This window comes from Triturus cristatus, chromosome 1_1 (assembly GCF_964204655.1).
Source record: "Triturus cristatus chromosome 1_1, aTriCri1.1, whole genome shotgun sequence".
Lineage (NCBI taxonomy): Eukaryota > Metazoa > Chordata > Amphibia > Caudata > Salamandridae > Triturus > Triturus cristatus.
In genome coordinates, this window is record NC_140579.1 from 67,966,116 (window position 1) to 68,225,934 (window position 259,819).

The following is a 259,819-nucleotide window of genomic DNA, read 5'->3' on the forward strand; positions in this document are numbered from 1 at the left end:
AATTACCCGATAGCTTAGCTGCCAAGGATTTAGATTGCTTTGTGTGACATTTTCATAATTTCTGTGTAATTATGAGTGCCATTAGAACCACTATGAGTGACACTTTTCTCGTCAGCAAAATCAACCAATAAAAGATGAGGGAAACATTAATATGTCAGAAATCTGCCCCATTTGAGCAGCGAGAAACTCTAAGATCTTAAAACTGCTGCAAATTCATGAGGTGTCTGAGTCATAATTACAACAAAATTATCAAAATATCATACATAGCAATCTGTAACTTTGGCAGATATGAAAGAGGGCGAGCATCACTTCAAATGACATAGCATTGAAGACCATGCCCATACTTCTGTTCTTGACACCAAGTCTTATTTACTTAAATATTTTTTCTATTGCTATTTTATTGCTTCTCTTGTACAATGCTGATCATATAATAAACTTGTGAATTTTGGTTAGCATAATGTATTGACTAATAAGAATAAAAAGGCAGAAGCAATGCCAATTAGACAAAAAGAAAAGAAAAGGAGCATGGTAAAACAAGGAGAATAAAACAAATCACTTTTACCAGGTGGTGTTTGTTGTCCAAGACAAGGCCATGCAAAAAATTAATGTGCTGGGAAAAGGTTTTTCACTTGGAGTGGGGTGAACTAAGTTGGTAAAGCTGTCACTGCAGGGAACACCTTATTCATAAGCGAATGCTGTAAGCAGGAAAGTAAGAGCAGGAAAGTAAGATTTGTGAAGTAACAACTAATATCAACCTCAGATGTCACCACATGGAAAAAATAAATTAAAAAACGGACATCTAGAAAGCAGGTCCCATGGCTCTGCTAAGAATTATCACTACAAGGAGCAAGGACTTGCGTTTATACTGCAGAACCACCTAAAAGGGTGTGAGAGGCCCTAACACAGAGCCCAGCTGCCTCGTGGCCTATATCGCACATTAATTAGAGTAAGCGGACTGGCGGACTCCGGCTGAGGCACTTAGCAGTGTCATGACAGCATGGTGCTGGGCAAGCCTCAGGAGAGCCTGGGAGATACACACAGCGGTCACAGCAGGCTGTATTATTTCATAATGTAACACCAGTGAAGTGAGCAGTGCAGGGGTCTGGCGCACCACAGCTACACAATTCACTTACTTGAACGAGTCAATAAACTAAGAGAACTGCATGTACTCTGTAGCAAAGAGAAACCTTTTAAGTCATTTTTATTATTTTATTTTATTTTAATTATTTATATAGCGCAGCTGATACCTTGCAGGCTTCCTGGCGCTGAGGAAAAATACTATACTGAAGAGGAGCACAAGTAGGTAAGACAGGGAGGTCTAAGGGAAGAGCCAGGTCTTAATGCACTTCCTAAATGGGAGAAGTTGGGGGGTTTGGCGTATTTTAATGGGCAGACTGTTCCATAACTTGGCAGCTGCGACCCTAAAGGATCTGCCCCCGGTTCTGGCTTTATTGTATCTGGGCACCCTTACCAGATACGCCGAGGAAGACCGAAGCTCTCTAGTAGGAGTATACCACTGAAACAAGGTTTGCAGGGGCCTGGGCCCGAGTCCGTGCAAGGCCTTGAATACAATGCAGAGGGACTTAAAAGCCACCCGCTGCTTTAGGGGTAGCCAGTGCAATTCGGCCACATACTTACTGCATATTTGCAATGCAGTGGGTTTTAGAACAAGCTGCCCACGGTTCACCCTGCAGCAGAGCTTCTCTTCCTTCTGCAGAGCACATCTTCTTGCCCGCGCTGTGACCTGGGAAATGTCTGGGAGCCCCAAGAGATTGTCACATACAGGAGACTGGTCGGGCCAGGAGAGGTAGGGGACACGTTTGTACTCAGCAAGGAATGTTCGAGTACTTAAATCTCAGATTATTTTATTATTAAATCCTGGATGTTTATTTTCCAGTGTAAAAAACACTTAAGCTGCTCTTTTTAACGAATGGATAAACCTTTCCTCGTGATCGGAACAAGAGGACAATACTCCCTGGGGCGCACAATTGAAAATGTCTGAAATCAGTTCTTAAGTGTGTTGGATTGCTGAATTTTACTTAGCCCACATGTATGAAAATAGAGATTTTTCATATTCTGCAGCGTACATTGAAATGATGGGTCTGAGATGGACAGTTCATTGTCTTGAAAATAAATTGCTGCGAAGTCATTTTATTTGGAGTTCTGCTGCCCTCTTGTGGACTCTGTCGGTACTGACATGGCGCGGCGAATAAGGGAAAGCCGGAGAGCATACATTTTCTTTTGTCTAATTGCTGAACCGCGGACATTGTCTCATCTATAGGGTAGGTTATATAATGTCGTGACCCTAAAGTACTGCGTAAAACAGATTAGAGTAATACCAACATGCATTGGCAATGCAATAGGACTCACGTTTACGCGAGACCTATTGCATTGCAAATAGCAATGCGTGCGGGCGACGAGGCACGAGGAGGGGCAGCGGCGAGAAGGCATCAGCCTGGTCACAGGAAGAAAGTAGTCTGTGCTGTGAAGGGGCCAGTAGCAGTGGAAGGACACAAATGACTGACATGGCTGTTATGGGGAGGGACTAACAAGCTTAAAACCAATCGGAAGGCAGCATTTAGAACCTAAGCCAATGGCCGGAGAGTGGGCGGAGCTTCCACAAAGCTTCCACACTATAGTGCACAGCTTTCCAAACGTTTCATGTTGGTGACACACTTTTTCGACATTCATCATTTTGCGACACGGTAATGCGAGCGAGCGTAGCGAGAGACCCCAAAGCACCTAAGGGGAGGTTCGGGGGGGTTCTCCCCCTTGAACATTTTGAAAAAATAAGTGGGCAAATTGTGCATTTTCAAGCAAATTTGAGAAAGCAGGAAGGTTAATAAAGCAATTGTGTATCTGGTCTAACAAAGACAGTGACTGGAAAAATTGGGTGTAAGGGTAGGTGTGTGCCTGAAACAAGAATATAATCATGCACACATTGACACATGCCCCAGTGATTTACGGCACAAAAGGGGCGAGTGCATACACTGCCAACCCTTTCAACCATGCACAAAGTCCAGCTGCTGCCTTGCTGAATATGAGTTATGCAAAAATCCGTTCAGGACGGGGGAATTGTGAGTGGTAAAACAATCATGCAACTTATCAGCCGGTATCTGCGCATTGAACTCAGGTGGGAGCGCTTTCCTCAGCGCAGCGCATCAAGAGCCAACAGAAAATAAGACGAATCATATGTTTTTCCAGCACTTTGAGGTAAAATTAACTGCATATAAGAGATAAGGACAAATACATATATGTCATAGAAATTGTAAATATCAAAATGTATGGAGAGACACAATATCTCATGAAAACCTTTCACTGATTTAAAAAAAAATATATATATGGATTTCTGATGCAATCATAGTCTTGGATTTCAACATTTGGGAAGAACCAAATCATGTGGCAAGGGTGACTAAATTATGCAGCAACAAAAGGCACATTTTTGTGGCAGTATTACTTCATTATTTTGTCATTTTCACCCATGTTAAGACTCCCTTCTGCTGTAGATACACATGGGTGCACCAGTTTAACACCCAAATACAGCGATAAGTGACTGAAAGATGACCCGTCAATCTTTGCTAGAGGTATTCCAGTGTTGGGTAACATGAATAGTAACATTTTCGTAACTTTTTATCTATTTGAGCTGGGAACCTTTTTTTGTTAAGAAAACATCCGTCTGTTTTATAAAACTTTGCCGAAGTAGTGTTTTGCGAAAAGGCAATATGCAAATGTGGGCCACTTTTTTAGCGTGCCCTGGCCGATTTTTAATCCCAATCCAACCCTGGGTACACAAGAGAAACACAGACCTCAAGTCTCACACATTAAGAGTGAGACTCGAGTATTTGGAGTGTGTGTTCAGGTCTCAATATCGTTGAGGAACTCTGTGCAGCAATTTGCTGATGACTTATCAATAGTTCACAGGGAAGATTTTATACAAGTTCTTAAATGAGAGATCAATGGTATTCATGTCATGAGTGCAGCTGAAGACTCATCCATACTGGCTGCAGATGGATATTGCAACACAAAAAGATGATGGACGGAATGCTGAACATTGTCAAACATTCACCACCAGTCACAGATCTGAGTTTAGTAATGTTTACGGCTGAGCAAAACATTTGACATGTAGTAATAAGTTATGGTAGATCAAACCCAATAGAAAGAAATCATATACATTATGTCTCAATACACCACAGCACCCGTAACAGTAACCTCACCTTGTCCTCAGAAGAAAAGTCTTGTTTACCCCCGCCCAACAAATTTAGTCAACAGCACCCCCCAAACCTGCAGATCATCTTCCACTTTATCATCATGTCTACATTTTACGGAGGCGTACTTCCTCCGCCACTGCCTACTCACACACATCCCTCTCCCAAACGTCGAGACTAGGCCCACCCTTCCCCATCCAGGTAAATGCGAGTCTCCACTTTGCCAACAACAAAAGCAAATGCAAAAAATGTTATTACCATTTTTCTGCCTTTATGCTTTTTAATAGCGCCCAACAAGCAAACAACCGGGTCCAGCTCCATCTCAGCACCAATGACCGTGGCCACCTGCCTCACTACAGATTCCCAGGCAAGGTGCAGGAACGACGTCACCTGTGCCTGACACCGGTAACAACTTTTAGGCCTACTGGGGTCAATCTGTGAGGCAGAACAGGAGTGATGTATGTACGGTGCAAGAAATTTAAACAGAGCAACTTAATACACTATGGAAGCAATCCCACCCCGGGGGGATGTGGGAGCCCTCCTTCAGGCCTCTTCATTCATGCCCTTTTGGATACCTCGTAGTGCTGCTCCACTGCTTTTGGAAGCTAAACGTATTGAAGCTTGTGTCATTTTATTTAAATGTGCTATCTTTCTCTGATGTTTTTCCATGTTTATTATTTCCATACGCATTTATTTATGTGCTTCACCACATTTGTGTGCTCAGTATCAGCTAGTCTGCAGACACTAGTCTACACTCTCTGCATGATTATCCATGCTTAAAACTCCCTCAGCAGTGCTGTGCACAACCTCACCTTCCACACGTTCTCCCATCACTAACTGTTGCACCCTTTCAAATACTCTTAGCACACCCTATTTACTGTGTGCTCAATGGGATATATTAAGGCCAAGCTTAGTACACAACCTCAGCCATGCTGTCTGCACTCTACCCCACACAGTGCTCCCATCAGCCGAGTCACAAGTACTCACCTCCCATCAGCAGATCCACACATGCTCGGCTGCGCTCTTTCCCTCCACTATATAAATTGGGCCGCGTGCACTTCCCCTTTTGCCCCTATATAAGCTGGACTGCACCTGCTTTCCCCGCTGCCCCTTTATAAATCGGGCTGTGCACGATTACCCCTCTTCCTTCATATAATCCGGGCTGCGCGCACTTCCCCCTCCGCCCCTATATAAACCGGGTCTTGCATGTTTCCCCATCCGCTCCTATATACGCATAGCCACTCGTGCTCACCTATTCCGCCTGCTCCACAACACTAAGCTCATGTAAGATACTTTGAAGGAACTGTGCAGTCAGGAAGTTTGTGCGGGGAGTTCACAACGAAAAAAACTTTTGAATCTTCTGCTTGTTTGCTATGAGTTTTGTTCCGTGCACCAGAAATTAACGCACACTGAAATGATCTAAAGAGCACTGCATTGATTGATCCGCAGTTCAAAGCCACAGAAGCTGAGACTTAGGCCTACATTGCGTGTCTGCTAATTATAATTGGTAATTGAACTGAGTCAGTTCTGCAGTGACAACTTGGGACAATGTCTTTTATTAAAGGGCTCAGAGCTCCAGTACAACTTGTAATACTCCTACATAGCACCTCGTTCATATTCTCAACTTGTGGCTACCAGATATCTCCTGGGGGGCCTGCGATTACTTCTGTCACTCTTAAAACAGAGATTTGCTTAACTTGGTACCACATGGATTATCGCGTCATTTGCCAATCTCTTTGTTTCCGTGCATCTCGCATTGATTTTTCCAGAACGCGATATGGCGGCCATAAAGGTGTAATAAAGTATTGTGGTTTAAAATGCATGACTTGATATTTTTCATTTTGGTTTCTCCATCATCGTAACAACGTCCCCTGTCCTGACTCAATATACAGGGCTGTCGAACCTCCCACCTTGAAAACATCATGTGATATTGCACGAAGCATCTCATGCTGTCCCCTGCATGAATTTCGTATCCCTGAAAATGCCCTCTCCATTTTCAGACAGATGAATGTCTGACTCTGCCGGAACACGCTCTCAGTAACTCTAAGAGACACACTGCCCGACATTTGCAATGGTGTGAAAAAGAAGTAAGGCAAAGAGCACGAACATCCCAGCAGCCTCCCATTAGCTCCCTCTCCTCTTCATCCTCGTGTTGATCTTCGTCGGGACTCACAGCCATCGCCTCACCTGAGGGGACGGACTGCAACTGTCTTCCGTCCTCCTCGCTGCTTACCGTCTGCTGGGTAGAGTCTGTCCTCCATAGCAGTAGGCAGTGGTCGAAGTGGGGGAAAAAAAGTCGGGGAACTGTGGGCGGAGCATCAAGGGGTGGGAATATTCCAACGATTGGGTCAGTGGGCGGAGTCAGAGGTGTGGCTAGAAAGAGCAAAACATCCCAATTTTGCTGGGGCCCAATTTTCTTGTATCCATTTATCTCAAGAACCCACTCTGGTCGACTGAACCTTTTTACTTGCCTGATAGCATGGAGGGAGCAAATACAATTATCAAAGAATACCTTCCGCAATTTGACATAATTGAAGACTCAGACGTCAATTGCTATTTCTATCGGGATTTTATTATCAGGAAAGACAATGTCAGGTCTCGGTTTGGTGCATAGTTCAGTCACATCGAGACAATCATGGTCCTCACAATCTTCATCATCATCTACATTTGGAATAGGCAACAGTGTAGCAGGATTTAAAACAGAACACCTCTTCAGCGTCACATTATCTGCAGCAAGGATAACCTGCTCATAACAAGTCAACCTGTTGTTTGTGAGGTGCTGTGTTTTAGTCCTAGTCATCAACAATTCAACAGAATGTCAAGTCAAGTCAAGTCAAAAAGGCTTTATTTCGATAAAAACATATCATAAAAGCTGAATATAAAAAGATTTTCCATTTTTTTAAAACATTTACAAGAATCACTAGATTTCATCAATTTTCAACAAAGAAATAAATACATTCTGTACAAGTTAAAAGCAATTAGCAATTTAACAATAAAAAGGAATTAAACATTAATTTTAAGCCTTTTGCTACGTAAATACCAGGCCCATGATAAAAATTTAGATAAACCACAGACATAAAGTGGGCGTGAATCTGACGTTAGGATACGCAGGGCCTCAATGTGTGACCTAGTGCCTAAAAGCCGACACAATGCTTTGAGCCACTTTTTCCTGGGTTTTACATATTCCGGGCATTGGAACAAGAAATGCGCTAGGGTCTCGGTGCAAGTTGTACAAAAAGGGCAAAAGGCAGTTGTCTGTGCCGGGATTTTCCACCGTGCTGTAAATGCTCTTAGTGGGAGAGTCCCAACTCTAAACTTAAAATAGAGTGCTCTATCGAACGGTTTTTCAATAATGTCCAGATACAGTTCCCGAATGGGTAAGTCCTTGAACTTCAGGAAGTCCTCCGTTAATTTTCCCAGGGACTGATCAGCATATGTTCGGGACATAACCCAATTCCAGTATAGAGACTTTAGAGTTGCCTTTGGTGGAGATGATCTATTGTCCCATGCTTCACTTAGTCCAAGAGCAATAAGTAAAGCTTTAACATCTCTCAACCACTTTATTTTGTGCCATCCTGATGATGCCATTATTTCGGACAGTCCTTTTGCGTATTTGGCGAGTTCTGGGACTCGCCACAACCGGGCCCATAAGAGCAATGGCCGGAGTTTTGCAAGATCAGCTATAGAACGACAGCCTAAATCAAACATCAACGGTAAAGTTGGCGTACCCTGAGGGAGCAACATCAATGACCTACAAAATTTGTTTTCCGATTTGGAAAGTTCATCTATATTTTGGGTACCCCATAGTTCAGCTCCATATAGAGCTGAACTAACTCCTCTTGCTTTATAGATGTCTACAATCGGGGCTATCGGTCTTATTGTGCAGAGACGCTGTTCCTTTAGTAGGGCCCCTGTGACCCTCTTATGATTTAGAAGCATTTTGGATAAGTGGGAGGTCCATTGCATTGTTTGCGAGATGCGTATTCCTAAGTAATCAAATACCCTCTCCCTACCTAAGGGTACTGAATTCAGGACAGGGGGTCGGGCGAGTTTTTTTGGGGGGTTCATCACCAAATATTTGGTTTTGTCAGTATTAATGACCAATCCCCGCTCCAAGCAAAAGGTCTGAAAGTTGTTAAGGAGCTTCTGAAGGCCCATTGGGGATTTGGATAACAACAGCGTGTCATCCGCAAAGAGGAGAGTTGGAACACGCTCGCCCGCCAGGGATGGTTCGTCTGAAGGGTCTTTTAACAAATGCTCAACCACACCGTTGACATATAGAGAAAAAAGGGTGGGAGCAAGAACACATCCCTGACGGACCCCTCTATTCACCGCGATTTTGTTTGTTTTCTCGCCCTGTGTACCCCATCTAATTTGGGCAAAATTACCATCGTGGAGCCTCATCAACATTGAAAGAATATAGCGTGGGAGGCCCATTTTATAGAGGACCTCCCATAGGATCTCCCTAGGCACAAGGTCAAAGGCAGTCTTTAAGTCAATAAAAGCGAGATAAAGACTGCCTTTGCCTATAACCACGACCTTCCAATAGATCAGCATTAATCTAAATACTTGCTCAATTGTTCCCGTGCCTGTTCTGAACCCCGCTTGGTAATTGGAGAGGATATCATTGTCTTCAATCCATTGTTGGATCCTCCCCAATAGGACCTTCCCGACTACCTTCTGGGTTGTATCCAATAAGCTTATAGGGCGGTAGTTAGAAGGCTCGTCCCTTATACCCTTTTTAAAAATAGGGACTACCTCCGCGCCCTTCCATGATTCCGGGACTGCCGCACCTTTATGGATGGCAACAAGCAGGGAATGTATAAGCTTCCCCCACGTTGGAATATCATAGTGGAGCAAGTCGCCAGGAATACCGTCACGCCCTGCCGCTTTTTGGGGCAAGATAGTTTTAATAGCAGACTCTACTTCTTTAGTTGTATAATCGGGCTCGGTCATATCACCCACCAAATCAGAGTAGTCAAATGGTGCTCCAATGCTAGACCCCTGTGGGCAAGTATACAGTTGGGAGAAATGGGTAAACCATGCTTGTCCAGTAATACTGCATGTGATATGGTTACTATCAGGTCTATTCCTAGCTCTGATAGTATCCCAAAAAAGTCTAGGATCCTTAGCAGAGCTAGCCTTCTTCAGGGTATACCAGTACTCATCCTCCCAATCCTTTTTGGCACTAGCTATCACCCGTTTGTAATTCGTCCTATTGGACTGTATTAGGGATTGTGTTTTACCCTTAATTGCTTTAATTAATGCTGTTTTTGCCTGCCTACATGCAGGGGTAAACCAATCGTGGGTGCCCTTCGGCTGTGGATTTGTTATGGCTTTGCCCCGGGGCACTTGTTTAACCCCTTCCCTGCTCATGACGGAACCGTTCCGTCATGAGCCACGGTTGCCGTGTGCTCATGACGGAACGGTTCCGTCATGACAATCCTGTCGGCGGCCGCTCCGCCTGCGCGGCGCTGTTTCCCCGCCTGTGCGGGGCGACAACGCAAATGGGCGGAGTCATGACGGAACCGTTCCGTCATGAGCACAGCTCAACTGTGGCTCATGACGGAGCGGCTCCGTCATGAGCACAGGCCCGCCGCGCTGCCCCCCTGCCCCCCCCCAGCGCTGCAGCGGAATGTCCGCAGCAGCGAAGGGGTTAAAGAAAATCTCCCCTATAGTTTTGATTGCTTCTTCAAAGATTAGGGTTACCCTACCTATTGCAAGGGGACTTTGAGAAATAGCATCAAGCTCTGTTTGAGAGGTCAACAAGGTCTGGTCTATAAGATTGAGTTTGGTTTCGTCTAAAGCTATTTTGTTCCACTTTAGATGCCGCCCACAGAATGTGGCACATGTACAGTAAGCGGGTGACCCATCACAATGCTCTCGCATCTTTCGATACTGACACCTGTTGCAGCAACGGATCTGAGACATCCGGGCAACGCAGAAGCTACTGGATCTAAAGTAGCTGAGAAATAGGCAACTGGTCTGCGGACACCTCCGTGACTCTGAGTCAACACTGCTAATGCGCAACCTTCCTTTTCGCAACAGAATAAGGCAAACGCCTTGTTATAGTCTGGCATCCCTAAAGCCGGAGCGCTGCATATAGCTTCTCTCAGCATCAAGAATGACCTCAAACATTCGTCATCCCATGGTACCGGATCACTCACATCCTTTCGTGTCAGCCGCTGTAAAGGCTTCGCTTCAAAGGAGAAGTTTGGGATCCACTGGCGGCAATAGCCCACCATTCCCAAAAACATTCTAACCTCCCTCTGAGTCGTTGGAACTGGCATTCTCAGAATCGCATCAATGCGATCCGGCGACACCTTTCTTTTCCCTTTCTCAATTCGGTGCCCCAAATACTGTACTTCTTTCAAACAGTATTGCAGCTTGCTTGGAGACACCTTATGACCGTTCTCTCCCAAGTAATTCAACAGGGCAACTGTGTCGATTCTGCAGGCGTCTTCCGTTTCTGACGCAACGAGCAGATCATCAATGTATTGCACTAGAACGGAGTTTTGCGGCAACACAAGCCCTTCGAGATTCTTCTTCAGGATCTGATTAAAAATAGATGGGCTCTCCGTGTACCCCTGTGGGATACGACACCACGTTAATACACGATTTTCCAGCCTAAATGCAAAAAGAAATCGGCTATCCTCATGTAAGGGAATCGAGAAAAATGCTTGATACAAGTCAATCACAGTGAACCATTCAGCTTCGCATGGGATCTTAAAGAGGATCACAGATGGATTCGGTACCACTGGACAACATGGAACAACTATTTCGTTTATTTTTCGCAAATCTTGCACAATCCTAAACTTTCCGCTTGGCTTCTGCAGTCCCATGATAGGTGAATTACATGGGCTACCCATAATCTCCATCAATATTCCCTGCCTAATCATCGACTCAATCACAGGTTTAATCCCTGCGATAGTTTCGGGGGATAACTTATACTGGGGTGTCTTCGGAAATTCTACATCTGGTTTAACCCGAATTTTCACTGGATCTACTCCTTTGACTAAACCAATCTCCTCGCCACTAAGGTCCCATACATCGATGGACACTGAGTCCCTCAAATCAACTGGAAGTTCCTCCACCGTTAACGCTGGATACATTTCTATGCACACCTGCTGATTCGCAACCTTGAAGGTCGCGTCATCGTCTCTCGTCTGTACCTCCACTCCCTTCGGGGTACAGTAAATCGTGCAGTTGAGCTTGCACAACAAGTCTCTTCCTAGCAGGCAAACCGGACTAGAGTCTCACACCACGAACTGGTGTCGATCACTAAAATTTCCTATCCTGATTGGAATCGGCTCCGTTAATGGACTAACCAGCTTCTTATTTGCCACTCCAACCACCTGAATGCTTTGTCCAGAAAGGGCCAGCCGTGGAACCACTGCCGACCTTATAGTCGATCTAGTAGCCCCCGTGTCAACCAAAAAGGTTGTAGGGTGACCGTCAAGATCTGCTTCCACAAAGGGTCCTGCTTGATCTACTTCTAGAACGGCCCTAAGCATACAGTCCACATCCCTGTTAGACCCTAATCGGGCCGCCAAGCTTATATCATTTTCCTCACTCACTTCAAACATTGGCATCTGCAAATAAGTGCGAGCTCCCTGCTGTATCGTCTGTATTCTGGGTGGCTGGGGAACCTGCACCTGCGGGACGCCAGTCTCCCCTTTCATCGTCCTAGGTCTGGTTTTTGTCTGTACCGCTTCCATCCCAGGGACTTGAGCTACCTCTTGTTCTGGCTGCACCTGATTCCATGGATTCAGGGGACACTCGCGTCTCCAGTGTCCAATCTGGTGACACTGGTGACAGGCTGTAGTCTTTCAATATCACCACATCCATCCCCGTTCTAGGGTCTACTGGCCTCGGCCTTCCTTGCCCCTGAGCATTCTGATTTCCTACCTGATAATTCCCCTGTCTCCTTCCTACTGCTCCTCCATTAGACTGTCCCTGAGCGGTTTGCATCTGAACTAGCAGCAAATTATCCTTCAATTTCCTATGTTTGGATTCAATCTCATCTGTGCAATATCGGGCATACCGTAAAATCTCATCAACTGGTTTATTCTGCCAGCAAATCAAATGTTGCTGTATCATGAGGCTAACCTCTGGCCTCAGTCCCAACACAAACTTTGAAACGAACTGTCCCATGTCCTTTGTGTCCAATGCGTCTAACCCACTGTACTGCTTAAAAGCCTGCAAGAGTCTCTCATAAAATTCATGCACCGTCTCCTTAGGTTCCTGCACTGTCCTGTCTATCTTTACCCAATCGATGTCCTGGGGTGAAACCTTCTCCTTTAACCAGGCAATCAACCGATCATACAACCTCATTACTGCCGATGATGGACCATTCGTATATGCATTTCTCTCAGGCTCCTGAGTTGGCCAATCGATGGCAGTCTTACATGCCACCCACAAATCTCCCGGGACCACAATGTCGAACAAGGTATTCAAATCGGTCCACAGTACCTTCGAGATCCTAACAAAACGATCAACTTGCTTATACCACTCTACTGGCTTCTCCCTAAGCCGGGGGAAGTCATTGGTAAATGCCGCTAAATCGCCCCTGCTCCAGGGTACGTACACATATCCTCCATTCTGCACTTCCCTTAAAGGGAAATTCCCTATCCTCACCTGCCCTCCACCCGGAGGTGGGGTCTCTCCTATCATTCCTCTGGAGCCTTTCTTCCTAGACCACTTCTCTTCCTATTTAGAAGGGTCATCCATATTCTTATGGACAAGATCAATTCTCTGCTATGAGCCCTCAATCCGACGACCCTTTTCTCCTCCAATTCCTGGTCACTGTACTGCAACCTATGGTTTCCTTGCAATGCTTTCGTTCTAGACAGATCTACCCCGTATTGCTTAGCCAATTCTGACAATTTCTCATGTGCGGCTCGTGCCTTCCGAGTCACATCCTTCGCCACAAAAAGTATTTCATCCGGTCCATATGTTACCACTCTTTCAATGGGCAGGCTTCCGCTTATTATCTCATCCACTTCTGCTTTTAACCTTACTACATATATCCTACCGGCTCCCAGGGCTCCTCTCAGCACCTCTTGGCAGACCACCCCTTCTCTTCCGTCTTCCTCACATTCCTGATCCTGCGGCCTCCGTTCTCGGAACATTTCCCTTGAAGCGGACTGGTCTCTGGAGCCGGCCTGCTCTCTCTCTGCCATTCCTACCCTTGGGTCCTGACCTCTCTGTGGCAGTACCCATGATCGTAAATCTGCTCCCGACTCCATCAGGGACCTCGACCTCTCGGGTCTCTGTTCTCTTTGTTCTCCTGAGGAATCTGACATGGCTGGCAAGGGTGTACTCCATTCTATAGGGTTCGGGTTTCGGGTCATCGCACCCTCCAGGCCACTCTCAGTGACCTCTCTCCTAACCCCCTCAGCTGTCTGCCCTGGGTTTTCACTCTCCTCTCTATCTGGGTGATAAATCGAAACGATGGGTCCTATGGTAACCGGTACTTTAAAGGCATCCGGTAACCTCCCCTCTCTCTCAACCCTTTCGCTTGCCTCAGACAGGCTCCTCGTACTCTCTGTTCCTATCGAGAGCCTTCCTTCTACTCTCGTCTCTGATCGGAATGTCACTCTCCTGTCATCGTCTATCTGGACTAACGTCTCTTCAGGGACCTCTGGGTTATACGGAGGTGGTCTCTCTGACAATAATCTTTCCATAAAATCATCATCCAACTCACTCTCATCCTCCTCTTCTTACTTTACAGTTTTTACCCCCTCAGATGTGATCAATAAGGGATAAAGTCTCTCTCCCTCTAGTGTCTGTACCCGCCATCTTTTTTCCACTGCGTCCCATCTAGCATCCTGGTAAGCCCTGATCGACTTTTTCACTCTGTCCTGATTCCTCCCTCTGTCTCTATCATGCGCTGCTCTAATCCACGCATGTAGTGCCTCAAACTGTGTCGGCCTTGGCAAAGGTCGTAACCCCGCCATTACAGATTTCAGCTGGTACAACACTGCTAGCCTGAACGAACCATACCTCGGGAATGCTAATTCCCCTTCACTTTGGGTCATTTTATGCCAATTCTCAAGCCAAATAATCGTATGCAACCCCACATGCTTTGCCATGTAATGTGCTGGAGTATCCTCGGGAGGGGCTTCTTCTCCCTCTTGAGTAGCCACATGCTTATCGCCTCTACACATTTCTCGAAAGACCTTAAAACACTTCATGATTAATAAAATTCGTTCTCACACACTATTTACCTCTCTATGCCAAATCCTCCAATCACAGCGCGACTAACACCAACCGACCTATCACAGCGCGACACCCTCTGACGTCACCTTCCTGTGTTCGCAGCAGTTGCCTCTCTTTACTGGTTACGTTTCACGCCTGCATTCGTCCCATTCATACGCAGAAATAACCGTTTGTCCCAAACAAATTATTTCTCTGGCTGTCCGTCCACAGCCTCTGACTGTTCGTCCACAGTCTCTCGAAATTGTTGACCTCGGTTGGCAACTGTCTGTCCCCGTCCGACCAGACAGATCACCTCTGATAGGTTACAAATACTCAAAGCCACATACAGCAACCCACGACCAGCGTCAAGTTGTCATGCACTCACACATTCGCTCCCCCTATCTCGGTCCAGGTGATCGATGGTACCTCACGATCTCCTTTGGGTGGTCAACAAAATCTACCACGGGTGTCTTCTACACCACAATTCCTGGGCTGCGCGCGCTCACAGCCTGATCTCACAATCACTCAACGTTCATTCTAACTCCGCAAGACATCACACAAAATCAACACCGCAATCTACAGCATCTCATCCTGGTCATACTCACTCCACGAACTGCTGCTTCCTGCCGCGCTGCTACTCGTCGTCTATGTTCATCATCCGCCGTCGTCTGCTGGTCACCATCTGACGATTCACCGTTACTTATCGTCTATGGGTCTCAAGGATCACTTATCTTATCTAATCAGCCATCGCTATCGGAAGTAACCATCCTCTGCTACCAACTGCTGGGGCCCAATTTTCTTGTATCCATTTATCTCAAGAACCCACTCTGGTCGACTGAACCTTTTTACTTGCCTGATAGCATGGAGGGAGCAAATACAATTATCAAAGAATACCTTCCGCAATTTGACATAATTGAAGACTCAGACGTCAATTGCTATTTCTATCTGGATTTTATTATCAGGAAAAACATCTGCAGATACAAGTACCTTAACACAGGGCTCAGCAGGTAAATGGGTACTAATACAAATGCCACTCTACGAAGAATCCGCATACGACTGAATATGAACAGCAATACAGCTTCTAAAAGCATGAGGTAGATAACTACCAAGCTAATATTAGGAATCATTAAACCAAAGCGTTTCTGTCCCTACTCTATGCTGGATGACGTCCCTGCAAAGCATTCCCTTAAGACCCGAAAATCATAAAAAGGTGTCAGAAGTGAACTTCCTAAGAAGTCTTCACTTGGAGAGCTTGATATAATATGCTCCTTCTAGCTCCTCGCCTACCTCTCCTCTCTGCTCGGCTGTCCTACTCTCAACTGCCCAACCCTTGGGGAGCTGTCCCTAATACGAAACCCCAAAACATAGAACACGCCCTCTGGCACACCTCCTCGACCAGGTCTTCTTCCAGTGATTTTCCACTCGGCTCCGTCCATCTTCCCTCATCCATCAGCTTGGCCTTGAGTCCCAGACACAGTCGGCACGAGGAGTTACGATTGGCACATTCCAATGCACTCCCATGTCTGGCTTTCTCCATAATTCAACGGTTAAAAAAAGACCTTTTTACTAACGAACCAACTGTCCTTGCACCTGCGGTGAGATCATGGGATGGAGACATACTTCGCATCTTTTAACTTTGCAATTTACTGCAGCCCAAAACCTCTACTAGAATCAATCAGATGCGGCCTACCGCATTCAGCTAACATAAGAAATTCCAGGCCTTTCTCCCTAACGATATATGTGTCTCCAGGCCTCTACTAGGTTAAACACACTACTAAATTACATTCTAACGTTAGTACTTTTACTTTCACATACGTGGATAAACGACATACATGAATTAATTCAATCGAGTTACGCATTTAGTCTGATACATTGCATTAATACAAAACGTATCGTTATACATTTTACTAAATATATCCATTATACATATTTGCACCCTCTAACACTTTTATATGACGATATAGCTAAAACATTTCTTTATACGTTCAAGCAGGGATAATAAAAAGATACACTCATTACATGCGGGTGCCAACTAACGGTGAATATGATGCACCCCTACAATTTTCAAACTTTTAAGCGCTACATCAGTATGTTTGGCATTTCACTGACAAGTTACAGCTTATAATGGTATTTAATGCAACCATTAGATACACGTTTATTTGAGGTTTAATATATGAGGTATTGACATTAAAATACATTTATAATGTGGGATACGTTTTCAATCACAGAATAATAATGTCCCAAATACGCATATAGGTGGAATCATAAGCCATTTGTGTCCGAGCCATGCAGTTTCTTTCATCAGCACTTCTCCTCCCTTTTTGTAACCATTTCTGAACATAACATTTGGCTTTAGATTCGATGACAGGAAGCCCCACGTGCTGGGGAGCACTGTTGATGACATCATTCTGCGCCCCACGGTCAATGCAAAATTGTATTCATGTGTTTTTTACATGCTTCATGCAACATGTCATGAAGCCAGCATTAGATGCCTCTTAGTTTCCTGTTATTGTATCTAGACATAGCACTCAAAAGTTAATATATACACCTAAAGCAACCCAGGCCTGTTGGTTTTGCAGATGCTTTTAGCAGTATCAGATGAATGAGCTACAACTATTTTATGAGTAGTTTGTGTAATTACCACTCAAGTTAGATAGCAATCAGAATTGCAAATGCATCAATTCTGAAATTATGAGACTTAAACATTGGTACAGTCAAAAATAGGTAGTGGTCCTCAGATTATTTCAATCAGTTATTTTCTCCCCTACAGGCTACTATCCTCTGCAATCACTATTAGGCACCTTCCTCCTTTGTCTCTCCATGAGCACTGTAGGTGTCTAGGAATACCACCCACCAGAGACTGCATGAGAGAAGTTCAAACATGGATGGCAAAATATCCTAGTTTGCAAATGTTTTCCACATAATTATAACTCTGCCGTGTTTGCCACATAAAGCACCATCTGCTTCATAAGCTGATGGTTTTACCTAAAAAATTGTTTGTATCTCATTAACATTCTACATGTTTATGTTACACGAACAATCCTAACAACCCAGTATTTAGGCAGTCTCATTTCAAAACATTAAATTGGCCTTTTCTTATGACTGACATTTCTTGTCACATAAATAAACAGGCGAGGTGTACTCGTGGACAGCAAGGAAGGGCATAAGCAGGGCTCAGAAGATTAAGGGATTCTTGAGGAAAATCTCATCTGACTCACAGAAACCCACAGGGCTCCTCCACATTCATGTCAGCCAGCAAGCTGCTCAAACATCGACATTATGTATTTAAGTGTCTTGCTAACGATACCTTTTGAACTGTCTGGCTTGCTAACTCTCCTACCCACAAAAAACTTGAGCAAGCTCCTGAGAGTAAAAGGCAAAATTATATTTTCATTCGGGAAGTGAAGGATACATCCAACTTTATTTTTTGTGGTGACACAATCGTACATTAGTTAGGCTGTAATGCGTTGCTAAAACAAAATCACAAACCTAAGAGGTCCCAAAGGCAAGACCTATTGGCTTTGCCAATGCTTGTTTAGATATCTCATTTGCTAAATGGGGCACTTTTAATTTGGTGCCAGACAGACCGGGCCAAACTGAGAACCCAAAGCAGCCCTTGCAAATTTGTGTCCATCCCCTGCACAGTGTGATGCATGCGAACGCAGCAAGCAAGCTTGATGACTGCAAAAGGGACACGGGGAGAGGGTGTTCTCTCTCCACTAAATTTTGGATAAAACAACACAAATTATGCATGCTACAACACATTGTATTATGTATTCCATTGTATTAGCTTTTAGAGAACAGTTAATGATGACCTTACGGTGCACCAGGATACGACAATCTTGTTGGGGCCCTTCAAGGATTCCCTCACTATCACCCTCCAACAGCGCCCCTCATCTCTCCATTGCCCCTCTCTCACATGTATTTAAGTTGTTTTATAGTGCCTCTCATACCAGTGAGGGACTTGGAGCACTTTACATCATGCACACATACAGAGGCAATGAATCATACGTGTGTAAATCAATGTTTAGAAAATGTTTACAAGACAAAAGTGGCTAGAAGGTGTTAGGATTCACATGCCATCAATTCTGGTTGGCATTTTTTTAAGATCTGGAGAAGCACAACCCGAGGATTCAAAATGTACCACAGTGGTTGGATTTTCTAATAAGAATGTATTTCTTCCCAAACAAACCAATTTTAGCAGTATTAGGATAATGGATGACTGGGGAAAAAAACATAACTTCCAAACATGAGCCATGCAGCTAACATGCAGCTCTTTGATGGCAGGTCATAGCTCAAGGTGCTAGATTTATTATGATTGTAAGTTATGCACTGCAAGTAACTAAACGATCTCTGTGACAAAAGCAGTAACCCACTGAGCTTTGCCCATTAAATACAGTTCTGTGATCTGTATGGTACAGGTTCTTTGCAGCAGGCATCTTAACCCTCTGCGCTACAATGGATGAGTCAAAACTGGCAATAGACAATACTTCAATCTCTCTCCAACAGGAAGATCAACCACCAGAGATATACATCCTGACTCTTTTATTGTTGCCTGAAATCTGCTGGGCTTACAAGGAATCCTGCAGTGATTTTTGCGTTTTTGTGAGTGAGCAGTGAGTCATTGTGCTGGACAGCCCTGCGGGTTTTGTTACTGGGGGTCGGTTTTGCAGCCTCCAGTAACAAAACCAGCCACCATTCCCATGCCCAGTACACCAGCCCGGCCTTGGTGCCTGGGCTTATTTGTTTTCACAGTCGCACCCTGGATGGGTTTCACAAGGGGCTCTGGTGCTCGGGTGTCACAGAAATGGACACCTCGGGCTGCTTTTATGTTTTATCCCTAGAAAAGGGTAAACAGTATTTTTAAAAAGACCACATCCCTGAACATAGACAGAGAAGCAGTACACATTTTATAAAATATAATACGGAAAACAGCAGATAAGACATTAAACATTTTCCACATTTATTTAAAAAAAGAGCCAAGGTTTGGGGACAGTCTGCCACGAATGCCACATGAAGTCTTCTTCCTTTCCTTGTGGTATTGTCAGTCTGGGTGAGCCCAAAAATAAAGGGCAGATGAGGTCAAGGGCGGGGCGGCCAATGTGTCCTGATATGACCATTGTATTGGTCACCGTGGGGGCAGGCAGGTGGCCTCCTCACTAAATGAGGTGCAAATCACTGCAGCAGCCGGGCCATCAAAGGTAGCCGTTTTTTCGTGCTGATTGATTGCTCCTCCAGTGCACCACGGCTCCTACAGTGTTGCTGGGCAGGTCCCTGCCAACAGATACAGTGGGGAAGGGGGAAGGGGTCCTGGCAACTGCAGATGCCTTCCTCGCTATGCAGCTCACCGGCCTGGATGATCCTGTAGTATTTGTTTTAAGCTCGGAGCATTCCTGCCGTACTGGGACGCATTTTTTAAATGAAGAAGTAGGGGAACGGACTTTGTTAAATTAAATAAGTAGGGGCACGCTGTGCCCTTCCGATCCCCCCCACTTCGACCACTGGTAGTAGGGGACGGGAGATAGCCCACTGTATGTGAACGGCCCTGTACAAAAGCCACTGATTTACTGACGCAGAGCGGGCAGTGCAGGAATTTCACAAAATGCCAGGGAGACGTGGCCAACATGTCCAGGATACAGTCACCGCAGAAGACATGGACGCACTACAATATCCTTGGCTTCGGGTCGCTCCCCTCAAAGTAAACCTCACAGTGGGCATATTTCCGGTGGAAGATCGGGACCACTTTGGCGTAGGCATCCCTTGATCATCCCTCCCGCATCCTGAGAACCGTCCTGCAGGAGTTCCAAGATCCGGGTGTTCACTGTCCCGCTGCTTGCTGAAGGGGTCCTGCAGAAAGGGCACACGATATTGCCCCCCGGTCGGAGGAAGGGATTTCTTAAAACACAATCTGGCTTAATACAACACATCAGACAGAAAGGCGCGCACTATGCCCAACCTACCTCAGAACTTGAACACCCGTACTTGGCTTACGCCGCAGCCACTGGATTGTTCTCCGGGCCTGCCGTTTCCTCCTTGTCCCCGGGCTCTGCGGACCGAACTGCATATGTGCAGCGTGTGGCGCGCACACTCTCGCCTAACGGTCTCCTCCTTTCTCCACGTATGTCTGGCACAGTACCGGCGTCATCCCGCGACACACCCACCATTTGCAGGCGACACAGTACCGTGTCGCGACAGAGTTTGGAAAGCTCTGATCTAGAGGGTCCCAGAGTTTGACCACTTTTGTTACTCCTTTTGGACCTGACAAGAACCTATCTTTGCCTTTTGGGTTGGCCCCACTTAAATTATACTGCACTCATTCCAGGGTAATTTGCAGACACCGGGACACATTCAGCGGTGCCTGCATGATGTGTGCTTTTCTTAACAGCAGCAACGTGCAGGGGGGCGAGGGGGCTTTGTTATTTTACATTTCAGCTTGGCCCAAAACAGAAGCAAAAGTTATGGGGCCACTTGGCCTTCTTTTGTTTGAGTATCCTATATGAAGCCCACACCTAGTTGCAAATTCAATAGAGGGGAAACAAAGGCCCACAGCTTATCACGTCACAGGTACTTAGGAGAGGCATGGTTTTTACTTTGTTCAGTCCCTCTATATAAGAGATATGCATGCACTGTGAGAATGTCAGATGTGTTGGTCTGTACCAGTATTTTCCCAAATAAAGATTTAAATATCACTATTTTGCTTAATTTCTCTTATATAGCGTTACTCATCCCAATGCTGGGTGTCAATACGCTTTACATCACACATGCACGATATATATCGACAATAAATCGTATACGTATGTAAATTAATGTACTAGATGTGTTAGATGAAACAGTAAGGGTTACAAGATGTAAAAGTCATATGCCCTTCATAGCTCTCTGTGATATGTTACAAGGAATACAGTTTATGAACTGCAAGTAACAAAAGGATATCTGCGTTAAAGCAGTAACCCATGTACCTAGATACATAAAATAAAAATCGGTCATTTGCATGTTACATGGTGTGCTTTACAGGAGACATATTAACACTCCATGTTACTTTGATTCAAAACTGTGACTAGACAAAACACAAATCTCTCCAGCAAACACGTTAACCTGCAGTTATCTTACCATTGTTATTACTCCCTGAGATCTTCCTTGCAGACAAAGATCTCTGCAGAAGGAGTCTTAACCCCATAAAATATTTTAAAATGCAGACTTTGCAATCAATTAAGCAGAACGGATTTACTGCTTTGTTTCTCCTTGATATCATTTTCTTTGTGACAGAGTTAAAAAAAAAAAATGTGTAAATGTAGGCCTATATTTTGTGTTGTGGTCGCGTCCCACAACCACAACAAGATAAGGCCTTACGGCCAGAGCTGCAGTTTGAGGAACTGAGAGCAGGCTCGAGTCCCAGCGTTAGTTCACACCCTGCGATTCTGGAAAATCACTTCACTTCCCTTTACCTAAAAAAACATAAAATATATGAATCGATCTTTCTGTAATGTAAGAGGAGACTCGCGTAAAGCGCTGCAATGCCCTTGAGGCTAGTTCGCGCTACATACAATGCAAGAATAAAGAGCACCTTCATTCAACCTGTGCCTTCTAGGCTGGAACTTGTAGTTTACATTTATTTTTATTATAATTGCAGCATGACGCGCGCTAGAATACAGATACAACGAAAGTTGATGACCTCTGACCGGGACTCGAACTGATGCAAAGTTGGTATGGTCGCTCTCTGCTCTCTCAATTATTACCATGTAGATGAGGGCATGCCATTCCCGGGTGTCTGGTTGAAGTATGCACAGGTAATTGACACTCATTCTGTGGTGTTCGGGTGAAGTATGCACAGGGCATTGCCACTCTCCCACGTGCAGTGCTGTGAACCGTTTGAAGTAGTTAATCAGATTCAGCCAGCCACCCCCTAGGTGGAGGCTTGCACTCCCAAACTTCTGCTCGTGTAAAACCCGGCCACACCTTCAGTTCAGGGAATTTTAGTAATTCACGACACTGACAACCCCAGGGGCCCAATACTGCGCTGTGTAAATGCGGCCCAATACCACCATGAACAATTAGCTTGGAGGGATGGGTGTTAACCTAGGCTGGCTGAAGGCAAAACCTTTGCCAATCACTCCTGGCAAGATGTGCCAACGCAGGTAGAATAAAGAGTTATCCAGCCCTCCTTACTTCCTTTCCCATTTCGACACAGGTCGAAGAAGAATGCCCCTTCCAGAAAGGTCATGGCCTTATCCCTGAAGCCTATCCATCCAGCATTCTACCGGAAATCTACAGCATTGCTTTGTAAGGCTCTTTTTTTTTTTTTTTTTTGGTTCCACAATTATTTGTGGTCGATATGCTCTCCCTCAATCTGAACAAATCTTAGCTCATCGTACCCCTGCCTAATTCCTAGGGCTGTCTGGCTTAATGCTTACGCCTGGAATTGCCCCACCAAATGAGGCCTTGAAATGAACTTAACTTGGCTGTCTCAACTATCCTTTTAGATCTAGGAACGCCCCCCGTGCTTACCAAATACCTTTGTCATTTGTACTCCTGCTACCACGATAACATATATATATATACATATATATATATATATATATATATATATATATATATATATAGATACACATATAGATACACATATATATACACATCCCCTCCCTTGTCCTGTTGCCCCACTCGGGACACACAAGGTTCGTCACTTCGTGAGAATGACTTTACGGATGGTTTGCATGACTCCAACCCAGACCCTCCGCTTGTCTTAAAACAGCTCAGGCTGCTGACTGTCCTGTATAGACTAGGCTGAACATTACACCAGCTGTTTCCGAATAGCAAGGCTAAAGATGAAAGGCAGCAGCATCTCCTGACCTAAGCGTGGAACTCACAATAATAAATCCGTATTCCGAAACCAAACATTTAACCAATACCCGATCTCATGTGACTATCTTATTCACCATCAGCCAGGCCTGCTTCCTTAATAAAATCGCGAGTGCCTGGCTAGGGGTACGTTCGAAATATCAAAGACATGCATGTTCAACATGCAGACAGGAATCGAAGGAATGCTTGCGGGCGATAGTGTGAATAGTGATGGTGGCATCTGGTTCACGGCTTTCAGGAATGAAAACAGCCTTCAAGGTAAATTTTTAAGTGTATGGTAGTGCTGCACGACCAGCAAGGTATCGAGTGTTTGCGCGCTTTACCTGCGCACCAACTAACGCTACACCAGGGACACACTCTTTTCTTATTAAGCACGGGGAGATTAAGTGATTTTCCCAGAATCTCTGCATATTGATAAGGCGCTGAGACTTCTCTCTTCTTATGCAAATCTACAGTTGTCTTGAGGCATCACACCAGAGGTGTTTGATTGCATTTCCTACGTAATGAAAACACGCTTATATATTATTAGATATTATGGGTTTTCCAAGCGCCACTTGTGTTTAAAACACATCTAGAGTAAGTGAACTTATTTGAGAAGCGGCATTTGTTGTAGGAGTTGTGACAGTCTGAAATTTAGAAAGTAAATATGTCCCCCATTTCCAAACACGAGAAAATATATGTTAAGGGGTTCACACGGAAGGAATTACGAATAAATACGGGTAGATTTATTATACTATATGCTCAAGGCCAATATGTTCATTGACCTCCCCTGGTTCTTACCCTTGTGATATCTGGCTTGACAGGGCATTTTTCTTATGACATTATAGCTACCAATGCTTTAAAAATCGAAATGGGATAGAATGTGGGTTCCCCAAGGCAGCGTTACTCACATCATGTTACTGGCTGCTTGGTGGATTATCCCACCTCCAAGTGAATGCTTTCATTGAAAGTATCAGGGACTACTTAACATCTCCAAAGTACAATATATCCTCACACTCTTGTTTTCCCCTAGATGCATCAACTAGAGTGATCAATCGTTATTGCTTTATTTTCTCTGCCTTTTACGTTTTGTAGTTAGGATACAAACTGAATGCTCGCCAGGCATATCGGCTTTGCAATTGGTTGCTTATGTTTGTCTTATTGTTAGGGTCAGTCTGGTACTTTGGTGTTTATGTGTGATTTTATTTATTCTAAACATAATAATCGGTTTACATGAAGGTCAATGCCTTACAATTTAACTACTCATATTTATCAATGTAGGAAGTTTCATGATACGAGTGCATAATTGCAAGTGTTTCCAAGACACCTGCCTTAGTAGGCTTCAACTCACTAGCAATGTGCTGGGCTTACCCAATGCAGATAGGCTGTTAGGCCGCACGCCCAGAGTCTAGACCGGAGAATGGAGTTCTAAGTAGGCTGGGCCTCCGCTGTGTGGCCACCAAGGTTTGGGGCTAGAGGATCGCTGCAACCCAGTTTCCCATATTTCAAAGTTCCCTCCTGGATGGTCTACCTTCTGCACCTATCAAGGCTGCCAGAACACTAAAACGTCTATCATTTCCCTGGGGGATAACCTCGTGCAAAGATGGGACCAGGGGCATAACACATCCGTTGCTGCACGTAGGGCCCAGGTTCCCTGTTCTGGGAATGCGGGCAGTTCAGCCACCTTTCATTTTTTGGCCCCAAGCACCGACTGTGAGGCCCCCCCCCCTCAACGGCTTATGGCCACGGGGCTGCCCTCGTGTAGCGGCGCCACGCACAAACACGAAACCACACCTGTAAAGCGCGAACAATCACCCGTCAGGGCCTCCAGGCGCCGATTCGCCGCCGGCTCCGGGGAAAAGCGAGACCTATTGCCTTGCAAATGCCAGCCCGTGTTAGGCAGGGGCAGATAGGGTGATTTGCAGGATCACAGGATGCTCAGCGTCATTCCCGAGACTCTTTCCCATTCCCAGCGCTAGGATGAGCGTTCGAGCGCACTGTTGACTATCAGGGCTTTCAGATATATCTTGCAAGTAACAAGGATGCCTCTTTTGAACCTACGAACCTGCTGACCTATTTAAATCATACGCACTCTGCAATCCGTTCTGCACACGTTCTCTGCAGCAGGCACACCACTCTCCGCACTAGCCACACCGAAGCACAGTGGCCCGCGGCGAAAGCAGGCATCATCGGCGCGCCACGACCGAAACCGCTGCGCCCCCATACAGCGCGAACTCGACCCGAAGGCAGCGGAGCGCCTCACATGAGCACAGAATCAAAAGAAGCGGAAGCGACCCCGAGACTCGAACTCCGGCACCCAGCCCCACAGTCGGCAGGCTAGCCGGAGCTCCACATCCCCTCCCCGATTCATACACGGGCCCGACCACCATGTATAGAGCGCGACTCCGCCGAACCGCCCCGGGACGCACCAACGCTAGTAACCCAGAGATTCACATCGGCCCGTGACAACATCACACACCGCTGGCAATCGCGTTCAAAACAACCACAATTGTAAGGGGCGAAGCGAAAGAGCAGGAAGAGCCATGAAAGTAACAAACAGGCTTCCTCTGTAGTATTTCCTCAACAGTATACCATTAACAAACAATGCACATTTTGCTGCGTGCTGGCCAAGCGAGAAATATAAACACAATGAACATTATGAAATGGCCGCCATATTTTTAAAGATGGAACGAGGCATAGCTGAGGGCTAGTTTAGGCTAAGCCAAAAACACATTAAAGCACATCATAACGATTTCGTTCCAGTTGGAATCGTTTCCTGTTATTTCACGTATATAATTCAAATGTGGTATAACGTCCATATAAGCAACTTGTGAAGTACAAGAGAATCATACTGAACTCCAAAACTTATAGTCATCAAGTAAAAGCAGACTACAAATCATGTGAAGCGAAGAACCAATCAATAAGAATAACATCAGTATTATTAAACTTTTTCCCTGCGAGACTGTGAGCTAGCACACGAAACCGCCATGAATTCCGAAAATCTGCAACTGCTCAACCGGAAACCCGCGGCGGCTATGCACATCGATCCTTTCCTTGCCAAGCTAAACTCCCCCTCACGCAAGAAGAGAAACTACAACTACTAAACCTGCGGCTTCAAAAGCATCACGTAGCCACAATCTATTGCGTGGCACACGGACCCAATCGGGGCAGAATCTTTTCCGTAGGCACGGGGAGATAGAATGCTGTTCCCGGAGCCAAAGATGGCGGGATGCCCGGGCTCCAAAAACTCCCAAATCGACACGTACGCTTCCAAGCCAGTGCTCCGACCGCCCGTACACATGTACCCATCCCCTCCTTTCGGACGGCCCCCATTGTGTACGCTGCCAGGAATAGGGGGCCACGTGACCTACCACGGCAGAGGGTGTTGCGAACACGAGGGGGGGGGGGGAGGGCCTTGCTCATAAGCCTTAAAGGCAGCCCTTTTAGTCCCTGTAAGCAACTCTGCACTGCTTCACAGGATAGTTCAGGTGCCCTTAGACCTAAACCGCTGGTAACCAGTGTTAATATGTAATTTCTCTGGTCGACAGGTAAAACAAAATTGTTTGCGATATATCACCCTCCAGGGCAGTAGCTTCTACATGTGCCTCCTCCAGTAAGAATATAAATAGGCATTAGAGTTGATTTTTATCAAATAACAATTGTTCTGCCACATAGCAAACCGTCCGAGATGCTCACTCTCGGCGACATTGGGCCTAAACACTGCCATGCTAGATTCTTCTGGATAGTTAGGGGGAGGGGGGGGGGGCGGCGGAATTTCCCCCTTGAAACCTCCCGCTGAACTTGTGGCCACCCCTTTCTTTGTTTACTCTATGGTAGTGCCCCCAAATCAATAACGTACGAGATTAGATACCTGTCCCAAAACCTGAGGTCCTGGCAACATGACGCGGGCTTGCCAAATGACATGCTGAGATTGGTTACACACGCACGCATTCAAATTGTTATGCACGGCGAGAAAAGAGATTTGTCCATAATACAGGACTTTGAGGATGGCTTAGGACACTCCGGTGCAGGAAGGCCCGGCGCTGTTTACCCATTAGACTAGCTATTCCCCTCGACACATGCCAGCTCACGCCCAGGCCGCAGCAAAGCACGGCCTCCACTCGGACCGGGTCCATGTGGGGCAGACCGTGTGTCGGAGGTGAGCGCTGTGAAGAGGATGCCGGGGCCGGCTTTCCTCGCACCCAGCCACCCGGTTGAAAACGTAGAGTAGGAAACCGGACTGTTTCCCCCTCTCCCCCGCACACACCCACATTAGAGCCCGCACGGCCGCATCCTTCCACCCTTAGCCCCCCATCCCTGTTGCCTGGCCAACCCCGGCCAGGGGAGGGGGCAACGAGAGCAGGGCAAATGCTCCTACGCCGACATGGATCCTAGAACGTGGGAGGGGCCGCGCGGCCCCCGCCCGGGAAAAGCGGACTGTAGTGGCCTGGGAACACGGGTCGGTCAGGCTGCTGGGAACTGGACCCTGTCCCACAAGGGCAACGTAGGCCATGACCACCCCACCCCACCCCTTACGCGAACGGACCACTCAAGCCTAAGCCCACGTGGGCGATGGCCGCAGTGATCGAAGTATGCGCCACTGGCCCTTAAAGTGATCCGGAGTGGGGGCGGGGTGCTCGCTCGGACCCTTGACGCTGGTCGCCCCCAAATCTGGGGTACAGGGAAAAGATCGCCTGCTCTGATAAGCTCGGGGGGGGCTATCCCCTCCATTCTGCCCCCGATTCCGGGCCGCCGCCCGGACAGCGCCAGGACTGCTGTGAGGACCCATGAAATGCCCGGGCAGGGCAGGGCAGGGAATGCACTCACCAGTCTCAGCAACGAGCGTTCCCGACGGCGATCCTGGGGGCCAGCACCACGACCCAGGCAGCTTTAACGCTCGCGACGCTGTTATCACGCGTGTCCGAGCTGGAGCGGCGCGCAGGAAGCAGAGGAGGAACTGGGCGAGAGGGCCGTCTAAGTAGGGGGGCTAGCCTCGCCCCCCACCCCCAACGGCGCGCCTCCACCTGCACACTATTGGGGAGGACTCCTCCCTGGGCGTAGCCTCGCGCGCGAGGCAGAAGAGGGGGAAGGCTGCGACAGGCGGCCACTAGAGAGCTGCCCTGCTGATGTCCCACTGCGTGGGACGCGGGCAGCGGCATTCAACCTGTGCCTTCTAGGCTGGAACTTGTAGTTTACATTTATTTTTATTATAATTGCAGCATGACGCGCGCTAGAATACAGATACAACGAAAGTTGATGACCTCTGACCGGGACTCGAACTGATGCAAAGTACAAGAGACTGAACTAATGTGATCAGGGGCGTGTCTGAGCAAAACCAGGCAGACACTAATTACCGACAGGCCCAGCTCAACAGGAGCCACGCCCACTCCCACCTGGAGCCACGCCTCAGCAGCTGCAGACACTCCCATCTCTGTTCACACGCCATTGAAGGCTGTAGGCTGTTTCAGTTATAGATGTGGCCACACCCCTCCTCAGAAACCACGCCCATCTCATCAGTAGACCCGCCCACCTCGGTTGGATCCAGCCCTGAGACGCCTGAAGTGCAGGCAAAGACACGCCCACTTCCCAGACTGCGAGAAACAACAAGCATTTACAATGCAATGGTCTCGGCATTGTTAAAGTTAGAGCTATTGGCATTGCTCATGACATTATTTTTGTTTATGTTTCTGTTTTTAAAACATTTAAAGAAACGGCATTGTTATTTACAATGTCAACTGTAAACAGTTTATTCCAAAATACATCTCCTCGCTACCGAAATGAAAAGTGTGTAAAATTAAACTTGGGGAAGATTTTTTCAAAGAAACATATAATTGTTTTTCTTCATAAAACAGACCATGACTCCAGTCTAAACGCCACACTTCTTCGAGATACACACTGCTCAATGCTTACAGACACGAAAGTGGTGAGAACCTTGTGCTCATTAAGCACATACATTTGTGAACGTGTGTGACTGTACAGCGCCTACAGTAATGACAACAACAGCAAAGGCGCATGTTCTTTTCACTTGCAAACCAGAACCCCCCCCACCCCCCGTGCCGACGCGTCGATTTACCATAATATCCAGTAACCTAACCTTTACACCATTCATTTAATCAGCCCTTAATCTCAGCCTTAATCATAACCCTATTCTTTTACATAAAATATCAATGTAATTATCATTTAATAATAAAAATATGGTAAGCATATAAAAACATTTTCCATTTTAAAGAGATAATTTCGTACCTAATTCAAATGAATATATTACTTTATTACTGAAATAACTTTGCTCACCGAGATTTTCAACCCTGCAGTTTTACAACTCGCGTGAGCGGACAGGGCGCTTTCTGCCAGCTGTCTACACTGCGGAACTTTACAAGGAAAGTGAGAAGCTAGTCAGTGAAATGGAAGAGGGACTAACTATACAGAGCCGTGCTTCCCGGGAGACCTAAAATTAAGGGAAGGGCAACTCTGCCCTCAACTCCTTTCTAAAATAAACAAAGCACTTTCATTTCACTCTCCTCTCACTTCAATGGACTCCAAGTTCAGGCTACAAAAACCCCTGCGGTCTGAAGCGGCTGGCCAATGATTACAAGAGAAGAGCTGGCGGGGCTGGGTGAGAGTCGGTCACCTCTCAGGGTGAGGACGGTCCTAGCTAAAAGGATGGACGGGCTGGGCACGGAGTCGGCCACGTGTCAGGTCATATGTGCCACTTTCTTTGTAAAGCACCTAGTGCTATGTTGGGGGGGGTCAATGTATGTGTGCTCGTCAAAAGGCCTGGAGCACACGTGTGAGACAGGCTGGCGCTCCGAAGGGTCCGGGGAGGGGGCGCAGAGCCAGCCAAATGTAAGATAAACCGGTGCTTCTGACCGGCAGGTAGGGCTGGGGCCAGAGCAGTCCCTTGTAAGACAGTCGCATGTGAGAAAACAGTGTGTTTCTGAAGGGCTGGTAGGGCTGGGACAGAGTCAGTCACTCGTGAGACAGCTTGGTGCTTCAGAATGAGCCGGTAATATTGGGGAAGAGTCAGTGACTTGGGCACCAGTGTGTTTCTAAAGGGCCGGAGGGGCTGGGTCAGAGTTGGTCACTTGTGAGACAGTCTGTTGCTTCTGAAGAGGCGGTAATATTGGGACAGAGTCAGTGATTTGGGAAACCGTGTGTTTCTGAAGGGCTGGGACAGAGTCGTCATTTGAGAGGCAGTTTGGTGCTTCTGAAGGGCCGGTAATATTGAGACAGGGTCGTTAGGAAACAGTGTGTTTCTGAAGGGCTGAGACAGAGTCGGTCACTCGTGAGACAGGTTGGTGCTTCAAAATGAGCCGGTAATATTGGGCAGAGTCAGTGAATTGGCCAACAGTTTGTTTCTAAAGGGCCGGTGGGGCCGGGACAGAGTCGGTCTCTCGTGAGACAGTTTGAGGCTTCTGAAGGAGCCGGTAATATTGGGGCAGAGTCAGTGACATGGGCAGATAAGGCTGGGACGGAGTCAGTCACTTGTGAGACAGCCTGATGCTTCTGGAGAACCCAACGGGGTGAAGCAACCGGTCTCAGAGGCCGTATGTTGACATCTTTGCTCGCATAGTCAAGCGTCTGTCAGACGTCATTGGTGGACTAGTGCAAGATAGGCTCGGTTGGGGGGGGAGGGGGTCACACTTTAGCACATTAACAGCGCCATTTGATTTAATGCTCATAGGGAAGGCAGTAGGCGCAAAGACATGAGAAGTACACTAGGGACATAGGGGTGTAAGGAAGAACGAAAACATTACATTTCTATTTAGTAACAACATAAGAATCGTAGTGGAAAAGAGAGAGTCTGTCAGTGAAATGCCACAACACCCCTCCCGCGCGCCCAAACACACGAGCACTATCTGTAGGTCGTTTATTGCTGTCTGTCTGCTGAGGGCGGAGGGGCTGATGCGGGCAAGTTTAGTCAGAAGGCCCCGTGGACCAATATATCCCCCTTTCACTGCCAGCCCCTCTGCTGAGATCACCAAAGAACTGCCTGAGATCACCGGCGAGCGCTGGGATTACGGGAGAACGCTGACATCACCGCCAGACCCGAGAGACACTGCAGCTTCGCTGCCAGAGAGCCTTTTCAATAAACCCTCCTCTTCCAGGAAAGGGACAGATTATAAACAAGGAGGAAGCTGCGAGCTGCACGAACCTGATGCTGGACACCACCGCCTTTCTCCGAGGCAGTTTTCGAAAAGCAATGGGGTAACCCAGTATCCCTCAGAACCTGGGCAGATTTATATCAAAATCACAATAGTTCTGTCGGGTAAAACCATATCCAAGTGGATATGCAGCAGAAAATCTGAATGAATCATCAGTGACACAAAAACAAGCAGACCTCAATATCTTTATATGAAATCATTCATTTATGAAATTTGTCATCAAAAAATCATTTGCAAGGGCCATCATAATACAAAGACATAACAAATAGTAACCAAGATAGAACTTAGTGCTCAGTGAAATAAGTGCAAAACAACATATACACAGTGGAATAGTACAGAAATAATAATGTTATTGGCCAGCGAAACCAAAGTTCATAATAGTCAAGCCCCCTGAGACAATTCAATAGTTAGGGCAGACTCTAAAGGCTGGTCCGTTGAAAATGTCGACGTTTCAACCCTATTGTCGCACTACTGATAAGTCGGTGCGGGTCTTCATCAGGACACAAGTAACAGAAAGATGGCCTGTGGGAAGTAAATTAACTTAAGGTCAGAAGTGTCACTAACAAATGAAAAATTACCAATCAAGGGTAATTTGAGGTGATGTCTCAATCACCTAAAATCTGGGCGGGGTATTCAATCCTTTCCGCAGGTAGTGATTGAATGTATCTATAAATGAGTGGAATAGATTCAGAATTCCTACTCAACAAAACTTCAAAGTATGATTTGGAGATTTATTCATATAGTTTCAAACAATATTCGTGGCACATGGAGCTCACCTCAACGAAGGACGTCGTGATAGTAACTTTGTCACGAGGTTGATAAGGTATCTATTGCTTTTTCTTGATACTGGTCAGAGATGATCCAATCTAAAAACCATTAAAATTAAGAGGATACGATTGATATAAGGAATCAAACTTGTATCCAACTAACCTTCATTTACATAGCACTCTTGAAATAATTGCAGGAGAGCTTACCTCATAAAGCTCTACTGAGGCGAGTTAATCGTCACTCAAAGTGCTGTAACCCTCGATCTGCCGAATAAAGTTACTGAATTAAGTATACGCTTTTTAGACTTGGCTTAATACTATCAAAGTTACCGTGTTCTAGAAATACTCTGATTCTTGGGATTACCTGAGTCCAAGTGGTTTTACGGCTTGCAACACGTCTCAGCTCGTCCGTGGCTACGAAAGAGGCGTTCGGAACAGGCATTGAATATGTACCCTCCATTGCGCATGCTTCACTACGTCAATTTCCTGTTGCTAGGAAACGACGCCTGTTCACGTCTACACGTGATCGTTGTCATGACCACAGTTAAGTATACAGGGTTGTTAACCTTGCCTCCTCCTCGTTAGTAGTATAGTCATTGCTTGAAATGCGCACTACTCTGAGCTTCCCACGTTAACCAAAGGCCTTAAAAAGACATTAAAAAGACCCCCGTCAGTCGGCAAGCGCTAGCGCGACACCCAAGCATTGTGTTGGATGTATCGCTGCATCTATTGGCTAGTGCTACGATGTCACGTCAAAATACGCCTTGACGTGCTTATCGTCATGGCAACTCTGTACGCCAAAAATGGATATTCTTATATAGCCTTCATCAGCTACACTGTTGTTGCACTAGACGGGCACTGTTCTAACTAGTCCGCCAAAGAGGAAACACATCGAGGCTATATCTCCATTCTGTCTGTCCTTATGCGCTTATTCGCCAATTAAGCCAGAGTTGGCTATAGTGTTTAGCGTATATGCGCAACCGGTGGACACGTTCTCGGGGCTGTGTGTCTGCTTAGAAGGAATGGATACTGTGTCATATAAATCACATTATTGTCAAGCAATCATTAACAAATGTTGTTCATACATTAAAGGCAAATGTATATGTATAACCGGTGATCACATTCTAGGGACTATGTGTACGTTTAGGAAGAATAATCTCGCCATGGATATGGTGTCAAATATCTAACATTTTTGCCTGGCGATAATTAACACATGTTGTTTATACATTTTAAAGGCAATTTCATATAGATTTCAGATAATACAACAATTTGGTCATTTTACAATTGTGATTATAGTAGCCAGCATAGCTTCATAAAAGTAGTTGGTCACACAACAATCTTATACCGTCAGATATGTACTCATTGAAATATATGGTAAAAAATGTAAAATCATTAGCATATATTGCCAAGCACACAATTGCATATACTGACTAGAGCCAGATTATAGTTGCCCCATCTGCTTTGTTGTCTCCACCATCTCGTTCAACCCGTGATCTATTAGGTCAAGCTGATGTATCCATCTACATTCTTTATAATTCAGACACCTTGTAACTGAGCCCCCTCTTGTACTTGGAATAATCTTCTCAAGTACCCACCATGTGAGGTTATGTGGAGCATGTTGGTGTGTGATATAGTGATCCACTAAGGGTGCCCCTTGTACCTTGCAACGTATCCTGCTCATATGCTGTAAAATCCTCACCTTCACTTTCTGAGTGGTTTGCCCAACATATACACACCCGCAGGGACATCTGATTGCATATATCACGTTGGTACTATTGCAGTTTGTAAAGTGTGAGAGTGTATAGGTTTTGTTGGCATATTCAAATGTAGTGCCCACATAACATGACTCACAGGCCTTGCACTGTCCACACTTATGATGTCCGGTTAATGGGGGAAGACCAAAGTGACCTCTGAGGTCCAATGGTTTTGGTTCGTCAAAATATGCATTGACCACTGAGTCTTTTATGTTTTTCCCCCTCTTAAAGGCAAAAATGGGGTTCTGTGTGGTCTGGATCTCACTCGCAACCAGGTTCCAGTACTTCTTTACGATCCCTTTTATTTCGTTACTCCTGGTGTTAAATGTGGTGACACAAACCATTTTGTCTGTTTCTTTGGTCTTCTGATGGACTTCCAAAAGTTGTTCCCGGGGACAATACCAGGCACGTTTCTTGGCTCGTTTAAGTAAACCAGTCGGGTATCCTCTCTCTCTCAGACGGTTAGTTAGTATCTCAGACTCCTTGAAATAGTCTGCTCTTCTCGAACAATTTCTTCTGAGTCTGAGATATTGCCCATACGGGAGGTTGTCTCGCAAGCTGCGTGGATGATGCGATTGGTATTTTAATAGCGAATTCCTCTCTATCGGTTTGCGGTACAAATCACTGTACAAAGAACCTTCCTCTACTCGGAAGGTGACATCCAAAAAATCTATGGCTTCGTTGTTGCTGTTCATAGTAAATTTGATGTCGTCAGATCTCATGTTTAGCCAAGAGAAAAATTCATTCAGACTCTCGTTACTTCCAGTCCAGATCATTATGACATCGTTTTTGTGTCACTGTTGATTCATTCAGATTTTCTCCGAGGCAGAGCAGAAATGCCTCGGAGAAAGGCAGCGTCCTTTTCGGATTCGGGGGCGTGTTTTGCTGTTGTCTCCTCCTTGAGACTTCTTGCAAAAAACACGCCCCCCGATCCGAAAAGGACAGGGCCTGATCTGAATGACTGACCTCTTCTCCAGTGGCTGGCCAGCATTCAAGAGGCCAGCCAATGGAGAACAGGGGAGAAGAGGGGCCGGTTCAAGCCCCTCTTCTCCAAGTCATAAAATCTCTCGACTTCCGGTTCTGCCTTCGGCAGACCGGATGGTCCCGAGACCTAAAAACTTTTATTTAAGGAAATGGCGGCAAACAAACAGCTCAAGGAGGAGGTCTCCTGTTCCATTTGTCTGGAGTATTTCACGGACCCCGTGTCTGTAGAGTGTGGACATGCCTTCTGTCTGCCCTGTATCACTCGGTGCTGGGAAGGTTTGGAGACAGACTTCCCCTGCCCTCAGTGCAGAGAAACCTCTAAGAATAAAACTTTAAGACCCGTCAGACAACTGGGAAATATGGTGGAACTGTTGAAACAGCTTCACACCCCGAGTGCGACCTCCCAGGGGGAGAATCTGTGCAATGAACATGGAGAGAAACTGAAACTGTTTTGTGAAGATGACCAGGAGCCCATCTGTCTGATCTGTCGAGAGTCCAGGGTCCACAAAGCTCACTCCGTGCTTCCTATGCAAGAGGCTGGCGAAGAGTACAAGGTGCGTAAAATCCAGGTGTTTGATATGGGTGGGGCCTCACCAAACTCATCTATTTGCGAAGGCTGCCCAGGATTACAAGGTGTGTTTGCCACAGATTTGGCATTACACAGATTCCTCTGAAAGGACAGTTGCACATCCCTGTGATGTTTGTTAGTCGGTGAGAGTAAGCAGTAGCTTTATGCTGGGGCCCGTGAAGGAGGAATGTGCCTGGCAAATTATTTATTCATAATGTGTCACTCACTATTCACGGGCCACCTTCAGCTCCTCCCACACCGTCTGTGTTCACCACAGGTCTGTATTCAGAAACTGGGCAATTTGTGGTCCTAGGTGGCCTAATGTCCAGGGCATCTGACTGTGGAACTAGTGAACCACGCTCTCCTCAACCTCGTTCCACTCAACGTGGTACAGCAGGTCTCACAGCAAACATCCTCCAAAGGCCACATCGTCAACCCTCTTCAAACAGCACCAACAATATAATACAAACCACTCGTACCCCTGGACTGGCCCAACCACCTAGCCAACCCTATCCCCTTAACCAGCATGCTACCAGAAACCAATGTCAAAGACTTCTCCATAGATAACTTAATGATTAAAAACATCTTTCACCCGATCAACTCCACGTCTGACACTGTGCCCTTCTAAACAGCTGTAACGCTTTTTTGGAAAAAATTGAAAATTCACTCCCCAAATAACATGCAAGTGCAATCCAAAGCCTTCAGCCTCCTGGGACTCTAAAGTACTTGCTGACAGTAAACGATACATCCACAGACAGGAAAGATAATGGAAGGAAAACAGAACTCCTGATGACCTCATGACACTGAAGTCCCTCCACATAACAGTTAAACACCTCATCACATCAATCAAAGCAATGTACAATACCAACATGAACAATAAACCCACTAACAGAAGCCGAACACTTTTCAAGACCGTGAACCACTGCACCAATCAGCTGCTGGAGCAACCTATTCCTCACTCCAGGTAAAAGTGCTACCTTTTCTTCAGTGGAAAAATGCAAAAGATCAAAGCATACATTAATAAACCCATGCTTGCTTCATTTCGAGTGCCCACCCCTTCCTTTACAATCCTAAAATGGTCATCCTTCACAGCTCATCTCTTTCAGATCTCAATCAATCCATCACGCATTTGTTAAGCGCTACTACTCACCCGTGAGGGTCTCAAGGTGCTGGGGTAAGGGGATTTTGCAGGTTCCAGTCCATCAAGGAGGTGGTCTGTCGGAGATCAAGGTTTTGAGGTTTCTTGTGACGATGGGGAGAGATGTCTGTCTGAGGTGAAGAGGGAGGGCGTTCCAGGCTCTGGCCGCGAGGAAGGAGAAGGAGCGGCCGCCTGATCTGGTCTTTCTGGTGCGGGGGACCACGGCGTAGGAGAGCTGGGCTGATCGTAGGGTCCTTTGGGGGGTGTGGAATTTGAGTTGGCTGTTCAGGTATGCTGGTCTGGTGTCCTGGGTGAGCATCTTGAAGGGGACTCTAGCGCCGATGGGGAGCCAGTGGAGTGTGCGCAGGTGCTGGGAGATGTGGCAGTGTCTTGGCAGGTTGAGGACCAGTCTTGTGGCGGCGTTCTGGATGTTCTGTAGCTTGCGGGTGAGGTTTTTGTTCATTCCGGCATAGAGTGCGTTGCCGTAGTCGAATCTGCTGGTGACCAGGGCGTGAGTGACGGTCTTTGTGTGTTCAAGGGGGATCCATTGGAAGGTCTTGCGTAGAAGGCAGAGGGTGTGGAAGAAGGAGGAGGAGACGGCGTTGATCTGGCAGTCGATTTTGAGTTCGGAGTCCAGGGTGATTCCCAGGTTGCGTGCGTGGTCCGTGGGGGTGGGCGGGCTTCCGGGGGCGGGGGGCCACCAGGTGTCGCATCAGGGTGTGGGCCCATGATGAGTACTTCTGCTTTGTTGGTGTTTAGTTGAAGGCAGCTGTTTTTCATCCATTTTGCGACGGCTTCCATGCCTTCTCGAAAATTGTGTCTGGTGGTGTTGGATTCGTTGGATAGGGAGAAGAGGAGTTGGGTGTTGTCTGCGTATGACACAATGTTCAGTCCGTAGGTTCTGACGATTGGGGCGAGCGGACCTATGTAGACGTTGAAGAGCGTAGGGCTGAGTGATGACCCCTGGGGGACTCCGCAAGGGGTTGGTGGAGGGTCCGAGAGGAAAGGGGGGTGACCCGCTGCGTTCTGCTGGAGAGTAAGGAGCGGATCCAGTCGAGGGCCTTGTCTTGAATCCCTGCGTCTTGGAGTCTGCGTATTAGGGTGCGGTGAGAGACTGTGTCGAACGCCGCTTAGGGTCGAGGAGGATGAGGGCTGCTGTTTCTCCTTTGTCCAATAGGGTGCAGATGTCATCTGTTGCGGCGAGGAGGGCGGTTTCCGTGCTGTGGTTTTTTCTGAAGCCGGATTGGGAGGAGTCGAGGATGTTGTGCTCTTCGATGAATGTGGTGAGTTGGCTGTTGATGGCTTTCTCAATGACTTTTGCTGGGAAGGGGGGCAGGGAGATGGGTCTGTAGTTTTTGAGGTCGGTGGGGTCTGCCAAGGGAAGGGGGTTGATCTTGGCGTGTTTCCAGTCGTCGGGGAACGATGAGGTTGCCAAGGAGTTGATGGTGTGGCAGAGCATGGGTGCGATGGTGTCGGCGGCTCTGTTGAAAATGTGGTGAGGGCAGGGGTCCATGGGGGCTCCAGAGTGGATTGAGTTCATCGTCTTCAGTGTGTCTTCGGTGGTGAGGGCTGTCCAGTTGTCGGTCGTTGGCTTCATGGGGCGGTGGGGGTGGTTGGTGAGGGTTCAGTGTGTTGGTTGTCTTCATCGAAGTTGTCGTAGATGCTCTTGGTTTTGTGGTGGAAAAAGGTTCTGAGTTTTATCGCAGAGGTCTTGTGAGGGTGGGATGTCAGTGGACTCGCTGGTAGATTGGGCGAACTCCTTGATGATGTTGAAGAGTTCTTTGCTGTTGTGTGCGTGGGTGGAGATTCTGTCTTCGCTTTTTTTCTTCATTTTCTGATGAGTTGGTGATGGACTTTGGTGGCGGCTCTGAAGTTGTTGTGAGCTTCTGTGGATTTGGTGTTCCTCCAGTCCTTTTCGAAGCGGCGGCAGGTGCTTCTGGACTCTCGAAGTTCGATGGTAAACCATCTAGCTTTCTTGGCGTGGGTGTTGTTGTTTTTCTTGAGGGGGGTTAAGGTGTTGGTGATCCATCTGTGCAGGCGTTGGGGTTCGTCGTTTTCCGCGACGGTCGGGGTAGAGTTGCTGAGTGATGAGGTTAGCTGGTCGTCGGTGATTCTGGACCAATTTCTTCATAGGATCAGGTGCCGGTGTCTGTGGATGGTGAGTGTTCTGAAGGTGAAGTGGTCACATCAATGGTCGGTTCATGGGAATTCGGTGATATGGCTGAAGGTGATGGAGTTTCCTGTTGTGAAAAGGGGGTTCAGAGTGTGTCCTGCTGAGAGCGTGGGTTTGGTCACGATCTGGCGGAGTTCAATGTTGTGAAGGTTGTCCAGAAGGGATGTGGTGCTGGGGTCCTGTTGGTTGTTGAGGTGGAAGTTGAGGTCTCCTAGCAGGGTGTAGTTGGTGGATGCGATGGCCTGCCGGGAGATGATGTCCGTGATGGATTCGGCAAAAGGTCCGTGGGGTCCGGGGGGTCGGTAGATGAGGGTTCCTCGGAGGGTGGTGGTGGGGCTGGCCAGTATTTTGAAGTGAAGGTGTTCCATCAGGTCTGTGGGCTCGTCGGGGAGTGTGCTCAGGCGTGGATTTGGGGCGGTCCTCCCTGGAGATCTTGTATCCTTGGGGGATGGCGATGTCTGGTCTCGAGGCGGTGTTGGTCCATGTTTCGGTGAGGAACGCTATGTCCGGGGTGGTGGTGCCGAGGAGATCCCAGATTTCGGTGGCGTGTTTTTGGAGGGATCAGACGTTGAGGAGGATGCATTGTAGGTTCTTTGGTTCGGGTGTGTTCTTGCGGGTGGGTTGTGTTGGGTCCATGGTCTTGGCGGTGCTGCAGGTGTGCCGGCAGCGGTGACAGCTGAAGGGTCCGTGGGTGTCGGCCGGTGCGCTAGCTTGCAGTTGTTGCTGCCTGGGTTGAGGGCGTGGAGTGCCGCTGGGTTGTAGCGTTGGCGGTGCGGAGATCCAGGGTTCCTGGCGCTGGTCGCGTACGGGCGCAGTCAGGTTTGCCTTCGGCACACCCGCTGTGCGGTGGCCGCACAGCGGCCGCCATTAAGTAGGGGTCAGGGAGGGCTGGACAGCTGGGAGGCGGGAGTTGGGAGGGGAGCAGGATTGGTCGCACTGGTCGTGGTGAGGGGGAGGGGCCGCAGGGGCAGCAGCAGTGGGGAAAAACAGGCAGGAAAGGAGGAAAAAGATGGGGGGGGAGGAGAAAAAGAGTGAAATAAGGCAGAGAGCAGGGAAAGCACAGAAAGCAGAAAAGTGCAGAAACGATTTGAAAAAGGGTGAAAAACTAGTGAAAAACAGACCAGACAGTGGAGCGAGAACAGAGGTCCACTGGACCGCCAGGGAGGCTAAGGGAAATAAGTGGAAAAATGAGAGACTGCAGAAAAAGTGCAGAACAGAAAGACAGAGAGAAGCAAAAACGAGTGGAAAAAAACAGAAAGGAGAGCGGAGCGAGGCAAATGAGAACAGGTGTCCACTGGACCACCAGGGATGAGGCACAGGTGATCCTGCTGGTGGAGGAGGGCTTTGAACACCAGCACACACGAGAGTGCAAGTGCAGGAGCAGGCGTCACTTAATGGTGGTGCTGTGAGGAAGGGGGATCAATTTCACTGTCAATGAGTCTCACCAACATACTCAACTCGCATAAAGCCTGTTTTCACGAAGAAGATGCCTGACCCTAACCCTTCACCAAAGATCTCTCTGGGGACGCTTTCTCACCCTACTCTCGATTGTCAATCCCTCCCTCACTCTAGGCATCTTCCCAGAAGCTCTCATAATAGACCAGATCCTCCCACTCCTAAAGAAGCTTATATTAGACCCTGATGACCATGCCAACTACTTGCCCACCACTCACCTACCATTTGTTGGTAACATCATTGTAAAAGAGTTTTATGGTTAATTTCAGGATCATATTATTGCTAACCATCTCCTTCATAACTGCCAGTCTGGCTTCAGGTGACTCTGCAGCACGGAGACCGCTACCTTACACATTGTAAATGTTGCCCTAATGACCATAGATTAAGATGAGCCCACAGATTGATATTGCTGGACCTCTCAGTTGCCTTCGACACATTTGACCTTCCCATCCTGGACTATGATAAAGTACTAATCTTAGGTGATCTAAACTATTGGGCAAACGACGTGAAAGGGGGTAAGTCAGCCAGGGAACTTACTGAGTCCCTTGCTAGCTTACATCTCACACAAAACATCCACTCTCCCATGCACATCAAAGGCCATACACTTGATCAAGTGTGGTCCATTAATCTTGCACTCCAGAAGGTAGCCCTTTACCCCTGAGTATGGTCATACCATTATACAATCAGTTTTACTGTGAGTGATGTGTTGTTGCCTAAATAGTCACCTTATTTAAAAGGTACTTTCAGAAATTGGAATCATATTGATATGAAATCTTTTTTGGACACGCTAAACCACGAGCAGCCCACTATTCAGGAGAACATAGATAGTTTTGAGAGGGAGATTGCCAATTGGCAACTTAAGGCTATAGATATCCATGCCCCTATCCAGACAAAAACCTCCAGTGCAAGGCGACATGAAGCATCTAAATGGTTTACTATTGACTTAAAAATTATGAAACTCACCGCACGTCAAGCCGAAAGGAAATGGCGTAAAATCTACCAAGCACAGGATAAAGAGCAATACATCGCGAGCCTAACCACCTACAAAAAAGCCATTCTAGATGGCAAAGAGATTATTTTTCACTATCAAAGTACTTAATTCAAACAATAGGTCTAAAGATAGCTTCTGGATTGTGAAATAATTATTTAATCCTTGTCGTGTGACCCCCTCTATTGTTGCTACACAAAAACTTTGTAATGAGCTGAACTTTTTCTTTGTGGAAAAAATAAAAAAAATCCAAGTCTCTATCGACTCTAGTCACAGTAGCGCAGAAGACCCTTGTGACAATTCCAACTCTACTTCTCTGACCACCTTCCCTTGTCTAAATAGTAAACTTTTCGTTGATCTTGTAAAGAAAGTAAAATCGGGTTCCCCCAAGGAGACATGCCCACTCCACATACAAAAATCCATCTATCTGCCTTCCCAGACACTATCCGTGACCTCCTGAATCTGACTCTCTCCCAGGTTACTGTGCCTTCAGGCTTCAGAGAAGCAGTGGTCATTCCTCTGCAAAAGAAGCAAGACATGGACCATCTTAAGCTGGATAACTTGTGGAAATATGGATTTTTCTGGTCAGTTATGTCCCCTATCTTGGACCCCAACGGTTCTATGTGCATGTCACAAGTACATGTATGTTCCCTCCAGTTCCAGTTATGAAGACGCAAATACATGTGCGTCCACCGTCAACATGTCCTCTGTCAGATCCGCCATGAACAGGCCGGATATTCCATTCCTAAATATGAAAGGCCACCGGCTTTATATGGTTCACTTATGCCATTTTTACAGTCCAGGCAAGTAGGCCCTGATTCTGCCATCGAAACTCCTCTTGCCTTCTGCCTCTGAAAGCTCCAGTCTGAGCCTGCATCTGTGACCATGAACTTTGTCTCATTCTCTGCGCGGCTCACGAAGCCTGACATCAGCCTATTCTCTGCCAAGAACTGTATTTCACCTTCGAATTATCTGCTTCCCCCTCAGCCGATGCATTCCTGCCTAGTAGTTTAAGTAAACATTCTTCCAGTTACCAAGCAAAAGGCCCGGCTTCTCTGTCCTCATGCAAGTAATTCATAGCCCTGTTACCATGGAATATTCCTACCCCCTCGCATTTAGTGTAGACACTTAGACGCTTGTACACGCACTCACAGTCAGTATAGAATAGATTTTGTCCGAGAGCCCTTCCCTTGTGGATAACATAGTTCTTTAAACATAGGATATTAGATATGGTTTGGGATTAGGTTGACATAACCCCAGACTTTTGTCTCCACATGTAGAGCTAAATGTCAAGTCCCTTTCTCCCTCTAGTTGCACGTCTATCACACGTCATGCTGCTGCGCGCGCATCTCTGCCAAGTATTTCTGCTGACATTGCGAAATCATCTCCAGGTATCCACCCACACATGACAAATTACCCATTATCATCAAGTGGACGCCCACATGGACGCCCACCTTCACGCCTACTTACACGCCCACATGCTCTTATCTCATTCTCTCTTGCTCTCTTGCTTACGTACAATTGAGAAATGTATATATACTGTACTCTGTGAATAATGTTTTGAGAATATTGAGAATACTTTTCAGCCCCGTCCAGATCCTTTTTGGTGATGGAAATATTCTCCCTTTGACTCGAGTTATTGGAATAAAGCCCTTTATGAATCTGATACCACAGACTCAGCCTCTTGCTTTATGCATGATCTTATTGATATCTGAAAAATTATGACAGCGTGATATTTTATTTACCACAGAATGGCGCTCGAACAGGTTAATCTCTTTCCCCACACGCCGGAGATGAAGGTCCAGTTTTGCCCCCTTCCATAGCCGTGATGGACTTCAAGCGCGCACGTCGCGGGTTTTCCCGCCAACTCCCTCAGGCCAATGAAGGGGACAGACTGCGACCAGGCATCCATACGAGGCGGTAAGGAACGCAGATTGTCTACCCAGAGCCCACCTGCGAGAGAGCTGTGTCCGAGGTATACAGAGGCCCACCAGGTTTTCGAAGTCCCGATGTCCAGAGGGTCCGATGTCCGCAGTCGTCGAGTCCAGTCCATTCTCCGAGGCCTTCCGTTTCAAGGAGCTACCCGGTGAGTACCATCGCCGGGGAGGCGTGTTGACGCGCACATAGGTTGTGCCGGTCAAGACGGATTTGGGTACACAAATCCGGTCTGCACTGTTTAGCAGTGTATATGTACTGTTTAGCAGTATATCAAGTATTCCGAAGTATCTAGTTATTGTCAAGAATTCTGCTTGGTGATTAGTTATGCAGACTGTCATCATTGTTGGTCATTTTTAAAGGTTAAAATGTTTAATGTTTAATGTTTAATGTGTTAAAATGTCCTGCATATTGTGGTATGAATGATTGTTCATTATTGTGCCTTTTGTACCAAGTGTGTTCAAGACAAAGTGTTCAAGATTAAGTATCAGATCAGTTGTCAATATGCCGCTCTTTTCGAAATTAAGACAGATCACTACTAGAAAAGGGGTACTTGAAGAAGCAGTCCCTATTCCTCCTAGGGACACTCCAGGGCACTTTATGTATCACAAGCATGGCTTAGACGCCATATTATTCCTTGATCTATGGGTGGACTACACCAAAGAGTTACCAGAAAGTCAGAGATGGCCCGTAGCTGGGACCTGGGATGCCGAATGTATCATGAAAGTCGAAGAAGAGTTGTGGAAGAGGAAAGCTAGACAGTCACAGAAAGACGCTGTTGAATTATGGCGTAAAGAATAGCATAGACGCACAGAGTAAGCGCTCAGAAAAGAAGAGAAAAGTAGGGAGGATTCAGACAAAGCCCGAGAAAACGTGTTAGTTGAGGAAGGTATACGAGTAAAAGCAGGACAAGTAGATGGACAACGAAACACTCTTATGAAAGAGAAAATGTAGACCAGCTTGGAAGGATGCCATTGAGTTTTTGGCGCAAGGAGTGACATAGAAGGACAGAGTAAGTGTTTCACGAAGCAGAGAGAAGTGGACTGGTGTCTGGAAAAGCCAAGGATGAGATGTTACAGGAGGAATTAGAGCTGGTAAAATGAGCGTAGGCTGACAGAAAAAGAAATACTGACGTTGCTGGTATTTATCCCGTCCTTTCAGAGGACCTAGCAAGAGTGGCCCCAGTAGAAAGACCAGTTATAATACATATATTAATTACATAGTAGCCCAAAGGTTCTTGAGCCCCCCACCAAATGAACAGCGCATAGCTGGTGTTTACATGGTCCAACATTTGACTACGTTGTCAATAGGAAATTGAGAGGGGTGCAGCTAGAGAAGGAGCAACTCCTGTGATTTGATGACACCCCTAATGTACAAAGTGTTAACGAAAAATAATTAGTGACAAGTTTAGCTTGGAAAAAGAATTGTGGGTATTTCGAATTTGCAAATTTTTCATGAATACAGGTTTGTGTTCTTGATGGTCCAGTGAGCCAATGTGCTGGGTCAAGTCGGTAAGATTATGACCCCCTGAGAGCAAATTGTATATAAAAATAATTTTTCAATTCGGCGAATTATTGCAGTTTTTATGGAATTGAGTAGTCTTTTTGTCTTTGACAGCTTCAGAGTGAGGAGAAGGTGGGGGCTGTGTAGAGCAGAATGTGATACAGAAATCGGAGACAGATTCTGACCTTGTAGCCAGTGTAGGTGGGGGCCGATGAGAGGAGCAGAACAGAGGCACTGCTTAGAAGGCTTCTCTGACATCGCATCTGTGTAATGCCTGCAGCTGGAGAGCCTTGGGGCCAGGAGTAGGAAAAACAAAAAAAAAGATGGCTGGCAGCCCAGGCTCAGGCCGCGCTGAGGGGCTATTTTTAACTTCTCTGATAAGACAGGGCAGCTGAGAAATGTAAGTCGAGAAAGATTCCCTTGTTCTATTCTGTGCGAAACAATTGCCCCGAGGAAATGTCTATGGAGAAGATTTGTTTTATTTTTTAGCAATTGTTATATTGCTTCTGGTCAGAAAGTAAAATGTTGCTCTTGCTTGGAATTTTAAGGGCTATGTGCCTATATAAAAACGATTTTCAAATTCAGACATTTTTGAATTGTGGCCACAAGCTGCCACCAGTTGCATTGGATAAATGATCCAGTGGTTACGGGTCTGTGAGGAAAGATGTGAGATGCATCTTCGACTAGGACATGAGGGTACATTGTGTACAAAGATGCATAGCTCATTTTTATAAAAAAAAAAAAAAAAAAAAAAGAGACAGGTTCGTGTGTTCGTCATTTTTTTGATTATTATTGCTGATTCTGTTTTTATAAAAGAAACCAAACAGGTTCGTGTGTTCTTCGTTTTTGATTATTCTTGCTGATTCTGTGTGTCAGACTTGACACAGTGATTTCAGATGGGGGTGTATAGGGCAGGTAAATGAATTATTGATTATAAGCCTGACAAATTAAGCAGGCCAGAATGTTCGCATCTGAGCTGTAGGTACTGTAATTGCGCATCGCTGCTCATTTATATATGTTAGTGTAATTGTCTATGCTTTCTGTGCTTGGTATACTGATGGCTTGGCATATGTATTTTATATATGTTTTGTTTTTGTGTTGTATTGACCAGTCTGTTTAGCGTTTAATACAAAGTTCTCCTGTGCAAGTACAGAGATAGTCGTGACGACGGCGATCTTTGCACAGCGCTTGGCTGGAACTTGTTCACAATTACTAAATTTCACAGACGTGATATTACCTTTATCATGCTGTCAAAATAGCAGACAACACGTTATCAGTGTATGTCTAATTGGTATTGGAGATGAATAAAAAAAGGAAAAGTTATGCAAGACTAAAATATTTTTCACATAACTGCCTTTCTCTTATAGACAGGCAGCCTCGGTCATATGTTTCCAGATTGGACATTAAGGAACTATTATGATCTGTGCACTCGCATTTTAACTCTTGAAAGGCCTGTTTTAAATAAGGACTGCCACCACAGAGTGACATATGAGGCCCGGTATTTAGGGTAATGAGAAAATATCTGACAGGATTTCCTTTTTAAAGTTTGCTTTAGTAAGCTCATTCTTGTGAGTGGTGGCCCCAAAAGTTGACTTGTTTTTGAATTAGGCTATTTATTGTATAGGTGGAAATTATTGCACAATGACTGATTTCTTTAGCAGATAAATTATTAATTATCAACATTAACAACTGTTCTTAAACTTGGTTTTCCGAATATTTAGGTAATTTAGCATTCCTATTAGGGCCTCCTAGCATTAATGTTGACTTCAGGTTGGTGTAGGTTCATGTAATAGGGACATTTGCATATGAGATGTCATTTGGCCAGCTTATGAGCTAACACTATGAGGTTTGTACATTAATTTGAGGGATTTCTCGCCGTTTCACATACGCTGTGTATCTCCTATAATTTTGCTTACGCCCAGTAGCTACACACAGGGATTAATAGTATTGTCAAGACACAGGGTTTGATAGTGTTTGACAGCAGTGAAATCTGTTTCAGATTTCCTCCTGTCAAAAAGGGGGGGAAGGAGGAGAATATTGGCTTTCTGCTGGCCCCTGAGGAGGTTCGCTTCCCGCTAGCCCCTTAAGAAATTAAGCCCCTTAGAAATTAGCCCCCTTAGAAATTAAGTCGAGGAAATAGGTATGGTGTTTTCCCCTTTTTCTCATGTTTTATTGTGATCTTTCAGGGGAATTAGTTGTGGGCACCGGAACGTATTCAATTGATTTCTGGTTTTTCACAGCCCAAGACACAAAAAGACTAAAGTCCTCAAGAACACACTGTGGCATTTGAAGAATTAAAGAGAGCTTTATGTCAAGCACCAGTTTTAGCAAACCCTGATTACAACAAATCGTTTATGCTTTCTGTGACAGAGCGGGATGGAACAGCACTATCTGTCCTAACACAAGATCATGCAGGAAAACACGAGCCCTGTGCTTATTTTTCTAGTACATTAGACCCAGTAGCACAGGCTTTGCCTGCGTGCCTAAAATCAGTTGCAGCAACGGCCTTAGCCATAAGACAAAGTGACTCGATAGTGCTGGGCCACCCTCTGACAGTACAAGTACCACACGCAGTAGAGGTTCTCTTGAACCGGACACAAACACAACACCTGACTGTAGCTAGACTGACAGATTATGAGCTGACGTTATTTCAACCACACATAGAGATCAGACGATGCAACATACTGAATCCCGCTACCCTTTTGCCCTCCAGTACAGAAAGCGTTTCACCACACGACTGTGTTGAAGTAATACATACCGTGACTAAACCAAGACAAGACTTGACAGACGTTGCACTCCCAGACCCCGACCTAACACTATAAGTTGACGGCTCATGCATGAGGACAGGGGCGGGAGAATTAGTGGCAGCATATGCAGTGACTACTGATACTGTAATAATAGAGACTAAAAGAATAGACATATTGTCAGCACAAGCAGCAGAGCTCATCGCCCTGACACAAGCGTGCATAAGAGCTAAGCACCTGAGAGTAAACATTTACACCGATTCTCTGGCGAGAAAGAGGTTTCTTGACCTCTCATGGGGCCAAGATACAGCATGGCCCCCTTATTCAAGCCCTACTGGAAGCAATACATTTACCAACAGCCATAGCTATCCTAAAATGTAAAGCACATACTAGAGCCACAGATACCATTTCCCAAGGCAATGATCTGGCAGACCGAACTGCTAAACAGACAGCTCAGACCCCACTAGACATGACAAAGTTACAGGTTCAATAAGTGTCCAAAGCCATGACAGTTAGGGATCCTTCCAAGGATGTACAAGACATACAGACACATGCTACTGTAGACGAATTAAAGAAATGATCGGAACAAGGAGGGGTACTGACTGATCAAGGTTGGATGACAAAGGGCAAATCCACATGGTTTCTTTCTGATTCAAGGGTACAAGTGATTATAAATACCGCACATAGTCCTGCACACTTAGGAGAGAAAGCAATGATAGATAGCTTACAGAATATATGGTTCAACAAGCACCTGCGTGCAGCAGCGAAACAAAAGGTCAGAACATGTATGATCTGTTGCCAATTCAATGCAGGTAAAGGCATTCCGATGGAACAAGGTGGATTCCATCCACCTGACCACCCTTTTGAAGTGCTCCAAATGGATTATATCCAAATAAACAGATGTAGAGGTTACAAATATGTCCTGGTACTAATGAAGCAGGTGTCCCTTCTGTTAGGGTATACCTGGAAATTCCATTGTGTGCGACATCCTGAAGCAGCAGGCCTTGTAGAAAGACATAATCAGACATTAAAAATTTGCGCAGACAAAGGTATAGACTGGATGGTAGCCCTGCCGGTTGCCCTCTTTTACATGCGAATTGTAGCTCATTCTAGAACAGGCTTATCTCCCTATGAAGTGGTCTTTGGTAGACCACCAAATATGTGGGGCACTCCAATGCCTAAAAGATAATAACATGCTGACAGATTACCTGGCTTCCTTGATGTCTGCACTACTCTCTTGTTGTTCGCAGGTTGCTGCCGCCTTCCCTGACAACACCCAGGTCAAAGAATACTCCATCGCTCCTGGATGGAAGGCGCCAAAGTCAGTGCTCTGGACCACGGGGACGGCCGTTAAAGTCAAAAGGCGGAAAGGATGATTGCACCTTCACCACTCTTTTAAAAAGGAAAAAAAAACTTTGAACTTGGATTTTGGATTTTGAACAACATTTTCTAGAGGAGAATGCCCAGAAGTTTCCACAAAGCTAAACCTTGATTCAAAAAGTCAGAACCCGTTTGATCAATTAAGTCCACTAGGTGGTGAAGCGGTTGAACATGTATTCTGGCTCGCATAAGATCTTGGACAATAACATAAAGCAAAAATAAGAGAGCTAGATAAGAAGCAAATAGATGTATAGTGACTGTAATTTTTCAATCTCTTCTGTGCATCACGATAATATGTATCAGCTTAATACTACATGCTATTTTTCCTCCTATTGCCTCACTCTTATACTCCTCCACTAATGATACCATAAAGCACACATTTAGTGATCTGCCATCCTATGAGCTATCATATCGACTTGCCTTACGCAACAATACCTTTATTCAGATGCTGCACCATTCACATCAGACTAGCAATGCTACAGACTGCTGGGTCTGTGGCCGACTCCCCCCCTATCAGAACTATAAGGGAGTTTTGCCCCTTTATTCTCTATCCGTTCACACACAATGGCTCCTGTGGAGCATGGTTTAGTTTGATTAATTCCCTAGATTCGAATTCCGCAGTTTATCAAGACAACTGGGTATGGGGAAACCTGAACTTAGTTTTGCTTAAAGTCTGCTACCCTAACAAGGAGGGACTTCCCAAAAGAACAGGACCTGATCTAGAACATGAAGTATATGGATTAGGTAATTTTACACTTAACCTCATGATCCTGAACGTTGAATCTGAAGCTACACCAATCTTGCCCGCCATGTCCGTATTCCCAGTAAAAGGGGAATTATGTATAAAAAAGAATGGCTCCATACACATGGGCCATAGTAAATGCACCACTGTAATAAAATTCAGTGATCAAGGCAAGTCTACATTTAGAGCTTCTCGTCATTCCTACTTTATATATGGCCAGACCGCATATATACGCCTACCTCTAGATTGGGATGGTACCTGTTACATAGCATTCCTCCTACCACCTGTTTTCCTAGCTCCTCCTGATTATCATAGAAATACTCATTTAGTACACAATAGACAGCAGAGAGATCTCCCAATTGTCGATTACACTGAAACAGCATGGGAAAAATACACAGATTTCAATAAAGGTTTCTTTCCCTATATAGGTACAGTTACCAATAGTAAGCTGATACGTAGATTAACCAGAACCCTTGAAGCAGTAGTGAACGAAACTATTTCCGCCTTAGGCAATTTAACAGAAGAGCAGTCTGCTATGCGGATTGTTGTGCTTCAAAATAGTCTTGTCCTTGACGTTATCCTGGCCGATAGGGGCGGAGCTTGTAGGGTCATCGGATCAAGCTATTGCATTTTTCATACCAGAAAATTCGCCATCTGTATATAAAGCCATAACTCGCCTTCATAAGATTGTAAGCCAGATACACCAGAATCCAGGCACCTGGACTTGGTCCGGTTGGTTTTGGAGTGTATTATCTACCTTTGGATGGAGGGTCCTATCCTTCCTAGGTATTGGCTTTCTCATACTATTCAGTTGCTGCTTATGTCTACAATGTGGACCAGCGATCTGTGGTCTGTGTGCCACATCGTGCATTCCACATCAAGATTTTCATTCAAGATCCCGGAAGAAGAAAGAAGAACAAATGATGCTATATGAACAGATCAATAGATTAATGAAGATTGATATCTCTTGACGGGCAAGTAGGGGACAAGGAGGGAATGTGGAAATATGGATTTTTCTGGTCAGTTATGTCCCCTATCTTGGACCCCAACGGTTCTATGTGCATGTCACAAGTACATGTATGTTCCCTCCAGTTCCAGTTATGAAGACGCAAATACATGTGCGTCCACCGTCAACATGTCCTCTGTCAGATCCGCCATGAACAGGCCGGATATTCCATTCCTAAATATGAAAGGCCACCGGCTTTATATGGTTCACTTATGCCATTTTTACAGTCCAGGCAAGTAGGCCCTGATTCTGCCATCGAAACTCCTCTTGCCTTCTGCCTCTGAAAGCTCCAGTCTGAGCCTGCATCTGTGACCATGAACTTTGTCTCATTCTCTGCGCGGCTCACGAAGCCTGACATCAGCCTATTCTCTGCCAAGAACTGTATTTCACCTTCGAATTATCTGCTTCCCCCTCAGCCGATGCATTCCTGCCTAGTAGTTTAAGTAAACATTCTTCCAGTTACCAAGCAAAAGGCCCGGCTTCTCTGTCCTCATGCAAGTAATTCATAGCCCTGTTACCATGGAATATTCCTACCCCCTCGCATTTAGTGTAGACACTTAGACGCTTGTACACGCACTCACAGTCAGTATAGAATAGATTTTGTCCGAGAGCCCTTCCCTTGTGGATAACATAGTTCTTTAAACATAGGATATTAGATATGATTTGGGATTAGGTTGACATAACCCCAGACTTTTGTCTCCACATGTAGAGCTAAATGTCAAGTCCCTTTCTCCCTCTAGTTGCACGTCTATCACACGTCATGCTGCTGCGCGCGCATCTCTGCCAAGTATTTCTGCTGACATTGCGAAATCATCTCCAGGTATCCACCCACACATGACAAATTACCCATTATCATCAAGTGGACGCCCACATGGACGCCCACCTTCACGCCTACTTACACGCCCACATGCTCTTATCTCATTCTCTCTTGCTCTCTTGCTTACGTACAATTGAGAAATGTATATATACTGTACTCTGTGAATAATGTTTTGAGAATATTGAGAATACTTTTCAGCCCCGTCCAGATCCTTTTTGGTGATGGAAATATTCTCCCTTTGACTCGAGTTATTGGAATAAAGCCCTTTATGAATCTGATACCACAGACTCAGCCTCTTGCTTTATGCATGATCTTATTGATATCTGAAAAATTATGACAGCGTGATATTTTATTTACCACAGAATGGCGCCCGAACAGGTTAATCTCTTTCCCCACACGCCGGAGATGAAGGTCCAGTTTTGCCCCCTTCCATAGCCGTGATGGACTTCAAGCGCGCACGTCGCGGGTTTTCCCGCCAACTCCCTCAGGCCAATGAAGGGGACAGACTGCGACCAGGCATCCATACGAGGCGGTGAGGAACGCAGATTGTCTACCCAGAGCCCACCTGCGAGAGAGCTGTGTCCGAGGTATACAGAGGCCCACCAGGTTTTCGAAGTCCCGATGTCCAGAGGGTCCGATGTCCGCAGTCGTCGAGTCCAGTCCATTCTCCGAGGCCTTCCGTTTCAAGGAGCTACCCGGTGAGTACCATCGCCGGGGAGGCGTGTTGACGCGCACATAGGTTGTGCCGGTCAAGACGGATTTGGGTACACAAATCCGGTCTGCACTGTTTAGCAGTGTATATGTACTGTTTAGCAGTATATCAAGTATTCCGAAGTATCTAGTTATTGTCAAGAATTCTGCTTGGTGATTAGTTATGCAGACTGTCATCATTGTTGGTCATTTTTAAAGGTTAAAATGTTTAATGTTTAATGTTTAATGTGTTAAAATGTCCTGCATATTGTGGTATGAATGATTGTTCATTATTGTGCCTTTTGTACCAAGTGTGTTCAAGACAAAGTGTTCAAGATTAAGTATCAGATCAGTTGTCAATATGCCGCTCTTTTCGAAATTAAGACAGATCACTACTAGAAAAGGGGTACTTGAAGAAGCAGTCCCTATTCCTCCTAGGGACACTCCAGGGCACTTTATGTATCACAAGCATGGCTTAGACGCCATATTATTCCTTGATCTATGGGTGGACTACACCAAAGAGTTACCAGAAAGTCAGAGATGGCCCGTAGCTGGGACCTGGGATGCCGAATGTATCATGAAAGTCGAAGAAGAGTTGTGGAAGAGGAAAGCTAGACAGTCACAGAAAGACGCTGTTGAATTATGGCGTAAAGAATAGCATAGACGCACAGAGTAAGCGCTCAGAAAAGAAGAGAAAAGTAGGGAGGATTCAGACAAAGCCCGAGAAAACGTGTTAGTTGAGGAAGATATACGAGTAAAAGCAGGACAAGTAGATGGACAACGAAACACTCTTATGAAAGAGAAAATGTAGACCAGCTTGGAAGGATGCCATTGAGTTTTTGGCGCAAGGAGTGACATAGAAGGACAGAGTAAGTGTTTCACGAAGCAGAGAGAAGTGGACTGGTGTCTGGAAAAGCCAAGGATGAGATGTTACAGGAGGAATTAGAGCTGGTAAAATGAGCGTAGGCTGACAGAAAAAGAAATACTGACGTTGCTGGTATTTATCCCGTCCTTTCAGAGGACCTAGCAAGAGTGGCCCCAGTAGAAAGACCAGTTATAATACATATATTAATTACATAGTAGCCCAAAGGTTCTTGAGCCCCCCACCAAATGAACAGCGCATAGCTGGTGTTTACATGGTCCAACATTTGACTACGTTGTCAATAGGAAATTGAGAGGGGTGCAGCTAGAGAAGGAGCAACTCCTGTGATTTGATGACACCCCTAATGTACAAAGTGTTAACGAAAAATAATTAGTGACAAGTTTAGCTTGGAAAAAGAATTGTGGGTATTTCGAATTTGCAAATTTTTCATGAATACAGGTTTGTGTTCTTGATGGTCCAGTGAGCCAATGTGCTGGGTCAAGTCGGTAAGATTATGACCCCCTGAGAGCAAATTGTATATAAAAATAATTTTTCAATTCGGCGAATTATTGCAGTTTTTATGGAATTGAGTAGTCTTTTTGTCTTTGACAGCTTCAGAGTGAGGAGAAGGTGGGGGCTGTGTAGAGCAGAATGTGATACAGAAATCGGAGACAGATTCTGACCTTGTAGCCAGTGTAGGTGGGGGCCGATGAGAGGAGCAGAACAGAGGCACTGCTTAGAAGGCTTCTCTGACATCGCATCTGTGTAATGCCTGCAGCTGGAGAGCCTTGGGGCCAGGAGTAGGAAAAACAAAAAAAAAGATGGCTGGCAGCCCAGGCTCAGGCCGCGCTGAGGGGCTATTTTTAACTTCTCTGATAAGACAGGGCAGCTGAGAAATGTAAGTCGAGAAAGATTCCCTTGTTCTATTCTGTGCGAAACAATTGCCCCGAGGAAATGTCTATGGAGAAGATTTGTTTTATTTTTTAGCAATTGTTATATTGCTTCTGGTCAGAAAGTAAAATGTTGCTCTTGCTTGGAATTTTAAGGGCTATGTGCCTATATAAAAACGATTTTCAAATTCAGACATTTTTGAATTGTGGCCACAAGCTGCCACCAGTTGCATTGGATAAATGATCCAGTGGTTACGGGTCTGTGAGGAAAGATGTGAGATGCATCTTCGACTAGGACATGAGGGTACATTGTGTACAAAGATGCATAGCTCATTTTTATAAAAAAAAAAAAAAAAAAAAAAAGAGACAGGTTCGTGTGTTCGTCATTTTTTTGATTATTATTGCTGATTCTGTTTTTATAAAAGAAACCAAACAGGTTCGTGTGTTCTTCGTTTTTGATTATTCTTGCTGATTCTGTGTGTCAGACTTGACACAGTGATTTCAGATGGGGGTGTATAGGGCAGGTAAATGAATTATTGATTATAAGCCTGACAAATTAAGCAGGCCAGAATGTTCGCATCTGAGCTGTAGGTACTGTAATTGCGCATCGCTGCTCATTTATATATGTTAGTGTAATTGTCTATGCTTTCTGTGCTTGGTATACTGATGGCTTGGCATATGTATTTTATATATGTTTTGTTTTTGTGTTGTATTGACCAGTCTGTTTAGCGTTTAATACAAAGTTCTCCTGTGCAAGTACAGAGATAGTCGTGACGACGGCGATCTTTGCACAGCGCTTGGCTGGAACTTGTTCACAATTACTAAATTTCACAGACGTGATATTACCTTTATCATGCTGTCAAAATAGCAGACAACACGTTATCAGTGTATGTCTAATTGGTATTGGAGATGAATAAAAAAAGGAAAAGTTATGCAAGACTAAAATATTTTTCACATAACTGCCTTTCTCTTATAGACAGGCAGCCTCGGTCATATGTTTCCAGATTGGACATTAAGGAACTATTATGATCTGTGCACTCGCATTTTAACTCTTGAAAGGCCTGTTTTAAATAAGGACTGCCACCACAGAGTGACATATGAGGCCCGGTATTTAGGGTAATGAGAAAATATCTGACAGGATTTCCTTTTTAAAGTTTGCTTTAGTAAGCTCATTCTTGTGAGTGGTGGCCCCAAAAGTTGACTTGTTTTTGAATTAGGCTATTTATTGTATAGGTGGAAATTATTGCACAATGACTGATTTCTTTAGCAGATAAATTATTAATTATCAACATTAACAACTGTTCTTAAACTTGGTTTTCCGAATATTTAGGTAATTTAGCATTCCTATTAGGGCCTCCTAGCATTAATGTTGACTTCAGGTTGGTGTAGGTTCATGTAATAGGGACATTTGCATATGAGATGTCATTTGGCCAGCTTATGAGCTAACACTATGAGGTTTGTACATTAATTTGAGGGATTTCTCGCCGTTTCACATACGCTGTGTATCTCCTATAATTTTGCTTACGCCCAGTAGCTACACACAGGGATTAATAGTATTGTCAAGACACAGGGTTTGATAGTGTTTGACAGCAGTGAAATCTGTTTCAGATTTCCTCCTGTCAAAAAGGGGGGGAAGGAGGAGAATATTGGCTTTCTGCTGGCCCCTGAGGAGGTTCGCTTCCCGCTAGCCCCTTAAGAAATTAAGCCCCTTAGAAATTAGCCCCCTTAGAAATTAAGTCGAGGAAATAGGTATGGTGTTTTCCCCTTTTTCTCATGTTTTATTGTGATCTTTCAGGGGAATTAGTTGTGGGCACCGGAACATATTCAATTGATTTCTGGTTTTTCACAGCCCAAGACACAAAAAGACTAAAGTCCTCAAGAACACACTGTGGCATTTGAAGAATTAAAGAGAGCTTTATGTCAAGCACCAGTTTTAGCAAACCCTGATTACAACAAATCGTTTATGCTTTCTGTGACAGAGCGGGATGGAACAGCACTATCTGTCCTAACACAAGATCATGCAGGAAAACACGAGCCCTGTGCTTATTTTTCTAGTACATTAGACCCAGTAGCACAGGCTTTGCCTGCGTGCCTAAAATCAGTTGCAGCAACGGCCTTAGCCATAAGACAAAGTGACTCGATAGTGCTGGGCCACCCTCTGACAGTACAAGTACCACACGCAGTAGAGGTTCTCTTGAACCGGACACAAACACAACACCTGACTGTAGCTAGACTGACAGATTATGAGCTGACGTTATTTCAACCACACATAGAGATCAGACGATGCAACATACTGAATCCCGCTACCCTTTTGCCCTCCAGTACAGAAAGCGTTTCACCACACGACTGTGTTGAAGTAATACATACCGTGACTAAACCAAGACAAGACTTGACAGACGTTGCACTCCCAGACCCCGACCTAACACTACAAGTTGACGGCTCATGCATGAGGACAGGGGCGGGAGAATTAGTGGCAGCATATGCAGTGACTACTGATACTGTAATAATAGAGACTAAAAGAATAGACATATTGTCAGCACAAGCAGCAGAGCTCATCGCCCTGACACAAGCGTGCATAAGAGCTAAGCACCTGAGAGTAAACATTTACACCGATTCTCTGGCGAGAAAGAGGTTTCTTGACCTCTCATGGGGCCAAGATACAGCATGGCCCCCTTATTCAAGCCCTACTGGAAGCAATACATTTACCAACAGCCATAGCTATCCTAAAATGTAAAGCACATACTAGAGCCACAGATACCATTTCCCAAGGCAATGATCTGGCAGACCGAACTGCTAAACAGACAGCTCAGACCCCACTAGACATGACAAAGTTACAGGTTCAATAAGTGTCCAAAGCCATGACAGTTAGGGATCCTTCCAAGGATGTACAAGACATACAGACACATGCTACTGTAGACTAATTAAAGAAATGATCGGAACAAGGAGGGGTACTGACTGATCAAGGTTGGATGACAAAGGGCAAATCCACATGGTTTCTTTCTGATTCAAGGGTACAAGTGATTATAAATACCGCACATAGTCCTGCACACTTAGGAGAGAAAGCAATGATAGATAGCTTACAGAATATATGGTTCAACAAGCACCTGCGTGCAGCAGCGAAACAAAAGGTCAGAACATGTATGATCTGTTGCCAATTCAATGCAGGTAAAGGCATTCCGATGGAACAAGGTGGATTCCATCCACCTGACCACCCTTTTGAAGTGCTCCAAATGGATTATATCCAAATAAACAGATGTAGAGGTTACAAATATGTCCTGGTACTAATGAAGCAGGTGTCCCTTCTGTTAGGGTATACCTGGAAATTCCATTGTGTGCGACATCCTGAAGCAGCAGGCCTTGTAGAAAGACATAATCAGACATTAAAAATTTGCGCAGACAAAGGTATAGACTGGATGGTAGCCCTGCCGGTTGCCCTCTTTTACATGCGAATTGTAGCTCATTCTAGAACAGGCTTATCTCCCTATGAAGTGGTCTTTGGTAGACCACCAAATATGTGGGGCACTCCAATGCCTAAAAGATAATAACATGCTGACAGATTACCTGGCTTCCTTGATGTCTGCACTACTCTCTTGTTGTTCGCAGGTTGCTGCCGCCTTCCCTGACAACACCCAGGTCAAAGAATACTCCATCGCTCCTGGATGGAAGGCGCCAAAGTCAGTGCTCTGGACCACGGGGACGGCCGTTAAAGTCAAAAGGCGGAAAGGATGATTGCACCTTCACCACTCTTTTACAAAGGAAAAAAAAACTTTGAACTTGGATTTTGGATTTTGAACAACATTTTCTAGAGGAGAATGCCCAGAAGTTTCCACAAAGCTAAACCTTGATTCAAAAAGTCAGAACCCGTTTGATCAATTAAGTCCACTAGGTGGTGAAGCGGTTGAACATGTATTCTGGCTCGCATAAGATCTTGGACAATAACATAAAGCAAAAATAAGAGAGCTAGATAAGAAGCAAATAGATGTATAGTGACTGTAATTTTTCAATCTCTTCTGTGCATCACGATAATATGTATCAGCTTAATACTACATGCTATTTTTCCTCCTATTGCCTCACTCTTATACTCCTCCACTAATGATACCATAAAGCACACATTTAGTGATCTGCCATCCTATGAGCTATCATATCGACTTGCCTTACGCAACAATACCTTTATTCAGATGCTGCACCATTCACATCAGACTAGCAATGCTACAGACTGCTGGGTCTGTGGCCGACTCCCCCCCTATCAGAACTATAAGGGAGTTTTGCCCCTTTATTCTCTATCCGTTCACACACAATGGCTCCTGTGGAGCATGGTTTAGTTTGATTAATTCCCTAGATTCGAATTCCGCAGTTTATCAAGACAACTGGGTATGGGGAAACCTGAACTTAGTTTTGCTTAAAGTCTGCTACCCTAACAAGGAGGGACTTCCCAAAAGAACAGGACCTGATCTAGAACATGAAGTATATGGATTAGGTAATTTTACACTTAACCTCATGATCCTGAACGTTGAATCTGAAGCTACACCAATCTTGCCCGCCATGTCCGTATTCCCAGTAAAAGGGGAATTATGTATAAAAAAGAATGGCTCCATACACATGGGCCATAGTAAATGCACCACTGTAATAAAATTCAGTGATCAAGGCAAGTCTACATTTAGAGCTTCTCGTCATTCCTACTTTATATATGGCCAGACCGCATATATACGCCTACCTCTAGATTGGGATGGTACCTGTTACATAGCATTCCTCCTACCACCTGTTTTCCTAGCTCCTCCTGATTATCATAGAAATACTCATTTAGTACACAATAGACAGCAGAGAGATCTCCCAATTGTCGATTACACTGAAACAGCATGGGAAAAATACACAGATTTCAATAAAGGTTTCTTTCCCTATATAGGTACAGTTACCAATAGTAAGCTGATACGTAGATTAACCAGAACCCTTGAAGCAGTAGTGAACGAAACTATTTCCGCCTTAGGCAATTTAACAGAAGAGCAGTCTGCTATGCGGATTGTTGTGCTTCAAAATAGTCTTGTCCTTGACGTTATCCTGGCCGATAGGGGCGGAGCTTGTAGGGTCATCGGATCAAGCTATTGCATTTTTCATACCAGAAAATTCGCCATCTGTATATAAAGCCATAACTCGCCTTCATAAGATTGTAAGCCAGATACACCAGAATCCAGGCACCTGGACTTGGTCCGGTTGGTTTTGGAGTGTATTATCTACCTTTGGATGGAGGGTCCTATCCTTCCTAGGTATTGGCTTTCTCATACTATTCAGTTGCTGCTTATGTCTACAATGTGGACCAGCGATCTGTGGTCTGTGTGCCACATCGTGCATTCCACATCAAGATTTTCATTCAAGATCCCGGAAGAAGAAAGAAGAACAAATGATGCTATATGAACAGATCAATGGATTAATGAAGATTGATATCTCTTGACGGGCAAGTAGGGGACAAGGAGGGAATGTGGAAATATGGATTTTTCTGGTCAGTTATGTCCCCTATCTTGGACCCCAACGGTTCTATGTGCATGTCACAAGTACATGTATGTTCCCTCCAGTTCCAGTTATGAAGACGCAAATACATGTGCGTCCACCGTCAACATGTCCTCTGTCAGATCCGCCATGAACAGGCCGGATATTCCATTCCTAAATATGAAAGGCCACCGGCTTTATATGGTTCACTTATGCCATTTTTACAGTCCAGGCAAGTAGGCCCTGATTCTGCCATCGAAACTCCTCTTGCCTTCTGCCTCTGAAAGCTCCAGTCTGAGCCTGCATCTGTGACCATGAACTTTGTCTCATTCTCTGCGCGGCTCACGAAGCCTGACATCAGCCTATTCTCTGCCAAGAACTGTATTTCACCTTCGAATTATCTGCTTCCCCCTCAGCCGATGCATTCCTGCCTAGTAGTTTAAGTAAACATTCTTCCAGTTACCAAGCAAAAGGCCCGGCTTCTCTGTCCTCATGCAAGTAATTCATAGCCCTGTTACCATGGAATATTCCTACCCCCTCGCATTTAGTGTAGACACTTAGACGCTTGTACACGCACTCACAGTCAGTATAGAATAGATTTTGTCCGAGAGCCCTTCCCTTGTGGATAACATAGTTCTTTAAACATAGGATATTAGATATGATTTGGGATTAGGTTGACATAACCCCAGACTTTTGTCTCCACATGTAGAGCTAAATGTCAAGTCCCTTTCTCCCTCTAGTTGCACGTCTATCACACGTCATGCTGCTGCGCGCGCATCTCTGCCAAGTATTTCTGCTGACATTGCGAAATCATCTCCAGGTATCCACCCACACATGACAAATTACCCATTATCATCAAGTGGACGCCCACATGGACGCCCACCTTCACGCCTACTTACACGCCCACATGCTCTTATCTCATTCTCTCTTGCTCTCTTGCTTACGTACAATTGAGAAATGTATATATACTGTACTCTGTGAATAATGTTTTGAGAATATTGAGAATACTTTTCAGCCCCGTCCAGATCCTTTTTGGTGATGGAAATATTCTCCCTTTGACTCGAGTTATTGGAATAAAGCCCTTTATGAATCTGATACCACAGACTCAGCCTCTTGCTTTATGCATGATCTTATTGATATCTGAAAAATTATGACAGCGTGATATTTTATTTACCACAAACTACAGACCGATAGCTCTCCTTCTTCCCTTTTCCGCTAAATTATTGAAGACCCATGTAGCCAGCGATCTTAGTTCTTTTTTAGAGGCAACCAATTTTTTGGATACCCACCAGGCAGGTTTTCACCCATCACACTCCACCGAATCTGTTCTACTTTCCGTTGTAGATGACCTAAAAGGTCAGGCGGATGTGGACTGTTCTCCGGCTTGATTCTCTTGGACCTGTCTGAAGCCTTCGATACTGTCCACCATGCAATATTGTTGAATCGTGTTGCTGCAGCTGGTCTGAGGCACTGCCTTGGGTTGGTTCAGATCATTTTTAGAGGGCCACAAGCAATCGGTATGGCTCTCACCCTACAAGTACAATACTGTAAATATGAACTGTGGAGTTCCGCAAGGTTCCTCTTTCCCCGATTATTTTCAATGTGAATATACGCCCACTCATATCCAGACTCCGTCAGATGGGGATTAAAGTATATAACAATGCTGATGATATGCAGCTAATTTTTTCCATTGAAGAGTCACCTAAATCAGAGGAATTTGTTAGGAACTCAATGCTGTTCATCAAGAACTGGATGAACAGAAACCAATTAAAACTAAATTCAGAAAAATATGAAATCATCATTCCCAAAAACAATTTTCTGTATTGGACTCCCGCACACTGGCCTTTGGAGTTAGGTGCGGCTCCCCACCCTAAGCCCGTGATCAAGTGTCTGGGCATACACATAGATGCGGATCTATCCATGAGCTCACAGATTGGCTCTGTTACCTCTGCTTCTTTGCCCAACTTCGGAAATTGCGAAAGATTAGAAGATTTTTCAGCAGAGAGTCTAGCATCCAAATCATTATTGCCTTGATACGATTCAAAATTGATTATGGTAACGGGATATACCTCGGCCTCCCGTAAAATCAGGAGCATCATTTGCAGATGATTCCGAATCACGCAGCCAGAATCATTTACCAACAAGAAAGACAGTGCCATATTAGACCACTGCTGAAAGAGCTCCACTGGCTGCGGTGGAGCAGCGATCTCTGTTTAAAACTGGATGTATCCTATTCAAAGCCTTACATGGTCTGGGTCCCAAATTCATATCCTCGAGAGTCCTCAAATACTCCCCTCAGCGCACCTTAAGATCCATGCATATGAATCTTTTGATACTACCGAAATTCAGAGGCAAATGCACCGGAGGGTCTCGGTTTTCTGTACTGGGCCCGAAATTGTGGGACTCTCTGCCTACTACCCTGAGACTTGAAGAAGACTATCTCCATTTCAAAAAATTGCTTAAGACTTGGCTTTTTACTCTAGCACATAATTAGACTGTTTCTGGTTTCGATTTCTCCTTCTCAAATCTTAGTGCCAAGAGACCTGCTGGTGAACGTGCGCTTTAGAAATTCACAATTAACATAACATAATATAACATCCTCGTATGCACCCTGGAGTTCCGAATCTGATGATCTAATGACTGTTCTCCACTGGTTCTCCTCCCACCTTTCCAACCAACACTTGTTTGTTCACATGGGCACCCCCAGGTCCGAAAAGATCCAAGTCATCTGCTGTCTCCCCCTAGGTTCCATGATGTCCCCTGTCATCTTCAACCTCTTCATGGAGCTGTTTGGTGCTTTACTCACAGATAACTGCATCACAATTCACCAATGTGCTTTTGATACACAGCTGTAGTTGAAAGACTCCTCTGCTTCAGACACCCAACGCCTCAAACACCGCCTGCCATTCATCCAGATCCGGATTTCCAGCTCTTCCATGAAACTCCCCCCAGTCAAGACTGAATTCCTTTTTTTCCTCTAAAACCACAAATAAGAAACATTACAAACCTGGCTTAATGACTTGAACTACCTTTGAACTCCAACCTTCACTGAATGAAATACCATTTGGATTCACTATCAATGCCAACCTCACCCTCAAGAAAAACATTAAAAAAAACAAAAAAAGAAATGAGACTTCGTACCAGCTATCTCTTCTAAAGAAAGTTACGCCATTTATTCCAGAAAAGTACTTCAGAAGTGCTCTCCAAGGCTTTGTACTCCTGTGTCAGGATGTTGGTAACGCCCTACTCCATGACCTTCCAGACTCCACACTGGCACAAATTGAGAGTAACAGGTCCATGCAGGGCTTGAAGTAACATGACCACATCACCCCCATTGTGATGAAACTCCATTGGCTCCTCTTACCAACCCACACTATCTTCAGAACCATTTGCATCGGTTACAAAGCCTTCCTGCTCATCTTGCACACAAGCTCACAATCTCAGGTGGTGCACTGCACTCCTGCAGCCAGGATTCCATCAGACTAAGAAGTGTAAAAAAGAAAAAAAAAACAGGCCACAGTATTGGGAACGCTACCCCCATATCTATTACTACTGCTTCCATGTTGCTACAATTCAGAAACAATTTGAAGCGACACTTCTTTAAAGGACACTACAAATTGTGCATTAACCATCCACTACCCAGTTTTCCCCTATCACTCTCTGACTTGATGCTTGTCTGTGACCCTGGAGAGCACTCCCTGCTAGGTTTACGCTATTAAAATATCACATACATACCTACTCAGATACATACACCCATGCATACATACCTGCATACATACATAAGAAAATGGCATTGAGGCAAGATGGCGACCGTGCTGTTGGTCGTGTAAGCCCGAGCTCCTGGACCCATGCCCTTTTTTGTTTGGCGCCGCACGTTGTCAACTGGATGAATTCAAATACATGAAAGGAACGCGGTAGCGGAATGTAACTACAAAGTGACAAGATAACAGCCCAAATTTATCAGGTGGAGCGGTATGCTCTGGTGCGCCTACCTTGCGGTAGTGGCGTCCCGAGTAGCTGTCCAGCGACTGCTGGAGTTGGGGCCGTGGTCTTCCGGGTTCGCATACGTCAGGAGACCGCGGACTGTAGGGGAGGCCGGCCGATCGACGTCCTTAGTTGTAATGCCTCCAAAGGCTGGGCACTGCAACATCCGCAACCCCATGGAAGCTGTAGGACCCGGAGGGTTGCGCGACAGCAAGAACAGCGACCCGATATCGGAGGGGGGAAAAGACACTATACATCTGGAGGCAAGCGGTAAGAAAACAGTGCCGTCTCTATTTCTGAAAGGGAAAACAAAGAAGCAACTCTCCTCTGCACACACAAGCCCTGACAAGGGAACTGGACAGAGTGGTAAAAAGAGGGAAAGCTTCAATATTGGCGTGGGGCTTAAAGATACTTATTTTCAGAAGTATGATCTAACAGGGGGCATACCTGGCAAGTTGATTCAAGGGGTAAAAGATCTAAGCACGATTAATAAGTCGGGGGCCGATATTAATTTTGAAAGTGATGATATAAAACAAAACCTAGAAGATGCTCCTGGTGACGATCTCTTAGCTGTACTCGATACAATGAATGTGCAGGTGCATCAACCCCTAAATCAGGATATTTTAAGGGTTAAAGAAAATGTGAACAGTCAAAACGTGATAAAAGAGATCGACTCTGGGGAGAATTTCTTTTCCCTCTCCGACGACCCCTCAAACAGTTCTGAAGATGAGCTTGAATCAACCTCCCACCCAAGACACAAGGGGGGTTCTCCTAATAGTAGCCACAGTGGTTTTAGTAACGTTCATCTGGATGATTTGGGGACAGATTCGCCAGGCGGAAGAGAGGCGGATTGGGTGAAGCCCTAAAATAACCGAAAATACCGAGGCTATGCAATGGGACTATTCCTTTTTAGGTGAATCTGGAGCTACAGGTGTGACAACTGGAATGAAGCATAGTGAAAAGGCCTCGGAGAAGGCTGAGGACATTTCACTAGCAGTCATATATCAAAGTATAATGGCCCATAGAGAGGAGACTCGCATGGAAAGTCAGCGCACTCAAGGGTCTTGTCGAAAACTGCAGAATTCGGTTTGTAGGATAGCCAAATCGTGTACAGAATTTGCAGAGTGATTTATCGAGGCTGAAACGCGCTTCTCTAATCTGGAGGATGAACTAGCGGTGCAGAAGGCAATTACAGAAGCAATGCGCACTTCGAAGGATGATACTCTCTGGAAGCTGACAGACCTTGAAAATTGTCTGCACCGCAACAACCTGCGGGTCTTGGACATTCCAGAGGGTGCAGAAGGATTTGATGCGAGAAAATTAATCATTGAGCTCTTTACTGAGGCCTTTCCGGGACTTCCGCAATAGGATTGGAATCGGGAGACCCAGAGAGCACACAGATACCCCTTCACGCAGTGGTTAAGACCTGGACAGAAAACCTCTAGACCTAGGCTATTTTAATATCAATTAACAACTTTTTGGCCCGAGAGGCAGTCTATGATTTAGCACGCCGATCGAAAGAAAACTGGGAAGGGGATGGAATTTTTTGTACACCCAAATTACTGTCCTCTGACTGTTGAGAAAATATGGCAATTACGGCAACTCATCTCCCCGTTTCAAGGCAAAGGTGCACAGGCCTATCTGCTGAATCCAGACAAGTTGAAGGTCATTTTTTTTTTTTTTTGTAAATCTTTTTATTGTTTTCAGACAACAGAACATAAACAGGTCACACATGGCAGGTTTCTTTCATGCAGTGCATCTAGGGTGGCGCAGCACCTGAAGCTTATGAAGACAGCCCAGAGACCAAGCTAGTAGCCCGAGACGGCCTACAACCTATGGTACGTCCACACTGTCCAGGCCGGATATGCAGGCCCTCGGCGGCTCAACTATATATCCTCGGTAGGCGTTCCAAAGCGACCACACCTCCTCCCATTTCCTGGGACACCCTCGTGCCAGGTATACCGTCTTTTCCTGTAGCATACACCAGTCCATATCGTTCTGCCTGTCCCTCAATTTCGGCGTGGTCGATGTCCCCCATAGACAGGCTATATTTCTTTTGGCAACCATTTGTCCCAGTGTGACCCATAGTCTCCCCCGTTGGGACAAGTCCGTGGGTTCCCAAATGTTCAGCAAACATCTCTTAGCCTCCGTGCGTATCTCAGTTTCCCACACCTCCCCCATACAGGACACCACCCGCCTCCAATACCGCTGCACCCCTGGGCAGTCCCATAAAATATGAAAGAAAGACCCTCTCTCTCCACACCCCCGACGGCACAGTCCCTCCCCTCCCCTACCCATCGCCTGGAGCCTAGTGCAGGAAACATACACTCTATGCAAAATTTTTAGCTGCACCAGTCGGAGTCTAGCTGATATCGCTACTTCCCTAGGAGACCCCGGGGCGATAATCCACTCCTCATCGTCAATCTCCAGCCCGTCTGCCGCCCATTTCGCTTTCAGGGAGTCTAGAGGGTCAGGGGGGTTGTTAATCAGTTTTTTGTATGTGAGGGAGATGGCATGTTCCGGCATGGGGCCGTCCAACAGTCTATCCTCAAGCGGGGAGGCCTGCGGAGGTCGAGTCCCCGGTGGGATGTTAGCTCGAAGGGAGTGGCGGACCTGCAGGTACCGGAAATATTCTGTACGTGCCATGTCATAGGTGTCCTGGAGGTAGGCAAAGGATCTGACCCCCTCCGGCCCCCAAAGGTCCCCCACCCGGGAGATCCCGATGAGGTCCCAGTTACGGAACCCCTTCGTATGCCTCAGACTGCCTAATCTCTCTGTGGCCCATAGGGGGGTGGCCAGTTTAAGTGTGTTAGCCCACCCCAGCGCCCGGTGCGCGGTGTGCCATATTTGCACTGAGTGCTTCGTTGGCCCCGTGAGGTGGAGCTTGCCTGGTCTGGAGTATAGCGCAACGTCATAGTTTCCCCCCGGGAGCAACCATCTGTCCATCCCGTAACCCGGGTCGTTGCCGTCGCAGTATGTCCCCTGATTTATTGCCGACAGGTGGGCGGCCCAGTAGTACTTGCGGATATCCGGAAGAGCAATCCCCCCCATCATACCACCCCAGGGTGAGCTTCCGCAGCGCTATTCTGGGTACTCCCGACCATAGGAGGGCCCTCTGCGCTGCCTCCACCGCGGCAAAATATGAGGCAGGCACCAGATCCGGATGGTTTTGGAGCGCATACAGAAACCTAGGGAGGGCCATCATTTTAAAGAGGGCCGCGCGGCCCAGCAGCGACAGCGGCAGCCAGTGCCACGAGGCTGAGTCGTGCTGGAACCGCTGCAGCGGCGGCATGAGGTTCCTATCAAACCGGAGGGCAGCGTCCAGCGTGACAAACACTCCGAGGTATCTAAAGCCCTCCACCGCAATTGCTAGCGGACATGTGTCAGGCAGCCTGAGGGGGTCACCGTGCAGAACATAAAGGACGGATTTCGCCCAATTGATGCGAAACCCAGAATTCTTCCCGAAGCTGGCAAAAAGATCCATCACCGCCAGTATGGATCTCCGCGGGTGGGAAAGATAAAGGAGGATATCATCAGCATAGAGGGATATTCTGTCTTCCCATCCGTCCGCCCACCGTAACCCCGTGATGCATCTGTCTTGTCGGATCCACGACGCCAGCGGCTCAAGAGAAAGCGCAAAGAGGAGAGGGGAGAGCAGGCACCCCTGCCTGGTGCCCCTCTCCAGACCAAACACCTCAGACACCCTGCCGTTAACTACTACCTGCGCCAGTGGCTCCGTGTATAGAAGGCGAACCCAGGCCATGAAGCGCGGCCCAAAGCCCATCTTTCGGAGTACTGCCATCATATAGGGCCATTCGAGTGTGTCGAATGCCATCGTGGCATCAAGCGATACACCCACCGCGTCCTCCCGAATCGTATGGCATCTACCCAGTACTCCGTGCAGGCGGCGGAGGTTGAGCGCCGTGTTACGATGGGGCATGAAGCCGGATTGGTCCGGGTGGACCAGCGTGGGGAGGACTGAGTGGAGCCTGTTCGCGAGAGTCTTGGCAAGTATTTTTGGCTCTGCGTTCAGCAGGGAGATCGGCCTATAAGAGGAGCAGGCATCCCTGGGCCTCCCCTCCTTAGGTATGGCCACTATGGTGGCCACGCGCTGGTCACGCGGCAGTATCCCCACCTGTGCACTTTCCTCGAACATTCGTAGGAGATGCATGCCAAGGACGTCCGGCTTCAGCTTGTAGAGCTCGATAGGCAAACCGTTGGGGCCCAGCGCCTTCCCCGGGCGGAGGTCCAAAATCGAGCGCTCCAGTTCGGTCGCGGTGAGAGGGGCTTCCAGAGCCTCTCGGTCGGCATCTGACAGGCTGGGCATACGAATATCCGCCAGCAAGTCGTCTGAGTCTTCCTCCGGACGGTCCGACCCCCTACTGTATACCCGCCGGAAGTGCTCCGCGAATTCCGCGACAATCTTTCTGGGCTCCGTCACCGTATCCCCGGCCCCTGTCCTGATCTCCGGCACCACCGTTGCGGCCCGCTGCTTTTTCTCCAACCACGCGATAAGTTTGCCTGCCTTGTCTCCCTGGTCATATATCCTGCCTACCTTGTGCTGAATGGCAGCCTGGGCCTCGTGCGTCACCAATTCCCTGTATTCTGCGGTTTTAAGTCGCAGCCGGTGGTGTACACCCTGCTCCCCCTCCGCACATGCGGCCTCCTCAAGCGCGCCCAGGTCCGCCTCAGCCGAGGCGACCTGTGCCTCTCGTTCCCTACGGCCGCTGGCAATAGCCGACCGGGCCTCCCCCCGCAACACCGTCTTGAAGGCCTCCCATAGGGTCACCGCAGAGTTCGTCGACCCAGTGTTGAACTCAAAGTAGCGCTCAATGGAGCTAGTTAGCTCTCGTCGCGTGTCCACGTTCCGGAGGCGCCAAGCGGGTATGGGGAAAATACATCCCTCCCGTCCACCCTCCAATTCCACCCGTACATACACTGGTGAATGGTCAGAGATGCCCCGCGCCAGTAGCGTGGTCTCTCGGATATGCATATCTGGCTGCAGGGAGGTCAGGACATAGTCCAGTCGAGAGAAAGAACGATGCGGACCCGAGTGGAAGGTGAAGTGTCTACTGTTAGGATGCATCAGCCGCCAGGCGTCCGCAAGCCCGAAGGCTTTGAGGAAATCCGCCAACCACCTCTGCCCCGGGGGGGGGGTCACCCTAGGCGGGTGCCTGTCCAGTGTGCCTGAGGCCACATTGTTGAAGTCCCCCCCCCCAACTAGAACCTGCCCCTCGGGGAAGGAGAGCAGAAGCTTACCCAGGTCTGCGTATGCAAGCGTCTGTAGGCCGGGGGGAATGTACGCGGAGACGAAGTGCACCCGGCGACCCGCCCACCTCCCCGACAGACCCGCGAATCGTCCCAGGGAGTCTATTTCGGTGCAGTCAATTTGAAAGGGGAGGGAACGACGCAGCAGGATCCCCACTCCCCTCGAGCCAGAGGTGAAGCCGGAGTGCACCGCTAGGGTATATCCAAATCTATTGAGGGCCTGACACGTGTTCCCCATGAAGTGCGTTTCCTGTAACAGCACCACATCTGGGAGGTGGCGTTTGATGAATTGCATGCCAATAGTACGTTTAAGCCCATCTCCCAGGCCGTTGACATTCCAACTAAGGAGCCTAAGGCCCTCCCTCCCGCTCCTAGCCATAGTCCCTACTGTAAATCTCCGCCCGTCCCCGTGCCCCGGCGCTATCCGCCGTCCCCCAGCAACCAGCAGTGTGTGACCAAAACAACCATAGAACGTCCCCCCCTCCCCCCCCACAACCCTCAGCTGTAAACATCACAATTAAGGCCAACTCAAGTGGCCCAACATCCGGCGTGTGCCATAGCTCCCCTACGGCCACTGGAACTTCCCCCCCAAACAAAGCCCCCCGCCCTCCTCCCTGCCCCCTGCTCTGCGGGCCTGAAACTACCCACTACCCCAATTAGCAGAGCGCCTGTCGCCCAGCCCAACCCGGAGAGAGTAGCCACCCTCCCCGGAGAAACTTTGTTAGGGAAAAACTGAGGCCGGCACCAACTCCAGCCGCCGCCAACACTGTGCTACCCGCAGTATTACACCATACGATGTGCAAGGCAGTTTAGGGACCAGCCCAAGGGCATTGGAAATCAGCAAAGAGAGGGGGGGGGAAAAGCACTCCTAGCCATCCCATCTCCCCGCCACCCCCCAGGTCATCAGTTGTGGTCAAATACTTTACAGTTCGTTGCGGCCTGTCGCCGTGGATCGAATGTTCAGCGCTTCGTCGTGTCCGGGGGAGAGTCCCACCGTGGACTGTTCGATCTGGACCGCCATGACCCCTGACTCCCGTCCGCTCTCCCCACTCCGTCCTCTATTAAGCTAGGAGATGCCTCCACCTCCGGGGGCAGACGGTCGCGCCCTCCGCGGCCCTCCGGCGGCGCCGCGTCCAGCCACTCCCGGACCGCCTCTGGCGAGGTGAAGAAGTGCGACTTGCCCTCCGCGATGATCTTCAATTTAGCGGGGAAAAACATCATGTATTTAATCCCTCGCTCCCTGAGCGCCGCCTTGGCGCCCAGGAACGAGCGGCGCTCCTGCTGTACACGGAGCGTGAAGTCAGGGAAGAATCTGATGGTGGCCCCCTCACGTTGGAGATCCCCCTTCCGTCTGGCCTCCTACAGGATGGCGTCCCGGTCCCGGTAGTTCAGGATCTTGGCGATGATTGTCCTAGGCGGGGCCCCCGGCCGGGGCTTAGGGATCAGGGCCCGGTGGGCCCGCTCAATCGTGAAAAGCTTCGAAAGCCTTCCGGGCTTCAAGTGGTGGAGGATGAGGTCCTCGAGGAAGAGCTCCACACTGCCCTCCTCCATTCCCTCCGGCACACCCATGACGCGGATATTACTTCGCCTCGCCCTCCCTTCTTGGTCCTCCAGCCGCAGGGCCATTTGGCGGTGTTGAGAGACTAGCTCATTGATGCGGCCCTCCAGTCACTTCTCTGATGCCTGCAGGGCCTTAATGTCCGTCTCGTTGGCCTTCGACCGTTCTGTAGTCCTTCCAAGATCCGTACGTAGGAGGTTGACCTCGATCGAGATCTTGTCCATTTTTGTCTCCAGGTTCGTTCCCAGCGTCTGTATGGCGGCCATGATGGAGGTCAGGGAGGGTTCCGCCTTCTCCGCCGCTGCATCTGCCGTTGCCCCAGGGAGCGCCGGACCAGTGGGCACTGCATACTTATCCAGCTTGTTGGTTTGCGAGGGTTTCCCCGCCTTAGGGCGCATGGCAACAACGGTCCGCCGCTCCGTAAAGGATGTGCCCCAGACCGGGCCCACCCCAGGGCCCCGGGCTCCGCGGTGTGCCCCCTCGCCGTCCGGGCCAGCGCACTGTCGCCTCCGCCACGTCCGGCGTCGCCCTCGGGGCTCGATCAGCAGTCACCTCCCCGCTCCGAGCGGTGGCCACTCCTGTCCCTCGTGTGCGCCAACCACCGGCGTGAGTCACTCTCGGGGACCCCCAAAAGCTGGGCGCTGGTTTGCGGGACGGCTGTTGCGGTCGCGCCTCGCCCCTGGGCAGGTCCCCCCTAGAGCGGGCCACCTCCGCCGGTAGTGTCCTCCCCGGCAGCCGTGTTCCTAGGGTCGCAGCGGCCCACCGAGTTCGTGAACCAGGGTCCACTCACTATCGTCTCTGCCTCCCCGCCCGGCACTGCGTCCTCCTGGGTGGGGCTCACCACTCGCTGGGTCCAATGTAGGCCTCACCCCCGCAGCGACCCCGCTGTCTCCGATGTCCACCACACAGTCCTGCTCCACGGTGTCGGATCCCTGCGGAGCTCTTCAGGGCCCAAGCGCCAGGGCCACGGCACTCCGCCGGCGCAAGGCCCCACCACCAATGCCGGCCTGCCACGTGCTCGATCCGCGTCCGGGGCAGTCCCCTCCGGGCCCACGTGGCTCGGTCCTTCCGCAGAGCAGTTCCAGGCCTCACTCTTGCCCCCAGTAGGCCGGCCGCCTCCCGCGATCACCAGCCACGCCGCAGCCTCGCCGGCGGTACAGGCCTCAAGCCGGGACGTCTAGTTGCGGCCGGCCCGCGCCTCAGGCTCCAGCCGATCTCGTATGCTGGCGCCGCACCGACCGATGCGGCCACCGATCGCCCCCTCTGTCGCCGGGCGCACCTGCTGGCCTCTGCCGATCGCGCTTCCCTTCAGGAAGGCGGCGCAGCTGCTCCGGTGCCTGCAGATCGGAGAATTGGGCGGATTTAAGCGGGCAGCACAGGTAGCTCAACGGAGCTCACGAACTAGGCGGCCATCGCTGTCGGCGCCTGGCCACGCCCCCCGAAGGTAATTTTTAAGGAGCAAGTCCGATGTGTGTATTTATTTATTTATTTATCTTTTTTTACTGCAGAAATGCCGGGTAAAGAATATCTGCAATCCCTGTAAGAGGGGATGGGACTTGTAGGATTCGGTTAAATATGGGGGTGACAAACTATACGGACTCTCTTCTCTTCTGTTTTGTTTTTTGAATAGGGTGGGCTATGGGTTTTCCTATTTTTTTTCCATAGTTCTATATATGTATACTTCTTATATGCCTGCTCTCCTCTTTCTATCACCAGGCTTATGATCGGGCTGTCGCACTAAAAAAGTAAGCAAAGGGGGAAAAAAAACGAGGGGAAAAAAAAGGTGGAAATGAAGAATGGCATACTGTTTTTGAGGGGGGTGCCATCCGGCAGGGCAGGAGCTTGATCCAGCTCAGGGACCATTGGTCTCCAAGCCTCTTTTCAGGGTAAAGGTGGGGGAGGGGCAGATCCGAAGCCCTGTGTTGGAAGGAGGGATGGGGAGGGGGGGTGGGGAGGATGGGGTGGGCACTTGGGGTTGGGGGGTGCTAGAGATAAAACAATCCTTGATAGTGTTAAAATAAAAAGCGGAATCATAAACAAACCATGCACATGGTCTTAGACTAGCTAGAAACATTGACATTTGATTGGGAATAGCAATAGGCTCCCAGGATAATGAATCTGCTCTTTTAATGTATGTGGGCTCAATAACTATGGGAAGAGGCGACGGGTGGCTGCAGAGCTGCGGGTGCTGCAACCAGATCTAGTCTGTATACAGGAAACTCAAATACCATGGGGTAAAAAAAAAACATTTGGCTGAATTGTCAACATTGATTTGCACACAGCAATCTACAACAACTTGGTGGGGTCGCGGTATTGGCAACAATTTCTATACAGGGGACAGGAAGAGCCCTGGGGGATAAACCGGGGCGATGGGTTATCGTTGAATGTATTATAGGGAATACTAGATGCACGGTCTGCTCGGTATACGGCTCCAACTTTGATGAGGCAGAAGTGCTAGATGATTGAATGTCGAATTAGCATTATGGCCAACTCCTCTGATTTGGTGTGAGGATTTTAATATACATATCTAGCCTCAAGGGGTTACTAGTGGATATTAAAAGCTATAAAGGCAGAAAACCTAACGTTTTCAAGGCCCTTCAGCACTTGGTCTTGGATCATGGGTTGGTTGATGTCTGGGCTGCCTAACGTGGCGCACATTCTACTCACACCCGCATCAGAAATTAGTAAGGCTAGAATATGTTTTTTATCAACAGCGTTACTGGCCGATGAAGATATACACATATCTCCCAGGATTACGGCTGATCATGGACCTTTGGTATTGAATATTCATGCACTTAATGTAGGTATTAGGCCAGATCGTTGTCATTCGATAGGAAGCTTTTGCTTGACAAAACATATGTTGTGCACATGAATGAGTGTATTAGCCAATTCCTAGTTATCAGTCGCAGCTCTACTGCGGCTGGCTTTGTTTGGGATGCCCTAAAGGCAGAGTTTAGTGGAGAAACCCTCAGTTTTGGGTTACACAAGCAGAAACAGCTGAAGTTGGCAACTCAGCAGTTGTATGCAAAGCTTATAACAGCTGAAGAAAATCCTATCTTGGAGATATATGCAAAGGGCGATATTGCATCACTTCAAACAGAGGTTACACGCTGCAAGGCCAAAATCAACCTTCATTGGAGTAAAGCAATAGCCATTAAGCATACTCCGAACAAGGAACAGAGCTATGAGTATGACCCTGATGCAGAGGTCCGGCCCGAGACCAGGGTTCAATTCCCGCTTCGGCGGGTCTTGGGCTTAATTTCCTCGGACCTGATATTTCTCGCCTCGGTGCCTAGTCTAATCATGGGTCCCACTGTACAACTCTGGGCAATAGCTTGCTTAATCTCCACAACGGCCCCAACAGCGCAGGGGATGCCTGGCTGCACCTTGGGGGTGCCCAGGAGTGGACACTTCACAGGGAAAGCCAGGATGGGTTCCTCTGCGGTATAAGTACAGCGCCGGGACACCTCCGTTGGTAGGTAGCTGCGCGCTTTACAAATGCCAGATTATTATTATTATTAGTATGGGGAAGCCGCAGGGTGCTGTTTGGCACAAAGGCTTCGGTCAAGAGTAGCAGCACAAAGAATTGAGGCCATAACTGACTCTCAAGGCAACTCGGTGGACACCCCGGCTGGGATCCTTAACGTTTTTCGTGATTTTTTTAAGGAGTTGTACACTGGAGATAGCTACGACACGCTGGGAGGTGAGGCCTTGCTGCAAAATCTTAATAGTGAAACTTTGAACCTCCAAGACATAGATGGGCTAGAGTCTCCTATAACTATGGAAGAGTTGGAGGCGGCCATCAAGAGCCTAGCTAGTGGTAAAGCGCCTGGACCCAACAAATTACCTCTAGAATTATACAAAACCTTTTTTGAAGTGTTGAAAGGGAATATGTTGTTCACTTTTCAACAGGCACAGATAGGCGCAGTCCCCGCGTCATGGGATGAGGCAAATATAATTGTCTTTAAAAAAAAAAAAGATAAGCCACCTAATCTTCCAGGCTCTTACCGACCCATATCGTTACTAAATTGCAATGGCGTAATTTATGCTAAAGTCCTGGCGACCCGATTGGCGGAAGTGGTAATCCCTTTAGTATTAATTCGGCAACATGGGTTCATACCCTAACGGGGTACAGTTAACCATATCAACAGGGTAATAACTATATTAGATGTAGCCAACACCAAGGGGAATAAATTTGGTCTGATTCTATTAGATGCTGAAAAAGCATTCGATCGGGTCGCATGGGATTTTTTATGGGCCGTTTTACGACGATTGGGATTTCGCCAAGGTTTTGTTAAAGCTATCCAGGTTTTATATCGCCAGCCAATGGCTAAACTCTGTATGATGAGCTTAGAATCAGACCCCGTATTTATCACCAGAGGTACAAGACAGGGATGCCCGTGCTCCCCATTGTTGTTTTCATTGTATATCAATTCCTTTTTAGGTCTCGCCCAGCGACGCAGCGCATGCGCTGTCGCCTTGGCGAGACCTATAGTCGTCGGTTTGGTGGCCATAGGGGGACAGGGATGTGCACGCTCATGGCGCCTGGACAGCCCATGTGCACGCTCACACGTCTATTAACTTTTGAGCGCTCCCACCTCGGACAGAACATCGAGGAGCTGGTCGCACGCGAACGTATCACGGCCCTGCAGCCATATGCACGCATGCGCGTCACCCCTCGCACCTCCATTCTGCAGCGTGCGTGAACATCTCCTCGTGTACGGCTCCCCGGCGTTTGAGCACAGCGGCTCAAGACAAATGTCGGGGTCCATGACGTGTCCGCATGACGGGTCCGCAGCTCAGCCGAGGCTTACGCACTGTATTTGATAATGCCTGTTGTTTTGTTTTTCGCTAAACCTCTTCTCACCGGACCGGAAGCGCTGGAGGCCGTGCTCTTTCGCGAGCTGGATTTACTTCTAAAGTGGAATGATTACGGGTCACAAATTGCCGGTGAATCAGCAATGAGAAGTAGTGCAGCATTTAAACCGTAAGAGCTTCAGTGAGTCCGCGACGGCGACTGTTTTATAATGTAACAAGGCGCTATGTTTTTGAAGTTCCTTCTTTTATACATAGGGGTGGGGTGGGGGAGTTGCCAGAATTAGGTTTTATCTTGGTATTTAAAGGTACCCAATTAGTCTGGTTCAAGTCCTTACTGACTGGATGTTTACAGCTGGTTGCACTTTCGCCATTTGGCTGATACCATCAAATATTGAAATGGGATATTCGATAAATGTCAATTCTCTCCTATTCTTATCATTTATGAGGCTGTTAGATAATCTTCCTCATAAAATTTAGGCCATATTTTTATGTGTATGAAGCTTGAAGTACAACTCATTTGCAAAAATACAAGTAGGCCTTAATGTACACTCAATGGAAATAAGCTTGGTCCTTGCCCTCTGCAGCTGAGTACCCACAGTAAAGAGGTGGTGGTCGGTTTAACCTTTTTAGGTCTCGCCGGAGACAGCGCATGTGCTGCTCTGCAAGACATTTGGGGCCTCATGTAGGTAAATAAATTTTACCGTTTCTTAAATACCGAGCCGTACCGAATCGGTAAATTAGAATCGGTAAGTTATATGTAGGTAAAAATTCGGTAACAGTTACCGATTCGGTAACATTCGGTAATCACGAATCGGAATTCACCGAATCGGTAAATACCGAGGTGGTATTTACCGAATCGGAAAATACCGAGGTGGTATTTACCGAATCGGAAAATACCGAGGTGGTATTGACCGAATCGGAAAATACCGAATCGGTATGTACGGAATCGGTAAATAAAATCACATGACTTGACGAAACAGCTAATCCTGTGCAACCACAGCCCACCCAACCAGGAAGTGGCCACACCCAGGCAGGTGTACATAATTAGCCGACCCTGGAGAGGCTTGGAGTGCAGAGGAGAGGCAGGGAGCCGGTGCCTGTGCGAGCGGGAAAACGAACATCATGTCCAGCCAGAGAACACAGAGAGACGGAGGGGAAAGGAGGAGGAAGCTGAAATTTAGCCCCAAGGAACTCCAGGTGCTGGTGGAGGAGGTGGTGAAGCAGCACCAGAAGCTGTTTGGAAGGCAATCCCTGCAAGTGCCTGAGGCTGAAAAGCGCAACATATGGCTGGCCATCCAGGCCCAGGTGAATGCTGTGGGAGTGACCCACAGGGACATAGAGGTCCTAAAGAAGCGCTGGTATGACCTGAGGATTGTAACCAAGAGGAAGATGGGCGACATCCAGAAGGAGGCCAGCCAGACTGGAGGTGGAACCAACAGGGCACCTGCCCTCACCGAACTGGAGGAGCTGGTGGGGGCCACAATCGAGCAAGAGAGCGTCGTGGGTCTTGGGGACGCCGACAGCTCTGCCAGAGCCGCCACACAACAAGGTAAGACGAAAGCACAGCAATGTAGCACCCCCTATCCCTATCCCACATCCCCCATTGTGAAACGAGAATCACACTGCAGTCCACACGTGTCAGTGCAGACAGGCAATGCATTCCGGGAGATGTAGTCAGGGAAACACCAACCATGACGTAAATGTTACAGGGCAACAAGGCATGTCACGCACTCGAGGCACAAGGGGACAGAGGACATTTTGGAATGTGAAATGATTCATTGTGACGCTTTCAATGCAGCCCTTCGGGGACACTGAGCCAATGTTGTATTTCTGTCCACAGATGTGACATCATGCAGGACAGGGCATGCTGCAGGAGAGACGGCACACCGGCCACAAATATCACCTCTAGCCAGCACAAGTTCAGACCAGGGAGCAGGCCCACTGGCAGCCGCACCACCAACACAGGCAGCCTCGCCGCAGCCAGAGCCAGCATCACCTCACCCAGAGCCAGCATCACCTCACCCAGAGCCAGCATCGCCACTCATGTTTGAATCACAGGCAACATCTCCGCTTGCAGGTGTGGGAATGAGGAGGCGTCCAGCAGCCAGGCTACGAGCCTTAGACACCTCGTCAGACGACAGCATGGGCCCTGAAGAACTCACCAGGCCCCAGGAAGGGAGCCATGCCACTGTGCCCCACACCTCACAGGCAGCACAGACGGGAGCAAGAGGGCGCCGCAGGTCGCGTGTCCAGAGTCCACCAGCACCCATTGACGGCCATGGTGTCTTCTTGGGTCTCGAGGGCCAAATGTTGAAACAACAGCGCCTGCAAACAAAGGCAGTCATGTCAGTCCAGAGGCACATGCGGGTGATGAAAACTACATTAGTCAACATGGACAATAACATCAGCGGCATGGCTGCGGGCATTCGGGACATGTCCCAGTCAATCCAGCAGTTGTGCAGCAAATTAGATGCTGACATCGAAGCACGGCGCCGGGAACGGCAGAGAAGGGACACTACCAACAGGGCACTCAACCGTCTGGCAACTGCGACTTCTCTACTGTGCCGGCGCTCTGTGACGATGCAGGAGGGCCTAACACACTGCTGCAGCGACCTGTCTCGGGGGATGGTGCAGGTGACAAGTGCACTAGGGGTGCTATTAACTAGTCAGGCGTCGACAACTGCTGCAGGGGATGCTGCGGAGAGCATCGACACCAGCAGCAGGAGCAGCATCACACCCCCCGTCCCAGAAGGACGCAGGAGCAGCAGGCGGCTTGGGGTTGGCTCTAGTGAGGATGCACAGGCCGTGCCATCCACCACTGCAGCGCGTATGCGCAAACATTGATGTGGCCCTGCTTAGCCACTTCCCAATGGGTGACGTCACCCTGGACATACTCCTTGTATAGATGGTATATTGCCAGATTGGCTTGTTCATGTGTTCATGGCGTGGTGCCACATTAAAACTACGTCATGACTAATCACAACTGGCTGTGTCCCCTTACTTACTCAGAAATAGTTGCATGTGATCTCTGTCCGTCTCTCTCTCCCATCGATTGCAGTTGGCACTCTAGCTGCGTTGCCCTGTGGCTGGCCTGACTCATCCTCGTTGTCCTCAAAATATGTTAGTTCCACATCTGTACCTTTTTTCGTGGCAAGGTTGTGCAGCATTGCACAAGTGGCAATAATCTTGCAGCAGGTGATGGGTGTGTACTGGCGTGCGCCTCCGCTCTTGTGGAGGCAGCGGAACCTGCTCTTCAGTAGTCCAAACGTGCGCTCCACCACATTGCGTGTTGTTTTGTGTGCCACGTTGTATCGTCTCTCACTCTGGGTTGCTGGGTGTAGGTAGGGAGTGAGGATGAATGACCGGCATGCATATGCACTGTCGCCTAGATGAGTCAAAGGGAAACATCAGTCACATGCCTCTTTACACTATGATTTGCAGGTTGCAAGGGGCGTCACTGTTACTCACCTAGCAGGTATCCCTCTCCAAATTCTCCGGCACTCAGTCGTGTGTAGATCCCACTATTCTGGAAGATGTACGAGTCGTGGGTGCTCCCAGGAAACTTTGCAACAATATCTGTGATGATGTTCCCTGCATCACAGATCACCTGCACATTGATGGAGTGGGTGGACTTCCTGTTCCTGTAGATGTGCTCTGTGTCAGCTGGTGGACAGATTGGGATGTGTGTACCATCAATACAGCCGATGACATGGGGGAACTGTGCCATGTGATAAAAGTCTGTTTTTGTTTTCTGCAGTGCAGCCTGTGTGTTGGGGAAGCTGATGTAGTGGTGCATTCTCTGCATCATGGCATCCAGGAACTTCCTGAAGAAACGTGACAGGCAACTCTGGGATACACCACCCACCGCAGCTATCACCACCTGATAACTGCCGGATGCCAGCAGATGTAGGCTGCAGAGCACCTGCACATGTGGGGGTATGGCGTGCGCCCTTCTCATTGGCTGGTCCAGGAGTGGGTGAAGGTCCCTGATTAAGTCCATGATGGTTTCGGGGTGTAGCCTGTACCTCTCATGTATCTCTGCATCAGTCAGCTGGAATAGTGTGATGCGCTGTCTGTAGATGCGTTCCTCCCGTCGCCAAACCCTCAGTCCTGCTGCCTGTAGACGTAGGCGCCTTGCAATGACATACATAGCGGCCATGTTGTCCACGCTGTTGCATTTTGGGATTGCTTATATGCACTGTTGATGGTTACCACCTGCTTTCAATCCGTGTTAATTACCGACTCTTATTTACCGATTTTCTTGGATTTCTTAATTACCGAGTGCTCCTACATGTCATTTTAATTTTTACCACTTCATATTTACCACTTCATATTTACCGATTCGTTAAGTATGTATTCGGTAAATCTGATTCGGTATTTTAGAATTCGGTATATATGATTCGGTATTTACCGCCTCATATTTACCGAAAAGTCGTTTTTGGACTCCTACATCTCACTTGTCTGAATACCGGTCGGTAACGGCATATTTACCGAAAATCGGCCGTTACCGACCGGTATTTGGCTACCTACATGAGGCCCTTATTTAGGGCTTTTAAAAGTGCTGCCACATGGCCGGCGTGCACGCGCGCAGCCGCCAGCGCCCTGGCTTTCCTTTATGGCTTTCTTTTGCTGCGCACACCACTCGCACTTTTGCCGCCGCACGCGCGCAGCCGCTATCAGCCCGTGATGACTTTCGAGGCTGCCGCCATCAGCCCGTGATCGCAATGACTTTCACTTTCGCGGCTACTTCACTTTCGCGTCACGCGGCCAATGCTTATTTGTTTTCAGGGCGTCCTAAATGTCAACAAGCACCGAGCGCAGGTGGAAGCTTTCGTGCGTCTTGAGGGAGCAAGCAGCAAAGAATCTGGTAACATGCAGAAGGATCAGTGTTTTGGCCGGCTGCAGAAGTGCAAATTTGAACCCCTTTTTCAAAATGTGTGAGATGAAAGACAACATCCAAAGAAACAGAAGTCTGGAGGTCAGTACTTTTTGACATGGGTTGAGACAGGGATTTCCAATCTGTTGGCCAGTACCTGCTGGTTCATTGGACTTATTTGCCCATTTTACGAACTGTTACCTGAGGTGGTACATAACCTTTTTGGTTGCTGGGTAATGGAGTTACTTAACAAAAATGTTGGCGAAGTTATGGACTGAGATGTCACTATAAAAAGTAATTCAGTAACCTTTATAAAAGTGTTGTCCCCCTGCACCCAACTCTCTTCACTCACCACTTGCCTTTTTGAGCATACCAACCCGTATATTCAATAATTTAAATTATTGGCAGTTTATTACTGAACCTTTGACTAATTGTTGATGCCATTTGGACGCTGTCAGTTTCATCGTAGTATTAACCAATCTTTAACATTTGTGACTCCATGCATTACATGTGAGTGAACTGCCTTTCATCTTCTGGTAAGAAAGGAGGTGTTGCTGCGATGCTATGTAAGATATCATTCGTGTTGCTGCGATGCTATGTAAGATATCATTCGTGTTGTAATCTTTGTGGTCACTAGCAGTACATAGGGGAACCATGGTTTCTTTTAGATCATTGTAACTACTGAATTACATTGCCTTTTAGGTCTGTAATCGGAACCGTAGTATGCATTTAAATGATTTTTTGTTTTTAAAGGGATTTTACTTTTTGTATGATATTGATTATTAACTGACATTAGTAGCCATTTAAATTGCCATGAAAAAGATTTTGTCAATTTATTTCTATTGCTTGATTGTAATATACTTGAGTATGTTGCTTCACACACCTGCACGTTTGGCTTTGGGTCAAGGGTGTGACCTCTGGTGCCACCTATTGATTTGCCCGGAGGGCCTTAGGTGCAGGAAATGGCCAATGGGCATGCTTTGCAGCCGGCCAACCTCCCACAGAGCCATCAAGGTACATCCTTTAGCCATGTGCAGTGAGCTCTGCCCTCAGGGTATTTGGCCCGCCCTGTCCCCAGTCACCTAGCACACTCATGGTCAACACACTTATAAAGTTTTATAGCCTATAGGAATCAAAGCATGATAAAGAAAGATGACAGATGCTCACTTTACTTTTGTATACTGAGACCCTCTATGGCTGTAATCAAGTTTTTAAGGGTGTTCCAGAGTTGGTGGATTCTCCACTCTTTGGCTGGGAGTAGGTGTTAAAAGGGAAGGGACTCCAAATATTCCTTAAACCTCCCCTCCCACCATTACTAACAATCATACTGTGGATACACTTTATTAAGGCCTGGCTGACCAGAATAGTATGTTTGGCAATCGTATATTTGATTTACTTTTTAAAAAGGGTAACAGAACTTAACTGGAATATTTTAATAGCCAATAGGTCTCGCTTTCGGGACCTTATAAGTATTTAGTTATGCAGCACAATATCCTTGGTGCAACAACATTAACTGTTGCATGGCTAAACACTTATAAGGTCCCAAAAGCGAGACCTATTGGCTATGCCAATGCTTGTTAATTTTGAAGCCAACAAACATGATGTTCTGTGGACCAATCTAAAAGTCCAAGTGTGTGTCCATTATCCTGATTTCTGTTCGCCAGCTCCTGTCAAAGCAGTTACAAGGCTTGCGCTGACCGTGTACTGGTTGTTTGTGTATTCGTCAAAAATAGAACACAATGAAAACGGTTCTAATGAATCCTTTTTGTAGAGTTTGTTTTGACAAATGTTTTTGCCTAGAACGGCTTTGAGCAAACTAGTGACAACCAACCTGATGAGTACCCATCTTGGTAAATTGTCTTTTTGTACAGCTTGTATTTTCGAGTCTCCTCGCTGCCTTCACCCTTTCCTTTTATTTTTTGGTTAGTCTCTTTTGAGAGGGAGGTCCCCCCCCCCCATCCCAAAATCCTTTCCCCTTGTTTTTACCCTCTCTAGCCCCTGCCCTACTCCCTCCACTCCCCCATGTTACTTACCAGGCTTTTTTAAAGTTCTCCTAGTTACCCCCATCCTCAAGACCACCCCTCGTCCAAACTTAATTCCCGCACCATCCATCCTTCTTAGCATTGCCTTGCTGTTCTTTTCTTTGTTCCCTTTGTCACTCAGTTTTAATTACTGGGTCGCAGTAGTCCTAAGACAAGCATTGGCAAAGCAAATAGGTCTCTCCTATGCAAGAGCTATTGGCTTTGCCAGTGTGCTTTGGCCATGTTGTAAACCAGTGTGGATTATGTTCAGCATGTCTAAAAGTTAGTGGCGTGGAGTATCGTAGCGTAGTGTGTTGTAGAGTGTTGTGGTGGGATGTGTCTTTGAGGGGGTGAAGAGTGTTGTAGAGTGGAGGGGGTACAGTAGAGTGTCATAGAGTGGCTTAGCAAAGAGTAGAAGTACAAACTGCGAGTTTACGCACTGCTTGCAGTTTTTTAAAACTCATAAAAAGCATTGTCGTTTACAGCGCCAATAGCTCGAACTCTCGCAAATGTGAGACCTATTGCATTGCAAATGCTTGTCAGATATGCTAGAGCAAAGCCCCAGGATCGAATCAGTAAAATGCATGCAAGAGCAATAACGTGTGCTCGCGTATGCGGACGACATTGCGGTTGTCGCACTAAATCCTCTCGCTGCTATGCTTGAGATAGAACAGTTGGCACTTGAATTTGGCACAGCCTTCGGTTACAAACTCAATTCGTCCAAAACACAATTTTTGTGTACGAATCAAGACTTCAATAATAACCCAAGGATCATGAGTCCGGTGTTAAATTAAGGACATGCTTAAAAACACTAGTGGAGGTTAATTAGGGGTTTATTGTAAGGGCAGTGAGGCAACAATTGGATCGCTGTGAATGTTTGCATCTTTCACTAGTTAGGCGCTGTAATGTTCTTGAAAAGCTGATTTTACCCAGGGTTTTATATTTCTTTTAGATCAGTCGCGCTAGAAATCACCCGTGTCCAACTGCAATTACTTCAATCAATCTGTGGCAGGTTTTTATGGGCTATGGGGAAGTCCCGCAGATCAATGCGCTTTATGACATTACCCCATGAGAAGGGTGTTTGGGCAGTTCCCTATTTTACGTTCTATTATTACTCTTGTATTCTGCAAAACATGCGAGTTCTATTAACCAGTGAAGAGGTGTCTAATATAGCAGAATCTACATCTATCTACCAGATGCTTTTAGGTACGGACGCCAAGAACCGTCTATTTGTGATGCTGTAGTTCAGCTGTTACCAAAAAATTAGGTTCAAGGTGTTAAACACTGCTTATAAGGTCTGGAAGGCTGTACGGAAACGATATCAACTTGGCCGGGTCTCCTATTATACTCCAATGTCTGCGACCTTCTATATTCTGGGATAGAACTATAGACAGATGGCGGATTAAAGGGATTGTTTATATTGGAGACCTATATGTCAATGGGAACATGGCATTTTACGCTATGCTAACGGTCAAATATAATTTTCCTAGATCTGAATTCTTTAAGTTTTTACAAATTCGTGACGATCTGTGTAATACTCAACGAAGCATAGAGCTAAATCCCTTTGTTGAAGCTATCAGGAAGATGCCCGTATTGGCACTCTATATACATTGCTACTGGATGCTCAAATGGATGAATTAAATGTTCATAATCTTAAATGGAATAATAGGTTAGGGTGCCAGGGCACTCAAGTGGAACATTCTATTGACTTGGCAGGGAGGCTATTTATGTCTGCTAATTTACTATCTCAGCACTATAAGACAGTGCTTAATCTCTATCATACCCCTGCAAAAATGTTAAAATTGGAAGGGGTAAACGATGGGAAGTGTTTTCGTTGTAGTATGGAGTATGCTGACATAGTTCATACATTGGGTTGAGCTTCAGGTAGGTGCTGCTCATCCGGTCTTGATAAGGTGCAGGCAGTGTTTGAGGCGTTGCATTTCTGCAGATGAGACTTTTGTATGTACTGAGGAAGAAACAGAAAAGAACTCGTAGAGAGGTAGGAGAATACGAAGTGTCTATGTGGCGTCACATTCATATATGGTGATGTTCATCTTTGAAGCCTAAAGAAGAGCGTGTCTAAGCAGAAACTTGACATAATGACCTATGAGTACAGTGTGGACTGTATTTACTTCAACAAATGCAGTCTGTGGCATCTTAGGGCAGCTGCAAAGTTGACATATTTATGCTTGATTGGAATAATTTTGCTAAATATCGATTTGCAGAAGAGATGTTGGATAAGATTAACACATGGACTGTTTTTCAGAAAACACTTCATGGCCACGTGGAACGTCTGAAAAAGGAGCTGGAGAGCCTGCAGATATGGGCAGCGGAAGAAAGCAGGACCGCGACCAAGGTGGAGGTAAGAGGTTTCATTACTGTTTTTATAGGTAGATGAGAGGAGGGGGCCTGTGATTCAAATAAAGATGAGAGACAAGGCTGTACTTCTGATTGTCAGAATTGGAGATAAGAGATATGGTGGGAATTCATGACAGACCTTGCGGTAGGAGAGAGAAGAGCTCACCAGTTGGGGACAGATTAAGACCTGAAAATATAGAAAGAGCAGGGAAACCTACCCTTTCATTTAGATGGGTAAGCCAAGACTGATGTTGTTCTGTAGTTCCCACTGAGCTGTAGGATCTGCGCGTTTGTGGACAACATAATCTTTGGGTGGGGTGCCTAGACTGATTCCAGGCACCCCGCAGTATAGGTTGGCCTAGAGACCAGCTAGCTCACAGTGCCACCGTAAGCCCCTCTAACCCAAACAGGCAGCGAGTGGTTTCTGACAACCACTCAACATGACAACCCTGATCCCCCAGGTAACCGATCTGGAACCCTATCGCTCAGGCGCTCATGCTCTCTTGTTCTCAGAGAAATATCCAAATAATACACAAGGCGACATTCTTCAATATATTTATTGAGCTAAGGTTATTCTTGTATAGAATACATGTGCTGCGATAATCAGTAGACAGAAGCATAGAAAGGTGATTACAAGCACCAAAATAGTAAATAGCAGCGCAGATATAGTTCCATATATATACAGGCATATAAAACAAGGTAGTAATCAAGTGTACTCCTACTATGCAATCTCTACTCTATGTGCGTCTAGAGCAGAGGTCTCTAACCTTTTCTGTAATGAGAGCTACTTATGATTAAGGCTCCCTGTGTTCCATTTTTACTGATTTTTACAGATAAATACAGACAGAAAACCATGTATTTTCTTGTCTGTATTTATTTTTAAATGTGGATAAAAAAGGAAATTGGGTTGTATTTGAGTGATTCTAAATGTCTTCTATCAAGACTGCCAGGCCAATAACTGTGCAGATTGACAGGCAAGGGGATTTAAAAAATTTAGGGATTTTAGTAAAGAGCCTTAAACAGCAATATATTTTCACAACCTTGATACTAACATTATTTTTTTTTCTTACAAGTGCATATTTCATCACCGGAGTGTGTATATAGCATTGAAATCTGTCAGGTGATCAGGCACGAGTGTACATTAACTGGTTAAATAAATGCAGAAATATACACGTCAGCTTCATTTTTTTCACAAAACTTAAAATAAATACGGATAGATACAGGTAAAATTTGAAATAAAAAAATATCGATAATTACAGACGGAAATGACAAAAATATATATACCATAAAACCGGAAGTCCTACTTATGATCAATAAAAATTATCCTAGCTACTATTATGATTAGTGTTGTATGCCTTTACGTGGGTAATACATAATAGCCATGGATTAAATGTCCCAGGCACCTGGGTAATATTATTAGTAATAGCCCCCCCCCAAATGCCACAAGGTTTATAACTCAAATATCAGCCTTCAATATATTTTAGAAATTCAACCATCAGCTTATCAGTTAGGCAAATACAAACATCTTTGTTTCAAATAAATATTTTCAGCTTTGATATACATATAATAATTGAGTCAAGCAAAAGCTTCTAATTCAGTAGGCTGGACTGGACACCGGAGAGCTACCTCTAGATAGCTGGAGAGCTACCAGTAACTCACGAGCTACTCGTTTGAGAAGCCTGGTCTATGGTGTATATTGGTGTATAGCCAAGAATCCCCCCATGGGATGATCAAACCCCATTAACCCCTTTGCTGCCAGGCCTTTTCCCCTCCTGTGCCACGCCCTTTTTTGGCTATTTGGGGTAGTGCGCGCTGAGGCCCCTGTAACATTTTGACCACATAAGGTATCCACGCCAAATTTGCGTCTTTTTCTTCCAACATCATGGGGATTCTAAAGGTACTCAGGGTTTGTGGATTCTCCTAGAGGGGTTACAGAAATGAGCCAAAATACAGCAAAATTTAGTTTTTTTTCGGAAAAATTGGAAAAACGGGCTGCAAATGAAAGCATCTGGGTTTTTCCCTGCAAATGTTATCTAAAAAGGGTTTGTGGGGTTGAAATCACCATTTTCCCAGCTTTTCGGGGATACCAGACTTTTGTCAGAAACCCAACATTTTTTACACAGTTTTGGCATTTTTCTTGGACATAGCCTAATTTTGCTATTTTTTTGTGCTTTTGACCTCCTTCCAGTTAATGGCAGAAATGGGTACAAAAGCAATAATGGACACTGGAAAGCTATACATTTTCGAGAAGAAGACAAAATTCTGAATTGAGCAAGGGGTCATTTGTGAAGATCCATCAAGGTTTTTTTTATAGAAACTAACAGTTAAATATAGGATAAATTGAAAATTAGTTGGAAAAAACAGCCTTTTGTGTCAACGTTTTCACCTGTAACTTCTTCTAATTATGACAGCTCCTTGAAAGCAATATACCATTACATCCGCTGGACATTACTGGTTGTGGGGATATATAGGACATGTAGGTTCACCAAGAACCCGACGAACCCAGAGCCAAAAACTGAGCAGCAACTTGCAATGGTTTTTTATTATGTACCGGGTATATAGTAATTATTCTGTAAAAATGTGTACATGGAAAAAGCGGTATGAAAGACACCTATATATTTCTGAAATGGGAACAAAATATAGAGTTTAAAAACAGTAGATATTTGCACATTTCTGAAATTGGGAATACTCATACTAGCATGAGAATTATCAGTCATTTTTTAGAATGACTTCTTTTTTTTACACAATATCTTTCATTTGGAAGGCAGAAATGCATCGAAAGTCAATAGATAATAACAGTTCCTTTACAAACCTGAATTACCCCAAGTCTCCCGATAAAAATGGTACCTCACTTGTGTGGGTAGGCATAGTGCCCGCGACAGGAAACGGAGCAAAACGCAACGTGGTCACAACTCAATATCGCAGTGAAAATTTACCCTTTTTGGCGAAGTGCCTATCTCTAGTTTTTGAACCCTAGCTCTGCGGGCACCTTGGGAAACCTAGCAAACCTATACATTTTTAAAAACTAGACACCCAGGGGAATCCAGGATGGGGTGACTTGACTGCCTCCCACCAGGGTCTGTTACCCAGAATCCCTTGCAAACCTAATAAATTGACAAAAAAAACACATTTTCCCCACATTTCTGTGGTGGAAAGTTCCGGAATCTGCGTGGATCTACAAATTTCCACCCACCCCGCGTTCCCCAAAGTCTTACGAGAAAAACGGTACCTCACTTGTGTGGGTCGGCCTAGTGCCCGCGACAGGAAACGGCGCAAAACGCAACGTGGTCACACCTCAATTTCGCAGTGAAAAATGACCCTTTTTTGGCAAAATGTCTAGCTGTAGTTTTTGAACCCTAGCTATGCGGGCACCTTGGGAAACCTAGCAAACCTATACATTTTTGAAAACTAGACACCCAGGGGAATCCAGGATGGGGTGACTTGACTGCCTCCCAGAATCCCTTGCAAACCTAAAAAATTGACAAAAAAACACATTTTCCCCACATTTCTGTGGTGGAAAGTTGAAAACTAGACACCCGTGTGCTTCGAGGGAGGCATGGCTTGCGTGGATCCCCCAACGTTTCCTTACCCAGAATCCCCTGCAAACCTCAATTTTAGCTGAAAAAATCACATTTTTCACACATTTTTGTGTGGGAAAGTTGTGGCAACACCGGGCTCACTCAAATTTCCCACCACCCAGCGTCCCCCCGGGTCTCCCGGTAAAAATGGTGCCTCACTTGTGTGGGAGGCCCAAGTACCCGCGACAGGCAAGGGCCCAAAACGCAGTGAGGCGACATCAAAATTGCCTATCTCAAAACCACCTGGTTTTGCAAGGGGGGTCACCTGGGTTTTTGGCCCCTTGCTCGGCGGCCACCTAGGGGAACCTACCAAACCCACACATTTCTGAAAACTAGACACCCGGGGGATTCCAGGGAGGTATGGCTTGCGTGGATCCCCCAACGTTTCCTTACCCAGAATGCCCTGCAATCCTCAAATTTAGCTGAAAAAATCACCTTTTTCACACATTTTTGTGTGGGAAAGTTGAGGCATCACCGGGCTGACACACATTTCCTACCACCCAGCGTTCCTCCGGGTCTCCCGATAAAAACGGTGCCTCACTCGTGTGGGAGGCCCAAGTATCCGCGACAGGCAAGGCCCCAAAACGTATTGAGGCGACATGAAAATTGCCTACCTCAAAACGACCTGGTTTTGCAAGGGGGGTCACCTGGGTTTTTGGCCCGGTGCTCGGCGGCCACCTAGGGGAACCTACCAAACCCACACATTTCTGAAAACTAGACACCCGGGGAATTCCAGGGAGGAATGGCTAGCGTGGATCCCCCAACGTTTCCTTACACAGAATGCCCTGCAAACCTCAAATTTAGCTGAAAAAAATCACCTTTTTCACACATTTTTGTGTGGGAAAGTTGAGGCATCACCGGGCTGACACAAATTTCCTACCACCCAGCGTTCCCCCGGGTCTCCCGATAAAAACGGTGCCTCACTCGTGTGGGAGGCCCAAATACCCGCGACAGGGAAGGGCCCAAAAACCAGAAAACAAATCCCTGGTGTATAGTGGGCTTTCTGCCCCCCCGAAGGGGCAGATTGGGGGCCAATGCCCCATCTGCTCCCCCAGGGGGGTCAGAAAGGCTGTAATGGTGGTGGGTGGGTGGGGGTATTGGCGTGCCCGTTGCGTGCAGCCCCCACCCTAAAAAAAAGGTAAAAACTAATCCCTGGTGTATAGTGGGCTTTCTGCCCCCCCCCCCCGAAGGGGCAGATTAGGGGCCAATGCCCCATCTGCCCCCCAGGGGGGGCAGAAAGACTGTAGTAATTGGGGGTGGGGTGGGGGCATGGGCCTGCCCTTTTTGGGCCGCCCCACCCCTATTTTTATGGATAAAAAAATTCCCTGGAGTCTAGTGGGCTTTTTGCCCCCCGGGGGGGCAGATTGGGGGCTGATGCCCCCATCTGCCCCACAGGGGGGGCAAAAAGACTAAAATGCGCCAAATTTACATGGGGGGAGCAAAGGCCCTTGCCCAAGGGGCCGCTCCCCCCTCCCTGGTGTATAGTGGGTGGATCCCTGCTTGGGGATCGCCCTCCTGTGGCGATCCCCAAGCAGGGATCCACTGGGGAGGGGTACCATTGGAAAGGGGAGATTCTCCCCTTTCCAACGATACCTCTCCCGTCTTTCTACGTGCTGAGGGGGCTGAGATAGTCCCCTGAGCACGTAGAAAGTGAAACTGAAATGAGCCTCTTGGCTCATTTCAGTTTCACTTTCACTGTAATGACGTCGGAGCGACGTGCACGCCGATCGTCATTACAGTGAAAAGGGGGGGGGCCTCGGGAGGTGGGGAAGCTCTTCCCCAGCTCCCTAGGCTATTTTGGCAGAAAGGGAATCCCTCTGGGGCAGAGAATCCCTCTGGGGCCTGCACCAGAGGGATTCCCTAGGGTATGCCTCATGACGAGCTGGACTCGTCATGGGCACAGTGCGACTGTGCTCCATGACTAGTCCAGCTCGTCATGGGCATACAAGGGGTTAACTGGCAGAAAATAATGTAGGACCCTGTCTTGGTCACAAACTGGAATCCCCTTACAGAGATGTTAGGCAGCTGTTTGGTGAAGCCTCAGCAGGCAGGGACCCCTTGATGTCAGCAGAAGTGTCTCCTCTGGCTAACCCCCGGAAATGGTACTTTATTTAGAATAAGAAACATCCTTGCGATGTATATGCAGATTAGCATTTTTGTGGATATGCTGATAGCCCTGTCGCCCTTTGGATGAAGATAGAATGACATTTGTACAGTGTGCGTAAAGGACTTGTACTTACTATTCAAGGCATCATAATAATGTTGTGCGAAGCCAGATGTATAAGCCAAAATGTTTCAGAGAAACTAATGCAACATTTTCATGCACGCAAATTTATGCAAAAGGTTAGCGTAAAATGTTATTGTGCAGAAAGAAGACCATGTAAGAAAAATTTGCAGCATTGCTACATGGGCCTAACTTGAGCACATAAAATACATCCTGGAGAAGAGCATCACTTTGTTTTTCAGTACCAATCTGGTTTATGTGACTGCAGTTCAACTAGTCCATCGACCTGGCAGTACATGAAGTCTCATAGATCGCATCTATATGAGAGCTATTGGCTTTGCCAATGTCTTTTAGCCACTTTGTAGAGCAGTGTGCCTGCTGTTCTGCAAGGCTAAAAGTTAGTGGTGTAGCGTAGCGTAGAGAAGAGTAGAGTGTGGTAGCGTAGTGTGGAGTGGCATGAACTAGAATGGCGTAAAGTAGAATGGCGTTGAGTATTGCGGCATGGAGTGGATGCGGCAGAGAAGACTGGAACAGAGTAGTGATGCAGAGTAGTGTAGATTAGAGGGGAGTAAAGTGGCGTAGAGTAGCGTAGAGTGGAAATCTGAAATCCATCGCAACAGTACAATGTAGTGGCACGAGAGCACAGTGCTTATTGCCAGCACGTGCTTCTCCTCCAGACGTACAAGTGTTATTGTTCTTTTATGTGTCCCTCTTTCACCAGCTGCATGTTATATACATCCTTTGCTTGTAATTAACTGAGGTGACCAAAGTGAGAAACATTTCAGTCCTAAGATGTGTTTGTTGTCAATGGGGCAATAACTGGGAAAGCAGACACACTGGTCTGGGAACCAGGGAGGCCTTCCATTAAAAGGAACCGCTGCACATGCAACTCTACATGAGGTATTCATATACAACACAGAGCCACTAGTAGCAATTTATTATGGCTGCTGTATCTCTGGTCTCTGATATTTCATAGCAACATGAGGTTGTTTTGTCATCCACTTACCATCTTAACGGTCTGTAGTGTTCAACATTGCAATGCACTGAAAGGCCCTGACTTAAAACTACTAAAAAGACAGGCGTACGAGCAAGCACCGAAGAGAAAAACAAACATTGGTTTCACCAATGCAAAATGTATCGGCTTTGCCACTTTTTGCAACATGGCTTGAAGTTTTAAAGCAAACACAAGGAGATGATCGACGGAGCGCTGACACTTTTCAGACACTCGCCCCCAGGCATGGCGCTTTTAGAACAGAACAGGATGCAGAATGAAAGTTGATACAGAAGACACAAGGCAAACGGAAGTGGTGAGAAATGGGTAAATAGGTGTATGGAGGACACCAGTGGAATAATAAACAAAGCAGATTGCAATGATGCACATAACTAAAAGAAGTTGGAAAGACTTAGGGGTGGGGAAGGAAGGAGGCAGATTGCAGTTCAGTGTTGCAGAGAAAAGGGTTAGAACAAAACGGGGCACAAAGGAAGTCATGCCCGATTTTGAGGAGTGGGGCGAGTAAAAAGGAAACATTTCTAATGGATGGAGAGTAATCGGAGATGCGGAGAACGGATATGAGTAGTGCATTAGAGAACAAGGAGAATGTTTAAACAAAGAGGCAGAATGACAAGCAAGAATATGGCAGGAATGTGGTGGAACGTGCAGGATAATGGTGGAGAAATGGGGTCTAAAACATTTAAACCAAAGGGGGAATACCATGAGATAGGGGGTCGCAGAAAGGCAGAAGACGAGAGATCAAATGCTACATTTAATGGGAGGAATAAGCAGCAGTAGCCGAAAAGGCAAATGTGAGGGAAAGCATATTGCAGAAGGAAAGGGATGGCGTGTAATGTAACCAGAACTGCTGTCTGTGGAACTGGGGAGCTAGGTTCGAGTCTCAGCGTCTACACAACACCCCGTGATTCTGGCCAAATCACTGAAAATCCTCGAGGCAAAAAATACATTTTTTAAAAATTGTGCCCTGGTGTGAAAAATATGGTGGTCATGGTCAATGTTCCAATACCATAAGGACGAGCTTGCGCTATAAACCTACAAAAAACAGACTTCCACACGCTACTGATAAGATCCAACAGTTACTACGGAGGCCATATAGCCGATATCACAGGCTCGAAAGATTATTTCACACTTGAAAAAGGAAAGGCAGACTTTGACTCCACAGGAATTGGATGGCTGTATTGAATAGGGGCACAGCACAAGCAAAGACGGAAACAATTTGTTTTTTAGACGAGTGAAGTAAGGGCTCTTTTGAAGTGGGCTGTACTTTTTAATCTGAGTTTTCAAAGGTTTTTTCAGGGAAGCGGGGTGTAAATAACAAACAGCAGGCAGGCATGCGAGGGAGAACAGCAACAGGGGTAGAATGAGCAACAACAAGAAGCTGGGAGGAGAGGAGACTGCATGCAGATGCTCTCGCAGGAGTGCTTGCTAGTAAATGGGGGGGGGGGGGGTATCTCCAGAGTAGTAGCCAGTGGAAGGACCCTGGCCAGTAGCCAGTGACCAGGGACCTGAAGCTGTACTTGGTCCAAGCTCCGCGCCACTGCATGGACAGGCAAAGCAGAGCAACAAGAAGTGCACAGTCCATGTGCTGACCATTCATTAGCATGGGAATTAGAGTGAAGCTGGAATCAGCCAGTGGGAAGTTCAGGTAAATATTGGGTGGATTCTAAGCCCATTTCTAAGATATTATTTTTTTAATACAAGAGATTTTACAAGCAGACAAAACCTAAAAATAGAGCCTTGTTTACAGTTTAAATTTAGGAGAGAAGAAGGCAGTAAAACCACAGATCTGACTTGTGGGCAATAACTTTAAGAAACATTTTGTCATATTAGGTGAAAAGTGCAACCCTAAGAGTGCAAAATCCAGAAAACTGTTTTTTTGCTACAGCAGAATAGCACTGACCATCACAAAAGGAAGAACCAGGTTCTAGTCTCGGCTCCGCATCCTCTGATCCTGGGCAAATCACTTAATCTCTCAGACCTACACAAAATGAATGTGAACTGTGCTCTTGTAAGGAGCACCAATACCTTCGGAGCTCCAATACCTTCAGGTCAGGTGGTAGTAAGGCCATATAAAAATGGCAAAAAAGAAAAAATAGTACCTCAACCACAGCGTGAGCAGCGGATGGACACTAATTCGGTAAATCGATGTGTACGTGGTCCATGCTCCACACAAGGAAATCAATTGCGGCAGGAAGTGACGCCTCTCACACGCTGTCAAATTAGAATCCGCAAAGAAGAGTGATATGATTCTAACAAATTGTAAGTAATGGGTGGGCTAAAAGCCTCTTTTTAGAATGTTTTCTTTTTAGATTCAATAGATTGTCGCCATAGCGACAGTGCATGTGCGCTGCCTGCAGGTCCGATCTTAAAAACTGCGAAGATGTCCTGACAGTCTCCAGCTGACTCCGGTCGTCTTTCAGTAACCGAGGGTATAATTTACCACAGAGTGCACAACTCGGTACTGCTAGAAGCACATCGGTACGTGAAAAACATAGACTGGTGTCCAGGTCCCCTTTCTTTATGAGCCACTCTACAAGACAAGTTGCTGACATCTGCCAATAGAATCACTCGATAGGTGTGTGTGCTGTTTATCTATGCAGAGGTATTTCGTCCATTCATGGGAAGTAATTTTTTTTAACCTTCTGTGTTGGGAGATCACTGGGATCAATAAAAACTTACCACACTAGCCCATGTCCAGGGCTCTTGCCTACTGTAGCCATCCAGGATTAAAGGATGGTTCCACTCTTGGCAAAGTATGTCGCTGAATAGTTTTTGTTAAACTTTTTTTACCAGTTTCAAGTGAGTTACATTAGTTACAGTAAAATCAGTAGCATCATATAGGAACAGTTTTTGAACAGCGGGAAAAATAAGTAAATCACCAGAGCCATGCAGGTAATACAACATATGCAAATTGGGTACAACAGGCAGATTCTTATATGACCCTCCATCCGACCTGTCTGAATACAAATCAACCTTGAGTTGGATCAAGCGAGACATACATTCATCTCCAGTTAACAGTTGTTGTAATGTCAGCTGGCGTTAAGATTGATATCCTGCTTAGCCCACACCCGCTGGGACCAACCCTTGTTCTTGCTGTGAGGCGGTGCCGTCGTGTAACTATTCAAGGGGCCCCAGGTGTCCCTTGGGCAGGATAGCGTGCTGGCATACAAATCACTGTTTATGTTGCAGTACGCTAAGCTATTTAACCAGCACTTTAATGTCGGTGCAGTTTTACGTCGCCATTTAATTGCTATTTCTCTCTTAGCCAATATTAACCCGATGGCGATAAATTTCCGAACTCCCTTTGGAAATTTAACCACATAGCCCAGCAGTATGTCACTGAATAGTTAAGAACCTTCTGTATATACATTAGTTTTCCTTTTCTTGCGTTTTATTTTGCACTTTTGTTTTGTAAGTAAATCCACTAGTGATGGGTTTTAAAGGCCTACAGCCTACATTACTAGTAAATCTGTCCTAAACTTTGTGCTTGGAGATGGATCAAATAATGAGTGACAGAGTTGAATTGTTGCCGAGTTGTTGCTCAAGTTTTTTGTATATGTCTTTGACTGTGTTCTGCCTCGCAAAGAAATGGTTAGGTATATCATTCTACGTGTGTGTTTGTGAAGCGCGGCTCACTGTTTGTGCCAGATGCAGACCGTGTGATTACACTTGGGTGTGGCATACAAATACTAAAATGATGTGCTTTGTTTTGTTGTTTGTAATGAAGGGAAACTTAAAAAGCCAGGTGGAGGTGATCCGTAGTACATTTGAGCTTCTGAAGAAGTTTCTGGACAAGGAAGAACAACAACTTATGAGCAAACTGGAAAACGAACATAAAGAAAATATGAAGAACATTCAAGAGAAACTGAGTGAACTGGAGAAGCAGCAATCCACCCACCGAGACCTGATCGCAGAGCTAGAGGGGAAGTGTCAGCAGCAGGATGTGGAGCTACTGAAGGTGAGAGTTGAAAATCTAAGGCAGTAGAAGAGAAGAGCTTTGTTGAAGGAGAAGTGTCAGCAGCAGGATCTAAGCTACTGAAGGTCAATCAATCCATCAGTCAGGGAATTGTAAGCGCACTACTCACCCGTGAGGGTCTCAAGGCGCTCGGGGGGGGGGGGGGGTTGCGCACATCTGTTTAGCCGAAGAGCCAGATCTTGAGGGTCTTCCTGAAGCTGTTCAGCGAGGGGGAGCATCTGATGTCTGCTGGTAGCTCATTCCAGGTCTTGGCTGCAATGTGAGAGAAGGATCTTCCGCCTGCTCAGGCTCTGTGGATGCGCAGGGTTTCGGCCAGTGCGAGGTTGGAAGATCGGAGGTTTCTTTTGGGTACGTGGAAGTTGATTCTGTCGTTGAGGTATTTGGGTCCGTTGTTGTGTAGGCATTTGTAGGCGTGAGTGAGGATTTTGAAAGTGACTCTTTTCTCCACAGGGAGCCAGTGGAGACTTCGTAGGTGTTTGCCGATGTGTTCGTGTCGGGGGATGCAGAGGACGAGTCTGGTGGCAGTGTTCCGTATTGTCTGGAGTTTGCGGAGTAGGGACTTGTTGATGCCGGCGTAGAGTGCGTTTCCATAGTCCAGTCTGCTGGTGATGAGTGCGTGGGTGACTGTCTTCCTTGACTCAGGGGGGGATCCACTTGAAGGTCTTGCAGAGGATGCTGAGGGTCTTGAAGCAACTGGAGGTGACGGCGTTGACCTGTCGGTTCATGGCGAGTGATGAGTCGAGTACGATGCCGATGTTCTTGGCGTGGTCTGAGGGGGTAGATGGGCTTCCGAGGGTGGTTGGCCAGCAGGTGCTATCCTATGCAGAAGGGGTGGTACAGAGGACGAGAACTTCTGTCTTCTCGGCGTTGAGCTTCAGGCAGCTGTTGGTCATCCAGACTGCGACGTCTTGCATTCCTTTCTGGAAGTTGTTTGACAGTGGTGGGGTCTTTGGTGAGGGAGAGGATGAGCTGGGTGTCGTTGGCGTAGGATACGATGTTGAGGTTGTGTTGTCGGACGATGGCTGCGAGGGGGGCCATGTAGATGTTGAAGAGGGTGGGGCTTAGGGATGAACTCTGTGGGACTCCGCAGGTGATTTCGGTGGGGTCGGAGAGTAAGGGTGGGAGTCTGATCCTTTTGGCTTTTTCCGGTGAGGAATGATCAGATCAAGTCATGGGCTGTTCCTTGTATGCCTGCGTCGTGTAGTCTGGCGACTAGTGTGTGGTTGGAGACCGTGTGGAAGGTGAGAGTTAACTACTGAAATATATTATTTTAATTTAATTTTTGTTTTTTTGTGCACCACTCCGCATTGCTTGAGATTCACATAAAATTGCATAAGGGGGGAAGAGAGTTACTCAAATTAAAAAGAAAGCCATTCACTACTTAGGGCCCTGTTTCTAGAAGTAGTGGATGAGTAGAGTGGACTGAAGTTATTCAACCGTAGGGATGAAAACCAATGCCTGAAATATTCTTTTGGGTGAAGAGGTAGGAGAGTTCCACAGCGAAGAAGTAAGAAGTCACCTGGAGCTCCTTTGAGTTTGTCTGCTGTGCATTGCACTAAATAACATAACCTACCACATCAGTTTCCTTTTTCACATCAACTTATCAATGCGTTTACTAAACAGTTATCATTTTATTACTTTTTAAACTTGAATTTATCAGCACCATTCTGAAACGTTTGCTGTTTTTATACTTCACTACTTCATTTTTCTGGAGCAATAAACATGTCCGCGGGAGAGCGCACAAATTATCTGTTACAGCTAAAAGAGAACCATTATCTATATAAGCTGATCCATGGTTTTGTTTTACATTTAAAAATGGAAGTTGCTGTTTACCTGTTTCTCTTTAATCTGCTTTTTGTCATTTAAAGAAACCTGTATGTTCATGCTAGGAACACTTACTAGCAACCAGAGCTAGCCGGAAACTCGCTTTGAGCTGCTGTCTGTGAGCTGGCCTTTACTATGCGACCGGTGTCAGTCGCGAGCTTGCTGTAAGCGGCTGACTCGACGGCTGACTTCAGTGTAGCTGCATCGCATAGGGTACGCGTGCCACGCTGCCGACACAGGCAAAGAGACTCCCATTAAATGCTGGGTCCACGCGCCTTCACTCTGAGACCGCTTGTCTTCGTCAGTCTGTTTCTTCTCAGCAAAAATTATCATCAGCAATGTGCATTATTTTTAAAAAGTAAGTGCTCTGCCTTAATGTCTTGCTATCCACTGTCCCATCTGTCCTTCTTCAACAAGTCTTTTTCATCAAATAATTAGTTGGGATGGAAGTTCTCTGCATGGCCCTGGAGAGCAGCACTACTTTGCCCCAAGTGTCTTTCTGAATTGCCCTGCACAGAAGTCCCAGTGAGTTCAGGAGTTCCCGCAGTACTACTGAGGTATCCAATTCATCGACACAGCTCTGGGTAGAGATGGCCGCGTAATCGTAGTGAGAAGAAAGGCTACTCTCGGAGAACTACCTCCTGCCTTCCCTCTTGTAAAGTTCTATGCCGTCTTCCTAGCACAAGTCGTTTACCTCCATCACAGCTGTGATTTGTGGAAGATGTTCTATCTTGCTGCCATAGTGTGATACACCATATCGACCCTTGAAATGTTCTGTTGAAGTAAGTAGGGATCGGTGCCTATGGGGGCGTACTCGTTTTTGCTCTACACACTGATAAATAGAAATGCCTAGGAAAGGGTAGAGTGAACTTATGTAAAAAGGATGTTGAACACCGAAGGATATTGTGGGTAAAACAATTGGGCCAAAGCAAAACTGTAAGTAGTAGAGAAAGGTTAAACCTTGCTGGGTTTGAGGGAATAGTGGGTTTTGGGTATCATTCTGGATCACAGCCACCCAAATCAAGTGCTGGTGACGATGAAAGGGGAAAATTGGTAGAAGATTTTCACAGATCAGACAGAAATGACCACTAGTGCCTGATGAATACAAGCCCCAGCTAGGCCCGCAAGAGACAAGGGTTCGCTCTTCTGTAACGAAATCTATTAAGGAAGTTGGCACGGAAACTGCAAAGTACAAAAACAACGTTTATTAACCCTTAAGGGTGGTCCTACAATCCACACAACACTCTTCAGTATTGCAAGGAGTAGCACAAAGAACTTGCATACACAGTCCCCTTTTATACACAGCAAAGGGGCTCATGAGTGGGTGGATACCACAGAGTTGAAGAACATTACCATTTATGGTCATTCTCGATACCGAATCAACACATGGGCGGAGCTAACACACTCCTTGGGCCCGCGAAAACACATGGTCAAGCAAAGCTAATTATAACAGATGTGGTCAAGTCTGGGCATGCGCCAGACGGACAAGAGAGGGCTATTTATAATCTGTTGCTAGGCAGATTACAAGAGCAACTAACACAGAGGTCGGACTCTCCTCGTGGTGGGCACGTGGCAGCATGTCAATACAAAATGGAGTCCGGACTTCTGCCAACATAATGGGGAAAACACGATAAAAGGGAAACACTAATGTTTTCAGTAAATGCTTAATCACATTCTGCCTTAATTTACAACAGACGACCCTTTCAGCATTTACTGAAGACATCTGGCTTCCAAGAATAATCATCGTATATGTCAATTATCATCATTCCTTTAACCTCTTTAGCTAGACCCTTCTGGCGGGCAACATCGGCAATAGCTTTCTTATCTGGGATGCAGAATGAAATGCATGCGGAACAACACAATGGTCCACATTGAATACACATACAGAGAAAGAACAGAATTGCTATAATAATGCAGAGACCAGTTAAGACCTTCCATCCCCAGGCAGTAACCAACGCCCAAAACCATCCAGAAAAGGACCAAGTGCCGTTTTCTGCGTGGATTTCAGCTGCTATTTTATGCAGCTTATTAATGGCGTTATAAACGGATGGCGTATGATCAGGGATGAACACACAGCAGCTACTTCCAATAATTTTACAGGCTCCTCCTCGATCAGCTAGCATTACATCCAATACCATACGGTTCTGCAATGCAACAATTCTGGTAATCTGTAATTCTTCCGTAAGATTCCCAAGAGCAGCAGCAGTCTGATTAGTCACAGCTTCTACCACTCTTGTTAATCTTCGGATCTTCCTACTATTCAAAGCGGCTCCAACAAAAAAGAACAATCCTAAATTAAAATCAATATACTGTTGCAAACTGGTATCTGTTTGATCCACCTCGTTAATTGATAGAGTACGTTTATATCTATTTACAGTCACATTATTCAACAGTTTTAAATCCTTATGATATGACGCGGGTGCTAAAAATACAGGAGGTAATAGGAATGATACATAGCATACCCCAGACCACCCAGCCGGCAAACGGTAATAACCTTTATTTCCACATACAAAGTAGGTATTATGGGATGCTAGGAAGGTGCTGTTGTTTAACCCATCAATGTTTAACACAGTTATACAATCACTGACACCAACAGGGATAAAACCCACACTCTGGACACACAGGTCCGCTTGGGCTTGTGCTACTTGAATTACAAACTTATCCTTCCCCACAGTGTCTCTGGTGTTCGTGAAGATATAGGGGATGGATTCATTGTCCGGTCGGTATTCTTCCCATTCCCAAATTGTCCCATTCGCTTGTGGATATCCATTCTTGTCCTGATGGCATTCTTTATTAAGTCTGAAAAGCAGTCGTCCCACTGTCGGTTTTCGAGTGGCAAACAACAGAGTGTACCATGCTCTACAAGAGCCATTATGAGAGAAAGGAAGTGGTATGAATGGCGTACCTCCTTTCTTCTGATGGGCTGGCATCATCCCACATATCCAACAGTTCGTAGCATTTGTAGCGACGTGGGTGTGATGCAGCATCTGAATGAAAGTGTTATTCAAATAGGATTGTCGATGCTTCAACTCTTGATATGGCAATGTGTAAAAGTAGTGCTCCGCAGGCGCTGGAGTCGTCAACACAAGTGTCTCTCGGGCAGGAGTTGCCTCCTCCACAAACCATGTGGTTATACCAACGATAGCTACTGTTAGCATGAACCCCAACGCACAAAAAATTTTCTTCTTCTCCATGTCAAAGGAAACAATACCCTAATATCTTCCTGAAACTAAAAGTCTGTCAGAACTCTTCCCCTTGGGCAGCGGTTGATTTCTTCACCAGCGGGCCAAGACGGGTGTCGCTACACTAATGCAGGGCTGATCCCCCCCCCTTGCCTCATCGGCTCTCCGTTTCACTAACCCAAGGGCCGTTCTGACAGTATGTCCCGGTACTGGAAACCTCACTTCCTTGGTCGCAGATGATATCGCCTTCCTCCAGAAGTCGTATGGTCCGGAAAGAGCTCCTCAGTGTCGTTTGGCTCTGCAGCACGGCCTGTCTCTGCTGCTAAGATGTCTCGTTGATTGGTCAGCACAGCAGATTCCACCAATCCGGGCGGTACCTTTCGACAGTGCAAGGAATGGATCCAATTCTTCCTGTTCGAGACTCGCACTGCCGTCCTCGTTGCAAGAAGAACTTGCTCAGGTCCGACCCATCTCGGCTCCAAACTGTTCGTTCTGTCGAAAACCTTCAGCATGACATGATCCCCAGGCCGGAGACCATGTCCTTCACCGGTAGACCGATCAGGGAGCGCCTCTCGGACCTGTTGATGAATAGAAACCAAGTTATCCGTTAACTGTGCCAGATAATCACTCATCATTACACAAGGTACATCATACACAGCCTTAGGCCTTGGTGGACCCCAAATATTCATTGGGCGTCCAAATACAATCTCATAGGGTGTAAGGCCGGTTCGAGAGTGTGGCACCGACCTAATTGACAATAACGCCAGTGGCAAGGCGTCTGGCCAAGTCAAAGATGTTGAAGCTTGAATTTTGGCGATCTTAAGCTTCAGTGTGCCATTATATTTCTCGACTAGTCCTGCAGACTGAGGGTGGAACACGGCGTGGAACTTCTGGGTGATGCCTAGGCCCTTCAAGACATACTTTATAACATCTGCTACAAAGTGAGGGCCATTATCACTCCACAGAAGTCTACAGACGCCGTATCGGGGGAAAAACTCTTTCAGCAATAGCTTCGCTGTAGTCATTGCAGTATTGTCTTTCGCAGGGTACGCCTCAACCCATTTACTGAAGGCGCAAACCACTACTAGAACATACTTCAAATTGTTACAGCGCTCAAGCTGGATGTAATCCATCTGTAGAACCTCAAAGGGTGCAGTGGGCGTCGCAAATCCTCCTGCTGGAGTTCGCGTGCCTTTCCCTGGGTTATACTTCAGACAGATCATACAGGTCTGCACCACCCTCTTTGCTGTGCTAGCAATCTCTGGATGCTCCCAAACTTGGGTAAGCAATTTCACAATTGCGGAAGCTCCAACATGTGCTAGCCCATGTGCCATCTGGACCATAGGTTGTACAAAAGCCGTGGGTAACTTCCATCTATCCATCTGCTTATTTCTCCAGCAACCCTCGTCATCCAATTCTCCTTCGCTAGCCCATTGTTCCCGCTCTTTGTCAGAAGCGGTCTTTTGTATTTCTCGCACTTCCTCCTTCGCATCCTGCCATCTCTCCACCTGTGACTTCACTACATACATGGCAGTAGTACCGGGCTGCATCGCAGTCTCCCGTGCTACTCGATCCGCTAACGCATTTCCTTCTCCAACCTTATCAACCACTTTCCTATGGGCACTACACTTAACAATGGCAATTTTCTTTGGGTATGTCAATGCAGTTAAAAGATTGTGGACTAACTCCCCATGCATTATCTGTACCCCATGTGACGTTAGAAACCCTCTCTCCTTCCAGAGTAGGCCGAAATCGTGCGCTACTCCGAAGGCATAGCGGCTGTCTGTGTAAACATTCACACACAACCCTGTACTGAGCTCACACGCTCGTGTTAACGCTATCAGTTCCGCCGCTTGAGCTGATTTCTGTGGTATGCGTGCTGTCTCCACTATTGTTTGCAGTGTGGTAATTGCATACGCTGCTGAAGTCGTACCATCTGGTAGCTTCAGGCATGATCCATCCACCCACAGTTCTCCATCTACATCTGAAAAGGGCGTATCCTGGAGATCAATACGACCCTTTGTTTGTTCCTCAGTCACAAGAATACAATCATGCGTTTTCTGTGCCTCAGGCTGGGTCTCGGGGTATGGCAACAATGTGGCCGGGTTTAATGTCACGCACCTTTTTAACGTAATGTGAGGAGCTAAAAGCGTCAACTCATATCCCGTTAAACGGGCACTGGTCAAATGCTGCGTCTTTGTTTGATTAAGCAGGGCATCAACAGCGTGGGGAACTAACACCAACAGTTTATGGGACAATACAATTCCTTCACTCTGCCGTATTGACACAGCTGTCGCTGCAACCGAGCGAAAACACCCTGGCAATGCTCGGGCGACAGGATCAAGTACAGCCGAAAAGTATGCACAAGGGCGCTGCTTATCGCCGTGCATCTGCACTAAGACTGATAATGCACATCCATCTTTCTCATGCACATACAACGAAAAGGGTTTTGCATAATCAGGGGTCCCTAACACTGGTGCTGAACAAAGGGCCTGTCTCAATTGCTGAAAAGCAGCGTCACACTCATCTGACCAGGGGATCGGGATGGGCGTGTCTTTTGTCAAGAGAGCTAGTAATGGCTTAGCTATGTGTGAAAACCCCAATATCCACTGTCTACAAAAAGAAACAAGACCCAAAAATGCACGCACATCCTTCTGCGTGGATGGCCTTGGTGTGTCCAAAATTACTTGGATACGATCTGGTGTGAGTGCACGCCCCTCCTTAGACAAAAGGTGACCCAAATAAGTCACCTTTGGTCTACAGAATTGCAATTTCTTCCTAGAGACCTTATGATTGTGGGATGCTAAAAAGGAAAGTAAGGCTATCGTGCTTTTCTCGCACAACTCCAGGGTGTCAGCCGCCAACAAGATGTCATCGACATATTGAATGAGGGCGACCCCCTCGAGTAAGGCAAAGGAATCCAACTGTCGCTTCAAAGCCTGACTATAAATACTAGGGCTTTCTGTATAGCCTTGGGGAATTCTACAAAAACGATAAGATCTATTGTGTAATGTGAACCCAAAAAGAAATCGGCTATCAGGGTGAATGGGAATAGAAAAGAAGGCATTTTTCAAATCAATCACTGAGAACATGGTCGCCGTAGGCGGGACCAAGGTAAGCAACGTCGTGATATCGGAAACCACCGGATACTGAGGTATCACGATCTTGTTCACCTCCCTCAAATCAATTATAAACCGATAGACCTTTGCATCCGTATCCTTTTTCAGAATAGGGAGAATCGGACTGTTACAGATATTATAGGGAACTTCTTCCACTACCCCTACTGCGATCAAGTCTTGCACAATCTGTATGAGAGCCTCCTCGCCCTCCTGGGAAATACGATACTGCGGGAGGCGTGGTAGCACCGCCCCCTCCTGGACACTAATGTGGACCGGAGGAATCACCATTTGTCCCACATCTGTGTCCGAAGTCGCCCATAAAGCTCGGGGGAGGGTAGCCAACAACGCATCCTCTGATATCGTACACATCCGCCCAGACCGGGGGTAGTTGTCATTTAAGATCACCCTCACACCCTCAGGGGAGTAGCGGATTGTAGCCCTAAAGTACTTTAACATATCAAGGCCCATAATGTTATCCGGTGTGTACGGAGCAAGCAGAAACGGACAAGGCGCAGAAAAACAATCAACTTTAAATGCAAGGGGCTGTGAAAGAGGGCTTCGGGAGAGTGTACCGTCAAACCCTACCGATGTAACTATCGAGCCAGATGGGGGAGCCCCTGGAACCAGGTACCTAGATAATGCACTACGTGTCGCTCCTGTATCCACTAGGAACTGATCAGTAGAACCTAAAACCTCAGCCGATACATAAGGACCCGTCTGATCGACCGGCACCTCAACTGATTCGGACCCCCATCCAACGCATTCCTATGCATGCTGAGAATCGTGATATCCCAATCGATCGCTGTCCGATACATGATACTGGTGCTGGCGATCGAAAACATTTGAGCTATCTCGGTGCTGTCCAGCAGTATCGAAACGGACATTATCGTTGAAATTCCCTCTAAAGTTCGAGAAGCCCCCTCTACCTCTCGGCCCACCCGGAGTGTGCCCCTGACGCGAAGCACGCAACGCTGGGCAATCCCTGGCCCAATGGCCCAATTGTTTGCAATACGCACACTGGTTCCTATTCAAATCAGATCGGCCCGAAGGGGGACCATAAGATCCACCCCTTCCTCTATTATTATTACCCCGGCGGGGCGGGCCATATACTTGTGCTAACATCACTTTGGTTTTAAGATCTTTCGATTTCTTCTCCTCCTGGCCCTTCGCCTCGTGCTCCTGACGCTCATAATACTGGGCGATGGTCAGAAGGGCCGTCGGTGTCGCGGAGGACCAAGAACTCTCACTCGCTTTTAACCGGGCCGCAACTGCCGGTAGCAGGTTAGCCACATATTTGTCCGCAAAAAGGTGGCGGCCCGTGTCGTCAGTAAGCGACTGGCCACTAAAATCATGGAACGTTTCCTCAAAACGCGTAAAGAAGTCCGCGACTGACTCGTCAACTTTCTGTTTACATGCTGCTAACATATTCCAGTCAATCTTTTTAGGGGGGATAATCGTCTTCAACTTAGCCACAATAGCCGCAGGGAGATCTAGAATATTCTGGGGTGGTTTCTGTGCGGGCTTCCGTTCCCTATCCTCATCCTCAAGGTCAGACCACCGGGCTTTGAAGGCAACCGCATCATCTACCTTCCGGACAGAGCGCCACGTATCCGGCGGTAGGATAAGGCCAAAGAACAGGTCTATATCCGCCAAGGTCATAATGCAAGAATTCAAGGCCCCCTCGACTTCTTCATAGAAGGCCGCTGGATTCTTGCGGGGGTCAGGCAATGCATTCTTTAATGCCATAACATCGGCCCTATGCCATGGAGTATAAACCCAATTATATACAAAATATCCCCTGGCATCAGCGGAGTTAACATCCGAGCTAGTCCCCGCTCCCTTAGGAGGAACATACAAAGGCGCCGCCTCTCGCATTGGTTTAACATGCACTATGTCATCCTTATCTGACTGGGAGGCGGATGGGTGGTCCCCTGCTGCAGACGAATCCGACTGCTTCTCCTCCTCCGTTTGTTGACGCGCTTTCTCTCTAAGGGCCAGTACCTCGTCCCGCAAAGCGAACAGCCGCCGAGCCGCCTCAGAAGCCTTAGGGGGAGAAAAAACACCGTTACGTAATGCTCCGGCATCCGAAGACACGTCGTCAGGCTCAAAGACACTAGAATATTTTCGGAAAGCTGCAATTACTTCTTCTGAAAAATGAGACAGAAAATACACCCTCTCTCTATCTTGCCACGACCCCCAAGCATGGAACAACTCATCCATAGACATCTTGCCCTTAAGTGCACGGAGGGAAAGTTTCCGAAGCTCAGCCATATGCTCGGCCGATAACATGGACCGTGTGTCGACCTTACCCGGAGCCGGGCCAGAATCTTGCGGCCGTGGAGCAGATGCGCCAACATAAGGGGGCGGAGAGCGATCTAGTAAATAAAAATCGTCATCAGGATTATTAAGGACAGGATAAAGCGGCTGACGAACAACATATTGACCCGAAACTTGTAGCCTACGCTCTTTCTCTTGTCTGTCCGTTTGCTCTTTGTCCTCCCGACGCTTCGCTTCCTGCGCTCGCACATGATCATTCTTTCGCTGCTCCTTATCAAACAGCGCTTTCTCACGTTTCTCTCGCTCACGCACTTCCTTCACCCATAATCGCACACACTCAAACATATCCTGACGCGCACGTCGCTTACACATACACTGTTCCACATACTCAATCTTACGTAGATCAAACGATCCATACAAAGGCCATCGCAACTCAGGATCCTTCCTAGTATATTTCCTCCATAACGTGCTGTACATTATGGAAGAAAGACCATGCTTCACGTACATATCCCTATTAGGAGTCCCCTCTGGGGGAGCTGGAGCAGATTCCTCGAGGTTCAACCGGTTCCCAAGACAGCAGCACCACTTACGAAGTGCGCCAAAAGCAGGCATGCTAGGAATAATGCAAAATATGCAGTATTATCAAGAAAAATGGCACTTAATCGTTGCGCCGTTCAAAGTTTACACAGCTCCGGAGAAATTTCTCCACATTACCTGCCTATATGTGTTGCAACGCATATATTTTCACAAAGACAAATTCAAAATATGACTAGTCACCATCAATCAAACTCAAATAGCCAGACCAGGCTTCAAAACTCGGAGCAAGTACCGTACAACGGTTCTTACCAATCAAGAGTCCAGGTTCCAACTGCCAAGCTCCACAATCGCCCAAACGGCTCTCACGGCAGGACCGACAGAAGAGGTCTCAGTCGATGACCGGCGCCACCCAGACGGTCAGCTCGGAAGGGAAGGAAGAAAAACCTCGGGATGCCAAGGCTAAGACGCCGCTGGCAGTGATCACGTCCCCGGCCAAACTCCTCACCTTCGTCGCGACCAGTCCTTCGAGCATCCGAGTCGCCGATGAGCCCCACGTGACGGGCGCCAATTGATGAATACAAGCCCCAGCTAGGCCCGCAAGAGACAAGGGTTCGCTCTTCTGTAACGAAATCTATTAAGGAAGTTGGCACGGAAACTGCAAAGTACAAAAACAACGTTTATTAACCCTTAAGGGTGGTCCTACAATCCACACAACACTCTTCAGTATTGCAAGGAGTAGCACAAAGAACTTGCATACACAGTCCCCTTTTATACACAGCAAAGGGGCTCATGAGTGGGTGGATACCACAGAGTTGAAGAACATTACCATTTATGGTCATTCTCGATACCGAATCAACACATGGGCGGAGCTAACACACTCCTTGGGCCCGCGAAAACACATGGTCAAGCAAAGCTAATTATAACAGATGTGGTCAAGTCTGGGCATGCGCCAGACGGACAAGAGAGGGCTATTTATAATCTGTTGCTAGGCAGATTACAAGAGCAACTAACACAGAGGTCGGACTCTCCTCGTGGTGGGCACGTGGCAGCATGTCAATACAAAATGGAGTCCGGACTTCTGCCAACATAATGGGGAAAACACGATAAAAGGGAAACACTAATGTTTTCAGTAAATGCTTAATCACATTCTGCCTTAATTTACAACATGCCCATCCCATACGGAGCCCTGGACCCAACAGGCCACCAGCTCACAGCACCAGAGATATTCGGCAGGTCTGAGGAGTTGCAAGGAGGAACCAGAACGCTGAGCCATAAAGAGCGCTCATTTCTCTGGGGACTGCAGCCACAGCTCTCAAGAGATCTGGCACAAAAGAACAGCGAAGAAGGGGAGAGCTGCCACCGCAGGACAAGCTCCCCTCTGCCCTGGCACTCACCAGACAAGCCACAGAAGGGGGCAGAGGGAGAGTTGGTAGCCATAGCAAATGATGAACATTCAAAGTCCTGGTAGGAGGGAGTGTGCACTGCAGCGGGCAAGATCCAGTGTACTAGTTTCAACTCACTGTTAGTGAGAAGATGAGGAGAAGGTAATGAATAACCACAGGGGATGATTACAATGACCACATTACATTGGAGACTTGCATCCAATCCATCCTGGAGCACAGTTGTATAGAAGTGGAGGGTGGATGCAACTCTTTCTTGAGTGGCACCAGTACTGGCCAATGAATGCTGAAGGCACAAGGGTGTCTTGTCACTGAAACGTTCGTTTCTTTGGGACTTTCAGACTTATCACGATACCGCCTTGATGAGGAGACTTTCTTGAAATGTGAGGATTTTTAATACAGACAGGGATCAGTTTAGGAACTTGTAAGCACTGGAGAGTGGTGGTGATCACCTAGGTTTCAGTAAGAAACTGGCATCTATATCTCCACTATCAATCAATAAAACATGGTCTTCTCTACACACTGACCCTGAACTTGTTGTCTATCTTGGACACGCTTCAGTCTCTAAGTTTCCTGGTGAACTGCCCTCACGTTGCAGTGTGGGGCTATTCTAGGGGCACATGCTCTAGATTTGCCCACCATATATTTTTTGGATCGGGAAAAACATGTTGAGAAATCTAAGCATTTTTTTTTTTAGCGTAGACCCAAGGAGGAATTTGTCGCGATGACATCCACATGATAAGTGACCACCATCTTCAGATTCTTTTTTCCACCACCGGGTTCAGAAGCCGGCATCAAGGGGACTGAAAAGCTGCTTCATCGCTTGATTAATAAACACTGGACATCAAAATCACTTCCAAATCGGAAGATTTTTATTTCCCCAAGTTCTGGAGGGGATTGTGACCATGGGACAGGTTTTATAGAATAACAGTTTTTTTCTCTCTTGGTTTTTTTTCACACCTTTTTGTTTTGCACAGAAATCCTTTTAGATTCTGCCCTCTGTGTTAACACCCATGCCCGTTGGTAAATAAGCCGACTGTGTGAAATCATTTGAGCAAATAATTTAGCAGAAACATTTTACTAATCACTCCATGGTGGCGAGATCCAGTCCTACTTCATGGTTACAGCTCCAAGGATGGTGGCTCCACTTCCAAATCACAGAATGAACAAGTTGAGTGGAGGCCCAACATCTCCCGCGCAACTTCAATCCAGAAAATGGCCCTGTTGCAGCTTAAAAGAAAGAAAGAAAGGTATGTTTGCAATGCCTCCCAGTGAGAGAAGTTTCTATAGGTGATCTCAGAAAAACACATTTTGTCTCCATTATCCTATTGTGCCTTCACCTCACCATTTGCAGGTGGATCTGACTATGTATGAGTCAATGAATTAGTGTCGTAATGTACTAAGTGGCCTGTATAAAGTACTGGCTCTGCTCAGCATTTCCTCATTCTGAGACTGCTACAATGAGCACCATTAAACTGGGTAACAAAACCATCAAGATACAACTCTGGCAGCGAGTACGCGCTTCAAAGGTAGACTTGCGTTCTGTTGTTTTCTGTTCTGTAAAGAGTGATTGTCTATTTCTCACCTGGATACTGCTGCCAGTGCTCATAATCCTATCCTTCCTCAGTTTACAGTGACTCATCACCCACACAAAGATGTCAATTATTAAAATAGATAGGAGAGAATTTATAAGACGGCTGGATGACACATACAGATGTGAAACATAGCGAGAAACATAAAGTGAGACCTTCAATTGGAATTTAATTGTTTTATAGATTTATATGATGCATGCGTACAGTGATACCCATCTCACATTTTATGAATGGATGGTCTCTTCCCTATGTGATTAAAGAGATTGAACCTGCTTTTTAATTTTGGGGCAGTGGAGATGGACATTGTGGGTATATTCTCAGTAGCCCAGCAGAGGCCCTTTGGGCAGGAGAATACTTTATTTGTATCCAAGTTTGCAGACATTTTGAAAATGTTGTCCTCCACCTCGTTTATGAAACAATGATCACAGCACTTGTGTTCTTCTCGAGTGTAATCGATGTTCATGATTACAGCATTATTTCTTGAAAATTGTATCTGTTTCTTTTTTTAGTTTCAAACTATTTTATTGAGAAACTTTCAGATACATTCCTACAAAGCTTTCCAAAATATTATATCACAAAATCTCCATTTTCACTTTTTAACCTGCGGTGGAGAAGTGTGGCTCACTGATTAGAGGCAGCAGACCCGGAAGCAGAGGACGGCCTGGGACCAGGGTTCAATTCCCGACGCGGCAGGGTCGTGGACCATGGCCAGCGGACTCAATAATTCTCGCCTCGGTGCCTACTCTAACCAGGGATCACACTCGGCAACTCTGGGCATTAGCTTGCCTCATCTCCACAACAGCCCCCCACATTCGCCGGGGATGCCTAGTTTCACCTTGGAGATACCCAGGAGGGACCATCTCACAGGGATAGCCAGGACGGGTTCCCCAGCGGTCTACAGCGCCAGGACGCCTCAGGGCAGCAGTGCGCTTTACAAAAACACATTACATTACAAATAACAAACTATTCATGGAATCCTTGTCACCCTCCCTTGCACACACAAGGACATGTTTTTTAGGTCTCGCCTAGCGAACGCAGCGCAGCTGCTTCGCTTGGCGAGACTCTATTGTTGTGGCTTTTCCTAGCGAAGGGAGACAAACCATGTGCGCGCATGGACATCCGATGTGCACGCGCATGGTGTCTCCTCTGCTTCACACGCTCCCACCGGCGCGCCCGCATGGCGTCTTGCCTCTCGCTCCCACCACGTGCTCACAAGTGCATCGCATGCTTTCACTTTCCGTCCCCCGTCTGCTCCATGGAGACATCTTGTTCTTTTTTGGATACATTTCACTGGGAAGCAACTAAATGAATGAAGGAAAGAGAGGTTGTGAACCTTTTCTTCAAGTCACGGTTTTCAGTAAGTGAGGAGCATGACAGAAAGAGAGGGAATAATAGAAAGAGGGTGGGGGCGGGGCAGCTGCCAGCACAGAAAAGAAGAGGACAGTGTCCATGTCTTCGCTGGGCAGTAAGGCGCGGATGTCCGTATCGTGCCGGCTTTGCTTTACTGGTCATTACTACCTCTTGTTAGCAGACTCTTTTTTTTTTTTGAAACAGTTTTTATTGTTTTCATAGCAACAACACAGTACAAACCCGCTTCCTCCACGGCCAAAGAATGTTTAGTACACATAAAGTTACCAGCCAACAACCGGGAGAATGAGCTTCCGGCCCCTACCGGCCCTCCCCCCTCCCTCCCCACCCCATGTCAGTGTGCCTCCTGTCTTTCACCTCACTCCCGATGTGCCCCGTCCCTGCCATGAATCAGACATGGGTACTCGCCCTCCACTAGGAATCCCTGTCTTTCCCTTACACTTAGCCACAGCCTCGTTGCCAGCGATCACTACTACTCCCCTTCTACTCCCCAGTCGCCACCTCCTCCTACCCGCCAGATGTGTCCCCCTCTACCCCATTGTCAGCCATCAGCCCCTGAAGTTCCACCACCAGCGCCTCCCACGCCGGGGCCGTCGCCAACGCCTTTTCGTCATCACGCCGAAGAGCTAATTGCAACCGGCGCGCACCCTCAGCCCCCGCCCAACGCACAAAGGCTGCCCTCCATCGCAAGAAGCTAGGCCCCGTCCTGGACTTCCAGTGCATAGTCAGTTCCCTCTTGGCCATTATCAATCCTAAGTCGTAAAACTTGCTAGTGACCTTCGTCCGGCGGGTGTGCGGGAACCAAAGCAGCAAACAGGCCCCCAGGTCCGTCACCTGATTAAGGCAATCCATGACCTCTGCCCAATAATCACCCAGCTGGACGCAGGACCAAAACATGTGACGAAAATCAGCGCCCTCTCTCCCGCACCGCGGGCACTGCGAGTGCGCCCCCCCAAAAAATTGCAATATTTTCACCGGTGTAAAATACGCCCGGTGCAACGTGAAAAATTGCACCAACTGGAACCGGGCATTGCGCGTTCCCTTCCAGGCCCGCCGCACCAGCGTGGACCAGGTAGTCTCGGGGATCGGTTTCTCAAGGTCCAACTCCCACTTGCCCCTCAAGGTGGCAAGAGGCGGCAAGCCTTCCATCGCCAGCCTGCGGTATAGGCAAGTAATGGCCTTGGACGTCCCCGCTGCCATCACTACATATTGGCAACCCGCAGCGACCGGCGGCTCCGAGAGCCCCGCATTCCAGTGCCGCTGAAGGCTCGCTACCAGGGCAGCGTGAAGCAAGAAGTCCCCACGTGGGAGCCCATAGGAGTCCTGCAACTCTTGGAACGGCAGCAGCACCCCCTCCCGGAATAAGTCACCCACCATCTGCACACCCAACTCCTCCCAAACAGCCAGCCCAGACCAATCGCCTCCATGCGGGAACGCCGTACACATCCCCAATGGAATCTCCGGGGCATAGGGGCGAGTTATCGCCGCCCTCCTCTGGCAGCGGTTCCAACACAGCCGGAGTGTACGCTCTTCCAACGTGAGCAGGTCAAGGTCCAGCCTCTGCTGTAAGACTATGAAGGCTAGCACATGTCGCGGAATCAGCCTGCCCTGTGGGCCCTCCGGGCCCCGGTATTCTCTGGCAACCGCCTGCGTAAGCCACTGGAGTTGGGCCGCCAGATAGTACCACTCGAAGTCCGGGGCTGCCAGGCCCCCTTCCGCCCTCGGCCGCCGCAGGGTGGTCAGCGCCACCCGCCTTCTCCCGGAGCCCCAAATGAAGCCCGTGGACATCGCCCTAAGCCGTTGGAAGTACGACGCCGGCACCCATATAGGTAGGGTGCGAAAGTAATAGAGGAGTCGTGGCAACGCCACCATCTTCAACAGCGCAACCCTCCCGGCACACGAAAGCGGGAGTGTACTCCAGAAACTCATGCTGCCCCGCAATCCGCGAATGGCTCTGCCAATGTTCCCCTCCAGCAAGTCCTGCTGGGTGTGGTAGATATTAACCCCCAGATACCGCAGGCAGTCCCCTTCCCATCGGACCAGTCCCAGTGACTGGGGGGCCCGGCCGCCCGGTCCCAGCGGGAACAAGCATGTCTTGCCCCAGTTGACCTTGAGCCCTGAGAGGCGTCCAAAGGCCTCCAACAAGGCAGTCGCCCCACTCAGCGCTCCCTCGGCATCCGCCAGAAACATCAGCAGATCGTCAGCATACAGGGAGATATAGTGAGCATCCCCCCTTAGGTGAACTCCAGCATAGGAACGCCCCAGCCGGGCACACGCCGCCAACGGTTCAATAGCCAGGGCGAACAATAAGGGGGAGAGCGAGCAACCCTGCCTCGTTCCCCTCTGCACCGGGTAGGAGGCCGAGATAGTAACCCCCGCCTTCACCCGGGCCGTGGCCTCATTATAGTGCAAGGCGGTCCAGCGTACAAAGCCGTCCCCTTGTTAGCAGACTCTTGCTGCTTAATAGCAATGTTAAAAGGCGTTTTCCACCTCGGGACAGCTTACTGGTGATACAAGAGTTTAGTGTACATTCTAGCGCCTGGAAGGACCAAAACCCTCGGTAAAATTATTACTTTGTTGTGGGAATTCTGAAAATTACGAAACTAGCCCACCCTATTCCCGTATGTTTCTCTGCTGTTTTTTCACACGGACGTTTTCGATTCTTTGCGCAGATAAACCTCTCAACTTCCAGTCGTGATATCTCCCCATGAGTGGCAATCTCAATGCAGACGGTATCTCTCATGAACAGTAACATCGGGATTACTGCACCACTCGCAGCCCTCAGCGGTGCTCATTTTGATGCCCTAAAAAAATGTAAAACCCACATGAACAGAAGATGCATGTATGTTACATATGTTTTACGTGTTTGTTACATTCCACCACCGATTTGGCATTTCGCCTTGTGTGAGCAAACAAGTTCTTAGAAGGGGTGAGGGGCTAAATATATGCAAACTAAGTTCCTGTTTGCAAGTGGGAAGATGTCATTTTCAAATATTGAGGCTTTTTAAAACCAGCATTTGCAATGCAACAGGTCTCGCATTTACGCGAGTTTAAGCTATTGGCATTGTAAATGAGAATGCCATTTTAGGTCTCGCCTGAGACAGCGCTTTAGCGCTGCTCTGGCGAGACTTATAGTAAGCGAGTTTTGGAAGTGCAAACAGTGGCTTTTCAGGCCTCCAAGTACAGTGCATGTGCGCCAGCCGGGCGCGCGCACCATTTGGAGGCCTGAAAAGCCACTGTTTGCACTTCCAAAACTACTTTCACCTGCCACACGCGCTTTGAAGTGTGATCGCGATTGCGATCACTTACATTTCGCGGGCGCTTTGATGTTTTCAGTGAGCCACGCGGCCACTGAGGACATCAAAGCGCCCGTGAACACCATTTGCCACCCCCTTCCTGCTTGTTCTGTGAGATATCATGCAGCTGAAAGTAGCCCCGTCCTGTTAATTTTTTCCAGAGGTGTCAGAAGCAGACCTGCTGGCTGAGACCCTCTTGGTTACTCAGCAAGTCTGTTTCATTTTTGAAACAATTCTTCCACCAGCCTGTTAATTTGTAAATGCATGAAGACAGGGAGGGGGAAGGTAAGATTCTTTCTGTTTCTCTTGTAAGCCATGGGCTGTACATTGTAGGAGGGGGAGGGGTAGAGCCGGCCATAGTATTAGAAACAAGAAGAATTTTACCTCCTTTCTTGTCTTCATGCATTTACGAATTAACAGGCTGAAAGACGAAATGTTGCAAACATTAAACAGACTCTTTAAGTAACCAAGAGGGTTTCAGCTAGCAGGTCTGCTTCTGGCGCCTCTGGATACTTTCAAGGCAGCACTAATCACTGTGCCTCCTGCAGAGCCCGAAACTTGCACAGTAATTATCTGCAGAGTGCAGGAAGCACGAGTCACCCACAAAGCATTGTGAGGGAAGCCGTTAGTATCAAAAAGAAACATTCTTGGAGTGCCAGGACAAAGTAACAACCAGCATTTGCAATGCAACAGGTCAGACCATTTATTTCGATTTTTTTACTTAGTAGAAACACACCATAATAAAGACATATAAACTGGCTAGGGAGTTCACAGTGCTTTCATGACAAAGTGCGCTGCGCTCTCTTGAACTTAAAACCCCCAAAAACTGAGCAAAAACAGTTAAATTTTTGTCAAAAACAGGGCACAAACTAAATACATAAAAGATACTTTTAGAAAAGCACAAAGTAAGCCTGCAAATTGTTTTAATCAAAGACTTAGCGTGTCAGCAGAAATTCAACACGAACCCGGCTTCTCAAATTTCAAACAAAGAAATACAGTTCACACAATGACTGAATATATTGGAACAGGCCCGCAAACGAAAACGTACATTTAAGGACTCTTCTGGAGAAGGAAAAACAAGCATTTGCAATGCAATAGGTCTCGCATTTACGTGAGTTTAAATTATTGGCATTGTAAATAACAATGCTTTTTTTTTTTTAACGGAAACAAAAATATAAGGCATTGTCATTTGCAATGTCAATAGCTCAAACTCACGTAAATGCGAGACCTATTGCATTGCAAATGCTTGTTATTCATGTTTAAAAAAAGGCATTTTCATTTACAATGCCAATAGCTTAAACTTGCGTAAACGCGAGACCTATTGCATTGCAAATGCTTGTTTTATTCGCTGGTGTCCTTTTTATTCCCTCCATCTCCCGCTCCTTGTGAAGGGCGGTCTGAGCATTGTTTACAGGTTTTGCTTATGATAATAGTTCAGTTCCAGTTCGGAGCCCATGTGGTCTTGTCAGGCCTGACTCAAACCCCAGAAGATGCTACACTAAGGGTTGTCAGATCTTACTTAATATTTCATGCAGATCTGCAATATCATACATCATATTTTCCATTATTTGGTGTACCTCCTAATGAGTGAGAGGGGGTTGCTTTGGAGGCTGGCTGTTCTTCCAAATTTGTCAGTGTGAGTTGTCTAGTGGCTGTAGTAAGTATTTTAAGTATTTTTCTACCCTTTGACATAGACTAATAGTGACATTATTACAAAAGGTCCAATTAATTTATTGGTTCTGTCTCTGTAAGGTGTTGCTGTAACCATTAAAAGCATCTGCCTTCATTTAGGCTCCAGGAAGTAGAGTAAGACCTTGCTTTTTGAATTTTTATAAATTCCCTGTTGTGAATGTTGTGCCAAGATAATCCTGTGTAAGTGCTTAATAACATAGCATAACAGTTCAATATATGTTATATACTGTAATTGTTGGTTCAGTCACAATCCACATCCTTGGCTGGTGGCTTGACATGGTACAGTGTCTTTCCCATCTGTCTGAAAAACCTCTTGTCCCCCAGTGGCGGCTCAATGTTTCTTCGCAAAGGAAATCAACGCTCAGCATTGTGGGGATGAATATTTATCTTTTTTCTCTTTTCCTCCTTAGGATGTGCAGATCATCTTGAACAGGTACGTTCTCTTCCTCTTATGTACATTTGAAACTTTCCTTTGTCCCATGCTTGATTTTTAAACTCCCTCTCATTATGGTATACGTTTTTGAAAAAGTCCGTGGTTTCTTGTCACTTTTGGTGTATAGTATGAAGGTGCACCTGAGGGTTGCATTCTACATTCGATTTCTATATCTTTAAGAGGTTCACAGAGTGGAAGATGGTCTGAGCAAACGAGCAATTGCTGCTCCAAATACAAGCAGGCATGGTAACTTCATATGGTTGTGCCTAGGCCATTTGCAAAGGAAAATGTGGGCAGAATCATGGATAGAATTGTAACTGTGTTAATCATTGTATACTTCTCCTCAAGCAGCGAGCACAATTGTCAAGGTGCTGGAGAAATTTTTCTTTGCAGAAGGATTTGTTAAAAATAAAACCAAGCAGCTTGGGAAGCCCAAGCCCAAGTCCAAAACAGGATTTAATACAACAGAACAGGCAGCGAAGCAAAATATCAATAGACAAATGTCCTTACAACTAAGGGCCTGATTACGATCTTGCCGGACAGGGTTACTCCGTATCAAACGTGATGAATATCCTGTCCACCAAATTACAATTCCATTATATAATACACACATAATCAGTGGCTATGCAAAGAATGCCCGCACATTCAGAACATTCACTTTGCTGAATATGCGAACTAATCTCCAGATGCAATCCAAACCCAAAAGCTTAAATGAATTCAGAAACGTTGTCTTTTGTGAGGTTTGTAAATCTGCATCAATCTCTCATGAATGTATGACGTTACAACACATACATTTACAATGCATGCCTTTACAAGGCAGTTTTTACATTGCAACATCCTTTACAACGCATTCTTTTACATCACATGCCATTACATAGCATTTTCAGAAACTACCTTTACAACGGATTCCATTACATCGCATTATATCTTTACAACACATACCATTACATCGCATTTAAGGTAAGTGTTAAATACTATAGAGGTAATAATTACTATTCTAACTCCAGTGAGTGCAACAGTAGGGAAAGTGTTGGATAGCGTAGGGGTAAAAATAACTATTCTAACTCCAGTGAGTGCAACAGTAGGGTAAGTGTTGGGTAGTGTAAGGGTACTATGCGTTGTAATGGTATGCATTGTAATGACTTGCGATGTAATGCCTGCGTTGTATTGACATTTATTGTAATGACATGCGTTGTAATGGCTGCGTTGTAATGACTGCTATGTAAAGGTAGTGCGATGTAATGACTGCATTGTAAAGGTTATTTCCCATCTCATACTATGCAGGCACCTGGATCTCGCGTCGCTCTCATGAACTTCGCCCAATTTACTTTTCCTGTGGAACATTTGTTTTTCAAATACTCGATAACCTGATTACAGCTATGCATAATAATTGGAGAAGGCTTATTTTGAAGGGCTTCTCTCTTTAAGAGATCATATTACAGTGGCCAGAAAAAAAACAGTCCACAAATCTTGAGGCACTACAATTGAAAATAAAGGATCAAAATCTATCCAAAACACTTTTGAAATTGGTACAATCCTTTCCACCTCAGTGTACCACTTGTCGGACTCCACTCTGAGCTTTGGGAAATTCTTTGTAAATGTGTAAAGAGCGCTCATTGACCCAATAACATGCACAAATGCTCCCCCCTGCACTTCGGTCACTGGTAACCCTTTGTCAACAACCGCTTCACATTCAGAATCACTCATATTCATATTTTGTTTTGTCGACACTCCAGAATTACCTTGTGGTTTCATCCATGTTTTTTTGGTACCTCGTCACATCCTCCCATTTTCTAACCATGTATAACATTTCTATTAGAATTTCTTACAGTGTTTTTAAATTCTGATTCATTCATTAGTTTTCAGTCAACCCTATCATATACGACTTACAAATTCTTATTGTTTTTAATCCACTTTTATGTTCCTGCCAATTCTTGAACTTTCTCAAATGCACGATGAACACATATTCCTGCTTCTTCCTCCATAAAGGGCAATTCATTTTTATTATACATTCAGATTTTTGTCTTTATAAATTCCTGTTTCTGCCTTTATTCCCAAATCTCCTTCGAGTTTGAAAGTATCAATCGCCATCACGTTCGTCTCAGTACGTGAAGATGATCTAGACACCACCTCATCTCTTCTTAGCTGTCCTAATCTTATCTATTCCACCTGCACTTGCACACAAGCCTCATTACAAGGAGGTGGTCTCACTTCAGTCAACAATGTGTCTATAAAATCATCCTCTCCTTCAAAATCACTCGCCTTCTTTCCAATCTCATTTTTGCTATCTTCTGTTTTCTTTTTCTTATTCATCAGTATTCACAGGGCGAGCATCTTTAGTTTCCAACACTTCCTGTTAAGTGCTTCTTCCGAACCTTACCAATTTGCGTTCTCAGCACTTTCTTGCGCGCTTTTCTGATTCGTCACGCAGTCCCACTCATTCAAGCCTTCGAACTGTGCAAGTCTGAGCTGCTTTTTATCCCAATCATGGTACGCCTTAAATTCTCAATCTTTTCACATCAAATTTAACATACACAATAAACTGAAACGTTCGAGGCATGTGGGCTGCTGAATTCATATCTTTGCATAGATCGCCGCCTAGTGTTGGGTCCGGATGTTTGCACGTTGTTGTCCTGGAAGAGTCTTCGAAGTATCCTGGGATAGGTGACTCCTCCCCTGGACTACAGTGCGCATGGGCATCCTCTCCATCCTCAGATTGTTTTTTTCCGCCATTGGGTTCGGATGTGCTTATCTTGACTCAAGTTAGGAAAAACTTTTATAGGCCAAAAGGCCTTTAGTTCGCGTCGGTACTGTTCTCGATCGGTATCGATAGTATTTTGTTAGTCTACTAACTTCCAGAAACAACTTTTTCGCATCTTACACCACCATCGGCCCGTAACATCGACGATGGAGTCGAGGACACCTTTCAAGCGGTGTCCTGTATGTAATGCGAAATATCCCCACATCGACGTCCATCCGGTGTGCAACAAATGCCTTTCGCCGGACCACGACGAATCTACATGTATGGCCTGTGCCCGATTCCGATCCAAGAAGACTCTCCGGAATCGTCGAGCGGCGAGGCTCGAAGCGCAGCAGGCAACACCGGCCCCAGCCGACATCTTCAGCGCCGACACTGATGAAGTCGAAGACGTGGAAAACTTACCCTCCAGCCCCGCTTCCGACCAACACTCCGGATCGGAAGACGTCGACGACACGCTCTTTCGCAAAGATGAAGACGACACCGAGGTAGGAGACTACAATGAGGCCTTCGGGGCCGAAGAAAGTAGCTCTGGTGATGAGCAAGGCCTACCCGTCCGTACTGAGGTTATCCCGGTACGCCAATCTATGGCTCCGGTCGAGGGATCGCCTATGGGCCTTACCCAAGACCTATCCCGCAGTTCTTCGGCCCCGCCCTCTGGCCCGGCCTCGGACATTCAGCGGACGCCAATAATGCCCAAAACGGCTGGTTTCCCTTCTTCGAAACCGAAACCGAAAGCTGTACTGGTTCAACTGAAACCGAAACCAAAAGTAACGCTCCTCGGATCGAGGCCCGCCACACCTTCGATGCCAGCAAAACCCGTCGGCACCGAGCGCACCAAAAGAGACTTCGGTGCCGAACTTGCCGCGGCCGACGTCGGCGTCGATGTGAGGAAAAAGTCCTTCGGTGCCAAAAAACCTACTCGGCTCCCGGCACCGACGCCATCGGCTCCGACCCCACTGGTCAAACTGCCTGCTGCGCCTCACGCCGCTTCAACAGCACCACCAAAGGCACATTCATCGAAAACGTCGACGGACATTACCGCCCTTCGACCCGATGACCCACCGGCGCCGAAAAAGTCCACGCAAGCCTCTACGGCACCGGTCGGCGCCAAGGAATCGATGGTGCTCCAGGTGCGGCCCGTTGCAGCGCAACGCACCAAACACAAACCAGTCCTCCAGGACACGTCGGGCTCCGAGCCCATACAAGCACCAACGGCCTCTTCAGCACCGGCCAAGATTGCTTTTGGCCTGCCTCCGTCCTCAGCCCCGAAACTCTTCCAGATCAAGACACGGGTCACACACACCACAATCACACCTGCCGAACGCTCTCCTGCGGAGCCGTTTACATCACCTCTCATCGACGCCAACACTGGCAAGATGATGCTCCACACACGGAAAATAACTTCGGAGCCAGCTTTGGACTCCTTCCGGATCCCACTTAAAAGAAAGCTGCCAGTAACTTTGGAACCGGTTCTTTACGAATCTCTCCATTCCCCCTACCGGGATCCACAGTCCTTCTCTCCAACACACTACGACACAGATGTTTTGGAGGACTACATGGGTGTCCACGTCCCCTACTCCGGACAGATTGACCCTAACAGCCCACAGGACCCCGATCAAGCTTGGGATAACCCTGTAGACTCAGGTGCACCTATGGATGCACAGGACCCTCAACTCTATGGAGCCATAACCTCTCCCACAGAGGACACTGCCGCGTTCAACGCCCTAATTGAACGTGCTGCGGAAAATCATGGGGTGCAACTACACTCTGACACCGTGGAGGACGACTTTCTCATGGATACTTTCGCATCCTCAGAAAGGAACATAAAAACTCTGCCCATGTTGAAGGGGGTCCTCAAACCAGCTAAGGACATCTTCAAGGAGCCCACCAGGGCACGAGTGATAAACCCCAGGATCCACAAAAAATACAAATCAGCGCCTGGGGACCCTACCTACATTAGAGGCCAGCTCCTTCTAGATTCCATTGTAGTTGCGAATGCTCGCAAGAGGTCACACTCGCAGACAATGGGTGATGCTCCTCCCCCGGACAAAGAGTCCAAAGTGCTGAGACCTCCGGCAAACGGGTGGCCGCCCAGGCAGCTAACATATGGCGCATTGCCAATACCCAGGCGCTCCTCGCTCGCTACGATAGAGCTCACTACGACACATTAGAACAGCTACTCCAACATCTCCCTGACCAATTCAAAGAAGGTGCAGAAATCCTCATCAGGGAGGGACAACTCCTCACCAACGCATCCATCAAATGTGCGCTGGATGCCGCAGATACCGCTGCCAGAGCCATAAACACTAGCGTCATATTGCGACGACATGCCTGGTTGCGCATCTCTGGATTCCAACCTGAGGTGCAAAATAACATACTCAACCAGCCTGTCAACCCCGACTACTTATTCGGCCCGGAGGTTGACGCCACACTAGAGAAAATAAAAAAGGACACGGACACTGCAAAGTCCATGGGGGCTCTACAAACACAGTCCTTTCGAATCGGCTCCTTTCGTCGCCCCGGAAGTAGAGGAGCAGGTAGAGGACAGGGGTCACAGCAAACATTCACCAAGGGTAACACACAAACCACCTACGATAAAAACACCCGGGGTGGTTATCGTGGCTCCAGCACAAAGGGCAGAGGACGTGGCTACGGCAACACCAGGTCCTCCCCCAAGAACAAGCAGTGACGCCCTCTCCCTTCCTCCCGACCACATAACACCTGTCGGGGGAAGGCTACAAATGTTCCTGTCCACGTGGAACTCCATCACCACGGACAGGTGGGTCAAAGATATTATCAAACACGGTTACTGTCTGGAATTAACCTCCACCCCGCCCACAATACCTCCAAAAAACCGTCCTATGTCCTCAGAGCACTTAACGCTCTTACAACAGGAGGTGCAAAGTATGCTTCTAAAGGGCGCAATAGAGGTCGTGCCCGTCCATGAGCAAGGTACATGGGTGTACTCCCTGTACTTTTTAATACCAAAGAAGGACGGGTCGCTCAGGCCTATATTAGACCTCAGACCCCTGAACAGGTACATTCTTTCGGAGCACTTTCACATGCTCACTTTACAGCAAGTCCTCCAGCTTCTCAGGCAGGGAGACTTCCTGGCAACACTGGACCTCAAAGATGCGTATTTCCACATACCCATTCACCCCTCGCACAAAAAATACCTCAGGTTCACTGTACAGGGGCAGCACTACCAATTCAAAGTCCTTCCCTTCGGCGTGACAACCGCACCCAGGGTTTTCACAAAGTGCCTAGCTACTGTGGCAGCACATCTACGGAGGCTGCACATACACGTCTACCCTTACCTGGACGACTGGCTCGTTCAAGCAAAGTCAGCCCAGCAATGTGCCGACCACATGTCCCGCACCATTCACCTCCTTCACAGTCTAGGATTCTCCCTCAATTACCCGAAATCCCATCTCCAGCCCGCACAAGTACAACAGTACCTCGGTGCGACAATAGACACTCTAGCGGCCACAGCTCAGCCAAATTTAGTGAGGATCAACAGCATGCAAATGCTACTTTCCTAGTTCAAACCACAACACTCCCTTCCTGCGCGAGTGTTCATGCAGTTAATAGGCATGATGGCCTCCTGCATTTTCATAGTCCCGCACGCGCGATTACATATGCGCCCCCTGCAGGAGTGCTTAGCACGTCAGTGGAATCAGGCTCGCGGACAGCTGAAAGACCTAGTGTTGGTGAGCGGTCGGGCATACAACTCAATGCATTGGTGGAATCCACAAAACCTTTGCAAGGGCCGACCGTTCCAAGAGCCTGTTCCACAAATAATACTGACAGCGGACGCGTCCCTCCAGGGATGGGGAGCTCATGTACTCCACTTCACAGTGCAGGGACTATGGACAACACAACAGAAAAAGATGCACATCAACCTTCTAGAACTGATGGCAATCTTCCTGGCTATGAAAGCATTCAAAGTACACTTGTGCAACAAAGTCGTGTTGATCCGGACGGACAACATGACCGCCATGTACTACATACAAAAGCAGGGAGGAACACACTCTCCACAGTTGTCTCATCTGGCTCAGAGCATGTGGAAGTGGGCCATTCAAAGGAACATGTTCCTCATGGCAGAACACCTCCCCGGCAAGGACAACCAGATGGCGGATCTGCTCAGCAGACACAGCCACCAGATGCACGAGTGGGAGTTACACCCATCAGTACTCCAACCGTACTTCCAGCGCTGGGGTCATCCAGAGATAGACCTCTTCGCCACAAGCGAAAACGCAAAATGCCAAAGCTTTGCCGCCAGGTTCCCACATCCGCAGTCGCAGGGCAATGCGATATGGATGAACTGGTCCGGCAAATTTGCGTACGCTTTTCCCCCAGCACCACTAATACCGCTGGTGGCACGCAAACTCAGACAACACTCACTAACACTCATCCTGGTTGCTCCAACGTGGGCACGCCAACCGTGGTACACCACCTTTCTCGAACTTTCCGTGGTGCCGCATCAACGGCTCCGGATCAAACCCTCGCATTTAATGCAGAACCATGGAGAAATTCAGCACCCAGATCCACAACAGCTAAACCTGGCAATCTGGCTCCTGAAGTCCTAGAGTTTGGCTACCTAAACCTGCCACCTGACTGTATGGACATCATCAAGGAGGCCAGGAGACCCACTACCAGGGCGTGCTATGCAGCCAAATGGAAAAGGTTCGTCATTTATTGCACTAATAATGACATTAACCCGCTAGACGCATCCATACAAAACATAATTTGTTACCTCTTACACCTATACCGATGCAATCTGGCGTACACCTCTATACGTGTTCATTTGTCCGCAATATCAGCCTATCTGCAGACCAGACAGCACCTTTCTCTATTCAGGGTGCCTGCCATCAAAGCATTCTTGGAAGGACTCAAACGAGTAATTCCTCCACGCCACCCACCTGCTCCAATGTGGAACCTCAACTTGGTCCTCACACACCTAATGGGTCCACCCTTCGAACCTCTACACTCATGCGAGATTCAAGTCCTCACCTGGAAAGTCGCTTTCCTAGTAGCGATTACTTCGTTGAGGAGGGTTAGTGAGCTCCAGGCGCTAACCATTCAAGAGCCATTCATACAGGTTCACGCCAACAGGGTTGTACTACGTACCAACCCCAAGTTCATGCCCAAGGTGGTATCGCAGTTCCACATCAATCAAACTATTGAACTGCCGGTTTTCTTTCAAAACCCACAAACTGTCGCAGAAAGAGCACTCCATACACTAGATGTAAAGAGAGCCCTCATGTACTATATAGACAGGACTAAAGTGTTTCGAAAAACTAACCAACTGTTCGTTGCCTTTGCCCCACACCACAAAGGTAACGCCATCTCCAAAGCAGGTATAGCCAGATGGATCGTTAAATGTATTCAAATTTGCTATCAAAAAGCTAAACGCACATTAACGATTCCCCCACGAGCCCACTCAACACGTAAGTTAGGGGCCTCCATGGCTTTCCTAGGAAACATTCCACTGCATGAGATATGTAGAGCAGCCACCTGGTCCACTACACACACATTTACCAAACACTATTGTGTCGATGTGCAATCAAAACAGCAGGCAGCTGTAGGACAGGCTGTTCTCAAAACTCTTTTTCAGACCGCTGCAGCTGGCACTGGTAGCCGCCGCTAATAGAGGGCACTGCTATATATTCTATGCACAGATATGAATTCAGCAGCCCACATGCCTCGAACTGAATATGCTACTTACCAGTATGCATCTGTTCTTGGCATGTAGGGCTGCTGACATTCATATCGCCCTCCCTCCTCCCCGGCGCCTGTAGCAGCTGCAGCTCTCAGAATTACTATAAGCATGGTCATCACTTTCTGTATCTACTCCATCACTGCCACAATGGCGAAAAACAATCTGAGGATGGAGAGGATGCCCATGCGCACTGTAGTCCAGGGGAGGAGTCACCTATCCCAGGATACTTCGAAGACTCTTCCAGGACAACAACGTGCAAACATCCGGACCCAACACTAGGCGGCGATCTATGCACAGATATGAATGTCAGCAGCCCTACATGCCAAGAACAGATGCATACTGGTAAGTAGCATATTCATTTTTATTGTCAGTAGTAATTGTATTCCATTCTCTGAACTGCAAGCATGTATGAAATCCATGATCCAAGAGCATCTCATAGTCGGGGTACCAATTGAGGGGGGAGGCTGTCCTCCGTTAGCCAGAATCACACATTTATTCAAAAGTGCACCCATTGAAATCTCAACCGAGCTCACAATGCCCACAACACCAATACAACCAATCACAACACAATTGCAAAACAAGACTTGAAACACAGTGCAGAAACCAAAACAAATAAACCTTTGCCTACCCACCGGGATACAGGACTGAAAAATACAACTCGCTACAGAAAGGGAAAAATACTTTAAGTGCTTTCATCCACACCCATATATGTTCATGATGAGAGGTAACCTACCATTGGAGTCAGCATGTCTATCCGTGTGCACAAAAGAATAAACAACACTACCCAGATGAGTTCATAGACAACTAAACTATTAAGGGTTTCATAGGACTCCAACCTATAACTTGACGTAACTCCATATGCCTTTTCAGCAAACAACCTCATAAAATTATCTTGAGAACTTCCAGGAATTCACGCCAGAGAAGGCCCAACTGGTTCTGGACGGACACAGACAAACTCTGCCTGGAAGATCAAAGGATTTTTGTGTACAAATACTGGGGCCCAGACCCCTGAACTTTAGAACTCATCTGGATCAAGAAGACTGCCGAGAAGAAGAGCCGGAGAAGCTGCTAAAAGGGACAACTGCTTTGCTGCGTGCTTTGCTGGGTCGTCCTGCATTGGCTGCTTCTGTCTTGGGCAGTGAAAGGCCTGGACTGGACTTTCGGCGACCGCATTGGTGAGGTGTCCTTTTGTAGTGCCTACATTGTATTACTTTTGGTTATGTGCAAATGCTTTACACACTGCCTCTAAGATAAGCCTGGCTGCGCGTGCCAAGCTACTAAGTGGGTGAGCAGGGGTTATTTTGTACGTGTAACTCCCTTATCCTGACTAGAGTGGTGGTTTTTGCCTGGCTTTGGCCCACGCCCTAGCCTACTAAAAATCCCATTTCTAACACATATCGACTTGGCAAGTGCACCCTCTAGCCAGGCCCTAACCTTCCCTTTCTTACATGTCAGTCACCCCTAACGTAGACCCAAGGTACCCCTGTGGGCAGGGTGCAGTGTATGTGAAAGGTAGGACATGTCCTTGTGTGTGTGGCATGTCCTGATAGTGAAAAACGAAATTGGCGGTAATTCACTATTTCAAGGCTACCTGTTCCCCATAGGACAGAATGGGGAGTTTGTTTATAACATCTTATAAACATAACTGGCCCTGGGAACTAGGTATGAAAATGAAGTTTAGTATGCTTGAACTCCGAATCTAAGGATGCATCTTTTAGTGAAGGTGATTTTTACATTCTGTGTTTGAAAATACCACTTTTAGAAAGTAGGTGTTTTCTTGCCTCACCATCCAGTGTGCCTCTGCTGGGTTTGTGGATCGACTGTCTGGTTTTTGGATGACAGGGGCTGGGGTCAGGAGTGGCTCCTGATAGTCTAGGTGGGTCAGGAAAGTGCTGAATAGACCTGGGCTGCATTTAGAGTAGGGGGAGGAGATTGCCTTGCACCTGAATGGGCCTGGTTTGCCTCTGACCATGCCGTCTCCACCTTGTGCCAGGAAGCCACACCAGAGAAGGCAGAACTGGTTTTGGCTGGGCATAGACACTCTCTGCCTAAGAGATCAAAGGATGTTGGTATATAAATATTGGGGCCCAGACCCCTGAACTTAAGAACTCTTTTGGACCAAGAAGACTGCCAAGAAGAAGAGCTGGAGAAGCTGTGAGGAGGACCTACCACATTGCTGTGTGCTTTGCTATGTTGACCTGCAGTGGCTGCTTCTGTCTTAGGCAGTGAAAGGACTGGACTGAACCTTCTGCAATCTTCTTTTGTGAGTTTCTCCAAGGGCTTGAGGTAGAGCTTGCCCCCTGTCCAAGAATTCTCAGGAACAGCAAAGACTTTGAGCTCTTCTGCCCTAAGCACTAGGGACTGTTTGTTTCTTGCAGCAACAGAAGCAAAAGCAACCCGACGACGTCGACGACGACGACGCTGCCAACTCCGTGTCCTGAAGGCACATCAGAGGGCACTGCCGCAACGCCAAACCGCGACCCTGGTCTCGCCGATGAAGCCTGCTGATGCCGCCACCGAGCCGCTGCTTGCACCGCGACCTGTGGGCACTTCACTTTGCACCGCCTTGCTTCACGACGATGCCTTGGTATCCCAGACAACTCCGCTCCATGACAAAATAGACGCCGCTGCTTGCACCGTGGTTTGAGGGCACCGCTCGTAAAGTTACACGAGGCACTATCCTCATTCTGCACTGCAGCCTTGGCCTGCCGGCGCCATCGACTCCAGTTCATCAACCGACAACAACGCTTCAGCAATGATGACACCGCTGCTTGCACCGCGACCTGCCAGCACCGCGACGAACACCGCATTCACTTAGCACCACGACCCTGGGCTCACCGACGATGCCATCTGACGCCGCAACCGAACCGCTGCTCTCACTGTGACCTGAGGGCACCACACGCCGCACTGCTGCACTTCGCACCGCAGCACACAACGCCTGAGGACGCCAGCGCTCCTGACTTCAACAGAGAGAAGTTCGATCTGCAACGCACATGACTTCGAGGGCCTAATGACTCCTGCACTGACCTCCGGAAACGATACCTGTGGACGCCGTGCTTTTGGAAGCTCAACGAGAGGTCGGAGACATCCTGCATTTCTAAAAGGTACTGTTTGCGGATCTTCCCGACACCGTAGCTGACCCGCGACGCCGAGGTCAGCCAGAACTGTTTGGATTTGTTTGTTCACGACGCTATGGAGCTATCGACATCAAGAAACTGTTTTTCAAGCATATTTTGATAACTGAAGACTTTTAAGTACTGTATTGTGGATTTTGTATCGTTTTTGGTCTTGTCTTAAGTATACAAAAAGTTTAGATATTTTTCTAAACTGGTGTGGTGTCCTTTCGTAGTGCTTGCACTGTATTACTGTTGGTTATGTGCAAATGCTTTACACACTGCCTCTAAGATAAGCCTGACTGCTCGTTCCAAGCTACCAAAGGGGTGAGCAGGGGTTATTTTAGGAGTATAACTCCCTTATCCTGACTAGGAAGAAGGGTCCCTATTTGGACAAAGGTGCAAACCCTTGCCAACTATAGACTCCCATTTCTAACAAGGTTCGAGACATGAAGCTTTCTTACTGTGTTTAATGATGCCTCTTGCAAAATAGGGTTTTAGGTATGTAACACTATGGTTCCTCCTTTTGTGACTCTGCACTGCAAAAGGAATTTGTATAATCATGTATTTTATGGTCATGTGCTGTTATACCATAAAACATTCGAGCTTTTGTAAATTGTTATTGTTCTGGTTTGAACCCTACTGAGTTGTGCCTCATTGCTCCTGCTGAGAAACTGCAACAAAGGCTGAGTATCTTAGCAGCAACAGAGAACCAAACATTTCCTGTAACCACTGCCTGATCTAGGACCCAGAGAAATGTCTGTTAAGAGTGCAGTGAGCGCTATAATAAAAAGCCACATAGGATGTAGCAATGAGATTGTGCTGTGTGTGCTACACCTTGGTGTAGATGAAAGAATGCAGTGAGAGTGAGCAGAGTATGCTGCTGAGAACCATTTATTGCATCACTGTGTAATCCACAGGAGTAATAACGTGAAGGCTCAGAAACCTCCAGAAGATGGGGTCGTGGAGCAGACTCTGCTGAGTATTGGAGAACATTCCTCCTTGCAGGATAAACTCTTGGAATTAAAAGGTAAATAGACATCAGATTGAAAGGGAAAACCCAAGTAACAATTGTTCATGGTGAATGCATCCTACGAAGAAGACTTTATATACAAGCAAATGTTACAGCAAGCCCTGTCCTTGTTCTGTTACGTTAGGTTGGAGGGTTGAGTACACAAGTAAATGATGGTTTTCAGAAGTGGAAGAAGAATAAAGAGCGAGAGAAAAGAAAATTATGAGTATAGCAAGAATGGAGCAGTTGTAAATGCTGCTAGTCTTTGGTGATAATAAAAGTTTGACGGGACAAGCAGCACTGTGAGACTGTAATGCACAAAATCCAAAGGAGGCCTAGGACAGCTCACTGCATTTGAATTGAAGATCTGTGTCATGTGCTGCATCTCTGTACGGTTACATGGATGTCGGAGAATGTGTTCTGCAGTCTGTATTTTGGGAATCCTCTAGATCAGGAAGAATGTTGCAGAGACTTCTTGGAGAGAATGCTTCACATCTTTCTTTCAAATAGAATGTGGTCAGCAGGATGCGACAAGATCTAAGAAAATGTACTGCATTTCTAAATTAATTAAAATTTTCCACCCAGGAAAGTTTGTACTTGGTCTTTTGGAGCTCAGAATCCTGCAGCGGGAAAGGGCTGTAGGCTGCATCCAGGAAGTTCACATTTAAGTTGGATAGGCTTGTCACGAAGATCCACTCAAAAGGCCGTTTGAGTGGTCCAAACCTCGGAGCGTCACCAACTTGATTTTCTTGTCCAGTGAAGTTGCGCTTTGGGCAGATTAACTCAGGTCAGTCCTGGTCCTCCGGTGGTCTGGCTAGCTACAGACACGGGTCCCAGGACCCATGGACATCACTTAGAGGTCAGAACGTGTTCCAGCAGAGCCGATTAGCAGGGTCCAGTCCTCTTCCAGTTGCAACTGCTCTTTCTAGGAAAAAGACCCTGTGCAGATTGTTGTGTCCTTGTAAACACACAGGAGGGCCAGCTGACCCTGTCATCCACTTCTTTGTCCTGGGTACAAGTGGGATTAGGTCCAGCGCTTCAGGTCTCCTCCCGTCTCAAACAGCAGGTGATCTGTCACATGTCCAGTGATCTGGAGAGGGTTTTGCTGCATTTATTTTTGGCACTAGCTAGTCGGGTAAAAGTTCCCAGGTGCATCCCTATCCACTTTTGTTTTTTTTAGCAGTTCCTGTTTGCACTACTGCAAACAATCCCACAATTGCAACTTATTCCTTAAATCCAAGATTTGGAAATGCTTTGTCCCTTGTGCAGAGTCTGTGTACCCGCCCAGAGGTGTGTTCAGGGAAAGGAGTATCCCCCTCCTTTGTGGTCACTCAAAACTGGTATTGGAGCTAGCTAGCTTTTTCCCACTGAATTTTTACCCAGCCCAGCTGTCTTCCCAAGGATTTACTTTACATTTACTTGTGAAAGGACAGGCCCTTTACAAGTTAATGAAGTTCCTGGGTCTACCAAAGCTGGTCCTCCTGTAAGGGAAGACTAAAATCTCCCCACACTCAGCCATTGTTTCTGCTCTGGAGGCAGCTTTTACACCTCATTACATCAAGCAATGGCTGGCCTACTGCTGTCCGGTTAATGTAAATTTGCCCCCAGGAGCTTCCGGCAAGGAAAACCTAACTTTCTGAAGTTGCTAGAAATTTGCTGTTTTTGTTAGAAATATATCTTGAATCGTAGAATTCAAGAAGCAAAAAGAAACTAGACTAGAACTGTAAATAGATGTGGAAATGTATTAGCTTGATCTCACAATATAAGAGAATATAAAGCACTGCTGAACTAAATGAGAAGGTCCTATAAATGGCACTTAGTAATAACCGAGCAGAGAGTACAGAGAGAGGTCTTAAGTTAAGTCAAGAGAACCATTACCCTTTCCTAAAGCTACAGCGGGGTTATGCTGCTGCCCTCTGAGACATGGCCAGCAAGATCTTGCCAACGGCTAAGGAAGACCTGAAGACATCACTAGCTCAGTCTTTTCAGAATGGGCAAGACGCTGCCGAATTCGTGATTCTTGCTGGCCTTGATACTATTGATTTTCTGGGAAGGGCAGTTGGTACTGGTCTGGTGCTTCGTCGCCATGCGTGGATGCACTCAACAGGATTTTTTGGAAACGTACAAGCCTCTCTCATGAATATGCCTTTCGATGCATTGCGCCTGTTAAGAGAAAAAGCCATTTCTGTCTTGGAAGAACTGCTAAACTGTTTCCTGCAGAAATTTACGAAATTCCAAGGCTCCTCCAGGGTGTTGGCATATAGGCACTGCCAGTGTCCCCAGCCCCTACGGCAGTCACCCAAGTCCATTAGAGGTCTGATCGTGGATTTTGCAGGCAGCGCGCAGGTCATCAATGGAATCGGTTCTCCCAGTCTACTTCCTCTGCTGCCACAGCCATCAAGCCTCTTTAGCTTACCATTTGTAGCACACAACCATCCAGAGAGGCAGGATCCAGCACTTTCTCCCAGGGTTGTGAGCCATCATGCTTGAAAAATGGGCCCTCCAAATCTTTCAGCAGCTTTGCCCTTATGTTTCTTTATGCCCGCCGCACCTTCCTCCCACATTGAAGTGGCTCTCAGACGAGCCCCTATCCATTCAAATGCAAGGAGTCATCAATAGCGATGGATGTGATAATGCATCACTGCTGGGTTGGGTAGGCCAGCTGAGTGAGGTAGAGATCAGAGGTACCTGGTCTCCGGCAGAATCCTGGCTCCATATCAATCTGTTGACGTTGCAGGCATTCAGTTGGTGTTGAAGTACTTCCTGTAGTCTACCGAAGAAATGCTTGTGCAGGTTCCAAAGGACAACACCACCACCATGTGGTACTGCAACAAGCAGGGCAGAGTGTGGCCCTGGGTCCCTTGCCAAGAGGCCCTGCACCTATAGAGTTTGCTCCAGCATCGGGTAATTTCCCTGGTCTTTAACCACCTTATGAATGCCAGGGCAGACGAGCTCAGCCATGGGCATCTGGCAGAACACTAATGATGTCTGTATCACAAGGTGGCGTATTGCCAATAGTTTTGTTATTGCTTGTTCGACTTTCTACAAAGAGAGTCACTGTGATATGTCTTCTGGCCTTCCCAGCCCTACCTCTTTTGCACCAAGTTCTGAAAAGATTAAATTAAATTAAAATATATTTTGTAAAGCACGCTTCTTCCTGGAGGCTTCTTGGCGCTATCAAAAAATATGAAGGGGGGGACTAGGAGCTGGAAGGAAGTCCGGTGCCCGTGCTCCTGGGATTAAGATAAATGCAAAAACTTGAGGTCACTGTTCCTAGTTAGGACAGGAGAACGAAACAGGTTTTTTCAGTTAGACACATTTAGAGTGGCAGTCAGCAAGACTGTTTCATGTTGCCCTCACACATCCAGAGGGATGTCACGCTTCATCATAGGGTGTTTGCTACTCATCAGGCCAGCTCTGCGATACCCTACGGGTCCTGCGAATAATTACTTTGGCAGAGATCTTTTGCTTTTATTGCTGTATGATGAGTGAAAGTCTATGTGGGGTGGTGTTTGGTGTGCTGTGATAGGACTTAAAACTGATTAGGGATATCACTGAAACTTTTAATATCTCGATTCCCCTGTCAGATTAAAAAACCTTCATAGGTTAGTGCTACTAATGGGGTAATAAAGTACCCTAGTAGCTGGTCACTCGTACCATTATTAGGGTCAAACTCCGGTCAACATGTTTCACGCCCCTAGTGGTCAAAAGGATCCGTGGCGCTTCTTCGGGAGAAAAATAATGGGTGAATCTTCCTACCCCACAATTGTGTTGATACAAATGCCCAATGAGTGGTACCTACTTGTCTCAGTGTTGGCTGTACTACCTGTTAGGAAAGAAAATAATATAGCAACAAAATCTTCATGTTTCTGGCATAAGGATGTCTTATTATTCAGAATGTCCCTTCTCGTGGACCAGAATGTGTGTCTGGAGCTGAAATGGCTTTCAGACCTGTGCAAATAAATAAAAATAAAAACACTTCATAGAAGAAAGTAGAGCAAATGGACATTGTGCAGCATAAATGCAAATGCATCTCATTTGGGTGTTTTATAAGAATGAGGTATCGGCCTTGTTTGTAAAAGTGGTGCCACTGTGCAACTAATACATATTGCCCAGTGAAACAAATAAACATCATGCAGCATAAATGTAAGTAAATCTCGCCAGCAGGATTAGACCGGAAGGGTCATGAACCCGTCTCTTTTCTATCGCGCATGTCTGGTGGCCATATTGAAGTGGTTCTTCCTTAAGGCTGTGAATAGAGAATGTGTCTAATATGACACAAGTATGTCAGAAGGATATGTTTTTGGTTGCCTTGTCGCATGTAGTTGATTTCTGTGCAAGTACGTACGCAAAGTGGCCATAATTGGAATGGCTCCTAATTCTGGTGTTGAAAATAGAAAATCAATGTCTTGGAACCAGCATATGAAAAAGACATGTTGAGGATGGCCAGTCGCATGCGGTTGGTAATGATCATGGGGGCCATGGTGGGGTTGCTCTCTTGTCATATTGAAGAGACTCTGTTATAGTTAAAGAGTGGAGACTATGAGAATCTTGAAATAAGTATTACAGGATTATATGTCGTAGGTGGCTATGATATGTAGCCACACAGTTTCCTGCGGGATAGTGATGGGAGTAAAATGACTATATATTCTAATGGCTCTTATCATCTAATTCCCCAAGACCATCTACAAATGTTGATGGTATAGATGGGTGGAAACGGTACCCCTCTATGTAAGGTGGTGATGTTTGAACAACCCGAGTCTTCTTGTAGCATCCAGAGGTATATCATGGACTGATATCTGAAGTGTCATGGGGCGGCCAAAATATCTGTTCATATCAACACATAGTCGTATTGCTTTATGTCGTGGGTGGCCCGAGACGGGGAGCCTACATTTAAATCCAAGGAATATCATAATTGAGACCATCATGATTGGTGTGGAGGCGGAACACCCAGCTTTGTTCTCGTCTGAATAATGTGGTGGGGTTCCACAATTGGTTTGATTCTAGGATCATCCATTTCACGTCGTCAATGGAGGGTTTCAGGTCATTAAAGTGGTTACACATCTTAGTGGCATTGTGTCCACATCTTATAGTACTCTTGTTTTCCCATATTCTTATTTATATTGGCCTGGTCGTCATCCCTATATGAAGCATATGGCAAGGGCATGTATAAGATAAGTAACATTTTTGGTATTGCAATTTGTGTGTGAAGAACAATCCCAACTGCACCATCTTAGAGTGTTCGGTTGAGGTGCATGTGGTGCAGTTCCCACAATGATAGGGTCAACTTACGAGTGGTAAATTCCAGAGTGTGGTTTGAGATCTGGACTCTCTGGTCCGTGGTTTTGTGTTCACCAGTTGGTGCTTCAAATTCGAACTTCTCTTGAAGGCGAAGCGTGGGTGTTCAGGATCCAAGTTGCCTGTATTGAGTATTTTCAAACTTTTTATTATTATGTTTTTCACCTTATTGGATAAGGGCGTAAAGGTGGTGACATATGGCATGGCGGTATCCTTAGGTCCTGTTGTGTTCTCTAGTAGGGCCACTCTGTTGTTGTTGCGGGCTCTCTTTTTGGCATTTCTGATTACTCTCGGAGGGTAGTTTCTTTCAAGTAAATTCTTGCTGAGGTCTTTGGCCTGTGTGTCGTAGTCACCTCTAGCTGCTGCAATTCCTACGGACACGAAGGTATTGACCAGATGGGAGGTTCTCACAGAGAGCTTTTGGGTGGTGACTCTCAAAAGACAAAAGGCTGTTACAGTCTGTGTTTTTCCTGTAGGTTCTGGTGTGTATCTGGCCTTGAGTGAGACAGATTAAAAGTTCCAGAAAGGGATCTCTTCGTCCGATATCGATCTTGTAAAATGCACAAAAGGGTTAAGGGAGTTGAACCAGTTTCCAAAGGCCTCAGATCATCTTCTCTCCTTTCCAGAAGACGAGGGTGTCATCTATATACCGCTTCCATAAGATAATGTTTGCCTGGAATGGGTTGGGGAAGAGAAAATGTGCCTTGACTCGAAGTCTGCCATATAGAGGCAGGACAGGCTGGGGGCTAAGGTACTTTCCATCGAGATCCCTTGTATTTGATGGTATATTTGGGTTTTATACATAAAGAATTTTTTTTTCAGAGCTAGGTAAGCACATTCGATTGTGAAGTCCACTGCAGTGGTGGTCGGTAAGGTGGCTGTTACTAGAAATGTGTTGATCACCTCTATTGTGAGATCTTGAGGTATGTTGGTGTATAAAGCCTCCACGTCGAGTGGCATAAGGAAGGAAATCTCCTCTGGGTTCTCCATGTTGACGATCAGGTTAAGTACATCCTTGGTGTCCTTCAGAAATGACGGTGTTGTTTGGACCAGTGGTTGAAGAAAGTAATCGCAGAACTGGTTCAAAGGTTCCAAGACTGACCCGATCCCAGAGACAATGGGTCTGCTGGGAGGTGGCGCATCTCCTTATGTATTTTAGTTATTACATGGAAGTAGGGTGTGGTGGGTGAATCATTCACAAAGAAGGGTGCTTCTCTTTGTGAGATCCAACCCTGGTTCTCCGCCGAGTTAACCATGATTTTGATGCTTCTGAGGAGACTGCTGGTAGGGTCAGTGTGCAATCTTTTGTAATATCTAGTGTTTGCCAGTTGTCTTCGGCACTCTAGATCGTAGTCATCTGTCTGCAGAATCAGTGGTGCCTCCTTTATCAGCCAGTTTGTTGATAATGCCTTCAACTTGCGTAAGAGAGGTTAGGGTTGTCCTTAGTTTATTCTAAAGATTGTTAACAGGTCTATTTGGTTTAGTCCCCCCCCCCCCCCGTCCCCCCCCCCACGTCTCTGAGAACTGCTTTTTCAAATGTCAAAATTTATCTTGGAGTAATAGCTGCTGTAGGGGTAAAAGTTGATTGAGTTCTCAGTCCTAAGTCTGGTTGGGTGGGACTAGACTTGTCTTGGAAAAAGGAGTGTAATCGGATTTTCTGAAAAAAATGATGTAATTCACCTGTCAAGAGGAAACTGGTCTTCACGAGGGGTGGGGATAAAACCAAGTCCTTGCTGTAGGACTGTGGTTTCATCTTCACTTGGTATCCTATCTGATAAGTTGATGATTAGTTTTTTGTGGCTGTCTGGCTCCTGGTTTGGCGTTGGGTCTCGGTCTCCTGCCATCGTACTTGTTTGTAGTTGCCTCTTCTTCTTCCTTTGCCTCTGCCCCTGCTCCAAAAAGGTTGGGAGACAGGGTGTTGGAAGAAGGGTTGGAATGGTGGTTGTTGCCCAGGAAAGCCGGGATACATGGGAATGGTGGTGCATGGAAACCATACATCGAGGGCGTTGGTAGTAGTCCCTGGCGGCTTCTGTTACTGCCTCGGCTGTCATTGCTGGAGTCACTGTTGGATGACTGGAATCTCCTGTGAGACGATATTGAGCCATCATTAGATGACTGGTCGCTGCCGGATGGTTGGTAGTCTTCTTTGGTGTAAGGGTATATCTTCGGATGTCCTTCTGGAGTTTCAGTATCTTCTGTTGCATCAAGTAATTCTTGTGTTCATTTATTTCAGTGTTTATTTCTTCCAGACGTGGCTTGAAGGCAGAAATGCTTATGCTTGTCTTGAGAACCTTCTCTGTAATGTTAATCTTGATGATCAGGGCGTTTTGTCGTGCTGATGATGAGGACCAGTCTTGGCACTGCCAGCAATAGAAAGAAGAAAAGAGTGAAAACAGACTAAAGCAAAAGCCTGGCTGAGAGAGTAAACCTATTGATTAAAAAGCCATGTTTTTAACGCCTTTCTAAATGGAAGGAGGCCTGCACATTTCTTCAACTATAGTGGAAGAGCATTCCACAACTTAGCCATGCGGTCTACAAAGCTTCTGCCCCCCAACCAAATGGGCTCTTTTGATTTTGGGAGTGACTACATTGTAATCAGAAGAGAGTGCAGAGTTCTAGACGGGGTATACTGTGTGAAGTTCAGTTTTAGATAGACAGGACCTGGATCATGAAGATGTTTAAAGGCTATACATAAGGCCTTAAAGCCAATGGGGCTGGACTGAGGCCTGCGATGCAGACTGATGTTTAGGGACTGCGAGCAGCATGCGAGGCGCAGCATTCTGCAAGACTTGCAATTTGTTTAAATGTCTTTGCTGCACGTTGTTTTGTGAGGCATTGCAGTAATCCAACTTGGAGAGCACAAGAGCGGTAACAACGGTCTTCTGTAAATCCTGCTGATTAAAAGGGAAAACCTTCCTCAAGAGTTTCAAGAAGAAAAAAGAATTAAAAGGTCACAGCATTGATTTAATTCTCAAATGACAATTTGTCATCAAAAAGAATCCCATGATTTTTCAATTGAGGAACAGAAGTTGGCAGTGTTCCTAACTCCTGCGGCCATCAGGCTGTGAACCAAAAGGATGTGTCATTGTCATGCTGAAGTACTTCGGTTTTCCCAGAGTTAAATTTTAGCCAGTTATTAGACATCATGATTCCCAGACACTGAAACCACTATCTGGATATCGACCACATAGGACACTACTGAGAAACTGAAGGTTTTAATGAGTCTGGCCAAGGGGGTGACATATAGATTAAAAAGTTTGGGGTTCAGGGACAAGCCCTTAGGCACCCCACAGGGCAAAGAGTAGGAGTTAGCTGTAAAGTGATCCATAGCGACGAATTGTTGTCTCTCTGATAAGAATGATTTCAGAAGAGTAAGTGCTGCTCTCCTGATGCCAATAGAGTGAGACGGTCAATCAGCAAGTCATGATTGACCATGTCAAATGCAGCTGAGAGGTCAAGTAGGATCAAAGCTGCAATTCCTCCTTTGTGTAAGGTAGCTCACAACTCTTCGGATGCCATGATCAGGGCTGATTCTCTGCTGTGTTCACTCTGTTACACTGAAACTAAATTGAGTTGCTCCAGGAGATGATTGGATTGGAGAAACAAGACCAGTTCTTTGCTTTATACCTTTTTGACAATTTTGGCTGGAAAAGGGTTGTGTTATATTGGCCGGTAATTGCTGGGGTCTGATGGACTGAGATTCATTTTCTTAAGTAAGGGCAACATGGAGGCTAATTTCCAGGCTTTAGGGTAATAACTTTGTTAAACTTTTTATTAACGATTTTCACCAGAATGCTAGCTATTACTTTGGGAGCCAGTTGAGTTATCTTAGGGGGTCAGCTGCCCAAAGCGGAGCTCAATTTTGTAGATTGAAGCAAGTCCAACACCTGATCAGCCATCAGTGCTGTAAAGGATGAACACGTTTCTAGATTAGTGTGCAGGATGATTATTCTCCTATGACTCTGGCATGAAGCTTCTGGTTCAGCCTCCAGTGAGAGCTCCTTTTGGGGTGGAGAGGTCTGCTGAATATTTGCCATGAAGGTATTGTAAATATCTTTTAGCATCACCTGAAAGAAGGAGGCTAGAATATTGCACAGGGATTGGTTTCTGTTGGTCAGATCAGAAAAGGTCAGGCCCAAGTTATATTAGTGGCTTTGGATTGGACCAGGAGAGGGTGGTCCCCTGAACATCTGGACATGAGCATCTGCCCTCTCTTCAGGCTAACATCTCGGGATGATCTTGTTTTGCAGGGCAGGGTCCGTCTCCCGAACCGGAGCAATCTACACCTCCATGCATCTGTCTCCCAAAATTGTGGAGGTCATTCTGGCTGTCAGACATCCTTCCACACCAGGTGATGGGATAAATTTGTGGGCTGTGGTGGAGCCCACAGGCCAAACTGTTGGATATTTTATTGTTTGTTTTGCTTTTGACCCCGCAAGGGAGTGGTCACTATTAAAGTTTATTTGACAGTCCTTTTGGCTTTTTGTGTTTTCTGGACCAAATGTCCTGGTTTACATCTCATGTTGTGATTAGGTTTATTAAAGTTTTGACACATTTGTTCCCTCCCAAACGTTTTGCATCCCATTGTGGAAACCTAACTAGGTCTGGACAGTTTTACACCCTTCTAGCTGATACACAGTGCTTGTTTCATAATCTGACTCCAAAAACTGTATTTCTTGTTGCAATCACTTCAGCTCATTGGCAGAGTGAGCTGCAGACACTCTTGATGCAACTGCCCTATAACAGCCTTTCTGCACACAAACTGGTGCTCAGGACTTGGTGGCCTTCTTGGCAAAAGTCATGACTTGATTCCACGTTGGGCAATCCATCACTCCATCAGTTGGACCCTAAAAGAGCTTTTAAACTTGTTTGTACCAAGGACTCGTGGGTGGATACTCAGCTTATTGTTGATTTCCGTGGGGCAAATAAGGAAAGGCTGTTCAAAAAAGACCTCTATCAGGGCGAATTGCTGTTTGCATTAAGATCTGCTACACATTGGCTAAAAAGCAGACTCTGCCAGAAATTAAGGCCCATTCCACCAGGGCTAAGACTGCTCCCGCTGCATTGGCACATGTCCATGACATCAGCAAAGCTGTGACATGGGCATTGGTGCGCAGGTTCACAAAGCAATACTGCCTTGACAACCAAGACTGTCAGGGCGGGCTTTTTGCCTGTCCGGTCATGCATGACATTTTGATTTAGGTCCACGCCACAGACTCTCTGCTTTCGAGAGGTACTGCTTTGGTATCCATTCCAAAGGTGAGACATCTGTGAATAGAAGTATCCATCATAAGAGCAAATTTAGAGTAATTTATAGCACTTTTATAGAATTGTGAAGAAATATGGTTCCGGATCCAGTCTGGGGCTTGGGCAATATTATAAAGGTTAAGAATCTGTGGTTGGATAGAGTTTCCACCAGAAAGAGCATTACCTATGGTGTTTAACTTGTTCAGTTGCATCCCTTCTGGGCAAATGTACAGAATGAGCATCTAAACTCTTAAATTATAATCAACCTTACCTCAAAAGGTATAAGACATATTAAAAAGCTATATGATAAGTTGGGATCTAATCTAGCATTTTGTGTCTTCTTTTTATACAGAAATGTTTCCAGCAGAACTGGGTAAGTTTAATAAAAGACCTGAAATGTATTCTATTTACTCTTTATGCTGTCTAATTTCACATACCCTCCATTCTTTTCTTACTTTTAGAGAGCAGATACATCAAACCTGGTGAATGTGAGTAATATCAGTATACTTGGAGATGTAGCACTTGTGAAGCCACAGGTTACAGGGCTGTAGAGGTTCCACGTGGGTGGTTCAAAGGAGTTGTGTGCTGTTATTACCTAAACTTATTGAGCACTTATGACCTTGTGCTTTGCGACTCTTTTGTTTTTACCAAGAGTTGTTCATTTTAGGATTAATAAAGTGATGTGCTTGTTAGCAGAATTGTTTAGTTATCTGGCCTAACCTTTTGGTGTTTTCTCGTCAATCGTTTTTTAAATTTGGATCTCTTTGTCGATGAGCTACCAACGGCGATGCAGCTGTTTTTGTTTTTGAAATCTAACTTTTAATGTTATGTATCCAGGGAATTCACAAAATTATAATAATGGAAAATAATTGAAACCTGGTGTGGTAAATGGATACCTTTGTCATTAAATCAGGGCTAAATCAGATGTCAGATTAAACCAATAACACATTGGGATAAGAAAAGGAAACCAAGAGTAGAGTTTGGTTACAGGACCTCATATAGCCAGACTGAGCTGTCACATGGATTACTTAATTAAAGGAACATGGTTTGGGGTTTCAGGATTGGTAGATCAGTCTGCAGTCTCCAGCCCTGGGTTAATGTTTATTCTTAATCCCAGACAATAGTGTAATGAAAATACATCTAAAAAATAAATATTATTTTAACAATGACCACAGCCATAAAAAGATGTTTAAAATCAATTACCACAGTCAACATGATGATACATAGCTTTGAGACTCCTGGTGAGTGTAATCCTCCACCATGTGGTAACAACGTGCCATGTCCTTCACACTCCATGCCTTGGCAAAGCTTAGACCGCCTTCACGCAGGCAGTTGTGTCTGCAGAGGCCCCAAGTCCATGACTGAGACTGATATGGCCGTGATGGGTTCAAGACGCATCTTGAGAGAAGGTTTTGGAAAAGGTTCCAATGTTTTATTTAAAGGTAAGAAAACCAGAAAAATATCTAATTCTCCCTCATTCAGAGGTGGGAGTCATAAACACCAATGACTCTGCGGTTAGGAAAGCCTTCCTCAGGAGCACACACTGTTGGAGATGTCATCTGAAAATCACCGGAGGGATGCAAAGCCATATCAGCCACGTTTTCCGACTGATGCTGCTGGTTTTTCGAATGACTCTGAGAGTGCACTGAGGACTGCTGACCAGACCTCCGTGCCTGTGCCCTGGCCATAAAGTGTATGTCGAATTGGCTGTACCCATTTGGAAATGGCTCACTTACCGATAAGTTCCTAGTAAATGGCTCCGTGGTACTCTGGGCATGTAAGTTAGAGGGGTAACCCAAGGCTTGCAGGACTGTTTGTGCCACCGTGAAGTTCCTCGAAGTAAGAGAAGTCTCCCAGTCCGCCACTGCAGACTGGTAGAGCAGTCCTGCACTGCTGGCCTGACTTTGCCATTGGAAGCAATGGTAAAGCTGCCACATCTCTTGTACATGTGTGTTAGTCACCCCTCTGGCAGGCCTACCAAGCCCTAAAGGCAGGGTGCAATATATGACACAGACAGGACATGTATCTTACATGTTCTGACATTTAAACCCGCAAAACTACAGTTTTTACTGTGGAAAGACTTGGTCGCCCAATTGGCAAGTGCAGGGTTACTTGCTGACCCCTCAGCTGTGCTAACTCCTGAACGGTGTGTCGAAAATTGGCATACAAAGTTATCAAGCAACTCCTTACATTAAGCCCGACTTGTATCTCAAGTCGCAATTAATGCCATTTGTTGCATTGTGCAGCTTTAGCAAGCTGACACTTTGTTGCCTTTAACTCCTGTGCCTTCCAGGGCACACATGGAGCCTGTTCCACTAGACCGCTTTCTGCCCTTCTGCAGAGATGTGCCAAAGATTCTCAGGACGGTGAACAATGAGGCATTGCAGGTCAGGGAAGTGTTACCTCCCTCCTGCAGGATGCCACTTAGGTGTTAGCCCCAAAAGGTAGACTTCAAAGGGAAGGACACCTTTGAAGGGCAGATGTATCACACTAGGGAAGAGGGCTGCCCCATTGTGTAGGCAGACAGCTGGCGCAAAGGGGGTAACCAGTTGCCTAGCCTGTTTCCCAGGGGTGCGTAGCCCGGAGATAACCACCCCCCAGGGGTGGACTACAGAGGTCTGAACACAAAGAGAGGTGTCTTGCCATCTGGGGAGTGGGCAGAAGGGTGCCAAATGCCGCACTCCAAAGGATGTAGTCACCAAGTGGGCGGGAACCTGGTAGCCCATTGACTACCAACTGCATTCCGCCCTGAGGACACTTTCTCAGCATAAAGGGGGCACCCCTGGCACCCAGACCTAAGATCTAAACAGACTTGGAATAAGGACTGCCCTGAAGAACCAGCAAAGAGAGGTTGCACCGTCGAAGATTGCACCTGCTGTCTAACGAAGTGAGGCACTGTGCCTGCTGTGTCCTGCTCAAGGAGAAGTTGTCTCCAGAGCCCAGTCAAGCCAAGGAACTCAAAGGGCCAGCTGACTGGCCTCCTGTGTTGGGACACAACAGCTGAAGAAGCCTGCTGGGGCCAGATGGTAGCCCAAGGTCTTAAAGTTGCTACCACCATGCAGCACTGAGGACAAAGACCTGACACAGAGTTGCACCCGAGTTCACTGAGCCCGGGAGTGCTGTCCGAGAGTTGCTAGGACCCACAGAAGGCGAGTTATAGATCCAGGAAGGATTGGCCTGAGACCGCGACTCCGGGCGACTGGTAGTCCAGTGGCGACTAGACTTCGACCAGACCAGAGAGGACCTCGTGGGACACCGACCCTGCAACCAGGACCCCCTCACTGTGGTAAATCCCTACATCAAGACCCATGTCGATGGGGTCGTGTCCAGCGCCCCATTGGAGCATCTTAAGAATCCTTCATCCCCTGCATCAGGACCACTCTCTAAGAATCCATTGCTACGCAAATAAAGTGCCTGCCACTGCTCCTGGACTGCTTTTTCGGTGAAGGTAATTGTTTCTAAGGATCTTGCCGGTCCCTTGACTAGCTCATTGCAGGAGTTGGTTTCCCCAAGTACTTCTACCCGATCGCTTAGACACGAATATGCCTCCTCATCCCGCAGTCTTTTTGTCCGCAGGGAATCACAACGCAGTCGTTACAACGACCGCGTTGTGATTCCGCATACCATTACTCCGCAAGTCGGAACAACGACTTGCAAGTCGGAACAACGACTTGCGGAGTGGGGGCGCTGGATGTTGGAATAGTATAATTTACTATTCTAACTCCAGTCTGTGCGGACATTAGGGAAGGTGTTGGATTTTAAATCCAACACCTTCCCCCTCCCTCCGCAAGTCGTTGTTCCGACTTACGGAGTAATGGTATGCGGAATCACAACGCAGTCGTTGTAACGACCGCGTTGTGATTCCCTGCGTACAAAAAGTTTTGTTATAAACGTTGTTTACCCTTAGACACCTACCCAAGTTTTCTTCTAAGTGTCAAATTCATCGAATTTGCCAAGGCTTGTTCGCAGTTGAGTGAAAATTATTTGATTTATTATTTCTTGTTCAATTCATATCTCCAGACACTCTGATGGGTCTTTTTCTTTTTTTTGCTAGTGTCTAAATTCTTATAAAAATACTGTCTATTTTTATAAATTGTTGTTGGATTTCTTAAGTGTCGTGTTGATTTTTTCTTCAATTGTTTTGTTGCTGTACAATTGCTTTACACTTGTTCCTTTGTGTAAGCCTCACTGCTCAGTGCCACAGCTACCCAGGGTTGAGCTGGGGTTTAACAGACATAACCATAGGTTCTTAAAGGGGTTGGTAAGTGTATTACATGGTGAGGCTGCACCACCACACCATATAATAGACCCCATTCCCTCACACCCCCTCTTTGGGATTTTTTTGTGGAGGTTAAGGGTGCCCATTTTCCAAGGCTGACCTGCAATCACTTCCATGCTTAGCTGAAGATTTACTGCTTTCGGTTTAGTTCTTATATTCACTTGTCACAGCCCAAGGAGGCGATGTGAACAATTTTGTGAAGAACGTTAGAAAATATGTAGAGGAATCAATGTCCGAGAAAAGGACAAAGAGGATCTTGAATTATAAAGCAATAGGAGAGGTGACAATCCACCTGGAAATCAGACAAAGAAGCTGGCCATAAAAGACTCCAGTGAGACAAGAGGCCTCCATTTTAGATAATGTGTCTTCTTAAAGTGTAGCAATGAATCTGACCTGTCAGTATGAGACAAAACTTCTGTCACAGTTTTCTGATTAGTAACAAGAGGAATGAAACTGATAGCCTAACATGGAATATAATCTCATAACAAGAGACAGTAGGATTAGTCATCGCAGGAGGAAATATGGAAATCACATAATTTGCTAATGAATAGCATAGGTGGATTATTAACCTGCGTGCCCCACAAATACAGTATTGAGTTCCAGAATATTGTATCTGATTCCTGTGGTACCTACTTCTCAGCCTGTACTGTGAAGTTTGGAGTTGGAATAACGTCCGGGATGCGTCTTCCCCCTGGAACTCATCTGGTATATCAACCCTGGATGCTCACTGGTCAGCTAGTGGGGCGCTGGGGTGGAAAGGACAGAGGAATGAGGGGTACATAGAATACTAGGATGAGTAAATGTGGAGGGAATGGTGGGATTAGGTGGGGGGTAGAAGATTGTTTCAATTAATACGAAGACAAGTAAGAATGGACTGATATGATTTGAGATCTAATGTATGAATTTTTTTTCCAAACAGCCACTTTTCCTACAGAACGGGGTAAGTTTAATAAATATTAATATATGGTTTCGTGTAACCTTCTCCTTGTTTTTCGATTTGATTTTACATTTCCTCCATTTTCTTCTTACTTTCAGAGTGGACGTACATTAAAACCTGGGCAAGTGAGTAAAAGTCTTTCTTATTGACAGTCACAAACTCTTAACCCTGGGTGGAGGCTTCCAGAAATTGAGAGCCGAAGGACGGGCAATGACAATGCAGATAACGCACAGGCGGCCATAATAGAGTGTCTAAATCATATTGGGTCAAAGAAAGTTGCAAGGAAGTGTCAACTCTCATTTTATGCCACTCTGTCAGAGAGAGCTGACCTAGCTAATGTGGGGCGTATTACCTAACGTGTCCTAGGAGGGCCATAGGCGTGTGTACAAGCTTTCTGCGCACCCAGGGCACTTTGGTATTACAGAAGCGATCGCTGATGCTTGTGCTGCAATTTCTTTAATACAAATAGCACCGGTGCATATATGGAACCAGCAATATCCTAACGCAGGGACATTAAACTAACCTTTACCAGTTGAGTCTCCATGTTCTAAGTGGAAATATCTGGAGAGTCCATCTGCATTGGCATGGTTACTCCCAGGTCTATGTTCCACTGTATAGTCTATCCCCTGTAGGGAAATGGACCACCTGAGCAGTTTGGGATTTTCACCCTTCATCTGTTTTAGCCATAAGAGTGGCTTATGGTCTGTCTGAACAATGAAGTGAGTACCAAACAAGTATGGCCTCAACTTCTTCAGAGCCCAAACCACAGCAAAGGCCTTCCTCGCAATGGCTCCCTCGCAATGGCTGACCAACGTTTCTCTCTGGGGGTCAACCTTCTGCTTATGAAAGCTACTGGTTGATCCTGACTTTCATCATTCAACTGTGACAGTACAGCCCCTACCCCCAACTCAGATGCATCTGTTTGGGCAATGAACTTTTTGGGGTAGTCAGGACTTTGCAGAATGGGAGCAGTGCACATAGCCTGCTTCAGGTCAGCAAATGCCTTTTGATAGGTAACTGTCCACTGAACCGTTTTGGGCATTTTCTTAGAGGTTAAGTCATTCAGGGGTGTCACTATTGATCCATACCCCTTGTCAAATCTTCTATAGTACCCAGTCAGGCCTAAGAAGGCTCTCACCCGAGTCTGGGTAGTGGGAGCAACCCAGTCCATTATGGTCTGGATTTTGCTCTGTAGTGGTTGAACCTGGCCTCCACCTACAAGGTGGCCCAGGTAGACAACCTGACTCTGCCCTATCTGGCACTTAGTAGCCTTGATAGTTAGGCCTGCATTTTGCAGGGTCTCCAAATCTTTCCTTGGGTGGACCAGGTGAGCCTCCCAGGTGGAGCTAAAGACAGCAATATCATTTAGATATGCTGCACTATAGTCTTCCAGGCCTGTAAGGACTTGATTCACCAACCTTTGGAAAGTGGCAGGTGCATTCTTCAAACCAAAGGGCATTACCACAAATTGATAGTGCCCACTAGGGGTAGAAAATGCTGTCTTTGGCTTTGCATCATCAGCTAGTCTGATCTGCCTGTAGCCAGCTGTCAGGTCAAATGTGCTTAGAAACTTTGCTGAGGCCAAAGTATCTATTAGCTCAACTGCCATGGAATGGGCATCAGTCCTAGCGACTGCATTGAGACCCCTGTAATCCACACAAAACCTCATCTCTCTTGCCATCTTTGGTGTGAGATTTAGGTACCATGACTACTGGACTAGCCCAAGGGGTATCTGAGGGTTCAATAACTCCCAAATCCAACATCTATTGGACTTCTGTCCTTATACAGTCCCTGATATGGTCAGGTTGCCTGTAGATCTTATTCTTCACAGGTGGACTGTCCCCAGTGTCCACTTCATGAGTGCACCAGGTGGTCTGACTTGGAGTCAGAGAAAACATATGTCTGTACTGACTGAGAAGCTTTCTGCAGTCAGTTTGCTGCTGGGCAGTGAGGCTGCCTGCCAAGGCTACACCATCAACTGACCCATCATCAGGGTTCTGAGAAAGCAGGTCAGGGAGTGGGTCACTTTCTTCATACTGTCCTTCATCAGTAGCCATGAGCAAGCCCATGTCTGCTCTGTCAACATATGGTTTAAGTCTGTTGACATGAAGTACCCTGTGGGGACTCCTAGGGGTTCCAAGGTCTACCAAGTAGGTGACCTCCCCTTTCTGTTCAACAATGGTATGGGGGCCACTCCATTTGTCCTGGAGGGCTGCTGGTGCCACAGGCTCCAACACCCACACTTTCTGTCCTGGCTGGTATACAGTCAGTACAGCCTTTTGGTCATGCCAGGCTTTTTGGTATTCCTGGCTAGCCTCAAGGTTTTTAGTAGCCTTTTTCAGCCATCCTGGAGCGGAGACCAAGTACATAGTCCACTATGTCCTGTTTAGGGGGTTTGAGAGGTAACTCCCATCCCTCCTTCAACAGACACAAAGGACCCTTGACAGGATGGCCAAAGAAAAGTTCAAAAGGGCTGTAACAAACCCCCTTTTGTGGCACCTGCCTGTAGACAAACAAAAGGCAGGGCAAAAGGATGTCCCATCTCCGCCTATGCTTCTCTGGGAGACCTTTAATCACACCCTTTAAGGTTTTGTTGAACCTTTCAACTAAACCATTGCATTGTGGGTGATCGGGTGTGGTGAATTTGTAATTCACTTCACACTCCTTCCACATTGCAGTTAAGTAACTTGACATAAAGTTTACATCTATGTCAGATACTACCTCCTTAGGAAAGCCTACTCTTGAGAACACACATAAGAGAGCCCTTGCCACCACAGGTGCTGTAGTGGTCCTTAGGGGAATGGCTTCTGGGTACCTGGTGGCATGGTCCACCACCAGTATAAACCTGTGCCCAGATGCTGTCTGAGGATCCATGTGACCAACAATGTCAATCCCAACCCTCTCAAAAGGAACCCCCACCACAGGTAGTGGTATCAAGGGGACCTTTGTGGTTCCACCTGCCTTGCCACTGGCTTGGCAGGTCACACAGGAGCAACAAAACTCCTTAGTGTCTTCAGACATGTGGGGCCAGTGAAAGTGAGGGACAATTCTGTCCCAAATCTTTTTCTGGCCTAGGTGTCCTGCTAGGGGAATATCATGGGCTAGTGTCAATAGGAAGCCCCTAAACTTCAGAGGTATAACCAACCTCCTGGATGCACCAGGCTTGGTGTCTCTACTCTCTGAGTAAAGGAGTCCATCATCCCAATAAATCTTATGGGTGCCACTAGCATTCCCAGCAGCCTCATCAGCAGCTTGCTTTTTGAGGGGTTCAAGAGAGGGGCAGGTTTTCTGCTCCTGACTCAGATCAGACCTGGAAGGGCCCCCTGTCCCCAAGAACTCAACCTGGTCAGGTTCAAGCTGCTGTGGGACAGTTCCTTCTTCAGGCTCAAGATCATCTCCCTGAGGAGACTGATCAGCATTCTGAGTCAAGTGGGAAGGCACTGCCTTAACCCTACTGCTCCTCCTCTTGGGAGGCACCTGGTCCATTATTCCAGAATCCAGGGCCTGTCCAGTGTTTGACATTTTGGCCTGTGACCTAGTCACAGCAAAGACATGAGCAGGGATCCTTAACATTTCTGCGTGTGTCCTGAGCTCCACTTCAGCCCAAGCTGAAGATTCTAGATCATTGCCAAGCAAGCACTGTACTCGTAGGTCTGCACTTACCACAACCTTCTTAAGGCCAGTTACCCCTCCCCAGGAGAAGTTAACAACTGCCAGAGAATGGTCTGTCCTGACATTGCTAGCATTGGTCACTTGGTACATTTCACCAAGTATAATCTGCCCAGGATCCACAAGATCTTTTGTCACCATTGTGACACTTGCTCCTGTGTCCCTGAATGCCAAAGCCTCTCTTCCATTTATCAAAGGCTGTTGTCTGTATTTGCCCAGACTACTGGGACTCACAAAGGAGGACATATCCATGCCCCCATCACAGACAAGAACAGCCTGAGTTGGAACTCTGACTAGGCCAGAGTCCATCTCAGAACCCAGGGTCAACCCTACTACACTCTTATTCTGAACATTACCACCACCAATTGTAGCTGTACTAGGGGGAACAGTTGCCTTACGGGCAATGGTGGCTGGAGTGGATTCTTTGGACTTGGTGCAGTCACTTGTCCAGTGAGTTTTCTGCTTACAGATTTTGCACCACAGTTTATTTTGACCTTTTCCCTTGTTAGGCTGTGAATCCCCATCTGAAGAAGATTTCTGGGGCCCTTGAGAAGACTTCTGGTCTTTACCCTTGTCCCCACCCTTGTCAGAGTTTTTAGGATCTTGCTTCTTGGGTTCACCACCTTGGTTCTGTACCTTCTGCCTCACCCTGGTTCTGACCCACTTGTCTGCCTTCTTTCCCAATTCTTGGGGATAGGTCAGATCTGAGTCCACCAGGTACTGGTGCAACAGCTGATTCTGACAATTATTAAAGATCTGCTCCCTCATAATTAAATTGTACAGTCCTTGAAAGTAATGCACTTTACTGCCAAGTAACCAACCTTCCAGAGCCTTAGTAGCACAATCTACAAAGTCTACCCAGTCTTGATTCGGTGCCTTTTGAGTATCCCTTGTGAGTAACTTTCTCAGTGGTTAGGCCAAACCCATCAATCAAGGCACTCTTCAGACTGTTGTAATCATCTGCCTCCTCCTCTCCAACAGTGAGGAGCTTATCTCTACCTTTGTCTGCAAAGGAGAGCCATAAGATTGCTGCCCACTGCTCCTGGGGGGGGGACCCTTTGTACTTTACAGGCCCTTTCCAGTGCAGTTATCCACTCTGGTAGGGAGGGACAATCTTATTCAGGTTTCTATGGTCATGAGACCTCTCCCTATCTCTAGGGATGTTGCTGCCACCATGGGACTCTTTTTCTTTCTAGCTCTGTAGAGCTCTAGGGCCTCCTTATGTAGGGCTACCTGCTGCTGTCTTATTTTAAGCTGAGCTTCCTCATACTTCAGGAGTCTCTCCGTCCTCTCCTGAGAGGGTTCCCTCCTATGAGAAGAGATAGAGGTCCCTACAGATGAGTTAGAATGGTTAGACTCCACTGAGGGAGATCTTGACCTTCTAGGCCCACCACCAACTCTTCCAGGAGGGACAAATAGAGGTCCATTGTGGTCCTCTCCATCACCTTCTAGGGGAATTAGATTTTACAGGCCCAGATCATTGTAATCTGCCTGGCCAGCATCAGAGGTCAGGTCATGGGGAGTTCCACCCCTAGGCCCTTCCTCAGGTGCTGTCCCACCCACTCTGCCTACCCCTTCAGATCCTAAAGATCTGCTAAGGTCATCCAGCCTGAGTCCCTCTATGAGATGCTGGGTGGTTGGGCTTTTGCCTGTCTTCAGTTTCCTAGTTGTACACAATGCTCTCTATTCCATGAATGGGAGGTTATCATACTGGGATTCTAGAAGCCCATTGACTTCTGGCAGGGACCTACTGGTTTCTGGCCTTGAAGACATTACTAGTGTGATGTGGTGTATTGCACTACCAACTCTAGTGTGGCCTACTAAACTCTCTTGAGTTGTAGAAAGGGTGTGCTAAGCCCTTAACACACAACTCTAAGTTCAGTAGAACTTACTGTATTCTAAAGCTTGTATTATATGTACCTAGGGTACCTTTAGTGGTTTTCAGTTAGACACTCAATTGAGATTATCTGGTAAAACAATAGCAAGCTGGAATCCCACACGCTGCACACCAATGTGAGAAGTTGGCCTGGTATATGCTGTCCACTAATTATAGTGGGCACCCTGTACCAGTCCAAACAACCCCTTATTGGTTATAGGTTAAAGACAACCTTTATTGAAAGCTATCCTAGTGGTAGCTATGGAGAGCAGCTTTCAGGCTAAGTCTTGAAGGAATGTAAAGCAGCTTGTTTTACCAGTCTATAATCTCTTGAGTGCCTAAATGAAAGACATCCACACCAGGTATATATACACAATATATGTATTTATTTCTAAACACACCCTCCTAGTCTCTTTATGAGACTAGAGGTCAAAACACATAAGTTACACTTCAAATATCACAGTAAAATAGCACAAATACACTTCAGGCCCTAGGGGCGAGCCAAACCATATACTAAAATAGTGGTATAAGAACCACGACTTAACTAGACACAAGTACTAGAGCCTATAGAATCGCTGGGACCCCAAGGTAGTGACACAGGGTACCCACGGGGGCCGTGTGCAGTGTGAGAACACAGCCGCGAGCTCCCGTTAGCTTCTATGGGGAAAGTTGCAGTTAGATTTTTAAAGATTAGGGACACTTAGAATTGAGTCAGGACCAAACCCTTTGGGACTTAGGAAGTTCTAGGGCCAACACCCACAGTAGCACCGAAGTACTCGTGTTACCTCACCCAGGGAAGCCGGCTGTCAAATGGTGTCGGGTCGCGTCGTCGATTTCAATAGAAGCTGGCGAAGAAGTGCTGCTGCCGTGAAGATGCGAAGTGTCTGAAGAGATCCAAGCCTGGATCAGAGATGAGAAGAACCTGAAAGCAGAGGGGACAGAGTCTGGGTCTTTAGCCAGTGACCAGGAAGGCGATGGGCAGATGCCCACCGATGTTGGGTGATTTCAGGTGAAAGAGGTGAAGCTTAACTCTTCAGCCACGAGGACCAGGAGGCGTCGAGGACAACCAGGAGCTGGATTCGAGCTGTTCCATGAAGGATGTCGAGTGCTGCAGCGTCGGTGCCTGGATTGGACACAACAAGCCTTGGCAACAGCAACCCACGCAGAAAGTGAAGAAATTCTTTGGTTCAGACCAGCAAGGTCTGGGGGACTCACCACTTGGTTGGGAGTCAGGGCACGTCTGGAGCAACCAGGGATGCCCAAGGAAAATGAAAGCTACCCCCTCAGGGACCCACCAGTCAACGGATCAGGGATTGCAAAGGGACCTCGAGACGAAACACAAAATGGCGGCCCACGGGTCACTCGGGGTGACTAGGCCGACAATCTTCGGTGGATTCAGTGCTCTAGGTGGGGGCTACAAGTGAGCCCAAGCATGACTTCAAGAGACATCGAGAAGTCCATGCACTTGCAGAAAAGCACGGTGACCAGGCGTTCCGGTTCCACGCTACTCATGAGGGCTGTGAGTCTCCGCTTTGCTGGGGACTCGGGTCGGCCTCTGAGATGTCTGGAAATCCTCTTCCTGGGCTGCAAATACTTCGGAGTCCGGCAGGAGCTTCGATGACGCAGACCGGCAAAATGCTTTGTTGGTGCCTGCCAAGCAGAGGAGTCACTCCTTGACCCCAAGCGAGATTTCTTCAGTCCTCTGGTCTTTAGCAGAGCGTTGAAGGTCAAGGATTCAGCTTCAGAGTTTCGTCCAGGGTAATCTAAAGTTCTGGTTACAGAGGTTCCTTACTTATACCTAAGGAAGGGGTTGGACTAGCTCTAGGGACCCACCTATGGGAGGGTTTGGAAAAAGGTGTGGCTGCACCAATTTCCTTTGTCCATTTTCACGCCAGAGCAGGGGCTGGAAGCCCCTGAACAGGTTTGAGCTGGACTATGCACAGGGACACCAAATGTGCCCCTAGAGCAGGACTTCAAAGCACTCTGAGAGTGCTCCCACCCAGCCCCAATACACATAAGCCTGTCTGGGAGGTGGTTACACCTTCCGGTGACAGGAAACCTATTGTCCAGGCCTCTCCTGCTGGAGTTTCGGTCAGCAGCAGGAGGCCAGACCCGTGTCTGCAGCACCTACTTTGTGATGCCAGGGCTCTATTAGGTTTCTACCGGGTAGACCAGTGCTGTCATGTCTCTCCCTCTAGAAGGGTGGGATCACACTCCCACACCAGGTGTGGGGGGTATGATTACAAGGTGTTTGACACCAAACACAACATGTTTCCGTGCAGCCAGTCTAAAGTTAGCATTTACTGTTTGTTTATAATGCACTTAAGAGTATATGGTCAGGCTGCACTACTGATAACCCCGGAGGATTGATTCCGAAGGCTGCAGAGGGGCTCAGCTCATGCCTGGGCACCCTCTCACATAAACCCCAGCACCCTGCCTTCAGGATTGATAAGGCCTGCCATAGGGGTGACTGATCGGTTTCTATGTGCAGTATATGGTGAGATATAGTGAACCTATATCTCTGTAAGGGGTGCCTGCACCACCTTACCCAGGCTGCAGTAGCAGACCTGTGGTGTCATTTTGGGTGACTTTCCAGGGGTGGCATAATACATGCTTCACTCCCTTGTAGGCCTCTGGGGTACGTATACCCTGGGTACATAGTATACCATATACTAGGGACTTATAAGGGCACTCCAGATCCAATCTGTAATGTACCTACAGTACATGGAATCAATTTAGAGAGGAAGCAGCTAGGCTGGGGCCCTGAATAGCAGGGTCCCAGCCAGACTAAAGTCGAAAAACAGTGAAACACCAGCAAAAAGTAGGGGTAAACATGTGAAGCAGATCCTACTCTCCTACACGGTGTTTTAAGGGGTAGGGCATGGGTGGGGTTTAGGCATTGAAAGGGTTTTCCAGAATAGGCGGAGTTAGGGGTAGTGAGTGATTTTAAGGTTCGGAGATGGTGGATATTTGGAGTAAAAATGGCTTTTAAGCTACAGCGAAGAGTGTAGTTTAGGGGCAGTTATTGATGGTGTTTAGTGGTTGTGAGGGGTCAGAAATGAATGGTGGTTATGGGTCAGTGAATTAAAAGTATCCGAAGTAATTGTTTGACAGTGTAAAAGATAGATATATAATTATATATATATAATAATGTCACCCCCGAAGTAAAGCTTTTTGACTTGAAGTAAAGCACTGAAATAAATATCTCCAACAAAACTGTTTCTGAAAGTAAGATCTGCAACCCTTGCATTTACACTTGAAAAATAAGCATTCAAACGCCAATTTTGACCAAAAAAACATTCTATGAATTGGTTTCTATGAAAAGGTAAATGCCATTCATTCTGAAAATTTCCATTAAACTGTTTAGATTAAATGGTTTCTCATTAATGGTATTCCATGAAAGTGTTTTTCTAGGAGATTGCGTACAACCTATAATTACTCCTTGGCCTCCAAGCCACGCAGGCTGGGAATTTTACCTAAAACATTCCTAGTTTTACCAGCTGCAGGAATATATTCAGAAACAAAAATACTTTTCTGCACACATCCTACTACTGACAGCAGGTGGGAAATGTACACGGAGAAGGGCCCTTAATCGGGGAATCAATCAATCAATTACATTGATAATTAGGACTGTTACCCGACACATATTTTATAAAAATGGCAGGTCATGTTTTGCCAATTCCAATACAAACACTGGAAATATTTTCAAAATCTGAAATTTTCCCCATTTTGGACCGAAAACCTAAAGAAGCAAGTACAAAGAAAGGGATATGGATATTCCTTAATTAATACTAGAGCAAATAGAGGTAGAATTGCTGTGTTTAAAAATAATAAACGTGCTTTTTTATGAACTCCTTTTAAAGTACCAACCCTGGGCCTTAGAAAATGAACGTGTGGCTGGCACAGAGAAAGGTGGTCAGTATTTGGGGCAGAGATACCGTCTGTGATGGGTAAGTCTGGGCTCTGTTACCGTTCATGGCAAACATACTATATCCTACACTGACTTTGGGGGGCTTTAAGTCCGCCTTCTGTTGCCGCTGGTTTCTTTTTCTCCCGAAGCTTCACCCGTTGACTTGAGAAATTGTCAATCGCCGCTTGGCTCAGCCCAGAGCATCATGTTAGTGTCCGCTTTTCTCTATTGCTTGTTTGGGTGTGTCCTTCAACTTCCATTTATAATCCGCAGGAGGCCTGATAGCACAGAGGAATGTCCTATGACAAAGGATCTGACAAATATATGCCAGAGGCATGAAGGAAACACTTTTTTTCTTTACCATCTTTTTTCCCAGCTGCTTTTGCCTGGGCTCGCTTCCCGGTGTGCAAACAAGTGTGGCTAAACCCTGCAGAACACTGTACACTGGGTTTGCCAATGATTGTTCGTTTTACCCTCTAGCTATGTAAATGCTCACACTGGAATGAAGCAGAGCAGATTGGCAACTAGGAAATGTGCACATACACATGAACCCCCGCCATCAGCAGGGAGAGATTAAGATCCGTGCTCAGTAAAATCCTGGTGAATATTCCAAGTCCCTCTGGTCACAAAGAAGTGTGCTCAATAATCAGACAGACTTCTTTGCAAGGTGCATCTGTCTGCAGGTTTCCCACTCTCCTCCCCAGCCGGCTAGGTTGTCAATAGCAGATTCTGTCCAGGAACTTTCATTTGCATTCTGGGACTTGTAGTCTTGTGTAGGTATCCCATTGGAAACGCTGTCCCAGAATGAGAAGAACCTGGTAGTATTTTTCAGATTTCAGACTTGCTAGTTAACATAATAATGTAATCAGACTTTTTTGTCTGAGGAAGAGACTGAGATCTTACTTCCAGTCCAGAGCCTTGAGATCCCACAGCTTGAAACTTCTCCATATTCCTCGTAAAGCGACGAGGTGGTCGTTCCTTTGCCTACTTGGCTTCTATGCGCTGCCACTCAGTCTTCGTTCCATCTTAGAGTCAGCCTCTAGAAGCAAGCTCGAAACGGTCTTGTTTGACACGGATGTGATGGCTAAGAAACTCGCTCTCTTCCGCTCCGCCCTTCGGTCTGCTGGCTAGTGCCGGGACACCTCTACGGAGGTAGCTGCACGCTTTACAGATGTCCTGAATTGAATTAATTAAAATGATGATGGCATTACCGGGATTGCACCACATGACCTTTTCCATGGTGATGCCATCAATGTAAATGACATCATCACACGCAGGAAGAAGCCACCACATTATCGCGGTGACCACCATAAGATGCAGCCTTGTTGTGGCCACACTCCTGATTGTAAAATGTAGCGGTGTCTCTGAAACGAGGACAGACGCGTCTCTTTCCAGACTAGCCCTTCCAGCTCTGGCCATGGATGGGCAGTGGCCCTGAAATCACACTGCGTCACCTTCTCCAGGTAAGGGTCTGCATCGGAAGAAGTACAGAAACAGACATGTCTTCTTGTTGCCATTTCATTCAGTCACGCATGTTGTGGCTATAGAATTGAAATTGTATTCAGCAATGTGCCTGGGCCCTGATCCTCCGCATACCAACTCTTAGCGATTTTGTTAAAACTGTGACCAAACATTTTACGACTTTCTCTCGGTCCTGCTGCGCCGCAGGTTCTGCTCTTCCGGAGCTCACGAGCTCTGCTGATGCACTTCAATCCTGAACCTATTTACTCTCTTGAAATAACATAAACCCTGTGATGTAAAAAGTGAAAGCATTAAAGCAGAACTGTGCAGAAAATGTGCTAGTGATTTAGTGAAACTGGGAACGCATGTCAAAGTGTAGCTGTCAGACACACACTGGTAATGAAATATTACCCCAAAACTGTTGCCACTGCCTCACAAGTCTAAAAGGAAGCCTGGCTTTTTCTCTCAACTTATTCACTTTCCTTTAAAGCAAAGCAGTAAAAAACAACAGATGCAGGAGATATAAATAACACTATTTTAAACACTGGGACAACTCCAGTGAGCTCTTAAATCTATGCGTAAGAAATGGGAAAGCCGGATTCTTGTTCTACCCAATTATCTACAAGAACCCACTCAGGTCGCCAGGATCTTTTTATTTGCCAAATAGCGTAGAGGGAAGAAACACAATTATCAGAACGTATTTACCGCAATTTGACATTTCAGAAAAGAGGACTCCTAATCTGGGAGGTTGACCTTTTATTATCAACAAAAACATCTGAATATATAGGCACCTCAATACAAGGCACAAAAGATAAATGGGAACTAACACTAAAGCTACTCTACGAAGTATCCGCATTGGACTAAATATAAAAAGGATTACAGCTTCTAAAAGCATCGGGTACAATATAGCTTTTGTGATGTCGAAATTTAAAGTCATGAATCAGAACCTTTCTGTCCCTACACTATTCTAGAGTGGCATCCCTACACAACATTCCCTTTCAGGTTAGGAAAGCATAAAAGGTGTCAGCAGTGAAGCTTCCTTAGAAGTCTTCACTCGGTGAGAGCTCGATCTATGGTGCTCCTTTCAGCCTCCCTCCTAAGTCTCGTCTGCTCATCCCACGGGGCACTGTCCCTAATACAAAACCCCAAAATCTTGTACACGCCCTTCAGCACACCCCTTCAGGCAGATCTTCCTCCAGTAGATTTCCATTCGGACCCTTTCATCTTCCTTTTCATTAATTCGACCTTGGGTCCCAGGCTTCTTCTGTACCAGGAGTTGCAATTTCACATTCCAATTCACTCCCTTTCGGTCTACTCCTTCTGTCTCGATTTCTTTAAAAAAGACTTATTCTAACTAACAAGCTACATGGCCTTGCACCTGCAACAAAAAATAAGGAACGGAAAAACCCTAGCATCATGAAGTTTTTACATTTCACTGCAATTTAAGCTTTTTCCCAAAGCCCTGTCAGCCTAATACACATGGCTAAAATAAGGAACGAAAGGCCTTCTCTTTTACATACATGATTAGGCCTTACAAACTAAACACATTACTATTACCAATTCAACTTATTTGTCTCATACTTATACATGAGCAACCTACATTCTATCCTTCTAACATAACCTACAATTACTTAATACATGATATCGTTACCAAACTAAACGTTACACATACACAAATGCATTTCGTAATAACTGATGGCCACTTCTCCTCTCGAGGCCTGTTTACATTTCTACTTCTCTATATCAACGAATATATTTCTATTATAATTCTAAGCATTCTTACATTATATGCGGATGCTGACTAACAATGAATATGGTGCACCCCTACAAATTTTAACATCAGTAGCCCCTTTGATGACAACTTGTCATCACATAAATTAATCTACACAGAAGTGGTAGCCATCCTGCTCTGTCGGAAGCCCTCCATTCTTTTAAGGTCCTGATATTGACTATCTTGCATATGCGCCATTCGCCTTTCATGCGCTTTGAGAGTCCTCTCAGCCCTATTTCCTCTGTACCACTTGAACGCTCTTACAAGTCCCCACAAACAGATCACGCAAACCACCACAATTACTATTGGTTTCAGCACGTATCCGAAAACTCCTTTCCCTAAATCTGCAAACCAATTCCCTACGTGCCCAAATCCCTTGCCAATCTTTTTCCACACATTCTCTTCTGCCAAACTTGCAATCTCTTGGTGAAGCGTAGTAATGTTAACTATATATTTCCTCAGCTCTTTGCTATTGTCTGGAATATACGTGCAACATTCCTGAACTTTCAATAATTTGCAGACTCCTCCCTCTTTTGCCAATAATACATCTATGCAAGACGTTTTTGCAAAACCATCGTTCTTATCGATAACATCTCTCCATCCACCAACAGCAATGACTTCGCAGTGTTCATTGACAACTCGTCAACCACGGTTGCTAACTTTCGTATTTTCACATCATTCAAAACCACACCGAAACTGGGTATCATTGCTCCAAAAATATCACAAATCACAACTCCTGCACCTGCAGCTCTCCGTACTCTAGAATGACGACCTGTTTCCAGCAGATTCAAATCCTCTGCATGGTATATCTTCGGGAAAATAACAGCCAAATAACAAGTCCCATGCCACTGCGCAGGCAATCTCACGTATGCATTCCTTCCGCACACATAATACACTGTCGGAATAACTTGTACGGAACCTTGCAAGAAATTCCTAGCTGAATCTTCCATAGTAAAGGTATGATCACATGTGCTATGTCCAACCCAGGTTTTGTCCTTATCAGACTGAGGACGAGCAACACACAAGTTTCCCTTCAGTACATAATCTAAAGCTATAGGTCCATAACTTCCCCTTGACTTGTGTAGTTTTTCCTCATCAGTCCAGTCTACTGACTTCTTTCCCCCATCCTTTTTCTCGGTTAATTTTCTATACCTATCTTCAACTTGACCAATAAATTTCTTTTCAGTGTCTGATAACAAACACGTCAGATTATGTCTATGTGCATAAGCAGTATCTAAACTTGTGGTCGGTATGAAACAAGTCCGAAGTCTTTCTTCTGACTTATAATAGTCATACTTGTTCAAATGCTTAAATGCCGGTACATCAGGAAGCACTGTGTCATAATTAGAGAAATAATACTCAAACGGTTTCCTTTCGTAAAACAGGCTAAGCAATAAACTGCATGAAATCCCATATGTCAATGGAAGGTAATGGTATCTAATACCCTCATCTACAGAAGCAGGCAACTGCATGCACACATAGCAATCCTTCGCATCCATCGCATCAACGTACTCATACAACAACTTCGCATAAGCATTGAGTTTGAAATCACCTCTGGACAAATCTATGTGAAAGATACGACTTTCTTCTAACATCAAAGCTCTGCGATCCTCTACAATACCCCCCTTTTTACTGGAAGTGGTAGGTGTAGGTATCCCCTGAACCTCCGCCTCCTGCCTGTGTGCAACTACCTAAGACGCTATAACTACTGCAAATATGGTAACTATCATTACCCCTAAAAGTGTACCTATCACTAATTTGGCTCTACAATGAGTATTTCCAGCTTCAGCCATCTTCCCACTGTGCTCAAAGTCCAGCTCAATGACAATGATTATTCTTCTTTCACTCGGGGCTAGGTTATCTTCTTTTCGCCTTTATGCTCAACAAAGTTCATTAGTCCAAAATAACTGCCGGTCCCAACAGCTCTAGGACCCCTGTAAGATTTCAAGTTTGAGATTTTTCAGTTCTTGGGGAGCGGGTATAACAGCAAAGGTCGGGAAAGCCAATGTATCCAAAATCAGACCACGGACGTTACTCAGAAGCGGTGGATCTGGGATATTGAGGGTCAATATTCCTTCGATCTCCAATCCTGGAATCCTCAGCAACACTTCCACCTTCGGAGTCGGATGACCACTGACAAGAGTGATCGATCTCAGCCTCCCCGTACTCATCAGTCCTGGCATTCGTCACTACGTACGTCCCCTCTGGTGAGGCGTACCTGTGACACGGCACTCTTGTTCTCCTCGACCTACTCGGAGCTTCTGGGTCTTGATCTTCGTCACTCTGCTCTGACTCTGTCACCACAGATACTGGGGCAAGATCTCTTCTTGGTGTCAATCTGAAGTTTACCCATTTCTGACTCGCGGGACAAACTCTTTCTGCTTCTGAGACACCCCTGCTCTCCCTTCTGTTACCCTGTGCACTGTTCTCTTCTTCGGCAGAATTTGGCTCAATCCTGCCTACTGCAACTTCTTCTTCTTCCGCTTCCGATTCAGGGTTTCTCTCACTTCCCCTCTCGACTCGTTCCTGTGCCCAACCAGCTGCGTCAGTCACCCTTACAGTTTGACTTGCCCTCTCAGATGGCTCTGCCACCTCAGCTGGGTTTTCGTTCACGAGAGGGGCTGTATCATCCAAGGGTGCTGGGACTCTACGGGTGTGGGAGGCATGCACCCAGTTCGGTAATCCCCCACACTTCACTGCCGTGTTCGTGACCAGGATGACTTGATATGGTCCACGTGAGGAAATATGAATTTTTTATGGTCAATTGTGTCCCCTATCTTAGACCCCAACGGCTCCATGTACATGCTACAAGTACATGTATGTTCCCTCCAGTTCCAGCTATGAAGACGCAAATACATGTGCGTCCAACGTCAACATGTCCTCTTTCAGACCCGCCATGAATGGGTCGAATATTCCATTCCTAAGTATGATTGGCCACCGACTTTATATGGCTCACTTTTCTAGTTTTACAGTTCAGGCGAGTAGGCCCTGAATTCTGCCATCAAGCCTTTTCCTGCTTCTGCCTCTGAAATGCTCCAGCCTGGACCTGCGTCCGTATCCATGAACTTTGTCCTACTCCCTGCGCGGCTAACGGTGCCTGATGCGGCCTGTTGCCTGCCAAAAACTGTATTCAGCCTTCAAGTTATCTGCTCCGCTCCTCATCCAATGCATTCCTGTCTAGTAGTTTAGGTAAACATCCTTCCTGCTACCGAGCAGAGGGCTCGGCCTTGCTGTCTTTATGCAAGTAATTCATAGCCCCTGTTACTATGGAAAATTCCTGCCCCCTCGCATCTCATGTAGACACATAGACGCTTGTACACGCACTAACAGTCAGTATAGAATAGGATCTGTCCGAGAAGACCTTTCCTTCCAGATAATATAGTTCCTTAAACACAAGATATTAGATATGATTTAGGACTAGGTTGTCCTGACACCCCAGACTTCTGTCTCCACATGTAGGGCTAAATGTCAAGTTCCCTTCACCCTCTAGTTGCACGTCAATCACACGTCATGCGGCTGCGCGCGCATCTCTGCCAAATATTTCTGCTGACACTGCAAGATTCTCTTATGGATCCACCCACTTGTGACATCATTTTAAATGACGTTTCTAGTATACGCCTATTGCTACGCCTATTTTCATTACGTATGTGCATTCTTATCTGTATTATCAGCTGTTATGCCTCCTGCATCTGTCTTAATGTAATGCTTTTCATATATATATGATTACTTGTCAATAATATATTGCTGATCCCTTCCTGAACCTTCGTGGTGATGGAATATGACTGCCTGGTTCGAACCATAATTCCTTTGTAAGGAATAAAGTCCTTTTCAGAACCTCTAATACCACGGATTCTGCCTCTTATTTTGACTGAGTTATTCTTACTAGACTTTACCGCATAAAAAATAGTACAGGTAATTTAAATATTTACCACATAAATTGGCGCCCGAACAGGGACACTTTCTCATCTCACGCGCCGGAGGTGCGTTGCAGGCCCGGTCCCCTGCCACAGCTGAACGGACAAAAAACGCGTACCCGCAGGATTTCCTGTATCTCCCTCCGGCCAAGCGGGGGTGACTGAGGCTGCGATCAACACCCAGACGAGGCGGTGAGAAGTGCGAAGTATCCCGACCAGAGCCTAGCTGAGAGAGCAAGATCCGAGGTATACAGAGGCCCACCAGGTTCCGAAGTTCCGAGTCGAGTCGAGTCCAGTCCGGTCCAGTTCAGTTCAGTTCCGAGGCCTTCCGTTCCGTGCTACCCGGTGAGTACCGTTGCCGGGGAGGCATTTAGACGTGCACATTAATTTGTGCCGGTCCTGACGGGTTTGGGTACACAAATCCGGTCTGCACTGTTTTAGCAGTGTATCTGTACTGTTTAGCAGTATATCTAGTATGTTCATGTATATAATTCAGTATTATCTAGTATTAGTATTATGTCAGTAACTAGTTTTCTTCTAATTATCATTGTTCGTTAAATGTTAAATGTTAAAATAGGTTTTAAAAATTGTGGTATGAATGAGTGTTCCTTATTGTGTTTATTGTATTAATTGTGTTCAAGTCCAGTTCGAGTAAGAATCAAGTAGCAAGGTTTAAAGATGCCGTTCTTTTCAAAATTAAGACAGATCAAAACTAGAAAAGGAGTACTCGAAGAAGCTGTTCCCATTCCACCTAGGGACACTCCAGGGCACTTTATGTATCATAAACATGGCCTAGATGCCATATTATATCTTGACTTATGGGTGGACTACACCAAGGATCTAGCAGAAAGTCAGAGGTGGCCCGCAGCTGGGACATGGGATGCAGATTGCATCATGAGAGTAGAAGAAGAATTATGGAAAAAGAAAGCCAGACAGTCACAGAAAGATGCCATTGAACTATGGCGTAAAGAATCGCATAGGCGCACAGAGAAAGCGCTCAGACAGGAAGAGAAAAGTAGGGAGAACTCAAATAAAGCCCGAGAAAATATATTAGTTGAGGAAGGTATCCGAGTAAAAACAGAACAAGTAGACAGACAACGGAACACCCTTATGAATGGTATGTATCCTCTTTTGGCCAAAGGTTTACCTAAGGCCACCCCGGAAATACCGAAAGATTTGACACCCCCGTTACTCCCGATTAAAGTACATCCCAAGACCGCAAAAGATATTTTCCTTTCCTCCTATTTAGACGATGTAGCTCCCGAATATGTTAATGTTCCACCACACACGCTACCTGTCGATAGTGCTCAACCCCGAGATCATCCACCCCACTCCACAACAACAAACCCCTCCGCACAATCCAACAGGTTCATCTGTTTCCACCGCTTTTCCTGCATCCACAGTTTCTACCTTACATCCCACAAATCCTTTCGTGCCTAGCACCTCAGAAGGTGCGACAGCAATTTTTGCCACGCCACCGTCACGAAGTAAATCGTCTCTTAGAGATTTAGCAAATAAACGTACACCCCAAATAGCAACGTCCGACATGTTTAAGGAACATCTTGTAGATTGTAGATATGATCCAGTGCCCGGTAAAAATGACAGAATGCTGCTATCATCACTACGTATACGACGAGCTTCACTATATTTAACGACACTACCAGGAATGGTTAATCATCTAGACAATATATATCGCTTTGTCCAAACAGGGCAAGGCCCTGAAAGTATTGACGAAGCCATGGATTACCAGAAAGTGGATATACAGAGACTACTGTTACGCTTCTTCATAAACTGCTTGATCAGAGACAGAGACAGGTCCGAGGTAGATCAGGATGAAATGCAAGTACTTACCAGATGGGGTCAGAATATATCAGAGGGAAAACATGATAAACAGACGTGTATAGTAGCTATGTGCCGAAAGATCCGCAAAGAAGTAGAACGAATACATAAAGTCAGAATGGAGGCAGACAAAACTGAATCAGAGGGAGAAGAGGAGGAAGAATCAGAAATGCCCACAGGACAATTAGAAACGATAGCTTATGTGGGTAGGGGAAGACCTTGTAACAATACCAGATACTTTAATGATCCGATACGTCCGATACGTCCAGAATGTAACAGACATTTTCAAGCCCCTATGCTAAATACGAAGTCCCCTGAACACTTATTCCAGGCTGCTGATAAATTACTCCGAGACCGAAGGGGGTATCATATGCTCGATTCTATGGATGAACAAGAATTAGCCAGGTCAGCAGTACGATGGGCTGACAGTTCTGAAAAATACAGTGATGATGCGCTAGCACACACGTTTTTGAACCTTACCCCAGACGAACAGTGTTTAGCTGGTATATACATGATACACCTCGTTATATTGTATAGAAGCCAATACTCCGATCCTGGTCCCCTACCTGATATACTGATAGAATTACTCACGAATAAATGGAGAGGTTCAGGTACTGATTTAATTAAAGAAATTCTAGAATATCGACACCAGTACATTGTCTTCGTATGCCCAGAACATGTTTCAGTTCCCCCCAAGATGGAAAGAAAAACGTACCACATAGACAGACAGAATCCCTTGCGCGAAGTACACCCAGTCAGAGGTGATGACAATACTTTTAAACGCGTGTTTGTGTACACGCCCATAACTAAAATTGAATTATTAGAAATGAAGAAAGTAGTACCTAGCCATGACAAAGACCCAGCTGGTTTCCACCGTGAGATAAAAGACATGTTACTCATGGGAGAGTATACATACCCTGACATTATGAAAATATTAAAAGTCTTATTGCCTGCCGGTATTTACGAGAAACTCAAAGAAAAAGAATGGGAGGTGGGAGACCAAAAGATAGATTGGACAGCATTAGAAAACAAAGAAAAGGTCCGAGCTGCAGGTTCAGGGCTTGGGGAAAAGACTACAGCATTACCAGGATTATTAGTGCAGGTACTACCACGTTTATTGACTACGAAAAAGGAAGACTGGGGTGCAATTTCAGCCTGTAAACAAAAACAAGATGAAGATACTAGTGATTTCTATTCCCGATTTGAAAAATGTTTTGGTATTAATAGTGGCATAAAAGCAAGTAGTGAGTCGTATCCACATCTGTTTGTGACAAAATTAGTTGAAAATTCCTTGCCGCAAGTTAAGAGTAGAGTACTGAAATTCGAGAGTACTTGGCAAGGTAACACACCGTCACAGATGTTACAAATGTTACAATATCATCACAATAGAATTAGAGAAGAACAAGAACATGAACAAAGACGTATGAAAGACACGAAAATGAAAATGCTTGTTGCCCAGTCAGTTCCAGCTGACGGTCATAAAAAGGGTATGACACAGTCCAATGATTCAGCGGGTCCTGTTAGAGGGACATGCAACTATTGTAAACAGCCAGGTCATTATATACACGATTGCGCAGTTCTAAAACACAATATCTCTACGGGTATAACGAAAGAGAGACCACGTCCGCCTAGACAGGATCAGATCCAACAACAAGTACCTCAGAATATACAGCCTATGCCAGCTGTACAACAGACCGCACCACAACAACAACAACAATCACAACAACAGCCACAGCCAATTGCTGCAACACAAAACACGACACAACAGATGTACCAGTATGCACAAAATGACTACCCAGAGTATCAGCGCTACACATGAAATAGCCTAGAGAGGGAAGTTGGCCTACCCCTTATTGAGGTTCCCGTAGACCAAGAGGGTCCTTACGTACAGAGTCAAGTATTAGGGAAAGACAGAAAGTTTCTACTCGATACAGGGGCAAGCAGAACCACTATCAGTCACAGCGAAGTCCCAGGGGCACCCCTCTCAGGCTCACAAAATATTTCCCTTGGTTTCTCAGGAAAGCCCACTATTAACGAAGTATCGCAACCGCTTGCATTCACAGTCGGTCCGTTAACCCGGACTACAGATCTATTGCTTACGAAATCATGTCCAGAAAACTTGTTAGGTATAAAAACATTGAAGGCTCTAGGAGCTGTAATATGTTGTTCTCCGGAAGGAGTACGACTATTTTTGCGTGACTTTAAAGGTCACTACGTGTCTAGAGACATGGATCACCGGTTACAGAATCTACCTGCACATTTATGGGCGCAAGGCCCCACTGATGTAGGTTGTATGCACATTACACCATATCGAGTCACACTCAAACCAGGAGTGGTACTACCACGAATGCGACAATACAAATTACCGCCAGATGCTGTAGTGGCTTTACTGCAAATCATTGACGAGCTCATTGCACAAGGAGTGGTTGTGGAAACCGACTCCAATGTATGTAATTCCCCGATAATTCCGATTCTTAAACGAACTGATCCAAAAGCACCCCCAGTATATCGATTAGTTATTGATCTGCGAGAATTAAACAAATGCATTGTACCACAATACCCCGTGGTCCCGGATATTTCTTCATTACTGACAGCCATTGATTCAGAAGCAACGTTCTTTACTGTAATTGACCTCAAGAACGCCTTCTTCAGCGTCCCAATCGATCCGGAAAGCCAATATTTGTTCGGATTCAGTTTAAATGGACGAAGTTTTAAATTCGCACGCGCACCTCAAGGATTCACAGAAAGCCCAAGCATCTATAGCCAAGCACTGAAAAGAGAACTTGACAGTATCCACATGCCAGCTAACACTGCCCTGCTTCAATACGTCGATGATCTGCTGATCACCGCCCGAAGCGAACCTGAATGTGAAAAAGCATCACTGACGGTTTTACATTTCTTAGCCGACAAGGGGCACAAAGTGTCCCCTTCAAAGCTGCAATTCTGTGTCCAGCAAGTTGTGTACCTTGGGCACTTGCTGTCCAAGGGGGGAAGACAGCTTACACCCGACCGTATCCAGTTAATTGTTAACATGCCGCCACCCAAGACACAAAAGGAGGTACGGGCATTCATAGGCCTCACTTCGTACTGTAGGCAGTGGATCCCTCAATATGCATTTCTAGCAAAACCACTCATTCAGTTGACAACACAGGAGGCAGCGACATCGACTGTCCTCCCTTGGACTCAGGAACATACACAAGCTTTTGAAGACTTAAAGAAAGCTTTATGCCAAGCACCTGTTTTAGCAACACCATGTTACAGCAAACGTTTTACACTTTTCGTTATAGAACGTGAAGGTACTGCTTTGTCAGTACTCACGCAGGAACAAGCAGGATCACACAAGCCATGTGCTTATTTTTCTAGTACATTAGACCCCGTAGCTCAGGCTCTTCCTGCGTGCCTGAAATCAGTCGCAGCAACAGCTTTAGCAATCAGACAAAGCGATGCCATAGTGTTAGGACATCAATTAACAGTACAAGTACCACACGCAGTAGAGGTTCTCTTGAACCGGACCCAAACACAACACTTGACTATAGCAAGACTGACGGGTTATGAATTGACATTGTTCCAGCCACACATAGAAATCAGACGTTGTAGTACATTAAATCCTGCCACACTTTTGCCATTAAGTGGAACAGACCCATTGGCACATGACTGTATTGAAGTTATTACTATTACGACGAAACCCAGACAAGACTTGACAGATATTCCATTATCAGATCCAGACCTGACATTGTATGTAGATGGTTCATGCATGAGAACCAATACAGGAGAGTTAGTGGCCGCTTATGCAGTCACAACAGATACTGAAATTATTGAAACAAATTGTATCGATACCTTGTCAGCTCAAGCAGCAGAGCTCATCGCTCTGACACAAGCCTGTATTCAAGCCAAAAATAAGAAAGTCAACATATACACAGATTCACGTTATGCATTCGGAGTCGTCCATGACTTCGGCGTGCTTTGGCGAGAGAGAGGTTACTTAACTTCTCACGGTGCCCACATCCAGCACGGTCCCCTTATTCAAGCTCTGTTAGATGCAATACATCTGCCAACTGCAATATCGATTATGAAGTGTAAAGCCCATACAAAAGTGACTGACATTATTTCTCAGGGTAACGACCTAGCTGACAGAACAGCTAAACAGACTGCTCAGAATCAGACTCATCCAACTGACACGACAAAGACAATAGTTCCGACACCAACACACTGCATGACAGTTAAGGATCCCGCCCTTGATGTAATTGATATACAGACACATGCCACACCAGAAGAAATAAAGAGATGGACTGAATTAGGAGGGATCCAAACGGATCAAGGATGGATGACGAAGGGAAAATCTATATGGTTTCTCCCCGACTCAATGGTACAAGTCATCATTAACACAATACATAGTCCAGCGCATTTAGGAGAGAAAGCTATGCTAGACAGTATTCAATACATTTGGTTCAATAAACACTTACGAGCAGCAGCTAAACAGAAAGTACGTACCTGCATGATTTGTTGTCAGTTCAATCCAGGAAAAGGCGTACCTGTAGAACAGGGTGGATTTCAACCCCCCGATCACCCTTTTGAAGTCCTCCAGATGGATAATATCCAGATGGAACGATGTCGAGGATTCAAATATGTCCTCGTAGTTGTATGCGCTCTTTCCCGGTGGACAGAGGCGTATCCCGTCTCAGATTACACTGCCCCGACTACTGCCAAACAGTTAGTTCGAGAATTCTTCCCACGGTATGGTTTGCCCCGTATCGTGTACTCAGATAATGGCCAGCCGTTCTCATCCGAGCTAATGAAACATGTTTCACTTCTGTTAGGCTACCAATGGAAATTCCACTGTGTCCGACATCCCGAGGCAGCAGGTCTCGTGGAGCGACATAATCAAACTCTGAAAATTAGACTGTCCAAAGTATGTAGAGAAAAAGGTGTCGACTGGATAGTAGCTCTACCGGTTGCGCTCTTTTACATGAGAATGGTAGCACACTCTCGAACAGGGCTATCCCCGTATGAGGTGATCTTCGGTAGACCACCAAATATGTGGGGGACGCCTATACCTCGTAAAATCACTGATGTTGATTGTAATATGTTGACAGATTACCTGGCTTCCTTGATGTCTGCACTACAATCTTGTCGTTCACAGGTAGCTGCAGCTTTTCCCGATAACACTGAGGTGAAGCCCCATGAAGTGGTTCCAGGTGATCTGGTGCTTGTAAGAAATTTCGACAGGAGGAACCCGCTGGAGCCTCGCTGGCAGTCGCCTAAGCTCGTCTTATTGACCACAAGGACAGCCGTGAAGATTGAGGGACGTAAAGGGTGGTTGCACTCGAGTCATATCAAGAAATTTCATGGACTACCATCGGACTTAAACGTCCAGCCCTGCATTCCCTCACAGACTGACTCAAAACTCCCCCTGGTTGAAAAGACAGAAAAAGAGAACTATAAACTGAAACTAAGGTCTAGCAAGTCAGACAATTCGATTATTTAAGTCCTCTCCAAGGTGAATCGGTTGAATTAAGTCTTTGACATGTATCCTCTAGACCGAATGAGAGAGAAAAATAGACAGAAACAGCTCAAGAAACATGCGTACTGTAAATCACTTCGTAGTCACTGCATAGTGACATTATTGATTATGTTTTTTTTAAGTCTTCTGATTATTAGTGTCAGTATATTTTTACACATGTATCACCCTATTTCCAAGCGTGTTTACAATGCTACTGCCGAACATTCTTTTAGCGAATTACCTCCGCATGAGTTGTCCTATAGATTTGCGCTGCGCAACAACACATTCATTAGTATGTTACATCATTCTCATCAGACCAGCAATGCTACAAATTGTTGGATATGTGGCCGACTCCCTCCCTATCAGAAATACAAAGGAGTTCTGCCTCTCTTTCCATATCCGTTCACACACAATGGCTCCTGTGGAGCGTGGTTTAGTTTGATTAATTCCCTAGATTCAAATTCAGTCGTTTATCAAGACAACTGGGTATGGGGACCGAAACGCCAACCAGATGGGAGGAGGCATCGCCATCATCCACAGGAACACCATCCGTCTCACGACCAGCACCGACAACACCCTGACCAGCGCCGAACACCTGCATTTCCAGATCCACACCAACCCGAACACCACCCTCAGAGGCACCCTGATCTACCGACCCCCTGGACCACGCACACAATTCAGCGAGGACATCGCCGACTTCGTCAGCCCGCATGCCCTCCCCTCCGCCGACTACATCCTCCTAGGAGACCTCAACTTCCATCTGGAGAACAACAACGACCGCAACACCAGCACCCTGCTCGACAACCTCGCCAACCTGGGACTCAAGCAACTGGTGTCCACCCCCACCCACCTCGCCGGACACACACTCGACGCAGTCTTCTCATCCAGCACAGACATAGACTTCAGCCACGCCACAGAGCTTCAATGGACGGACCACAGCTGCGTCCACTTCACCTTCAAGAGAACGACGACCCACCAACACCAGCAACAGGCAGCCCGCAGAAGCTGGAACAAGATCACAGCAGACCAGCTCGCCACCTCCCTGAACCAGCACCCTCCTGCCAGCTCAGCGAACCCCAGCCAAGCCGCCGACAACCTCACGAAGTGGATCAGCAACTGCGCGGACGAACTCGCCCCACTGAGGACCCCGCCTAGCAGACCCGGCAGCAAGAAGGCCCCATGGTTCACCGACGAACTCAAGAGCTCCAAGAAGAACTGCCGAGCCCTCGAGAAAGTCTGGAGAAGGGAACCGACACCAGACAACAGGACCTCCTTCAAACTTGCCACCCGGAAACACCACCAGCTGATCCGCGCCGCCAAGAAAACAGCATTCAAAGACCGGTTGGACAACAACGCACACAACTGCAAGGAACTCTTCAACATCGTGAAAGAGCTTTCCAACCCCAGCGCAGGAAACAACGACATCACCCCATCGCAAGACCTCTGCAACTCTCTCGCTTCATACTTCCACAACAAGATCGCGGACATACATAACAGCTTCAACAACCAACCAACGCACACCATGACCGAACAACCACCCCCCACCACCACCCTCCACGCCTGGACCCCGATCAGCACCGAAGACACCATCCGCACGATGAACTCCATCCACTCCGGATCACCGACCGACCCCTGCCCTCACCACGTCTTCAACAAGGCCGACGCTGTCATCGCACCCCACCTGCGAGACATCATCCACACTTCCTTCGACACCACCATCTTCCCTGAGAGCTGGAAGCACGCCGAACTCAGCGCCCTACTAAAGAAACCTACAGCGGACCCCACCGACCTCAAGAATTACCGCCCCATCTCGCTCCTCCCGTTTCCAGCCAAAGTCATCGAGAAGACCGTCAACAAGCAGATGGCCGCCTTCCTCGAGACAAATGGATCCCTCGACCCCTCACAGTCCGGCTTCCGAGCCAATCACAGCACCGAGACCGCCCTCATCGCCGCCACCGATGACAACCGAGCCCTGATGGACAATGGAGAAACAGCGGCCCTCATCCTCCTAGACCTCTCTGCGGCATTCGACACGGTCTGCCACCGCACCCTAGTACGGCGCCTCAGCAACATCGGAATCCAGGACAAGGCGCTGGACTGGATCATCTCCTTCCTCGACGGAAGAACACAGAGAGTCCGCCTACCACCGTACAAGTCAGAGGCCTCCGAAGTCACCTGCGGCGTCCCTCAAGGATCATCTCTGAGCCCCACCCTCTTCAACGTCTACATGAGCCCCCTCGCGGCCATCGTACGCAAACACAACCTCAGCATAATCTCCTACGCCGACGACACCCAACTGATCCTCTCCCTGACCAACGACCCCGCCGCCGCCAGATCCAACCTGCACGAAGGGATGAAAGAGGTAGCCGAGTGGATGACGACCAGCCGCCTGAAACTGAACTCGGACAAGACGGAGGTCCTCATCCTGGGCTCCTCACCCTCCGCCTGGGACGACTCCTGGTGGCCTCCCGCCCTGGGCACCGCACCCAAACCGACAGACCATGCACGCAACCTGGGCTTCCTCCTGGACTCCTCCCTCTCCATGACCAGGCAAGTCAACAACGTCTCCTCGGCGTGCTTCAACATCCTACGCATGCTACGGAAGATCTTCTGGTGGATCCCCACCGAGACCAGGAAGACCGTCACCCAGGCCCTCGTCACCAGCCGACTGGACTACGGCAACGCCCTCTACGCCGGTACCACCGCCAAGCTCCAGAAGAGACTCCAGCGGATCCAGAACGCCTCAGCCAGACTCATCCTCGACATCCCACGAACCAGCCACATCTCCGGACATCTGAGAGACCTTCACTGGCTCCTCGTCAACAAAAGAATCACCTTCCGCCTCCTCACCCACGCACACAAAGCCCTACACGACCAAGGCCCGAGCTACCTCAACAGCCGAGTCAACTTCCACGCTCCCAAACGCCACCTCCGATCAGCCAACCACGCCCTCGCCGCCGTCCCCCGCATCCGAAGAGCGACTACAGGAGGAAGGTCCTTCTCCTACCTGGCCGCCAAGACCTGGAACTCCCTCCCTACCGACCTGCGCCTGACCCAAGACCACCTCTCCTTCAGGAAGAAGCTGAAGACCTGGCTGTTCGAGCAGTAGCGGCACCCCCCCCTCCCCCCCCCCCCAGCGCCTTGAGACCCTACGAGTATGTAGCGCGCTTTACAAGTGTCACTGATTGATTGATTGGGGAAACCTGAACCTAGTTTTACTTAAAGTCTGCTACCCTAACAAGGAGGGACTTCCCAAAAGAACAGGAACTGATCTAGAAAATGAAGTATATGGATTAGGTAACTTTACACTTAACCTCATGATCCTGAATGTTGAATCCGAAGCCACATCCATCTTGCCCGCTATGTCAGTATTTCCAGTTAGAGGCGAATTATGTGTAAGAAAGAATGGGTCAATACACATGGGCCATAGTAAATGTACCACTGTAATAGAATTCAGTGATAAAGGCAAGTCTACATTTAGAGCTTCCCGTCACTCCTACTTCATCTGTGGTCACACCGCATATATACGCCTACCCCTAGATTGGGATGGTACCTGTTACATTGCATTCCTTCTGCCACCTGTTTTCCTAGCCCCGCCTGATTATCATAGGAATACCCATTTAGTACACAATAGACAGCAGAGAGATCTCCCGATTGTCGACTACACTGAAACAGCATGGGAGAAATACACAGATTTCAATAAAGGTTTCTTTCCCTACATAGGTACAGTCACTAATAGTAAGCTAATACGTAGATTAACTAGAACCCTTGAAGCAGTAGTGAATGAAACTACTTCCGCCTTAGGCAACTTAACAGAGGAGCAGTCTGCGATGCGGATTGTTGTTCTTCAAAATCGTCTTGTCCTTGACGTCATTCTGGCCGATAGGGGCGGAGCTTGTAGGGTCATCGGATCAAGTTGCTGTGTTTTCATACCAGAAAACGCGCCGTCAGTATATAAAGCCATAACTCGACTTCATAAAATCGTAAGCCAGATATAATCAGAATCCAGGCACCTGGACTTGGTCCGGTTGGTTCTGGAGCATGTTGTCAGCCTGGGGATGGAGGATCCTATCCTTCCTAGGTATTGGCTTTCTCATACTATTCAGCTGCTGCTTATGTCTACAATGTGGGCTAGCGATTTGTGGTCTGTGTGCCACATCGTGTATCCCGCCTTCAAATTTTCATTCAAGATCCCGGAAGAAGAAAGAAGAACAAATGATGCTATATGAACAGATTTATGGATTGATGAAGATGGATATTTCATGAGGGTCCGTAGGGGACAAGGAGGGAATGAGGAAATATGAATTTTTTATGGTCAATTGTGTCCCCTATCTTAGACCCCAACGGCTCCATGTACATGCTACAAGTACATGTATGTTCCCTCCAGTTCCAGCTATGAAGACGCAAATACATGTGCGTCCAACGTCAACATGTCCTCTTTCAGACCCGCCATGAATGGGTCGAATATTCCATTCCTAAGTATGATTGGCCACTGACTTTATATGGCTCACTTTTCTAGTTTTACAGTTCAGGCGAGTAGGCCCTGAATTCTGTCATCAAGCCTTTTCCTGCTTCTGCCTCTGAAATGCTCCAGCCTGGACCTGCGTCCGTATCCATGAACTTTGTCCTACTCCCTGCGCGGCTAACGGTGCCTGATGCGGCCTGTTGCCTGCCAAAAACTGTATTCAGCCTTCAAGTTATCTGCTCCGCTCCTCATCCAATGCATTCCTGTCTAGTAGTTTAGGTAAACATCCTTCCTGCTACCGAGCAGAGGGCTCGGCCTCGCTGTCTTTATGCAAGTAATTCATAGCCCCTGTTACTATGGAAAATTCCTGCCCCCTCGCATCTCATGTAGACACATAGACGCTTGTACACGCACTAACAGTCAGTATAGAATAGGATCTGTCCGAGAAGACCTTTCCTTCCAGATAATATAGTTCCTTAAACACAAGATATTAGATATGATTTAGGACTAGGTTGTCCTGACACCCCAGACTTCTGTCTCCACATGTAGGGCTAAATGTCAAGTTCCCTTCACCCTCTAGTTGCACGTCAATCACACGTCATGCGGCTGCGCGCGCATCTCTGCCAAATATTTCTGCTGACACTGCAAGATTCTCTTATGGATCCACCCACTTGTGACATCATTTTAAATGACGTTTCTAGTATACGCCTATTGCTACGCCTATTTTCATTACGTATGTGCATTCTTATCTGTATTATCAGCTGTTACGCCTCCTGCATCTGTCTTAATGTAATGCTTTTCATATATATATGATTACTTGTCAATAATATATTGCTGATCCCTTCCTGAACCTTCGTGGTGATGGAATATGACTGCCTGGTTCGAACCATAATACCTTTGTAAGGAATAAAGTCCTTTTCAGAACCTCTAATACCACGGATTCTGCCTCTTATTTTGACTGAGTTATTCTTACTAGACTTTACCGCATAAAAAATAGTACAGGTAATTTAAATATTTACCACACACGCCAACGAACATCCAAGCAACTCTTCCTCATGTGTTTGCTCACTAGTACCCAATCCCCTGGGCACAGATCGTGGCACAGGTCACTTGCGGCTGGAACAGCTACTGCCTGCACCTGCTGGGACACAAAACGGACCACGTCAGCCAGGCCTTTACAGTAGTCGAGAATTACATCATCAGTGATATTAATCAAAGCAGAGGCAGGTATTGCTGGCACACGCATCGCTCTCCCCATGAGAATCTCATGGGGTGACAATCCAGTTCTCCTATCAGGCACACTCCGGAGACTCATGAGGACTAAAGGCAATGCGTCTGGCCACTTCAGAGAAGCCGAAGAGCACACTTTTGCCATCCGGGCCTTCAATGTCCCATTAACTTGTTCCACAATCCCAGAAGCCTCTGGTAAATCAATCAATCAATCAATCACGGCATTTGTAAAGCGCGCTACTCACCCAGGAGGGTCTCAAGGCGCTGGGGGAAGGGGAAATGTCACTGCTCGAACAGCCAGGTCTTGAGCTGCTTCCTGAAGGAGAGATGGTCTTGGGTTCGCCGAAGGTGGGTGGGGAGGGAGTTCCAAGTCTTGGCTGCCAGGTAGGAGATGGATCTTCCTCCGGCGGTGGCTCTGCGGATGCGTGGAACGGTGGCGAGGGCGTGGCTGGTCGAGCGTAGCTGGCGGGTGGGCGTGTAGAAGGTCATGCGGTCGTTGAGGTACTTTGGGCCCAGGTCGTGGAGAGCCTTGTGTGCGTGGGTGAGGAGTCTGAACGTGATTCTCTTGCTGACGGGGAGCCAGTGCAGGTCTCTCAGGTGTCCGGTGATGTGGCTGTGTCGGGGGATGTCCAGGATGAGTCGTGCGGAGGCGTTCTGGATGCGTTGGAGTCTTTTTTGAAGTTTGGCTGTGGTTCCGGCGTAGAGGGTGTACCCGTAGTCCAGTCGGCTGGTGACAAGTGCTTGGGTGACGGTCTTCCTGGTTTCGGAGGGGATCCATCTGGAGATCTTGCGGAGCATGCGCAGGTTGTTGAAGCACGAAGATGTGACGGCGTTGACTTGTCTGGTCATCGAGAGGGAGGAGTCCAGGATGAAGCCCAGGTTACGTGCGTGGTCTGTTGGTTTGGGAGCGGTGCCGGGGGCCACCAGGAGTCGTCCCAGGCAGAGGGTGATGATCCCAGGATGAGGACCTCCGTCTTGTCCGAGTTCAGTTTGAGGCGGCTGTTCCTCATCCAGTCGGCGACGTCTTTCATCCCTTCGTGTAGGTTGGCTCTGGCGGTGGTGGGGTCGTTGGTGAGGATCAGCTGGGTGTCGTCGGCATAGGAGATGATGTTGAGGTTGTGTTGGCGTGCGATGGCTGCGAGGGGGCTCATGTAGACGTTGAAGAGGGTTGGACTGAGTGAAGATCCTTGTCGTACGCCGCAGATGACTTCGGTGTCCTCGGATCTGAAGGGGGGGAGGCGGACTCTCTGGGTTCTTCCGGCGAGGAACGAGATGATCCATTCCAGTGCTTTCTCTCGGATTCCAATGTTGCTGAGGCGCTTCACTAGGGTGCAGTGGCAGACAGTGTCGAACGCCGCAGAGAGGTCCAGGAGGATGAGGGCCGCTGTTTCCCCGTTGTCGATCAGGGTTCTGATGTCGTCGGTGGCTGCGATTAGGGCGGTCTCGGTGCTGTGGTTGGCTCGAAACCCGGACTGCGAGGGGTCGAGGGAGCCGTTTGTCTCGAGGAAGGCGGCAAGCTGTCTGTTGACGGTCTTCTCAATGACTTTGGCCGGAAAAGGAAGGAGCGAGATGGGACGGTAGTTCTTGAGGTCGGTGGGGTCTGCCGTTGGTTTCTTCAGGAGGGCGGTCAGCTCGGCATGTTTCCAGCTCTCCGGGAAGGTGGCGGTGTGGAAGGAGGAGTTGATGATGTCCCGGAGATGGGGTGCGATGATGGCGTCGGCGTTGTTGAAGACGTGGTGTGGGCAGGGGTCGGTTGGAGATCCGGAGTGGATGGAGTTCATCGTGCGGGTGGTGTCTTCGGTGCTGATCGGGGTCCAGTTGCAGAGGGTGGTGGTGGCGGGCGTTGGTTCGGTGGTAGGGTGCGTTGTCTGTGCGTCGAAGCTGTTGTGTATGTCGGCGATCTTGCGGTGGAAGAACGAGGCGAGTGAGTTGCAGAGGTCTTGCGAGGGAGTGATGTCGTTGTATCCGGCGCTGGGGTTGGAGAACTCTTTGACGATGCTGAAGAATTACTTGCTGCCGTGGGCGTTGTTGTCAAGTCATGCTTTGAGTGCCGACTTCTTGGTGGCGCGGATCAGCTGATGATGTTTTCGGGTGGCGTGCGTGAGGGCGGTCCTGTTGTCTGTGGTCTGGTCATGCCGCCAGGCTTTCTCGAGGGTGCGGCAGTTTTTCTTGGATTCCTCGAGTTCGTTGGTGAACCAGGGGGTTTTCTTGCTGCCGGGTCTGCTGGGAGGGTTCTTTAGTGGTGCGAGGTCATCGGCGCAGGCGGTCAGCCACTTGGTGAGGTTGCTGGCTGCTTCGTTGGGGTCCGTTGTGCTGGCGGGAGTGTTCTGGCTGAGGGAGGCGGTGTGCTGCTCGGCGGTGATCTTGCTCCAGCTCCGGCGGGGGGCCTGTTGCGGGTGGTGGTGGGTCGTAGTTCTTCTGAAGCTGAGGTGGACGCAGCTGTGGTCGGTCCAGTGGAGTCCGGTGGCGTGGCGGAAGGAGATGTGCTTGCTGGATGAGAAGATGGGGTCAAGCGTGTGCCCGGGGTAGTGGGTGGGGGTGTTCACCAGTTGCTTGAGTCCGAGGTTGGCGAGGTTGTCCAGCAGGGCGGTGGTGTTCCTGTCGTTGTTGTTCTCCAGGTGGAAGTTGAGGTCCCCTAGGAGGATGTAGTCAGCGGAGGGGAGGGCGTACGGGCTGATGAAGTCTGCGATGTCTTCGCTGAATTGTGTGCATGGTCCCGGGGGTCTGTAGATGAGGGTGCCTCGGAGGGTGGTCTTGGGGTCAGTGTGTATCTGGAAGTGCAGGTGTTCGGCGGCGGTGAAGGTTTCGTCGGAGTTAGTCGAGATGCGGATGGTCCATAACTGCAGTGCAACCTTTGGTCTATATTCCAGGCAGCACAGAGCAATTTCATGATTTCACTGTGGAAATACGTTCCTCTGTCCGATTCAAGAGAGGTCGGGAAACCGAACCTCGGAATGAGCTCCCTCAACAGTAACTTAGCAACAGTTAGCGTGTCACATCTACGTGTTGGGTATGCCTCCACCCATCTAGAAAAGACACATACTATGACTAATATGTACCTCAATCCATTACACTTGGGCATCTCAATGAAGTCTAACTGCATCTTGTTAAAAGGCCCACCTGACCATTCTATGTGACTCAATGTCACAGCTGTTCTCTTCCCTACCTTCATTCGTTGACAAGTGACACATCTTTGACACACAGCTTCGGCCACTGCCCTAAACTTCGTATTATACCATGTTTGGCGAAACACTCGTACCATCGCATCTCTACCAAGATGTACAGCACCATGTATCAATCTTGCCATCGGGTTCAACAGACATTCTGGTAACACAGCTCTCCGATCATTGGAAACCCAAACACCCACATCTCCTTTCTCACATCCAGCTCGCACCCAACTATCCCGTTCCTGGTCAGACACTTCGTCCTGCAACTGTTTTAGCTCTTCCCATGTATCCGCCAACATTACACTGAAGTCTGTTATCTCTTGGCTTCCCTCAAAATGTCGTTCCGTGAAATTACATCCCTGTTCTGCACAGAATCGAGCAACCTCATCTGCATAATTATTTCCAAGCGACACAAAATCATTTCCCTTCGTGTGAGCAGAACACTTTACAACTGCAATTTCCTCTGGACCTTGCAACGCTTCCAACAATTGCCTCACATAATCCCCATTTCTGATGGGTGACCCAGATGACGTCATGAACCCTCTCTGGGACCATAGCTGTCCGAAGTCGTGAACGACACCAAACCCATACTGGCTATCCGTATAAATCGTTATACGGATCTGGTTAGCAGCCAAACAGGCACGAGTCAAGGCAATAAGCTCAGCCACCTGTGCGGAGTATACTCCTTCTAGACAAGCGGCTTCAACCACTCCAGTGATGGTACAGACAGCAAACGCTGCTCTCAACTGACCAGTATTGTCTCTCAAACATGAACCGTCCATAAAGAATATGTCGTCCGACTCTGGAAGCGGTTCATCAACAATATCAGGTCTGGGTTTGGTGCGCAATTCAGTCACATCGAGACAATCATGATCCTCACAATCTTCATCATCTACATTTGGGATAGGTAACAATGTGGCAGGATTCAAAACAGAACACCTCTTCAACGTCACATTCTCTGCCGCAAGGATGACTTGTTCATAACGTGTTAACCTATTGTTCGTGAGGTGCTGTGTTTTAGTCCTGGTCATTAATAATTCAACAGAATGTGGCACATGCACAGTAAGCGGGTGACCCTGTTGCATAAACGGATCTGAGACATCCGGGCAACGCAGAGGCTACTGGAGCTAAAGTAGCCGAAAAGTAGGCAACTGGTCTACGGACATTCCCATGAACTTGAGTTAACACTGCCAATGCGCAACCTTCCTTTTCACAACAGAATAATGCAAATGCCTTGGTATAGTCGGGCATTCCCAGAGCTGGGGCGCAACACAAGGCCTCTCTGTCTCAAGAATTACCTTAAACAGTGTTCATCCCATGGTACTCACATCTTTGCGCGTCAGCCGCTGTAAGGGCTTCGCTTCAAAGGAAAAGTTTGGGATCCATTGGCGACAATAGCCAACCATTCCCAAAAACATTCGAACTGCCCTCTGGGTAGTCGGAACAGGCATTTTCAAAATCGCATCTATACGATCTGGTGACACTTTCCTTTTACCTTTCTCAATCCGGTGACCCAAATACTGTACTTCGCTCAGACAGTACTGTAATTTATTCGGAGATACCTAATGCCCATTCTCTCCTAGGTAGTTCAACAATGCTACCGTATCAATCCTGCAGGCGTCCTCAGTTTTTGACGCCACCAGCAGATCATCAATGTACTGGACGAGGACAGATTCCTGTGGAAGCACCAGACCTTCAAGGTTCTTTATCAAAATCTGATTGAAAATAGACAGGCTCTCAGTATATCCCTGTGGGATACGACACCATGTTAACACACGATTTTCCAGCCGAAACGCAAAAAGAAATTGTCTCTCCTCATGCAGAGGGATCGAGAAGAAGGCTTGACACAAATCAACCACTGTGAACCATTCCGCATCACATGGGATTTGAAACCGGATCACAGATGGATTCGGTACCACGGGACAACATGGGACAACTATTTCATTAATTTTCCGCAGATCTTGCACTATCCTAAATTTCTCGCTCAGTTTCTGTAATCCCATTATGGGCGAATTACATGGGCTACCCATGATCTCTCTCAAGATTCCCTGCCTTATCATAGACTCGATTACAGGTCTAATTCCCTCAATAGTTTCAGGTGATAATTTGTACTGGGGAGTTCTCGGGTACTCTACATTTGGTTTGACTTGGATTTTCACTGGCTCTACTCCTTTAACTAGTCCAATCTCTGCCCCACTGAGGTCCCATACATCAACCGACACGGAGTCCCTCAGGTCAAATGGGAGTTCCTCCACCGTTAGTGCTGGATACATTTCCACGCACCAACGTTGGTTCGCAACCTTAAAGGTCGCATCATCGTCTCTCGTCTGCACTTCTACTCCGTTCGGGGTTCAGTAGATAGTACAGTTAAGCTTACACAATAGATCTCTTCCTAACAAACAGACTGGGCTAGAATCGCACACCACGAACAGGTGTCGATCCTGGAAATTCCCTATCCTGATAGGTATGGTTTCTGTCAGTGGGCTAGTCAGTTTCTTATTTGCCACACCAATAACTTGGATCATTTGTCCAGAAAGGGGTAGATCCGGGATCACTGCGGACCTTACAGTCGATCTTGTAGCACCCGTATCAACCATAAAGGTCGTAGGGTGTCCATCAATCTCAGCTTCTACAAAGGGGCCCTTCTGATCTACTTCCAGGACCTCTCCGAGTGTACAATCATCCTCTCTTCCCCAGCAAGGTCTCGCTGCTGGATCGAAGTCATCTTTCCCATGCATTTCGAATAGGGGCATCTGTACATAGGTCCGAGCTCCCTGTTGCATATTCGGTATCCTAGGTGGTTGGGGAACCTGCACTTGAGGAACACTTGTCCCCCCTTTTGTCATCCTAGGTCGCGTCACTGTAGGGAGTAGGTCCTCCACTGGGGCCTGTACTAACTCCCCTTCTTGCTGTATTTGGTTCAACGGATTCAAAGAACACTCGCGTCTCCAGTGTCCAATCTGATGATAAAGATGACAAGCTGTGGTCTTTTTCAATATTGCCACGTCTATTCCTGTCCTAGGGTCTACTCCCCTTGGCCTTCCTTGTCCTTGGGCATTCTGTGCTCCTCCTTGATAATTTCCCTGCCTCCTTCCCAAGGTTCCTCCGGTAGACTGTCCCTGAACTGTCTGCATCTGTACTAATAGCAAATTGTCTTTCAATTTCCTGTGCTTAGACTCTATCTCATCGCTACAATATCTAGCATATCGGAGAATCTCATCCACGGGCTTATTCTGCCAACAAATCAAGTGCTGCTGTATCATGAGACTAACCTCTGGCCTCAATCCCAACACAAATTTAGAAACAAACTGTCCCATATATTTGGTATCCAACGCCTCCAAGCCACTGTACTGTTTAAAAGCCTGTAAAAGTCTCTCGTAAAACTCATCATACACTGTCTCCTTAGGCTCTTGTACTGTCCTATCTTCACCCAGTCAGTGTCTTGGGGTGAAACCTTCGACTTCAACCATGTGATTACCTGTTCGAACTTTTTCATCACTAGCGGCGACGGACCATGTGTAATCGGGTCCCTGTCGGGCTCCGAGGCCGGCCATCCAATCGCAATTTTACATGCCGACCACAGATCCCCCTGGATCACTATGTCAAACAAAGTATTCAAATCAATCCACAGTACTTTCGAAATTTTGACAAAGCGATCAACTTGCTTGTACCACTCCACAGGCTTTTCCCGCAACCGGGGAAAATCATTTGTGAAGGCAGCCAAATCCCCCCTACTCCAAGGTACATGAACGTACCCTCCATTCTGTACCTCCCGTAAAGGGAAATTCCCTATCTCTGTCAGGCCTCCACCCGGAGGTGGCGTCTCTCCTACTACTCCTCTAGAGCTTTTCTTCTTGGACCACCTTTCTTCCCATTTACCGAGCATGATCCATGCCCGCATTGCTATGATTAGATCTTTGATATGGGTTCTCAATCCCATAATTCTTTTTTCTTCCAATTCCTGATCACTATAATGTAACCGATGATTTCCTTGCAATGCTCTAGTTTTTGACAAATCTACTCCATATCTCTTTGCCAGCTCTGACAATTTCTCATGAGCCGTGCGCGCTTTGCGAGTCACATCCTTCGCTACAAAGAGTAATTCATCCAGTTCGTACGTTAGCACTCTCTCGAGGGGTAAATTTCCGCTTATTATCTCATTCAATTCTGCCTTTAGTCTTACGACATCCAGCATTCTCCCTCTCAGAGCTCCCCTCAGAACTTCTCGACAACCTGCACCATCTCTTTCGTCGTACCCACATTCTCGTTCCTGTGGCCTACTCTCTCCTGACATGCCCATAGGAACAGACCGATTTACGATCGTCCCTCGTTCCCTCTCTGCTTCCAACATGCCCTGACTTTGGGTTCTCACTGGTGGTGTCCACATTCTCAAATCTGATCTTGACTCAACTAAAGACCTTGGTCTAACAGGTCTCGATTCTCCTTGTCCTCCCGAGGAGTCAGCTGTGGCTGGCAGCGGCGTACTCCATTCTATAGGCTTCGGAGTCCGCTCCATTCTCCTCACCGAGCCACTTCCTTCGACCACACTCCTCACCCCTACCTCCGACTGCTCTAAGCTTCCTGCCTTCTCTGGCTCAAGCTCGTACATCGACTCAATAGGTCCGATAATAACCGGTATTTTCAAAGCATCCGGTAACCTCACACCTCTCTCAACCTCTAAGCCAGTTACGGACTTATTCCTAGTATTTTCGGTTCCTATCGAAATCTTTCCTTCCACCCTCACCTCTGATTGGGGTAATAGTCCCCTACTCTCTTCTTCCTTTATCACATTTCCCTCTGAGGCCTCTGGGTTGTATGGAGGTGGTCTCTCTGATAGCAACCTCTCTACTAGGCTATCATCCGTGTCGCTGTCTTCCTCTCCATCTACTGCCCTTTCTTTTGATCGTTACCAATAAGGGATACAATTTATGGCCTTCTATTGCCTGTACTCTCCATCTTTTCTCCGCTGCATCCCATCTAGCATCCTGAAAAGCCTTGATCGACTTTTTCACCCTTTCCTGATTTCGTCCTCTATCTCTATCATGCGCTGCTCTAATCCACGCATGTAGTGCTTCGAATTGTGTTGGCCTTGGCAAAGGTCGTAAAGCCGCCATCACAGACTTCAACTGGTACAACACCGCTAATCTGAATGAACCATACCTTGGGAACGCTAACTCTCCTTCACTTTCAGTCAATTTATGCCAATTCGCAAGCCAAATTATAGTATGCAGCCCCAAATTTCTTGCTATGTAGTGTGCTGGCGTATCCTCAGGAGGGGCTTCTTCTCCTTCTCGAGTAACCACATGTTCATCACCTCGACACAATTCTCGAAAAACTTTAAAACATTTCATAATGGCCAAATTCTGAACGTATACAATTTCTATTTACTTCCTGGTAACTGTCCACCAATGACAGCGCGAACTACACCAACCAGCCTATCGCAGCACGACACCTTCTGACGTCACTTTTCCTCCACTCGCAGCAGTTCCCCTCCTTCACAACACACGTCTCACCCTTGCATTCGACCCATTCATACGCTGAAATAACCGTTTGTCCCAAACAAGTTACTTCTCTGGCTGTCCGTCCACAGCCTCTGACTGTCCGTCCACAGTCTCTCGAAATTGTCGACCTCGGTTGGCAACTATCTGTCCCCGCCGGGCAGACAGATCGCCTCTGATAGGTTACAGATATTCGACTCCACATACAGCGACCCACGACCAGCGTCAGATTGTCATGCACTCACACATTCGCTCCCCCTATCTCGGTCCAGGTGATCAATGGTACCGCACGATCCCCTTCGGGTGGTCCCCAAAATCTACCACGGGTGTATTCTACACCCACTCGCTTAAGCTTCTCATCGCCTAAGACTTTCCCCGGGTTGCGCGCGCTCACAGCCTGATCTCACAATCACACAACATTCACACCAACTCCGCAAGACATCTCACACAATACAACTCCGCAATCTACAACATCGCATCCTATTCATACTCACTCTTCGGACTGCTGCTTGCTGCCGCACTGCTACTCGCCATCTATGTCCGTCCGCCAGGTCGTCTGTTGTTCACCTTCCGATGAGTCAACCTCACTTAACATTTATGGGCCTCAAGGATCACTTATCCTAGTCTCAATCTTCCCTCGCTACCAGAAATAAACCATCCGTTTCTGCTACCAACTGGGAAAGCCGGATTCTTGTTCTACCCAATTATCTACAAGAACCCACTCAAGTCGCCAGGATCTTTTTATTTGCCAAATAGCGTAGAGGGAAGAAACACAATTATCAGAACGTATTTACCGCAATTTGACATTTCAGAAAAGAGGACTCATAATCTGGGAGGTTGACCTTTTATTATCAACAAAAACATCTGAATATATAGGCACCTCAATACAAGACACAAAAGATAAATCGGAACTAACACAAAAGCTGCTCTACGAAGTATCCGCATTCGACTAAATATAAAAAGGATTACAGCTTCTAAAAGCATCAGGTACAATATAGCTATTGTGATGTCGAAATTTAAAGTCATGAATCAGATTGATGAATACAGGCCCCAGCTAGGCCCGCAGGACACAAGGGTTCGCTCTCCTGTAATGGAATCTATAAGGAAGTTGGCACGGAAACTGCAAAGTACAAAGACAGCATTTATTAACCCTTAAGGGTGGTCCTACAATCCACACAACACTCTTCAGTATTGCATAGAGTAGCACAAAGAACTTGCGTACACGGTCCCCTTTTATACACAACAGAGGGGCTCATAAGTGGGTGGATACAACATGAGGCAAGGAATGTTACCTTTTATGGACATTTTCGATACAAGATCAATATGTGGGCGGAGCTGACACACTCCTTGAGCCCGCGAAAACATGGTCAAGCAGGGCTAACTGATAACAGATGTGGTCAAGCCTGGGCATGTGCCAGATGGACAAAAGGAGCTATTTATAGACTGTTACTAGGCAGATTACAGGAGCAACTAACACAGAGGTTGGACTCTTCTCGTGGGGAACACGTGAAGGCATGACAGTACAAAATGGAGTCCGAACTTCGGTCAACATAACGGAGAAAACATAATCTAGAGAAGGGGATTAATGTCTTTAGTAAATGCTTAATCACGTCGTTGTTTCAATTTACAACAGACGACCCTTTCAGCATTTACTGAAGACATCCGGTTTGTTAGGATAATCATCATATATGTCAATTGTCATCATTTCCTCAACTTCTTTAGCTAAACGTTTCTGGTGAGCAACATCGGCAATAGCTTTCTTATCAGGAATACAGAATGATACACATAATGAGCAGAATAAGGGACCACATTGAACGCAGATACAGCACGAAAACAGAACCGCTACAATAATGCAGAGACCAGTTAGAACCTTCCATCCCCAGGCAGTAATTAATGCCCAGAACCATCCAGAAAAGGACCAAGTGCCGTTTTCTGTATGGATCTCAGCTGCAATTTTATGCAGTTTATTGATGGCATTATAAACTGATGGCGTATAATCAGGGATAAACACACAACAGCTACTTCCAATAATTTTACATGCTCCTCCTCTGTCAGCTAGCATAACGTCTAATACCATACGATTCTGCAATGCAACAATTCTAGTAATTTGCAATTCCTCCGTAAGATTCCCAAGTGCAGCAGCAGTCTGATTCGTTACAGCTTCTACCACTCTTGTTAATCTTCGGATCTTCCTACTGTTCAGGGCAGCTCCAACAAAGAAAAACAATCCTAAGTTAAAATCAATATACTGCTGCAGACTGGTATCAGTCTGATCTACATCGTCAAGTGATAAAGTACGTTTATACCTATTTACAGTCACATTATTCAATAATTTCAGATCCTTATGATAAGATGCGGGAGCTAGGAATACAGGAGGTAATAAAAATGATACATAGCATACCCCAGACCACCCAGCCGGCAGACGGTAATAACCTTTATTTCCACATACAAAGTACGTATTATGGGAGGCTAAAAAGGTACTATTGTTCAACCCGTCAATGTTTAGAACAGTAATACAATCACTAACACCAACAGGGATAAAACCCACACTCTGGACACATAGGTCCGCTTGAGCTTGTGCTACTTGAATCACAAATTTGTCCTTTCCCACAGTGTCTCTTGTGTTCGTGAAGATGTAGGGAATGGATTCATTGTCTGGTCGGTACTCTTCCCACTCCCAAATTGTCCCATTCGCTTGTGGATACCCATTTTTGTCTTGATGGCATTCTTTATTGAGTCTGAAGAGCAATCGTCCCACTGTCGGTTTCCGAGTAGCAAAAAGCAAAGTATACCATGCTCTACAAGAGCCATTATGAGAGAAAGGAAGTGGTATAAATGGCGTTCCTCCTTTCTTCTGATGAGCTGGCATCATCCCACATATCCAACAGTTCGTAGCATTCGTAGCAACGTGGGTATGATGCAGCATCTGGATGAAAGTGTTGTTCAAGTAAGACTGTCGATGCTTCAACTCTTGATACGGTAATGTATAAAAGTAGTGCTCCTCAGGCACCGGAGTTGTCAACACAAGAATCTTCCGAGCGGGTGTTACATCCTCCACGAACCATGTGGTTATCCCAACAATGGCTACTGTCAACATGAACCCTAATGCACAAAGGATTTTCTTTTTCTCCATGTCAAGGTAAAAATAAAACCCAATATCTTCCTGAAACTAAAAGTCTGTCAGAACTCTTCCCCTTGGGCAGCGGTTGATTTCTTCACCAGCGGGCCAAGACGGGTGTCGCTACACTAATGCAGGGCTGATCCCCCCCCTTGCCTCATCGGCTCTCCGTTTCACTAACCCAAGGGCCGTTCTGACAGTATGTCCCGGTACTGAAAAAAACTCACTTCCTTGGTCGAAGATGATATCGCCTTCCTCCAGGAGTCGCGTGGTCCGGAAAGAGCTCCTCAGTGGCGTTTGGCTCCGCAGCACGGCCTGTCTCCGCAGCCAAGATTTCTCGTTGATCGGTCAGCACGGCAGGTTCCACCAATCCGGGCGGCACCTTCCTACAGTGCAGGGAATGGATCCAATTCTTTCTGTTGGAGACTCGCACAGCCGTCCTCGTTGCGAGGAGGACCTGCTCAGGACCCACCCATCTCGGTTCCAAGCTGTTTGTTCTGTCAAATATTTTCACCATCACGTGGTCACCAGGTCGGAGACCATGTCCTTCACCGGTAGACCGATCAGGGAGCGCCTCTCGGACCTGTTGATGAATAGAAACCAAGTTATCCGTTAACTGTGCCAGATAATCGTTCATCATTACACAAGGTACATCATACACAGCCTTAGGTTTTGGTGGACCCCAAATATTCATTGGGCGTCCGAAGACAATTTCATATGGTGTAAGGCCAGTTCGAGAGTGCGGTACCGATCTAATTGACAATAACGCCAGTGGCAGAGCGTCTGGCCAAGTCAAAGACGTCGAAGCTTGAATCTTAGCGATCTTGAGCTTCAGTGTACCATTATACTTCTCGACTAGTCCTGCAGACTGAGGGTGGAATACCGCGTGAAACTTCTGGGTGATGCCCAGGCCCTTCAAGACGTACTTTATAACATCCGCTACAAAGTGAGGCCCATTATCACTCCACAGGAGTCTACAGACGCCATATCGAGGGAAGAACTCTTTCAGCAGCAACTTCGCAGTAGTCATTGCAGTATTGTCTTTCGTAGGGTACGCTTCAACCCATTTGCTGAAAGCGCAGACCACTACTAGAACATACTTCAGATTGTTACAGCGCTCAAGCTGGATGTAATCCATCTGCAAAACCTCGAAAGGTGCAGTAGGTGTCACAAATCCTCCTGCTGGAGTTCGAGTACCCTTTCCTGGGTTATACCTCAGGCAGATCATACAGGTCTGCACCACCCTCTTCGCTGTGCTAGCAATCTCTGGATGCTCCCAGACTTGGGTAAGCAATTTCACAATTGCGGAAGCTCCAACATGTGCTAGCCCATGTGCCATCTGAACCATAGGCTGTACAAAAGCCGTGGGTAATTTCCATCTATCCATCTGCTTATTTCTCCAGCAGCCCTCGTCATCCAGTTCTCCCTCACTAGCCCATTGTTCCCGCTCTTTGTCAGAAGCGGTCCTCTGCATTTCTCGCACTTCCTCCTTCGCATCATGCCATCTTTCCACCTGTGACTTTACTACATACACGGCAGTAGCACCGGGCTGCATCGCATTCTCCCGTGCTACTCGATCTGCCAACGCATTCCCTTCTCCAACTTTATCAACTACTTTCCTATGGGCGCTACACTTAACGATGGCAATTTTCTTTGGGTATGTCAATGCGGTTAAAAGATTATGAACTAACTCTCCATGCATTATCTGTACTCCATGTGACGTCAAAAACCCTCTCTCCTTCCAGAGTAGGCCGAAGTCATGCGCTACTCCGAAGGCATAGCGGCTATCTGTATAAACATTCACACATAGTCCTGTACTGAGCTCACATGCTCGTGTTAATGCTATCAGTTCCGCTGCTTGAGCTGATTTCTGTGGTATGCGTGCTGTCTCCACTATCGTTTTCAATGTGGTAATCGCATACGCTGCTGAAGTCGTACCATCTGGTAGCTTCAGACATGATCCGTCCACCCACAGTTCTCCATCTACATCTGGAAAGGGCGTATCCTGGAGATCAATACAACCCTTTGTTTGTTCCTCAGTCACGAGAATACAATCATGCGCTTTCCGCGCCTCAGGCTGGGTTTCGGGGTATGGCAACAATGTTGCCAGGTTTAACGTTACGCACCTTTTTAACGTAATATGAGGAGCCAAAAGCGTCAACTCATATCCCGTTAAACGGGCGCTGGTCAAATGCTGCGTCTTCGTTTGATTGAGCAGGGCATCGACAGCATGGGGGACTAATACCAACAACTTATGAGATAACACAATTCCCTCACTTTGGCGTATTGACACAGCTGTCGCCGCAACCGAGCGAAAACACCCCGGTAATGCTCGGGCGACAGGATCAAGTACAGCCGAAAAATATGCACAAGGGCGCTGCTTATCGCCGTGCATCTGCACTAAAACTGACAATGCACATCCATCTTTCTCATGCACATACAACGAAAAGGGTTTTGCATAATCAGGGGTCCCTAACACTGGTGCTGAACAAAGGGCCTGTCGTAGTTGCTGAAAAGCAGTATCACACTCATCTGACCAAGGGATTGGGATAGGCGTGTCCTTTGTCAAGAGGGCTAATAATGGCTTAGCTATGTGCGAAAACCCCAATATCCACTGTCTACAAAAAGAAACAAGACCCAGAAATGCACGCACATCCTTCTGTGTGGACGGTCTCGGTGTATCCAGAATTACTTGGATACGATCCGGTGTGAGTGCACGTCCCTCCTTAGACAAAAGGTGACCCAAATAAGTCACCTTTGGTCTACAGAATTGCAATTTCTTCCTAGATACCTTATGATTGTGGGATGCTAAAAAGGAAAGTAAGGATAACGTACTTTTTTCACACAACTCCAGGGTGTCAGCCGCCAGCAAGATGTCATCGACATATTGAATGAGGGCGACACCCTCGAGCAGAGCAAAGGAATCCAATTGTCGTTTCAAAGCCTGACTGTAAATGCTAGGGCTTTCTGTGTAGCCCTGGGGGATCCTACAAAAACGATAAGATCTATTATTTAATGTAAACCCAAAAAGATATCGGCTATCAGGGTGAATGGGAATGGAAAAGAAGGCATTCTTCAAATCGATCACGGAGAACATAGTCGCCGTAGGTGGTACCAAAGTAAGCAACGTCGTGATATCGGAAACCACTGGGTACTGAGGTATCACGATCTTGTTCACTTCTCTCAAATCAATTATAAACCGATAAACTCTGGCATCCGTATCCTTTTTCAGTATGGGAAGAATCGGACTGTTACAAATGTTGTAGGGGACTTCCTCCACTGCCCCCACCGCCATCAAATCCTGCACTATCTGTATGAGAGCCTCCTCACCTTCCTGGAAAATACGGTATTGAGGAAGGCGTGGTAACACCGCCCCCTCCTGGACGCTAATGTGGACCGGTGGAATCACCATTTGTCCCACATCAGTATCCGAAGTTGCCCACAAAGCACGAGGGAGGGTAGCTAACAGCGCATCCTCTGACATCGTACACATCCGTTCTGATCGGGGGTAATTGTCATTCAATATTACCCGTACACCAGCAGGGGAGCAGCGGATCGTAGCCCTAAAATGCTTTAACATATCAAGGCCCATAATGTTGTCCGGTGTGTACGGGGCAAGCAGAAACGGACAGGGTGCAGAAAAAGAGTCAACTTTAAACATGAGGGGCTGCGAAAGAGGGCTTCGGGAGAGTGTTCCATCAAACCCTACCGATGTGACCATTAAGCCGGATGGGGGAGCCCCCGGAACCAATTTCTTAGACAGTGCACTACGTGTCGCTCCTGTATCCACTAGGAACTGATCAGTAGAGCCCAAAACCTCAGCCGATACATAAGGACCCTTCTGATCGACCGGCACCTCAACTGATTCTAACCCCCATCCAACGCATCCCTATGCATGCTGAGAGTCATGGTACCCCGACCGGTCAATCCCCGACACTTGATACTGATGCTGACGATCGAAAACATTCAATCTGTCTCGGTGCTGCCCAGCAGAGTCAAAACGAGCCTGTTCGTTAGAATTCCCTCGAAAATTCGAGAAACCCCCTCTACCTCGCGGGCCACCATGGGTATGCCCCTGACGCGATGCATGCAACACCGGGCAGTCCCTAGCCCAATGACCCGATTGCTTACAATACGCACATTGGTTCCTATTTAAATCAGATCGGCCCGAGGGAGGACCATAAGATCCTCCCCTACCTCTATTACTACTCCGCCGGGGCGGGCCATAGACTTGTGCCAACATCACCTTTGTTTTCAAATCTTTCGATTTCTTTTCCTCCTGGCCCTTTGCTTCTTGCTCCTGACGCTCATAATACTGGGCGATAGTCAGGAGGGCTGTCGGTGTAGCGGAAGACCAAGAACTTTCACTCGCTTTTAAACGGGCCGCAACTGCCGGCAGCAGATTAGCCACATATTTATCCGCAAAAAGGTGGCGGCCCGTATCGTCAGTAAGCGACTGGCCACTAAAATCATGAAACGTCTCCTCAAAGCGCGTAAAGAAGTCCGCAACTGACTCGTCAGCTTTCTGTTTACATGCAGCTAACATATTCCAGTCAATCTTTTTAGGGGGGATAATTGTCTTCAACTTAGCCACAATAGCAGCAGGGAGATCTAAAATACTCTGGGGCGGTTTCTGCGCGGGCTTCCGTTCCCTATCCTCATCCTCAAGGTCAGACCACCGGGCCTTAAAGGCAACTGTATCATCTACTTTTCGGACAGATTGCCACATATCCGGTGGTAGAATAAGGCCAAAGAACAGGTCTATATCTGCTAAAGTCATAACGCAAGAATTCAAGGCCCCCTCGACTTCTTCGTAGAAGGCCGCTGGATTCTTGCGGGGGTCAGGCAGCGCATTCTTTAATGCCATGACATCAGCTCTATGCCACGGAGTATAAACCCAATTATACACAAAATATCCCTTAGCATCGGCGGAGGTAATGTCCGAGCTAGTCCCCGCTCCTTTAGGAGGAACATACAAAGGCGCCGCCTCGCGCATTGGCTTAGCATGCACTAGATCGCTCTTATCTGATTGAGAGGTGGATGAGTGGCCTTCTGCGGTACACGAATCCGACTGCGTCTCCTCCCCTGCTCGTTGGCGCGCTTTTTCTTTATGGGCCAGCACTGCGTCCCGCAAGGCGAATAGCCGCCGAGCCGTATCAGGAGCCTTAGAGGGAGAAAAAACACCATCATGCAATGCTTTAGCATCCGATGTCACTTCTTCAGGCTCAAAGACACTAGAATATTTCCGAAAAGCAGCAATCACTTCCTCAGCGAAATGACTCAAAAAAATACAATCTCTCTCTATCCTGCCACGACCCCCAAGTATGGAACAATTCATCCACGGACACCTTGCCTTTAAGTGCACGGAAAGAAATTTGTCGAAGCTCAGCCATATGTTCAGCCGATAACATGGACCGCGTATCTACCTTACCCGTACCCGGGACAGAATCTTGTGGCCTCGGAGCAGATGCGCCAACATAAGGGGGCGGAGAGCGATCTAGTAAATAAAAATCATCATCAAGATTATTAAGGACAGGATAGAGTGGCTGCCGAACAGCATATTGACCCGAGACTTGCAGCCTACGCTCTTTCTCTTGTCTCTCCGTTTGTTCTTTGTCCTCCCGACGCCTCGCTTCCTGTGCTCGCACATGATCATTCTTCCGTTGTTCTTTATCAAACAGCGCTTTCTCACGCTTCTCTCGCTCACGCACCTCCTTCACCCACAACCGCACACACTCAAACATATCCTGACGAGCACGCCGCTTGCACATACACTGTTCCACATACTCAATCTTACGTATATCAAACGATCCATACAAAGGCCATCGTAACTCAGGATCTTTTTTAGTATATTTCCTCCATACTGTGCTGTACATTATGGAAGAAAGACCATGCTTCACATACATATCCCTATTAGGAGTCCCCTCTGGGGGAGCTGGAGCAGATTCCTCGAGGTTCAACCGGTTTTCAAAACAGCAACACCACTTACGGAGTGCGCTAAAAGCAGGCATGCTCAGGAATAATGCAAAATATGCAATATTATAGAGAAAATGGCACTTAATCGTTGCGCCGTTCAAAGTTACACAGCTCCGGAGAAATCTCTCCACATTACCTGCCTATATGTGTTGCAACGCATATATTTTCACAAAGACAAATACAAAATATGACTAGTCATCACAAATCAAACTCAAATAGCCGGACCAGGCTTCAAAAACTCGGAGCAAGTACCGTACACCGGTTCTTACCAATCAAGAGTCCAGCTTCCAACTGCCAAGCTCCACAATCGCCCAAACGGCTTTCACGGCAGGACCGACAGAAGAGGTCTCAGTCGAGGACCGGCGCCACCCAGACGGTCAGCTCGGAAGGGAAGGAAGAAAAACCTCGGGATGCCAGGGCTAAGACGCCGCTGGCAGTGATCACGTCCCCGGCCAAGTTCCTCACCTTCGTCGCGACCAGTCCTTCGAGCATCCGAGTCGCCGATGAGCCCCACGTGACGGGCGCCAATTGATGAATACAGGCCCCAGCTAGGCCCGCAGGACACAAGGGTTCGCTCTCCTGTAATGGAATCTATAAGGAAGTTGGCACGGAAACTGCAAAGTACAAAGACAGCATTTATTAACCCTTAAGGGTGGTCCTACAATCCACACAACACTCTTCAGTATTGCATAGAGTAGCACAAAGAACTTGCGTACACGGTCCCCTTTTATAGACAACAGAGGGGCTCATAAGTGGGTGGATACAACATGAGGCAAGGAATGTTACCTTTTATGGACATTTTCGATACAAGATCAATATGTGGGCGGAGCTGACACACTCCTTGAGCCCGCGAAAACATGGTCAAGCAGGGCTAACTGATAACAGATGTGGTCAAGCCTGGGCATGTGCCAGATGGACAAAAGGAGCTATTTATAGACTGTTACTAGGCAGATTACAGGAGCAACTAACACAGAGGTTGGACTCTTCTCGTGGGGAACACGTGAAGGCATGACAGTACAAAATGGAGTCCGAACTTCGGTCAACATAACGGAGAAAACATGATCTAGAGAAGGGGATTAATGTCTTTAGTAAATGCTTAATCACGTCGTTGTTTCAATTTACAACAAGAACCTTTCTGTCCCTACACTATTCTAGAGTGGCATCCCTACACAACATTCCCTTTCAGGTTAGGAAAGCATAAAAGGTGTCAGCAGTGAAACTTCCTTAGAAGTCTTCACTAAATGAGAGCTCGATCTATAGTGCTCCTTTCAGCCTCCCTCCTAAGTCTCGTCTGCTCATCCCACGGGGCACTGTCCCTAATACAAAACCCCAAAATCTTGTACACGCCCTTCAGCACACCCCTTCAGGCAGATCTTCCTCCAGTAGATTTCCATTCGGACCCTTTCAGCTTCCTTTTCATTAATTCGACCTTGGGTCCCAGGCTTCTTCTGTACCAGGAGTTGCAATTTCACATTCCAATTCACTCCCTTTCGGTCTACTCCTTCTGTCTCGATTTCTTTAAACAAAGACTTATTCTAACTAACAAGCTACATGGCCTTGCACCTGCAACAAAAAATAAGGAACGGAAAAACACTAGCATCATGAAGTTTTTACATTTCACTGCAATTTAAGCTTTTTCCCAAAGCCCTGTCAGCCTAATACACATGGCTAAAATAAAGGACGAAAGGCATTCTCTTTTACATACATGATTAGGCCTTACAAACTAAACACATTACTATTACCAATTCAACTTATTTGTCTCATATTTGTACATGAGCAACCTACATTCTATCCTTCTAACATAACCTACAATTACTTAATACATGATATCGTTACCAAACTAAACGTTACACATACACAAATGCATTTCGTAATAACTGATGGCCACTTCTCCTCTCGAGGCCTGTTTACATTTCTACTTCTCTATATCAACGAATATATTTCTATTATAATTCTAAGCATTCTTACATTATATGCGGATGCTGACTAACAGTGAAAATGGTGCACCCCTACAAATTTTAACTTCAGTAGCGCTCTCTCAGAAACAAGAGTCAAACTGTCTGACATTGCAGGGTGAGGCAACACTGGCACTGCACAAACACCTTCTCTTTCTATCCCTCTTGCGCTCTCTGTTTGAGGTGCCCTGTGTGTAAGGAGGATGTTTGAGCTGCCCTCGGTGTGTGAGGAGTATGTTTGAGTTGCCATGTGTGTGAGGAGTATGTTTTAGCTGCCCTCTGTGTGGAGGGGGATGTTTGAGCTGCCCTCTGTGTGGAGGAGGATGTTTGAGCTGCCCTCTGTGTGGAGGAGGATGTTTGAGCTGCCTTTTGTGTGAGGAGTATGTTTGAGCTGCCCTCGGTGTGTGAGGAGTATGTTTGAGCTGCCCTCTGTGTGGAGGAGGATGTTTGAGCTGCCCTCTGTGTGGAGGAGGATGTTTGAGCTGCCTTGTGTGTGAAGAGGATGTTTTAGCTGCCCTCGGTGTGTGAGGAGGATGTTTGAGCTGCCCTCTGTGTGAGGAGGATGTTTGAGCTGCCCTCTGTGTGAGGAGGATGTTTGAGCTGCCCTCGGTGTGTGAGGAGGATGTTTGAGCTGCCCTCGGTGTGTGAGGAGGATGTTTGAGCTGCCCTCGGTGTGTGAGGAGGATGTTTGAGCTGCCCTCGGTGTGTGAGGAGGATGTTTGAGCTGCCCTCTGTGTGGAGGAGGATGTTTGAGCTGCCCTCTGTGTGGAGGAGGATGTTTGATCTGCCCTCTGTGGAGGAGGATGTTTGAGCTGCCCTGTGTGAGGAGGATGTTTGAGCTGCCCTTGGTGTGTGAGGAGTATGTTTGAGTTACCATGTGTGTGAGGAGGATGTTTGAGCTGCCATGTGTGTGAGGAGGATGTTTGAGCTGCCCTCTGTGTGCAGGAGGATGTTTGAGCTGCCCTCTGTGTGAAGGAGGATGTTTGAGCTGCCTTGTGTGTGAGGAGGATGTTTGAGCTGCCCTCGGTGTGTGAGGAGTATGTGTGAGATGCCTTTGTGTGTTAGGTGGATGTTTGAGCTGCCTTGTGTGTGAGGCGGATGTTTGAGCTGCTCTCTGGGTGGAGGAGGTTGTTTGAGATGCCTTTGTGTGTTAGGTGGATGTTTGAGCTGCCCTCGGTGTGTGAGGAGTATGTTTGAGCTGCCCTCTGTGTGGAGGAGGATGTTTGAGCTGCCCTCTGTGTGGAGGAGGATGTTTGAGCTGCCCTGTGTGGAGGAGGATGTTTGAGCTGCCCTGTGTGGAGGAGGATGTTTGAGCTGCCCTTTGTGGAGGAGGATGTTTAAGCTGCCCTGTGTGCGGGAGGATGTTTGAGCTGCCCTGTGTGGAGGAGGATGTTTGAGCGGGATTGTGTGGAGGAGGATGTTTGATTTGTCCTGAGTGTCAGGAGGATGTTTGAGCTGCCCTGTGTGAGGAGGATGTTTGAGCTGCTCTGTGTGTGAGAAGGTTGTTTGAGATGCCTTTTTGTGTTAGGTGGATGTTTGAGCTGCCCTTGGTGTATGAGGAGGATGTTTGAGCTGCCCTCTGTGTGGAGGAGGATGTTTGAGCTGCCCTCTGTGTGGAGGAGGATGTTTGAGCTGCCCTGTGTGAGGAGGATGTTTGAGCTGCCCTGTGTGAGGAGGATGTTTGTGCTGCCCTCTGTGTGGAGGAGGATGTATGAGCTGCCCTCTGTGTGGAGGAGATGTTTGAGCGGGCCTGTGTGGAGGAGGATGTTTGAGCTGCCCTGCGTGGAGGAGGATGTTTGAGCTGCCCTGTGTGTGAGAAGGATGTTTGAAATGCCTTTGTGTGTTAGGTGGATGTTTGAGCCTCTCTGTGTGTGAAGAGGATGTTCGAGCTGCTCTGTGTGAGAGAAGGTTGTTTGAGATGCCTTTGTGTGTTAGGTGGATGTTTGAGCTGCCCAGAGTGTGAAGAGGATGTTTGAGCTGCTCTGTGTGTGAGAAGGTTGTTTGAGATGCCTTTGTGTGTTAGGTGGATGTTTGAGCTGCCCAGAGTGTGAAGAGGTTGTTTGAGATGCCTTTGTGTGCTAGGTGGATGTTTGAGCTGCCCTGTGTGTGAGGAGGATGTTTGAGCTGCCCTTGGTGTGTGAGGAGGATGTTTGAGTGGGTCTGTGTGAGGAGGATGTTTGAGCTGCCCTGTGTGTGGGGAGGATATTTGAACTGCCATGTGTGTGGGGAGGATATTTGAACTGCTATGTGTGCGGGGAGGATGGTTTGAAGAACCGGGCTCGTTAAGCCTGGCGGCGCAGGGTACGCCTGAAATCTTCTGAGTTCGCTTTCCAAATTACAGAGACACGGAACACTCTGTCTGGCATAGGAACTTCAATTTATTAGCTGCAGCTAGGTACAGTTGTCCTAGAAGTACATCAGTGGTAGGTTCTCAGGAGACTGCCACTTCAATCCGTGGCTCACAGTCTTTTGTAGCGCTTGAATCCCCTAAAGCAACAACCCCCTCAATGTGCAATAAAAATCCAAATCATCCACAAGAAAACATTCTTTGTACAAGATACAGGATAATGGGTAATAGAAATTCCTTCCCTAAGGTCGTGTTCTCTACCCGACCCTATAGGTCAGGAGGCATAGCCATTCCTTGGTTAAATTAATTTACGACAGGACGTGTTTGCGTGTTGAAGATGGTGATTCGTAAAACAACTGGAGAGGCCGAGAACGGTCACCAAGGGTCAATAGATGGTTATCTCGGGGATTAGTTGCTTCGAGCTGGGTCTCAGAATGGACTTATCTCAGGGAAACAGGAAAGGTTGTGTAATATGTGCAACAGTATAGAATGAGAGAGAAACGCTATGAAGGTTGAAGGTGCCTGAGTGAGGGCAACAGCGTAAAGGTGTTACTGGAGAAATATGGGGCCGTATTTGAATTTCCTCAGGTTGAGCTGCCCTGTGTGTGAGGAGGATGTTTGAACTGCCCTTGGTGTGTGAGGAGGATGTTTGAGTGGGCCTGTGTGAGGAGGATATTTGAGCTGCCCTGTGTGTGGGGAGGATATTTGAGCTGCCCTGTGTGTGGGGAGGATATTTGAACTACCCTGTGTGTGAGGAGGATGTTTGAGCTGCCCTGTGTGTGAGGAGGATGTTTGAGCTGCCCTTGGTGTGTGAGGAGGATGTTTGAGTGGGCCTGGGTGAGGAGGATGTTTGAGCTGCCCTGTGTGTGGGGAGGATATTTGAACTGCCATGTGTGTGGGGAGGATGGTTGAACTGCCCTGTGTGTGAGGAGGATGTTTGAGCAGCCCGGAGTGTGAGAGGGTGTTTGAACTGCCTGGAGTGTGAAACATATGTTTGAGCCTCTCTGTGTCTGCGAGTAAAATTTTGAGCTGCTCTGAATGAGAGAAGGTTGTTTTCACTCATGCTGCCTGGAGTTTGATTTTAAATATGAGGGAAGTACATATGGAAACCGGTGGTGATGTACAGGAGCACATGCCGCTGGTAATGTATGTTGTACCCTGCACCACTGTGATCCCTATGCTGGGGTATGGGACTTTGTAGCTGCAGCTGGCTCTGCTATGTTTTGTATCTGTTTTGAAGCTTACACTGGGGGGGTGTGTGTGTGTGTGCGTGTGTGTGTGTGTGTGTGTGTGCGCGCGCGTGTTCACACACACACACTCACTCAGTCACTTTTTCTTTTTCTCTTTTTCTCTCTTTCCCTCTCTTTCTTTCTTAGAAAAGTGACCCTTGGGGGTGTTGGTTCTGCTGCTTTTACAGGACCTTATGAGTGAAGGAGGACCCCATATGGGCCTCTAAACTGCAGCGATCAGTGGGCAAGCACTAGGGGGAATTCAAAATGCAACACCCACATAGCTCCTTGTGGAGAGAACTTGGCAGACAGATGGCAGGCACACCCATCCCACTGTGTATTAAAATCAGACTTAACTCGGTTGTGGTACATGCCAACCTCAGTCACACTGAACTGGGGGTGTTCTTTTAAACATTTATTAATTCAAACACTGCATTTCCCTACAAAAGATAATAAATAAGTGGGTGGGGTAAGAATGTGTGTTTTCCCACCTCAAAACGTAATGTTGCAGATAATAAGAATTTTTAAGGAGTAAGTATTGCAGCCTGTGAAGCTGTGCATCAGTGTCCACGGTCCCCCCTGACCGCCCTGCTTTCTTCTCACCCAGGAAGACACTTCTAGTTTCACTTCCCAGAGTCAACTCAGAAATGTCACCTCCAGCTGCCAGTGAACTGCCACACCGGGGCCTCATCTGGCCCATAACCAGTTGTAGGTTTGCTGATTGAAAGCCGTAGTGCTTGTGAAAAAGTGGTAGGTTGTGTCCTAAATTGCTAGAGTTGGCACTTGAAAAAAAACACTGTTCAAGTTCTCGGAGCGCCATGCGCTCTCGTGTGACACGATCAACTCAACAGAGCCGAGTCTGCTTCCCTTGACACTGGTGTTCTCTTTTAGGAATTGAAACAGGATGCAAATGGTAAACGTTTCATTGGAACAGCCCTTGGTTGGTGCTTGGATAAAAATACACTTGTCCTGAAATAATTCTCCTCTTTTCAGGAATCACAGATCATACATGCTGTGCCTAGAATTACTGAAGACTGGAGACACCCTGTAGATGCGCTCTTAATCGCTTCTCTTCTGACCTACAGAGCAGAGTTGTATCCCTCCCATTTCATTCTAGGGACTTTCACTGACCTTATGTCCTATAGGCTGGACACTGCAACCTCCTTCGGCTCACTCTATTCCCCATTCCTAGACCAACACTAAAAATCCAGCTACTGTTCTCTTCCATGTCTCCAGAAAGAGGCGTTCCTGGCGTCATCAATGAACATAGCATAGATCTTTGATTGATGGAAACTTGGGTACATTTTTCCTCCTAAATCAAAGTGGATTCTCTGCTCCCACCTGATTATTTCATTATATGTATCTAGATTGTAACAGAAAATCAGATAAAATGAGTCTTAACACTCCCGACAAAGTGAATACATAATACCAGGATCTCTTTCCACCGGATTGAATGTTTTGTACCATCCTCTCTCTGAACATTCCTCCTTTGTGCTGCAATGAATTGATGACATTCCTGCTTACATATTTTTGGCACCTAATGTCTTCCTTGAGGGTCTAAATCTACATTGGGTGGTGACAAGGATTCACTTGTATCCTAGTTCACATTTTAAGAATAATGCTCTAATGCATTACTGTACCAACCCACAACACGAAAAGAGCCCTCGATTGGACCCCATAGTCTTTAAAGGGGTCTCTTATGAGTGAATTGCCCTTTACCAGTAGCCTGATCAGAGCACTCTGATTACCTTCTGATTCCTTCTTTCTCTTGGATTCAGTCATTCACGGAATACGTTTCTCTCCCGGCGTAATGAGGGATGTGAAAGCCACCCTAGCATACGAAGTGGACGTTTTATAAATTAAATTGGACTAAAAGCAGATGCATTTGAACTCTGATGGGGAGAGTCACTGAAATGCAGAACATGGTGAGCTTTACTCATGGTGGCCTGCACACTTTGGAAAGAAGGGTTCAGAAACTCACTCAAGAACTTAAAGCTGTGCTTTTCAGAATGGAAGATCAAGAAGGGAGAGCTGAAAGGAATAATATGTGTCTGCTTGGTGTGCAGAAGAGGGTGTAATAGGACCCGATAGAGCATTTTGTGGAGCTGCTCGGTCTGGTATCTTCCTGTTGAAAGGGCCCTTAGGTCACTGGCTCCCAATACGAAGCTTGGAGACTATCCCATAATTATCAATGCAAAGGTTCGGAACCACAGGGACTGTGGATCCGTTCTGAGAGGTGGTTGCGAGTCTGGAGAATTTTTGAATGTTAGTCGCAAAGTTTTTATAATTATTTCATGATTGCAGTGCAGGAGTTGCACAAGCACTTTGGATGTCTTCAGGAGGTTGTGAAAGCCAAGAACATCTGATATGCCATGCTGCAGCCAGCAAAGCTTAATATAGCAGTGCGGGTCAGATCTCATTTTCTTTTTTTTTAACTGATGTGGCTGCTACCTTTGCCATTGCTGCTAAATTGAACTTGATGGACTGGTAACCACACCTGGGCTTCATGTCTACCCCTGGAAGTATTCTGAACCTGAAAAAAGTAATTTTTGTTGACACGTTATTTGTATTGTCACTTTGTTGTTAACTAGTAGTTAGACCAGTGTAGCCAGAGACATGTCCACTGACTTATTGACGGAGATAATCATAACCAATGGGGTTACCAGGCAATCGAGGAAGGGTGAGGTGACCCACTCTTATTAGGTGAGGGCACTATTGTGCTGTTTCTGGGCTGATCGTGATAGTATTGAGACCCCTGATCAAGAGGGCGGAGTGCAGGAGCATTCACCATATTGGAGCAGCGCTGGAGGCCGGACCCTGTCGGGCGGTGAGCTGCTCGTTCTCGCTGCATAGAAGGCCATGATGCAATTGGTCCCTGCAATGGCCCATGGGTGGGCGGATCGGATTGCTGGGGAGGCAGAGTTTGCACTGTTCTGTTGGGTAGCATTCCTGAAGTGCTTTGGGTCTTATCACGACTTACTTGAGTTACTGGGGTGCTTCCTGATTGGCACGGTTTATTTCTTCTGGCACGGACAGCATATGCACTCCGGGAGTCTTGAGTGGATGGGTTGGGGCTCAATGTTTTCTCAGCTGGACACTCAGTAACATTAAATGCTTGAAAATTGTTTTGGCCTGCATAGCAGCAATGACGTTCTATGTCCACGCACATCCTTACTATGCAAATGGGAGAAGGGGCGGGGGCATGATAGACTTCTAGCTCAGCTCAGGCTTAATGTTAATTAGCATCAGGATGGTGTAAGGCATCGATTAGAACTGTGTCTACCAGACTTTTCTCATATAAACATAAGACTTGTTGAATACACCTGGCATGCAATTAAGACTTTTCTACTGATGCGTTCTAATACTTGGTAAACCATGGTGACTTTAGGGACATTTCCCATCATCCATTTGCACAGGAAGAGGCATCACTTCTTTCCCGCCAAAATCATCTTTAAAAGAAGCATTGTAAGAGGACTTCATTCACCATGATTCCTCCCCGCCGTAAGTTACATGATTGGCTTCTTGGCAGCAATACCTTTCAAAAAAGAGGCCAAGCCAAAGGACTTCATTTCCCATCATGCATTTGCACAGGAAGAGGCATCACTTCTTTCCCGCCAAAACCATGTTTAGAAGAAGCAAGACAAGAGGAGTTAATTTTGCATCATCCATCTCCAGCAAAATCACTGCGTTTTCAATCATCCATTAGCACAGAATATGACATCACTTTCTGCCTTCTCTTTTCTTCATTCAATTTTTCATGGCGTCCCATTGCCTGGGCGACCCCAGAAAAGGGGTGACACAGACAAGGGCACTGCCCCTTTGGGCCTGATAGAGCCAGGAAGGGCTTTGTGGTTGTGCCAGAACCCCCTGATCCGCAGAAATCTTCAAGGTAAAATATAATTGTGCCTCATCCAGTTCCCCATCCTACTATCTCAACTGTCACATCCAGATCTACATGATCCAGACACTCAGCATTCCAAGAGACATCGATCCAACCTCATGCACACCCCACTAGCTACCTCACTTCTTCAAACTACAAAAGACACATTCCAACCCATGCGCATTAACTCTCATCCTGAAGGACTCCAGGCGCCCGATATTGCAGACCTTCTCACCTATCACAGGCTTGATGCCTTTGGAGAAGTTTTTGTGCTTTATGCCCAGCTCTGCTCGCCATTTTTCCCTGATGTCAGACATCTGATCAGGGCTGCAACCCACCAGGGAGAGAGAGAGAGGCCTGAGACCTCATGTGCCTCGATCGGCTCCACCACCAGTCGGGCCTCGAGCGGGCTTAGTGAGGCCAACATGCTCCGCAGCTGCAAAAACCTATAAAACTGGGAATTGTGCAACTCGTATTCTCCCTGGAGATTGCATATCGGATCCCGCCCACCCATTCTCCAGCTTGGATGTCCCATTTCTTGAAATTGCAGGCCCTGCTCGGGGACACTTCCCCCCCCCCCCCCCCCCCCCCCCCCCAACCAGTCTCCCACCCAAAGTGGCGTCTCCTGTGTGGATGTTGAACAACCTCTAATAAGTCTCGGCGTGTCTCGCTGCGCCCGAGCGTCACTTCGAGCAGGCCCGGTTCCGCCCTGGCAGTGTATAGGTCGTGCTGTGCCCCCTTCTCCCTGGATTCCTCTAAGTCCAGCTGATGTGCTGGGGGAGGTCAGTTGTTAATCATCAGGAGGTGAGCTGACCAGTAGTGGAGGAAAGAAAAAATGTTTGGTTAAAAAGAGCCCCACTGAGCCCTGCAGGGATCCCCGCAGCAGAAGGTTATCTGTCAGATGGTTTTCTGCTTCAAGTGTTAAACATTTGGTGAAAGCCAGTAGCTCAGAGCTCCTGTTCCCAAACCCCTCAGTACAGACTACAATACTGCACCAGGAATTGCGTTTTGGAGAAAAAAAACTGTGTCGATGGTGATACACTGTTATGGTTAGTGTGATTAAACGGGGTGCTGCTGACACTGGGATGACGTCAGCCGGGAGTTATGCATCAGGATTGAATGAAGCTTTCACGCTGCTGTGATTGAATGAAGCGTTCACTCTGCTGTGATTGAATGAAGCTTTCATGCTGCTGTGATTGAATGAAGCTGTCACGATGCTGTGATTGAATGAAGCTGTCACGCTGCTGTGATTGAATGAAGCTGTCACGCTGCTGTGATTGAATGAAGCTTTCACGCTGCTATGATTGAATAAAGCTGTCACGCTGCTGTGATTGAATGAAGCTGTCACGCTGCTGTGATTGAATGAAGCTTTCACGCTGCTATGATTGAATAAAGCTGTCACGCTGCTGTGATTGAATGAAGCTTTCACGCTGCTGTGATTGAATGAAGCTTTCACACTGCTGTCATTGAATGAAGCTTTCACTCTGCTGTGATTGAATGAAGCTGTCACGCTGCTGTGATTGAATGAAGCATTCACGCTGCTGCGATTGAATGAAGCTTTCTTGCTGCTGCAGCGACCGGCTGAGTATGAGGGATGTGTTTATTGTGGACGGTGGATTTCTGAGCTCTCCTCTCTGCGTCTGTGTCTTGCAGCTTCAGTGACCCTGGATCCGGACACTGCTCATCGAGGCCTCATCCTGTCCGAGGCCTTGTCTCACCCTTGGTTGGGCCCTATTGACAAAGGTAAACTTAGAGCAAACGTTTAAGTTTAGACCTGAAGTCTACGTTTAGACCTACACTCTAACTTTACTATTAATAAAGATAGTCTTTTGGTCTAAGTTTAGACCTGAAGTCTAACTTTACTATTAATAAAGATAGTCTTTCGGTCTAAGTTTAGACCTGCAGTCTTACTTTACTATTAATAAAGATAGTCTTTCGGTCTAAGTTTGGACCTGCAGTCTAACTTTACTATTAATAAAGATAGTCTTTCGGTCTAAGTTTAGACCTGAAGTCTACGTACTTTACTATTAATAAAGATAGTCTTTTGGTCTAAGTTTAGACCTGCAGTCTAACTTTATTATTAATAAAGATAGTCTTTCGGTCTAAGTTTGGACCTGCAGTCTAACTTTACTATTAATAAAGATAGTCTTTCGGTCTAAGTTTAGACCTGAAGTCTACGTACTTTACTATTAATAAAGATAGTCTTTTGGTCTAAGTTTAGACCTGCAGTCTAACTTTATTATTAATAAAGATAGTCTTTCGGTCTAAGTTTAGACCTGCAGTCTAACTTTACTATTAATAAAGATAGTCTTTCGGTCTAAGTTTGGACCTGCAGTCTAACTTTACTATTAATAAAGATAGTCTTTCGGTCTAAGTTTAGACCTGAAGTCTACGTACTTTACTATTAATAAAGATAGTCTTTTGGTCTAAGTTTAGACCTGCAGTCTAACTTTATTATTAATAAAGATAGTCTTTCGGTCTAAGTTTAGACCTGCAGTATAACTTTACTATTAATAAAGATAGTCTTTCGGTCTAAGTTTGGACCTGCAGTCTAACTTTACTATTAATAAAGATAGTCTTTCGGTCTAAGTTTAGACCTGAAGTCTACGTACTTTACTATTAATAAAGATAGTCTTTTGGTCTAAGTTTAGACCTGAAGTCTAACTTTACTATTAATAAAGATAGTCTTTTGGTCTAAGTTTAGACCTGCAGTATAACTTTACTATTAATAAAGATAGTCTTTCGGTCTAAGTTTAGACCTGCAGTATAACTTTACTATTAATAAAGATAGTCTTTCGGTCTAAGTTTAGACCTGCAGTCTAACTTTACTATTAATAAAGATAGTCTTTCGGTCTAAGTTTAGACCTACAGTCTAACTTTACTATTAATAAAGATAGTCTTTCGGTCTAAGTTTAGACCTACAGTCTAACTTTACTATTAATAAAGATAGTCTTTCGGTCTAAGTTTGGACCTACAGTGTAATCTTACTACCAGTAAAGTTAGACTTTAGCTCTAAACTTACACCAAAAGTCTCAGTTTAGACCTGAAGTCTAAGTTTACCCTTGTGAATCAGGCCCATTGGTTTTTCCTGCTCTTATACTTTCCTTGGTTTGTTGCACAGTCCTCAGGCCACAGTCTCAGAGATGTGTTTTACACTCCAGACCTGTGCTTGTGTAAAGTGCTCAAAGAGGAGTGGGGCTCTGAGGCTCAATGGTTGCTGTTCTGGGCTAATATTACTTTCTCTAACCTTTGGTTCTAGTCTTCTGATGGTGACGGGCTAGAGGCTTCCTGCTGCAACAAACGTCACTGCTCTTGAGAAGGCCATGAAAGGTTGGACCTTGGAAGTGACGGAGAGTTGGCTTCCACAGTCGGTGTATAGTCCGCTGATGTAGCGGAAGTGCTCTGAGTCTACCTATGTCGGTTGCTCGTCGGCAGAGAACATGCAGTGTGCAGAGGGGGGAGAGGAAGTTGGGGAAAATGTGAATCCTGCACATTCCCCAGCACCATGTTTATCTAAGGTAAGTCACCGGTATTCCAGAAGAAAGTTGGCACTAGAGCCTATGTTTTCTGCAGACTGAAGGACACAATAGGACTGTCCACATGGATGAAGAGCTAATGGAAGGGCACAGTGCAGAAGCTACATTTTCGTTTTCTAAAACAACTTTACTGAACAGTTTATAGGTGGTGCGGTGTTTGTATGTCAAGTAAAGCTGCACTTTGGGGCATATTTTGGGGGTACAAGTTGTAAAGGGATTCCCTTTTACAGCACAGTGCTAGTATTAGGGTGAGATTGATGCAAGAGCCTGAAAGAAAGAGAGGGCAATAGAGGAGAGTGAGAAATATTATGCGAGAAGACTTAGCATTAATCAAGAACAATTTAAAATAAAAGGCTGCACTTTTGTACATGTAGATTTTAGCACTTCTACCATCCATCATCTGTCAGGTATACACAGATTTTTAACAAAAATGTGTCTAGCCCAAACAAATCAAATGCTTCAAAAATGTCGCCACTTGGGATATGACATTGCGCCTGGCACTTGGCGAAAGTGAATTAGTCACCTTTTCAGCTGTTGATTGCATGCGTGCACTGACAGAGGTGACCATTTTCACTGGATAGTTTAAACTTGATGGATTGGGGGCCATAGGGTTTTGTCGACATCAGGAAACAAGAATATAAAAAAAGTAAATTAAGTTCAAACATTGGAAAGTACCTGCTTTCAGGCACTAAGTTTTGGCAGAAAAACCCATTTAAAATGTCCAGTGCGGTTTTATATTTTTTGCACACTATATTGTTCGTCAGTGCTGCGCCATGAACATTTTGTAGATCAAATGTGCGAGTACCAGTGTTTAAGTGTCTGTAATGTAACACTGAGGGATATGAATGGTCTAGTTTTATTACAGGAAACAAGGGTGTTTGACCTGGCCTCTTTTGGCCTCTTTTCTTCTGCCGCCTGTTTTTGACTGGGTGCTGAATTTAGTTTTTGCGGCATTACCACTTCTAAACAGTGCTAAAGTGCAAGTGTTTTCTATCCAGAATGTACTAATTGCCACATTTAATGTACCTGTAGGTCCCCAGTACAGCGCACTATATGTGCACAGGACCTGTAAATGAAATGCTACTAGTGGGCCTGCAGCACCGATTGTGCTATTCAGTGGACCCATAAACATGGCTCAGGCCTGCCATTGCAGAGTCCGTCAGTGCAATTCTAAACTGCCATTGGCATCTGGCAAGTCAAACCACTTGCCAGGCCCAAACCTTCCTTTTTAGGTCAAGCGTCAGTGCGCATGCGCTGTCTGTAACACCTGTTGTAGTCAGTAGATTTCATGTAATCCCGCCTGCTGCTTACAATAGGCTGACTCATGCATCAGTCTTCTTTGTTGGATCCTTATTGGTTAGCGCTCCCGATACATCACTTCCGTTTTATCGCAAAGAGCACCGACCAACTACAGTTTTGTTACGTAGCAAGTTGTCATTTGTAATATTTCGGGACTATTTCTTTTATTTTTTAGCCATCACAATGCATGGCGCCTGGTTTCATTTTTTTTTTTTTTTAGTGTCACTTAAATATCAAGTGTTCTGTTTCCTTCAGATTTGCCTGTCTACATAATTAACCATGAGCCCTTCTGCCCCACCCTCCCCCAATAGTGCTTATTGGGCCCCCACCACCCCTCCGCTATCAATGCTTTTAATTAGTGCACTGGATGTTAAACCGAGGCCGGGACTCGAACGCGGATCCCCAGCTCTGAAGTCTGCGTCTCTGACTGCTGGATCCATGCTGGAGTCTCCCTTTGTTTGCCTCAAGCCACACATTCGAGCAGCTCTGCAGGCTTTTTAGGTCTCGCCTGACCCAGCGTATGCGCTGGTCTGGCGAGACTTTTTGAGAGGGCTCCAAAAAGTGCTAGCAGGCCAGCCTAGAGCTACAGTGCATGTGTGCGCGCGCGCCGTGCTTTACCGCGATTACTTTCACTTTCGCGGCCGCTTTGATGTTTGATCGCGATCACTTTCACGGCCGCATGGCCGCTTGGCATAGCCAATAGATATCGCTTTTGGGACCTTATAAGTATTTAGTTATGCAACTGTTGCATGGCTAAACACTTATAAGGTCCCAAAGGCGAGACCTATTGGCTATGCCAATGCTTGTTGTTTCATTTTTGTAGCGCTTTCCACAAGCACCAGTTACATTCCACAGTAACAGCTTCATATTTCTTGTACACACACAGATTAATCGGCAGCTCAGGACATTACTTAAATGTCTTTAACAGAGCAGCCGATTAATCTACTCGTGTCTACAAAAAATATTAAACTGTCATTGCATAATGTGATTGTGGGAAGCGCTACCTGTCACCATTTTAAACAAGCAGCATTAGTGAGCCTGTGCCACTCTCGTGCGATCAGCCGGCAAGGGTACACGTGCTAGAAATGTTATCATTGGCAGCTGAACGAATGAGCGTGGCACGGGCTTTACTGTGACTGACCAGAATGCCTGCAAACTGACTCCTCCAATATGAGCAGTCAGTTGCATTTGAAAATACGCGCGGTCTCCGAAGGCTCTTTCTGACACTGTTTGCTGTCCGAGATGGCAGGACAAGCTCTTGTAATCCTAGCGCTGGAAGCGTCGACGCTGCAGCTTTCAAACCGCTGCAGGCAGTGGGCAAGGGACGTTTGGAGCCACTTTAACCTGTTTCCGGCTCAGTGAAGTGGGAAATACAAGCAGAGATCTGCTAGCCAGCTTCTATCGCCAAGCAGATGGCAACTGCTGAAAGCCAGAACCACTGATTCTGCTCACTGAAACTTTATTGGGAGAGCCCACCTTTGTGAATAAATATCTTCAGCCGGGCTAATTAAAATGGCTGTGTTCATTCGTTAAGCCCTTCTGCCACCACGTGGGATTGGTGCATTTGTGTACTACCTGTTGGAGATGGCTGTGGGTGGGAGTACACAGATCCGTGCATATCCAGGCTTGTATAAAACCATTTCCATCACATTCCAGTGACACCGTAATGTGTTTTTCTGATCTATTTTCTTTAAAGGTGTCTACTTTTATTAACAAGATATTTGTGTTGTGTAGTTCCTATTAAACATATACAGGATCTGCGCGTTTAGACTACAGACACTGTAGGTTTGGTGTCAGACGAACTCCGATCACCCCCAGCGGGTCTGTTGGTCATCTTGTACCAACTAGCTCACAGTGCCACTAGAATCTCCTCTTACCAAGGAGAGAGTAGTTCCTGGCAACCATCGAACATGACAACCCTGATCCCTCAGGACCGTGGAAGCAATATACTACCTTTCGCTCAGTCACTCGTGCTTAGTTAGTCTGTCTCAGTCGAGATTACACCGAAAACAAGCTGGGCGTTTTTCAATAATCATTTATTGAACAATTATTATTCTGGTGTCGAATAGATGTGCTGCAACAACCTTTAGACAGTATAAGATATAAATGATTATCAGTACTTTAAAGGTAAAAGTTAAAGTATAGTTCTACCATCTTACTAAAATCATGAATACATTCAAGAAAATATAAAACACATGATAGAAAGATGTGTACTCCTACGATGCCTCCCTAACTAGATGTAGCTAAGTGTACCAAGCATGGGTGTAGGTGTTAAGCCAAGAATTCCTCTAGGATTCAGTCAACACCAGACTCGAGCTGGACATCCTGCGAGGGATGTTAGACCACTGCGAGCTGGAGTGTCTGCATGCAGGAACCTCAGCGTCTCTGGTCAGTGTGTCGGCCGGGAAGTCTTGGTCTCCTCTAGCTGTCTTAGCAAGATGTGATGTATATATACCCAGAGGTCTCCCCAGGGGTCCTACCTTGCTGTATTACTGTGTCGGCCTAAGGATGATGTCGGGCATGCACTTTGTACATAGATTTTATACAGGAGATGGCAGTCCTTCTGTGCTTCCAAGAACCCTCATGCATAATGTATGAGATTTCGAACTAGGGAAAACCCGCGTTCTGAATGCAGTGTAATATCTAGGTAAAAGGTCAGTTCCTCTAAACCGTGTCAAGTGTAATGTAGGGAGAGAAAATAGGTGAAGGGTAGCAAGTTTACCGAGGTCTAAATTATAGAACCTATATGGAATATAATACTGGAGTGTTGAAAATTGAAACAGCGATGTGATTAAGCATTCACCAAAGACATGAATTCCCCTTCGTTGGGCCAAGTTTCCCTCCTATGTTGACTAAAGTTTTGGACTCCATTTTGTGTTGTCATGTCTCCACGTGCTTTGCACGAGACGAGTCCTATCTTTCTGCTAGTTGCTCTACAATCTGCCCAGTAACAGTCTATAAATAGCTCCTTTGTCCGTCTGGCGCATGCCCAGACTTGACCACATCTGTTATCAGTTAGTCCTTGTTTGACCATGTTTTCGCGGGCTCAGGAAATTAGTTACTCCGCCCACATATTGATTCTGTATCGAAAATGCCCATAAAAGGTAATGCATTTTGATCCATGTTGTATCCACCCACTTATGAGCCCCTCTGTTGTGTATAAAAGGGGACTATGTGCGCAAGTTCTTTGTGCTACTCTATGCAATACTGAAGAGTGTTGTATAGGTTGTAGGACCACCCTTAAGGGTTAATAAACTTTGTCTTTGTACTTTGCAGTTTCCGTGCCAACTTCCTTCTAGCTTCCGTTACAGGAGAGTGAACCCTTGTATGCTGCGGGCCTAGCTGGGGCCTGTACTCATCAATTGGCGCCCGTCACGTGGGGTTCATCGGCGACTCGGATGCTCGAAGGATTGGTCGTGGCGAAGGTGAGGAATTTGGCCGGGGATGTGATCACTGCCAGTGGGGTCTTTTAGCCCTGGCATCCCGAGGTTTTCTTCCTTCCCTTCCGAACTGACCTTCTGGGTGGCGCCGGTCCTCGACTGAGATCTCTTCTGTCGGCTTGCCGCGATAGCCGTTTGGGCGAATTGTGGAACTTGGCAGTTGGAATCTGGACACTCTTGATTGGTAAGAACCGTTGTACGGTACTTGCTCCGAGTTTTGAAGCCTGGGTTGGCTATTTGAGTTTGGTTTTGTGATGACCGGTCATATTTTGTATTGATTATTGTGAGAATATATGCGTTGCAACACATATAGGCAGGTAATGTGGAGATATTTCTCCGGAGCTGTGTAAATTTGAACGGCGCAAAGTTTAAGTGCCATTTTTTTGATAATACTGCATATTTTGCATTATTTTTGAGCATGCCTGCTTTTAGCGCACTCCGTAAGGGGTGCTGTTGCTTTGGAAACCGGTTAAACTTCGAGGAATCTGCTCCAGCCCCCCGGAGGGGACTCCTAATAGGGATATGTATGTGTAGCATGGTCTTTCTTCTATAATGTACAGCACAGTGTGGAGGAAATACACCAAAAAGGATCCTGAGTTGCGCTGGCCTTTGTATGGATCGTTTGATATGCGTAAGATTGAGTATGTGGAACAGTGTATGTGTAAACGCCGTGCTCGGCAAGACATGTTTGAGTGTGTACGGTTATGGGTGAAGGAAGTACGTGAGCGAGAGAAACGTGAGAAAGCGCTGATCGATAAATAGCAACGGAAAAATGATCATGTGAGAGCGCAGGAAGCGAAGCGCCGGGAGGAAAGAGAACTGGCGAAGAGACAAGAGAAAGAGCGTAGGTTGCAAGTCTTGGGTCAATATGCTGTCCGTCAGCCACTTTATCCTGTCCTTACTAATCTTGAAGATGATTTTTATTTATTAGATCGTTCTCCGCCTCCTTATGCTGGCGCGTCTGCCCCGAGATCACAGGATTCTGGAGTGGTTTCGGATAAGGTAGACACGCGGTCTATGTTATCGGTTGATCGTATGGGTGAGCTTCGGAAAATTTCTCTTCGTGCATTTAAGGGCAAGTTATCCCTTACTGAGTTATTGGATTCTTTGGAACAGTGGCAGGACAGGGAGAAGTTGTATTTTTTGGGAGCCTTTTCTGATGAAGTGATTACTGCCTTTCGGAAATATTCAGAAGTTTTTGAGCCTGATGATGTAGTATTAGATGCTAAAGCATTACGTAATGGTGTTTTTTCTCCCTCTAAGGCACCTGATGCGGTTCGACGGCTGTTTGCATTGCGGGACGCGGCGAGTGACCTTAAAGAGAGAGCGCGCCTAAAGGCAGGGGAGCAGGAGCAGTCGAATCCACGTATCAGCGAAGACCAGTCATCTACCTCTCAATCAGATAAGAGCGAACTAGTGCATGCTAAACCGATGCGAGAGGCAGCACCTTTGTATGTTCCTCCTAAAGGAGCGGGAACTAGTTCGGATATTACTTCCGCCGATGCTAAGGGATATTTTGTGTATAATTGGGTCTATACTCCCTGGCATAGGGCTGATGTTATGGCATTAAAGAATGCATTGCCTGACCCCCGCAAGAACCCAGCGGCCTTTTATGAAGAGGTCGAAGGGGCCCTGAATTCTTGTACTATGACTTTAGCAGATATAGATTTGTTCTTTGGGCTCATATTACCACCGGATATGTGGAGATCTGTGCGGAAGGTGGATGATGTTCCCGCTTTTAAGGCTAGGTGGTCCGAGATTGAGGATGAGGATAAGGAGAGAAAACCCGCGCAAAAACCACCGCGGATTATTTTAGATCTTCCTGCTACTATCTTGACTAAGTTGAAAACGATTATCCCCCCTAAAAAGATTGACTGGAATATGTTAGCATCGTGTAAACAGAAGGTTGATGAATCAGTCTCAGATTTCTTTACGCGCTTTGAGGAGACGTTTCATGATTTCAGTGGTCAGTCACTTTCCGATGATACGGGTCGCCATCTTTTTGTGGATAAATATGTGGCAAATTTATTACCGGGAATAGCAGCTCGTTTAAAAGCGAGTGAAAGTTCTTGGTCCACCTCGTCTCCGGCATCCCTCTTGACTATGGCTCAGTATTATGAGCGTCAGGAACAAGAAGCGAAGGGGCAGGAGGAGAAGAAATCGAAAGATTTGAAAACAAAGGTGATGTTAGCACAAGTGTATGGTCCGCCTCGTCGGGGTGTCGACAGAGGTTGGGGAGGATTCTATGGTCCCCCTTCGGGTCGGTCAGATGTAAATAGGAATCAATGTGCGTATTGTAAACAGTCGGGCCATTGGGCCAGAGATTGTCCGGCGTTGTATGCATCTCGTCAGGGACGTGGTCAGGGACCACCGAGAGGTAGAGGGGGCTTTTCGAATTTCAGAGGGAATTCTACTGATCGTGCTCGTTTTGAACCTAACGCGCAGCAGCGAGATAGACCCAATGTATTTGATCGGCAGCACCAGTATCAAATGTCAGGGACTGACCGCTCTGGGTACCATGATTCGCAGCACGCATAGGAATGTGTTGGATGGGGGTTAGAATCAGTTGAAGTGCCGGTTGATCAGAAGGGTCCTTATGTTTCAGCAAAGGTTTTGGGTTCTACTGATCGGTTCCTAGTTGATACAGGAGCGACCCGCAGTGCGCTGTCTAAACAATTGGTTCCGAGGGCTCCCCCATCTGGCTTAATGGTTACATCGGTAGGGTTTGATGGTACACTCTCTCGAAGCCCTCTTTCCCGACCCCTTGCATTCCATGTTGATCCCTTTTCTGCACCCTGTCCGTTTCTGCTTGCCCCGAACACGCCTGATAACATTATGGGTCTTGATATGCTCAAGCACTTCAGAGCTACGATCCGCTGCCCCCCCGCTGGAGTACGTGTGATATTAAATGATAATCACCCGATGACAGACCGGATGTGTGTGGTCGTGGAGGATACTGTGTTAGCTTCCCTCCCTCATTCTTTGTGGGCTACTTCAGATACTAATGTGGGACAGATGGTGATTCCACCGGTCCATATTAGTGTCCAGGAGGGTGCGGTGTTACCGCGCCTCCCTCAGTATCGAATTTCCCAGGAGGGGGAGGAGGCACTCATTCAGATTGTGCAGGATTTGATTAAAGTGGGGGTAGTGGAAGAAGTTCCCTATAATGTTTGCAACAGTCCTATTTTACCCATTTTGAAGAAAGATACGGATGCCAGGGTTTATGGGTTTATCATTTATTTAAGGGAAGTGAACAAGATTGTGATACCTCAGTATCCAGTGGTTTCTGATATCACGACGTTGCTCACTTTGGTCCCGCCAACGACGACCACGTTTTCAGTTATTGATTTGAAAAATGCCTTCTTTTCGATCCCTATTCATCCCGATAGCCGATACCTTTTTGGTTTTACTTTGAATAATAGGTCTTATGGATTTTGTAGAGTTCCTCAGGGCTACACAGAAAGCCCTAGCATTTACAGTCAAGCATTGAAAAGGCAATTGGATTCCTTTGTTCTGCCCGAGGGTGTCGCCCTTATACAATATGTCGATGACATCTTGTTGGCGGCTGACACCCCTGAGCTGTGTGAGAAAAGTACGTTATCCTTGCTTTCCTTTTTGGCATCTCACAATCACAAAGTGTCGAAGAAGAAATTGCAATTCTGTAGACCAAAGGTGACTTATTTGGGTCACCTTTTGTCTAAGGAGGGGCGTGCACTCACACCAGATCGTATTCAAGCAATTTTGGACACGCCAGTGCCTTCCACACAGAAGGACGTGCGTGCATTTTTGGGTCTTGTTTCTTTTTGTAGGCAATGGATATTGGGATTTTCACACATAGCTAAACCATTGTTAGCCCTTTTGACAAAGGACACACCAATTCCTCTTCCCTGGTCAAATGAGTGTGAAATTGCATTTCAGCAATTGCGACAGGCCCTTTGTTCAGCACCAGTGTTAGGGACCCCTGATTATACGAAGCCCTTTTCACTGTATGTGCATGAGAAAGATGGATGTGCATTATCAGTTCTAGTGCAGATGCACGGCGACAAGCAGCGCCCTTGTGCATATTTTTCGGTTGTACTTGATCCTGTTGCCCGAGCATTGCCTGGTTGTTTTCGCTCGGTTGCGGCGACAGCTGTGTCAATACGTCAAAGTGAGGGAATTGTGTTATCTCACAAACTGTTGGTATTAGTCCCCCATGCTGTTGATGCCCTGCTTAATCAGACAAAGACGCAGCATTTGACCAGTGCCCGTTTAACAGGATATGAGTTGACGCTTTTGGCTCCTCATATTACGTTAAAGAGGTGTGTAACGTTAAATCCGGCCACATTGTTGCCGTTCCCGGAAACTCAGTCTGAAGCACGGAAAGCACACGACTGTATTCTTGTGACTGAGGAACAGACAAAGGGTCTTATTGATCTCCAGGATACGGCCTTTACAGATGTAGATGGAGAACTGTGGGTGGACGGATCATGCCTGAAGCTACCAGATGGTACGACTTCCGCAGCATATGCAATCACCACACTGCAAACAATAGTGGAGACAGCACGCATACCGCAGAAATCAGCTCAGGCAGCGGAACTGATAGCATTAACACGAGCATGTGAGCTCAGTGCAGGATTGTGTGTGAATGTTTATACAGATAGCCGCTATGCCTTCGGAGTAGCGCACGATTTCGGCCTACTCTGGAAGGAGAGAGGGTTTCTAACGTCACATGGAGCGCAGATAATGTACGGGGAGTTAGTTCACAACCTTTTGACTGCATTAACATACCCAAAGAAGATTGCTATAATTAAATGTAGTGCCCATAAGAAAGTGGTTGATAAAGTTGGAGAAGGGAATGCTTTGGCAGACCGGGTGGCACGAGAGACTGCGATGCAGCCTGACTCTACTGCAATGTATGTTGTGAAGTCACAGGCAGAAAGATGGCACGATGCTAGGAGAGAAGTGCTGGAAATACAGAGGACCGCTTCCGATAAGGAACGGGAGCAATGGTCCAATGATGGAGAATTAGATGACGAAGGATGTTGGAGAAATAAACAGATGGATAAATGGAAGTTACCCACAGCCTTCGTACAACCTATGGTACAGATGGCACATGGACTAGCGCATGTCGGAGCTTCCGCAATTGTTAAATTACTCACACGAGTTTGGGAGCATCCGGAGATCGCTAGTACGGCAAAGAGGGTAGTGCAGACCTGCATGATTTGCCTGAGATATAACCCGGGAAAGGGTACCCGAACTCCAGCAGGAGGATTTGAGACACCTACTGCACCCTTTGAGGTTTTGCAGATGGATTACATCCAGCTTGAGCGCTGTAACAATCTGAAGTATGTTTTAGTAGTGATTTGTGCCTTCAGCAAATGGGTTGAGGCATACCCTACGAAAGACAATACTGCAATGACTACAGCCAAGATGCTATTGAAGGAGTTCTTCCCTCGATACGGTGTTTGCAGATTGTTGTGAAGTGATAACGGACCTCATTTTATAGCGGACGTTATAAAGTATGTCCTGAAGGGTCTAGGCATTACCCAGAAGTTCCATGCAGTATTTCACCCTCAGTCTGCAGGATTGGTTGAGAAGTATAACGGTACTCTGAAGCTCAAGATCGCTAAGATCCAAGCTTCGACTTCTTTGACTTGGCCAGACGCTTTGCCGCTGGCATTATTGTCAATTAGATCGATACCGCATTCTCGAACCGGTCTCACACCTTATGAGATTGTCTTTGGACGCCCAATGAATATTTGGGGTCCACCAAAACCTAAGTCCGTGTATGATGTACCTTGTGTAATGATGAATGATTATCTGGCACAGTTAACGGATAATTTGGTTTCTATTCATCAACAGGTTCGAGAGGCGCTCCCTGATCGGTCCACCAGTGAAGGCCATAATCTCCGACCTGGTGATCAGGTGATGATCAAAGTCTTCAAAAGGAGGAACAGTTTGGAGCCGAGATGGGTTGGTCCTGAGCAAGTCTTGCTCGCAACGAGGACAGCTGTGCGGGTTTCCAATCGGAAGAACTGGATCCACTCCTTGCACTGTCGCAAAGTGCCGTCTGGATTGGTGGAGCCTGCTGTGTTGACCGACCATCGAGAAATCCTGACTGCGGAGAAAGGCCGTGCTGTGGAACCGAACGACACTGAGGAGCTCTTCCCGGACCAGGTGATTCCTGGAGGAAGAAGATATCACCTCAGACCAAGAAAGTGATTGCTGTATCCAAAATTGTCAGAACGGCCCTTAGGTTAGTGAAACGGAGAGCCAATGTGGCAAGGGGGGGGGATCAGCCCTGCATTAGTATAGCGACACCCGTCTTGGCCCGCTGGTGAAGAAATCAACGGCTGCCTAAGGGGAAGAGTTCTGACAACCTTTTAGTTTCAGGAAGATATCGACTTCTTACTACAAGATGGAGAAGAAGAAGATTCTTTGTGCGACAAGCTTTATTATCATTGTGGCTATTGTTGGTATAACCACATGGTTTATTGAGGATGTGACTCCTGCCCGTGAGTTGCTTGTTTTGACCACTCCAGTGCCTGAAGAGCACTACTTTTATACCCTTCCGTATCAAGAATTGAAGCATCGTCAGTCTTATCTGAATAACACTTTCATCCAGATGTTGCATCATAGCCATGGTGCTACAAATGCTACGAACTGTTGGATATGTGGTATGATGCCAGCTCATCAGAAGAAAGGAGGAACGCCATTCATACCTCTTCCCTTTTCTCATAATGGCTCTTGTAGAGCATGGTATACTTTGCTTTTTGCCACCCGGAAACCTACAGTGGGACGATTACTCTTTAGACTCAATAGGGAATGTCATCAAGATAAAGATGGTTACCCACAAGCGAATGGGACGATATGGGAATGGGAAGAGTATCGACCAGACAATGAATCGATCCCCTACATTTTCACGAACACTAGAGACACTCTAGGGAAGGAACAATTTGTGATTCAAGTGGCACAAGCTCAAGCGGACCTGTGTGTCCAGAGTGTGGGTTATATTCCTGTTGGTGTTAGTGACTGTATCATTATTTTGAACATTGATGGATTGAATAACAGTACTTTCTTAGCATCCCATAACACATACTTCGTATGTGGGAATAAGGGTTATTATCGTTTGCCAGCCGGTTGGTCCGGAGTATGTTATGTAGCATTCTTATTACCTCCTGTATTCTTGGCACCTGCATCTTATCATAAAGATTTGAAGTTGTTGAATAATGTGACTGTAAATAGGTATAGACGTACTCTATCTATTGATGATGTCGATCAAACTGATACGAGTTTGCAACAGTATATTGATTTTAACTTAGGATTGTTTTTCTTTGTTGGAGCTGCCCTAAATAGTAGGAAAGTTCGAAGATTAACAAGAGTTGTAGAGGCTGTGACAAATCAGACCGCTGCTGCTCTTGGGAATCTTACGGAAGAATTGCAAATTACTAGAATTGTTGCATTACAGAATCGTATGGTATTAGATGTTATGTTAGCTGACCGAGGTGGAGCATGTAAAATTATTGGAAGTAGTTGTTGTGTGTTTATACCTGACCACACGCCATCAGTTTATAATGCTATCAATAAATTGCATAAAATTGCAGCTGAAATCCATACAGAAAATGGCACTTGGACCTTTTCTGGATGGTTTTGGGCATTGATTACTACATTGGGATGGAAGGTTTTAACTGGTCTCTGTATTATCGTAGCAATTCTGTTTTCTTGTTGCATTTGTGTCCAATGTGGTCCTTTACTCTGTTCCCTATGTGTGTCATTCTGTATTCCTGATAAGAAAGCTATTGCCAATGTCACCTATCAGAAACATTTAACTAAAGAAGTAGAAGAAATGATGAAAATTTACATATATGATGATTATCCTAATAAACCGAATGTCTACAGTGAATGCTGAAAGGGTCGTCTGTTGAAAATTGAAACAGCGATGTGATTAAGCATTCACCAAAGACATGAATTCCCCTTCGTTGGGCCAAGTTTCCCTCCTATGTTGACTAATGTTTTGGACTCCATTTTGTGTTGTCATGTCTCCACGTGCTTTGCACGAGACGAGTCCTATCTTTCTGCTAGTTGCTCTACAACCTGCCCAGTAACAGTCTATAAATAGCTCCTTTGTCCGTCTGGCGCATGCCCAGACTTGACCACATCTGTTATCAGTTAGTCCTTGTTTGACCATGTTTTCGCGGGCTCAGGAAATTAGTTACTCCGCCAACATATTGATTCTGTATCGAAAATGCCCATAAAAGGTAATGCATTTTCCTCCATGTTGTATCCACCCACTTATGAGCCCCTCTGTTGTGTATAAAAGGGGACTATGTACGCAAGTTCTTTGTGCTACTCTATGCAATACTGAAGAGTGTTGTATAGGTTGTAGGACCACCCTTAAGGGTTAATAAACTTTGTCTTTGTACTTTGCAGTTTCCGTGCCAACTTCCTTCTAACTTCCGTTACAGGAGAGCGAACCCTTGTATGCTGCGGGCCTAGCTGGGGCCTGTACTCATCAGGAGGACCGATACACATGGGTTTCCATTATAATTGCTAGTTCCACAGGGGCTCAAATTTTCACTACTGTCACACCTCCTGTTACTGACACTTTCGAGGATGTGGCCTCACGGCTAGAGCTGCCGACTTTGGAGCTGTGGAACCAGGTTCGAGTCTTGGCATCGGCTCAGCACCCTGTGATTCTGGGCAAATAACGTAATTTCTGCTGCCTACCTTATTTGTAAATATTTATTTATTCATTCCATACGTTCATTTCAGTTTCTTGAAAAAATTATTTAACAAAGCCTTGGTAAATTTCTTTAGATTTTTTTAAATTGATTTCTTCAAGGATATGTTGTTTTCCTTCAAACAAACTCTTTATTCAATTTTTCTAAATATTTTTGTATGTAAAAAGAGCTAACAGCCAACACATTGTGTTACTTCTATTGGAACTACTTCAGTGCTGTTAATCAAAATAATACACAAATTATAAAACTATTTTTTGGAAAAAATATTACAACAAGCCATCTTAGTCATTTTGTTTGTGCATACAGTCATTGTTCAAAAACAGAAAAATGCCATAGATAATAGCAAATCAGCAACATGTGTCAGCACCATGATGGCACTCCAGGTTTAGTCTCAAATGCACATGACATATTGACCATGGCTAATGGCTGCTCATTTGATACAGAAATGGAATGTTATAATTTAATAACATTTCGGGACAGTTACTGTGAAAATGAGCACAGGCAAGCCAATCTAGGTGAAAAGAGAGGCCGGTAGGGCTGTATCAGAATCACTGGTTTATTGTTCTTTAAAACAGACTGCTTACATCAAGGGTGCATTTTTTTTAATGGTGAGAGTGCTGTATTTTTTTTGGCCCAGTATAACCCTTACGGGGCAGTGCGTGAGAGAAGCCAGCATTTCTAGATTCAGCAGAAGGTAGGACTGGCACAGAGTCAGTGACCGCAGCGCCAGCTAGTGTGAACTGAAGCAGACCATGAGAATAATTCACCCCAGGAGATGCAACCTCGGTTAGTCGCCTCGTCTCATGGGCCAGAAATGGCCTAAAGCCCAGTCTGTGGGTGAAATTAAGCAGAGCCCGCGCTGGAAGCCATGGATGGGGGAGGGAGAGGGAACCATGGCACATGGAGGAAGCGTCAGCAACGGCGCCCGCTTCACGAACCATGAAGTGCAGGTGTCTGTGGAGGGGTGTGGGTGTGGCAAAGGGGTCAGACCGCATAGTTATATAAAGCAAACACTAAAACCACTACTCCCAGAATGCTTATTGCGGCTGACCACAAAAGTAGCGCTTCACTGCAAAGTCTGTAAAGTGAGGCTGATGTGTTTGGATGTGAATAATACCAATATGGCCACTTTGCAACCACTCTGTCTTGCTTTAATTACTTATGTATTTATTTTTCATATTTAAAACCTTTTATTTATCACCATCCCGGGGCTGCACTTTGGAATAGAAAAAAGTCAGAACAAGTATTTACAATGCAATGGTCTCGGCATTGGTAAAGTTAGAGCTATTGGCATTGCTCATGACATTATTTTTGTTGATGTTTTTGTTATTAAAACATTTAAAGAAACGGCATTGTTATTTACAATGTCAATAGCTTAATCACTCTCAAATGCGAGACCTATTGCATTTGCACCCACACACAGAGCCACCTACACACACACGAAACCCAATTACGATGACCTAATCCCATACATAAATTATGAACGTTTGACGTAATCTTCATGCTGGTAGCTGGTTTTGAATTTAGAAACAGTAACTGTATGCAATGCAACCCCAGATTATATTTATAGCATCCAACAAGCTCACACACCAATTCGTTGTCAATCAGAGAGACTGGCAGGTTAATGTTAGTTCTCCACTAATGTGGACGCGTACTTAGGTTCATGCACCTGCTGCACAAACGTTTATTTGCGCAAAACGTCACGGTTACTTTTACTATAGGTTTGTTTCTTTGACAGTGTGAATTGTAAACCACTCAAACACCTCGAAGTTGAGGTGCTGTACAATGAATAGCGAACTAAATGAATAACTCACGCCTTAAAGTCAGGTTATTTTGGGAACCTGGCTTCAAACTTTGAAGGTTGGTGTGTGTGGGGGGGGGGGGAAGGGGGTTGGTGAGTACGTCTGTGTGCCGAGTGTTGAGTTGATTATTGCTGATGCAAGCTAAACCCGTTGCGGAGTTCAGAGGGCCAGCTCCTTAACCAGCGTTTATAATATGATGTGCACATTTGATCAAAATACCGATTTGAACACGCCTGGTCGCCTGCTTCCACCTCATACCCCTATTAACTATCTATGCCTTCATTTGTATGGAGTACCCTTCTCCCAATGTGGAGCACAGAAGCGCACATTGGGTGCAAGTTTTATCGGAGCGCAGTTTCACTCAAACCACGGTCATCATTTTATGAAAGCCTGACACTTTGCAAGCACTGCCAAACACAGACATTCGGGAAACTTAGAATAAGCTTCATGTGTCTTATTTTAGGACACCTAGTTTCATAAGAAAATTGTGAAATAAATAAACGACGAGGAAAATGTTGTCAATATTAGGAAATACAAGGGGGGTCTTGCGTAGCTGTCAAATAGAGTGGAAATTATTTAGAGAATCAGGGGCGCAAATGAAAAGAAGACCCTTTCGACCACAATTGGAATATCGATAACGACGGCCTCATCTATTCTTCAAACAAGCTCGATCAAAATAATTTACATAGATTCCCCGCTGACATGTTTAAGCAGTCTGTCTCAATTCCACACAACGTAGATCTTACTACTCTACTTAGCACGTAGTCTCAATCTGAGGTCTCACCTACGGATGTAGACCTGCTGTCAAACCCACCAGGTCGCATTGCTAGGGTGAGAGCCTCAACCCTTTGAGCACAGTCACGATCTCAAGTACTTTAAGTCCGGCTCAGAGTCTGCGTGTCTAATATTTTAAAGCACAGTTTCAGTCTTAGCCAACTTCTGGCTTAAAACACTCAAATTGTACTTAAGAACTATCTGGCATCTCTGCATTAGACAAAGTCCTGCTGTGTATTCTGGTACTCACCCAGTCTCTGGCTCGATCTCAGCTCTCTCCCTTTCTGCGTAGTGACTACTCACGATGTGCCTCCTACAAGCGTGTCAACTCGAGTAGGGCAGTCCAGGATTGCGTCAGAGGCATGGGGGAGGGAGCGGGGTTCACATTATGTTATGCGGCAATAACCACTGATTCTGGCGTTAGGGGAGGGTTGGGGAGTCACATTCAGCGATGCGCATTTGCGATTTCCTAGCAATGCGCTCCCACCTCCCGATGTTAGAAAACCAATACACTAGCGACAAAAATACATTACGTTTTGTATAGAATGTCGAAAGCACTGGAAAGCAAAACAATAGTGCACATACACGTTTACAAGAAGGAAGAAATAATGCAAGACGCGCTAAAATATTATGCATGAATTCCAAATAAATACAGGGATGCGGTCGGACTAGCACATATTAGATCTGAATCGTTGATCTCCAATATATCAAATAAACTAAAAACAAACAAATGCCAGTTTATACACAGGTCTACACCGCCAGTGTTACGTGAGTGCATTTCCAAACAGTGAAAGGGATGTAGTTGGACAGCTGCTCCTACGGTCTCATGGAAATTCCGCATCCTCCGAAAGGGAGAGATGGTCCACTTGTTGGAAGGCAAAACAACACTGAAACTGAAATAAAGAACTCCTTTGTCGGAAAATAAAGTCTTAAAGAGAAAAAACTGGAGGTCAAATTAAACGGGCGCTATTATCTCTCACTTCAAAACAACAATTTACTGAACATGTCTGCGTTCAAGGTGGCTTGGTGGTGGTACTAGGTTACTGCTGACCGCCACACAAATAACACCTTTCCATATCATTGACAAAAAGTGCTCAAAAACCGAATATCCAAATAGTTTGATAACATTTTCCAGACTAGAATTTAAGAGACCCGATAAACAAACGGGTGAATAAATGCACGGCATTTTCCGATATTGTGTTCTAATAATATCGTTGTTTATAACACCATCTGAGCCAATTTATATATCTACCTATCTGCCATTACTAGTTTAAAACATCCTGCGCTTCGGACGGGTACCATGCTGCATTGGTTACGGCATATTGATCAACAAAACGCCAACGACAGTCTAGAAGAAACGGCTGCTTCGCTTGTAATATTTCTAGCTTCTTCTGTAAAGGTTATGGATTTTGGTCCTTCTTCCGTTTCTCTCCCCCCTCACGCATGCGCTCTTGTTGTTCAAGGGGGTGTGCAGGGGGGACATCGAGGGTTTCGCTCGGTGGTCTCCATTTCAGGGCAGCAGACATAAAAGAAAGCCAGTATGTTTGCTTTTCCAACTGCTTTTGTGTGATCCGCGCAGGTGACACAGTATCCGAAACGCAAGAGCCGTCGAAGCATTAAGAACTAAGCAGCAGTTTTAACGTATACGAAGAGCACTTGCAGTGTTAACCATCAAACAGTACGGTTTATGTTATATTATGAAAGGATTATGGTATTTATTTATACGACACCCCCTGGGCCAACTACATTTTGCAGTGCTTGAAAACTTCTTAGCCTTATAATAAAAATTGTATTTCATGAGTATAACGAAGGTTGCAAGCTCTCTGTGACTCCGCTCGTGCGAAGGGTTCACCGGTAGTCTATCTCCCAACATGGCGCCTGCGCTCTAGCGCTAGAGCCCGCCTCTTTCCATTCCCACTAACTCCCCTTGCTCAGGCTCCGGTTTCCGACCGTGCTCTACCGCTTCCTTAAAGTGACTTTGAGGGCAGCTGCAGCGGACTCTGATCGGGCGGTGCAGGAAGAGAACAATACTGTAAGTGCAGGCTTGTGCCGGGGCGCACGTACGCAGGGCCCAGGGGAGAGGCCCGGGGAGCGGTGCGCGTGACTAGGGGGAGGCGCTGCGGCAGGGGGATGTGAGGCTGCCAAATGAAATTAGTGACTGCTTCTTTTCAGTGTCTCCTGCAGCCGAGTGGTGGAGGGTTGAAAGAATAGTATTGCGAGCGCATGCAAGACGGCTACCAAGCACACCACCGCCTTTCTCCGAGGTCAGCCAGAAATGCCTCGGAGAAAGGCAGTGGCGTTTCCGGATTTGGGGGCGTGTTTTTCTGTTATCTCCTCTTGCCATTGGCTGGAGGAGATTATTAGACTTCTTGAAAAAAACACGCCCCCGAATCCGAAAAGGACGGGGCCTAATCGGAATGACGGACCTCTTCTCCAATGGCTGGCCAGCATTCAAGAGGCCAGCCAATGGAGAACAGGGGAGAAGAGGGGCGGGTTCAAGCCCCTCTTCTCCAAGTCATTAAATCTCGGATCGAGACTGCGCAAGCGCAGCCTTCGAGCCGAGACCTAAAAAGGGCATTTCCCCACAAGAGTGTTTTTCTTTTTTGGATCCATTTCACAGGGAAGCAACTAAATGAAAGAAGGAAAGAGAGGGTTGTGAACCGTTTCTTCAAGTCGACGGTTTTCAGTAAGTGAGGAGCAAGACAGAAAGAGAGGGAATAATAGGAAGAGGGGGCTGGGGGGCAGCTGCCAGCACAGAAAAGAAGAGGACCTTAGCCGTGTCTGCTCTGGGCAGTAAGGAAGAGTCCTTTTCCTTCTCTGCCCGTTCCCGAACATCCACGAAAGCAATCCGAGCCTTATCTGAATGCCTTTGCTATTTCTGCGGTATACACACAGACAACACCAACACACGCAGATACACAATGTACACAGAGACAACACTTACACACGGAGAACATGCAGTCACAGAGCACACAGAGACCAATGGCAGGGAGTACTCGAGTCGAAGACTCACGTTACTCACTGATTCAGCGCTCCTGGGCAGTCTTCATCGAGGCACAGCTCCGGAACGTGAGCCATCATTCATGCTGATAACACCTGGAGACACCAATAGGAACACGGTGTGACCAAAACACCAGATACTCTCTGTACCACACATGCAGCAGCTTTGATGGACGAGAGCACTTACGGTGTGCAGCACACACAAGGAGCTCGCTCAGAGCTGTGCTATTAATGAAACTGAAACCGAGCGAGAGACGGAGCATGCAGACCTCGGCACTAAAATCTCGGTCTGTGGATAGTTAAGAAAGTTCTCCCCGGAAACAGATTAGCCTGAAGAGCGGACGGAAACTGTAGTTAGGCGGTGCTGCTTCCGGAATGAACGGAAGTGAAGCACCGCCTCTACAGCCAATAATAAGCCCGATAAGAAAAGCTATGACGATGTTAAACGAATAGGAAGAGGCAAGAGAAATTAAGCGGCAATGGGTGGAGTTTCTCCCAATATACTAATTACTTAATGCCTCGTAGAGGCAGCGCATGCGCTGCCCTGTGCGAGACCTAAAAACGAGGAATTCCTATCTCTCAGAATCCTAACTGGGACTCAGATTTTGTGTTGGTATCAGCTCTGGGACTCAGATTTTGTGTTGGTATCAGCTCTGGGACTCAGATTTTGTGTTGGTATCAGCTCAAATTCAATGTTTAGTGCAGCGCTGACCAGCCCCCCACCCCGCATAACGCACTTCAGCTTGTCTTAGTTCTAGCGGGCACCACATCTAGTTGTTGTGCGGGACCTGCATTTATCAGAGACCTTAAGCCAAAACATTGACGCCCTCCATCCCACTCTTGCTGCTAATTAAGCTTGGACTCTGCACACCCCCAACAAGCAAGCTTCTGCTTACAGATTCAGCACACCTACAGCCTTGGCTAGTTATGGTACCTCACTGCCTAATTCTTGCTGCTGTGATTTGTCTGGCACTTTACTCATCCTTTGGACCACTTTGACTCCTAGCATCCTTGCCTTCTGATGTTGGTGAGTACTAATAATAGTTATTTCCCAAAAGCATCTTCTAATTAACTTTGGAATCCTCATTATAATTATCTTTGAGCATTTCAAGGGTTTTCCTTTTCTATCCTTCTGTACTTCTGCAGTGGTTAATCCACTTAGGCACCTATGGCCACAGCAAGGGTTTCCCTGTTGTACAGCAGTAGCCCACTAGCCTGGGTGCCTTCCTTTCCCTAGACTAGACTCTGAATAGCCTTTTCTTTCTTTTCTTTCTGCATCTCAAATGGTCCTCTATAAATATTTCCACCCTGAAGATGACTTTTAAATAACTTTACATAGAGGAATTGCAATTGACCCAGGTGCATTCAGGCTAGAGACCACATAGGCTAGATTATTCCACAATACCTTGATCTTTGTTTTCATTGTTAATTCATTGCTATTTAAACATTTTGTATATACAGGCTTCTTGTATTTTTCACTTTACCACTGTGTGATCACGTGAGCATTTGGCACTGCAATTGTTTCCTTAATTTTTCTGAAGTATTAATTATGAGTACTGAGACTGCTCATTGGGCTCTGCTGTCAGAATATATGATTGGCTGCTGATTGAGTCCCTATTGAACTATTGATTCCAGATATAACCTTTCCCCAGGCTTTACATAGCAGATTGAGTTACCCATATACCGTGCCTTGAGAAAGCACATATGTAGAGCGGCAATTAACAGCGGACCCCACTGACGTCTGTGGCCTTGAGGGGTGCAGCACATCAACTCTTCCTCTGCTGAACTCCACCACCTGAATGGTGCACAATGGTGGTTGGTACTTTCCAACTTGGACCCTTCCATCCTTGAAGATGGGGCCTGGATAGCTAAAGCTGGATTTTGCTCAGCTTGTACTGACTTCAGGAAGGGAACTCCCCTCTGTTTGCTACCATTATAACTTATTGAAGCTGAAGTTAAAAGCAAATAAATAATACATTAGAGTGCCACTCATCTAAAAAGCACTATACAAGAAAGGACAGGGTCAAAAACTTCAGCCAATCAAATCATCTTTTCTGTGCATAACACCGTGTAATCATCTCACTGTACATGTTTTTCTTTTCACAGCGAGTGTGACCTCGGATGCAGCAACAGCAAATTACAGGCTCCTGCTGTCCGAGGATCTGACAAGTGTGACCTGGTCAGAGACCGGACAGTTCCGGTCAGACAATCGCGGAGATTCAACTACGCGCCGTGTGTCCTTGGATCAGAGGGATTCACGTCTGGAAGGAATTCCTGGGAGGTGGACGTTGGAGACGGGGGCTTCTGGATCATAGAGGCTGCCAGGGAGTCGGTAGTCAGACTAGGTGCTTACAATCGGACACCTGAATACGGATTCTGGTCAGTAGGACTGTGGGATGGACAGCTGCGGGCAGTCACCGCTCCCTTAACAAACCTCTCCTTCGATGAAGACATCAAGAGGGTTCGTGTTCTGCTGGACTACGAAGGAGGACAGGTTTCATTTCACAACGCGACCACCATGTCACACGTGTACACGTTATGTGACTCTTTCACTGAGAAAATCTATCCTTACTTTTGGGTTATGTATGGCACAGAGCTGAAACTGTGAGACCTGCACAGGGACTGTGCTCCTGTTTCTACCACCACCCAGTCCAGTTTGATGAACCCACCTCACTCACAGCTTTACTGGCCGAGAGTCAGTGTTGGTCCATCATTGATCTTGCATGATAGGCGGTGTACAATCTGTCCCTTCTGGGTGGTGTCACTACAACAGAAGTGAGATAATCGAGTAGGCACTGCCTCTGAGGCAGTGTTTGCAGAATATCCCACTGCCAGCAGTGCCTGTCCTTACTGAAAGTTACTACCTTCTTCCTATCTTCTTCCCTGATGCCCTGGCCAGCCACCATCATCTGGTACAGGAATGAAACCTATTATTGTGGGTATCACGCAGAGCCTCTAAACACTGTTCAGTTTACTCTGGCTGGCCTCCCCCCATAGTGCCCAATGTGCAAATCCCCTGTTCACAGGAGGGCTCTGTGCATTGTAGGAGGGCGAGGTCTGAAGGACGTGGGCGCTTTATTAATATGCAAAAGCCGGAGGGAGGGGGGGGGGGGCTAGGACCTCTGACCTTTCACTGAGCCAGCGGCCAGCTGGTGGTGCAGACCATTCCTGAGGTGCCATTGGAGTTCAATTCTAGAGTGCACTGGGACATTTCTTATTACTCTTTAAAGGGTTAACACATCATTTGCAGCGGGTTGTACAGAGCATGAGCGGATATTCACTGTTTGGTATTCTGTGCATAGGGGGATCAAGTGTCAGCTGAGCACAGCATGCTCTTCCTTACACCTCTTGGGGTGCAATGACACAAGATTCACCTCTTGGGGTGCAATGACACAAGATTCCTTTTTTCTGGCCACTCCTCAACACGCTGCGTCTTGCACCCTTATGCGAGGGGTGATGCCTGTAACCTTTGTGTGTTACACATAAGCTGCTGCACTGCAAACAGCATTGTGTGCACAGCACTCCAGCAATGCACTGACATTTTGGAATTCTCATATGAGGGGGTCGTACATACTTACTCTGAGTAAGATAAGCAGCATGTATTTAACTCTGAGAGAATTAAAAGTATTAGCCTCATAAAACCCTGACTTTCCTTTTATAAAAGAACTGATTAGGAAATGTATACACTTTAAATGGAAATGTGTGGGGCTTAGAAAGGAGTGGGGGAAATTACTGTTTGATAAGACAGAGAAGATAGTAGTGTAACAAGAAAAGAGTAGTAAGTAGTACCTTAAAGTCAAGATCCATTCGGTGCAAGCAGATTCAGAGTGCTCAGACAACTATGCAAACAAAAGCTTTCGCTGAGGATAATTGCCATGGCTTGTGAGTTGAGGGGCACGTTTGCCAAGTGACCTGCCACTTTGTCAAAGCGTCAGGTTCTCTCTTAACCCTTTTCATGAAAAGTATGCAGCTAATGTGATTGCTCTACAGTAATCGCAAGATGGTGCACCTGGTGATAACCAATGTTGTGGTTTCTAAAAAAAAAAAAAAAAGAGTATTTTTTTTTTAAAAATCTGAAAAATGTGAAATACATTTGTTCTGTAACTGGCTCCAACAGGAGTTATTCACTGTCAGGACATGTAAAATTCATGTACCCAAGCCCTACGTTTTAAATACAATGTACCCTGCCCTTTAAGCTTTAAGGCCCTACTTTAAGGGTGACATAAGTATTACATAGGAAGGTTTATGCCTAACAAAACATTTCTTTTGCTAGGTTGAAATGGCAGTTTAAACCCGCACTGTAGGCTGCAATAGTAGGCCTGAGGCATGTTTTTACACCGCTCCTTTAGTGACTGGCACCATGTGTCCTGCAGGCCCACAGGCAGCATTTAAATCATAGGCCCTGGGTGCACACAGTACCAAGACTTGGGTCTTACAAGTAAATTGAATGCACCGATTAGGTGAAGTCCCAATTGACCATGTTGAAGGGAAGAGCGCAGGTACTTTAGCACTAGAGACGTGCACAGAGACCTAATGCAAACAAATAATTCAGTAAACGAGAAGGGGGAAGAAACATTTGGGGGAACACCACACCAAGGATGTTAGGGCGACCACTGCAGGCGAAACAATCATTCAAATGAAGCAAGTGTGGGCTGGATGCTTACCAGCTATAGAGAAGCTGGATAAACAGCAGCTATAAATGAGCATGTAAAGGAACATTGATCAGCCTGCTGCATTAAGGAAACATCATTATTTCATGTTCCGTGAAGGCAAGTCCTGTCCTCCAAGTGTGATGAAGCGGGTAACAATGATCTACATATGTTTGTATATTTTATTTCAAAATTGACAAGTGTGCACAAAGACAGCCAATGCGTTTCGTTCCTCAAAATCAACATTTTTTGGAACTTCCTCAGGGCTAATGGATCTCAATGCCATTGATGATAATAATTCATAATAGTTCGTAACAGAAATATTGACCCAGAATTCGGAAATATCAACACCTTCAATAGTGCAAAACCAGATAGGAATACAATTATTCCATGTTTAAGGCCAGTTCCATAAATTAGGATTATATTTCCAGCATCGAGCTGTGCAGCCACCGGGATAAGCGGTCTTGTCTTCCAACTCGGACGCCACTATTGAAGGTGTTGATATTTCCGATTTCTGGGTCAATCTTTCTGTTATGAACTATTATGAATTATTGTCATCAATTACCACCTTCTGCGAATTGATTGGCATTGAGATCTATTAGCCCTTCCCTTCCTGCACATAAACATTCTTTAAATGGTGTTTTGTAACTTCTATGTGTGCTGCTCAGTGCAGCGCACATAGAAGTTGCAAAATGTCATTTCATTTAAATGATTGTTTATGTGCAAGAAGGGTCTCTTTCCTGCACATAAACAATCATTGGCATTTTACTGTTTCCATGTATGCTGCAAAACACAGCGCACATGGAAACAGCAAAAATGAGGAGAAATTAAACATCTCTCCTCGTTTCACCAGGGTAAGACCAGGTTTTCCCTGGTCCTAATTTTGGTGGTGCCCCATATTTATGCCACCCTTGTAAATGTGGGGCAGCGTCAAAATCAATGGGTGTTGCGGTGGAACACTCCTAGCAACACCCTTTGCCCTCCCCTTTCACGCTAAGTGTAGCGTGAAAGGGTGCCTTATTTACAAGGCAGCATTAAGCCATGTTAGGTGGCTTAACGCTGCCTTGTAAATAAGGCGAAGCCCCTATCGTCACCACAACGTCCTGAAAATTGTCGTTGCGGCGGCAATAGGAGCTTGTAAATATGCCCTGAGATTTGTAAACATTGTTTGTGGTTGATTGCAGCTAAAGGCAATTATTTTAAAATTTAAGAGATTCACGAAAAAGGAGTGGCAGTTCTGGGCTCCCCTCAGGCATTGGCTCGGTGCAGGATATTGACCCCAGATTCTTTGTTTATCACCCCACAGAGTGCAGCATCCCATTGATAGCAAGGTGCCAACCAGCAGATCTTCTAAAACCTCAGTAACAAATGTACAGTACAAAGCATCAGTATCGTGAGTGGGTCCTTTGATCTTGTGAATATACATCTGTGGGTTATGACAAGTTCTTTAGTTAAACACCTGTCACTGGACCAGGTTGCATCTTTTAAGTTAAGCAATGCACTGAAAAGCTAGCAGGTATAGCTTTAATTTGCTAACACATACAGAAGCAGGCACAAATGTGAGGATTGAGAGGAGAATGATAGCTTGAGCAGTAACTGGACAATAATCTGTGGCTGTACCTTGGGTACCAGTGGCGGTCAGGTATACAGCCAGTGGACATTTGCTGTCGGTACTACAGCTTCTATGTTCAATGTGCACCATTAAGGGAGGGGTGGATTCTTAAGGAAATGTGATTCGGCAGCAAGGTCGTCATGAACCCCCTGCTTTAGCAACTACAGCAGGGGAGTTCTTAATGACCTCTTCTGTCTGGAACTCGGCAGACAAAAACTCAAAATTAGTGGTAAAGAAAGATGGGTTGATAGAAAAGTGAAAGAAGGATGGAAGGTTAAACTGAATGATGAGTGAAGGGATGCATGGGTGGGCGAAGGAATGGGAGAAAATATGGGTGGGTGTATAGATGGGGGGTTAAAAAGATGGGGAAGAGTAGGGATGAAAGGATGGATTGGTGGAAGAATGTTGGGAGGGTGAAAGGGTGGATCAGTGAAAAGGTGCATGTGTGGGTGAAAGGCAAGGGGGAAAGTATGGGTGGGTGAATGGATGAAAGAATGGGGAAAGGAAGGAGTGGTCAAAGGGTGGATGGTTGAATCAATGAAATGGTGAAAGACTGAATGATGACAGAATGTAAAGGTGAAATAGTGGGCATCATTGGGTGGATAGTAGGGTGAAATGTTGAACGGTTAGATACTTGAGTGGTGGAAACAAACGCTCTTGTGGGGTGGGTCAGCTCACATGTGTTGCATGCTTGGTGCCATCAGAGCTTTGGTATATAGATCCTTCAGTAGAGGGCTGGACACCATGACTTAATGTAAAGTTGTACACAAATGTGTAAATGCACAGGACAACTCCTGAAGCTTCAATACACTAGCACATGTAGAGGTGTCAAGAGTTTGAACAAGTGGAAGAGGAGGATATTCACGGGTCAGTTCTCCAGTTAGAACGTAAGTGTGGCACAGCTAGAGAGATTGCTGAACATTTGGAGAGCTTCAGGTGGGTTTCTGCGTACCTTGCTTTGGCCCTAAAGTTGACAAATCGGCGAGGAACCCTGCCTCAGTGAGGGCAGGAGTAACTGTGTTGTGGATAATGCTTGTGGAGATGGTGTGCGATTTGGGCAGGGTGCAATTAGCTTTCAGATTTTTGCCTGTGTAGATTGGCAATTTCTATTTATTCGGAACGCAGATGGAACTTTTGAAGAAGCCTAATTTAGATGGGGCAGACCCCAACAATATCACCCAATCTCTAGACTTCCGCTGCCGGCGAAGATGGTGGAGAAAGCCATGAATGGCATTCTATCAGAATATATCGAAAGGCATGGTTTTCTTGATGACACCCAGTTCGGATTTCGAAAACACCATAGTACCGAACTGGCTCTGATTACATCATCTGAACTGAATAGGCAGACAGTTGACGCGGGTGGCAATGCAGCACTTGTGCTGCTGGACCTCTCTGCCGCATTTGATAGGGTGAAGCATCAGAAACTATTGGCAGTTCGGAGGGGAATCGGTGTCAAAGGGAAATTACTAACTCTATTTGAATCGTTCTTGTCTGGCAGGGAACAATGTGTGGCCATAGATGCGTTTAAATCACCTAACTTTACATTACCATGCGAGGTGCCACAGGGATCGTCTTTGAGCCCGACCCTTTTTAGGTCTAATTTTGGCAGCGCATGCACTGCATGCGCTGTCTCAGCGAGACTTAAAGTAATCTGTGTATTGGCTTCAACTCCGTGTAATTTCTCCTGCCCCTTGCGATTGGTTTAAGTCTGGCATTGCTGTTGTTTTCTTGATTTCTGTTGGCTGTTGATCCTATGCAGGCGCGCAACACCCATTGGGCTCACCAGGCTTCAGCCCCCCCCCCCTCCCCCGTCATGTGTGTCAGCCCGGCTGAGACAGCCTCACGGACTGGCGTCTGTCCGTCTAATTGCAGCCGGACCCGAGTACTTCACAGGTCTTTAAAAGACCATTTATTCGTTAATGAGGCTTTTGTTGTGTTTTCACCCCTTCTTACAGCCACTCTGCCTATGGTTGGAAGACTTAGCCCCCCCCCCCCCAAATCTTTCTCGGCCCCTCCCTCCCCCTCCCCCCCCCGAAATTTGGCTCTAGTTGCCCGCCTGATCCTATGGTAACTTCCGTGTAGTCCCCAAGCAGCAGCGCCTAACTACAGTTTTCCTCCGCTTCGCTCACACTTAATTGCGTGCAGTGTGCCATCTGGTCGTGGTTGGGGGCGTGGCCCCCCCTTCTCGCCTTGCTCTTTCTCCCTCTCCTCGCTGGCGCACGGCGCTGCTTTGCTGGCCATAGTATCACTTCTCACAGAGCGGCTCGGTGCCCGCTGGATGCTCATTTCCCTGGCAGGGGCGCTTCTGTCTTCTGTGTGTTTAAACAATCATTCTGCGACACATTGTCAGAATTCTTTTTCTCCAAGGTCAATGATATATACCAAGCCTTTACTTCAAAAATTAACATCACCAGAGCCTCTCCCTCTTACACTTCCTCAGGAAACATCTTGTCCAGTTTTGGGGCTCTTACTACTGACCAAACAAAAATCATTATTACGTCAATTAAAACGGGATCGGCTCTGGACCCTTGCCCTTCCTCAGTTCTCTCTATGGTGATGGACACCACTGTTCCGGTCATCACTCATGTTTGCAATACAATATTGAGTTCTGGGACTTATCCAGATTCCCTTAAAAACACACTGGTCAAACCCCTGCTGAAGAAACCCAGTTTAGATAAGGAGGAACTCAAGAATTATAGGCCCATAGCAAGCCTCCCTTTCCTAGCTAAAGTGGCCGAAAAAGCCATGAACCAGCAGCTATCAGAGCATATAGAGAAACATCAGCTACTGGACGACACACAGTTTGGCTTCCGTAAGTATCATGGTACGGAAACCGCCCTCATCAAGGCAGCAGACGACATCAGAATTATCCGTGACCAGGGAGGGACAGCATTACTTGTATTGTTAGATCTCTCGGCAGCTTTCGACACGGTCGACCACAAGATCCTGATGGACCGTGTCGGAAGGATGGGCATTCACCACACTGCGAGAGACTTGCTCTCTTCCTTCCTGGCCGATAGAACGCAGGTGGTCACACTGGGGCCATATCAATCGGCCAAGCTGTCACTTCCCTGTGGGGTTCCTCAAGGCTCCTCCCTTAGTCCGACACTATTTAACATCTATGTGTCGGACCTTGCATGTGTCATTAAAGCATACGGGATGAGCCTAACCTCATATGCAGATGACACGCAACTGGTGATGGCCATTAAAGGTGACGGGCTGGAAGTGGCAGAGCGCTTCCAAAATGGAATGAGGGCGATTGGAGAGTGGATGACAGGTAATTGCCTGAAGCTAAACTCCGATAAAACGGAGGTGGTCATCTTAGGATCCCTCTCCCCGATTTGGCCTGTATCGTGGTGGCCACCAGCCTTCGGTACCCCTCCTAGCCCGACCCCTAAGGTCAGGAATTTGGGAGTAATTTTTGATGATCATCTTAATTTCATGGCACACGCAAACAAAGTAGCAGCTACAGCCCATCATAAACTTAGAATGATAAGGAAAATCATTCCTTTCCTACCGGATGCTGCTGCTAAAACTTTGGTCAGTTCCTTAGTACTTTCATCTTTAGACTACTGCAATGCACTCTTTTTAAATGCCCAAATCAGAGTAACAAAAAAACTGCAGACAATACAGAACGCAGCAGCACGTCTGCTGTCTCGAGCACCTAAGTTTGCACCCATTTCTGATACTATCAGGACATACCATTGGTTGACGATCCAAAACAGGATCAAGTTTAAATCACTCTGTATAGTTTACAAGGCACTTCACGATCAAGGACCACGCCCTCTTAAGGACCAGCTTGTACTCTATAGACCGGCTAGACAGCTTCGATCCACAACTCTCAACCAATTAGTGGTTCCACGTTCCAAAACAGTCTCTTGGGGTGACCGCTGTTTTTCACTTGCGGCTCCCAAGATGTGGAATACTTTGCCACAACATATTAGAACCAGACCCTCACTTTCCCTGTTTCGGAAGAAACTGAAAACTTGGCTGTTTAACCAGTAACACGGACCATGATCCTCCGATGTTATCCATATCTTGGGGAAAGATACCTGCTATAGTCTAGCGCCGAGACGCCTACGGGTATTCGTTCGCGCTCAATAAATGTCAGAAATAAATAAATAAATGTGTTGCAGTACAGAACATTCAGCTTTACAGCCCGACATGAAAGGTCACAGACGTGACGCTGATCCAGAGCCTCCACCCCTCCCCTTTGGAGGCAGGCTTAGCAAGCGAACTTCGCACAAAGCTGCTGCAGCTGAAGTGGAGAATGTAAGTGGCGTCAACAACCGCAGATAGACGGCATATGTGAGAAGTTTAGTGGAGGCAAGCCGTTTAGCTGTACTGAGCACGGCTGATGAAGGAAAAGTGGAAAAAAAGCAAATGCGTCTGTAGTTTAACTTCACCACACAGTTCGAAAGTCACAGATAGATGACATCACATCTTTAGTAGTCTTCTGTCCACAACCACATTTGAATCGACCCTATAGCTTTACAGCAGCACATCAACAATAACACTACAGCTTTACAACAGCACCGCTAAAAACATTAGTGGTACATCTACAACAACACAACAAACGAATAACTCTTTAACTACAACTCTGCAACCCCATCACAACTACACTGGCACACCCCACTGGTATTTCACAGCCGTCTCTCCCGTCTCCTCGTCATCCTGTCGCAGCTTTCACCAGAGGCTACCTGTTTCTCACCCGTCACTCATTTCATCTCAATCTTTCAGTCTCTCCTTGTGGCACACCCCACTGGTCCTTCAGGGCTGTCTCTCCTGCCGCCTTTTCACCGTTACTCCTTTCATCAGTCTTTCTCTTTCTTATCCGATTACTCATTTCATCTGTCATTCACGCTGTCCTTGTGGCATTCTCCAACGGTACTTCATGGCTGTCTCTCCACTCTATTGGTCATCCTGCCCCTTCCTTCACCGTATTCTCTGCTCCTTGCCAGACTCCTCCTATCAACTCAGCCTTTCAGTCTCTCCTAATGGCACTCCTCATGGGCTGTCTCTCCCTTTTGTGTCATCTGCCCCTCCTTTCACTACAGGTTCTCTGCTTTTCACCCGGTCCATCTTTTCATCCCAGCCTTTTCACTCTCCATCTCATCCATTCCGTTTCTTCATGGCTCTCCCATCGGTACTTCACTGCTGTTCCTCCTTTCACCTTGTCGCACTGTTCCTTCTTTCACCTTGTCGCACTGTTCCTTCTTTCACCTTGTCGCACTGTTCCTCCTTTCACCAGAGGCTCTCTGTTTCTTAGTGGACTCCTCCTTTCACCTCAGCCTGTCGCTGTCTTCTAATAGCACTTCTTTCCAATACTTCACAGGCTATCTCTCCCCTCATTCTGTCCCTCCTTTCGCCAGAGGTTCTCCATTTCTCACCCGGTCACCTATTTCATCACAATCGTTCAGTCTCTCATTGTGGCACCCCCCACCAGCACTTCACAGGCTCTACCATTTTATCCTACCCCTTCCTTCACCGCAGTCTCTGCTTCATACCGGATTCCACCTTTCGACTCAGCTTTTCATCTCTCATAATGGCACACCCCACGAGCAGTCTCTCCCCTCTCCATGTCATTCTGTCCCTCCTTTCACCAGAGGCGCTTTGTTTTTCAGCTGGTCCTTTTCATCCTAGCCTTTAAGTCTCTCCTTCATCTCATCCATTTTGTCTCTCTTTAAGGCTCTCCCATCAGTACTTCACGGCTGTCGCTCCGCTCTCCTTGTCAAACTGTCCCTCCTTTCACCTTGTTTTATCTTCTCAGGGAACCTAGCAGTTCAGACCCTGAGACACACAGGAATTGTGAGCTGGCGATAGGGCTCTGCGACCCCGCCATATCTGACTCTCCAAGTGTTTTCACCCCTCGGCTTTCCTTTTACAAAACATAGGCCAGGCGTGTTAGTCTGGTTGGCTCTGTTTAAGCAGCGGTGTCCAACTTGGGTCCAGAAGGCTGGGTCCATGACAGATTTTAAGGATAATCGCCTACTGTAAATAGCTTTCATCTCGGTTCGTTGTATTGAAATGAATCTTATGTGGCCATCCTGGAAACCTGGCATGAGTCCAGCCCTCCTGGTCTTTTTTTGGACACCCCGAGTCAAAGCAAACCACTCCCTGTTTAGAGCCTGCCGTGTCCCATATTAAGTGTGAGTCACACATGCACATCCTCTCATGTTTTCCTTGAATTCTGACACTTGTATGTAGTCTTGCATTTTTAAAGATGAAAGGAAACAGTCCATGTCCCCTCCGCACCCACCACAGATCGGTTGTTAGTGCTCTTGCTTAATCCTGTGCAGAGGGTATGCAGGGCGGAACTATTCTGTTCCTGCCATTGTTAATATGTGATCGGCTGCTCTGTCTACTTTATGATGTTTGTAAACTCGCAGCTTGTGTGCTGCATGGCTAAACACTTATAAGGTCCCTAAGGCGAGACCTATTGGCTATGCCAATGCTTGTTTTTAACTCTAAATGAAACTCGAGGACGGACCTGTATGTCCTCTGCTTATCTATGGAATCACTTTCTGGTCAGCCCTCTCAATGTATCTCTCTTATATTTAATCAGCATGAAGGTATTGCTTGTCCTTAAGAGCTTTGGCTAATGGGGTTACTGGACGCTTTTGTCAGTCTAACGTTTCCTTTTTTAGGTCTCGCCTGCGAACGCAGCGCAAAGCGCTGCTGTCCGCCAGCGAGATCTATTGTTGCTGACTTGCCTCGGAAGTGGGACAGGAGATGGGCACGCGCAAGGCTTTTGGCGGATTTGAGCTGGTGTACGCGCACGTGAGCACGCACGTGCACACACGCGATGTGCACATCTCCTGTCCCGCTTCCGATAACATGCCAGCCCCGTTGGAGCGGCCCGCTGCAAGATGGGGCCGCTCAGAATTGCAAAAGTACACTTTGCGCCAACAATAGCCCACACGGAGCTCCTCCTCGCGGCTGCAGCACTTCTGTTGCGGGGCTTCCCTGCACTGCTGGGAGCCCCGCGCTGCTGTGGTCATCCTCGGCCGCCGCATTCTTCACCCGGGCCCCCTCCTGGGACCCGGGGCTTCTCTTCACTCCGGCCGCCACCGCAGGGCTCTCCCTTCAACATGGGAGCCCCGCGTTAGCACGGCACGCCGGTTTCTGTTTTTGCCGGAGCAGGCCCCGCCCACGTCCCGGGCAAGTGCGCCTGACTTCCGCCTTGAAGACTAGAAGTTAACAAGCAATTGCAATGCCATAGTTCTCGCATTAACGCGAGTTTGAACTATTGACATATGCAAATAATAATGCCTTTTATTTTTGTTTTCTTTTTAAAACCCTAAATAAAAGGCATTGTTATTTACAATGTCAATAGCTCAAACTCGCATCAATGCGAGACCTATTGCATTGCAAATGCTTGTCTCATATATTTACCTTTCAAAAGCACAATTGGGGGCAGGCAGCGCATAACGTGCTTAAAAAAATCTGAAGCTATTAAAAAAGTTGGGGAAAGAGTTAAAAGGCAGAAAATGGTGCCTCGGTGTTTAGTGCAGGGGCTAAAAATGTACCAAAAGCAATTCTGGAGTAATGCATCAGATACATCAATTTATATAAAGGTATAATGCGTTTGGGTAACTACAATATTAATGGATTTTAGAGTTGTGCTGGTTTCTAAGTCCTCTAGGAGCATATTATCAAGCGGCAGTGATAATTATCGCTGGCCGCGCTTAGCGCAAATTTTCTTATCACCGGCTATCGCTGGAATTTATCGCCATGCCAGCGCTGTATTAACAACGCATAGCGCAATGGCGATAAATATTCCAGCGAGGGGAAATGGGCCAACATCGCTGAAAAATCAGCGATGTTGCATGAAAAATGGTGATAATCTTGCTGATACGACCCTGTGGTCGTATCACCATAATCCACCCCCCATGTAATGTATACGTAAGTCATGATTTTTGCAGACGTTAGAAAGCAGCATTAATGCAGAGTTAGCGCGAATATGATTATCGCTTCGCCGTACGGGGCCTCGTTGTAAATATCACGATGCCCAATTAGCAATATTATTCCATGAAGTTTTGTGAGGCACGCCTGCTTTGCATCTCATTACTGATGCGATGCGAGGCATGCCGTAAACGGGCGCTAAGTCATTGAAACACACGATAGAGTGTCCTTGTAAATAAGGCAATAAAATTATCGCCGCTTTTCGCCCGAAAACGGACCCTAAAGCGGCGAAAATGTTATCGCCAGCTCTTGATAATATGCCCTCTAGTGTTTTGTTACAGCGTATCTGCTTTATTGTGCGGTTTTCAGGACGAATGTTAGCGGCCGGGGGGTAAAATAAACACCTAACTGCAGAATTACAGAAATAGCTGGCTTGGGGAAAGAGTGTCCTTTTGATAGACCTTGCATTCACGTTTGTGCCCCAGGGTGCTTGTTTACCAGGTGTACTGCTTTCTGATGAGGAACTCTAGCTAATCACTTTAGCATTCTTTAGATTCCAGTCCATAGAAATTCTCTTCCACAAGCACCCGTAAACAATAATATTTTTTTCAAATCATGTATTCTCAGTGATATAACCACCGAACGCCCTGATATATTAAAAACAGAGCTTTGGACTATACCATTTCCTGCTAAAAGGCTATATTCCTCTCCATGTGTTCCCATACCTTGGTGCTTACTTTCCCTCCATGTTGAAAAACAGTAGATGTTTCACCACCCAGGCTAAGGTGCTGCATAGCTAAATACATATAAGGACCCAAAGGCGAGACCATTTGCATTGCAAATTCTTGTTTTTACCTATTGTTTATTTTTCCTTGAGAAATGTGTAATAATGATGATTATTTTTTGAAGGTTTTGTTTTCATGAGAAAAAGGAAAAGTATTAAAAAAGTAATTTTGTATGAGGGAAGTAGATTTGGTGGATTATAGTAATGTAGATTGGAACGGACAGGTATAAATTGGAATGGAGTGGGGTATAGTGGAGGGGGGTAGTTGTAGTGGGTGGGGTATATTGAGTGGATAAGAGTAGGGTATATTGGAATGGATTGGGGTAGTTTGTGTAACGAGGAGTGAGATAGATTGGAGAGGGGTAGTTTGACATGTAGTAGATCGGGATGGAGTGTAGCGAGTAGAGTGTGGTGGGGTGGAGTGGAGTGGGGTGGGGTGGGGTGGAGTGGAGTAGATAAGAGTGAAGTATATTGTTTTGGTGTAATTTGTGTTCAAAAGGATTGTGGTAGTTTGTGGTGGGTTGAGTTATATTGTAGTGTAGTGTGGTTGATTAGAGTGAGATAGATTGGATTGAAGCGTGGTAGGATAGATTAGGGTTTAGTGGAATATGTTAGATTGGTGTATAGTAAAGTGGGTTATATTGGAATGGTGTTTACTGGTAATTTGGAGTAGAATAGGGTGGAGTAGAATGGGGTAGGTTGTGTGTAGTAGAGTATGGTGAAATTGAGTGGGGTAGATTGGAGAGTAGTGTTGTGGGGTATATTGGAGTGTAGTATGGTGGGGTAGATTAGGGTGAAGTTGAGTAGATTGTAGTGGGGTAGATATGGTAGATTAGAGTAGGGTAGATTGGAATGGTAGATTGAAGAGTTTTGGTGTAGATTGTAAAAAATATTGTATTAAAGTGTAGTGGGGTATAGTGGAGTGGGTGTGGATTGGCGAGGTTTGTTGTAGCGTTTTTATAGTGGAGTGGAAAATAGTAGGAATTTATGGAGTGGTATAGAGTGGAAGTGGAGTGGGGTATATTTGGGTTGATTGGGGTAGATAAAAGTAGGTCTGGGTAGATTGGGGTAGGTAGGAGTGAGGTTGAATTGTGTAGATTGGGTTGTAGTGTGGTTTATTATGGTTTATTGTAACGTGGTAGAATGTCAAAAAGTGGAGTGGGTAGACTGGAATGGAGTGCAGTGGGTTGGAGTGGGATAAGGGGTTCAAAACAAGTTTATTTATACAATTGTCCATAAAACATTCTAAAAAGCACACTTAACAATTAAAACCTTTAAATGAACACCCCCTCCTCGCCGCCCCACCCCCATTACATTTCATTTTTAAAATTCTGTTTAACAGATCGTAAAAAACGAGCAATCCCAACTGCCACATCTAAATATCGCATCTCAGACAATAACTCCACCGCTTTGTTCCTATAAAGAGCATCATATTTAAAAAACAAAGGTCTTAAAAACTTGATCCGATTTGCAAGATAAAAAACGCAGTCCATAAGAATATGCGTGAGAGTACATTTAGCTTTCAAAGAGCAGGGACAAAGACCACTGTTATTCTGCACCCCAGTCCTATGTAGGTGGGATGAATAGATTGGATTACATACCACCCGAACCCTTAAGATTTCTTTTCTCAAACCTGGATCTGGTAACTGTGATAAATAAGGGAAAACACAATCCTGGCCAAATGAAGCAAACGAGAAGCTAATAGATGATTTCTTCTTTAAATATAATAAATCAATTTGTTCTGACGCCATAGTAGCAGATTCTCTCTAGGGTGTGTATTATAGTGTGTTAGATTAGGGTGAAGTGGAGTACATTGCAGTGGATTATATTTGGTGGATAAGAGATGGGTAGATTGGAATGATAGATGGAAGTGTTTTGGTGTAGATTGTATTAAAGTGGAGTGGGGTATAGTGGAGTGGGTGTAGATTGGGTTGGGGGTAGAGTGGAGTGGCTAAGAATGCAGTGGGGTAGAATGAGAGGACTGGAGGGGCGTATAGTAGAGGGGCGTGGATTGGTGATGTTTGTTGTAGAGCACTGTATAGTGGAGTTGAGAGTAGTGGGATTTTATATAGTGGTATAGAGTGGGGTATAATTGGGTTGATTAGGGTAGATAGTAGTAGGTTTGGGTAGATTGCGGTAGGTAGGAGTGGGCTTGAGTTGTGTAGATTGTGTTGCTGTGAAGTATATTATGGTTTAGTGTAATGTGGTAGATTGTTGAACAGTGGAGTGGGGTAGAATGGAGTTTAGTGTAGAAGGCTGGAGTGGAATATATTGAAGTGGAGTGGGGTAGTTGTAGTGAAGTATATTGGGTGTATTTGAACGGAGTAGTGTAGGTTGTAATAGAGTGGGGTATATGGGAATGTAATGGGGTAGTTGTAGCTAGGTATTTTGGGTGGTTTATAGTAGGGTATATTGGAATGGAGTGTGGTAAAATAAAATAAACACCTAACTGCAGAATTACAGAAATAGCTGGCTTGGGGAAAGAGTGTCCTTTTGATAGACCTTGCATTCACGTTTGTGCCCCAGGGTGCTTGTTTACCAGGTGTACTGCTTTCTGATGAGGAACTCTAGCTCATCACTTTAGCATTCTTTAGATTCCAGTCCATAGAAATTCTCTTCCACAAGCACCCGTAAACAATAATATTTTTTTCAAATCATGTATTCTCAGTGATATAACCACCGAACGCCCTGATATATTAAAAACAGAGCTTTGGACTATACCATTTCCTGCTAAAAGGCTATATTCATCTCCATGTGTTCCCATACCTTGGTGCTTACTTTCCCTCCATGTTGAAAAACAGTAGATGTTTCACCACCCAGGCTAAGGTGCTGCATAGCTAAATACATATAAGGTCCCAAAGGCGAGACCATTTGCATTGCAAATTCTTGTTTTTACCTATTGTTTATTTTTCCTTGAGAAATGTGTAATAATGATGATTATTTTTTGAAGGTTTTGTTTTCATGAGAAAAAGGAAAAGTATTAAAAAAGTAATTTTGTATGAGGGAAGTAGATTTGGTGGATTATAGTAATGTAGATTGGAACGGACAGGTATAAATTGGAATGGAGTGGGGTATAGTGGAGGGGGGTAGTTGTAGTGGGTGGGGTATATTGAGTGGATAAGAGTAGGGTATATTGGAATGGATTGGGGTAGTTTGTGTAACGTGGAGTGAGATAGATTGGAGAGGGGTAGTTTGACATGTAGTAGATCGGGATGGAGTGTAGCGAGTAGAGTGTGGTGGGGTGGAGTGGAGTGGGGTGGGTGGAGTGGAGTGGAGTGGGGTGGGGTGGGGTGGGGTGGAGTGGAGTAGATAAGAGTGAAGTATATTGTTTTGGTGTAATTTGTGTTCAAAAGGATTGTGGTAGTTTGTGGTGGGTTGAGTTATATTGTAGTGTAGTGTGGTTGATTAGAGTGAGATAGATTGGATTGAAGCGTGGTAGGATAGATTAGGGTTTAGTGGAATATGTTAGATTGGTGTATAGTAAAGTGGGTTATATTGGAATGGTGTTTACTGGTAATTTGGAGTAGAATAGGGTGGAGTAGAATGGGGTAGGTTGTGTGTAGTAGAGTATAGTGAAATTGAGTGGGGTAGATTGGAGAGTAGTGTTGTGGGGTATATTGGAGTGTAGTATGGTGGGGTAGATTAGGGTGAAGTTGAGTAGATTGTAGTGGGGTAGATATGGTAGATTAGAGTAGGGTAGATTGGAATGGTAGATTGAAGAGTTTTGGTGTAGATTGTAAAAAATATTGTATTAAAGTGTAGTGGGGTATAGTGGAGTGGGTGTGGATTGGCGAGGTTTGTTGTAGCGTTTTTATAGTGGAGTGGAAAATAGTAGGAACTTATGGAGTGGTATAGAGTGGAAGTGGAGTGGGGTATATTTGGGTTGATTGGGGTAGATAAAAGTAGGTCTGGGTAGATTGGGGAAGGTAGGAGTGAGGTTGAATTGTGTAGATTGGGTTGTAGTGTGGTTTATTATGGTTTATTGTAACGTGGTAGAATGTCAAAAAGTGGAGTGGGTAGACTGGAATGGAGTGCAGTGGGTTGGAGTGGGATAAGGGGTTCAAAACAAGTTTATTTATACAATTGTCCATAAAACATTCTAAAAAGCACACTTAACAATTAAAACCTTTAAATGAACACCCCCTCCTCGCCGCCCCACCCCCATTACATTTCATTTTTAAAATTCTGTTTAACAGATCGTAAAAAACGAGCAATCCCAACTGCCACATCTAAATATCGCATCTCAGACAATAACTCCACCGCTTTGTTCCTATAAAGAGCATCATATTTAAAAAACAAAGGTCTTAAAAACTTGATCCGATTTGCAAGATAAAAAACGCAGTCCATAAGAATATGCGTGAGAGTACATTTAGCTTTCAAAGAGCAGGGACAAAGACCACTGTTATTCTGCACCCCAGTCCTATGTAGGTGGGATGAATAGATTGGATTACATACCACCCGAACCCTTAAAATTTCTTTTCTCAAACCTGGATCTGGTAACTGTGATAAATAAGGGAAAACACAATCCTGGCCAAATGAAGCAAACGAGAAGCTAATAGATGATTTCTTCTTTAAATATAATAAATCAATTTGTTCTGACGCCATAGTAGCAGATTCTCTCTAGGGTGTGTATTATAGTGTGTTAGATTAGGGTGAAGTGGAGTACATTGCAGTGGATTATATTTGGTGGATAAGAGATGGGTAGATTGGAATGATAGATGGAAGTGTTTTGGTGTAGATTGTATTAAAGTGGAGTGGTGTAGATTGGGTTGGGGGTAGAGTGGAGTGGCTAAGAATGCAGTGGGTTAGAATGAGAGGACTGGAGGGGCGTATAGTAGAGGGGCGTGGATTGGTGATGTTTGTTGTAGAGCACTGTATAGTGGAGTTGAGAGTAGTGGGATTTTATATAGTGGTATAGAGTGGGGTATAATTGGGTTGATTAGGGTAGATAGTAGTAGGTTTGGGTAGATTGCGGTAGGTAGGAGTGGGCTTGAGTTGTGTAGATTGTGTTGCTGTGAAGTATATTATGGTTTAGTGTAATGTGGTAGATTGTTGAACAGTGGAGTGGGGTAGAATGGAGTTTAGTGTAGAAGGCTGGAGTGGAATATATTGAAGTGGAGTGGGGTAGTTGTAGTGAAGTATATTGGGTGTATTTGAACGGAGTAGTGTAGGTTGTAATGGAGTGGGGTATATGGGAATGTAATGGGGTAGTTGTAGCTAGGTATTTTGGGTGGTTTATAGTAGGGTATATTGGATGGAGTGTGGTAGATTAGATAAGAGTTTAGTGAGATAGATTGTGTTGGGGTAGGTGTAAGTGTGGTATATTGGATTGGAGAGTAGTGGAGTAAGGTAGGATGTAGTGGAGTGTTGTGGTGTGGAATGGGGTATAATGGAGTAGTTTGGAGTGAAGTATGTTGTTTTGTACTAGTTTGGGTTAGAAAGGATTGTGGTAGTTTGTGCTGGAGTGGGTTATATGGTAGTGTAGTGTGGTTGATTGGAGTGATATAGATTAGATTGAAGTGTAGTAGGATAGATTAGGGTACAGTGGAGTGTGTTAGATTGGTGTTGAGTAAAGTGGGTTAATTGGAGTGGTGGTTATTGGTAATTTGGAGTATAGCTGCAGCACTGGCTAGAGGATTTATAAAGGGGAAGTTAGCGACGGGAATAAAGAATTAGCTATCAGCACTGTGTAAAGGACTTTGAATGAGGATTTACTAATGGGACCAGAGAAGCAGGTAATAGGAGTGGCTACAGGAGCAACAATGAGGAATTACCATTGGAAACAGAGACACAGTTGCAGCACTGTTATTGTGGTGGTGAGTCTTTATCTGGGTGTGCCCTGACCCTATAGTGTTACGGAACTTTACTGACTGTATATGGACAATATTTGTGTGCTAAAATATGTTTATATACAAGATAAGTACGTTTGTTGTTTGACCCAACTACTTTAAGGTTTGGCCTTTGAGATAGTGTTAGTTATGTTATTTCTTCAAAGAAATACATATACATTGTACATACATAGAAGTAAGTGCTTAAAGTGAGACAAAAAAGTGAGGGGGTGTTTTACAAGGGCCATGGCCTATGTAATTAGCAGAGCAGCCTATAACTTGTGAATTGTGATTCCTGTGTATTAGAAGTCCGTAAACGTTTAACGGAATGTCAATAACAGAAAATAGCATGCAACTAAGCATTTACTAATAAGAAGTAGCAAAACACTTATAAGGTACATGAAATGTTTGCTGGGTAATGCAATTAAAAACAAATTATTGTCAGAAGCGAAAACATAATAGAAATGTAATATGTTTTTTTCAAAATCCAAGTAGATATTTGTTTATTGTGTTTATTTTGCTGGGGCTTCTCATACCATGATCCATTAGCTGATTGTGTCCCCTATGCTAGCTAATTGTTTACCAAAGACTTTGCTTCTAGAGTTTAAAGTAGAGGATCAGATAAAGGGATGCCACCATGAATATGAGCTTCCTTACTCTCGGAGGTGAGTTGTTATAGTACGGAATTCTCGTCTCTTAACCAAGGTTGAGGCTGCTAGATCTTGAAAAAAGGTTGGAGTATGACCTTGAAATTGAATGGGCTGAGACTCTTGTGCTCTACGAATGATCTTCTCCTTTAACTGGAAATCATAGACACATACAAGTATGTCTGGTGATGGAGCCTTATTCCCTCTTGGAAGGCCCACCCGATGCACATGGGCCAATTCGATATCTTTGGTATGCTCATTGCGTAGGATGCGATGGAAAAGAGCGAGAACGTTGGCCTTAAGATCTTTGCCCTTTGGCCTGCTAAGACACACCCCCAATACGCACATAATTTTGCCAGGAGCGATTCTCAAGGTCCTAAGCGTCTATGTGCTCTTCCTGTAGACGGATAAGCTCCTGTTGCATCATAACGATCTCCTCATTTCTGTTGGTCACGTTCCTCCAAGGTCGCCACACGTTCCCCCACCTCTTCCAGCTCGCGCCTGCTCTCCTTCAGGTCAGTAGAAAGTTGGCCTTTCATTTCTTGAAGATACTCCTTAAGGGACGTAAACAGCGCAGTCATGAATGCTTTGGTTGCCGGGCCATCAGCGCCTTCAGCTACGTCTTGTTGCCCATCTTCGCTGTGAGCTCCTCCTGCTGGGCAGTTCATCCCAGGCTGCTTCAGGAACTTATCTTTCACTGATCTGTCTTCCTTTGCTTGCGCTGTGGCCATGGCAAAGTCACGCACCTAGTAGTGCTCCTTCTAGTGGTTGAGCGCCCAGGGCGTCCTGCTGATGCTTAATCCCCAACTAGGTCTAATGTGCCAGTCACTCTCCTCGAAGCCCCCAGGCCCTAGAGTTGGCCCCTCAAATCCAGTCCTCTTGGTTCTACCGGGGCTGCGCTGCAGTAGAATGTGTCGCCCAGGGTCGACCAACTCTTGCGCTCAGATCTTACTTTCTTCGGACTTGGCTCCGGTATTGGTTATTGCATGTTCTCGGGGCCCAATGGAGATGTGCATCAGGCTTGTGCTCTCATGCACCTTTAACCACTATTCCTTCCCGATGCACGGGTTCCTGGGCCTCGCTTCTCCCACATATTAACAAAGTATTAACCTCTCTGCAACCATGCTTCGGGAGGGGCGCATAGTGTTGCAGGGCCACAGTCTTCTCATGGGAAAGATCGCCCGCATCCTGGGGGCCTATCCAACACTGTGCTTGCACTTCTAGGCCGCGGGGAGGCTCACTCAAAATGGCGGCGTGCAAATCACCTCGTCCCTCTTCTCTCAGCTCTTCTCAAACTGCGCTGGTTACCCCACAGGATGCTGTCGGCAGCTGACTCCCTATTGCTTGCTATCTGCTGCTTTTCGTGTAAGCGCCCCGCCAAGGCCTCGCGCTCACCTCTGTAATGACTTGCCTCCTCAGGGCTCGACACCTGCGTGTGTTGGTTATTTCCAGAGGTCCAAGACTGCTCGGTTCTTCGCACCTTACTTGCCCCATGCCACGGGCAATCGAACCAAAGTGCAGTGTCAGGCCGGAGGTGAGGGTCCTCCCCCTCGGCTCAGCCCTCGCCTCCGGTACAGTTCATTGGCCCCTTTCGCCTATAGGCTTGTGCTCCATCCGTGCTATCCGTGTTCCCGTGGCAAATCCGTCCCTCCAGGTGCCATGTGATTCAAAGCTGTGGGGTAGCGCTTCAACGATGGTGTCCCTCCACTCACTGCGAGCACCTCTATCTCCTTGGATACCACGAGCAGCATGCGGTAAGCGGTGTCTAGGGCCCACACCCTCTGCAGTTTCCTCCGCTGCTGTGACCAGGCCGGGCACTGTGCTCCGAGCTGCTTTCTTTAGATCCTTCTTTTATGGCCCTCAGGATGCTGTTCCGCACTTCTTTCAACTCACTGAAGCTTACCACTCACTTCCGCTGCACCCTCCCACCGGAGTCGTAGCTAGACCGCTCGCAGCTATTTCACTGTGCTTTATCTCTCCATTGCCCTGCTTGTCTCACTATACCCTTTGGCCAGGGGCCGGTCCATATCGGCGGGTCGTGCTCAGGCCTGGACTCCTGGCTTCCATCCCATTTCACATGGTCGAAGGCCTCACCACTCTCGACGTCAGACACAGCAGTCCCAGCCCCCAAACCGGAGCAGCCCCTGGCAGTGTTAGCACCGCCAGCATTCCGGAGACAGACCTGACTTCCCTTACAGCAAATTTGAGCCAGGAACAGGCAGAAATACAAAGCTTGTGTTTGGCGGAGCCGGAGGAACACAGACGTCCATCCTATTCAGCCGCCATCTTGGCCACCCTGCCCCACCCCCCCAATTTCACTTTTAGAGCAACATTTTTGGTGGCGTGGTTTGTACCAACAGGCACGTAAATATGTTCTTTCTTGTGACATTTGTCAACAAATTAAGCCTTCTACTGTTGCACGTCCTCCATATACTCAACTCTACATTTCAAATCAAGCCTTTGGTTGTGTTTATCTTGATCAGTGCTGTCCTTTGACATCTAACACTGCTTTTAACCATATCTTAGTTGCAGTGGATTCGTGCACTAGATTCTGCACGAACTGTCATAAAAGATTTGCGTCTCTTTGTCGGGACATTTGCCTGTGGCACTTTCCATTCTGACCAAGATCCTGCATTTGCCTCTAAGGCTTACCGGGATGCAATGAAGTCTCTGGGGGTGCTAGTGCAATTTTCATTTCCATATCGGCCTGGGAGCAATTCTGTTGTGGAGCAGATGAACCGTGACTTAAATCAATCTTTGACAGCTAGAGTCTTAGGTACTGGAAGAGGTTGGCTGACTCATCTTTATGGAGTCCAACGTGCACTAAATAATCTCCCTAGAAGATCTCTGGGTGGGCAGACCCCAGACAAAATGTTCTTTGGCATTAAAATGTTTCTGCCAGACCTTGATGGTCTAGATGCTGTGCCCGCTGCTGCAACCTTTGATGTAGATAATCATTGTGCTATGGTACAGGATCTACAAAAAGCTTGTGATTCACAAGAAAAAGCCCAGTTGCCATCTTCCATGGATCCAGCGGTGCTGATTCCGGTTTCTGGCTGACTGCCTAAAGTTGGATACCTGGTCTGAGAAAAAGTGGAGAACCAAAAAGAATTTGTTCCATCATACCGTGCATCGGTCAGAGTCCTTGGCTTGAGAGGCACCCGTACTGTGATCCTGCCTCCATACCTGGTTCTAAGGAGAATCTTTACATTTCAATCGAACATGCCAAGCTACACCCATATTTTATTTATTTAAGTGCACAAATACCCATAGGTGTTTCAACAAGCAAAGCAGACTCAAAGCGCTATTGTTTCAACAAGAAGTCGCTCTCACATCAGCTCGAGAGACCTTTGAATTGCAGGTGGTGAGAACCGCAAGTGAGATACACTCGTTGCTAAACACGAATATCCCACTCCATTTTGGAGAATTAATACACCAAACATTTAATGCGTCTGATACAGAAGGCCTTGCTCTCTTTTTTAAACTTGTGGGATCCGGACTTGTTTCTTCCTTTGAGACTATTTTTGGAGTAACACCGGCCTTTATCCATTCTATTTTTTCCAGCACCTTCAGAGGGTTTCCCCTGGTGCTCCTGTTGATTTGCGGCGTGCTTGCTCTCCTATTATTGCTTTGCAATGGATGCTCAATCTGTGAAGCTGCCCAACCCGTTACAGTTGCAACTGTACAATGATCGAATGTGGCAGCTTTTTGGTTCTATACAAGTGACGTCTTTTGCCATCGACTACTGGCTGACCTTCCGTTATGCCTACTTCACCTGCGTGCAACCTGTGTCCCACTGCCTCTGGTGCCCTTTTCAATGGGCCCTGGATGTGTGCCCCTCCAATATCACACATGCTGCCATGGATAACAATGTGTTATTGGGTCCGTTGAAGGCCCATGACCAGGAATGATCCATGGGTAGGCGTTTGGTTTGTGATCCTCTACTTGGACCAACGGCAGACTTGCGTACCTGTGCACGTGCACAGCGCCTCATAGATCGGAGTTTCATCGAAGTTAATGGAGGTTGCCCTGGCATGCTCCTAACAGCCTCTGGATATGAGCAGCATGTGTGCTCATTTGATCTTCTAAACTGGATGGCATACCTTTTTACAAAGGAAGGGACAGACCACATTCTGGAGTTCATGGCATTCCGCTTTTCCCGCAATATTTTTGTCTCCAAAGACCAACTATGAATGGATGGGTTTTTGAGTGCCTAATTGGCTATTTGTTTTGAAAAATATAACCTTGCAATACATATAATTGGAATAACACTGAGACACTTTGCCTCTGCTAAGCTCTGCTTTTTGTTTTCGCATAGGGCTAACGACCTGGCCACGGGGAGGGTGTCACATAGCCCATAGGGACATTGTCGTCTTCACTAAGTTGGCATGAGCACGCTGCAGTCTGCCTGATGCTTTGCGCACGTTACTACACGTCTTTATTTTTTGCAATAATTTCTATGGTTGTTTTCACATAAGAACTCGTCACTGTGTTCACTCTCTGCATGTTCCTGGGATTTTGACTGAACATTATGTGCAAGGTCGAACAACAATACTCCTTGTTATTTTGTTCGGGCCAGACCTTAGCCCTTGGACAAAACATACAGATGCAGCTGTTTTTTGGACAACGTACTTTGTTTTCTTTAGTGGGATGCACAAATAGGTAGCACAAACTTGAAGAGGGACCTTTCTGGGGAGAAGAGCGAGACAGCACCTATCATGTAGATCTACCATTTATAGGCTAAGGTATGGGGTCTGCTGACAAAGCCCAGAAATCTTCTGATTTTTTATTTTTTTATTTCTTGATTTGCATTTTTGGTATTATTGTTACAGTGTTCACATGTTACAGGATATATGGTGAGTTCCAACTAGCAGACATCGCTTTACATAAAGCAAAATCAAGGCATGACATTTTGAATATATTAACTATGCTAAGCAAGTGTCACATTTCCCGATGAATTAACAATGATTACAGTATAACTTTTATGCTTAACGGAAATCAGAAAAGGTATCATATCTTGTTAAATCATGCTATATCGTGACAGGCATATTAGGCGACATGTCCACTGTGGTTTTTGCTGGGACTGCATAGCCTTTATTACAGAGAGTAGTACAATGCATATTAAACGTAAAGGTGAACTTGTTACAACAATCCAACTCACATAAACTGCTCCAGGCCGTTGTTAATGGCTGTGTCTTGAGAGCACCCGGCCCTCACCCCCATGTCCCACCTTCACAGAACAGTTGACATTGAAAGTTGTGTTTGTCCCAACCCCTGAGCGTACCAACACAACTCTCTTGTGTAGTGTTATTACAGAATTGTTGCACCTGGGACCTGAATTGTAAGCCGGTTAGGTATCTATGTCTGGCCTAACCTCATCAGCGTTTTGTAAGTTATGACCCTCTGATTCTTGGTCCGTCTGCTGCAGCTCCACCAACATCATGTCCTGGCATAGCGCAATGGAGTATTTACGCAAGTCAGCTATCTCTTCCCTGTGCAGGCAGAGCTTTCTGCCTGCGCCCATACCATAAGTGAGCATTTCCAGTTGTTGAGAGCGGGAGGTGCCTGTTTTTCCATCGTTTGGTGATTAACTGTTAGCAATTATGAGTCCTAAATCTATGAATCTTGAAGTGGCTTTGTATTCCTTGGGTCTGGGGAATAATCCCAGTGTGCACTCTTCCCATTTATGGGGTCGATCAGTGTAAGCCGCTAGCGCCGCTGTCACTTCCTGCCAATACAATTGCAGCGTATGGCAGGAATACATCATGTGCAGGAAATCAGCACCCACATGGTTGCAACGAGGCCACACCGAATTAGTTAGTTGGAAGTATTTGTTCAATCTGTCCGGAGAGAGGTATGCCCTGTGTGTAATGTACATATGTATAAGCCGAAATGTGGCGTTTCGTGGTATCTGTGTGGAGCTAGCCAGGATTGTGTCCCATTCTCTGTCCGTTCATGGGGTTCCCCTGTCCCCCTCCCACCTCGAGCGCAGGAATGTCAGGGGTTGGAGAGTGTGAACTAGCAAGGCTTCTGTCAGCCAATGTATAATGGGGCTTTCATTGCCCATTATGTATAGGTCTTGAATCAGCAGGTGCATTTGTGGTTCAGTGTTTATGTCTCCCCATGCCGACGTAAGTGATCTTGATTGAGTAATGTAGTATGAATTGACCTGCCGGTAAGTCATACTCATGAGTCAGTCTATCAAAAGGTATCAGGGTACCGTCGGCATATAGGTCACCAAGTGTATGTATCTCTGCAGCGTGCCAATGTGTGAGTGCACTATTTAAGGTTCCCGCTTTGTTTCTCGGGGAACCCAGCAGAGGCAGCACTGGAGCATATGGGATTGTGCTCCTGGTGAGGTATAAGCTACTTTTGTGACAACGATATGCTAGGTTGGTCTGTGACGGGATGAGGGGGGGTCGAGCCATTGGGTGAAATAAGTGATATATCTGGGATTGTGACCATGATGGTTGTGACGTAGCTGTGTCAGCTAGATTAAGTCCAGCAAGCCACTTCGTCACCCACTGCAACTGTGCTGCTAAGTAATAGAGCTCCATGTGTGGGACAGCTAGTCCTCCCATACTTGGGGGTGCATACAGTTTCCAGAGTGCTATTCTGTGGCATTTTTTGTTCCAGATGAAGTCCCGAATCAGTTGTTCCAGCTCACGAATCGTTTTGATCGGGACATAGGCGGGAAGGTTTTCAAAATGGGAAACAGCGTTTACAACGCTGTTCCCACAGCGCATGGCTTCACAACGCGGTTGTTACAACGACCACGTTGTTACCACGAAAGCCATTACATCGCAAGTCGTAACAAAGACTTGCTCTAGGGGGCGTGCAACACCAGGGAATGTGTTGGATTTTAAATCCAAAACCTTCCCAACTGTTGTACAAACTGGAGTAGGAATAGTAATTTATACTATTCCTAAGTCCAGTGCGCCCCCTAGAGAAAGTCGTTGTTACGACTTGCGATGTAATGGCTTGCGTGGTAACAACACGGTCATTGTAACGACCGCGTTGTAAAGCCACGTGTTGTTAATGTATGCATAGTAACGTCATACATTCTTGCAAAATAGTACAGCAGCTTGGGCAATATTACCATTTTGGTCAAGGCAATTCTGCCCATCACATTTAGTAGTAGCGTTTTCCAGAATTTAACTTGTAACCTGATGAAGGATATAGCTCTGGCCAGGTTGCCTTCCAAAATGTCAGTGGGACTGCAGTATATAAAAATACTGAGGTATCTGAAGGTGGATGGCTGCTAATTAAGGAGTGAATTATTTATTAGAAGGCCTGGGTTCCGGGTTTCATTCCCAAATGGGTATAAACACGACTTGGTCCAATACACTTTCAGGCCCGACGTCGCTTCAAACTGCCTTGTGTTTCCGCCATGATGCCTGGGAGATTGTGTAAGTCCCTGAGATATAGCAGGAGATTGTCCGCATATAGTGAGATCACATGTAAACCGTATCCTAGTTGGATACTCCAGTCTCCACTCCCACCTCTCAATCGTGTTACTAACAGCTCCATGGCTAGCGAGAAAAGCAGAGGGGACAAGAGGCAACCTTTTCTGGTGCCTTTGTTAAAAGTCACACTCTCCGATGTTATACTACCTGTGCTTATCCTGATAATGGGTTGTGTGTAAAGCAGTTTGATCAATTGGAGACAGGCGTCTCCAATGCCGTAGAGGCGTAACACCGCAAAGAGATAGGGCCATTCGAGGGAGTTGAAGGCCTTCTCCAGATCCAGAACCATGCAGCCAGAGTTGGGACAGGTGCATGTGGCGTATTCCTGAAGTCTGAAGAATCTTTGAATATTCAGTGAAGTGTTCTGTGTGGGGACAAACCTTTTTTGATCGGGATGCACTAAATTCTTCACCAATGGTGCCAGTCTCGCAGCTATGATGGATGCTAAGATTTTATAGTCTGTATCGAGTAGTGCCAACGGTCTGTAGGAGCCTAATAAAGTCGGGGCTTAGCCTGGCTTGGGAAGAGAGACTAACAGTGCCTCCCTTTGTGTACCCATGAGCATGAAATCCACTAGTGCGGTGTCATACACTCTTTTTAGGTCGAGGACTACCGGTCTGCCGAAGGCAGAACCGGAAGTCGGAAGATTTAATGTTTCCTAGAGTGGCTATTTAGCCCGCCTCTCTTTTTGCTTCTCCTCCATTGGCTGGCTTCCTAAAAGGAGGCCCGCCATTGGAGGAGAGAGCCGTCCCTCCAAAAAGGCTCCGTCTTTTTCAGAATCGGGGGCGTGTTCCTTGCTGTTCTTTCTACTTTTTAGCCACGCCCTTTTTCGAACAGCAGGGACACGCCCCCGAATCCGAAAAAGTTTCGAAGCTTCCATCCGCCATTTTTTTTCTATCGTCTGGCCGTGAGGATCCATCTGTCCGGCGCCGTGTTGTTGTGCTGGTGGCGGCGCTGCCGGAGCATGCTCCAGTTCGACGAGCAGTAGTGTCACTTGGTGGTGGGGGGTGATGAAAGTCGAAATATTCTCTCAGTGTATCTTTTTGACCTAAACCTAATCACTCCCTTGTTTAAGATAATGAAAAAAATGTCAGTTAGGGTTTGTTCATTCTTAGTAACGGCTCTCATGTGTATCAATGTTCTACCTCCCTCTTCAAAAAGTAACTGCAATATTCAGAATATTGCAAACGTACTCCGGGCTGTGCTACGCGGATCGCCTCTGCTCGGAAATATAACTGCTGTACCTCGCTTCGCTGTACAATTAAAATGTTCAGGGTGAGGCGGTTCTTTCACTAACATCCGTCAAGGGTCAAGGACTGCAGGGGGGAAGGGGGACCAGAAGGGGGCGGGGACTTTAATTAGGACATTGTGCATTTTTCAATGTATACGTAGCGCGCAGAGCTAATGATTCTAGGCGCTGTATTTAGCAGATAGTACTAATATCGATTTCCAATGTATGGCTCTCGCTAAGATGAAAGACTGGATTGATTTTTATCGTATTTGTAATTGTGATATGTAGATCACGTCAAACAAACGTGCAGCGAGCGCCCCTTCGCTTTAAACAGCTGGCAATGGAACATTGGGGTCCCAGTGGGTATAGAGACAAAAGTGCGTGTTTTTTCTGCAGAGAGTTTCTCCCAAAAGCAACTTATGCGATATAAGGTTTATTACGAAATGTGACTGTCAGGGAATAAAGCTAGTAAGGTGAGTTCAGCCTCCCGGCTGCTACCGTCTCTAGAGCTCAGTGACTGACTGATGTCGTTGGCCTCTGAAGGAGTGTCCCCCTGCTTCCGACCTTTGATGGACTGCGACATGTTACAAAAGACAGTATGTGTCAGGGTTCCATTTATAACAGTTTCCCTTTAAACAATACCTACTGACTGGGTTTAAAAGATGGAAAAAAGAGTTGAAAAACGCAGGAGTTATTTCCAGTGAGTCACCCTGTACCGTTGTGATTTTCTGAATATGTGTCTAGTCGTTTCATGAGCAGCACACAGTAAGAACGAGCGGACCGTGGAAGTCTGCTATAAAATGTCCGTTTAATAAAGTGCCTGTCAGTCGCTTTCTGCGCCAGACTTTGCCGTCGTACCTTAATCTCATATGTATGTTCGCCGAGTTCGCCCTGCTTTAAATGTTTCCGGAAGAGGCGTTGATTTTACTTTCATTAACCAAGCTTTGTTATGTTATTTTAAGTCCTTTGGCTGTGGTGGAAATTTGGAACACCTCTACTGACTGATCCGTCCCTCCTCCATCATACTATATGTCACGCGCTGCATTTTAGTATTGGATATTTCATGCACTAACTGTATGTGTTTGGGAATAACAATAATAACGATGATATATTCACAAACACAATATCTTGCCTCTCAATTCAATTGACTGCCTCCTCATCCATTTACACAAGTACTTGAACTCATTAGTGTTTCCTGCTCGCATTTCAATCAGCGTCGGCCACCGTACCGGAATCCAGGCCGAGCCTTTAGGGAGCCTGTGACTTTGAAGCCAGCCCCTAGTGCTCCCCCCCTGCACACTGTAAATGTTGCACTGACAGTACGCACTGCAGCAGCGCTCACCGGGCGAGTTATCAATTGTGCAGCAGGTGCAGTGAGCACGAGGGCTGTAAAGGGCCACTGCACTCCTTTTATGTTTTCCATTTTCACCACTCAGCGTGGGGCTGTGGGACATTTCCATGCTTACATTTATGTCCACGGGGCTCTTGCTGCCAAGATTCACAGGTTCATTCTGGACTAGTGTAGTCCAGTTCCCCCTTTTTAGGTCGAGGGACCATCCGGTCTGCCGAAGGCAGAACCGGAAGTCCGGAGATCTTATGTTTCTGCGAGTGGCTCTTTAGCCCGCCTCTCTTTTTGGCTCTCCTCCATTGGCTGGCTTCCTAAACGGAGGCCAGCCATTGGAGGAGAGAGCCGTCCCTCCAAATAGGCTCCGTCTTTTTCAGATTCGGGGGCGTGTTCCGTGCTGTTCTTTCCACTTTTTAGCCACGCCCTTTTTTGAACAGCAGGAACACGCCCCCGAATCCGAAAAAGTTTCGATGGTTCCATCCGCCATTTTTTTGCTATCGTCTGGCCGTGAGGATCCATCTGTCCGGCGCCGTGTTGTTGTGCTGGTGGCGGCGCTGCCGGGGCAGGCTCCAGTTCGACGAGTAGGGATCCGCACCGTGCTTTGGACGCCTTTCCCCCTTGTGCCTCCGGAGCTGGCATTTCCCCGGACTCGCAGTGATCCCGCCGGAGATGGTGTTGGTTACAGACTCCCACGCTGGCTCCTGCGTGGTGTCTCCGGTTCAGGTAGTGCTCCAACTGTCTATGTTAAGCTTCGGGGCTTTACCACGGTCGACCGGACGTCTGTAGTCAAGATCGTTCTCAGAATTAAAGAGGCCCGGCCACAATTGCTTTAGAGGGGGAGCCCTGTGGCTATACCGCAAAGTCTGGTCGCCGTGTACTTTTAAGACCACTTATTGAAAGCGAGCTTCATGCTCGGTTGATGTATCTTTTGAGGGCTGAATTTGGAGGGGGCGTGGCTTCCATGGTTGCAGTGGCACCAGGGCCCACTGAGCCCTTATTTGATAATTCATACAGCAGCTAGAGGGGACATTTCTTTCCTGTCAATGGGGACCTGACACAGTGGTTACGCTACCGTGATTGTTGCTGCCCCCTCTCTCCCCCGGGGTGTTGTGCTTGCTGCTGCCCCATCTGTCCCCCGGGGTGCCTAGTATCCCAGGCCGTCCCGCGCGCCCTGGTCTGAGATCACCTCTCCGCGATGCCCTTTGGTAAACGCGTGCACAGACAGCGCGCTCGCCTGCACATTACAGGGCTGAATACCCAGGCAGCTCTTCCACCAGCCTTTAAATTACACGTCTGCCGGGCAGCGCCGCGGGTCCAGACTGCTTCTGTGGGGGAGAGAGCGAGCTTGGAGAGGCGACTTCCTTTGGCGCAGAGCTCCCCACACAGCAGCACCAATATCGGGGCTCGCCCCTCACAAACTGCGCCAAGCATGCTGGTGGCGGTATCCTGCTCAAAGAAACTCTGACGTGCTGATTAATAAGAGCCATTTAAATCTAAGAACAAGCTCTTTTGTTTTCTTTTCACTTAAGGCCAGCATGTCAGTAAAGACAGTTTTGAATAAAATCGTGGATAGAATTCTACATTTTTGCATAATAAAACGCCGTTGTTGCATCCCTCAAGCGCAATCCGTGAAAGGCCGTAAATGTTCATTTTAAAGAGAAGACTTTTGGCTTTAAAGAGCGGAAATCCGAGCTGTCAAACTTTCGGTGGTGCCTTGACAGCACGCGCTTGACAGGACTCCGGTGTACATGCCGCCCCCCCCATTCCCCCCTTAGTCCACACGCAGTGTCTGATAAACAAACCAAACAAAAAAAACATTATTTATATAAACAAGGCACTCCCTTTTTTATGGCAACCTATCTTAAGCTGTATCTAATGTTAACTTGTTTTTCATATAGCACTCCATACTGCTTTATTACCGTTTGAGCGCTGTAAATAATGGAGTGCTATTACCCAATGCATTTGTTCTCCCATTTACCAAACTAAGACGGATGGGTGGTCCTTGATGTGGCTGGAACTTGTGACCCAAAGAAACTCGTGTTTTAGCAGTGAACTTAACCCAGTGTGCCATCCACGTTATGTTGGCAGCATGTCAGTTTCGAGCGAGTAAATCAATGTAGTTTAAAAAATAACTTACACCGATATCTTCTTTTCCAAGATTGCCCTTCAGTTTAATTGGAGTGCGGACATTTAAACTTTCAGAATCGTTGTGTCATTTATCAGGCTTGTATTTTCGATTCATATTGCTCTAAAACCTAAATCAATGGTATTCAAGAGCTCAGCTATCATACTGACGTATGCCATTCCAGCTCCTCTCTGCTGACCACATTTCTTTTACTTTTTATTATTTTCGTTTATGATACTTCAGTTTTTAGCGAAAATCCAATCGTAGGCCATTGCTCGACTTTTCTCCTCTCTTGCAAATGAATACCAGCTCTTGCAGGTCTGTACATTATTGAATTTTTAGGTGTCCTTCTAAATTTGTACAATCCTCTCCACCTGGCTCGAAATGTGAAGCTTAAAGTGTCAGAAACACAAAGTATCCAAGGATCATGCCTGCTGCCTTAAACTGCTCCAGCGTGAATGTGCAAACTTACCTTGCACAAACACTGCACACGAAAACAAGCAAAAGTTATACTCCCACCGGAGCCAAGTTCAGCAGCGTGTGTGCTCCTCATCACGGGATCAGAACTCTGCAACATCTCACTAACTCACTTTCACTGTCTCTTTCACTACCTCTCTCTATCTCACTACATCACAACACCACTCTGCTTACATCTCACTACCTCACAACATCCCTCTCCCTCACTACATCACTGTTTCACTACCTCACTCTTTCTCACTACATAACTCTCTACCTCACTACTCCACTCTATCTCACTACCTCACAACTTCTCTCTCTCAAAACATCACTGCCTCACTCTCTAGCTCACAACTTCACTCTCTCTCACTCACTACCTCACTCTTTCTATCTCACTAACTCACTTTCACTCACTCTTTCACTACCTCTCTATCTCACTACATCACAACATCACTCTATGCTTATATATCACTACCTCACAACATCCCTCTCCCTCACTACCTCACTCTTTCACTACCTCACTCTCTCACTACCTCACTCTCTATCCCACTACCTCACTCTCTATCTACCTCACTCTCTCTCACTACCTCAATCTCTTTCAATACCTCACTCTCTCTCTCTCTATCTCACTACCTCACTCTCTCTCTGCTAATGCAATAGGTATCACATATGCAAAAAAAAGCTAATGCCAATAGAAATGACAATGCCATTTATTTAGGGATACAAAAATAATAAAAAAATAATGAGCAATACCAATAGCTCTACCTATAATATTGCCGAGACCATTGCATTGTAAATACTTGTTAGCTGTGGTGCTAGTATCGGGGCATAGGCTTTATTAAATTCAGTTGGCAAACCATCCAGACCCGGGGTTTTTCCAGTAGCTAAGGAGCGCATACTTGCCAGGATTTCTTCCATGTTTATTGGAGTGTAAAGCTTTAGTCTCTGCTCTGGAGTTATTTTACTGAGGGTGATTTCCGATGAATATTGGCGAATCTCTTCTGCCGTTACAGTGACTGGATTTATATAGGTCAGCATAGGGCTGTGTCAATTCCTGATGTATATCTTGTTGCGAGTAAAGTAATGGGCCTTGCGGGGAACGAATGGATGTGATAGGGGACCTGGTGTCTTCCTGCCTGATGAGCCATGCAAGTAGCCTGTCAGCCTTATCTCTGGTGCTATGAGTGCGTGCTGAGGGGCATATTCTCAAGGAGCTATCGCCGAGTTAACGGCTTCTTATCGCAGCCAAAGTCGCGGTAAAGTTACCACCCCATTCACAAGCTGGTGCTAAAAGCCCATAGCACCATTTTACCCGCAATAGCAGCCGCAAAAAACATCGCCACAGACGACCCCGGCAACTATTGCTAATGGGATGCAGAGTAGCGTTCCTGTGCTAAAAGCCACGACAACACCACTCCACAGCATTCTCAACGAACAGCCAGATCAGCGAAAAGACCACGGAACATGCGATAAGGTGCGTTAGCAGCAGGAAAGTTACACCTGCTCTGACCTGGTGCAAAGTCAGACCACAGCCTGCACCATAAAAGGGAGGCCAACTCAGAGCCACACATGAAGAACAACAGATGCTATGGAGCCACTAAACATGTGGGACGGACACCCAAGAGAGCCACAACACCCCCTGCCACCACCCCCAGGACCCCACCCACCCCCCTGGAACCCTGCCGCCCCTCCCCAGACCAACACTGAGGCAGCGCAGACAAAGACAGCGACCCCAGAAAATGCGCAAACCTCACAAAACCAACACCAGGGAATGTCATTGCCCACTACAGGCTCAAAGGGACAATCCACATCCGCATCCTGACCACAAAGATGCTGGCCGTGATGCACCTGTTGGCCTCTGGTACCCACCAACCAACAACCGCCCGAGCCGGCAGTCACACAGCCAGGCCAATCCAAGTCCCTCACAACGGTCATTGATGACACCATCAGCTTGGTACCCCACTATCTATACATCCCACACACTGTGCAGGAACAGCCGGAGAACAAGCAAGGCGTCTACGCCACAGCTGGATTCCCGCACGTGTCAGGGGGCAATTGACTGCACACATGTTCCACTTGTGCCCCCTGGCAACACTGCACACAATAAGCGCTACAGAAAGCGCACGTATACCACCAATGTGCAGGCACTAGTGGACCACCGGGGAATCTCTGCCAACGTCGCCGCCAACCACCCAGGCAGTGTGCATGATTCATACACCTCCAACAGTCCATCAACCTGCACCACCAGGATGGCACCCAAGGTAATGCACTGCTCGTTGGCCAATACCAAATGCACACAACACACACCTCAAGTCAACAATCATGCAACACAGGGAATGCACACGTTACAAGCT

General features: G+C 46.6%; 1 protein-coding gene across 1 annotated transcript; it reads left to right on the plus strand.

Moving 5' to 3' along the window:
* Positions 1–29,733: 29,733 nt before the first annotated feature.
* Positions 29,734–225,878, plus strand: LOC146869435 (E3 ubiquitin-protein ligase TRIM38-like). The gene is made up of 10 exons (XM_085599838.1): positions 29,734–29,873; positions 84,068–84,163; positions 94,701–94,931; positions 115,647–115,669; positions 128,186–128,295; positions 139,175–139,195; positions 139,284–139,310; positions 144,021–144,041; positions 144,137–144,163; positions 225,524–225,878. Exons 1-10 carry the CDS (start codon positions 29,820–29,822, stop codon positions 225,730–225,732), a joined length of 819 nt encoding a protein of 272 aa, XP_085455964.1. The 5' UTR covers positions 29,734–29,819; the 3' UTR covers positions 225,733–225,878.
* Positions 225,879–259,819: the final 33,941 nt, after the last annotated feature.

Excerpts from the sequence above, each read along its gene's own strand:
- LOC146869435 (XM_085599838.1), top strand. The coding sequence starts at position 29,820 with ATGATTACAAGAGAAGAGCTGGCGGGGCTGGGTGAGAGTCGGTCACCT. Across the intron at positions 115,670-128,185 it reads GTGCAGATCATCTTGAACAG|GAGTAATAACGTGAAGGCTC; the intron begins GTACGTTCTCTT and ends TGTAATCCACAG. Across the intron at positions 139,311-144,020 it reads ATACATCAAACCTGGTGAAT|CCACTTTTCCTACAGAACGG; the intron begins GTGAGTAATATC and ends TTTTCCAAACAG.